Source organism: Myotis nattereri (genome assembly GCF_964212035.1).
Source record: "Myotis nattereri genome assembly, chromosome: 21".
Taxonomy (NCBI): Eukaryota; Metazoa; Chordata; class Mammalia; order Chiroptera; family Vespertilionidae; genus Myotis; species Myotis nattereri.
The window spans coordinates 1,256,331-1,536,889 of record NC_138097.1 but is presented as its reverse complement, the minus strand read 5'-3'; the positions used below and the strand labels follow the sequence as shown (position 1 = coordinate 1,536,889).

General features: G+C 59.7%; 7 protein-coding genes and 1 long non-coding RNA gene across 11 annotated transcripts in view; 1 reads left to right on the top strand and 7 right to left on the bottom strand.

Annotated features, from left to right (window-relative positions):
- Positions 1–2,644: 2,644 nt before the first annotated feature.
- On the bottom strand, positions 2,645–14,902 carry CFAP161 (cilia and flagella associated protein 161). Its single transcript, XM_081114958.1, has 7 exons — positions 14,540–14,902; positions 12,574–12,663; positions 10,604–10,836; positions 8,351–8,435; positions 5,697–5,855; positions 4,500–4,573; positions 2,645–3,104 (listed from the first exon to the last, which is right to left on the bottom strand). Exons 1-7 carry the CDS (start codon positions 14,606–14,608, stop codon positions 2,903–2,905), a joined length of 912 nt encoding a protein of 303 aa, XP_080971084.1. The 5' UTR covers positions 14,609–14,902; the 3' UTR covers positions 2,645–2,902.
- Positions 14,903–62,998: 48,096 nt separating this feature from the next.
- On the bottom strand, positions 62,999–64,896 carry TLNRD1 (talin rod domain containing 1; the record flags this gene model as incomplete). Its single annotated transcript, XM_081114956.1, has 1 exon — positions 62,999–64,896. One exon carries the CDS (start codon positions 64,894–64,896, stop codon positions 63,748–63,750), a length of 1,149 nt encoding a protein of 382 aa, XP_080971082.1. The 3' UTR covers positions 62,999–63,747.
- Positions 62,999–66,118, bottom strand: LOC308535938 (uncharacterized protein). Its single transcript, XM_081114957.1, has one exon. The coding sequence runs from the start codon at positions 65,030–65,032 to the stop codon at positions 64,889–64,891; it is 144 nt and encodes a 47-aa protein (XP_080971083.1). The 5' UTR covers positions 65,033–66,118; the 3' UTR covers positions 62,999–64,888.
- A 12,119-nt stretch (positions 66,119–78,237) lies between these two features.
- On the top strand, positions 78,238–87,239 carry MESD (mesoderm development LRP chaperone). Its single transcript, XM_081114940.1, has 3 exons — positions 78,238–78,474; positions 82,384–82,616; positions 86,121–87,239. Exons 1-3 carry the CDS (start codon positions 78,271–78,273, stop codon positions 86,374–86,376), a joined length of 693 nt encoding a protein of 230 aa, XP_080971066.1. The 5' UTR covers positions 78,238–78,270; the 3' UTR covers positions 86,377–87,239.
- Positions 87,240–88,880: 1,641 nt separating this feature from the next.
- On the bottom strand, positions 88,881–143,891 carry CEMIP (cell migration inducing hyaluronidase 1). Its single transcript, XM_081114941.1, has 29 exons — positions 143,811–143,891; positions 143,387–143,500; positions 140,632–140,778; positions 140,041–140,179; positions 138,335–138,571; positions 136,432–136,611; positions 134,464–134,534; positions 132,589–132,684; positions 131,559–131,680; positions 128,753–128,885; positions 127,206–127,397; positions 119,408–119,583; positions 117,836–118,045; positions 115,773–115,978; positions 115,170–115,239; positions 114,066–114,194; positions 112,632–112,717; positions 109,217–109,348; positions 107,715–107,750; positions 107,461–107,616; positions 104,027–104,207; positions 102,154–102,369; positions 100,951–101,162; positions 99,661–99,846; positions 97,342–97,546; positions 97,103–97,189; positions 95,396–95,553; positions 92,702–92,802; positions 88,881–90,747 (listed from the first exon to the last, which is right to left on the bottom strand). The coding sequence occupies exons 2-29, from the start codon at positions 143,481–143,483 to the stop codon at positions 90,620–90,622; spliced, it is 4,089 nt and encodes a 1,362-aa protein (XP_080971067.1). The 5' UTR covers positions 143,484–143,500; positions 143,811–143,891; the 3' UTR covers positions 88,881–90,619.
- A 1,634-nt stretch (positions 143,892–145,525) lies between these two features.
- LOC308535919 lies at positions 145,526–207,731 on the bottom strand. Its single transcript, XR_013997320.1, has 4 exons — positions 206,776–207,731; positions 205,017–205,215; positions 202,330–202,489; positions 145,526–146,660 (listed from the first exon to the last, which is right to left on the bottom strand). It is a non-coding gene; the product is annotated as an uncharacterized lncRNA (long non-coding RNA).
- Positions 207,732–219,604: 11,873 nt separating this feature from the next.
- On the bottom strand, positions 219,605–252,400 carry ABHD17C (abhydrolase domain containing 17C, depalmitoylase; the record flags this gene model as incomplete). 2 transcript variants are annotated; one of them, XM_081114929.1, is made up of 4 exons in its annotated part: positions 219,605–219,664; positions 221,260–221,349; positions 225,764–225,943; positions 251,799–252,400. In XM_081114929.1, the coding sequence occupies 4 exons, from the start codon at positions 252,398–252,400 to the stop codon at positions 219,652–219,654; spliced, it is 885 nt and encodes a 294-aa protein (XP_080971055.1). In that variant the 3' UTR covers positions 219,605–219,651. The 2 variants fall into 2 exon arrangements, with proteins under 2 accessions (XP_080971055.1, XP_080971054.1); XM_081114928.1 differs by having other exon boundaries at positions 219,605–221,349.
- Positions 252,401–272,297: 19,897 nt separating this feature from the next.
- The window catches only part of ARNT2 (aryl hydrocarbon receptor nuclear translocator 2), an 86,446-nt gene continuing 78,184 nt past the window's right edge, over positions 272,298–280,559 (bottom strand). For 2 of the 3 annotated variants that reach the window (XM_081114920.1, XM_081114921.1), the window contains exons 16-19: positions 279,791–279,929; positions 279,268–279,418; positions 275,817–275,953; positions 272,298–275,054 (exon numbers count right to left, since the gene is read on the bottom strand). In XM_081114920.1, the coding sequence (XP_080971046.1) occupies positions 274,956–275,054; positions 275,817–275,953; positions 279,268–279,418; positions 279,791–279,929 (526 nt within the window). In that variant the 3' untranslated portion in view covers positions 272,298–274,955. Of the gene's footprint in view, positions 275,055–275,815; positions 275,954–279,267; positions 279,419–279,790; positions 279,930–280,559 lie in introns of those variants that run through there. The other variant, XM_081114922.1, reaches the window with a different exon arrangement.

The window sequence follows — 280,559 nt, the reverse complement described above, 5'->3', positions numbered from 1 at the left end:
CTGACCCACGGCCAGGGTCATGCCAGCCCCCACCCGGCCAGCCTCTCTCCAATACATTTCCTCGCTGCCCTGGGCCTCGGACAACTCGGAGAGGAAGCGAGCCACCCCGTGGGGGAAAGTGAGGCTTGGCGAGGCGGTGGCGTGGGCAAGGCTGGCAGGAGCCCTGCGGATTACGTGGGTCACTTGGGGGCAGTTTTGGGGATCAGGGGCCCTAGGCCTGGGTTCTGAGTACATTCTCCTGGGGGGGGGGGAGACTCTAGACGTCGATGGCAGGTCTGTAGGGGTCCCAGAGGGGCTGTATTCGAACTGGAACTCCCCTGACCAGCCCCTTAGAAACCCCCTGGCCAGTCCCTTGGGACCCCCCCTTCACACCCTCCCCCCCAAGTCCCTGGGAACACGCTGTTACACTCTTACATCTGCCCTCTTCCTTTATAAGGAAAAAAGCGAACCGATACCCTGACCACAGCGCTTTTACGGGTTTTCCCCTCTTATAAAACGTACGTGTGCAACGGGCAACTCCCTCGTGTTTTGAAATTAACTTCTTTTTTTAAATTGTTTTATTGCTTCAAGTGTTACAAAGAGTATTACATATGCCTCCCCTTTTTTCTCTCTCTCTCCTTGACCCTCCCCTAGCCTCCCTTCCCCCCCAGTGTATTATGTCCATTGGTTACGCTTATCTGCATGCATTCAAGTCCTTGGGCTGATCTCTTACCCCTCCTGCCGCCCCCCCCCCCCACCCTCCCCGGCCTTCCCGCTGCAGTTTGACCGTCTGTCGGAGGCTGCTCTGCCTCTGTGTCTATTTTTGTTCATCAGTTTGTCATGGTCTTAATGATCCATAAATGACTGAGATCACGTGGTGTTTTTCTTTCATTGAAATTAACTTCTGACGCCAGAACGGGCCATGCTGGGGTTCTCAACAGCGACACCTTCTGGCCACTTCGGGGAACTGCAAGACCAAACCCCCGGGAGAGACCTGGGTGCTCCCAGGAGACACCCCGCTCCCACCCCCTCCTCCCATGCCCCCTCCCTCCTACGTCCCCCCATAAGGCGCACAGAGGTAGGGCCACACCTCCATGCATCTTAAAGGTGAAAATAGTGACACACACAGAAGTCGCCAGCTTCCCCGTGCCCATCTCCGTGCGCCATCCGTGGGCCCGCCGCGGCCTTGTCCTGCAGGACCAACGTGCGCAGCCCTCTCCATGCCCACCCGGGCCCGGGCAGGTGCCACGCGGGCTCTCAGCGCCCCCGGAAGCGACCTCGGAGACCACAGGTCCCCTCCTCCACGGGAAACCCTCCCGGGCATCCTCTGTGGGCGGGAGGTGGAGGTGTGCAGGCCCGGGCGGTGGTACCCGGGGACAGAGCACGCCAGGACACGTGGGGGTGTCACGGCTCAGGGGTGCAGCTGCCCCCGCGCGTGGACGCTGCAGACCCCCGTGCACGGGACAGCCCCGCACAGGCCAGAGCGCGCGAGGCTGGGCGCCGCGGGTGGGAGGGGTGTGGCACGTCTGGCTGGCCTGCCCGGAGCTGCCACTTGCGGGCTGTGTGACCCTGGGCTCAAGGTCACCTCCCTCCACAGCCAGGCGGGGCCGTGAGACAAGCCGTCCCGACTCTGGGACCACCGCTCCCTCCTCCGCGCCCCACCCCGCGGCTCTCCACCTGCTGCCTGGGAATCAGAGTCCCCGCAGGTCAATCCAGGGCCCAGCAGGATGGGCACCGCCACCCTGAACCCCGCAGCTGGGCGGCCGGTGCCCGCACCCCCTTCCTCCCCCCCAGAGGGCCAGGCCACGCAGGCTGAAGCCGCACCCGCTGGCCACGCATGTACCACCTCTGCCGTCCCTTCACCCACCAGGACACCCCGCCCACCACAGGTCCCCCTCAAAGAAGGCACAGATGGCCAGACGCCCGGGAGGACACGGGGATTTTGTCAGGAACGTTCCGGCCACGTGGGCGTTCCCAGCACTGCGCCAGTTTCCAAGGAAGGTAGCAAGAAAGAGAATCTGCTATTTAAAACTCATCACAAAATAACACGTGACTGGGGTCCCGGCCAGTGTTGCTCAGTGGGTAGCACGCCATCCTTCAAACTGAAGGGTCCTGGGTTCGATTCCCGTCAAGGGCATGTACCTTGGTTTCGGGCTTCGTCCCCAGTAGGGGGCGTGCAGGAGGCAGCCGATCGGTGTTTCTCTCTCATCGCTGTTTCTAACTCTCTAATCCCTCTCCCTTCTTCTCTATAAAAAAAAAATGAAAATATATTTAAAACAATCCTATATAATAAAAGGCTAATATGCAAATCGTCCCCTCGGGAGTTTGGCCACTGGCTATGACGTGCAATGACCACCAGGGGGCGGCGTGGAATGAAGGCAGGCACCAGCCAGCAGCCGGATGGGCCCTGATCACCAGCCAGGTCTAGGGACACTACCCGTGCACGAATTTTGTGCACCGGGCCTCTAGTAATAATTAATAATAATAATAATAATAATAATGACACGTGGCTGGTCAGGCAGAGCTCCTGCTGCTCCTAAGCCGGAGGCAGAACGGACAGGACAAGGGGACATGGTCAACCCCAAGGCTGGCCACGGCTCACAGCGGCCGCACGCTGGGATCTCAGGACACTGCCCGGAGCGGGAGGAAGCGGGCGGCCGAAGCTCAGAACAGTCCTCCCGCTTTATTGCAGACGCGCCTTCCAGGGACACGCAGGGGCCCGGTTCTGCCGCGTTTGGTCACCAACGAAGGGACCCGCGTGCCCCTTTCCTGGCTGAGCTATTCCCAGGACTGACTGTGTTCCAGACCCCGCACCACTAACTCAGTCATGGGCTATCGCTTTATTCCAAAACCTGCTCAGAGGGCTGGGAACCTGGGACAGCCCCCCACCCCCACCCCTTCCCCCGGGGGAGCGCGCCTGGGGTCACTGGGTCCCCGGGGCGGCCACCGGCTCCGGCTCCAGGGCGGGCGCGCGCTCCACGGGCGGCGTGGGCACGTCCAGCATGCTGGACGCCTCCTTCCTGGGGCTGCCGGTCACCAGCATCCAGTGGTTGCGCGGCCGCTCCACCCGGTGGGCGTCCAGGTGGGTGTGCGCGGCCACCTCCGCCTCCTTCCCGAAGTAGGTCCTGGGGCGGGAGAGAATGAGGGTGGGAACACGGAACCGGTAACACGGAACCGGTGCAGCTCCGGTGCCTTCCTGGCCCGGCAGATGCCACAGGGAGGGGGGTGGGGGAAGGGAGCTACAGCAAGCATGTCAAACTCGCGGCCCGCGGGCCACATGCGGCCCCCAACGAATATTTCTGCGGCCCGGCCAATGTAACGGTATGTAAGGAACGTTCTAATAAAATTTTCGTCACTTAATTTTTACAATGTCCTGTTGTACATCATTATGGGTAACGAGCTACAAGGTTCGCTAATGGCCGATGACTGTCATCGTGTTGCATTCGCGTCCCTCACGCGCCTCACGCGCAGGCGCACCGTCTCTCCCACTGACACCGGCAGCGAAGGTTCCGGCAGCCGGTGGCCACGTCCTCGGTCTGGGACTGACCTGCTTGGTGTGGCAACAGGAAATACCTCGCTTCCGGAGAACGAGAGAAATGGGTTTATCTGCGTGACGCTTATCCATGTGTGCAGGGACTCAGGGTCTGGTGAGTTCATGTCCAAGGAAAAGTATTAATTTTTATTAAAACGTTCTGTTACTTTATGTGAGCGATGACTCATTTATCTCAGCCCTTTGCATTCAGCACGTCTCCATCGAGATAAGCCTGCGTTTCTATGAAAACGGAAGCTTTTGTTCTTTTGCGGCCACGTCCACGCAACCGTGTTCATCTGGCCCGTGTCGGCCTCTGAGTGGGACACGCTTGCTCTAGGGTACAGCCTGTGCTGGAAGCTTCGCCCGTGGGCAGGGCTGGGGGTGGGGGGTCCCCACCGGGGCTCACACCTTCCCAGGACAGGCACTTGGGGATCCGAAGGGGCTGCCATGGGACCTTTCACACCCAGAAAGTCCCGGGTGACAACAGTTCATCACGCAAGGACTTTTATGCCTGTTGTCACACTCTGATCCAGGCTTCTTTGCTGATGCCCACAGCCCCGCCCACAGCCCCGCCCACAGTCCCGCCCACAGCCCAGTGTGACTGTGCCCCTGCCCTCAGCCCCGCCCACAGCCCCGCCCACAGCCCGGTGTGACTGTGCCCCTGACCACAGCCCCGCTCATAGCCCCGCCCATAGCCCCGCCCACAGCCCTGTGTGACTGTGCCCCTGCCCACAGCCCCGCCCACAGCCCCGCCCATAGCCCGCCCACAGCCCTGTGTGACTGTGCCCCTGCCCACAGCCCTGCCCACAGACTTGTGTAGCTGGGCACCGTCTGCCCACAGCCCCGCCCATATCCCCCGCCCACAGCCCTGTGTGGGTGTGCCCCTGCCCACGGCCCCACCCACAGCTCCGCCCACAGCCCCGCCCACAGCCGCATGTGGCTATGCCCCGCCCACAGCCGTGTGTGGCAAGGCCCGGCAACCCTGTACCTTAGGAAGAGATAGCGGTGGACCGCCAGTCCCCGGTTGGTGTGGCAGTGATTGATGAGGACTCTGGTGTTTGCCTTTGAAGATAAAGCAAGGGCGCCATTTGCAGCATGAGCTAAGGCCTCCCAGTTCCCACAAGCTAAAGTGTGTAAATGTACTACATGTTCATTTAAAATCTGTACATACTAGTATAGCCCTGGCCGGTGTGGCTCAGTGGATAGAGCGTCCGCCTGCGGACTCAAGGGTCCCGGGTTCGATTCCGGCCAAGGGCACAGGCCCGGGTTGCGGGCTCAATCCCCAGTGTGGGGCGTGCAGGAGGCAGCCGATCCATGATGCTCTCTCATCATGGATGTTTCCAACTCTCTCCCCCTCTCTCTGCTTCTCTGAAATCCATACAAATATATATATTTTTAAAAATCGCTGAAACCGGTTTGGCTCAGTGGATAGAGCGTCGGCCTGCGGACTGAAGGGTCCCAGGTTCGATTCTGGTCAGGGCATGTACCTGGGTTGCGGGCACATCCCCAGTGGGAGGTGTGCAGGAGGCAGCTGATCGATGTTTCTCTCTCATCGATGTTTCTGGCTCTCTATCCTTCTACCTTCCTCTCTGTAAAAAATCAATAAAATATATATTAAAAAAATTCACTAGTGTACCTTATTAATAAATAAATAAAAATAAAATACGTACATATATATGGGTAACCTAGAAGGCGAATCATGATAGAGTGATTAAAGACATTAAGGTAGAGACACAGATGCTAAAACATTACACGATCATTCAAAGTCATCTTAGAGAGACCATCTGACAACCTAAAATATGGTCAGGGATGTTATTTTTTTTAAATATATTTGTATTGATTTCAGAGAGGAAGAGAGGGAGAGAGAGAGAGAGAGAGAGAGAGAGAGAGAGAGAGAGAGAGAGAAGAATGGAGAAACACCGGCGCAGAATACTGCCACAGGGACAAAATCATGTCCTCCAAGCTTGAGGTACGAAGAAGGAGGAGGAGGAGGAGGAGGAGGAGGAGGAGGAGGAGGAGGAGGAGGAGGAGGAGGAGGAGGAGGAGGAGGAGGGAGGAAGGAGAGGAAGAGAGAAACAACATAAGCAACACCTAGCCCCCATGTCAGACAGCAGCGAATCGCCCCCCGGAACAGCTGGGGCTCCCACATGCACCCTCCCCACCTCCCCACGGGCACGGGGCTCACCGGGACGGGGAGGCCCTCCCACTCCAGGCGCAGCTCCGGGTCAGGGTGGGCGGCCTGCCAGCAGTTCAGGAAGGAGTCCGCGTCCGTCAGGAACACCTCCTGGAGCCAGGACATCTTGGCCGACCGCAGGAGCGTCCTGAGGTCGCTGGACAAGTACACCTGGGGAGGGCGGCAGGCAGAGGGGCCAGGTCACAGGGTGCGAGCACCTGGGGAAGACGGGGTCGCCGGCGGGCTGACGGCCAGGCTGCTCCAAGGCCCTGTTCAGAATCCCTGTTCTTTAAAAAAAAAAAAAAATACTTTCATTGATTTCAGAGAGGATGGGAGAGAGAGAGGGAGAGAGGGAGAGAGAGACAGACCTCAGTGAGGAGAGAGAATCGTGGACCGGCTGCCTCCTGCACGCCCCACACTGGGAATCGAGCCCACGACCCGGGCCTGTGCCCTGACCGGGAATCGAACTACCGTGACCTCTTGGTTCCTGGGACGATGCTTAACCACTGAGCCACACCAGCCGGGCTGGAATCCCTGCTCTCAAGGACTGACTGTACGAGGACACTCATTCTTCCTCCACCTCGAGTTCTGTATCACCTCGAACTGCTTGCTGTTCCTTCTTTGAATACGAAACTCAACCTCGCTCTGTGCCCATGCCTGTCCCCAATCCCCTCCTTTTTTGTAGGGCACTGGGCCTGTCTCGGTATTTATTTATTAGACACTGGAGGCCCGGTGCACGGATTCATGCACCGGTGGGGTGCCTCGAACCGGTGCACGACCGGGGCCGGAAAGGGGCCGCCGGAGGGCTCTGGGGCATGTCTGGCCCGTCTCACCCGATCCCGATCTGTCCCTGTGATTCCCACAGCCACACTCTCCTGTGAGTCAGATAACACTTGGGGATGCCCTGGCCACTTTAGCTCAGTGGATAGAGCGTCAGCCTGCCGACCGAAGGGTCCCGGGTTTGATTCCCATCAAGGACACATGCCTGGGTTGCGGGCTGGGTCCAATGTGCAGGAGGCAGCCAATCAATGAATCCCTCTCATCATGGATGTTTCTCTCTCTTTCTCAGACCCTAGCAGCAAGCTAACCTACCAGTCAGAGCGTCTGCCCCCTGGTGGTCAGTGCGCATCATAGCGGCAGGTCGAGCGGTCGAAGGCCGGAGGGGCACTCAGCATATTAGGCTTTTATTCTATAGGATGATGTTGTCGGAGGCTGGCTGTGAAGTGGAGCGCTCTCACAACCCTCCTTGCATCGTCATCCATTCCTCTGGAGGCCTACGCCCTCTGGAGTTGATGCTCACACGTGGAATTTATTTGGTCGGCCATCTGGCGGCCTGTGGCTGCCAGGAACCACGCCGTCCAGCCAATGAGTCCGAAACGCCGGTGCCTTTGTGAGCACCTTACGGACCCACCTTCGCCCTGAATCTGGGGGTCGTTTCTGCCTGTTTAGATGGGTTTCGTAGGCAGAGCTGTGCCCCGGGGACTAAGGGGAAGGCACAAAGGGGTTACTGTGCCCAAGTGGTTGGTTTCCTTAAAAAAATATATATATGTTATTGATTTCAGAGAGGAAGGGAGAGGAAGGGAGAGAGAGAGACATCCATGATGAGAGGGATTCATTGATGGGCTGTCTCCGGCACATTGGACCGAGCCCGCAACCCGGGGCATATTTAATGTCAGATCTAGCATTGGGGACATTAAATGATTCTTAGGTAACTCATTTAACGTACAGGTAAAGGCGTTCTGCATTTTTACTTTTGCCAGCTGCATGGAAAGTAAGGTTTTCGTCCTGGCCGGTGTGGCTCAGTGGATAGAGCGTCGGCCTGCGGACTGAAGGGTCCTGGGTTCGATTCCGGTCAAGGGCATGTACTTTGGTTGCGGGCACATCCCCAGTATGGGGTGTGCAGGAGGCAGCTGATCGACCATCGATGTTTCTAACTCTCTATCCCTGTCCCTTCCTCTCTGTAAAAAATCAATAAAATAGATTTAAAAAGAAAGAAAGTAAGGTTTTCTCCTGTTAAGGGTGTATGTCTGAACCCTGCAAAGTTGGGCCTTAGCCAATTGGCTCAGTGGAGAGGGTCGGCCTGCGGACTGAAGGGTCCTGGGTTCAATTCCGATCAAGGGCACATGCCAGGGTTGTGGACTCCATCCCCAGTGGGGGGCGTGCAGGAGGCAGCTGATGCATGATTCTCTCTCATTATTGATGTTTCTCTCTCTCTCTCTCTCTCTCTCTCTTCCTCTCTGAAATCAATAAATATATATTTTTTTAAAAATACCTGCAAAGTTGGGATCAAAGGGCTGGCCCCGAACGCCTGTACAAAGCTGCGGAGAGCCCTGACCGGTGTGGCTCAGTGGATAGAGCATCTGCCTGCGGACTGAAGGGTCCCGGGTTCGATTCCGGTCAAGGGCATGTACCTGGGTTGTGGGCATGTCCCCAGTAGGGGGTGTGCAGGAGGCGGCTGATCGAGGTTTCTCTCTCATCGATGTTTCTAACTCTCTCTCCCTCTCCCTCTCTGTAAAAAAAATCAATAATATATATATATATTTTTTAAAAAGCTGCGGAGACGCACCCCAGGCCCGCAGAGCTCCCTGTCCAGCTGAGAGGGAACCAGGCGCCCGCCCGGGGCCCAGAAGGCCGGCCCCACGTCCACACGCCACAGGGCGACTCACCATCTGGTCTTCGCACCCCAGGGTGATCCCCAGGCGGAAGCTCTGCCCGAACCGCAGGACCTGGCCGGTGGCCTCTCTGTCCGCCCTGTCGGGGGAGAGAACGCATCACTGACATGTTTCCGCGCGGGAACCATTCCGAGCTCCTCGTTTTGCGCGTGTGATTGTGCCAGCAAGCTTCCTGATCGTGTCTATGCACGTTCCCCGCCGGGGCTATGTCGCTAGGCACGCGCTGCCCATCCAGCGGGCACCCTGCTCTCCCACCCGCACCGCCCCCGCCTCCCCGCGTGGCCCCAGCGCACAGCGCCCCCGCGTGGCCAGCTGGAGTGCACCGAGCACGCAGGCCTCCTGCACGAAGGAGCTGGGTCAGGTGCAGCGAGGTCTTCTATTTATTTATTTTTAAATATATTTTATTGATTTTTTACAGAGAGGAAGGGAGAGCGATAGAGAGTTAGAAACATCGATGAGAGAGAAACATCCATCAGCTGCCTCCTGCACGCCCCCTACTGGGGATGTGCCCGCAACCAAGGTACCTGCCCTTGACCTGACTCGAACCCGGGGCCCTTGAGTCCACAGGCTGACGCTCTATCTACTGAGCCACACTGGTCAGGGCGAGGTCTTTTTTATTTATTTCTTTTTTAAACTGGAAGTTGAGGTTTATTTTTAATATATTTTATTGATATATTACAATTGACATATTGATATCTTACCAAATATATTATTGATATATTTTTACAGAGAGGAAGGGAGAGGGAGAGGGAGTTAGAACCATCGATGAGGGAGAAGCATCGATCGGCTGCCTCCTGCACGCTCTCTACTGGGGATGTGCCCGCAACCCAGGTCCGTGCCCTTGACCGGAATCGAACCCTGGACCCTTCAGTCTGAAGGCTGATGCTCTATCCACTGAGCAACACCGGCCAGGGCACGGAGAGGTCTTTAGAGAAACCAAGGCCACGCATTGGTAGCACTTCATGCTATCTTCCCTCTAAATCCTCCAGGAAACTTCGAGGTTCAGGCCAATGACCTGGATTCAAACCTGGCCAGTGTGGCCCAGTGGATAGCGCGTCGGCCTGCAGACCGAAGGGTCCCAGGTTCGATTCTGGTCAAGGGCATGTACCTGGGTTGCAGGCTCCTCCCTGGCCCGGGCCCAGTCAGGGCGTGTGCAGGAGACAACTCATCGATGTGTTTCTCTCACATGACGTTTCTCTCTGTCTCTCCCGCTCTCTTCCGCTCTCGATAAAAAAAAAATAAATAAAGCTAATAGAAAAATATCCCTGGGTGAGGATTAAAAATAAATAAGTAGCCCTCACCGGTGTGGCTCAGTGGATAGAGCGTCGGCCTGCAGACTGAAAGGTCCCGGGTTCGATTCCGGTCAAGGGCATGTACCTTGGTTTCGGGCACATCCCCAGTGGGGGGCGTGCAAGAGGCAGCTGATCGATGTTTCTCTCTCATCGATGTTTCTAACTCTCTATCCTTCTCCCTTCCTCTCTGTAAAAAATCAATAGAATATATTTTAAAAAAATAAATAAGTAAATAAATACACACAAAGGCAACTTAAAATAAATACATTACCTGTATTCAAAAATAAATCTAAATTCAAGATTTGGAGTCTATATTCCTGTAATATAAACGTGCCTATCAAAATTTAGCAACAAAGTAAAGGAATAGTTTTTTAAGATATATTTTTATTGATGTCAGAGAGGAAGGGAGAGAGAGAGAAACATCAGTGATGAGAGAGAATCATGGATCGGCCGCCTCCTGCACGCCCCCCACTGGGGATCGAGCCCGCAACCCGGGCCTGTGCCCTGACCGGGAATCGAACCGTGATATAGGGGACAATGAATTTTAAAACAGCAAACCCCCGTGGGGTGCCACCTTGCATGCAGTGACATATGTCTGGTGTGAACAATCACATTAAAAACATGGCAACATTAAAAGCACTGAAAGCCCTCAATTTTGCTCCAAGCCCTAAGGAGGGGCTAGGAAACCCCACTTTGCTTCTAAACTGAAGATGAATTTCACCGTCCGGATCCAATGCTTCTGAATGGAGCCTTTTGAATGGAACTCGAGTGGCAAGTGACCCTGATGGTTAAGGTCCAAGGAGCAGCAAAGGCCCCTTGGCTGTCACTGTCCAGGGAACAAAGCAAGAACGTCCGCAGGACCGCCGCCTCCAGGCAGCCCGCCGGCTCCCACCCCGGGACGGCCTGAAGCGGCAAGGGAAGCAGACGCGTATGATGTCATGTGTGGCGTCCTCACCTCAACACGGTGAAGGTGTTCCTGCCAACGGGGGACCTGGTGGGCGATGCGCTCAGGCCGCAGGGCAGCTCGAACCGGTCACTCAGGTGGGCTGTGATCTCGTCCGGAGTCAGGCACAGGCTGAGGTCTCCGGTGAGGAACCGGTCGGCCTGGGCCTCGGGGTGGTCGGGGTTCACCAGCATCACGCTGTCCCCGAAGTGCACGTAGCCGTCCTCCGTCACCGAGAGCTGCATCTGCGGTGGGAATCAGCGTGTTTCTATTTATTTCTCTTTTTAAAAGTATATTTTATTGATTTTTTTACAGAGAGGAAGGGAGAGGGATAGAGAGCTAGAAATATCGATGAGAGAGAAACATCGATCAGCTGCCTCCTGCACACCCTCCACTGGGGATGTGCCCGCAACCAAGGTACATGCCCTTGACCGGAATTGAACCTGGGACCCTTCAGTCCGCAGGCCGACGCTCTATCCACTGAGCCACACCGGTTAGGGCCCTATTTATTTCTTTAAAAAATATATTGTTATTGCTTTCAGAGAGGAGGAGAGAGGGAAAGGGAGAGAGAGAGAGACATCTATGAGGAGAGAGAATCATGGAGCAGCTGCCTCCTGCACAGCCCCACACTGGGGATGGAGCCCGCCACCCAGGCATGTGCCCTTGGCCAGAATCGAACCTGGGACCCTTCAGTCCACAGGCCAACGCTCTGGAGCAGGGGCAGGCAAACTTTTTGACTCGAGGGCCACAATGGGTTCTTAAACTGGACCGGAGGCCGGAACAAAAGCATGGATGGAGTGTTTGTGTGAACTAATATAAATTCAAAGTAAACATCGTTACATAAAAGGGTACGGTCTCTTTTTTTTTTAGTTTTATTCATTTCAAATGGGCCGGATCCGGCCCGCGGGCTGTAGTTTGCCCACGGCTGCTCTAGACACTGAGCCACACTGGCTAGGGTAACATGAAATTTTTTAAATACTTTTTTGAAGAGAGGAAGAGAGAGGGAGAGAGAAATAGAAACATTCGTGATGTGCCCTAACCGGTTTGGCTCAGTGGGTAGAGCGTCGGCCTGCAGACTGAAGGGTCCCAGGTTTCATTACAGTCAAGGGCATGTACCTTGGTTGCAGGCTCCGGCCCCAGTGGGGGGTGTGCAAGAGGCAGCTGATCGATGTTTCTCTCTCATCGATGTTTCTAACTCTCTCTCCCTCTCCCTTCCTCTCTGTAAAAAATCAATAAAAAAAAAAATCCATGATGAGCAAGCATCATGGATTGGCCGCCTCCTGCACGCCCCCCACTGGGGATGGAGCCCGCAACCCGGGCATGTGCCCTGACCGGGAATCAAGCCTGGGACCCTTCAGTCCGCAGGCTGACGCTCTATCCACTGAGCCAAACTGGCTAGGGCAACAGTGAATATTTTAAAATACAGTGGGGCCTTGACTTACGAGTTTAATTCGTTCTGAGACCGAGCTCATTAAGGAGCGTGTTAACTCAAATTACTCTGTCAACTCAATGCAAAAAATCGTCCGAGAGACAGCTGGTACTCAAAAAACTCGTTAGTGGGGACACTCGTAGGTCAACGCCCCACTGTATTTTTTTTTTAGAGAGGAAGGGAGAGGGAGAGAGAGAGAGAGAAGCATCAATGAAGAGAGAGAATCATTGATTGGCTGCCTCCTCCTGCACGTCCCCTATTGGGGATCAAGCCCGAAACCCAGGCATGTGCCCTGACCGGTACATCGAACCATGACCTCCTGGTTCAGGGGTCGATGCTCAACCACTGAGCCACACAGGCTGGACTTAACGCCGGTTAACATAACAGCAAATTTCCCTCGTGTGTCTGAAATCCTAGGGACATTGAAACCTCGTGGTGTTCAGATCGGAAAGGAACAACTGGTATTTCCCAAACGATAACGCGTTTCTGGAATTCTGGCTGGTTTAACACAGACTCGCGGTGGATGGGAAAGAACGTTTGAATTTAAAATTACCGGCCGCAGAAGATGGCTCTTTAGTCTTCTGTTCCTCTGTATGAACAGCTGTCCCTTCTCCCTCTTCTCTAAGAAGTCTTTCATGATCTCCTGGTGAGGGGAAAAAACACACACACACACGAATGAAAACCCAGAGACACTCGTAGCTTTCAGGTCAGAAGTGAAAAAAAAAAAAAAAATTGGAGAACAGAAAAAAAGAAACCTGGGCATCATGGGAAAAATGTTTGCAGCACTATTTTAATACTAGAGGCCCGGTGCACGAAATTCATACAAGGGGGCTCGGCCCTCGCAGCCCCAGCTTCGCCTGGGAGGTCACCCAGAAGGACTCCCGGAAGGTTGTCTGGCTGTCCGGTCTAATTCGCACATGACGCTTTTATTAGTATAGATTTTCATTTCGGGGTAACAGTGTTTAGGAAAATGGCAAAGATTCGAAAAGGGAAACGTCACCTAGAATTACTCCAGCCGGCGGCAGGCGGGAATAACACGGGGAGGCCCTAACCGGTGTGGCTCAGTGGACAGAGCATCTGCCTGCAGACTGAAGGGTCCCAGGTTCGATTCCGGCCAAGGGCATGTGCCTTGGTTGCGGGCACATCCCCAGTAGGGTGTGTGCAGGAGGCAGCTGATGGATGTTTCTCTCTCATCGATGTTTCTAACTCTCTATCCCTCTCCCTTCCTTATAAAATATATTTTAAAAACAAACAAAAAAAAGAGTAACATGGGGAGGCCACGTGTCCCCCACTAAGGTCCCCCTGATGATATGATGATTGACACTGGACGTCCCTGTCCCCATGCCCCAACAACAAGTCTGATACACGGACGGTCCAGGGCCTTGTCAGGACATCATAGGAGAATCCAAGGCAGAGCGTGGACGGTCAGTAGTAGGGACCCCGCGGGGGCACTCGGGTGGGTGTGTGTGACAGGTGGGCATATGGGGGGGCGGGTTCCTGTTTAGAGCCCGCCTCCTCGCCATCCGCACCCGGGACCGCAGCCTCTGGGACTATAAGAGTCCAGGGAACAGAGGGAAAGTAACTCAGAAGAGCTCTCTAGACCAGGGGTGGGCAACCCCTGGCACGCGTGCCAAACAGGGCACGCCAGTAACTTTCGCTGGCGCGCGAAACCCTCTCTTGTAATCTTCCGTTTACAATTGTGAGTCTTTGCTCTCAGAGATGGATTTTGTTAAGTCTCGTAACAGGAGGAGCCTGACGGATGACAGTGGTAGCGCGTGCATATCTCTGAAGGTCACGAAATAGAAACCTGATGTAAAATCTGTCATCAGTGATGCAGCCGCCAGAGTCCCACTGATACTATCACACGGAGCCATAAAGATTTCTGTCGGACTGTCCGTGTGCAGGTAGACGTTAAAAAATAAATGTATTTTTCATCATCATAGACTGTTTTTGTCACTCGAATGAGTTTTATTATTTCTTCAAGGTTCTTCAGATGCGTACACCTTAAGAGATAGCAAGTCGGCGTAACATGTTCTCCAAAAGTTAGGGTTGGCATGCAGAAGAATTTTGAGACAGAGATTTTGCTGGTTTTGGCGCGCACTCACAAAAAGGTTGCCCACCCCTGTCCTAGATTAAGGAGAAGGCGCAGGTGGGGAGGGGGTAGTTAGGGTGGGGTGGGGTGGGGTGGGGATGGGGTGGGGATGGGGTGGGGATGGGGTGGGATGGGGTGGGATGGGTGGGGTGGGGTGGGGTGGGGTTGGGGGTTGAGGGAGGGCTTGAGCGTCAAGGCAGCTTGAGAAACCAAGGGACCCAAAGGAAGAGCGAATCAAAGGGCACAGGCCTGGGGTAGCAGAGCCTCAGGTGAGATTCCTGGGTGGTCAGAGAGGGTGGGACTGTAGCGGGACTCCGGGGTGTGCCAGGGGCGAAAGGAAACGGGGTGTTCAGAGTCCAGGGGGTCTGAGGGCGGGCCGGGGACTGGGGGGGGGGGGCCTGAGACACCCGGCCACATCTATCTGCACCTCCTCCAGGTAGATGTCCTCGTTCCAGTTGCCCATCCGCACCCCGGGACCGTACATGTTCCGCGCCATCGCCTTCCCAGGGGCTGCTGCTGCCGCTGCTGCGTTAGCGTCCCCGTCGCCATGACGACCCGCCTCGCAGCGCTGATTGGCCAAGGCGTGGACCCCGCCGGCCAATGAGAGGCAGCGGCCCCGCCCCGGAGCTGTTCTGCCCCGCCCCTCCCGCTGCCACCCCCTGGGGTTCCTGCAGGTAACGGCACAGCCCGCGGCGGGAGGAAAGGCTGGGGCCCCTGCGGCTTCTTTTCTTTCTTCTTTTCTTTTTTTTTTAAATTTTATTTTATTGTTTAAAGTATTACAAATAGTAATAGTGCCTCTGTCTCCTTTTTTCCCCGTTGACTTTCCCCCGGCCTCCCCTACACCCCCACGCCCCGCACACGCCATCATCCCCCCCACACACGCACACCCAATGTCTTTTTGAAAAATATATATATTTCATTGATTTTTTACAGAGAGGAAGGGAGGGGGACAGAGAGTTAGAAACATCGATGAGAGAGAAACATCGATCAGCTGCCTCCTGCACGCCCCCCACTGGGGATGCGCCTGCAACCCAGGTACATGCCCTTGACGGGAATCGAACCCGGGACCCTTCAGTAAGCAGACCGACGCTCTATCCACTGAGCCACACCGGTCAGGGCTCACCTTCCTTTCGTAAGAGAGGCTTCCTGGGTAGGAGGCTTTGGGTCACAGTCTTTTCTTTCAACACGTGACATACGCTACCCGCCTGCCTTCCCGGGGTCCCCTTGTAAACCTACTGGGTGTCTCACACCGGCTCTTGCAGTTCCCAAAATGTTCTCTTTGCCTTTCATCATTCTGACTCCGGTCTGGGACGATCTCTTCGCATTTATCCTACTTGGAATCCGTTGACCTTCCCGGGCGTGTGAGTTCATGGTTTTATTTTCATCAAATGTGGGATTTGCTATCGTTCCTCTGACTATTTTTTCTGTCCCTTCCCGTCTCTCTTCTCTTTCTGAGACTCCAATTACATGTGTGTTGTACTTGTGTCCCCGTTCCTCTAGGTCTGCGTTCGTGTTCCTTCCTTCTTCTTTCTCTCTGTTATTCAAATGGCACGATTTCTATGCAGGTTTTACAATTTTTTAAAAAAACGGAACATTCTGGATAATATATTGTGCCGAGTCTGCATACGGATTGCCTCACCCTGGTGCCTGTGTGTTTGCTTGTCTGCTGAGCCATCTGGCTAATGAGCTCAGCTGAATGGTTAGGTAAGGTCTGTTCCCCAACAGTGTGTACCCTCCGACGCCCCCATCCAGGGGAGAAGCTGTGAGCATGCTCAGAGCCCCCTGGCCCCCTAACCCAGTGGTTCTCAACCTTCTGGCCCTTTAAATACAGTTCCTCATGTTGTGACCCCGAACCATAAAATTATTTGCGGTGCTACTTCATCACTGTCATGTTGCTCCTGTGATGAATCGTCATGTAAATATCTGATAGGCAGGATGGCCTCAGGCGACCCCTGTGAAAGGGTCGTTCGACCGCCAAAGGGGTCGTGACCCACAGGTTGAGAACCGCTGCTAACTGGATCCAGTGATAAAAATCACATAGAGAAGGATCTCACAGGTGGATTTAAAATCCAGGTGATCATAACAAAATGATTGACAAACATGTAGGGAGTTCTTTAAAAGCATATTTTACTAATTGTTGAAATCATAAAACAGTTATTTCGTTGTAACTATAGAAAATTTTACATTTACATCCCTCAGAAAACCTCAAACCTCAGATGAAGACAGGAATGCACTCGTATATTGCTGGTCACTGAGTCATGAGCTCAGTTTTGTAGCAACTAGAGGCCCGGTGCATGAATTCGTGCTCCAGTGGGATCCCTCAGCCTGGCCTGTGGGATCGGGCCAAAACCGGCTCTCCGACATCCCCCCAGGGGTCCCAGATTGCAAGAGGGCACAAGCCAGGCCGAGGGACCCCACAATGGTGGTCAGTGCACATCATAGCGATTGGTTGACTGGTCAACTGTCTGCCCCCTGGTGGTCAGTGCATGTAATAGCGAGCAGTTGAGCGGCCTTAGCACATCATTAGCATATTACGCTTTGATTGGTTGAACGGCCGACCAGTCGACCAAACGCTTTGCATATTAGGCCTTTATTATAGAGCTGTGGTTCTCAACCTTGGCTGCACATTAGAATCACCTAGGAATCATTTTAAAATCCTGATTTCTGGGCCTCATTCTCCAGAAATTCTGTTTCTTTGTGATGGGGTGGGGCCACAACACGAGTCACAAAGACACAGAATTTCCGGAGGATGAGGCCCAGAAGACAGGATTTTAAAAAGATTCCCAGGTGATTCTAATGTGCAGCCAAGGTTGAGAACCACTGGTATAGAAGGTATGATCTTGAAATCAGGCTGTGAGTCCCTTCCCTCTGCAGTTATGATTTTGACATAAGCCAGGTATAGGCTGGAAACCTTACTTGCCTGGGACTTTTTCCCTGACTTATTTGAGGCTCTCGGAAAAGTTTAATTGGAGCCTTTTTTACTTCCTTGTGCAACCTCTGGCAGGAAAAGCCAAGGAAATACTTGGACAGAATCGTTTTAGGAGAGAGAAGTGGGACAAAGTTCAGATGTTGGGAAAGAGAAATGAAAGCTACAACCATAGAGGCAGGACCTTCCCAGGTGCTGGAACCCAGCTCACCGTCCTCAGCGGGTGACCCAGAGGATGAGTCATCACAGTGCAGGAAAGAAAGAAAAAAAGGGGGAGCCTGGCTGGTGTTGCTCAGTGGGTAGCGCGTTGGCCTGTTCACTGAAGGGTCCCGGGTTCGATTCCAGATCAGGGCACATGGCCGGGTTGCAGGCCCAATCCCCAGTAGGGGGCGTGAGGAGGCAGCCGATCCATGATTCTCTCTCGTCATGGATGTTTCTCTCTCTCTCTCTTCCTCTCCCTTCCTCTCTGACATCAATAAAAATATTTTTTTAAGAAAAAAGAAAGAAAAAGAAAAGAAATGGCCCTGAAACTCCTCTCCCTCAGTTTGTGTCAGTGTTGTCTGAGCTCAGGACCTTCGTTGATGAACATGAGCTGCCGGGGGGGGGGGGGTAGGGGGGTGCTTTTCCAACCAGTCTGTGATGTGTTAGTCAATGGAGAGAGGAAGAGTTCTGTGGTCCATACGCCTGGGAAATGCTGGCTCTCGGCTTCGTATTGGGGCCATCTTCATAAGGGCATGCATTATTATTATTTTTAATGTTTGTATTTAGTTATTGTTATTGATTTCAGAGAGGAAGGGAGAAGGAGAGAGCTAGAAACATCCATGATGAGAGAGAACCATTAATTGACTGCCTCCTGCACGCCCCATGCTGGGGATGGAGTCTGCAACCCAAGCCTGTGCCCTTGACCTGGGAATTGAACCCGTGACCCTTCGGTCCGCAGGCCGATGCTCTATCCACTGAGCCACCCTGCCAGGGCCCCATTGATTTTTAAAGAAAAGAGAAGGGAGCTGGAGAGACAGAGAGAGAGAAACATCGATGCGAGAGAGACGCATCAATTGGTTTACCAGGGCCAGGGACAGAGCCTGCCGCCAATATAGCCAACATATGTGCCCGTTCATGCCCTGGACCGGAATAGAACCCGGGACCCTTTGGTCGCCGGCTGACGCTCTATCCACTGAGCCACACCAGCCAGGGCAACAATAAGCTTCTGACTCCGCAGCCAGGCACGTGCCCAGAGCCCAGCAAGTACCCCCACCCCCAGGGCAGACACACCCCCTCCGACTGCCCTGGGCCTCCCGCAGTCCATCCGGGACTCCAGCAGGCTCACCCCCAGGCCACGGGCCTGCATGCACCCTGCAGTCCTGGTGGGAGGAGTGCTCTGGCTTTTGTGGCTTCAGACCACGAAGATTATGGGGATTGCGGGCTCCATCCCCAGCAGGGGGCGGGCCGGAGGCAGCCGATCTATGATTCTCTCTCATCACTGATGTTTCTATCTCTCCCCCTCTCCCTCCCTCTCATCTGTACGAATAAAAGGGTAATATGCTAATTCGACGGGGAGACCGGATGTGTTTCTGGACAAAGCCATGGTGGCCTGGCCGAGGCAGATGCAGATGGGGGGGAGCAGGCCGGCGGGTGGGGGCAGTTGGGGGCAAGCAGGCCAGTGGGAGGGGGCAGTTGGGGGCAAGCAGGCTGGTGGGGGTGTGGGGGGGAAGTTAGGTGTGATCAGATTGGAAGGGGGGCAGTTGGGGGCGAGCAGGCCAGCCGGGGGGGGGGGCGCAGTTAGGTATGATCAGACTGGAAGGGGGGGGCAGTTGGGGGTGATCAGGCTGGCATGCAGAGTGGTTAGGGTCAATCAGGCAGGCAGGCAGGTGAACAGTTAGGAGCCAGGGGTCTCGGATTGCTAGAGGGATGTCCGACTGCCAGTAAACCAGCAGTTGGACATCCCCTGAGGGCTCCCAGATTGGAGAGGGTGCAGGCCGGCTGAGGGATACCCCACCCCGTGCACGAATTTCATGCACCAGGCCACTAGGCTACACGAATAAAAGACAAAGATGCTAATTGACCGTACCTTCGCTAAGCCCATCAGCCAATCAGAAGAGTATGCAAAGTAACCCAACAAAGATGGCCGTTAAATTTGCATACTGCAGGCAGGGTGGCACAGCACGAGCCACCGCCTGCCCGCCACCATCCGGGCGTGCCATCTGCCACCCGGGGAACGGGCCTAAGCCAGCAGGTGGTCATCCCCCGAGGGGTCCCAGACTGTGAGAGGGCACAGGTCTGGCTGAGGGAACCCCCCACCCCCCTCCAGGGCACAAATTTTCATGCACTGGGCCTCTAGTCTTTAATAATAAAAGTGCAATATGCTAATTAGACTGAGTGTCCTCCCAGACAAAGCAGGGGCTGCGAGGGAAGCCTGGGTCCTGGGTGCCAGCGGCCGGAGGGAGGCCGGTGCCGGCAGCCAGGGGTAGGAAGGACACGAATTTTGTGAATTGAGCCTCTAGTAAATAAATAAAAATATATTAAAAATAGAGAGAGAGAGAGAGAGAGAGAGAGAGAGAGAGCCTGTTTCTGCTCAGATTCCTCCAGCACCTCCCTTGGTAACGGTTTGCAGCTGTCACACAGTCACGTGGCCAGATTCTCACCGCACCCCTAATCTCCTCCAGGAAGAGTGTGCAGACCAGGCCGGTCCCCATCTCTCTGTGGGCGAGCTGGAGCCCACGCCTGGGCAATGGCGCCCCCGTGTGGCAGGTCCGGGTACAGCACTTTCCCTGAAAGAGGAAGGTCATGAGATGACCTGGGGCTCCAGGCGGGAGCCCCCAGCTTGCCAGGGGGTGTCTGCTCCCAAAGCCAATGGCGAGTGGGGCTTCTAGAACTTTCTGTGCCATCCCTGCTGGGTGGTAAACGCCGAGGCGAAGAGCCAGGCAAGTATCAGAAGCCGGTCAGGCCCCTGTCTGCGGCTCCCGGCACATCCCATCCCAGGAGACCCCAATGGGCCGAGGTTTCCCACGGCGACGCCCCTATAGCCCTGGATGTCCTATGGGACGCTTCTCCACGTGACTCCTCCTCATTCATCAAGGACACCCCCCCGCCCCCCCCCGGTACCCCCCATCCAGGGCCATCTGCCTCAGCAGCACCTCCAGCTGCATTGAGCCAGCCGCCCGCCCTGGTTCTCACGGAGCCCCCCATCTTCCCTGAAAACCCTCTGTTAATGTAAAAACCATGGAAACCTGTAAAGAATTTTTGGGAGTTTATTTGAGCCAAACTGTCGACAGTTGCCGGGAAGCAGAACCTCAACGGATTGGGATAAAGCTCCGGAGAATGGGGTTCCATCTGTGTTTATGCGTTGCAATCAAAGGAGGGACGTAGGTGGGTGACATGAGATCCATTGGGGATGGATCAGGGAGGCGGGAGCAAGCAAAGCGGGGAACCCCTGGGATTGGATAAAAGGTAAAATGATGGACACACGCTTAGGTGGGTGCGGGGACAATGAACATGACAGTGAGGGGATCTATGGTCTCTGTCCTGCGCCCAGCACATCAGGCTGTGCCCCGAGGGGTCCGGGAAAAGGGACGTTCCCAGGCACCCAGACATTTCAGGATGTGTTACCACAGAGGCAAAAAGACAGACAGGCTCCGTGAAGGCACAGGCTGCCCTTGTCAGGGAAGACGCCGGCCTAGGAGGTGACCCCACCACCACTGCTTCTAGTTCAAGTTTAACGTCAGACCCTCCTGTGTGGTGACCTGAGGTCTCTGAGTCTGCAAGGCCGCCCGCGGGCCCCCCCTGAGCTGTTGGGTCAGCACGTGGCCCCTTTCGTCCACAGCTCAAACCTAACATGAAAAATTAGAGTCCTTACTCCCTCATGATTGGGGGGCACCGTGAACTGACCCCCCTCCGTGTGTTTTAACCTTTCCAAAGTCCTGGACTGGAAATGTGTCAGGCTCAGACATAAGACATTTGGGAAGAGTCTATATATATAAAAGGCTAAGTGACCGACCATCTGTCCGACTGCCCGTCCGACCGTCCAACCATCCGGTACATACGACGCACACTATAATTTAAAAATAAACGTTGACTTGTGCATGCGCGGTTCCTATAAAGCTCTCGCTGGCGCCAATCTGGGAAGATATGACTGACGGTGCGCTCATCCTTAATACGCCCAAACAACTACGGCACCAACGATCGCAATTTGTCTTCTCATGCTGAGGGTTTTGCCGGTAATTTTCCTTCATCTCTGACACTTCTATTATAGAGAAAGGGCGCAGAGCGACATTAAAATTTTTCCTTGAATTAATTTCCTTTCGGTGTGCGCGAATCGTGCATGGGGGCGCCAGTTCCTTTATATGGCTGCTCGGTGTGTGTTCTCCAAAGGCCGTCATTCCGGAACGTCCCACAGAAGGTCCGACGTGTGTCCGACCCCTTGGCATGGCCCCAGGCCCCTCCTGGGACAGAACCTCGCCCCTGCGGCTCCGGCTTCCCTCTCTGTCCTTCGTACCAGAGGCCTCGCTGCCCAGGGCAGAGCTACCTCCCCTCGCCCCTCCTGCCGCCCCCGGGAGAGGGAACCAGCCCCCTGAGACGGGCGTCTGCCTGACCTCACACACTGGCCGGCACAGTCAGGAGCTGGGAACAGGGCTCAACAATAGAATTTCCAGAAGGCTGGACGCGGCCGCTCCGCCCAGGCCCACGCACAGCCGTGCCCACCGTACCCCTCGCACTCATGACCTGCCGGAGATGCCAGGTCCCAGGGCACCTCCCTTCCTGTTCTTGACCGGGGACGGGCACCCACCACGTCTCACAGGACGAGGTGCCGTGACCTGCAGCCCAGCTCTGCCTGGCGATTGCCCCCCTCGCTTACAAAAGGAAGGCTACGCGGACCCTAAGTTTGAGATGGAAAGTGGCCCGGGTCGGGTGTGTTCAGGAAAAACAAAGGCGTGAGAATTCTCTCTCCTCCAAGCTGGGGTCACCTCCTCCCTGAGTTAGTGACATGGGCGCAGTCGGCCGTCTTCTCCCTTGGGCAACTGAGAGAAGGCGCTGCCTGCACTCGGGACAAGCCAGCCGGGGACCCACAGACACCCCCAGAGCACGGCCAACGTAAACCTCTTCTTGTGAAGAATGAGCCCTGGCCGGTGTGGCTCAGTGGATAGAGCGTCGGCCTGTGGACAGAAGGGTCCCGGGTTCGATTCTGGTCAAGCGCATGTGCCCCGGTGGCAGGCTCCTCCCCGGCCCGGGCCCTGGTCGGGGCGCGTGCAGGAGGCGACCGATCCGTGTGTCTCTCTCACATCAATGTTTCCCTCTGTCTCTCCCTCTCCCTTCCACTCTCTCTAGAAATCAATGAGAAAATATCCTCAGGGGAGGGTTTAAAAAAAAAGAAAAAAGAATGAGAATTCCTCAGAGATAGAAAGTGGAGGCGTTTTTATTTCAAGGATAAAGGGAGATGACCATAATCGCAGAGGCGACGGTGCCGATGGAACGTCACAGGAGAAGGAGGGACACAGCTGGCCACTCCTCGTCTAGTCCTATTAGTAAACGCCTAACATGCAAATCGGCTAAATGGATGATCAACCGGTCGCTATGATGCGCACTGACCACCAGGGGCCAGACGCTCAATGCAGGAGCTGCCCCCTGGTGGTCAGTGCGCTCCCACAGGGGGAGCACCGCTCAGCCAGAAGCCGGGCTCATGGCTGGCGAGCGCAGCGGTGGTGGCGGGACCCTCTCCCACCTCCGTGGCAGGCGGACATCCCCCGAGGGCTCCCGGACTGCGAGAGGGTGCAGAACGGACTGAGGGAACCCCCGTCCCGCCACCCCGAGTGCATGAATTTCATGCACTGGGCCTCTAGTCATTATAAAAGCTGTGAAAATGTATATCTTACACAGACACTGACATCATTTTAACATACAGCTAAGGTAAAATAATTACTGTGAATGTAGTGACAAAAGAATGCCCTGCTAAATAATTCTAGGAGAAATGAATAATAATAAGCATTGAACTATGACAAATCACAGATTAGGAGTCAATAATATTACAGTAACTACATACAATGACAGATGAGGAGTGGTCTTACTGTGGTGATCACTCTGTAAGGTAAATGCCGAATCTCTACGTTGTACACCCGAAACGAATATGATATTGCATGTCCGCTGTCATTAAAAATACATGTTGAGCCCTAACTGGTGTGGCTCAGTGGATAGAGCGTCGGCCTGCAGACTGAAGGGTCCCGGGTTCGATTCCCGGTCAGGGCACAGGCCCGGGTTGCGGGCCCCATCCCCAGTGTGGGACGTGCAGGAGGCAGCCAGTCCATGATTCTCATCACTGATGTTTCTCTCTCTCTCTCCCTTTCCTTCCTCTCTGAAATCAATCAAAATATATTTTTTTTAAAAAAAATAAGGGTTTAGGGCCTGCCCAGTGTGCTCAGTGGATAGAGCGTCGGCCTGCGGACTGAAGGGTCCCAGGTTCGATTCCCGGTCAGGGCACAGGCCCGGGTTGCGGGCTCCATCCTCAGTGGGGGGCGTGCAGGAGGCAGCTGATCCAGGATTCTCTCTCATCATGGATGTTTCTCTCTCTCTCTCCCCCTTCCTCTCTGAGGTCAATAAAAATATACTTTTTAAAAATAAGGGTGTAGGAAAGCTGAAATGACCTCATGAACACACTTGCCTGTTGGCCTCTGGGTGTAGGACTGGCTTCCTTCCTGCCCAGCTCTGGGCGGCGAGAGCTTCCTCCCCGCAGGCCGGGCTGTCTGTGCAGCCCCTGGAGCTCCCAGACCGGACGCCACGGGCTGAGATGCTCATCACAGGCCTCATGTTCCCCCACACACACACCCCCCCCCCCAGGCCAGGACCCAAATCCCCCCTTCAGAGGAGCTGCTGGGGCCCCCACCCCACGGCGTCCCCCGTCGGTGCTGGCCTCTGACCTGCAGAATCCTCCCTCCACCCCCCAATGGCAGCGGGTGCTCCCTGGCCAGGGTCCTGGTCTGTGACCCCCCCACACTCCCTCCCCTGGCTCACTGGGCCCCTTTGGGGTGCAGCCCTGGGCAGGGCCCATCTGCTTCTGGAGATAAGTGTGGGTGACTGCGTGGCCTCCGCTTCTGGAAGTCACACCCCTCCTTTCCCAGGGGAGCAGGCCCTGCCCCCCCCCATCACACCCCCTGTCTGCCTCGGACGCGGTGGGAAGCGACCACACCCAGGGTCCCCACCCCGGGAAGCTCAGGGCAGGAAAGATAAACATCACGGATCCCTCACTCCCTCATGGTTCCCCGGGGTCACAGAAGGCGCACAGCTCGCCCATCTGCTGGCGTCGTTAAGGGAAACCGCTGCCTTCAACCCCCCCTCCCTGCGGGCGCCTCCCTTCCCTCCTCCCAGCACCCCACCGTCCTCTTGAGGAAAACAAAACAGGAGGGACTGGCAGCCCCGAGGTGAGCAGCACCGGCCTGGCCCCCGATGGCCTGGTCCCGAGTCTCCAGCGACCAGAGGAGCCGGGATGGGGTGAGAAAGGGCTGCATCTGGGTCTGAGGAACTGGCTTCCACCTCCAGCCCCCCCCCCCACCCCCGCAATGAGTCACTTAGGGCTCCCTCCGCAGCCCCAGGACCTGCCACAGCAAAGAGCCGTCCTTTCTCCTCTGCCTCCGTCACGGGGGCTTGAACAAAGGAATGCAGGGAACTCAGCATCTGCTCACAAGTGACAAGATCATGTCACTGTCAGCGCGGATCCTTAACGCCCACGCCTCCTTCCTGCACCTTTTTTTTCCTCTAATACTTTTTTTTTTTTTAATATACTAGAGGCCCGGTGCACGAAATTCATGCACGGGGGCGGGGTGTCCCTCAGCCCGGTTTGCACCCTCTCCAATCTGGGACCCCTCGGGGGATGTCCGACTGCCCGGGACTGCTGGCTCCTAACCGCTCGCCTGCCTGCCAGCCTGATTGATGCCTAACTGCTCCCCTGCCGGCCTGATCACCCCCAACTACCCTCCCCTGCCGGCCTGATCGCCCCCAACTGCCCTCCCCTGCCAGCCTGATCGCCCCCAACGGCCTTCCCCTGCCGGCCTGGTCGCCCCCAACTGCCCTCCCCTGCCAGCCTGATCGCCCCCAACGGCCCTTCCCTGCCGGCCTGGTCGCCCCCAACTGCCCTCCCCTGCCAGCCTGATCGCCCCCAACGGCCCTTCCCTGCCGGCCTGATCGCCCCTAACTGCCCGCCCCTGCCAGCCTGGTCGCCCCCAACTGCCCACTCCTGCCGGCCTGATTGCCCCCAACGGCCCTCCCCTGCCAGCCTGATCGCCCCCAGCTGCCCTCCCCTGCCAGCCTGATCACCCCCAACGGCCCTCCCCTGCCAGCTATCTTGTGATGACATCGTGCAGGGGCGTGGTGCCACCTAGGTTTTTATTATATAGGATTTCTTTATTGATGTCAGAGAGGAAGAAAGAGGGAGAGGGAGATAGAAACATCCATAATGAGAGAGAATCAGGGATCGGCTGCCTCCTGCACGCCCCACATTGGGGATCGAGCCCGCAACCCGGGCCTGTGCCCTTGACCGAGAATCAAACCCGGGACCCTTCAGTCCGCAGGCCGACGCTCTATCCACTGAGCCACACCGGCCAGGGCTCCTTGGTGTGTCTGACCTGCCGACCGAACTCGAGTCCTAATGTTCTGGCCCAACGTGGAGGGCCATTCGCTTCTCCCCAGACGCGTCTGTGTTCAGACCGCGCCCCCCAGTCCGAGTGTCCTGGCCCCTTGACCTCTTGACCTCTGCGTTCGAAACCCTTTCCATCCTCCAGGCCAGTCAGGAGCCCCTTCCTGCATAGAGGCCTCCCTCTCCCCTCTGACCCCTCCACCTCCCCCGCCCGACTCCAGCCCGACCCCCCGGTGGGGCGGATGGGAAGAAAGAGTCCAGGGGATCTGTGTCACCCATGTGTGCGTGGTCCCGGGGACTTGCTGGGGGGGAATCGCACCTCACTATCCCCCCAAAGAGCCCACAGAACCCCTAGACACAGACCAGAAGGGCGAGTTGGAGAGAGAGCAGCGAGTGTCCAGCCGCGATGAGCTGCTGTGTACTCAGCACAGGCAGGCTCAGCCCCCAGTTTCCTGGATGAGAGGGTGCCTGCTGGCCCAGATGCTTCTCCTCGCACCAGCGCTCTGGGCTCAGACCGGACGGACAGCGCTCCTGGCGCCAAGTTCAAGGAGAAACTGATGGAGGGGGCCCTCGCTTAACGCACCCGAGGGAACGCTCCTCCAGCCGGCATCTTGCAGGAGGACACGCGAGTCTGCAGGTGGGCGCTCCTGCGGGAAGTGAGACGGCAGGGCCCCCGTCCAGGGCCCCCTCTCCGCTGGCAGGCGTCGGCCGGACCCAGGAGACACAAAAGCCGGGGTCTGCTGGACACCTGATCTGCAAGGCCACGCGCTGACCCAACAGCTCAGGGGGGGCCCGCGGGCGGCCTTGCAGACTCAGAGACCTCAGGTCACCACACAGGAGGGTCTGACGTTAAACTTGAACTAGAAGCAGTGGTGGGGGGTCACCTCCTCGGCCGGCATCTTCCCCGACAAGGGCAGCCTCTGCCTTCACGGAGCCTGTCTGTCTTTTTGCGTCTGTGATAACACACCCTGAAATGTCTGGGTGCCTGGTAACGTCCCTTTTTCCGATCCCACAGGGATGGGGCCTAAACTGGCAGTCGGACATCCCTCTCACAATCCGGGACCACTGGCTCCTAACTGCTCCCCTGCCTGCCGGCCTGCTCACCCCCAACTGCCCCCCCAACTGGCTTTCTTGCCCCCAATTGCCCCCCCTACCGGCCAGATTGCCCCTAACTGCCCCCCACTGCCACCCTGCTGACCCCCAACTACCCCCCCGCCAGCCTATTCACCCCCAAATGCCCCCCCCCCGCCAGCCTGATCACCCCTAACCACCTCTGCCTTGGCCCCACCACCGTGGTTTTGTCCGGAAGGACGTCCGGAAAGTTTCCCGGTCTAATTAGCATATTACCCTTTTATTAGTATAAATAGAGGCTTGGTGCACAGGTGGGGGCCCGCTGGTCTGCCCTGAAGTGGGTCCTGGATCAGAGTGGGGGTCTCCTTGGGGGGCGGGGCCTGCCTGGATGAGGGGCCTGAGGTGGTTTGCAGGCTCGCCACACCCCCGGCTTTGTCCAGAAGGACATCTGGAAGGTCTCCAGAAGGTCTCCCAGACTAATTAGCATATTACTCTTTTATTAGCATAGTTTGTCCCTGCACCCACCTAAGTGTGTGTCCATCATTTTGCCTTTTATCCAATCCCAGGGCTTCCCCGCTTTGCTTGCTCCCGCCTCCCTAGTCCATCCCCAATGGATTCCATGTCACCCACCTACGTCCCTCCTTTGATTGCAATGTAAAGGGTGTCCCACAATTCACGCAAGAAGTAATTTTGATAGAAAACACAGGTTTATAATTAAAAATTGGAAATTTTTTATTGATTCATAAAGAATACAGTCTAGGGTTCTGTGTGGAATAGCACATCGGGTCAATGGCCTCCCCGGCTTTGCTGGCACAGACACAAAGCTGCGGTCTCCATGGGTCTTCCTGGTCCCTGCTCCTGGGCCATCACTGGTACTTGGTGATGCTGATCCAATCGAAGGGATTGGCATCCAAGGGCAACAGATATGAGAATCTGATTCAATCAACCAAGTAAAATCAGGCTTTTATTTTTTGTTGTTGTTGTTGTTGTTAATGCTCACGCAGAATTCAAATCTTGCGTGAATTTTGGGACGCCCTTTATAAATACAGACGTAACCCCCATTCTCCGGAGCTTTATCCCAATCCCTTGAGGTTCTGCTTCCCGGCAACTGTCCACAGTTTGGCTCAAATAAACTCACAAAAATTTTCTGCAGGTTTCAATGGTTTTCTTTTTACGTGAACAAGACCCTTTCAAGGACCAGGGCGGTGGGCCTGCGGCGGCTCCAGGCAGGGAGTGAGCGGGACCTGGGGCCGACTCGAGGGGCTGACCGGCCGCGGTGGGCAGGGCTGTGTCCCCATGTCCGTCCCCCCAGGGAATCGTGGGGGCCTCGCCGGTGTTATGACAGAGGTGAACGGGATGGGAGGGATGTTGGGGTGGGGGGGGCACAGCTCAGGCAGCCACACCAGCCCCAGAGCTGAGGGGACCAGGTGCCGGGGCGACCCAGACGCAGACAAGGGTGCCCGGTTCCTGCGTGGAGCCAGGAAGGAGGAGCCTTGGGGTGGCCGCTGTGCGTGTCAGAGGCAGGAAGGAAGGCGGGGGCACCCGTCTCCGCGCCCTCCTTAGGGTGGGGAAACTGAAGCCCACGGGAACCGAGGTGCCAGCCTGAGCGAGGGCTCCCGGGTGAAGCTCTCGGGCCCTTCGGTTGTCAGTTTTGTCTCCACCTGTCAGGGCAGCACTGCCTTCCGGGGCCTCAGGGAGTCAACCGCTGACATGCCAGGGCTGCAACTTGAGATCTGTGTGTCTGGGAGCCTCTCTCTCTCTCTCTCTCTCTCTCTCTCTCTCTCTCTCTCTCTCTCTCTCCCCTTGCTGTGCCTACAGCCATCCCAGCGCCCCCTGCAGGCCAGCTCACCTGGCTCCACAGGGGCATCTCGGGCACCTCAGGCATCGCCAGCCTGGCAAAGGCAGACTTCCCACGACCTCACCAGCAGGTGCCACCGAGAGGGGAGGACAGGACAGCATCGCAAGGTCGGGCAGGGACAGCCAGGAGGCCAGAGGAGGGACTCTGTCCGTCCCCCATGGGCTGAGCCCGGCTCTGGGGGCTCTGCGGGCACCTGCAGCCAGGCCCGGGCAAGGGGCAGGGGGAAGGGGTGTCTGTGAGGCTCTCCCTCTCTGAGTTCTGTTCACAGCAGCCGGGTGATCAGGTGGAAGATCCAGTGCAAGCCGAGCCTGAAGTGAGGGCGTCAGACCCAGTGTGCGCTGGAGTCCCAGGGAGTCAGACCCACTGTGCGCAGGAGTCCCGGGCGTCGGACCCACTGTGCACTGGAGTCCCTGGGCCGTCAGACCCACTGTGCGCAGGAGTCCCTGGGCGTCGGACCCACTGTGCGCTGGAGTCCCCGGGCCATCAGACCCACTGTGCATGGGAGTCCCTGGGTGTCAGACCCACTGTGCACGAGTCCCTGGGCCGTCAGACCCACTGTGCACAGGAGTCCCAGGCCATCAGACCCACTGTGTGCAGGAGTCCTGGGCCATCAGACCCACTGTGCGCAAGAGTCTCGGGCCATCAGACCCACTGTGCACGAGTCCCTGGGCCGTCAGACCCACTGTGCACAGGAGTCCCAGGCCATCGGACCCACTGTGCACAGGAGTCCCGGGCTGTCAGTCCCACTGTGCGCAGGAGTCCCGGGCCGTCAGTCCCACTGTGCACAGGAGTCCCGGGCCATCAGACCCACTGTGCGCTGGAGTCCCTGGGCATTGGACCCACTGTGCGCGGGAGTCCCTGGGCAGCCCTGAGGATGCAAACTCCACCGTGTCCGACAGGAATTGGCCCTGGGCCCCGGGTGCGGCCTCCACCTTGCGCTGCCATTACGTTATTTAGTTATTTTTTTTTAAGGGGAAGGAAACCTTAATACTTCCCTCCCGGGTCCTCCGGGAAGAGATTTGTCTTTTATTTATTTATTAAATATTTTTAAAGTATATCTTTATTGATATCAGAGAGAGGAAGGGAGAGAGAGAGAGAGAAACATCCGTGATGAGAGAGAATCCTGGATCGGCTGCCTCCTGCACGCCCCACACTGGGGACCGAGTCCGCAACCCGGGCCTGTGCCCTGACCAGGAATCGAACCCGGACCCTTCAGTCCCCAGGCCAACGCTCTATCCACTGTGCCACACCAGCCGGGGCGAGAGCTCTCTGTTCTTGCTGACAGAGAAGACCAGGCAGAAAAGATTCGCTGAACAGCCCAGGACACATGGTCATCTGCCCGTAAGGACTAGGATTCCAGCCCAGCCCGGCCCTGCTCCCGGCCGGCACGCTGAGGCGAAGGAGCTACCGACACCAGCACACCTTGGAGACACTGGGGGTCCTTTCCCCAACGCCGCAGTGAAGCAAATACTGCAAAAAAGCGAGTCGCCGCCCTCACCGGATAGAGCATCGACCCGCGGACTGAAGGGTCTGGGTTCGATTCCCGGTCAGGGCACAGGCCCGGGTTTCGGGCTCGATCCCCAGCGGGGGGCGTGCAGGAGGCAGCCGGTCCATGATTCTCTCTCATCATGCATGTTTCTCTCTCTCTCTCTCTCCCTTCCTCTCTGACATCAATAAAAAAAATATATTTTTTGAAAAGTGAGTCACACGAAATTTTCAGTGTCTGGTGACCTACGAAAGTTACGTTCACACCACAGTGCGGTCTGTTAAGCGTGCAATAGCATTGAGTCCAAAACAACATGCCTTAATGAAGAATGCTTTCTTGCTAACATGTGCTGGCCACCCTAACCGGTGTGGCTCAGTGGATAGCACGCCGGCCTGCGGACTGAAGGGTCCCGGGTTCGATTCCGGCCAAGGGCATGTACCTGGGTTGCGGGCACATCCCCAGGGGCAGGGGGTGTGCAGGAGGCGGCCGATCGATGTTTCTCTCTCATCATTGTTTCTAACTCCCTCTCCCTCTCCCTTCCTCTCTGTAAACAATCAATAAAATATCTTTTTTAAAAAAATACAATAAAATGTGCTGACCATCGTCTGAGCCCGCAGGGGGTGGGGCAGGGGGAGGGCTGGCTTCCATGCTGACAGCCACACAGGCTCTGGGAGGCCCCATCGAGGTCTGTGTACGTGGTGAGGAGGGACCCTAACTTCATGTCTGGGGTTTGTCTAGAAGGAGGCTGTGTTTGGGGAAGCCCTGGTTCCACGCAGACAGCAGCCAAGGGTCGGGGCGACTCACGGGGTCGCCCCCTCCGGTTACATCTCTGGACCCCTTCTTGCCGCCTTCCTGTCTTCCTTCCCCTCCTGGCTGCACGTTCGCTCCTTCCTCCTCCTCCGTGTCTCTTTGTCTGAGAGGTCAGGGTCGTCGGGAGCTCACGTGGCCGTGGCTGGGCCTCTGAGCCCGTCTGTGGGCCAGGGCGAAGCAGAAGTGAGCTGGGAGGGGGAGGGAGGGACGGGAGGGGACTGGCCTTGATCTCACGGGCAAGCTTCTAATTTTAGCAGCATCCAGCGAGCGCTGGACTTCCCGGAGGGATCGGATGGCCCGCCCTGCCTCCTGCTCTCTCTCTCTCTCTCTCTCTCTCTCTCTCTCTGGCTGGGCCACCGCAGCCACGTGGATAGAGGGTCAGATTACAGGAATCACCAAGCCAGGCCACACCCACAGCTCCTCCTGGGCCAGCCGGTCTCAGAACGTGGGGACAGGGTGTGGTGGGCTGTCCGGGCGTGGCCAGCGCCGGGGGAAATGCCCTCAGTTCACAGTCAAGGGCAGAGGCAGCGAGGCAGGCAATCGCCCACACGCGTGGCCAGCAGACCCGCATCTGGTCTTGCGTGTTATCTGTCAGCCACCCTCTCCAGGTGAAGGCTTGTAGCCCGAGGCTCTCCTCTCTCTCTTTTGAAGTGTGCTGCCGTACAGGAATATCTTTACTAATAAAAGGGCAATATTCTAAATAGACCAGACGTCTTCCGGACGTCATTCAGGACGTCCTTCCTGACGAAGCCAGGGCTGGAGGGAAGGCAGCCTGGGTCCTGGGTGCCTGCAGGCGACTGGAGGAGGGATGTCCGGGTCCAGGAGGGAAGCCGGTGCCAGCAGCCGGGGAAGAAAGGCCTATTCTTGCACGAATTTTCATGCACCGGGCCTCTAGTTTCTACATAAATCGCCCTGCTATTCCTATGTGTTTACTTCCATTTTTTATTTATTTTTATTTTTTAAAATATATTTTTTATTGATTTCGGAGAGGAAGGAAGAGGGAGAGAGAGAGATTGAAACATCCATGATGAGAGAGAATCATGGGTCGGCTGCCTCCTGCACGCCCCCCACTGGGGATCGAACCCGCAATCGGGGCCTGTGCCCTTGACCAGGAATTGAACCTGGGACCCTTCAGTCCGCAGGCCGATGCTCTATCCACCGAGCCACACCGGCCAGGGCTACTTCCATGTTTTAAAACTGACATACACTGACACGCACACATCTCGGTGTGCACTGATGAGTTTGGAAAGACGGGTACGTCCCCATCAAGAGAAAGAACCTGTTCATCGCCCGCTCGGTCCCCCCCTTCTGGTCACTCCCCCCCCCCCACCCCCCGTCCACTCCACAGGCAACCATGTTCTGGCTCCTATCCACGTGAGAAGTTTCCACGACAGCATGAGAAGCAAAGAGCCACGTGGTCCTGAGAACGAAGGCGTCTGGACTCTCGCCCGGCTCTGCCAGGGACCTACCTGCTCCACAGCCCACAAGAAGTTACCTGCCTCTGAGGCCGCCATGATCCCTGTGTGCAAAACGCAGGCCTGTGGCCCAGCCGGTGTGGCTCAGTGGGCGGAGCATCGATCTGGGAATCTGAGGGTCACAGGTTCGAGTCCCAGTCAGGGCACGTGCCTGGGTTGCGGGCTCGCCATGCGGGAGGCAGCCGATCCATGATTCTCTCTCATCACTGATGTTTCTATCTCTCTCTCTCTCCTCTCCTCGCTAAAATCAATAAATATATACATTTTTTTAAATTTTAAAAGTGAATAAAATGCAGGCGAGTGAACGAGGAAGCCTCGGCATTCTCCCAGACTCGTTCTGGAAAGATCGGACGTGACTACGGAGGAGGACAGGGCGCCTCTCTCACTTAGGAGCCGTGGGCCGGGCAGTGTTTGGGGCGTCGGCCCATCCGACGTTTCCTGGCCCCCAGTCTCTGCCCATCCCTGGGGGACTTTCCGAGACAGCCTGACTCTCTCCACCCCGCGAACCTGCCCTCTCGGGATCTGCCTATGAAACGTTTCAGACCCGGGTACGGATCGGCCACCGGGACGCTCTGCTCGGAGTGAGCGTGGACCGGCCGTTCTCCGAGGGACGCTCATCTGGGGGGACAGAGGGAGAGGCCGGCCAGGTCCCCCCGTGGACGGCACTGCATCGCCGTCTGGAAAGCGAGGGCCCTGCGGACAGGCCGGCCGGCAAGCTGGCCTCCAGCGGCAGGAAATGGGTGAAGCCGGCCCGGGGCGGCTGCTCAGACGTTCTGTGGTGCGAAGGAAGCGTCTCCCGATAGCGCAGGGCTATGGTTTCCTGCTGTGCTCCGAGGAGCCCGGGCCTGCCCATCGCGACAGGAAAGGAGCGGACAGGACAGGACAGGGTGGCTGTCCCCTGCAAGTCCTTGCTGAGTGGCCAGGCCAGCGCGGGGGGCCGCCAGGACACTCCGGGCAGCCAGAGGGAGGGTGGCGAGGGAGGGCCCGCATCAGGGAGGCCCCGCAGGCACCAGGCGTGGCTCCACATACGTGTGCTGTGGATCCAATCCGCTGGGCTCTGTGCCACGCTGGGATCTGCCAGGTGGCTGAGGAGGGCCTCTCCTGCCTTATCGTCGCCTTAGAGGTGGAAGCTGATGTGAAATAATTTTTTAAAATATATATTTCTTTATTGATTTCAGGGAGGAAGGGAGAGGGAGAGAAACATCCATGATGAGAGAGAATCGTGGATGGGCTGCCTCTTGCACCCCCCACACTGGGGATCCAGCCTCTAACCCGGGCATGTGCCCTTGACTGGGAATCGAACCTGGGACCCTTCAGTCTGCAGGCCAACGACGCTCTATCCACTGACCCACACCGGCCAGGGCTGAAATAATCCTGTATCATAAAGAGGGAATATGCAAACTGACCCTCTCACCCTCATGTCACAAGATGACCACCCTCATGTCATCACAAGATGGCCACCCCACATCGTCACAAGATGGCCTGCAGGGGAGGGCAGTTGGGTGCGACCAGGCCGGCAGGGGAGGGCAGTTAGGTGTCAATCAGGCTGGCAGGGGAGCAGTTAGGGGGTTATCAGGTTGGCAGGGTGTGGGGCGCCGCCAGTGTTTTGGTCAGGTTCAAGCCTTGGACTGATGAGAGGGCACAGTCCTCTCATGGCCACATGCAAGTCCCAGCTGGAGGGCAGGGTCCTCCCAGCACAATGATAGCCAACAGCTGTAGTTGTGAGCTTGAGCCTGTGGTCCGAACACGTGGCCCCACGTGCCTGAGTGAGGTGGGCTTGATAGAGTTCAGGTGCATGTAGCTGAGTAGGATTGAAACCCAGGAGAATGTTGTAAACATCTTGGTCACGCCCTTACTTTGCCTCGTGGCATCTGCTATAAAATAAAGGCACGGCTGTGGGCGTGGTCGCTCTCTTTCAGAGAAGCAGTCTCCCACCGAGACCCGGATTTCATTCTCATGTCTGTCTTTTCTAAGCCTTTCATTGCCCCCACTCAGGTTCACTGAACCAGGCTGAGCTGGCATGGCACATAAGGTGCCCTGGGACTGAGCATGCCATGGCCATGCCGGCTCCCCACATCAGAGGAGCAATTAGGGGGCGATCAGGCTGGCAGGCAGGCGAGTGGTTAGGAGCCAGCAGTCCCTGATTGTGAGAGGGATGTCCAACGGCCGGAGGGATCGGGCCTAAACTGGCAGTCGGACATCCCCCGAGGGGTCCCAGATTGGAGAGGGTGCAGGCTGGGCTGAGGGACACCCCCCCCCTCCAGTGCACGAATTTCGTGCACCAGGCCTCTAGTTTTTGAATAATACGATCAGGGCTGGGATGCGGCTACCCTAGAACACCCTGGCCATCGGCAGCTGTGCCCCAGACCAGTCTCTCTGCTCCTTGGCTCAGCTGCCCTGTGTTTGGGAGGGCCTGGGTACAGAGTCGGATGAACTTGTCGAGATGGTCCCAGGACAGGAGGACTAACAACAGAGCACAAAATACATCGGCAGTGTTTTGTAAGGGTTTTGTCAGCCCTGCCGCACATCGAGCCTGTCGCGTGGGTCCTGGGGGGTTTGGAGAGAGTCACGGAAGGTCACGACCACTGAGAGGCAGAGCTGGATTCCCGCACCCCACTTCCCACCCCTCGCCCCATCCTAGAGGCTCCCTCCTCCGGGGTATCTGATGGTGAGGGATGCACCGCGGGCCCCGAGTCTCGTCCTGAGAGCGGCAGCTGGGCAGGTGCAGGGCGACCTGTGTCCCCGCAATGTCCTCACTGCCAGCTGCCCCAGGAGGGCCGGTGGGGGAGCAGCCATCCCCTGGACCAGTGGCTCCCAGCCTTTCTCTGGCCACGCCCCCCTCAGCATCTCTGACATCCTGACGCCCCCACCCGGGACATAGAATTCTTATTATTCACAAAGCAACTCGTATTCACGTGGAGCAAGCGTGTCCCACTCAGAGGCAAGCACGGGCCAGATACACAAAGTTTGCGTGGACGTGGCCGCAAAAAGACAGAAGCTTCCATTTTCGTAGAAACGTCGGTTTATGTCGATGGAGACATGCTGAATGCAAAGGGCTGAGATAAATGCGTCATTGTGAACGTAGAGTAATAGAACATTGTAGTAAAAATTAATATTTTTTCTTGAACATGAACTCACCAGACCCTGAGTCCCTGCACACATGGATAAGCGTCACGCAGATAAACCCATTTCTCTCGTTCTCCGGAAGCGAGGTATTTCCTGTTGCCACACCAAGCAGGTCAGTCCCAGACCGAGGACGTGGCCACCGGCTGCCGGAACCTTCGCTGCCGGTGTCAGTGGGAGAGACGGTGCGCCTGCGCGTGAGGCGCATGAGGGACGCGAATGCAACACGATGACCGTCATCAGCCATTAGCAAACCTTGTAGCTTGTTATTCCTAATGATGTACAACAGGACATTGTAAAAATTAAGTGACAAAATTTTTAAAAATATATTTTTTTGATTTTTTACAGAGAGGAAAGGAGAGGGAGAGAGAGTCAGAAACATCGATGAGAGAGAAACATCGATCAGCTGCCTCCTGCACACTCCCTGCTGGGGATATGCCCGCAACCCAGGTACATGCCCTTGACCAGAATCGAACCTGGGACCCTTCAGTCTGCAGGCTGACGCTCTATCCACTGAGCCACACCAGTTAGAGCCAAAATTTTTATTAGAACATTTCTTACGTACCGTTATATTGGCTGTGCCACAAAAATATGTGTTGTGGGCCGCATGCGGCCCTCGGGTCGTGAGTTTGACATGCTTGATGTGGAGGAAGCCCAACAGGCCATGAACTTGGTCTAAACAAGCTTCCAACGAACATGGCACCCATGAGAGAGAAAAATAAAAGAGCGAAAGGACAGTGGAAGGGCTGAGGAAGAAATCACTAAAAAATGGCTAAAAAAATAATAATGCTATGAAGTGACATGAAAAAATAGCAAGTCGAGTTTCAAAAGATAGACTAGAGAACTGAAATGCATGAACATGTCACCATATGTATGTATAGACAACGAGGCCCCTCGAACCAGAAGAAATGCAAAAAAATTCACTGTAAATGACTCATCCTCGAATTGCCCCCCTGAAACATCAGATCGCCCCCCTGCTGGCGTGTGCCCCACTTTGGGGACCACTGGCCTAGGCCTCGCCCAGACCCGCCCACAGCCCCATGTGCGGCTGCGTGGGGAGCCCCCCTTCCTGGGGAGCTGGAGCCGCTAAAGGGAATTCTGACGTAGAAGACACGTTGGGGGGTGCACACAACAGAGCCGTGCCTGCCATCCACGAGACAGTGATTCCTCCCCGGGAGGTGGAACCCCTTCGGGTGATGGCGTGCGGGCTCGCCCCCTCTCTGCATCTATTCTCTCTCCTTCCCGCTTCCCATCCCCACCTGCTGCCCCACAGGGTGTGGCTTTGCCCTACCGTCTGCCCCACTCACTCTCCCTCCCACTAGCACACGTGGAGAGCAGGGTGGTGAGGGGCTGATGCTCCCAGCTGCACAAGCCCTGGCCCCCCGGGCCTGTCCCCCTGCCACGCACTCAGGGCTGCAGAGAGAACAGCTCCATCCCCAGTGGGGGGCGTGCAGGAGGCAGCCGATCCATGATTCTCTCTCATCATGGATGTTTCTCTCTCTCCCCCTCTCCCTTCCTCTCTGAAATCAATCCTATATAATAAAAGGCTGATATGCAAATTGTCCCCTCGACCAGGAGTTTGACCAGGGGACGGGGATGGCTGACAGCCTGCAGCCCCTCCCTCAGCCTGCTCCTCCCAAATGGCCCCCCACCCCGATCTGGGGCGGGGCCGGCTGGCCAACCTCCCGCATCCCCTCCCCCCAGCCGGCTGGGCCTTACCTCACCTGTTCATGAATTTGTGCACTGGGCCTCTAGGAAAAATGTATTATTTGTCTGATCAAAGACACAATGACTCGCCGAGACCGGTTTGGCTCAGTGGATAGAGCGTCGGCCTGCGGACTGAAAGGTCCCAGGTTCGATTCCGGTCGGGGGCATGTACCTGGGTTGCGGGCACATCCCCAGCGGGGAGTGTGCAGGAGGCAGCTGATCGATGTTTCTCTCTCATCGATGTTTCTAACTCTCTATCTCTCTCCCTTTCTCTCTGTAAAAAATCAATAAAAACTATATAAAAAAAAAAAAAAAAGACACAATGACTCCTGGTTGTCAGCCCTGGTCTATTGCGTGCCTCTGTTCATTCAAATATTTAGGAGGTTTCACGTTCATGCCGACCACGGGCCAAGTACTGCCCCAGGCACCGGGGATTTCAGGCAAAAATTCATGGATGGTTCCAGTCCCCAGGCCACGGGTCCAAGCCGAGGGGGTCACTGTCTGACGCCAGCAGGCAGGCTCACCCACTGGACACCTCGTCCCAACCCCTCTCCCTTCACCCCTGCTCTGGTACAATGATCAGGGGGCTGAGACTCGCTCATCTGCCCTCCCTGCCAGCTAGGAGTGGCTCTGCCCCTGGTCCAGGTGGACACCCAGGCCATGCAGCCACCATCTTGTGATGCCACGAGGTGACAGGGTGACCAGCAGGAGGGGAGGGATGGAGAAAGTCCCTCCTGATGGTGCTTCTGAGGGCATTTCCCAGCCTGCCTGTGTTTGCATGTTGTGTTGGGAAAGCGTAACCCCGACTTGTCTAAGCTGCCGTCTGCAGTTGGAACTCTTATCACTGTAACACGTCGCAGACCAGTCGTTTCATTGCTGGCTTGACCCGGCAGCCAGATACGATTCTATGGAGCGAGGTCAGAAAACGTTTTACATAAATGCTAAAGGCGCGCCTTAAAATCGAACACCTGTTGCATTTGGAAGTTATGTATCCCATGTTCTTGCAAGCTAGTAGCTTTTTATTTTTTTTTATTTTATTTTTTAATATATTTTATTGATTTTTTACAGAGAGGAAGGGAGAGGGATAAAGAGTTAGAAACATCAATGAGAGAGAAACGTCGATCAGCTGCCTCCTACTGGGGATGTGCCTGCAACCAAGGTACATGACCTTGACCGGAATCGAACCCGGGACCCTTCAGTCCTCAGACCAATGCTCTATCCACTGAGCCACACCGGTTAGGGCACTAGTAGCTTTTTAAAGTAGGAGGCTTCGTAAAACACTGTGTCATAGGAAGCGAGAATTCCCGTGGCCCGTCTTCAAACATTCCTCACACCTCCAAGAGTAGGAACAGCGATGCAAGAGGTGCTGTCGGCCCTGGCCGGTGTGGCTCAGTGGATAGAGCGTCGGCCTGCAGACTGAAGGGTCCTGGGTTCGATTCCCAGTCAAGGGCACATGCCCAGGTTGTGGGTTCAATCCCCAGTGTGAGGCGTGCAGGAGGCAGCTGATCCAGGATTCTCTCTCATCAGTGATGTTTCTAACTCTCCCTCTCGCTTCCTCTCTGAAATCAACAAAAATCCTATATAATAAAAGCCTAATATGCTAAGTGTCCAGTCCACCCTTCGGGCGTTCAACCAATCAAAGCGTAATATGCTAATGAGATGCTAAAGCGGCTCAACCACTCACTATGATATGCACTGACCACCAGGGGGCAGACGCTCCAACCGGTAGGTTAGCTTGCTGCTGGGGTCTGGCCGATCGGGACTGAGTGAGACAGGCCGGACATGCTCTGGAGCCCTCCTGTGGTCCCTGCCCGGCCCCGATCTTGCACCGGTGGGGTCCCTCAGCCTGGCCTGCACCCTCTCGCAATCCAGGACCCCTTGGGGAATGTCGGGGAGCCGGTTTCGGCCCGATCCTGCAGGCTAGGTGAGGGACCCCACTGGTGCACGAATTTGTGCACCGGGCCTCTAGTATATTTATAAATAAGTAAATAAATAAATAAACAGGTTACTAAGGGTGCCCTCCTCATCAGATTATGAGGAGCACTGGCTAGAATCACCCACGTAGCACACCGATTGGCACCCGGCCCACCCTCCATAAAGATAAGCTACTTTCTAAGTACGTGCAGACTCCCAATAATATCGATTTTATTTCCCCGTTGCCTACAAGCCACCCACTTGATAGACTCTCCAACAAACGTGCCAGAAATGAAAATCAATTCGCTGTCAGAGAGTTTCCGGATTCCCTCTTCTCTTCTCCCTTTACGGACAGAACTAAGGCCCTGGCCGGTGTTGCTCAGTGGATAGGGCGCCGGCCGGCGGACTGGAGGGTCCCGGGTTCGATTCCCGGTCAAGGGCACATACTCAAGTTGCGGGCTCGATCCCCAGTGTGGGGCGTGCAGGAGGCAGCCGATCCGTGATTCTCTCTCATCATGGATGTTTCTCTCTCTGCCTCCCTCTCCCTTCCTCTCTGAAATCAATAAAAATATATATATATTTTTAAAAGAACTCGGAGCAAGGTTGCCAGCAGCGGCTTCCAGTTGCCCCGCCCCCCTCACCCCACCCCCTTGCCCTCTCCCTCCCCTCTCCCCCCATCCCCACCCCCCACACCCCGCCCTCGAGGCTGGGCGTGGGGCCTGGTGCCTCTCAGCTTCCTCCGAGGCACTTCCTCCCCGGCGGCTGGAGTTTAATGCATCTGAGCGCAGAGGCCTGATCCAATGAGAGCAGTTAGACACCCCCCTCCTTCCCCATCGCGCACCTTCACTCCTTCCTTCCACAGATATTCTCTTTTCTTTCTTTTCCTTTTAATCCTCCCCCGAGGGTACCTTTCATTGACTTTCAGGGAGAGTGGAAGCGAGAGGGAGAGGCAGAGAGACACATTGATGTGAGAGAGAGACATCGATGGGTGGCCGCCTGCACGTGCCCCGACCAGGGCCCAGGCCCCGAGGAGGAGCCTGCCACCGGGGTCCGTGCCCTTGAGAGGAATCGAACCCGGGACCCTTCGGTCTGCAGGCCGACGCTCTAGCCACTGAGCCACACCGGCCAGGCCGATCCAGGAACGTTGTGGAGCCACAGCTGTGTGCCAGGGCAGGGCCGGTCAGCGGCTCCCTTCGCCCGCCACGGTCACCCTGCTGAGGTGAAAGGTGAGGATCCCCGCCGCTGCGGAAAAGGGAACCACAGCCCCGGTGAGCGGTTTCGCTTCCCCTCCGGCCCCGGGTCACTTGACATCACTTCCTGCAAGCGAAGGGCCTGTCCTGATCTTGCTCTTCTTCCCCTGGGGAGGTCAGCGTGTCCCCCAGGCCTCTGCTCCTCCCGGCCCTGTTTCTGCAAAAGCCCTGCTTCCATCGCTTCTGGGTGATCTAGATCTCCCCAAGGTTGAGCTCCTGTGGCCCTGGCTGGGGTGGCTCAGTGGATAGAGCCTCGGCCTGCAGACTGCAGGGTCCTGGGTTCGATCCCGGTCAAGGGCCTATGCCCGGGCTGCAGGCTCCATCCTCAGTGGGGCGGGGGAGGGGATGCAGGAGGCAGCTGGTCCATGATTCTCTCTCATCATGGATGTCTCTCTCTCTCCCCCTCTCCCTTCCTCTCTGGAATCAATCCTATATAATAAAAGGCTAATATGCAAATCGTCCCCTCAACCAGGAGTTTGACCAGGGGACAGGGCAGCTGGCCAATAGCCCGAGGCCCCTCCCCTAGCCTGTTGTCCCCCCTATTGGCCCCCCACCCCATCAGAGGCAGGGCCAGCTGGCCAACGTCCCTCGACCCCTCCCCCTGGCCAGCCCAGCCCGACCTCACCTGTTCACAAATTCGTGCACCGGGCCTCTAGTAAAAAAATTTTTTTTTAAAAAAAAGCCTGAGCTTCCATGTCACCTCCCTGGCTCCCTCACAGGCCTCTCACTGGGAGGGTACCAGTCGGGATAAGCCAGCTTTTTGCTGCTGTAACAAACATCACCCATATCTTAAAGCAACAGCAGCGTCATTCCTGCACCCTTGGCCTAGGCCCGGAGGTCAGCGAACTGCGGCTCGCGGGCCACATGCGGCTCTTTGGCCCCTGGAGTGTGGCTCTCCCACAAAATACCACGTGCGGGCGTGCACGGACAGTGCGATCAAAACTTCGTGGCCCGTGCGCAGAAGTCGGTATTTTGTGGAAGAGCCACACTCAAGGGGCCAAAGAGCCGCATGTGGCTCGCGAGCCTCGGTTTGCTGACCACTAGGCCCTAGGGTGACTCAGCAAAGCAGGCTGCCACGTGGCTCCACCTACCCACACGGGGGGGTGGGGGGGTTGGGAGGGAGAGGAGCAGAGCTGAGTCACGGTCAAGCGAGGACAAATGCGGGACCAGCCCGCCCGCCCGGGTCTGAGCGGCCCGCGGGCCACACCTGTTTCCCACGGCCCCTCCCTTCCTGACATCTGAGCTCACCGTCCAGTTGCTCCCGGCCCCTCTCCCCCTCACGCCTGTGCCCGTCGGACTTCATTCCTTTTGCAGCACCTGTGCCCAGACCTGGGATGAGAGCGGACCAAGGGGAGGGTCACCCGGGCCGCCTGGTCCCCCCTCCCCCGTCACCTGGCTCTCAGTCCCACCCCAGGCTCCGAATCTTGCATTTTATTTTAATTTTTTTGAATCCTCCCCCGAGGATATTTTCCCATTGATTTTTTGGGAGAGAGGAAGGGAGAGGGAGAGAGACACATCCATGGGTTGCCTCCTGCACGCGCGCCCACCAGGGCCCGAGCCAGGGAGGAGCCTGCAACTGAGGTCTGTGCCCTTGGCTGGAATCGAACTCAGGACCCCTCGGTCCACAGGCTGATGCTCTACCCACTGAGCAACACCGGCCAGGGCCCCACCGGGACGTGTTAAGCCGCTGGACACAGAAGTGTGGCACCTGCGTGCAGGTCACCACGACGCTGGCCACGGAGCTAACCCGTCTGTGGGCCCAGGGAGGAGCCGCCCGCCCCTCCTGCGCCCTCCGCCTCAGGCCCCGGCTGCCCACGGGGAGGCAGGAGCGGAGCGGGTACCGGCTCTGGGCCTCCCTCGCCGTCTCCAGAGCGAGGAAAACGCATGCCCCGCTGGAGGCAGGCAGAAGGCCCCGCCTCCCCCTCCCCGGGGCCTCCTCCCACACGCGCCAGGGGCAGCCGCGCAAGGGAGGCGCGCACGTCCCGCTGCTCCAGGGCTGTGCGTCCCGGGAGGATGGGGAGATGCTGTCCGGGAATCCGCGCGTCTCGGCTAAGCCCCGGGCTCCCCGAGGGGGAAACCGGGTCCGGGTCAGGCCACCGGCTACCGGATTGGAACGGTAGAGGCGGGATCTGAACCCAGATCTGCTGGGCTCCGGAGCCCCGGGCCGCCCTGAGGCCTTGGCCACGCACGGAGCTCGGGAACCTGGCGGAACCGGCTCAGGCTCGGGCTCAGGCTCAGCAGGTCCGGGCCTCAGGGTGAGACCTGAGCCCCTGTTCCCCACGGCTCTGCGCTCAGGGGACGGACCCCGAGGCTGTGCCGCGCGCACTCCGGTACCAGGACCCGGGGACACCGCGCGCCCTGGGCGCTCAGGTTCCCGGGGAGCTTTGCCGGCTGTGGCCTGTGGGAGCAGAGCGGGCTGGGCTCCTGGTACCCGGCTCTGGAGGGGCAGGGGGCCCCCCGCTAACATCTGGGCCACATAAGCCTCTCATTGCACAAAACACAGCCTTTTTTTTCTTGTTTTTGTCCAACAGGCAAAGCGGCTTGGAAACCCTTGTCTGTCCTGCAAGCGCAGCCTCCCCGGGAAGAAGTGCATCCCTGCGGGGCCCCAGCTCCTTCCGGGGCGTGGTCTGCGCCCCCCTACCCCTCCCCCAGCTCTCCGTGAGCCCCCCCCCTCTGTGCCCCCACCCCCACCCCCAGGAGCCGTCAGGTCTCCCCCTCATCCCGCCCCTCCACGTGCTCCCCAAATGCTGAAATGACAGCCCTTATGCGCACCGCGGGGAGGGGCGGAACCGCGAGGGATGTATGAGTAGGATGGAGCGCGCGTCATCATCCCCGGGAGAAGCCCAGCTAACTTTTCAGGAAAAACAAAAATTATTTTTAAAAAGAAAAAAGACTTTTTTGGTACAAATGCCAGAAGGGGGAGAACCTTACGTGGCTGCTGGCGGGTGTGCGCTGGGCAGGGCGGGCCCGGTGACAGCTCAGCTCCCTGCTCAGGCCCATGGGCCGGGCGCTGCGGATCAGGAGCCAATGAGATGTCGCCATGGCTCCTTTGTGACTCATGCTCATCTCTCATCCCTCAGGAGCTGCAGCGTTAGCCTGTCCCCCAGCTAGTTGCAGAGCTGCCAGAAAATTCACCTTTCAAAGCCCACACACACGCCTGGCCTGTGTGGCTCAGTGGTTGAGCCACTATTCGATTCCCGGTCAGGGCACCTGCCCAGGTTGCGAGCTCGATCCTCAGCATGGGGCGTGCAGGAGGCAGCCGATCCATGACTCTCTCTCGTCATAGATGTTTCTCTCTCTCTTCCTCTCTGAAATCAATAAAAATACATCTATATATATAAAAACCTAAGGGACCATCCCACAGGTAGTTATGACATGTAATGACCACCAGGGGGCAGACAGTCTGACCAGTAGCTATGATGCACACTGACCACCAGGGGGCAGATGCTCCACACAGGAGCTGCCAAGCTGCAGTGACTGGACAGCTGTGGTTCTCGGTGACACACCCAGAACCAGAGCAGGGGGAGCCCGATTCCGGGGTGCGTCACCTGAGAACCTCCCTCTCTCAATCCAGGGGGGTGTCGGAGAGCCCGTTTCGGCCCGATCCCCACAGGCCAGGCCAAGGGACCCCACCAGTACACGAATCCGTGCACAGGGCCTCTAGTCCATATCATAAAAGGCCTGTGGGTGTCAGGCGAAACGCAGAACGACCAAGATCGGACTCACCAGGAGGCGCCTGTGGGGGGGCGCCACTCAGCCAGAAGCCCTGAGCCGGGCCCATGGTCAGCGCCGTGGCGGATGTGGGAGCCTCTCTTGCCGCTGCGGCAGCACCAAGATGTTTGTCGGACATCCCCCGGGGGCTCCCCGACTGCGAGAGGGCGCAGGCTGGGCTGAGGGACCCCCAAGTGCACAAATTTTGTGCACCAGGCCTCTAATCCTATCAAACAATAGACAAACATGGTAATTGACCATACCTTCGCTACACCTCCCATCGGCTAATCGGCACGATATGCAAATTAACTGCCAACAAAGATGGCGATTAATTTGCATACGTAGGCTCCAAGCGGTGGAGCGAGTCCTCACGGCCCTGGGGCCAGCGGAGCAGCGAGGCCTGACTTGTCCAGGGCCGGCTCCGGCCAGAACTCGGCCAGAGCGAAGACCTGGGCCCCGGGTCCCGGAGGCAAACCAGTGCCAGCAGCCAGGGGAAAGGAAGGCCCATTGCACGAATCTCTTCATGCAACAGGCCTCTAGTTTTTATATAAATAGAAATGTATAGATTTAATACACAGAAAGTAATCTCCGCAGGAAGAAGCCCCCCGCCCACCATTTCCCGGCCACCACTGATGACACAGCGAGTCTCCTGCAGCCACGCGAGGAGCCGCTGAGTCATGCTGAGTCACGCGTGGCGCTCACTCATCGCAGGGACGGAGGTCACAGGGCTCTGAGGTCAGCTGCAGCTCACGGCGCTATTTCCCCTCCCCCGGGGCTGGCCGGGCCTTTCGGGGAGGCGAGTCGGGCAGGAGCTGCCGGCCAGCGGGCCAGGGCTGGCACGTCACCCCCTCCCCACCCCCCCGTCCCCAGTCAGGCGGGGCAGCCGGAGGACTGCAGATAGAATGAGGCAACGCCGCCCCGAGTGCCAAGGGAGCCAGCCACACACAGAAGCACGCGGGGCCCCACAGCACACCGGGGTGAGGGGGGGTTACCCCGCGTTTCTGACCTGCCCAGGGACCCTCCCCGAAGTGACTGCCAGGAAAGGCCCAGCGCCAATGTGGGAGGCGAGACGCCCCCCCCCCCAAGAGGGCCCACGCACTGGCTCTGCTCAGGGCCGGCTGGGTGGCCTCGGACACGTGGCCTGGTCTCCCAGACCCTGGCTGCTCACCGGTGAGATGGTGACGATAGCGCGTATCCCCCAGGTGTTGTGCAAAGTGAGAACGCAGGTGAAGCGCCTGTCTTTTTTCTTCTTTTTTTTTTTTTTTTTTGTAATATATTTATATCGACTTCAGAGAGGAAGAGAGAAGGGGAGAGAGAAACATCCATGATCAGAGAACCATGGACCAGCTGCCTCCCGCACGCCCCACGCTGGGGACCGAGCCGGCAACCCGGGCCTGTGCCCTTGACCGGGAATCGAACCCAGAATCCTTCTGGCCACAGGCTGACACGCTATCCACTGAGCCACACAGGCCGGGGCCAGAGCCCTCTTTTGAAGCAGGAGCCCCTTGGGAAGAGGAGGTGTCACGCACGAGGGCACAGGGGCAGCCCCCCGTGAGGAGGGGTGGGAGTTGGAGGAGGCAGCGGGTTCAGGAGGACAGTCCACGCAGAGGGGTCGGCCTGCCGGTGGGCGCCTCCCCTGAGAGGCCTTGGGGAGCAGCACCTTTAAGAGCCTGGACACTGCCCGGGTCCCAACCGCCTTTCTTTTTTCTTTTTTTTTTTAAAGTTTATAGGTGATTAATTCTCTCACGCAAAAACCTGCACAGCCATCCCAGATACAGCCACCGAGAGAACCTTGACTCCTTTCTGCCAGCACCAACGTTGGCCATGGCAGGCCCCCGGCTTTCTTCCTTCTGTTCTCGCTTCCCTTCTCTGATTCCTGGAGGTCTCCTTTTTAAAAATATATATATTTTTTTTTTTATTGATTTTTTACAGAGAGGAAGGGAGAGGGATAGAGAGTTAGAAACATCGCTGAGAGAGAAACATCTATCAGCCGCCTCCTGCACACCCCCCCACTGGGGATGTGCTGGCAACCCAGGTCCATGCCCTTGACCGGAATCGAACCCGGGACCCCTCAGTCCGCAGGCCGACGCTCTACCCACTGAGCCACACCCGTCAGGGCTCCTTGAGCTCTCCTTCTCGTAGAGGCCGCGTCTGGCAAGTCTGTGTTTGGGTCCGTTTGTTCTTTTTCTTGGCGTCATCCCAGGAGTCAAATCGTGCGAAGGCCCGTGGTCTTGCCGCCACCCAACGGGGTTCTGAATCCTGTTCACGTAAAAACCGTGGAAACCGGTAAGGGGTTTTTGCGAGTTTAGTTGAGCCAAACGGCCCACAATCGCCGGGAAGCAGAACCTCAACGGATGGGGAGAATGCTCCGGAGAATGGCTGTGTTTTGCCTATTTTTACACGTTGCAATCAAAGGGGGGGCGTAGGTGGGAGACATGAACTCCATTGGGGATGGATGAGGGAGGCGGGAGCAAGCAAAGCAAGGAAACCCCTGGGATTGGATAAAAGGTAAAATGATGGACATGTGCTCCTCTGACACAGATGGACACGGGACAGTTCAACGTAATCAAGAGTTGACGGTGAACTTGACAACAATAACGACGAGGGAATGTCCTGGAGTCATTTGCTGTGGCCTGAGGGGTCCGGGGGAAGGGGGTGGGGGAGGGACGTTACAAGTTACCCCGACATCTCGCAGATCTGTCGTCTAGAGGCACCAAGGCAAACGGGCTCAGTAAAGATCGAAGCTGATCTTTGTCAGGGAAGACACCGGCCTAGGCCCGCGGTCCGCAAAGCGCGGCTCGCGAGCCATGTGTGGCTCTTTGGCCCCTTGATTGCGGCTCTTCCACAAAATACCACGTGTGGGCGCGTGCGTACAGTGCGATTGAAACTTCGTGGCCCATGCATGGACGTCGGTATTTTGTGGAAGAGCCACACTCAAGGGGCCAAAGAGCCGCACGTGGCTCGCGAGCCGCGCTTTGCCGAGCCGCGCTTTGCCGACCATTGGCCTAGGCCAGTGATGGCGAACCTATGACACGCGTGTCAGAGGTGACACGCGAACTCATTTTTTTTGGTTGATTTTTCTTCGTTAAATGGCATTTGAGTATATAAAATAAATATCAAAAATATAAGTCTTTGTTTTACGATGGTGGCAAAGATCAAAAAATTTCTATAGGTGACACGGCCCCAGAGTTAAGTTAGGGGTTTTCAAAATGCGGACACGCCGAGCTCAAAAGGTTCGCCGTCACGGGCCCAGGCCATGACTACCCGCCGTAACCTGTGTGTCGTTAAGCATTTAATTTCCAGACCCTCCCGTGTGGTGAGTGTAGGTCTGAGTCTGCAAGGCCGCCCGCAGGCCTCCCCTGAGCAGTCAGGCCAGCACCTGGCCCCTTCCGCCCACAGTCCAGACGCGGAGGAGGCATCAGGTGGGGTCTTATACATTGTGGCTCGTTTTCCCCGGATTTCTGTCTTGGGGGCTGTTGCCTCCCGGGGGGCGCAGGACGTCCATGAGCATTTGCTTCCGCTGGAGTAGCCGCGGGTCACGGACTCCCTGGTCCGGACAGTGGCCGTGTCGTTCGTGACGAAGGTTGATCTCCAAGCAGCCGGGGAGGAGACGACCGCGATCCCGGGGTCACCGCTCACCAGCTGTGATGGGGGGAAGCCGGCGGACCCCTCGGGGCCTCAGCTTCCCCGTCTGTGAAATGGGGATGATGGCCACAGGTTGCCGTGAAGATTAAATGAGTTGTTATACGTAAGTGCTTGGAACCGAGCCTGGAACATGGAACCATCCTGTATGTGTCCGTTATTATGAAGAAACTGGGAAGCTCGGCCAGTGTTGCTCAGTGGTGAGCGTCGACCTATGAACCAGGAGGTCAGGGTTCGATTCCCAGTCAGGGCACAGGCCCGGGTTGCGGCCTCCATCCCCAGTCGGGGTGTGCAATGATTCTCTCTCATCACTGATGTTTCTCTCTCTCTCTCTCTCTCTCTCTCTCTCTCTCCCTCTCTCTAAAAATCAATAAAAAAACACGTCAAAAACAAAAACAAATATGGAGCAAAAAATATTCATTCATAAAGATGCCCAGGCCCTAACCAGTGTGGCTCAGTGGATAGAGCGTCGGCCTGCGGACTGAAAGGTCCCAGGTTCGATTCCGGCCAAGGGCATGTACCTTGGTTGCGGGCACATCCCCAGTGGGGGGTGTTCAGGAGGCAGCTGATCGATGTTTCTCTCTCATCGATGTTTCTAACTCTCTATCCCTCTCCCTTCCTCTCTGTGAAAACACCAATAAAAATATATTTTTTAAAAAAAAGATGTTCAGGCAAGTAGTCCTTGTCGTAGTAAACTACTTTTTTATATATATATTTTTATTGATGTCAGAGAGGAAGAGAGAATGAGAGAGAAACATCCATGATGAGAGAGAATCACGGACCGGCTGTCTCCTGCAGGCCCCCCACTGGGGATCATTGGAGCCCGCAACCCGGGCCTGTGCCCTGACGGGAAATCGAACCCTGACCTCCTGGTTCCTAGGTCGACGCTCAGCCACGGAGCCACGCCGGCCGGGCTGTCGTAGTAAACTATTGACAAAAAACAGGCGAATGTCTGACTACGAGGGAATGACCGTCTATACTGCGGTGAACCCAGGCAACAGGGTTGGAACTGTATTGTAATGAACTTAACTTTATCAGGAGGGGAAGATGGGAGGTTAACAAAAGCGGGCTCTTGCCGAGGTCCAACCCCAGCAGGTCCAGGGGTCCCCAAAGGTGTGGACGGAGTCGGCGAAGAAGGAATGACACGGAGACAGCGTTCAGTTGATCAGCAGCCTAGCCAGGATCTCCAGCCAGGATCTCCAGCCAAGTTCTGGTCTGGATCTCCAGAGAGGTTCTGCTTAGGATCTCCAGCCAGGTTCTGTGTCCATGTTCTCTTGTTAGGTTCTCCAGGTTCTCCAGCCAGGCTCTGTAGCCATGTTCCCTCGCTAGGTTCTCCAGCCAGGTTCAGCCACCAGGTTCCAGTCAGGTTCTCTTGCCAATTTCCGTAGTCAGGTTCAGTCCAGGATCTTTTGCCATGTTCTCTCGCTAGGTTCTGTCTCTAGGTTCTGTGACCAGTTTCTGTCCAGGATCTTTTGCCATGTTCTCTCGCTAGGTTCTGTCTCTAGGTTCTGAGGCCAGTTTCTGTCCAGGATCTTTTGCCATGTTCTCTCCAGCGAAGTTCTTCTGTCTCTAGAGAACGTTCTGTGTAGGTTCTGTGTCTAGGTTGTATCCTGTTGTCTTGTTACATCTGTATTTATACCAGTTGATTCAATCTTATCAATCTCTATTCCAAAGGTTAGGGCGTTTCTTATCTCCATTCCAGGGAGTAAAGATTATGTAGCTTAAGCATGATTGTTCATAGTTAAAGTGATTAATTACCCACCTGGCACTTAGTTAAGAGGTATTATTCCCTCCCTAACTTCAGGGGAAAATCCCTACCTGGGGAAACAACCTTTCTCAGAGAGGTGACCTTGGTTAAAACACATAGTGCCAAGAAGGGGAGCAAACATATTAAGAACAGTATGCCATATATGCCAGGTCTCTTGAAACAGCAAGCATGGACCGGCTCCCGGCAGGCTCTCACCCACAGGCCGGGGCCCTCGGCCAGCACCGCGGTGACAGCCAGCGCCAGCCCTCGACGCCCTGGGACATTACGTCATGACTTGCAGGGCCTTCCAACTCGAACCAGGAGTCGATTGCAAGCACGGCTGTAACCTTCAGCACCCAATGGCCACAGCTCACACATTCCCCCCCCTCCTCCCCCGCCCCAGCTCTGAGCCAGCCTCAGGGCTGAGCGGTGGCTAGTCTACGGCACAACTCACATAGTTCGCCAATCTTCACCACGAAGAGCAGCGGCCAGGCCTGAGCATGCTGCTAAGGAGGTCCACGTAAGTAAGGCCCATTTATAAAGACGAGGGAAGTCGTGCCCAGTCTGAGGCCCCCTCCCCCCAGCGCGACCCCACCCCCACTCTAAAGGGACAGACAGCGCCCCTCCTAGGGGACGTGTTCCCCAAGTACAGTCTCTTTTCATATATACACTAGAGGTCCGGTGCATGAAATTCGTGCACTGGGGAGTGTCCCTCAGCCCAGCCTGCGCCCTCTCCAATCTGGGACCCCTCGAGGGATGTCCGGCTGCTGGTTTAGGCCCCTCAACCGGCAGTCGGACATCCCTCTCACAATCCGGGACTACTGGCTCCCAACCACTCGCCTGTCTGCCAGCCTGATCACCCCCTAACCACTCCCCTGCAAGCCTGATCGACGCCTAACTGCTCCCCTGCTGGCCTGATCACCCCCAACCACTCCCCTGCCAGCCTGATCAACGCCTAACTTCTCCCCTGCCGGCCTGATCACCCCCAACTACTCCCCTGCCAGCCTGATCAACGCCTAACTGCTCCCCTGCCGGCCTGATCACCCCCAACTACTCCCCTGCCAGCCTGATCAACGCCTAACTTCTCCCCTGCTGGCCTGATCACCCCCAACTACTCCCCTGCCAGCCTGATCGACGCCTAACTGCTCCCCTGCCGGCCTGATCACCCCCTAACCACTGTCCTGCCAGCCTGATCAACGCCTAACTGCTCCCCTGCTGGCCCAGTCACCCCCAACTGCCCTCCCTGGCCGGCCATCTTGTGGTGGTCATCTTGTGACCACATGGGGGCGGCCATCTTTGTGCGAGGGCGTGATGGTCAATTTGCATATTACCTCTTTATTATATAGGACTAGAGGCCCCGTGCATGAATTTGTGCACAGGTGGGGTCCAGCCAGCCTGTCCCGACGGGGGCCCATCAGGGGTGGGGCCGGCCGGGGGGAGGAGCTGCAGGAAGGCTCCGGGGCTGGTCCAGCCTGTCTCACTCATTCCTGATTGGCCGGACCCCAGCAGCAAGCTAACCTACAGGACAGAGCATCTGCCCCTGGTGGTCAGTGCACTTCATAGTGAGTGGTTGAGCGGCCTTAACATATCATTAGCATATTACGCTTTGATTGGTTGAATGGACGACCAGACACTTAGCATATTAGGCTCTTACTACAGTGGGGCCTTCACTTACGAGTTTAATTCGTTCCGTGACGGAGCTCGTAACTCCAATCACTCGTATGTCAAATCAACAGTGAACGAGTGAGACACGTGATGCTGGGCCGATGTGGTGACGTTCACTGTGATGTTCGCTGCGCCAACTAGCGGTGGGGTATCTGAAGCTGCTCGTCACCCGAATTTTAACTTGCCACTCAAAGCAAAAAACCGGCCGGGAGACGGCTCGTATCTCAAAAACTCGTTCGTCGGGACACTCGTAGGTCAAGGCCCCACTGTATATAGGATTTTTTAAAAAAATATATTTTATTGATTTTTTTACAAAGAGGAGCAGAGAGGGATAGAGAGTTAGAAACATCGACGAGAGAGAAACATCCATCAGCTGCCTCCTGCACACCCCCCACTGGGGATGTGCCCACAACCCAGGCACATGCCCTTGGCCAGAATCGAACCTGGGACCTTTCAGTCCGCAGGCTGACGCCCTATCCGCTGAGCCAAACCAGTTAGGACTATATAGGATATTTTTATTGATTTCAGAGAGGAAGGGAGAGGGAGAGAGAGAGAGAGAAGCATCCATGATGAGAGAGGATCATGGATCGCCCGCCTCCTGCACGCCCCCACTGGGGATCGAGCCCACACCCCTGGCATGTGCCCTTGACTGGAATCGAACCCGGGACCCTTCAGTCCACAGGCCGACGCTCTATCCACTGAGCCACACCGGCCAGGGCTCACATGTACTTGAACAATGTGTTTTTATGGGTTTGGGAGAGAGAGGGAGGGAGAGGGAGAGGCAGGGAGGAGCATCGATGTGCGAGAGGAATGCCTAGTGGTTGGCTCCCATGTGCACCCTGAGCAGGACTACGGCTGAGCGCCCCACTTCCCTTCCCTAAGCTTCAGCCTCTCCCCTCCCTGCACGGGCCTGGGCCTGGGCCTGGGCAGGAAGGGGTGCGGGTGGGGGCCGCTCACCCCCAGCTCTGCCTAAACCCGCGGTTCCGACCCTCACCTGCCTGTGGACAGTCCTGAGTGGGTCGTGTGATGACAGTCATGGAACGGGCAGCCAGGGGCCCTCCCTCCGTCCGTTCTCACGCTGCCCTCCGTGGCTCCCCGGGGAGCACGGCTCTAAACTCGGGTATGGGAACAAGGCGCCCTTCTCCATCCCTGGCCCCGCGTGCGGGCGGGAGCCGTGGCCGCGGGCACCGCGTCTGCAGCTCCCAGCCGGGGCCCAAGGTTTCCGGAGGCCCAGGAACCGGACCAGCTGGGGGATATTGGGGGGCGTGGGGGGTCAGTCCATCCGGGGCCTCTTCGTCTTCCGTGGGCTCCACCCCAATCACTGGACGGCTTCGGGGACCCGCCGAGCCGGGCAGCCCCGTCTGGGGCACGGAGGCCTGGACTCGGCCTGCACCGCCCGGGGGATGGAGGACACCCCATGTGGAGGCCACACCAGCCTGGGGGCGGCTGGGAGCGCACGGGGTGGCCTGATATCGGTGACGCTGACATGAGGCCTGGGTGGTGGGTGGGTGTGGGAGGCTGGGGGGTGGAGATGGCCACAGCCTGGCCAGGCCCATCCCATCCGGTCCACTGTGGGCCCGGGCCCGCTGCATACTGTCGGTGCTCAATAAGTGCGCTGAAATGCCGACTATTAGAAGCTGCCGTTTCAGGTCTAAAAATTGGCTGCCCGCCCTGGCCGGTGTGCCTCAGTGGATAGAGCGCCAGCCGGCGGACTGAAGGGTCCCGGGTTCGATTCCGGCCAAGGGCACGAGCCTGGGTTGCAGGCTCCGTCCCTCATAGGGGGCGTGCAGGAGGCAGCCGATCAGTGATTCTCTCTCATCATGGATGTTTCTCTCTCTCTCCTTCCCTCTCCCTTCCTCTCTGAAATCCATAAAGACATATTTCAAAAAAAAAAATTGGCTGCCCCAGGCATGGGCGATGGGGAGGGGGGTGATGAGGAAGCAGCCACGGGGACTCGGGGCACAGTCCAGCCGAGGCCACCGAGGACCTGGGCCCGGGTCCGGGCAGTGCAGGGGGGTGGGGAGGGGGGAGGGGCGATAAGGAACCGACGCTGAGGGTCCCAGAGAGGAGAACGCAGGTAACTGACTGAGGACAAAGGGGGGAGAGGTTCCGGAAACACGGAACAGGACTCGGCAACGCCGCGCCTGACCAGGCAGAGGGGTTTGCCGGGGGCCACCCAGCTTCAGTCCTGGAGATGAGGAGATGGCTCGAGCCCTGGCCGGTGTTGCTCAGTGGGTAGAGCGTCAGCCTGCAGACTGAAGGGTCCCGGGTTCAATTCCCGGTCAAGGGCACAGGCCCAGGTTGGCGGGGGGGTCGAGCCCCAGTGGGGGGCGTGCAGGAGGCATCCGATCCGTGATTCTCTCTCATCGTGGATGTTTCTATCTTGCTCCCTCTCCCTCTCCCTTCCTCTCTGAAATCAATATACGTATATTTTTAAAAATACACATAAAGATTAAATATATATATATACTTTTTAATTGATTTCAGAGAGGAAGGGAGAGAGATAGAAGTTAGAAACATCGATGAGAGAGAAACATCGATCAGCTGCCTCCTGCACACTCCCTACTGGGGTTGTGCCCACAACCCAGGTACATGCCCTTGACCGGAATCAATCGAACCCGGGACCCTTCAGTCCGCAGGCCGACGCTCTATCCGCTGAGCCACACTGATCAGGGCAAGGCTCACGCGTTTTAATATAAGGTACAGACAGAACGTGCCTGACGCGGTCCCAGACGCCCAGGAACCGTTAGATCAGAAATGTGTGGCCACACGACTTGCTGAGCCCGACGCGACTCTAGGCTCAGCTGATGACACAGTCCGTGTCCTTAGCAGCCTGGCCCTCGGCGACAAGGGTCCCCGCCCTCCCCTGCTGTCCGTGGGGACCTCTCAGGGGTTCTGTGCTCGCCTGGGAGGCGAGACGTCCTAGTGACACCCTGAGCCCTGGGCTGAGGTCCAAGGAGGAGGAAGGACCTCGATCACCTATAACATGATTCCTACCCATTCAGTGTGGAGTTCTGCATTAGCTATATAGGGCACTTTGGTGGGAAAATTATTTTTTAAAAAACACACATTTTTTTATTTATTTACTAGAGGCCTGGTGCACTAATTCGTGCACCAGTGGGGTCCCTCGGCCTGGCCTGTGGGATCGGGCCCAAACCGGCTCTCCAGCATTCCCTGAGGGGTCCTGGATTGCAAGAGGGCGCAGGCAAGGGCAAGGGACCCCACCGCTACACGATCGGGGCCAGGGAGGGACATGGGAGGTTGGCCAGCTGGGGAGGGACCGCAGGAGGGCTCCAGGGCATGTCCAGCCCATCTCGCTCAGTCCCAATCGGCCGGACCCCAGCAGCAAGCTAACCTACCGGTCAGAGCGTCTGCCCCCTGGTGGTCAGTGTACGTCATAGCGAGCGGTTGAGCAGCCTCAGCATATCATTAGCATATTATGCTTTGATTGGCTGAGCGGATGACCGGACACTTAGCATATTAGGCTTTTACTATATAGGATTGGTTTTAGAGAGGGGGGAAAAGAGAGAGGGGGAGAGAGAATCATCAAGCCCTCCCTGCATTCACTGCTTGATGTGCCCCAAACGGGGACCGAACCGGCAACCCCAGCGCACCCAGACGATGCTCAACCAGCCAGGCACCCGGCCAGGGCGGAAAACTCCTACTTCGCCCTGAGTTACCAGAGCCCCTGTGGCCAAGCAAACTGGGTGTGAGAGGCGTCTGCACGGGGATCTCTGGTCACAAGCCACATCCACCAAAAGCCCACGGAGCGGACTCCACAGACCGACACAGCCTCCTGGAAACTGCTCAGACGGCTGCAGACACCCCCGCCCCCGTTCTGCCTGGTTCTTCCACGGACAACGTTCCCCAGCTTCACGAACCACTTCAGGAATTCAGTCCCAGCCCCGGCCGGGGAGCTCAGCAGGCCAGAGCACCACCCCGGGACGCGGAGGTGGCGGGTTCGATCCCTGCTCCGGGCACACGTAAGCATCCACCCGTGCACGCATCAACACGTGGAACAACGAAGTCGATGTCTCCCTCTTTCCCTTCCTCTCTCTCTACGATCAAAAAACTTTTAAAAAAATAAATTCTGAGTGAGGATAAAACTAGAATCCTATTCACGTTTTTAGAAATAGCTTAATCATGGAACTGACAGGAAAAGGAAAGTTTAACTAAAACCGAACCACCACGGAAACGTTTAAGAAAGTCATTTTAGCCCTGGCTGGTGTGGCTCAGTGGATAGAGCATCAGCCTGTGGACGGAAGGGTCCCGGGTTCGAGTCCGGCCAAGGGCACGGACCTCAGTTGCAGGCTCCTCCCCGGCCCGGGCCCTGGTCGGGGCGTGTGCAGGAGGCAACCCATCGATGTTTCTCTCTGTCTCTCTCTCTCTCTCCTCCACTCTCCCTAAAAATCAATGGGAAAATATCTCCGGGTGAGGCTGAACAAAAAAAAGAGAAAGAAAAGGAAATCATTTCACCAAACTTTTATCTGAGGGGAGGTGCTGGAATGACCTTCCAATCCTATCGAATAAAAGGCTCATATGCAAATCGACCGAACGGCAGGACGACCGGTCGCTATGACGTACACTGACCACCGGGGGCAGACGCTCAACACAGAAGCTGCCCCCTGGTGGTCAGTGCGCTCCCACAGGGGGAGCGCCGCTCAGCCAGACGCCGGGCTCACGGCTGGCGAGCGCAGCGGCGGTGGCGGAGCCTCTCTCGCATCCACGGCAGCGCTAAGGATGTCCGATTGCCGGCTGAGGGACCCTCCCTCCCCCAAGTGCATGGATATCGTGCACCAGGCCTCTAGTTACTTTGGAACAGGAAGCTGACAGTCATCACGCAAAGAACAGCTGGGGGAGAGGGCGTCAGTCGGTGAGCGTGGAATTAGCCCGGGTTCCCACCCCACATCTCCAACGTCAGAGGTCTCACCCCAACCTCAGCCCCGTAAGAAGCTGCTGACAGCGTCGCCACGGCGACTTGCTGCCGATGTGTCACTCAGCCAGCATCCTGAGTGGCACCAAGAATGTGCGCAGGTGAGAGCTGAGCCAGAAACCAGCAGCGCGAGCGGGTTTTCGGGGGCTGCCCGCACACGGCGCCCTCTCCAGACGCGGGGTTCAGAGCGCCCGTGTGCGGCGTCAGCAAAACCTGGAGACGGGTGTGCTCTTAGGAAATGAGGTTTAACATCAGGGTGTGTGGGGGGGGGGGTGTGCCAATCACGCTGACAAATCTAGATGCGCTTACAGCCCTGGCCGGTGTGGTTCAGTGGCTAGAGCGTCAGCCTGCGGACTGAAAGGTCCCGGGTTCGATTCCCGGTCAAGGGCACAGGCCTGGGTTGCGGACTCAATTCCTCAGTAGGGGGCGTGCAGGAGGCAGCCGATCCATGATTCTCTCTCATCACTGATGTGTGTCTCTCTCTCCCTCTCCCTTCTTCTCTGAAATCAATAAAAATGTAACAAAAACGCTGAGACCGGTTTGGCTCAGTGGATAGAGCGTCGGCCTGCGGACTGAGAGGTCCCGGGTTCGATTCCGGTCAGGGGCATGTGCCCATGTGCCTGGGTTGCGGGCACATCCCCAGTGGGGGATGTGCAGGAGGCAGCTGATCGATGTTTCTCTCTCATCGATGTTTCTAACTCTCTCTATATCTCTCTCTTCCTCTCCATAAAAAATCAATAAAATATATTTTTAAAAAAAAGTAACAAAAACATAGAAAGCTAATTTGGCCGTTTACTCTGACTTGAGTTCATCCCAAAAGGGCGGCAGGGGGCGGGGGAGAACTCTGTACTTGTAAACACACACACACACGCACACACGCACACACCCACACACACACATACACACGCATGCACGCACACAGGAACATACACAAACATGCACGCACACACGCACACATGCACACACACAGAGTCATGCTCACACAAAAACACAGAGAAAAACCTGACAATTCCAAGAGGCAGGCGGGACGGCGCCATCTCCTCCAGCTGAAGGGAGGGGCTCCCAGCACCCCGGGAACCCACACCTGAGCAAACGCGCAACTTGCAAGCACACTGCTGCCTCCGGACACAGACACACCGCTGGGCACCGGGAGCCGTCGGGGAACAGACATGGGGTCCAGCCAAGCCGTCGTGGCTGAGCCGCGACCTAGGAAGCAGGAGGTCAGGGTTCGATCCCCGGTCAGGGCACAGGCCCCGCTGTGGCTCGGTCCCCAGTGTGGGGCGTGCAGGACGCAGAAAGGCCCGCAGGCCGTGGGTCTGCAGCCTGGGCACCCGTCAGCGTCAGCAGGGAGGCCTGGAACCGCAGGCTGAGCCACCCGTTTCTTTTATTTTTTTAATGCATTCTTTTTTAAAAATATATATATATATATATATTTTATTGATTTCAGAGAGAGGAAGGGAGAGGGAGAGAGAAACATCCATGATGGGAGAGAATCACGGACCGGCTGCCTCCTGCACGCCCCACACTGGGATCCGAGCCCGCAACCCAGGCCTGTGCCCCGACCGGGAATCGAACCCTGACCTCCTGGTTCCTAGGTCCCGCGGGGCTCAAGCTGGGCGGCTTGGCTCGACCCCGTTTCTATCCAACAGCGGAGGGAGGGCCCAGCCGCTGCTGACGCCGCCGTGTGTCCAGGACCCGCGCCTGTAGCAGCTCCGTGTGTCTGCCAGCGGAGGAACCAGGCCTCGCTCCCCTGCGCTCCGTGCCCAGCACCGTGCCCGCACCCACGGGGGCACCGATGAGCACTTGCCGAATGAATGGCCGTTCGAAGCGCCGTTGCTCCGGCCACGGGATGACCTGCTGATGCATACTCATCGTGGGCGTGCTGCGCACACAGGCGTGTCAGAGTCACACGCGTGCCGGGCCCTGAGCTGGAGGGAGGGCTTGTCCGGGCACCTCTGGCCCAGTCACAGACCCGGCATCACACTTTCCCCTCCACTATCCAGGTGGTCAAGCTGTGAGCCTTCTCCTGCCAGCAGAGCTGACCGCTCACGTACCCACATGACCCTAAACCAGCGGTTCTCACCCTTCAGGCCCTTTGAACAGAGTTCCTCATGTTGTGATAACATTATTTCCGTGGCTCCTTCATCACTGTCATGTTGCTCCTGTGATGAATCGTCTTGTAAACATCTGATCTGCAGGATGGTCTCAGGTGACCCCTGTGCAAGGGTCGTTCAACCGCCAAAGGGGTCGCAACCCACAGGTTGAGAACCGCTGCCCTAAAGCAAGCGCTCCAGCCCTGGCCGGTGTTGCTCAGTGGATAGAGCGTCGGCCTGCGGACTGAAGGGTCCTGGGTTCGATTCCCGGTCCAGGGCACATGCCCGGGTTGCGGGCTCGATCCCCAGTAGGGGGCGTGCAGGAGGCAGCCGATCCATGATTCTCTCTCATCATGCATGTTTCTGTCTCTCTCTCCCTCTCCCTTCCTGTCTGAAATCAATGAAGATATCTTTTCTTTTCTTTTCTTTTATTGATTTTTTACAGAGAGGAAGGGAGAGAGATAGAGAGCCAGAAACATCAATGAGAGAGAAACACTGATCAGCTAGCTGCCTCCTGCACACCCCCTACTGGAGATGTGCCCGCAACCCAGGTACATGCCCTTGACCGGAATCGAACCCGGGACCTTTCAGTCCGCAAGCCGGGGCTCTATCCACTGAGCCAAACCGGTTTTGGCTGAAATCAACGAAGATATCTTTTTACAAAATAAAAATAAGTAAATTTGCCTGGGAGAGATCGGCCGTATCTGTGTCCACAGGGACGCCAGGCGCCGAGGGCGGCGAGGGGACGGCCGCCTCCTCTCCCGGGCCTCTCCCGGGCATCGCGCAGGCGGCTTTTCAAACCCGCTGCCTGAACGGCGCGTTACCATAGGCACAGTCATTCCCAAAAGCAGGTGTTTCGGTTAAAATTAGCTGTTTCAAAACTGCCAAATATTTGAGATCCCTGTGCCAGCTTTAAAAAAAAAAAAAAGTGTTTATAAAACAACCAATCAGACGACACTGACGTTCCCAGAATGATAAAACTAACTAATTCCTGCAAAACATGGCCCTGGATTAGGGAAAAAACCGGGGTGGAGATGAAGATAAAGGCAGGGAGAGAAACATATGTATGTATTTATTCACACATATATGTATACACACACACACACACACACGCACGTAATTTTTGTATTTCCTAACATCAACCCAGGATGAATAGAAAAAGGCGGAGTTGACGCCCTGGCCGGTGTGGCTCAGTGGATAGAGCATCAGCCTGCGGACGGAAGGGTCCCGGGTTCGATTCCTGGTCAGGGCACAGGCCCGGGTTGCAGGCTCGATTCCCGGCAGGGGGCGTGCGGGAGGCAGCCGATCCCTGATTCTCTCTCATCATGGATGTTTCTCTCTCTTTCTCTCCCTCTTCCTTCCTCTCTGAAACCAATAAAAATACTTATTTTTTAAAAAGGCCGAACTTAAAACCGCCCGTGAGGACATGTCTGCTTAATACTAGCAAAGCCCTGCATCTGGAAGCCTTGGTCCCGTTGACTTGGGGTGACTGTCATTAGTGAGGGCTTTTTTTTTTTTTTTAACATATATTTTTATTGATTTTATATTCAGAGGAAAGGAGCCCGCAACCCCGGGCACGTGGCCTTGACCGGGAATCGAACCCGGGCCCCTTCAGTCCGCAGGCCGACGGTCTATCCACTGAGCCACACCGGCCAGGGCAGTGATGGCCTGTGTCCTGCGAGCTGAGCCATGACGGTTCCTGCTCCCGTGACCGTCCGAGGGCAGGTTTTCCACATCCCCCGTCAGGACGGTGTCCGTGGGGCCGCGTACGGAGACGTGCCCTGGAGCGTCAGAAAAGCCTGCGAATTGATGTCAATGACATGAACCCTAGTGCGGTTTCATTAAAAATAAAAGTAAACGAGGCCAGTGCGATTTTATTCCTGGGCCCAGCTACCTGCGCTGACCTTATTAAGCCCAGCGAAGTAGGTCTGAGCTGCTCCTCTGTAAAGACGAGGGCTGTGGCCCTGGCCGGTGTGGCTCAGTGGATAGAGCGTCGGCCTGCGGACTGAAGGGTCCCAGGTTCGATTCCGGTCAAGGGCATGGGCCTTGGTTGCGGGCACATCCCCAGTGGGGGGCGTGCAGGAGGCAGCTGATCGATGTTTCTCTCTCACCGATGTTTCTAACTCTCGATCCCGCTCCCTTCCTCTCTGTAAAAAATCAATAAAATATATTTTTAAAAAAGACCAGGGCTGTTTTACAAACAAGTTGAGCAACCTGGGGCTGTGGGACAGTGTGACGCTGGCAAAGGCCTGTGTCCAAGCCCCGAGCTGGGCCACCCCGGGCACAGGCCTGGGAGAGATCAGCAGTGTCTGTGTCCACACACAGGTCCCTCATGCTGTCCCCCGACGCTTCTGGAAAAAAAGGCCAGCAGAATTCACTTCGAGTCACCTGCTGGAGGAGGAACCCTGGCTGGTGTTGCTCAGTGGATAGAGTGTCGGCCTGCGGACTGAAGGGTCCCGGGTTTGATTCCCGGTCAGAGCACAGGCCCAGGTGGCGGGCTCGATCCCCAGTGGGGGGTGTGCAGGAGGCGGCCGATCCATGATTCTCTCTCATCATGGATGTTTCTCTCTCTCCCTCTCCCTTCCTCTCGAAAATCAATAAAAATATATTTTAGCCCTAACCGGTGTGGCTCAGTGGATAGAGCGTCGGCCTGCAGACTGAAGGGTCCCGGGTTCGATTCCGGTCAAGGACATGTACCTGGGTTGCGGGCACATCCCCAGTGGGGGGTGTGCAGGAGGCAGCTGATGGATGTTTCTCTCCCATCGATGTTTCTAACTCTCTATCCCTCTCCCTTCCTCTCTGTAAAAAATCAATAAAATAAAGGAACCCTGAACTTGATCTTAGAGACAGAGGGGGAAGAGGTGAAGACGCCGCCATGGGAAGTGAAAGACTTCAGGGGAGGTTTTGAAATGTTACAAGTCAACACCTTCAATACAAGAAAATGTTAACAGCAGCTACTGCTTAACCAGGAGGGAAAAAAGTGCCCTAGCCAGTGTGGCTCAGTGGGTAGAGCGTCAACCTGTGGACCAAAGGGTCCCTGGTTCGATCCCGGTCAAGAGCACATGCCTGGGTTGCGGGCTCATCTCCAGTGGGGAGTGTGCAGGAGGCAGCTGATCGATGTTTCTTTCCCATCGATGTTTCTAACTCTCTATCCCTCTCCCTTCCTCTCTGTAAAAAAAATCAATAAAATATACTTTTTTTAAAAAATAAAGACAGCCATTCCACAGTGCATGTGGCTGTCCGTTCCCCCTCGCATATTCGGTGAGAAGTCTTTCTTTTCAGATCTGTGGGAACCACAAGGCTTTAGGCCGCACAACCCACCCCAAGGAGTAGGGCACCTGAGCAAAGGCAAAGCACGTCGCAGCTCCTCTGCACAGCACGAGCTGGACGGCATCGGTTGTGCGTCAGTGAAAAAATAAAAATTGTCCAAAACGTCTCTAGCTTCAGCAACACCACCCGCTCCTCTCCCCGTCCTTTTTCTGAAAACGTCTGCAGCAGCGAAAGCTACCTTCCCATAACCCCAAACTTTTCAGTCAACAAAGCAAGTTCTTCCAACACACGACCCACCAGAGCCTGTCGTACAAGATCAAGGTCACAGCCATAAACCTTTGGCCCGCAATCGCGCTGGGATTCTAGGAAGTTCTTAACACTTGGCTGAATGCCGGTCCCGCCACTAAAAAAAAAAAAAAAAATCTAGAACCCTTCCCCTGGCCAGTGTGGCTCGGTGGATAAAGCGTCAGCCTGTGGACTGAAGGGTCCTGGGTTTGATTCCGGTCAAGGGCATGTGCCTGAGTGGCAGGCTCCAACCCCAGTGGGGGGCGTGCAGGAGGCGGCCGATCCATGATTCTCTCACCATGGATGTTTCTCTCTCTCTCTCTCTCCCTTCCTCTCTGAAACCAATAAAAATATATTTTAGCCCTGGCCGGTGTTGCTAAGTGGATAGAGCGTCAGCCTGCGGACTGAAGGGTCCCGGGTTCGATTCCGGTCAATGGCACATGCCTGGGTTGTGGGTTCGATCCCCAATGGGGGAGCTTGCAGGAGGCAGCCGATGCATGATTCTCTCTCATCATGGATGTTTCTACCTCTCTCTCCTCCTCTTCCTTCCTTTCCGAAATCAATAAAAATATATTTTAAAAATAGATAAAGGGTGTCTCAAAATTCACGCAAGATTTGAATTTTGCATGAGCATTAACAAAAGCAAAAGCCTAATTTGACTTGGCTGATTGGATCAGATTCTCATATCTGTTGCCCTTGGATGCCAATCCCTTCCGTTGGATCAGCATCCCCAAGTACCAATGATGGCCCAGGAGCAGGGACCAGGAAGGCCCATGAAGACCACGGCTTTGTGTCTGTGCCAGCAAAGCCGGGGGGACCATGGACCCGATGTGCTATTCCACACAGAACCCTAGACTGGATACTTCATGAATCAATAAAAAATCTACAATTTTTCATTACAAACCTGTGTTTTCTCTCAAAATTACTTCTTGTGTGAATTCTGGGACACCCTGTATCTATTTTTTTAAAAATCTAGAACCCTCTGAAATCGTGAGTAGCCGGATCTGAACAGACCTGACCCCATTAAAGAGGCGACAGGCCCTCAGCTGAGGGACAGCTGACTGCCCAGAACGGCCGGGACTCATCGGGGAGAGACAGGCCGAGAACACTCTGGGCGAGACTTGCCCTCCCCGAGTTCAAGGCTGCTGGGGGGGGGGGGGGCGGGGGGGGGCGGAGAGGTAGGCAGGGCCGCGGGCTGGGCACACGGTGGCCCCCTCCCCGGAGGCCTGCTCCGTCCCCCGCACCCAGCAGCGTGCCTGCCACCTCGCAGTGGCCGCCCGCGCAGAAGGACCGCCCAAAGCCGTCTGAGAAACATAACACTTTAATAGATGAAATAAATACTCCAGTACATGCAAGGTACAAACTTGACATTGGAGGGGGGGGGGCGGGGGGAGGCGGAGAATCACTCTAGTGTCAATCAGAAAAATAAAACACACGCTCACAGTAGCTCCCCCCGACCCCCTACATGTGCACATCACCTGGCGAGCTCAGACTCTCTCCACACCAAGTCGACGCCTCATCCAACGGAGAAAAAAAAAATCAACAACATATAAAAAAAAAGTGTGGGGCGGGGAGGGATAGCTACATCCATGTCTAAGGAGTGCGAACTGAGGTAACCTTTCTTTTCATCAGGAAACAAAACAAAACAAAAAAAAAGGACCAAAAAAAGAAATGAACTCAGGACCTCCTTCCTGCCCAATGAACTAATCAGGTTTGGGTGAGGGGCTCCCGGAGAGGAGCTGGGGGTGCGGTGGGGGACCCCTGCCAGGGCAGCCAGCACCCCCTCTCCCCGCATCTCCACGTCCCTGCAGCGTGGGCTGCTGGGCTCTGGGGGGCCCCAGGTGCGTGCGCGTAAAAATAAATCAGATGCACGGCTCTGGCTTCTGGAAGATTCCTCGGGAGCATCTAACATGGAGGGGAAGGTGGTGGGGGGTGGGGGGGAGCTTCACCTACGATTTCTTTGGTATAAATTGAGAGGGGCAGACGATAAGCATCTTCCTTTATTCCAGGGGGGCGGGGAAGGGGGTGGGGAGAAGGGGGGGATGGGGGGTGCTAATTCACAGAATTGGAATTCACTGGCGGTAAAGTCCTGGGCGACGACCTCTCCCTCAAAGCCTGAGATAGCAGCGCGCACCCCTCGGCCACGGCGCAGGCCGAGTGCCGCAGCCGCTCCCGGTGGTCCGTCATCTTGGCGCCGCCTTCGGGGTGCAGCGCCAGATCCCTGAGGCACTGGGTCAGCAGCACGCAGGCCGACACCACGCTCATGGCGCCGCCCAGGATGGCCGTCTGCACCGCCTTGCCCTCGGCGCTCAGCGCGGCCGCGCGCCCCAGGAACTGCGGCTCCGTGGCGAAGCCCACGAGCGCGCCCACCGCCTGCGCCAGGGGCCCGCAGAAGAGCGCGCAGCGGCCGCGGGCCAGCTCGCTGGGCGCCGCCTTGACCTCGCGCACGCAGGCCAGCAGCGCCGACGCGCTCGTGCTCATGCACTTGACGCCCAGCTTGAACTGCTCGCGCGCAAAGCGGTCCCGCGACCGGTCGCTGGCTAGGGCGCACGCGTCCGTCAGGAACTTGAGGTTGCGCGACAGGCCCTGCGACACCTCGAGCAGCAGCTGCGGGGTCAGGTCGGCCAGCGGCGTGGCGCGCAGCGTGGCGCAGCCCTGCTCCACCTCGTGCCGGCAGCGCGTCACCCGGTAACGGTCCACCAGCCCCGGCTGCGCGGGCTGGGCCCCCGGCGTGGCCACGGCCGCCAGGTAGGCCGCGTGCGCCGAGCACTCGGTCAGCGACACCACCAGGTCGCCCAGCTCCTGCAGGCTGTCCCCCGCCTCGCCGAAGCGGCCCATGTTCAGCTGGCTCTGCACGTCGTGGGTGAGGATGGACAGCCCCTTGGTGCGCGCGATGATGGTGTCCCGGCACTGTTCGAAGGACTCTGCGGCGGCGCCGGCACCGACGGCAGCGGAGGAGGAGGAGGAGGCGGAGGAGGAGGAGGAGGAAGAGGAGGAGGCCAGGCCGTCGAAGAGCACGGGCCGGGCCTCGCTGGACAGCAGGAGCAGGTCGGCCACCAGCTGCATCTTGCCCTTGCACTGGTCACACACGGCCACCAGCCGTTTCCGCGGCTGCGAGCTGGTCCCCCCGACGGCGCCGCTCGTAGGAGCCGGAGAAGCCGCCGCCTCGCCGCTGGGCTTCCCCGCGCTGCCGCTAGCCATGGCGCCCGGGGGGCACTGGCATGCCGCTGGGGACCCCGCTACCGCCGCCGCTGCCGCTGCCGCTGCCCCTGCCGCCGCCCGCGCGGCCGTCGCGACTCAGCTGGCCGGGGCCGCGGTGCCGTCCCCGCACCATCATGCCATCCACCGCCGCGGGCGGAGGGCGCGGGCCGGCGGCGGCGGGGGCGCGGGGCGGGCCCACGGGCCGGGGGACGCAGGAGGCTCTTCCAGGCGCGGGAAGGGGCTGCGGCGTTGGGCCTCCGGCCTCCGGGAGGACGTGCAGGAACCATGAACCGGGCGCCGCCAACTCACAGCGCGCGCTCCTCGGGGCCGGGCTGCCAGGAAAGTCCCTTCGCCGGGGCCGCCGCCGCCGCCGCCGCCTTCCTGGGCATGGCCCGGCCCAGCCGCCGGAGCGGGCGGGCGGGAGGGGAAGCTGGGAGTTGTCTTTCCTTCCTTCCTTCCTTTCTTTGAAATCCAAATCCCTTCCTCGGGGAGGAGACGGGCGCGCGGCGGGCCCCGGGCGGGCTCAGCTGTCAGCCTCCGCGGCTCGGCGGTGCACGTGGGCTCCGGGAGCCGCGACCCCGCGCGGCGGCACGTCCCCGCGACGGTGGCCCGGCCTGGCGCTGGGGGGACGCGCGGCCTCCGCGGCGCATCTCCCGTCCCCCCGGGTCTCGGGAAGCGGCCCGGCGGCGGCGGGGGCCGAGGGTGTGGCCGGTGTGGCCGAGTCAGTCGGGGGGCAGCTGCACGGATGAGCACGGAGGCCGCCCGCTCGCGTTCCGTCCGTCCGTCCGCCCGCCACGCCACGCCCGGCGGCCCTTCCCGCCTCGAGACTCACAGCGCGCGGCCCGGCGCCCGGGCGGCACGCCCTCCAGCCCCGCGCCCCGCAGCTGGCGACCGTGGGCGCGAGTCCATGCCCGGCGCGTCCTCTCCGCGGGCCCTGCGCATCGGACGGGGCGTCCTCGGCGCGCGCGTGTCCCCGGCGGCGGCGGTGGCCAAACTCACAAGGTCCCCGCGGTGCGGCGGCCACCCGCCCGGGCCCCGGCTTCTGCCATTTTTTGCCAAACCTCCAACTTCCGAGCGAGCCGGGGAGACGGGAAGGAAGGGCGGGGGCCGCGAGGCGCGGGGGGACGCCGCCTCCTCCCCGCTCGGCACCTCGGAGCGCGCGGTCCTGGGCGCGCCGCCCGCCCGATCGCCGGCCGCCGGAGGCTCCCCTGGTCCCGGCCGGCCTCGCCCCCGCCGCCGCCTCGGCCGCCGCCTCCCGGGAGCCTATAGAAAGCTTTTGTGTGGCGTCACCGCCTTTCGTTTAAATCCCGCTTCCTCCTCTCGCCTGCCCCCGCCCCCTCGCCGCTGCCGGATGCTTGCGCGATGCGCTGCTCCTCCCCCGGGAAGCGGGCGGCTGCGGGCGGACGCCACCGCCCATCGCGGAGGGAGGCCGGCGCCGGGGCCGGGGCCGGCCGGGGGGTCCCGGGCCTTCCCCGCTGTCCCGGGGAGGGAGGCCGGGACGGAGGCCGCGGGGCCGGGGCTCTGCGCTGCGCGCGATCGGGGGAGTCGGGGCGCCGCCGCCGCCGCCGGTTGGCCTTACGTAAGCGCTCCGCCGGGCTGGGGCCCCGCGCGCCGTCCCCGCCCTGGGAGCCGGTCTCAGCGGTGACCTGTTTTCTGGGGCAGCGGGAGGAGGGCCCGGTGCCATCCCCTGTGACTTGCGGGGGCCGGTCCCCGCGCTTGGCGGGACCTCGTCCGGCTTTCCAAGCGCCCCCTCCCCCGCACCACTACCCCCCCCCCCAAGTCCTTTATGTGGCTGCTCCTCTCCCGGGGCGGGATCTGAGGGGTGAGCGGGGCGAGGAGGCGGGGGCGCACCGGACGCGGAGGCCCAGGAGCACGACCGGGTCGCCGTGGAACTCTGCGTCTCTTGGGCACTTAGCGCGCGGGTTCTGCGCGCCCCTCCCCGGGGGCACGCTCTCCCGGGGGCACCCTCTCCCTCCTCCCCGCCCTCCCGCCCTCCCGCCCAGGACCCGGTTTCTGATCTGACTGCAGAGTCCTTGGCTCTGAGCTGGCCCGGTCAGCGTGCGCCACGGCGGGCTGGTGCGCTTAGCCCTCCCGTGACCTCTGGGGCTCGGCCACTTTTATGGGGTGACTGAGGGCAAGCCCCTTTTCTCCTAGGAAAACTGCTGCTCGGTGCCTGGCATGCCCTCCTCGGGGTCAGGAGAGTGGCGCCCGGCCAGGCGAGGAGCCCACCCCACCTCTTCTCAGACCGTGTTTACTAGAAAGTGGTTGAAGCGCCTGGGCTTTCCGCCCAGCCAAGGGCCCCACCTCCGGGGCCCACACGCTGGCTGGGTGTGGGCAGCCCCGGTCATGTTTGTTCCTCCCTCCCCTTCTAGGGTCTGGAGTCACCCTTTCCGCCAGTTGCCATCTATATATATAAAAGCCTAACCCACCAAGCCACAGGTAGACCAGCCCCAGTGCGCTCTCACAGCCAGCTCTCACAGCCAACCTCCCCTGACCCCTCCCTCAACCCCCTCCTACCCCCAGCAACCTCCCTCCGCCCTGATCGGACCCCCCCCCCCCACCCTGTGCACGAATTTGTGCACCGGGCCCCTAGTTGTTACATATAAGGAGGATGACTTTGCAATTTATCTTCCAAACTGAAACACCCTGAGCCCTGCTGTTAATAAACTAACCGGGAGCAGCAGATGCAAAGCCCGAAGTCACCGACTTGCAAAGTCTGCTTCGCTACCGTCCAGACCCTGGCTGAGCCTTTGGGGTGTGCAAACCAAGGCCGATAAAACACTGTTTTTTGAATGGGCAGCTGATCTTATTTTGGGAGGAGGGGGGCGGGGACAGCGGGATACACCAGGCTCTTCCCATGGCTGCCCAGGAGTCCCACCTTGGTCCTATCTAGCCCCAAAAACGCCCTGAGGAAGAAGTCAAACGCGTCCCTCCCTGAAACTGCATTGGAATAGGGATTCCCCTCCTGCCCCCGCCCCCCTCCCCCCATCCCCCACGCAAAGCCACCGGTGCCCCAGGGTCCTATTTATTTTCCTTTCCTTCTATGTTTGCAACCTGTTCTGTTGTTGCTGGAGAACTCCTGCCCCAACAATGAGCTGTGTCACTCAGACTGCCGCACTGTATCAGTGATGTTTGGTTGAACATTAAAATTTTTCTAAAATATACCTTTATTAACTTCAGAGAACAAGGGAGAGGGAAAGAGAGACAGAAACATCAATAATGAGAGAGAATCACCCATTGGCCGCCTCCTGCACGTCCCCCACTGGGGACCAAGCCCGCACGAAGGTGTGTGCCCTTGACCGGAATCGAACCTGGGACCCTTCAGTCTGCAGGCCGACGCTCTATTCTTCCAGCCAAATCAGTTAGGGCTCAACATTAAAATGTTGAGCCCGGCCATGTAACTCAGTGTCAACCTGGGAACCAGGAGGTCATGGTTCGATTCCCGCTCAGGGCACAGGCCCCAGTTGCGGGCTCATCCCCGGTGGGGCGCGTGCAGGAGGCGGCCGATCCATGATTCTCTCTCATCATGGATGTTTCTCTCCCCCTCTCTGAAATCAACAAAAGATATTGTTAAGAATTTGATAGCATTGCTTTCTCAGTCCTCCCTGCTTCATTTCTCAGAGCAACTCCCGGACTGATCCTCCCTTTACTTTCTGCCACCGGCCGTTGACGCCACAGACTGGGCACCTGCCATGTGCCAGGCCCTGGACTAGGCACATAAGAAATACCAGGCTCTACCCCTTCTGGGGAGTCCAGTTCAGAGAGGGCAACAGACTCGCAAGAATCACACCAGCAAGGAACCCCAGTCTCACCATTGCAACAGTGAGCGCGTGGCGTCTAGGACCTACAGCAGAGCTAAGGCAGCTCACCGTCCAGTCCCCTGGCGACGCGGCAGGGTCACGTGACCCATTCTGACCCAAGAGATCAGGTGGGATGAGGTGATGGGCGGCCTGGGATTCTCAGTCCCCCCCCTCCCTCCCCCCCCCCGTTCCTCCCCCAGGCCCTGTGTTCTGGATGCTTCTGCTGAAAGGTGTGGAGCAGACCTTTTGACCTGCGTTGGACGTGAAATGTAGTGAAAGGTAAACTCAGTGTTAAGGCACTAAGATCTGAGGGTTGTTGCTGTAGCATTTAAAAAGAAAAAAGAATACATATAGATATATATATATATAATTGATTTCAGAGAGGAAGGGAGAGGGAGAGAAGGATAGAAACATCAATGATGAGAATCATTGATTGGTTGCCTCCTGCACGCCCCACCCTGGGGATCAAGCTCGCAACCCAGGCAGGTGCCCTTGGCCGGAATCAAACCCAGGACCCTTCAGTCTGCAGGCTGACGCTCTCTCTACGGAGCCAAACCAGCCACGGCTTAAATATATTTGTATTGAGGGAGAGAGAGTTAGAAACATCGATGGGAGAGAAACATCGATCAGCTGCCTCCTGCACGCCCCCTACGGAGGATGTGCCCGCAACCAAGGTACACGCCCTTGACGGGAATCGAACCTGGGACCCTTCAGTCCGCAGGCCGACGCTCTATCCACTGAGCTAAGCCAGTCAGGGCTCAGGCCGTCTTCCTCACACACATCCAAGCATCCAGCGTTGTCATCGTCTTTCGGTCTCTGGAAAACTGGCATCTCCCCTCCCTTTTCCCCGATGCCCACGGGGGATGAAAGAGAGTCTGACATGCATGGGCCAGGGCTCACGGGAGCAGGGTCACTGTGACAGACAGGTCACGCCTTACCCAGCATGCCCTCCCGCCCTGCGGTGTGCTGGGTCCCCATACCGTAAGAACAGGTGGGCGGCAACCCCTGAGCCTCCCCACCCACCCCCCGCCCTTCTGTGCTGTCTCTCTGTTCACCCGAAGCTCAGTGGGCGAGGAGGCCTGCGTGCAGGGCCAGCTCTACCATGGCAGGCACCCGGAGCATTCAGTCCTAAGATCTGGGAGACCTGGGATGCCCCCCAATCCAGCTTTCTAGCGAGCCCGGCATGGAGGTGAAGCTTGCTTTCACAGGAAAATTCTCCACCCCATTTCCCTCCTGGCTAAGGAACTTTGTAAGTATTTTCCATTTTGGAGAATTCTATAAGGGAGAGAATTTTCATGGCAATGGCAGTATTATAGGTCATTTGAGTTAAGTGTATTGTTCTGAGCATTTCAGTTGAAATTAGACTTTTTAAAAAATATATACTTTCATTGATTTCAGAGAGGAAGGGAGAGGGAGCGAGAGAGAGAAACATCAATGATGAGAGAGGATCATGGATCGCTTGCCTCCTGCACGGCCCCCACCAGGGATCAAGCCTGCAACCTGGGCCTGAGCACTTGACCAGAATCGAACCTGGGACCCTTTGGTCCACAGGCCGACGCTCTATCCACTGAGCCACACTGGCCAGGGCTGAAATTAGACTTTTTTCTTCTATCTTGCTGAAGAGAACAATATCAATCAATATTTTGGAGGCATCAGTGTGTTTATGTGCCTCTCTACATTTTAAAATACAGCGGATTTGAAATACCACTGCATAGGGTTCCCTCTTATTTAAAACAGGGATATTATCCTATACTAGAGGCCCGGTGCACAAAAATTTGTACACTTGTGTGTGTGTGTGTGGGGGGGTCCCTCAGCCTGGCCAGTGCCCTCTCGCAGTCTGGGACCCCTGCTAGTTTAGGCCCGGTCCCTGGGGAATTGGGCCTAAGCTGGCAATCAGACATCCCTCTGGCAGCCCGGGAGCCCTCGGGGGATGTCCACTTGCAAGCAGGGAGCAGGCCTAGCTGCAGTCGGACATCCTTAGCGCTGCTGAGGAGGCAGGAGAGGCTCCCACCACCACCGCTGTACTGGCAGCCGTCAGCCTGGCTTGTGGCTGAGCAGAGCTCCCCCTGTGGGAGCACACAGACCACCAGGGGACAGCTCCTGCATTGAGCATCTGCCCCCTGGTGGTCAGTGTGTGTCATAGTGACCAGTCATTCCCAGTCTTTCTGCTGTTAGGGTCAGTTTGCATATTACCCTTTTACTATATAGGATAGAGGCCTGGTGCATGGGTGGGGGCCGGCTGGTTTGCTCTGCAGGGTGTCCTGGATCAGGATGGGGGTCCCGCTGGGGTGCCTGGCCAGCCTGGGTGAGGGGCTGATGGCTGTTTGCAGGGTGGTCACACCCCCTTCAGGGTGGGGGTCCCCACTGGGGTGACTGGCCAGCCTGGGTGAGAGGCTGATGGCTGCTTTCAGGCTGGCCACACCCCCTTCAGGTTGGCAGGTTGGGGGTCCCCCCTGGGGTGCCTGGCCAGTCTGGGTGAGGGGCTGAGGGCCGTTTTCAGGCTGGTCACACCCCCTTCAGGGTGGGGGGTCCCCACTGGGATGCCTGGCCAGTCTGGGTGAGGGGCTGAGGGCCGTTTTCAGGCTGGCCAAGTCCCCCAGCGATGGAAGCTTCCAGCCTCTCCTTTTTTTCTTTTATTCTGGGATTTATTTACCTTCTATAATTGAAACTTTGTTGCCTTCAGTGCAGCTAAGAGCCAGCTCCTGCTCACTCTAGCTCTGTGGCCACGGCTGGCTGAAAGCAGGTATCTGGGGTTTATTTATCTTCTATAATTGAAACTTTGTTGCTTTGAGTGGAGCTCAGAGCCGCCGCAGCAGCCAGGAAGCTTGGCTTCCTCCATCATTGGGGCAACCAAGCCTCCTGCTCGCTTCAGCTCCGAGGCTGCCGGCCACCATCTTGATTGGGTTAATTTGCATATAGTTGCTCTGATTGGCTGGTGGGCATGGCTTAAGGCGTAGTGAAGGTACAGTCAATTTGCATGTTTGTCTTTTATTAGTGTAGATAATAAAAGGCTAATATACAAATCAACCGAATGGTGGGACGACTGGTCGCTATGACGCACACTGACCACCAGGGAGCAGACGCTTAACACAGGAGCTGCCCCCCTGGTGGTCAGTGCGCTCCCACAGGGGGAGTGACGCTCAGCCAGAAGCCGGGCTCCTAAGCCATCAGTCGGACATCCCCCGAGGGCTCCTGGGCTGCTAAAGGGCTCAGGCTGGGCTCAGGGAACCCCCTCCACACGCCCCCCCACCCCAGTGCATGAATGTCATGCACCAGACCTCTAGTTATCACCATATTATCCCTTCAGGTCCTGGCCTCCTGTGATCTGGGTATTGCTTACCTCCTGTGCTAGTCTGCAAGGTCTTCAGGGCAGGGACCTTGTAGTCACCTTTCCATCCAGGCCTCAGCTGGGTCTTGGTTGTCAGTAGGCCTTTATTAAATAAACTAGAGGCCCGGTGCATGACATCCGTTCTTGGGGGGGTGTCTCTCAGCCCGGCTTACACCCTCTCCAATCTGGGACCCCTCAGGAGATGTCCGACTGCTGGTTTAGGCCCGATCCCTGTGCAGACATCCCTCTCGCAATCCAGGACCACTGGCTCCTAACCACTCACCTGCTTGCCTGCCTCGCGCCCAACTGCCCTCCCCTGCAGGCCTGGTCGCCCCCAACGGCGCCCTCCCTTGCCAGCCTGGTCATCCCCATCTGGCCTCCCTTGCAGGCCAGTTCGCCCCCAACTGCCCTCCCCTGCCAGCCTGATCTCGCCCCCAACTGCCCTCCCCTGCCAGCCTGGTCTCGCCCCCAACTGCCCTCCCCTGCCAGCCTGATCTCGCCCCCAACTGTCCTCCCCTGCCAGCCTGATCTCACCCCCAATGGCCTCTGCTTCAGCCCCCACCACCATGGCTTTGTCCGGAAGGAAGTCGGATGTCTGGAAGATGGCCGGATGACCTGGTCTAATTAGCATATTACCTTTTTATTAGTATAGATTCTCGGAGAGTTGAACTGAGTCAAGTTCCAAATGCCGAAACGGTAAAAATGCAATCAATCCAGATGTTTTCCCATCAGTGGGTTCTAAGATGAATCTCCTCCTTGGGCAAAAGTCAGCAGCCCTGGGATGTTGTATACAATCCCAGCAATTTCTCCAAGTCACGAAGTGCCTTTTTTTTCCTGGCTACCTGGGACTCCCAGCACTTCGGCCCCTGCGTTTGGCAGCTGGCAGAATGAATGAACAGGGCCACCCCTCCCAGCGGAGCACGTGATCGGCCACAGCTGTGCGTGTTTTTTAGCATGACGGCACCAGGACAGGGCTCTGAGCCACTGGGTGGAGCAGTTCGCCCTGGGGAGAAAGCTTGTGACATTTCCCTTATGATTTAAAAAAAGAAAATGGGAAGAAAAAAACACCTCTCTTCCTTATGAGTTGTTCTGCTCAAGGTCAGTAGAAAATGTTGCCCCAGCCCTGGCCGGTGTGGCTCAGTGGATAGAGCGTCGGCCTGGGGACTGAAGTGTCCAGGTTCCATTCCAGTCAAGGGCACATGCCTGGGTTGTGGGCTCTGTCCCCAGTCGGGGGCGTGCAGGAGGCAGCTGAGCAATGATTCTCTCATCATTGATGTTTCTCTCTCCCTCCCTCTCCCTTCCTCTCTGAAATCAATAAAAATATTATTTTAAAGCCCTGACTGGTGTGGCTCAGTGGAGAGAGCGTTGGCCTGCGGACTGAAAGGTCCCAGGTTCAATTCCAGTCAAGGGCATGTACCTTGGTTGTGGGCACATCCCCAGTGGGAGGTGTGCAGGAGGCAGCTGGTCGATGTTTCTCTCTCATCGATGTTTATAACTCTCTATCCCTCTTTCCTCTCTGTAAAAAAAAATAAAATATATATATATACATATATATATACACACACACATATATATACATATACATATATACATATTTTAAAGGAAGAAAATGTCATAGTGTGTGCACATATAGATGTATGCGTGAATACGTACAATATCAGCCACCGCTACAGGGAGAGACATGAAGCTGCAATGTTCCAGGAGAGCAAAGGTGAGGCCGACATTGCCCGCTGGTTGCCCTGTCACCATCCGCTTCCTCTCGCCCCTGGATAACAGAACCCCAATTTTATTTGGGGTGCGGGTGCATCCGGCGCGAAGACGGCTCCCCAGCCCACCTCGAGGGCCAGGCTCCAGCCGCCGGGATGTAAACACAGGGCCGGTGGAATGTCCGCACAGGCCGCTTGACGCTAGCTGACTCCACGGGAAGGTATGTCCGTTTCGGCCTTCCTCCCCCTCCCTCTGCATGGCTGTCGGCTTGAGGGCTGGAGCGCTGGTGGCCACGGTGGACCTTGAGGCGACCTTGAGGACGGGAGCCAAAGGCCAGTGCGACGGAGCAGGACAGAGGGACTGGGAGCCGCAATACCAGCCCGAGAGGCTTGGTTTCCAACTGCTTTTCTATGAAAGAAAAACCCAGCGATAACAACAAAGCCCTCTCTCTCTCCTAAAGCACTTTTGAAACAATTTAGTTTTGTTATGTACAACCTATTCCGAGCAAGGCGGCTCCTTTGCTAGGGCCGCCGTAAGGAAGCACCACAGCCCTGGCCGGCTTGGCTTAGTCCAGCGGCTCTCAACCTTCCAAATGCCGCGGCCCTTTAATACGGTTCCTCATTGTGGTGACCCCAGCCATGAAATTATTTTCGTGGCGACTTCATCGCTGTCATGTTGCTCCTGTTATGAATCGTCATGTAAATATCTGATATGCAGGATGTATTTTCATTGTTACAAATTGAACATAATTAAAGCATCGAGATTAATCACAAAAACAATATGTAATTATATATGTGTTGTCCGATGGTCTTAGGCAATGCGACCTCTGTGAAAGGGTCGTTCGACCCCCAAAGGGGTCACGACCCCCAGGTTGAGAACCACTGGCTTAGTGGGTAGAGCGTCGGCCTGTGGACTGAAGGGTCCCAGGTTTGATTCCCATCAAGGGTACATGCCTGGGGTTGCAGGCTCCATCCCCAGTGTGGGGCGTGGAGGAGGCAGCCAATCAATGATTCTCTCTCATCATTGATGTTTCTATCTCTTTCTCTCTCTCTCTCCTTCACTGAAATCAGTAAAAATATATTGGAAAAAAATAAACAATCGAATAAAAATTGGCAAAAGAATCCATGAAAATATGTTTCTGTAAAGACTTGGAAGATCTCGGGGTTATTTCAATGCAACACTTAAGAAAAAAAATATGACAGACTTAAGAATGTTAACATAAAAAAAACCATTGAAACCGGAAGAATTTCTGTGAGTTTATTTGAGCCAAACTGTCGACAGATGCCGGGAAGCAGAACCTCAAGGGATTGGGATAAAGCTCCGGAGAATGGGGGTTCCATCTGTGTTTATATGTTGCAATCAAAGGAGGGATGTAGGTGGGTGACATGAGATCCATTGGGGATGGATCAGGGAGTTGGGAGCAAGCATTGGGGGGTGGCGGGGGGGGGGACCCCTAGGATTGGATAAAAGGTAAAATGATGGACACGTGTTTAGGTGGGTGCGGGGACAATGAACATGACAGTGAGGGGATCTGTGGTCTCTGACCTGCGCCCAGCACATTAGGCTCTGCCCCGAGGGGTCCAGAAAAAGGGATGTTACCAGGCACCCAGACATTTCAGGGTGTGTTACCACAGAGGCAAAAAGACAGACAGGCTCCGTGAAGGCAGAGGCTGCCCTTGTCGGGGAAGATGCCGGCCTAGGAGGTGACCCCACCACCACTGCTTCTAGTTTAACGTCAGACCCTCCTGTGTGGTGACCTGAGGTCTCTGAGTCTGCAAGGCCGCCCGCGGGCCCCCCCTGAGCTGTCGGGTCAGCACGTGGCCCCTTTCGTCCACGAGCCACAAAATGTGTTTCCTGGCTGTCCTGGGGGCCAGAAGCTCCGGATCAAGGTGTGGGCGGGGCTGGCTTCTTCTCAGACCTCGCTCCTGGGCCTGTCGGTAGATGGCGGCCTCCTCCCTGTGTCTTCACGTGTCTCCCCATCCATGACAACAGCCAATCTCCTCTTCTTATGAAGGCGCTAGTCCTGCCCGACTGGCATGGCCCCGTGGTTGGGTGCCAACCTAGGTCACTGTCGATTCCCGGTCAAGGACACAGGGCTGGATTGGGGGATGGATCCCAAGTAGGGGGGAGGGAGGCAGCCGATCCATGATTCTCTCTCCTCATTGATGTTTCTCTCTCTCTCTCCCCGCTCTAAAATCAATTAAAAAATATATATATTTTTAAAAAGACACTTGTTGCCCTAGCTGTTTTGGCTCAGTGGATGGAGCGTCGGCCTACGGACTGAAGGGTCCCGGGTTCGATTCCTGGTCAAGGGTACATGCCCGGGGTGTGGGCTTGATCCCCAGTAGGGGGTGTGCAGGAGGCAGCCGATCCATGATTCTCTCTCATTATTGATGGTTCTCTCTCTCTCAAATCAAAAATGTTGCAAGAAAGCAGCAGGCCTGCCATTTAAAATATTTCTTAAAAGAAAGACACTTATCCTATTGGATTAGGGCCCCATCCTAACAACCTCATGTTAATTATCTCTTTAAAGACCTCATCTCCAAATACAGTCGCATTCTGAGGTCCTGGGGTTCAGGGCTTCCCCCTGTAAAAGGTGGAGGGATGCAATCCAGCCCATAACACAAGGCACCAATGAAGAGGTTTGTTGTGGCTATTTTTTTTTTTTTGGTCATAATACAAAATTTATTAATATTAGTAAATGTCCAGCAATAGGGGTCATAGAGAAATAAACGATTGGCATATTAGTACTAAACCTATTCTTTAGCTCCCATCTAAAGAATAAAAACCCTGCCCTAACCGGTGTGGCTCAGTGGCTAGAGCGTCAGCCTGTGGACTGAAGGGTCCCAGGTTCGATTCCCAGTCCAGGGCACCTGCCCGGGTTGCGGGTTCGATCCCCAGTAGGGGGCGTGCAGGAGGCAGACGATCCATGATTCTCTCTCACATCAATGTTTCTCTTTCTCCCTCTCCCTTCCTCTCTGAAATCAATAAAAAAAATATATTTTTAAAAAATTTGCAAGAAAGCAGTAAGGCCTGCCATTTAAAAACTCGAATTTCAAAGCGCCTGGGACCGGCACCTTTTTTAAGAAACAAAAAGTGAATGACTCAGCCTCGAAAACGATGCGTCAGTCGAGTCCATGTGAGACGAAACACTGCAGCGAAATTAAAATTGAAAAGTAAAAAAAAAAAAAAAAAATTAAAAAACGCTTTTCCGAGTTCCAGAGCTGACAGGCGTCTCTTGAGAGCAGGGGCCATGGAATCCTCTAGAAGTAATTTTTTGGGTCATGTTAAAGCTTTTTCCATCCCGAGAGCTGACAGGAGTATCTGAGAGCAGGTGGCATGGGATCCTCTGTGAGTCATTTTTGGGGTTTTGGGGGTTACATTATTTTTAAAAATATGTATTTTTTTTTTATTGATTTCAAAGAGGAATGGAGAGGGAGAAACATCATCGCTGAGAATCATGGCTCGGCTGCCTCCTGCACGCCCCCTACTGGCAATCGACCCAGGCACGTGCAGCCGCCAGGAACCGAACCGGGACCCTTGGGTCCGCAGGCCGACGCCCTACCCACTAAGCCACACTGGCCTGCGCTGGGGGGTTATTTTAAAGCTCTTTGGAGCCCGAGAGGTGACAGGAATACCTGGGAGCTGGGGGCATGGAATCCTCTGGAAGTCATTTTCGGGGGTTAGGGATTATTTTATTATTTTTTAAAAATATATTTTAATGGATTTCAGAGAGGAAGGGAGAGGGAGAGAATCGCGGATCGCCGCGTCCTGCACGCCCCCTAGTGGGGATGGAGCCCGCGACCCGGGCATGTGCCAATGACCAGGAATCGAACCCGGACCCTTAGGTGCGAAGGCCGGCGCCCTACCCATTGAGCCACACCGGCCGGGGCTGGGGGGTTATGTTAAAGCTTTTTGGAGCCCGAGAGGCAACGGGGATCTCCGAGAGCCGGTGGGACCGAGCCCCCTCGGCCAGGACCCTCTGGGGAAGCCGCTCAGAGTCAGAAAACCTCTCCGGGGCGACGGCCGGAGGCCGAGGCGGCGCCCACTCACCTCGCGGGCGGGACGCGCGGCCTCGCGAGGCGCTGCGAGGGCTCCCCGAGGCCCCGAGGGAACTCTGGGTCCGGGGCCTCGCGCTGGAGGAGGAAAGGCCGTCCTCTGGCGGAAAACGGGCGGCAGCGCAGGCCGGGGCCGCCCCTCCGCCCCGCGCGCGCCGCAGCCGGTCTAGGGGAGGGACCTCGGGGCGGAAAAGATGGTGGAGGGGCGGGCTTCCGGCGCGGACGGGGCGGGGCCTGATAGGTCAGCGCGCCTCGGGGGGGCGGGGCCGCGAAGAGGCGTGGCGGGAGGCAGGCGCAGGTCCGGCTTCCGGAAAAGGGCGTTCGGGGGCGGGGCCTGCGGTCGGGGCAGATCCGGCTTCCGGAAAGGGGCGTTCGGGGGCGGGGTCGACGGCTAGGGGGAAGATCTGGCTTCCGGAAAGAGGCGTTCGGGGGCGGGGCCGGAGGCTCGCGCAGGCGCTGTGCGACGGCAGCAGCGGCGAGGATGGCGGCCTCCAGGTGGCTCCGCGCGGCCGTCGTCCTGCTCTGTGCCTCCGACCTGCTGCTGGTGCTGCCGCCCGGGGCCCGCGCGGCCGAGGGCCCGGCCGGGAAGCCCGGCGAGGCGGCCCCGCCGCCGCCGAAGAAGAAGAAGAAGGACATTCGCGATTATAATGATGCGGACATGGCGCGTCTTCTGGAGCAGTGGGAGGTCCGTCTCTGGCCCCGCACCCCCTCCCTGACCTCGCACCCCCTCCCTGACCTCGCACCCCCTCCGTGCTGCTGCCTTCCGATCCTCTCCCCTCTTCTCTCCCCGCGCCCCGAGTCCTTACTCTCCCCGCGCCCCGAGTCCTTACTGACCTGCGCGAGCCGCCGCCGACCCCGGGCCTGCCCCGACCCCGGCGCCCCGGGCCCACGCCGCCATCCCCGTGGCCTCCACTCGCTTTTCGGGGGCCTCGCCTGTCGGGGGTCGGCCTCTCGCCCGGAGCCGTCATCTCCCCCCCGTGCCCGGGCCCCCAGCCCCCCTTCCTCCTGCGCGGCTCCCGCGGGTCGGTGAGCCCTGCAAATGGCAGGGAGGCCTTTGGCACCGTATCCCCGAAGATGGGGCGGGGGGTGAGGACGGTGGGCAAGATTACGCTGTTGCTTTTAATATATTTTTATTGATTTCAGGGAGGGAGGGAGAGAGAAACGTGGATCTGCCGCCTCCTGCACGCCCCCCACTGGGGATCCCGCCTGCAACCCCGTGACCTCCTGGTTCATAGGTCAACGCTCAGCCGCTGAGCCCCGCGGGGTGGGGCGGGTTTGCAAACTTCCCATTTGGGGTGCATTTCCCTGCTGGGAGTGTTGTCACTTTAGGGGTCACCTGGGCAGTAATCCAAGGCTAGTTGCTCTCTCTCTCTCTCTCTCTCTCTCTCTCTCTCTCGGGCGCCTTTTTTTTTTTTTTCCATTTAAAGGAGCAGTGAATTCTTTTTGTGCGAGTGAGCTTTCTGAGTGCACCGGAGTGTGTAATTACAGGGCGTTTGTAATAAGCTTTTTACATATATATATATATATATATATATATACACACACACACACACACACACACACACACACATACACACGCAGTAGAGCAGGGGTCCTCAAACTTTTTAAACAGGGGGCCAGTTCACTGTCCCTCAGACCGTGGGAGGGCCGGACTATAGTTTTAAAAAAAACACTATGAACAAATTCCTATGCACACTGCACATATCTTATTTTGAAGTAAAAAAACAAAACAAAACGGGAACAAATACAATATTTGTATTTGCATGTGGCCCACGGGCCGTAGTTTGAGGACCCCTGGCCTAGAGGCTCGGTGCACGAATTCATGCACAGTTGGGGTCCCTTGGCCTGACCAGCGATTGGGGCCCATCAGGGCAGTATCACCCAGTCCCTATCGAGGCAATTGGGGCTGCCCGCCAGGGGGAGGGACTGCAGGAGGTTGGCTGTGGGAGTGCACTGACCATCAGGGCACAGCTCCTGCATTGAGCGTCTGCCCCCTGGTGATCAGTGTGCGTCATAGTGACTGGTTGTTTGGTTGTATTATTGATTTCAGAGAGGGAGGGAGAGAGAAACATCAGTGATGAGAGAGAATCATGGATCGGCTGCCTCCTGCACGTCCCACACTGGGGATCGAGCCCGCAGCCCGGGCCTGTGCCCTTGACTGGGAATCGAACCCGGGACCCTTCAGTTTGCAGGCCGACGCTCTACCCACTGAGCCACACCGGCCGGGGCTGTAATAAGCTTTTTAGATGAAGTTCTCCAGCCAAGAATTCGTCGCGGCCTCTTTCCCTTCCGAAGGTGGTTGGATTGTCCTGGTTGACTCAGAGTCAGCACCCAGGGTTCCCTTCGTGTGTCACCTCGGGCAAGTCAGGTCTCCGCTCCAGGCCCAGGTTCCGTATCTCCAAGATGAGGTTTTACTGGAGGGCTCCTGCCAACGCTTAATGCTTCGTGATGTGGTGGTTACCTCTGTGTGTGTGTGTGTGTGTGTGTGTTTGATAGAGGCATTTGGTCATGAGTTTGAAATGCCATCTGCTGCCCAGGGTTAGCAGGAAGCAGACTGTGTGTTCATGTGGATGTGCAGCTGGTGGGGAGATGGGGGTGGAGTCAGGGGTGCGGGGACCATGAACGAAGAGAGAGGTGATGTCACGCTCCCTTCCCCGTTCGCCATCGCCCTCACCATCCTCCCCCCTCTCTGTGCGCTCCTGCAAGTGAAGTGCTTTTGTATGTGTGTGTGTTTTTAAATATATATTTTTATTGATCTCAGAGAGGAAGGGGGAGGGAGGGAGAGGAACATCAATGATGAGACAGAATCACGGATCGGCTGCCTCCTGCACGCCCCCCACTGGGGATCGAGCCCACAACCCAGGCATGTGCCCTGACTGGGAATCGAATCTGGGACCCTTTAGTCCGCAGGTTGATGCTCTATCCACTGAGCCACCCCAGCCAGGGCATCAAGTGAAGTTTCTGATATGCCGAAGCAAGAACACTGTCTCGTTAGCAAATCCCACCCCGGAAATACTCGGCCTGAGCTAGACAGAAGGGGTGCTGCCCAGATGAACAGGGGGTCCGACCATTGGTGACAGGAGGTACCAATAAAAATAGCTGCAATGCAAAGCAGGAGTGGCCAAGCGCTATAAAAAGGAAGTGCGCCCGGCTGCGTGGCCCAGTGGTTAGCGTTGACCTATGAACCAGGAGGTCACGGTTCGATTCCCGGTCAGGGCACAGGCCAGGGCTGCGGGCTCCATTCCCAGTGGGGGGCGTGCAGGAGGCGGCCGATCCGTGATTCTCTCTCATCATGGATGTTTCTCTCTCTCCCTCTGCCTTCCTCTCTCAAATCAGTAAAAACATATTTTTTAAAAAAAGAAAGTGCGGTGGGGCTCTCGGAGGGTTTCGGGGAGGAAGTAGCTTAGAGAAGCGAGGGGAGTGGGGGGAGGGCCTCCGACCGAGCAGCAGGAGCAGAGGAGGTGACACGGAACTGGGTGGAAAGGAGCAGATACCAACGGCCGAGGCTCTGCGGTTAGCTCAGTGGTCGGCAAACTCATTCGCCAACAGAGCCAAATGTCAACAGCACGACGACTGAAATTTCTTTTGAGAACCAAATTTTTTAAACTTAAACTATATAGGTAGGTACATTGTTATTAACTTAAATAGGGTCCTCCTAAGGCTTAGGAAGAGCCACACTCAAGGGGCCAAAGAGCCGTATGTGGCTCTGGAGCCGCAGTTTGCCGACCATGGGAGACCATCCGGGTTCCAGCCTCTTCACCTGTGAGTGTGGCCAGTAAGAGCCTCTTTGTCCTCGAGTTTCCTCTTCTGCAGGATAGAGATGGAATGGTATTCACCTGGGTCGTCCTGAGAATCAACTGAGAGGACATGGGAAGAACCCAGAATCTGGCAACTCGGCCCCGGCGGGTGTGGCTCAGTGGTCGAGTGTCACGGTTCGATTCCCGGTCAGGGCACCTGTGGGGCGTGCAGGATGCAGCCCATCAGTGGTTCTCATCATTGATGTTTCTCTCTCTCTCTCTCTCATCAATATAAAAAATATATTTTTTTAAAAATACAGCAACTCATGATTAACTATGGCAATATAAAAGTCAGTCGTTTGATGTAAATTCGTGTGGTTGGCTGGAATGGACTATGAAGCAAGGTGGTGAGCAGTAAAGATGGTGGGAGCCAGTGCTGCTGGGCGCTGATGTTGTGGGGGTTGGACTTTTTTTTTTTTTTTCAATATTTTTATTGATTTCTGAGAGGAAGGAAGAGGGAGAAAGAGAAACATCCATGATGAGAGAGAATCATGGATCGGCTGCCTCCTGCACGCCCTCTACTGGGGATCGAGCCCACAACCTGACCGGTAATCGAACCCGGGACCCTTCAGTCCGCAGGCCGACGCTCTATCCACTGAGCCACACTGGCTGGCGGGTTTGGACTTTAGAAGGAATGTGCAGTGGAAAGTCAAGCACAGGGGAACCTGCTGGGTGTCCTTCTTGTCTGTTGTGACGTAGTCACAGACCCCCCCCCCCCCCCATGTCCTGTGCGGGTGCTCTCGCCTCTGCCGGGTGCAGATCCCGTGTCTGACGGTCGGCTGTCCCCCTCCTCCTAGAAAGACGACGACATAGAAGAAGGGGACCTCCCGGAGCACAAGCGGCCGGCGGCCCCCGTGGACTTCTCGCAGCTGGACCCGGGCAAGCCGGAGAGCATCCTGAAGATGACCAAGAAGGGCAAGACCCTCATGATGTTCGTCACCGTGTCCGGGAGCCCCACGGAGAAGGAGACGGAGGAGATCACCAGCCTCTGGCAGGGCAGCCTCTTCAATGCCAACTACGACGTCCAGAGGTGAGCGCCTGCCCGTGAGGGGCTCCAGCCCGCATGTTCCTTGTTTATTTCATTCTTATATAAGTACTAGTAGCCCGGTGCACAAAATTCGTGCACATTAAAAGGGAATTAATTGCCCTGACCGGTGTGGCTCAGTGGATAGAGTGTCGGCCTGCGGACTCAAGGGTCCTGGGTTCAATTCCAGTCAAGGGCATGTACCTGGGTTGCGGGCACATCCCCAGTGGGGGCTGTGCAAGAGGCAGCTGATCGATGTTTCTCTCTCATTGATGTTTCTAACTCTCCCTCTTCCTTCCTCTCTAAAAAATCAATAAAATAGATATTTTTTAAAAAGGGAATTAATTAGCAGAGATATTTTAATATTGCTATTTGTCCTTTCTCTATAATAGAAGAGTGAGAGATGAAAGCAAATTAGTAAAATGTATATGAAAATAATATATAAATTTATTAGTAAATAAACAGTAACAAAGGGAGCTGATTCCGTGAGGAATGGGGCTTCCTCCTCCCTCCTGTCAGGGTCCAGGGTGCAGGAGAATGGGGTTCCTGGCTGGCAGGCCACTGACAGCAAGCTATCCAACAGTGGATTCGGTGAGGAATGGGGCTCCCTCCTTTCTACTGTCAGGGTCTGGTGTGAAGGCCAGCCACGCCCTCTGTTGGGCCAGACCCAGAGTTCTACCACGCTGTGGCCTCCGCCTCAGCAACCCAGGACTGACTGCTGCTGGGCGCTCCTGGTGCTCTGAGGGTGGGTTCTTCCCTCAGGCCACATGGGAAACAGCTGGGGAAGGCGCAGCCCTTGGCAAAACGACCCAGGGGTCCATGCTCAGTAGGTCCACACTCCGAGGGCGGGTTCCTGCCTCAAACCCTGCCCTCACTGAAACAGCTTGTGGGAGGGCACAGCCATTGCCAAGACAACCCCTGCAGGACTGACTTCCTTCCACTTGGTCGCAGTGGTTCAGGTTGTGATGAACACCACCCATGGTTTTTATACAAGTAGATGTTGTTAATCTTCACCCGAGGGTATGTTTCCATTGATTTTAAGAGAGAGAGGGAGAGACAGAGAAACATTGATGTGAGAATCAACTGGTTGCTTCCTGCATGAGCCCCAACCAGGGCCCGGGCTGGGGAGGAGCCTGCAACCAAGTTTGACTGGACTCGAACCAGGACCCTTCTGTCCACAGGCCCAAGCTCTATCCACTGAGCCAAACCAGCTAGGAATCTTTATTTTTTTAAATGTTTTTATTGGTTTCAGAGAGGAAGGGGGCGGGGGAGAGAGAGAGAGAGAAACAGAAACATCAATGATGAGAGAGAATCATGGATCTGCTGCCTCCTGCACGCCCCCCACTGGGGATGGAGCCCGCAGCCCGGGCCTGTGCCCTGACCGGGAATCGAACCCGGGACCTCCTGGTTCCTAGGGTGACCCTGAACTACTGAGCCACACCGGACAGCCCTTAAAGAAGATTCAGCCCTGACCGGTGTGGCTCAGTGGATAGAGCATCGGCCTGTGGACTGGGGGGTCCCGGGTTCGATTCCGGTCAAGGGCATGTGCCTTGGTTGCAGGCACATCCACAGTGGGGGGCGTGCAGGAGGCAGCTGATTGATGTTTCTCTCTCATTGATGTTTCTAACTATCCCTCTCCCTTCCTCTCTGTAAAAAATCAATAAAATACATATTTTTAAAAAAGAAAGAAGATGAATCGTTGGTCAAAACCAGAAAGTTCTTTTTGTTGTTTTCATTGTTGTCTTATTTCATCATGACGTTTTATTTATCTTTCCTTTAACTGTTATCTGAGTAAGAAGTTGTCTAGTGTAGCCTCTCTGGGGGCCCAGTCAGTTACAGGTGGACCATGTGCTTCCTTCAGAAGTGCCTGCCCTGTGTAACGTGCTTTTCTGGGTGCCGTGCACACAGGTAGCTGGGTCACAGGTAACTAGTGTAAGGGAAACCTCGTATGAGCCTAAGGTGCAATTTTAAGGAATTTCTTTTTTTCCTTCTCAATCGCAGTTCTAAAATCTAGGGTGTTCCCAGGTCTTAGTTTAAGAAGGGCCTACATATATAACAGCCAAGCGACCAGACCCACCAGTCGCTATGATGCGCACTGCAGCGGCCAGTCTCCCCACCGCCCCCCAAACCTCTCGAGGCCCCTCTCCCCGGCAGCCTCACCCTTGATTGGCCCCCATTGGGGCAGGCCGGCCGGACCCCACCTGTGCATGAATTCACCGGGCCTCTAGTGAAAGTAATAAGAAATCCGAGAGTGTCAAGGGGGCAGAATGCCTTCGTCAGCTTAATTAGACACTCGGGGGAACAGATCCGCTACCACTGGTGCGGATGGAGCCCCTCAGGAACAGAAGAGCGGTGCCCACTGGCAGCTAGTGGTCCACCCAGACCCCATTCTCTTCCTCTTGCTCCGAGGCGCCTGCTCAGTGCGGAGTGCGGACGACTTGGGCTGCTGCTGTGAACCCCCGGGGCCAGGGTTTCTGTCCAGCAGGCGGGTCCCCTCATGCCCTTCCTAGGCCTCGGCGTGACCCAGTCAAAACCAGTGTTTCCTGCCTTGACCAGCAGAGGAAACCTCAACGGGCACCTCGGAACGTGAAACAGGTGCACCAGCAGCTGCTCGTGCTCCCAGCAGCCCCTCCCCCCCAAGCCCAGCTGTTGCTTTTTTTTTTTTTTTTTCATTGATTTCAGAGAGGAAGGGAGAGGGAGAGAGAGAGAGAAATCGATGAGAGAGAATCTGATCGGCTGCCTCCTGCAGGCCCCACACGGGATGGAGCCCACAAGCCGGGCCTGTGGCCTGACTGGCACCGAAATGTGACCTCCTGGTTCCTAGATCGACGCTCACCACTGAGCCACGCCGGCCGGCCCGGTGCTGCTTCTGCTCTGAGCTGATCTGAGGGGCGAACCAGTTCAATCTGTTCGGATCCCAGACATGAAGTTTCAGAAGCTTCTGGGCTTCGACAAGTCCAATATGTTGTTCTGTGTCCTGTAGAATTTTGAAAGGAAGTGTTTTCCTGGTTAAGTGCCACAGAAACTCTGACCCTGTCCAGGGGTGGGGAACGTCCGGCCCCCGGGCTGTGTGAGGCCCCGGAAATCATTTGGTCTGGCCCTGCCAAGCATTAAGGGTGAGTTAATTAAAGGTTTGACCAAATGTAACAGGCTCATTTATTTTTTATTGATTTCAGAGAGGGAGAGAGAAATAGAAACACCAGTGATGAGAGAGAATCATTGGTTGATTGATTGATCGGCTGCCTTGTGCATGCCCCCTCCTGGGGATCAGTGCCGCAACCCGGACATGTGCCCTGACCGGAATTGAACCCGTGACCTCCTGGTTCACAGGCTGACGCTCAACCCCTGAGCCACGCCGGCCGGGCTCACAGGCTAATGTCTAGGTTGATGATCGTGTGTGGCTCGCGGACGATGTTATAAATACCCACATGGCCCTGGGCAGGAGAAGGCTCCCCGCCCCTGCCTTCGCCCTGCACTGCGTGCGCTAACCGGTATCCTCTCCCTGTCCAGGTTCATCGTGGGCTCGGACCGCGCCATCTTCATGCTGCGGGACGGGAGCTACGCCTGGGAGATCAAGGACTTCCTGGTCAGCCAGGACAGGTGTGCGGACGTCACCCTGGAGGGGCAGGTGTACCCTGGCCGAGGCGGAGGCAGCAAAGAGAAAAACCAAACCAAGCCCGGGAAGGGCAAGAAGAAGGAGGGAGACGCCAAGCCTCGCGCCTCGAAGGAAGGCAACCGAGCAGGGAAGACGCGCGAGGACCTGTAACAGGCGGGCGGCCTCTGTGGGGGCGTGGGGGCCCACACCGCGGCATTCTGGCTGCTTCGAGGGCCCGGCACCTGCTCGCTCTGACCACACGCCCGGGCTGTGGCAGGTCAGAGTCCCTGTTGGAAAGGCTGCAGGGACGAAGACGGCTTTCGCATTCTCCTCGGACGCGGCCAAGTTCAGGTTTCCTGTGAAGCCGCGTTCGAAGGAAGCCGGACTGTGGCCTTTCCCACTTACATGGGGGGAGCCCCTGGCCGCCGTCAGCGCCCCCAGTGGCCCTGCTCCGGTCTCGTGTCTGTGCTTGGGTTTTGTGCAGATTTTGAGGGAGAAGGACGCCGGGTTCTGCCTGACACGTTGAGACCTGACGCCATTGAACAGCCTCTTCGTGCTTCGTGCTGTGAAGTGAGCGCACCTCGGGCCACAGGACGTGTGCACCCCCCGCCCCTGCAGGAGCCGCAGAGACGGGAAGTCCGCTCCCTGGGGCCCCACGCATCTGGGATCCCGGGCCTCCCTCCTTCTCGGTTAAAGGGACTCTGGGCCTCTGCCCGCTGCGGGGTGGCCTGGGGTCGGGGTCCTGTCCGTGTCCTTATTCAGGAAGCCCCGGCGCCGGCTGTGCCAGGTCACTCGGGCACCGGCGGCCCAGGGCCCACCCTCCTCCATGTGCACACGGTGTCTGATGAAGTGCCTACATGTGTGTGTCTGGTCCTCACGGCGCCCTCCCCGCTGGTTCTGACTCCCGTTCCCGTCGGGGCCGCCCCTGGTGGGAGGGGCGGGGTTTGTACACAGGTGCCATTTTTAAGAGCTGCAGTCGTTTGCAAACACCATCCGTTGTGATTTTAACAAAATAACACACGTACGTGCTCAGACGGTGCCTGGTCCCAGCTCTCTCCCTCGCCACTGCCGCCTGTCCTCCCCGCAGGAGCTCCCGTCAGCGTCCAAAACACGTGCATCTACCGGCTTGTAGCGCCGTGTGTGTGTGTGTGTGTGTGTGTGTGTGTGTGTGTGTGTGTGGCCTTGCAGTGTCTGTGTGTGTGTGTGCACGTGCGTGTGCACCTTGGAACGTCTGTTTCCCCTCGTGTGTGTGCATGCGTGCGCGTGTGTGCACACGTGTGTGTGCGCGCCTCGCAGCGTCTGCCTCCCCTGGTTGTGGTCAGGCCCGCAGTCCTGTGCTCTGGGCGGGTGTTTGCCCTGCTGCCCCCGCCGCCAGCCACCCCCCTGTTGTTTCTCATGCAGTTTGAACCCAGAGGGGGTGTGAGTCCAGAGAGGCCGGCAGAATGGCGCCACCCAGGCCCAGAGGGGACGGGCGAGACCCCTTAAGCCTCTGGCCCTGGCTCCCAGTCTGGGGGTGTCGCTTTGAGATGGAGCCGGTGTCCACGAGGGGGCGGCAGAGACCCGCCTGCCGGGAGCGGGCTTCCTGGGCCGCTGTCTGATCCTGGCGTTTCCCTTGGATCCCCTGTGCTGGCGGCGCGTGGGTTCGTTTACCTCGTTGTCATAGCGACCCCCGCCCGGGCCGTGCTATCCCCTCCCCCCAGGCCAACCGGCTCAGCGAAGGCGGGCAGCGCCCTCCAGGCCGGCGGCGGAAGGGCCGGAGCCGGAGCCCCGCAGCCGCTGCCGGCGGGAGGGGATCACAAGGGCCTTCTCTCGTCAGAGCGGCCGGAAGCAGGTTGGTGCTGTGCCTCCGGGCTGGGGAACTAGTTTCTGTGCCATGAGATGGAAAAGGTTACCCCCGGCCCGCGGGGCTCTGTGGTTGAGCATCAACCTATGAAGCGGGAGGTCAGGGTTCGATTCCCGATTCCCGGTCGGAGCACAGGCCGGGCTGCGGGCTCATCCCCGGTGGGGGGCGTGCGGGAGGCGGTGATCCGGGATGCGCTCTCATTGTTGATGTCTCTCTCTCCCCTCTCCCTTCCTCTCTGAAACCAATACAATGTGTTTTTTTTTAAAGGAAAATCACTGGGATAGTGAAAGCAGACCTGGAGGGCAATTCACCAACCTTATTTTTCTTAGCTATGAGACCCAGTTTGTTTATTTTTTTTTTAAATATATTTTATTGATTTTTTTTTACCAAGAGGAAGGGAGAGGGATAGAGAGTTAGAAACATCGATGAGAGAGAATCATCGATCAGCTGCCTCCTGCACACCCTCTATTGGGGATGTGCCCGTAACCCAGGTACATGCCCTTGACCGGAATCGAACCCGGGACCCTTTAGTCCCTAGGCCGATGCTCTATCCACTGAGCCACACCGGTCAGGGCAAGACCCAGTTTGTTTATTTATTTTTTAATCAGAGAGGAAGGGAGAGGGTGGGAGATAGAAACATCATCGATGAGAGAGAATCATGGACCGGCTGTCTCCTGCACGCCCCCCACTGGGGATCGAGCCCACAACCTGGGCCTGTGCCCTGACCAGGATCAAACCCGGGACCCTTCAGTCCGCAGGCCGACGCTCTATCCACCGAGCCACACCGGCCAGGGCTGTGAGACGCAGTTTAAAGGGAAAGAACAGACAGACAGGTGGCACCTCTGCGCCTTTACTGTGGTACAGCGAGGCTCCTCCCCCAGAGCCGGGGCTCTGAGGCCAGCGAAGGCCCCCCCCAGACAACACGTACAACAAACAGCCCTTCATTGCTCTGACCGGGATTTCTCCATGTGCACAGATAATAAATAAATAGAAAATAGATCTCTGTCCCCGGTGACGCACACAAGAAATGTTTACATACAAAACACCATCCGGCGCCTTCCCGGAAGAGGCCAGCTGTTTGGGCAACAGGAAAAGGACACACGTGTCATGGCGTGTAGTTCTCCTCGGAAGCCTGGCTCACGGGCGCGGGCAGGTTCGACGCGGACGTATGTACAGCTGAGGATCCTCAAATAGATTCTTTCCGGACCGGACCAGACCGAAGTCGGGCCCGTTCCCGGCCGCCCAGGGTGGCCGCATCCCACCCACGTGGTTCACAGTGTGAGACCCTTGCACGAAGAGTTGGAAAAACTGACAGAACGAGAGACAGAAGAACATGAGGTCACTGACGCCCTGCCCGGAGGAGGGCCTTCCTGGGACGGGCTGCAGCCCCGCTGTCGCCTCTGGCAGTGGGCACAGCCCGGGCACGACCCGCTAGGGGCCTCCTGGGTGCAGCTGGGCCCTCTCGGGGGGGAAGAGGTCCTGGTTGGGACGGAGGGGGGCAGGCAGTTCATGGCGAGACCAAGTGCCCTGGGGGCGGCACCAGCTGTAACCACAGGCCGTTCCCCTCTGCATGGAGCTCTCAGCCTTCTCCCGGGTGGGCCGGGGGAGGGAGAGGACAGCAGGAGCCGCAGGGCCCTCCGAGAGCAGCCCGGAGCCCAGGTGGTTGGCAGAGGATGCCCCGCGGGCCTGGCGTTGGCTGCTGGGCTGTGGAACGGGTAGCACCAATGGAGTCGCCGCGTCTGTGTGCTCCTGCACATGTGGGCCGGCTGGTAGTTGGAGCAAAGGAGGCTGCCCGTCGTTCCTGCGAGCCCCGCTGCCGCCTCCTCCAGGAAGTCTTCCCGGCTTACCCGGGCAGGGAAGATCTTTTCCCTCCTCGGAACTGGCTTTGGTCCCGATTTTACACTCTGGTTCCTCTGAGGGCACGTGTCCCTGACTGCCTGGCCTGCCCCTCCCCTAGGCACCCCCCTCAGCCTCATGGCTGTTCTCACCCGCGCCTGGTTCCAGGCACAACACGGAGAGCCACGGACGCCTGGAATCTCTGACTTTAAAAGTCACACAGTCCGATCTCAACCTGGGACCTGGATTCCCCTGAAAGGTGGGCCCCCCAGAGGCAGCCTCACCTCTTCAAGCGCAGCCGGCCCGTCTCCACTCCTAACCCCGTGAAGGCTGCTTCTTACAGGATAGAGGTTCCTCTAAAACCGGGGCCCTTGGCCTACATTTCCCCCCTAATGCGTGTGCTGGGAGCATGGGGCTTGGGAGGGACCCAGCGCCCCAGTCCACATCCCTGCTGCCAGCCAGCCAGGCCTCCGAGCGTGGTCCCTAACCCCCCCTCCCCTGAGAGGCACGGATGGGAGAGAAGCACCCAAGAGCCGCAGGGAAGATGAGGTGTCCGCATCGGCTGGGGCTGCAGTAGACACGAGTGGGGCGCGCGGAGGCCCCGGGGTCTCGGCGTCCTTCCCTCGGGCTGGCCGGATGCTTGGCCTTTCCCGGCAGCCGCTGGGCGGGGACTGGGGAGCCAGCCCCCCGCCCCCCACCCCTGGGTCCGCTGCCAAGAGTCCGCCGTCACGCTCCTCACAACCTCTTCTTCCTCACCACGGGGATGGGCACCACCTGGAAGATTTTGGCCTGGTGGTCCTCGGTGGCCAGGGTCACCCAGGTGGGCCGGAAGCTGCCTTTGAAGCCAACGAAGACCATTTTGTCTGAAAAGGAGTGACGAGTCATGTGAGCAGAAAGCACAAGAGGGAGTGGCTCCCGCCAGGCCCCGCCCTCCCCGCCCGGGCACGCCCTCCCGTGGCCCCTGGGACACGCTCTGTGCCCGGCTCCTGGCAGTCAGTGCCTGACAGCTGTGCGTACGCGGGCACAGGTCTCAGCTGTTAGGAGCAAGTGACTCAGCTGTCTCATTCTCAGTGTCTTCATTTTACTATATATATAAAAGCCTAAGGGACCTTTATGACCGGACGACCGGCCGGTCGCTATGATGTGCGCTGACCACCAGGGGGCAGACGCTCAATGTAGGAGCTGCCCCCTGGTGGTCAGTGCACTTCCACAGCCAACCTCTCACGGCTGGCCAACCTCCCGTGGTCCTATCCCCAGCCGGCTGGCCCCAATCGGCCCCGATCACATGCACAAATTCGTGCACCAGGCCTCTAGTATGGGAATAACGTACCTGTTCCATCATTTTAAGGCAAGCATGTCAAACTTGCGGCCCACAACGGATATTTTTGCGGCCCAGCCAATAGAACGGTATGTAAGGAACGTTCTAATGAAAATTTCATCACTTAATTTTTACAATATCCTGTTGTACATCATTATGAACAACGAGCTACAAGGTTCGCTAATGGCTGATGACTGTCATCGTGTTGCATTCGCGTCCCTCACGCGCCTCACGCGCAGGCGCACCGTCTCTCCCACTGACACCGGCAGCGAAGGTTCCGGCAGCCGGTGGCCGCGTCCTTAGTCTGGGACTGACCTGCTTGGTGTGGCAACAGGAAATACCTCGCTTTCGGAGAACGAAAGAAATAGGTTTATGTGCGTGACGCTTATCCATTTGTGCAGTTACTCAGAGTGTGGTGAGTTCATGTTCAAGAAAAATATTGATTATTATTAAAATGTTCTATTATGTGAACAATGACTCCTTCATTTCAGCCCTTTGCATTCAGCACATCTCCATCGAAATAAACCTACGTTTCTATGAAAATGGAAGCTTTGGCCCTGGCTGGTGTGCTCAGTGGATAGAGCGTCAGCCTGTGGACCGAAGGGTCCCGGGTTTGATTCCGGTCAAGGGACCATGCCTAGGTCTGGTCACACGTAAAGGGAAGTGTCTGGCCCCAGCCGGTGTGGCTCAGTGGATAGCGCACCGGCCTGCGGACCGAAGGGTCCTGCGTTCGATTCCGGTCAAGGGCACGGACCTTGGTGGCAGGCTCCTCCCCAGCCCGGGCCCTGGTCAGGATGCATTCAGGAGGCAACCCATCGATGTGTCTCTCTCACATCGATGCTTCTCTCTATCTCTCCCTCTCTCTTCCACGCTCTCTAAAAATCAATGGAAAAATATCCTCGGGAGAGCATTAACAAAATTTTTTTTAAAAAAATTAAGGAAAGTGTGTAGAGGTTGCACTTGCCCTGCAACCAGGACAGCACTGAGCCAGGGCCAGTACCAGAGACCACCACCGGGGGCAGCATTGAGTCAGGGCCAGTACCAGAGACCACCACCGGGGGCAGCATTGAGTCAGGGCCAGTACCAGCTGGCACCACTGGGGGCAGCATTGAGTCAGGGCCAGTACCAGCAGGCACCACTGGGGGCAGCATTGAGTCAGGGCCAGTACCAGCAGGCACCACGGGGGGCAGCATTGAGTCGGGGCCAGTACCAGCTGGCACCACGGGGGGCAGCATTGAGTCGGGGCCAGTACCAGCTGGCACCACGGGGGGCAGCAGTGGGTCAGGGCCAGTACCAGCTGGCACCACCAGGGGCAGCATTGAGTCGGGGCCAGTACCAGCGAGCACCACCAGGGGCAGCATTGAGCCAGGGCCAGGCATCATTCCCCAATTAGAATGAGAGGCTGTGCCAGGTTTGGGGGGAGGAGCTGGTCTCAGCCCCGGCAGGCGCGCCTGTGCCCCAGGCATCGGGACTCAGAAACCCCAGTCCAAACCCCTCACCTTTCAACTTGAGCCCCTTGTCCGCCCCGAGCTTCTCCAGTACGCGCGTCCACGGGCCTCTGGAGACGAACCTTCCCTTGGACGCCACGAGGACGATGGAGCTGAGTGAGAGAGGGCCGATGAGCGCACGAGCGAGCACCGCGGAGCAAAGGCCCCTGGGAGGCGGGGGGACTGTCCGAGGTGGGGCCGAGGTAGCAGTGCCCAGAGGCCTGGCCAGCGGCCTTGGGGACGCCCCCTGTCCTGGACACCCCCCCTCACATCTGGCTGCAGCTGGCACCCATGACTCTCTAAGGCTCTGCTCTGCTCACTGCTTTTACATCTGCCCCCAAGGAGGAGAGGGCAGGTACCAGCGGGTGCCACCGGGGGCGGCACTGAGTCAGGGCCAGTACCAGCGGGCGCCACCGGGGGCAGCACCGAGTCAGGGCCAGTACCAGCGGGCGCCACCGGGGGCAGCACCGAGTCAGGGCCAGTACCAGCGGGCGCCACCGGGGGCAGCACCGAGTCAGGGCCAGTACCAGCGGGCGCCACCGGGGGCGGCACTGAGCCATTGCAATGTTCTCCACTCCGTTCGGACAGGGCTGGCAGAAGCATGGCGATGGAGAGAACCTGTGCGGCCACCTGCTCAGGGAATTCACCTGTCACCTGCCTGTCACCGCCCTTCCTGGCCACGTAAGGCCGCATGACTGCCCTGTTTCACAAATGGGGAAACCGAGGCATAGGGTGACTAAGTGTCTGAGAGGACCTGGCGGTGGGAGCCCGCCGAGGAGGGGGCAGAGGCCTGGAGCCGGGTGCGCCCCGCCGGGAGGCCCCCGGGGGAGCAGGAGGCCGCCCCCCGGCCGCCATGGCTGAGCCAGGCCCAGCGCCGTGCACACGGCCCCCGGTGGCAGACAGCGCCGCCCGGACGGAGGAAGTGAGCCGCTCCCGGGCACAGAAACGGGCAGAAGCCCAGCGGGGCCGCCGTTCCCTCGCACAGGAGCCCGGGAGCCGCAGACCGCAGGCCAGACTGGAAAATGCGCCTGGGATGCCGGCGCCGCTGCCAGGCCCTCCCCCGGCCCAGGGGGAGCGGAGCCAGTTCTTCCCATGCGCCGGGCCGTGCCAGCCACGGGGAGGGCGGGAGGAGAGCCAGGGGCTGGCGGGGGGGACGCCGAATGGCAGCATCGCCAACACGCCCTGGGCTTCGGCGTCGGGCTCGGGGCCGGAAGGCTGTGTCCCCATCTCTCCGACTCGGAGGCCGCGCTGCCGCCCCCTGAGCTGGGGGGACACAGGAGGGCCGGGCCCTCCGCCGGGGCTGGGTTCGCTCATGGCAGCAGGACACCAAGCAGGGCACTCCTGTGTCACAGCCCCTGACGGCGGGCACACGCGGGCCCCTCGCCTGGCATGAGCTTCTCCGTGCCCTGCACCTGTCGGCACGGAGTGGCCCTCGGGGGGGCGCAGCAGCTCCCAGGAGCCAGCCCTGATGCTCCAGGTGTGAGCAGCTGGGGCCTGGGGCAGCGGTGGCCCCGGGTGGGAGGGGAGGGGTGGGGCAGGAAGGCTGGGGCAGGGGGTGGGACACACACACACACACACACACACACACACACACACACACACACGGAGCTGCCAGGAGCAGCAGCAGAGCCGACAGAACACGGTCAGCCATGCAGCAAAGGAAAGACGGAGTGAATGCGATGCAGACTCGCCTCCAGCTCTGGATGGCGTGATGACGTCACCAAGACAGCGAGACCAGGAAGACTGGCTGGTTCGGGGGTTTAAAAAGAGCCAGGCCCGGCCGGCGTGGCTCAGTGGTTGAGCGTCGACCCAGGAACCAGGAGGTCAGGGTTCGATTCCCGGTCAGGGCACAGGCCCGGGTTGCAGGCTCCATCCCCAGTGGGGGGCGTGCAGGAGGCAGCCGATCCATGATTCTCTCTCATCGTGGATGTTTCTCTCTCTCTTTCCCTCTGCCTTCCTCTCTTTGAAATCAATCCTATATAATAAAACCCTAATATGCAAATCGACTGAACGGTGGAATGACCAGTCACTATCAACTGACCACCAGGGGACAGACGCTCAATGTAGGAGATGCCCCCTGGTGGTCAGTGCCCTCCCACAGGGTGTGTGCCGCTCAGCCAGAAGCCGGCGAGTGCAGTGGCCATGGCGGGAGCCTCTGTGGCAGCCACTAAGGGGCAGCGAGCCGAGCGGTAGGAAGCAGCAAGCAGGCGGGCGGTAAGGAGCCAGGGGTCCCAGACTGCGAGAGGGCACTGGCCGGGCTGAGGGACGCCCCCCACCCCAGCCTCCACCCCCCAGTGCACAAATTTCGTGCACCGGGCCTTTAGTAAAAATATAGTTAAAAATAAATGCTGAGAGTGCTGTTCCACAGGAGGCCTGTAGGGGGCGACCTCGAATAGCCTTTGGGAGGAATGAGATCTGGGCTGGAGAGGCTCAGAAGCATGTGGATCGTATTAACGGAGTGGGAGGGATGAGGTCATTGGGGATGGCGATGACGGGCCGCGGGCCAGGGCAAGCTTCCCGCTGCTACCCGGGCAGCCGGCTGCCTCTGCCTGACCTACATTCACAGGCCTGGCTCCGGCGGGCGGTCCCGGCTCAGGCAGCCCAGCAGCCCAGCCCTGCGCTCCCCGGCCTGGCCAAGCGTGCAGGCCCCCTGAGCTCGCCCCGGCTGCGCTGCGAGGGGCCCTGGGGCACAGGGGCCCCGCTCACCTGTCGGGGATGGCCGCCACGTGGTTGAAGAGCTGCCAGGGGATGCCCTGCAGAACAGCGTTCCGGAAGCTCGCGTGGCTCAGCACGCGCCCGTGGCTGCCGTCGATCACCACCACCTGGATGCCCTCCTCCAGGCCGGGGTACTGCCTGCCGCCCACCTGCAGAGCAGAGCAAACCCGGTGGGTGTGTGAGGGGCCCAAAGGCAGCCAGGGTCCGAGGTCTCCTGCCCGGGGTCCCCATGGGGACCTGGACACGGGGTGCCCCTGCAGCTTGAATCCGTTCCTGGCGGCCTCTGCTGTGGGCTGAACGGCTCTGCCCCCGGGTCTACAAGTCTCAGACGTCCAGGACTGCTGGCCACCACCGGAGCGAGAAGAGGCCTGAACAGCTGCCTCCTCAGCCTCCCAAAGGACCCCCCCCCCCCGCCAACACTTCCACTTTATCTTTATTTTGTTTTATTTGTTCATCCTCCCCTGAGGATATTTTCCCATTGATTTTTTAAATATATTTTATTGACTTTTTACAGAGAGGAAGGGAAAGGGATAGAGAGAAACATCAATGAGAGAGAAACATCGATCAGCTGCCTCCTGCACACCCCCCTCTGGGGATGTGCCTGCAACTAAGGTACAAGCCCTTGATAGGAATTGAACCTGGGACCCTCCAGTCCGCAGGCCAACGCTCTATCCACTGAGCCAAACCGGTTACGGTTTCCCATTGATTTTTAGAGAGAGTGGAAGGGAGCAGGGAGACAGAGAGAAACATCGATGGGTTGCCTCCTGCATGCACCCCGACCTGGTCAGGGGAGGAGCCTGCCACCGAGGTGATGGGGAAAATGAGACATTTGGGGGGCGGGGGGTGGGCTAGCAGTCTGCATCTGTGCCAGCAACCTCATGCACATTCCTGTTAGCCTATAGTCTAGCCCAGTGATGGCGAACCTATGACACTCATTTTTTTGGTTGATTTTTCTTTGTTAAATGGCATTTAAAAATATAAAATAAATATCAAAAAAATATAAGTCTTTGTTTTACTCTGGTTGCAAAGATCAAAAAATTTCTCCATGTGACACGGCACCAGAGTTAAGTTAGGGTTTTTCAAAATGCGGACACGCCGAGCTCAAATGGTTCGCCGTCACTCTCTTGCAAGACCGGTTCACCTAAGCACTACCCCCATCGTACAGGGGCCATAAACCATGGACCATACACAACCCCCCGACGGGGCCATCAGCCCTGGCGCCAGGCCAGGCCTTTAGGTGTGGCCTCACGGCCCCCGCCCAGCACACAGGGCTTTTTGCAGAGCCCGAGAAAGGTCCGGAAGTCCCACCCATATCTGGGGGGCAAAGAAACCAAAAGGGTACAAAGGGAGGGCCTGTACTAATACACACGAAACGTCTGAAAATAAAGGGGTTTTCCTGTGCCTCCGGGACTCCTGGGCATTTTTCGGGTGCCTGGTAAGTTCTGTAACAGAGGCATGTGCCCTCGAGCGGAATAGAACCCGGGACCCTTTGGTCCGCAGGCCGGCGCTCTAGCCACTGAGCCACACCAGCCGGGGCCCAAGACTTTCTCTTTGGACTTTCGGCCTCCGGAACTGAGAGGGGGAGAGATCCCTGTCGCCTGGAGCCGCCAGTGTGTGAGGACAGCGGCCCGAGGAAGCCACTGACCGGGGTGGGAGGGGGAAGCCCAGCACCCCCCCCCCCCAGGGCCGGTCACCTACCTCGATATAAGCGAGGTCATTGAGAAGGTGCAAGAATCGCTGCTTGAAACTTTCCAGCTTCACCTCCAAGAAGTGGTCCTTTGTTCTCTAAAACAAACAGGCCCGGGGGGTCAGCTCTGAGGGGTCAGGTGCGCGGCCCAGGGCACGTCCATGGCCCTCCTGCCCGCCCCCCACCCCCGGGGAGCCGGGCGGGGGCCAGGCTGAAGGCCAAGGGGCAGGGCTGGCTGCCTGCCACTCACCAGCTGCGCCCCGACCAGCTTCCGGGGCATCGGCACGTCCACCGTGGGCCTCTCGGCGAAGCGGGGGTACGCGGTGGCCGTGCAGTCGCTGACGCCCGCGTTCCGGGGGATCAGAGCCTTGATCTTGATCCTCTCGCAGCCCTTCACCGAGCAGAAGGCAAACTTCTCCCTCTCATTCTGGGCCGTCAGCTTCAGGAACAGCAGCCTGTGCGGGGGGGGGGGGGGGGGGGGGAGGGAAGGGGGGTGCCGTGGCTGTGGCATCACAACCCTGAGGGCCAGCCGGCCGGGCCCCTACACAGGACACGTATTCATGTGTCAGCGACGCCTCGCTCGGTGGCACCTGGCAGACCCCGCTGTCGGGGACACAGCTGGCACCACTCAAGGGTGTGTAACCCTGAGAAACAGGGGTGAATCAGGGTGTGACATGTGTTTGCACCCCCCGCCCTTTCAGACTATTTGCTTTTTAAAAAACATGTTTTTATTGATTTTGGAGAGAGAGCAACAGAGTGGGAGACAGAGAGAAATATTGATGTGAAAGAGAAACATCGATCGGCCGCCTCCTGCACGCCCCCTACTTGGGATCGAGCCCGCAACCCGGGCCTGTGCCCTTGACCGGGAATCGAACCCTGACCTCCTGGTTCCTAGGTCGATGCTCAACCACGGAGCCGCGCCGGCCGGGGCTAGCCTGTTTACTTTTATTTTATTTTTTATTTTTTTCTTCTTAAAATATATTTTGATTGATGTCAGAGAGGAAGGGAGAGGGAGAGAGAGAGAGAGAAACATCCATGATGAGAATCATGGATCGGCCGCCTCCCGCACGCCCCGCCCCCCTGGGGACCGAGCCCTCAACCCGGGCCTGTGCCCTTGACGGGAACCGAACCCAGGACCCTTCAGTCTGCAGACCGACGCCCTATCCACTGAACCACACCAGCCAGGGCTAGCCTGTTTACTTTTATTTATTTATTTTTTTTTAGCCTGTTTACTTTTATTTTACCCCCAATGATAGCGTCCGGGCCAGCAGAAGAGAAGGCAGGTGCTCTGAGCCTGAGTAAGAAACCACGACAAACTTATAAAAGGCACAAAGAGCAGGAAAAACAGCCCTGCGACTGCAGAAAGCCCCAGAGTGTGGGCTTCTGCCCAGAAAATACACACCCTGTAACCAACGGGCGTTCCCCCCACCCCCACCCCCCGCCACCCCCCGGGCGCCGCTGCATTAAAGCGCTGCATCCTCAGAGCCCGGGAGTAAACTCAGGCCCCTGAGGCCCCTCGGGGACCGAGGAAGAGCAGACGGGTGTGTGTGTGTGTGTGTGTGTGTGTGTGTGTGTGTGTGTGGCAGAGACCGCCCCTCCCGTCAGCGCTGTGGGGGAAACTCGCCCCTCACCAGCCACTCACGCAAGAGAGTGAAACTAGACCTCCTCTGACAGCAGACACCAGAGCAAACACAAAATGCCCTGGCCGGTGTGGCTCAGTGGGTAGAGCGTCGACCTGCGGACTCAAGGGTTCCGGGTTCGATTCCGGTCAAGGGCATGTACCTGGGTTGCGGGCATATCCCCAGTGGGGGGCGTGCAGGAGGCAGCTGATGGATGTTTCCTCTCTCATCGATGTTTCTAACTCTCTATCCCTCTCCCTTGCTCTCTGTAAAAAGTCAATAAAATATATATATATTTTAAAAAGAATAAACCCAAAGCAGATTGAAGATTTAAGTGTAAGACCTGGAACCATGAAACTAGGAGAAAAACGGGCAGTCAGCTCTGACATCGCTCTTAGCAACATTTTTGGGGGGGATGTGTCTCCTTGCGCAAGGAAAACAAAAGAAAAAATAAACAAATGGGTCAGACTGGAAAGTTTTTTGCAGAGCGAAGGAAACGCGACAAAATGCAAAGGAAACCCGAATGGGTTCTCTCTCATCACTGATGTGTCTCTCTCTCTCTCCCCCTCTTCCTTCCTCTCTAGGGTCAATAAAAATATGTAAAAACAAACAAACAAAATAACTGAGCAAATGAAACAGAAGCAGACTTGTAGAAGGGGCGGGGCTCCAGGCGCGCCTCCCCCGCCCGCGGCCTGGCCGTGCACAGCGCCCCCTGGCGGAGAAGCGCTGGCGTCCTGGGGTGCTGGCGTCCTGGGGTGCTGGCTGTCGGCACAGGGGAGCCCCCTGGCCTCCCCTCATCTCTCCATTGACTAGAACCCCAGGCGGCTCAGCCAAGGGCTGAGGGCTGAGGGCACAGATGTTTCCTCCTCCGAAGCTTGACAGCCCGGCGGGGCCGGGCCACGGAGGCCACGGGCGGGAGGTCACGCGGACGCGCCACGCGGGCCACTCACCCCGAGGCCTCGTCCCAGTAGTAGTGGCTGCGGCCGGGGACGCTCTGCTCCAGCTTGTCCATCTGCAGGGTCCGCACGAAGGTGCCCGTCTTGGACGTCTGCTTCAGCAGGCGGTTGTGCACGTCCGAGAGGATGGAGAAGGTGGTGCCCCGGGGGTAGCAGAGCCCCACGCGGATCCAGTCGCCCCTGGCAACGGAGACGGAGTTAGAGTACCTGCTAGCCAGCCTCGGGCACCTCTGGGACGTGGAGAACCCCCAGCGGGGCCGCCTCCCTTTCTGGGGTGGGGGGTTTTGAGGAGCAGGTGCCGTCCCAGGAGACGGGAGGACCATGCAGGGAGGATCATGTAGGGAGGACCATGCAGGGTCCCTAGGGCACCTCCAGGGCCGACATCAGGCCCCACCCAGACCCGGGCTGCACAGACATCCTCTCCACCGGGTGCCAGTCCAGGCGGAGGCCCAGGGTCCGCCTCTCCCGGCCCGGCCTGACCGCAGGGCCCCGGCATGGCTTTGGGGCTCTTCCCCGCATCCCACACATGCATGCCTCGCAGGACTGCGGCATGGAAGATGCTCAGACGCAAATACGCACAGAGAACCCCATCCTGCCCCACCCCCCGAGTCGGCCCCGGGCCCCAGAGCCCCTTTCCCTCCGTGAAACGGAACGTCCTGGCCAGGCATGTGTCTGCCTTACCCGGAGCGCTGCAGGCGGGTCCTGGCAGACAGCCTGTTGCACGTGACCTCCCTGCACCCCGCTGCACGCTGTGGGTGTCACTGGCCCCGCCTCCCGGACAAAGGGACTGGGGCTCCCAGGGTCGGACAACCGGCCTGAGGTCACCCCCACCCCCAGCTGGGACTGGGCCAGGTCTCCAGGCTGAGCTGCTGGGTGACAACGGGCCCTGCGGTGCTCCCCCTGCAGGGGGCGTGGCCTGTTCTAGGCCCTGCAGGGGGCGTGGCTCACAAAGGCCCTGCAGGGGCGTGGCCTCCAGAGACTCTGCAGGGGGCGTGGCTTCCTGAGACCCTGGAGGGGTGTGGCTTCCAGAGGCCTTGCAGGGGTGTGGCCTGCCCTAGGGGGCGTGACCAGACTGAGGTCTCCCAGGAGGCATGGCTTCCAGAGGCCCTGGAGGGGCGTGGCTTCCAGAGGCCTGCAGGGGGCGTGGCCTGCCCTAGGGGGCGTGGCCAGGCTGAGGCCTTGCAGGAGGCGTGGCTTCCAGAGGCCCTGGAGGGGCGTGGCCTGCCCTGCGGGCGTGGCCTTCCTGAGGCCTGTCTCCCTGCCCTCCCGGCCACGCCCCCTCACTTGTTGAAGTTGATGAGCCAGATGGCGAGCTCGGCGGGCGCCGCGCGGTCCCAGTGGATGGTGTAGCCCTTGCGCAGCGTGACCACCGGCTGGTACTGCTGGTAGTGGGTGCTCCTGGTCAGCGCGCCCTCCAGGTGCAGGGGGCGCCCCGGGAAGTCGTTCTTGACGATCTTCATGCGCAGGTTGCTGGTCCTGTAGGCCTGGATGTACATCTTCTCGGACCCAGAAAGGAAGCGCACAACAGGCCGGTTACCAGGGATCCCGCCAGGGCGCGGGGGGAGCCTCCGCCTGCAGCCCTGCTTAGACCAGGGGAAGGGGCGGCCAGATAAGGGGTCCCCTCGCCTCGCAGCCCACGCCGCACAGCGCACTCCGGCCAAGGCCTGTGCATCTTTAAAAAGGGCTGGGCTGCCAGCCGGTGTCGCTCAGTGGGTAGAGCGCCGGCCTGCAGACTGAAGGGTCCCGGGTTTGATTCCCGGTCAGGGCACAGTCGATCCCCAGTGGGGGGCGTGCAGGAGGCAGCCGATCCGTGATTCTCTCTCATCAATGATGTTTCTATTTCTCTCTCCCTCTCCCTTCCTCTCTGACATCAATAAAAAATATATATATTTAAAAAAATTAGCTCCCACTGGGTGAGGAGGAAACGTAGGAAGAAGGACGAGGAGCCTGTGTCCTCAGGCCCGGCGCAGAGCCCGGCGTGCAGCGGGCACTCCATGCTAGTACAGGCGTGAGCGAGCCCAGGCCGCAGGGCGCTGTGCCAGCGTGTGCCCCCCCGTGCGTGTCCCCCTGGATGTCCCCCTGTGCGTGCCCCGCTGTGCGTGTCCCCTGTGCGTGTCCCCCCGTGCATGTCCCCCCGTGCGTGCCCCCCGTGCGTGTCCCCCCGTGCGTGTCCCCCCGTGCGTGCCCCCTGTGCGTGTCCCCCGTGCGTGTCCCCCCGTGCGTGCCCCCTGTGCGTGTCCCCTGTGCGTGTCCCCCCGTGCATGTCCCCCCGTGCATGTCCCCCCGTGCGTGCCCCGCTGTGCGTGTCCCCTGTGCGTATCCCCCTGTGCGTGTCCCCTGTGCGTGTCCCCCTGTGCGTGTCCCCCTGTGCGTGCCCCCCGTGCGTGTCCCCCTGTGCGTGTCCCCCGTGCGTGTCCCCCTGTGCGTGTCCCCCGTGCGTGTCCCCCTGTGCGTGTCCCCCGTGTGTGCCCCCCTGTGCGTGCCCACCTGTGCGTAGTGCCCGCTGCAGATGGCCCCCCGCCAGTCGGGGACGTCGATGCAGTCGGGGTGCCGCAGCAGCCAGTTGTCGGCCTTGGTGAGGTAGGAGCCGGGGTACTCGGACACGGAGCCGTCCACGTCGTGGAACACCGACGTCTTGTCGCCGTCCATGTCCAGCTGGTTGAACCAGGGCCCGGGCTCCCCGAAGAACACTCTGGACGTGATCTGCCAGAGCCAGAGGCCGGCGTCAGGGGGCGGGGCCGGGGAACGCAGGGGACCTGCAGACGGGGGGACCCCGGCCAGACCGTGCCGCCCCCCCCACACCCAGCCTCTGGCCTCTGCTCATGGGAGGGGAGGGCGCGGGTTCCCGCTTGCAAGGCTGCAGAGCTGGGCAGGGACGCAGGGGCACGTGTGTGTGCATGTGTGCATCTGTGTGTGATTTCATGTGTGTGCATGTGTGTATCTGTGTATGCATGAGTGTATCTCTGTGTGCATGTATGTGTGCGCACGTGTGTGCACATGTATCTCTGTGTGTATGTATGTGTGTATCTGTGTGTGCACATGTGCGTGCATGTGCGTATCTGTGCGTGCGTGTATGTGTGATTGCATGTGTGGGCATGTGTGTATCTCTGCATGCGTGTATGTGTGGGCATGTGTGCGTGTGCGTGTGCATGTGCGTGAATGAGACCGAGGCGGCAGAGAATGTTTGCAGGAGGCGGTGTGTGCACCCACGTGGGTGGGAGGGCGCAGGCTCTCCACGCAGCCGTGGAGATTTCCGTGACTGGCCTCTTTGGGGCCCGAGCGGCCTGAGTAAAGGAATTAGCTGACTCCAGTCGGTCATCTTTCCCCTCCGCCTGCCCTGAGCGCACAGACAGGCAAAGGGCAGGAGCAGAGTGGGAGGGGGAGGGGAGGCCTGGGAAATCCACAACCAGAGAGAGAGAGAGAGAGAGAGAGAGAGAACGCCCGCCCCAGGAGGTCCGGCCCTGCCTAGTCCCCGGGGGCACCCGGCCGGATCTCGTCACCAGGCCGCTCCTTGGCTGTCTGTGGCCAGGAGGCCCTGCTCTCAGGGGGGACTGAACACAGCAGCTTCAGCAGATCAGACACTGCAGGCTTTTAAATTAACTGCGCCGCCCGGCCGGCGTGGCTCCGTGGCTGAGCATCGACTAGGAACCAGGAGGTAGGGGTTCGATTCCCGCTCAGGGCACAGGCCCGGGTTGCGGGCTCGATTCCCAGTGGGAGGTGTGCAGGAGGCAGCCGGTCCATGATTCTCTCTCATCGTGGATGTGTGTGTCTCTCTCTCCCTCTCCCTCCCTCTCTGAAATCAATCTATAATAATAAAAGCATCATATGCTAATTAGACTGGACGTCCTTCCGGACGACCTTCCAGAAGAAGCCGGGGCTGCAAGGGAAGCAGGGGCCCTGAATGCCTGCCGGTGGTCGGAGGGGAGCCCGGGTCCCGGGTGCCGGAGGGAAGCTGATGCCGGCAGCCGGGGGACGGAAGGCCTGCTCTTGCACGAATTTCGCGCACCAGGCCTCTAGGAAAAATATATTTAAAAAAATTAAATGAACTGGGCCAAACTCAGGTGGCCCAGTCACAGGACTCACAGGTCAAAAGCCAGGCGCCCGGAGGAGCCGCCTCGGACGCTGGCGCCCAGCGCGAGGCTCCCGCTGAGGCCCGTGAGCCCTGGGCAGGGCGAGGGCAGGGCGAGGGCAGGGCGAGGGCAGGGCGAGGGCAGGCAGGCACCGACCCCCCACGCTTGTACTTTTCCAGTCTGGACGCAGCCAGAATGGGGCCGCGGTCTGGGCTGCCCGGAGGAGGCCGCTCAGACCCTGCGGTGAGTCACGGCCTGGGCGGCTGGGCGCGGGCCGGCGCCTCGCTCACCGGGACGTCCTCGAAGGCCACGTGGGACACGTTGTTGTGGGGGCAGCTCTGCCAGGCATTGTTCAGGCGGAAGGCCAGGGCGCTGGTGTGCCGGCCCTCCAGGGCCGCGAACTTGCGGAAGGTGCAGTTCTGGATGTTGATGGGGCCGTCATAGAACTGGATCCCCCGGATGGGAAAGTTCCTGGGGGGGCGGGCGAGTCAGCGTCAGGCGCGTAGCCAGGTCTGCCCCCCCGTGGGTGCCACCGGGGACCTGCCAGGCAAATGAGGCCGGACCCCCGCCCCCAGCAGCTCCCCCTGCATAGCACACGGCGGGCTCATTCGTTAGCTCACAGGGAAAGCGTTCAGGGACATAGTGTCAGTCAGTGATGGCTGGATGATGAATGGATGGATAGATGGATGGATGGATAATTAGATGATGGATGAATGGATGAATGGAAGGATGATGGATGGATGGATGATGGATGGATGATGGATGGATATATGATGGATGGATGGGTGGATGGGTGAATGGAAGGATGATGGATGGATGATGGATGGATGGATGAATGGAAGGATGATGGATGGATGATGGATAGATGATGGATGGATAATGGATGATGGGTGGATGATGGATGGATGGATAGATGATGGATGGATGATGAATGGATGATGGATAGATGATGGATGGATGATAGATAGATGATGGATGATGGATGGATGATAGATGGATGATGAATGGATGATGGATAGATGATGGATGGATGGATAGATGATGGATAATGGATGATGGATGGATGATGTATGATGGGTGGATTGATGGGTGGATGGATGGTGGATGGATGATGGGTAGATGGTGGAGGATGGATGGAAGGATGGATGATGGATGATGGGTGATGGAGGATGGATGGAAGGATGGATGATGGATGGATAGATGATGGATCATGGATCATGGATGATGGATGATGGACAAAGAGATGAATATCTCTCTAGGTGCTGGCTTAGGGTTTGGGGGATCACCCTCTATTGCAAACCTATCCCCCAACATTTCCATCCTGTGAAGAGTCACTGGGCAAACACCGTGCCCCGTGGGGAGGGAGAGCCATTCGTCACGGCCGCCTCAGGCTCACTTGCTACAACAATTTAATCAGATGAGGCCTGGGGTGCGTTTCCTGTCTGTGAGCAAGCCTTTCGCTGGGGCGCAGGCTGGATGTGGGGGACAGAGGAAAGCCGGCAGGACCGTGACTGCCAGGGGACCCCAGAACGGCCCAGATCCCCAGGAGGCAGGAGGGGACGCAGGCGTGGCCATGGAGGGAGGGGGTTGGAGTAGGACATTTTGCCTCGAGCCCAGTGGGGGGCAGGGGGCAGGGACCCTCTCCAAGTGCCTCGGGCTCCTGAGCCGGGGCGAAGGGGGGTGAGGTCCTACGAGGGCCCCAAATCGAGGCTTGCTCATTCTCCAGGCCCCATTTTTCTGCTTTTACTGGCATCTCCACCCCTGGGCCAGGGCCCTCTCCCTCCACCACGAACAAAAGAAAGGGCAGGAAGACGAACAAGAACGCAGACGTGCATGTCTCGGGGGAGAGGCCACACCCAGCTGCCCCCCATCCTCACACCGGCCCCCCCCTCCACGCAGACACGGCTCCCGGGGGACCCTGCATCACTGGGCTGGGCGAGGTGGCGTCAGCGGACGCCAGGGACCCGGGCCTTTCTGCATTGTTTTATTAGCGGCCGATGAACGTCACGGCCGTGAGTCCTGACTGCCGGGGGCGGCCCGGGCCTGTGTCCATGGAACGCATCTCCGGGACAGCCCGCTCTCCCTGCAGACCCCAGCTGGCCCAGACAGGATGAATCAGCCGTGATCCGGGCTGCACGTCCCGGGTTCCAGCTGCACTCGCAGCCCGAGGCCCACAGAGGAGCCGGACGCGTGAACCAACGCACAGGTGGGAACCGTCGCCGTCGGCGCGCCCAGGCCCGGGAGCCGGACAGTCAGCCCAGAGCCCGGCCGTGCAGACCCAGAGCGGCTCCTGTGACAGCCCGACCCGGGGCCACCTCAAGCCTGTGGTTCTGTCTGCAAGATCTTTTCTTTCCTTTTTTAAAAATAGATTTTGCCAAAGCCGGTGTGGCTCAGTGGATAGAGCGTCGGCCTGCGGACTGAAGGGTCCCAGGTTCAATTCCGGTCAAGGGCATGTGCCTGGGTTGCGGGCACATCTCCAGTGGGAGGTGTGCTGGAGGCAGCTGATCGATGTTTCTCTCCCATCGATGTTTCTAACTCTCTATCTCTCTCTCTTCCTCTCTGTAAAAAATCAATAAAATATATTTTAAAAAAAAAATAAATAAATAAATAAAAATAGATTTTGATTGATGTCAGAGAGGAAGGGAGAGGGAGAGGGAGAGAGAAACATCAGTGATGAGAGAGAATCGTGGACCGGCTGCCTCCTGCACGCCCCGACACTGGGGATGGAGCCCGCAACCCGGGCCTGTGCCCTTGACCGGGAATCGAACCCTGACCTCCTGGTTCCTAGGTCGACGCTCAGCCACGGAGCAGGCCGCCCTGCTGTGCTGCTGCGGGACAAACCTGATGCTAGAACATTCTCTCCGGCACCACAGCCGCTCTCCCCGCAGGGCCCACTAGGATGGGTGTCGTGGGTGCAGCTGGGCCATCCTGAGGACACCTTCTCGGGTGGGGTCCCACCTGCCGGGGGAGACCCCCTCTGCTGTGACGCGGTTTTGGTTGGGTCACCTCCTGTTCCTCCCTTGTATGCGCTGGGGCCTGACTCTCTCTCTCTCTCTCTCTGTCTCCACCCTAAGAAGGGCATGACCTGCTCCCGTGGGCACATCTCAGAAGACAGAACCCTTGCTGATCCTGACAACAAATTCCTATCGATGTACCCCTGGTCAGTGTGGCTCAGTGGATAGAACGTCGGCCTGCGGACTGGAGGATCCCGGGTTCGATTCCAACTCAGGGCATGTGCCCGGGTTGTGGGCTCCGTCCCCAATGTGGGGCGTGCAGGAGGCAGCTGATCCATGATTCTCTCTCATCATGGATGTTTCTCTCGATCTCTCTCCCTTCCACTCTGACATCAATAAAAATATGTCTTTTAAAAAAATTCCTATCGCCCTGACCGGTGTGGCTCAGTGGATAGAGCATCGGCCTGCGGACTGAAGGGTCCCGGGTTTGATTCCGGTCAAGGGCATGTACCTTGGTTGCAGGCACATCCCCAGTGGGGGGCGTGCAGGAGGCAGCTGATCGATGTTTCTCTCTCATCGATGTTTCTGACTCTCTATTCCTCTCCCTTCCTCTCTGTAAAAATCAATAAAATAGATTAAAAATAAAATCCCTATCGACACAGCCCAGAGCCACGCCGCCTGCTGCCTCCCCTCAGCAGTCCTGCCTCCCCTCTCGCGCTCAGGGTCAGCCACGCGGCAGGAGGCGGCCGCCGCCGTGGGCGCCAACCTACTGGCCGATCGGCAGGGTCCTCCCGCTGGGGTCCAGGCCGCCGGGGCCCCAGATCCTGCTGTCCGTCATCTTGGTCCCCACGTTGCCGCTCTCGCCCACAAACAGGCTGTTCTTGATCTCCTGCTTGGAGCCATCGTCGTAGGGGAAGGTCCCGCCACTGCAGGGGGGTGGGGTGGGGGGGAGAGGGTGTCGGGGTGAGGAGGCCGCGGGCAGCTTCCCAGGGGGCCCGGCGCCTGGGGACAGGTGCTTGCTTACCTGGCCAGGGTCAGGCCGATGCCATTGTCAGCGAACCTGGGGACGGAGGCAGAGAGTCAGAGCGCGCTAGCCGGTGTGGCTCAGTGGGTAGAGGGCATGCACTTGCCCTGCACGCCGCCCCCCCACCCGCCCCGGGGCCCTGAGCTTGGGGTTCCCTGAGGGAGCTGGGATAGCTCAGGCCCCTCCCACTCAGCCTGGCTCCACGGAGAATGAGTGACAGCGTGTCTGGGCGGCAGGCGTGGGGAGACAGCCGCCCTGGGGCCTGCGTCTCCAGCCCCCTCGCCGGCTGGTGGAGGCTGCACCAGGGCACGTGCAGGGCCTGGCTCCTCGCCAGATCGGGATGGGGGTGCAGGCCCTTGCCGGCTTCTCCTTGTCCCTGCACCCCCAGCGCTCGGCCTGCGGTCGCCCTCCCCTTCCGCTGGGCCCCGGGGCCTCACAGACACTCAGGGCTGTGTCCCCCCACACACACACACACCTGGGGGGGGGGCCTGGGGAACCGGCCACTCTTCCCGCCTGCTTTTCCCAAGCCTGGGCCTGTCTGCTTCCCCTCACTCCCTCGCCCTGTTAGGGATCCTCTAAGGCAGCGGTTCTCAACCTTCCTAAGGCTGAGACCCTTTAATACGGCTCCTCGTGCTGTGGGGACCCCCAACCATAACATTATTCCCGTGGCTACTTCATCGCTGTCATGTTGCTGCTGTGATGAATCGTCATGTAAATACCTGATATGCAGGATGGATTTTCATTGTTACGAATTGACCATAATAAAAGCATCGTGATCAATCACAGAAACAATCTGTAATTATAGATGTGTTTTCCGATGGTCTTAGGCGACCCCTGTGAAAGGGTCGTTCGGCCCCCAGGTTGAGAACCGCTGCTCTAGGGGGTCACGGGGGAGCGGGGCAGCACGGGCCTGTCCTGGGAGCCTGTCCCTGGGCCCTGTCCTGCGGGGGCTGTGCGCTGTCCACGGGACCTCGCCCCCCAGCTCCCTTCTCATCGGCCTCCGGGGCCGGGAGCTGCGGTTTCGGGCCCCAGGCCAGCACCTCCTGGTTTAGGGAGATTCACTAAGCCCAGCCTGGGGACCCTCCCTGAAATAAAGGCGGCAAGCTCGACCTTTGAGAGTCACGGTAAGAAACGAAGGCCACCGAGGAGGCAGCACACAGTGGGTGCCTTTGAGAGGGTAAAAAACAAAGGCCATCGAGGATGGAGCACATAGTGGGTGCCTTTGAGAGTCAGTGTAAGAAACGAAGGCCACCGAGGAGGCAGCACACAGTGGGCGCCTTCTCTCCACCTTCACGGACTGGCTACAGGCCTGAGGGGGCCCCCCCCAGTGACGACCTGGAGGCCAGTCATGTCTCCAGCACCTGGCACTGAGCTGAGGCTGCTGGGAGGGGCTGGGGGCCAGGCCTGCTGCCTTCTCCGCCCCTGCCCGGCCCTGGCCATCCCTCCCCGCCCGGGGCAGGGGCTCCGTGCCCGCTCGGTGCCGATGCCACAAGCCCGCTCACCGGCAGCTGTCCAGCCACACGTCCCCGCCTCGCAGCCAGGCCCCGTGGTCCTGGTTCTTGTAGGCGGTGAAGTGCTTGATGATGGCCGGCACCCGGGGCTTCAGCGGGTCGGCGTCCTGGTGCGGGCTGTACCTGCGGCAGCACGGGGTGGGGGCACGGGTCAGAGGGGGCTCCTGCCTGGGCCCCCCTCACGCAGGTGGCAGCCGCGTCCCCTCTCTTGCCCATCAGCTGCCCGAGGAGCAACCCGCCCCAGCGGTCAAAGGTCAGAGAAGTTCAGACATGCCAGCCTCGGGGCCAGGACGGCGGTGCCAGCTCTCCACCCACTGGGGTAACCTTGACCCCAAGCCTCAGCCTCTTAGCTGGGAAGCAGCTTGGGGCCCGGACGCTCACGGGGGGGCGCCCCACAGATGTCATCACCGTGTCCCTGGGGTCAGCTCAGAGGGAGCCCCGGCCATGGGGTCCCTCACAGGGACCGGCTCCTCGGCACTGGGGGCCTCAGCGTGGCCCCGGGCCCGGCTGGCTCCTCCTCTTTACTCCGCAGAAGACCTTCTCCCTCCTTCCTTTCCACGCGGCCCCTCGCCGCCCGCCCTGCTGCCGCCCGGCCCCTCCCGCTCACTGACCAGGGGCGGGTTTTTGCTGAACCCTAATGCACCCCTAATGCTGACACCCTAATGCACCCCTAATGCTTAATCCCTAATTCACCCCTAATTCACCCTAATTCACCCCTAATTCACCCTAATGCACCCTAATGCTGAAACCCTAATTCACCCCTAATTCACCCTAATGCTGACACCCTAATGCACCCCTAATGCACCCCTAATGCACCCCTAATGCACCCCTAATGCACCCCTAATGCTTAATCCCTAATTCACCCCTAATTCACCCTAATGCACCCCTAATGCACCCCTAATGCACCCCTAATGCTTAATCCCTAATTCACCCCTAATTCACCCTAATGAACCCCTAATGCACCCCTAATGCTTAATCCCTAATTCACCCCTAATTCACCCTAATTCACCCCTAATTCACCCTAATGCACCCCTAATGCTTAAACCCTAATTCACCCCTAATTCACCCTAATTCAGCCCTAATGCTTAAACCCTAATTCACCCCTAATTCACCCCTAATTCACCCTAATGCACCCCTAATGCTTAAACCCTAATTCACCCCTAATTCACCTTAATGCACCCCTAATTCACCCTAATTCAGCCCTAATGCTTAAACCCTAATTCACCCCTAATTCACCCCTAATTCACCCTAATGCACCCCTAATGCTTAAACCCTAATTCACCCCTAATTCACCCTAATGCACCCCTAATTCACCCCTAATTCACCCTAATTCAGCCCTAATGCTGACACCCTAATTCAGCCCTAATGCTGACACCCTAATTCACCCCTAATTCACCCCTAATTCACCCTAATGCACCCCTAATTCACCCCTAATTCACCCTAATTCAGCCCTAATGCTTAAACCCTAATTCACCCCTAATTCACCCCTAATTCACCCTAATGCACCCCTAATGCTTAAACCCTAATTCACCCCTAATTCACCCTAATGCACCCCTAATTCACCCCTAATTCACCCTAATTCAGCCCTAATGCTTAAACCCTAATTCACCCTAATTCACCACTAATTCACCCCTAATTCACCCTAATTCAGCCCTAATGCTGACACCCTAATTCAGCCCTAATGCTGACACCCTAATGCACCCTAATTCACCCTAATGCACCCCTAATGCTGACACCCTAAATGCTGGAACCTCACACTTGGCTCTGTTCGGATGCTCACCACGGTTCCCCCAGCAACTAGCTCAACATGCAGGACACATGATGTCTCCACAGACACCGGATGACTGACTGAGTGAATGACGGTGAGTGGATGGGTGGATGGGTGGATGGGTGGATGGGTGGGTGGGTGGATGGGTGGATGGGTGGGTGGATGGGTGGATGGGTGGGTGGGTGGGTGGATGGGTGGATGGGTGGGTGGATGGGTGGATGGGTGGATGGGTGGGTGGATGGGTGGGTGGATGGGTGGATGGGTGGATGGGTGGATGGATGGGTGGGTGGATGGGTGGATGGGTGGATGGGTGGGTGGATGGGTGGATGGGTGGATGGGTGGATGGGTGGGTGGATGGGTGGATGGGTGGATGGGTGGGTGGATGGGTGGATGGATGGATGGGTGGATGGGTGGATGGGTGGGTGGATGGGTGGATGGATGGGTGGGTGGGTGGATGGGTGGATGGGTGGGTGGGTGGGTGGATGGGTGGATGGGTGGGTGGATGGGTGGATGGGTGGGTGGGTGGGTGGATGGGTGGATGGGTGGGTGGATGGGTGGATGGGTGGATGGGTGGGTGGATGGGTGGATGGGTGGATGGGTGGATGGGTGGATGGGTGGATGGATGGGTGGGTGGATGGGTGGATGGGTGGATGGGTGGGTGGATGGGTGGATGGGTGGATGGGTGGATGGGTGGGTGGATGGGTGGATGGGTGGGTGGGTGGGTGGATGGGTGGATGGGTGGGTGGATGGGTGGATGGGTGGATGGGTGGGTGGATGGGTGGATGGGTGGATGGGTGGATGGGTGGATGGGTGGATGGATGGGTGGGTGGATGGGTGGATGGGTGGATGGGTGGGTGGATGGGTGGATGGGTGGATGGGTGGGTGGGTGGGTGGATGGGTGGATGGGTGGATGGGTGGGTGGATGGGTGGATGGATGGATGGGTGGATGGGTGGATGGGTGGGTGGATGGGTGGATGGATGGGTGGGTGGGTGGATGGGTGGATGGGTGGATGGGTGGGTGGATGGGTGGATGGGTGGGTGGATGGGTGGATGGGTGGGTGGATGGGTGGATGGGTGGATGGGTGGGTGGGTGGGTGGATGGGTGGATGGGTGGGTGGATGGGTGGATGGGTGGGTGGGTGGGTGGATGGGTGGATGGGTGGGTGGATGGGTGGATGGATGGGTGGGTGGGTGGATGGGTGGATGGGTGGATGGGTGGGTGGATGGGTGGATGGGTGGGTGGATGGGTGGATGGGTGGGTGGATGGGTGGATGGGTGGATGGGTGGATGGGTGGGTGGATGGGTGGATGGGTGGGTGGATGGGTGGATGGGTGGATGGGTGGGTGGATGGGTGGGTGGGTGGATGGGTGGGTGGATGGGTGGGTGGGTGGATGGATGGGTGGGTGGATGGGTGGGTGGATGGATGGGTGGATGGGTGGGTGGGTGGATGGGTGGGTGGGTGGATGGGTGGATGGGTGGGTGGGTGGGTGGATGGGTGGGTGGGCGGATGGATGGGTGGGTGGATGGGTGGGTGGGTGGATGGGTGGATGGGTGGGTGGGTGGATGGGTGGGTGGGTGGATGGGTGGATGGGTGGGTGGGTGGAAAGGCGCTGACCCAAGGGTCCCGAGGGCTGATTACCTGGCCGAGATGATTGAGAGGAAGGGCCGCTTGTCTTTGGCGGAGGCTTCTGTGGTCTTGACGCCGTTGTCGATGATCATGCCAGCCTGCGGGGTGGGGGGCGTAGACATTCAGGGGCACGCAGGCTTGCCCTGCAGGCCAGGCATCTCCTCACGCCCAGCCTCACCGCGCCGCCTCGCACGCTCCCGCAATCCAGCTCTGCTCCCAGGATGCACTAGTGAGAGCAGGGGGCCTGCTGGGCGGGGGGTGACACTGCGTTGCTCAGTCGGGTCTGAAACACTCTGGGAGGCACAGCGGAGAACGCTGAGGACACAGGGGTTCAGGACCTGGTCCAAGGCCACGCGGCCGAGTTCCCGCCTGCTAAGTCCTCCAGGCCGTCCCTCCACACGTGCCCGTGACCCTGGCTGACTTCCGGCGGCAAACCACCTCCCCCCATAGCCTCACCTGTCCCAACCTCTCCGCACATCCAGGTCCACCAAGGCTCACCCCCCCCCCTCCTGGGAAGGCCCTCGGGGGTCTGACAAGCAGCCGATGCATTGTCCCCACCCCCACCCCAGCGCTGATGGCCCGTTCCCGATGGGGACAGCTCCCTGGGGCCCCGACAGCCTCAGATCGTCCCCCGAGGCCCGTGCTGTTCTCTGTCGGTGACACCATGGCCCTCCTGGCCCCTGTCCTCGGCCCGGGAAGCTCGCTTCTTTCTTAGCTTCTGGGACGTGGCCCCGCCCGGGGTCCTCTCTCTGCCCAGCCGCCCAGCCCTCCTCACAGGCCACCCCCTTGTTGTAAGCGCAGGTCATGCTGAGCATCTCTCTCTCCTGTTGGGTCTAGTCCCTCGTCGGCCCTTGTTTTGTTTTTGACCCTGAACGTGTCCACTCTCCTCTGGTGACCACGGTTTCCTGACCTATACCATCAGGGACTGGGCCCGAGGGCCAGCCTGACACCCAGGTCTTCCCATGTGGTGGGTGGGTGGATGGATGGGTGGATGTATCGGTGGATGGGTGGGTGGATGGGTGGATGGATGGGTGGATGGATGGATGGTGGATGGGTGGGTGGATGGGTGGATGGATGGGTGGATGGATGGGTGGATGGATGGATGGATGGGTGGATGGGTGGATGGATGGATGGACGGACGGACGGACAGACGGATGGATGGATGGATGGGTGGGTGGGTGGATGGGTGGATGGATGGATGGGTGGATGGATAGATGGGTGGACGGGTGGACGGGTGGACGGGTGGATGGATGGATGGATGGATGGATGGATGGATGGATGGATGGATGGGTGGGTGGATGGGTGGATGGGTGGATGGGTGGATGGGTGGATGGGTGGATGGATGGGTGGATGGATGGATGGATGGCCCCATGCCTGCGTCCACAGCTCCAGTCTCGGGGCTTCCCTGACAGGGGTAAGGGGGCGGGTGGTCTGGGGGACACTCACCCGGTAGTTGGAATGTGCCCGGTTGTTCTGGAACTTTCCCAGGGGGATGTGCTCCGAGTAGCCCGGGGAGTACATGCCCACCGAGGGGCCGGTCGGCACATGGTGGAAAATGAACCAGAACCCGGTCTCCTGTGGGGGAGGGATGGGAAGACACGGGACTCAGCTCCAGGCGGCTTCTGGCCAGGCGACCGAATGGCCCCCAACCCCGCCTCCTCCAACGGGCCCACCACCCACCCCCAAAACACACCTCAGGAAACAGTGAAAAGCTTGAGGCAAATACACTTTGTGGGGCCCGCCCCGTCTGTTAAAACCCTTCACTGGGTCTGACTCTATTGGCCAGACTCCACGCAGCTGGGTGTCAGCGCCATCATCCCTGGCAGGTAATGGGGGAGGGGGGCTTGCGGTGTCCTCGGCTTCTCTCTCTCTTTCTACAGATATGGAGGCCGGGCCCAGGGCTCAGGGCCCGCAATGTCCCACTCAGGGTTCCTTGGGGTGAGCGGCAGGGAGGGGTGGATGGGAGCGAGGCCCTGTTGGTACCCCGTGGTGCCCTGGACACGTCAGCTCCCCCTGCCTGTCTCCTTGCCCACCCAGCCCTGACCTCACAGGGCCAATGCGAGAACGGAATTATTTAGCTTTGAGAACACTGGCGTGCCAGGCACTGGTCTAAGCGACAGCGATTTCAGTCTCACATGAGCTATCTATATATATAAAAGCCTAAGCCACCATGACAACCAGACGACCGGCCGGTAGCCATGACGTGCACTGACCACCAGGGGGCAGATGCTCAATGCAGGAGCTTCCCCTTGGTGGTCAGTGTGCACCCCTAGCTAATCTTCTATGGTCGGCCAACCTCCACAGTCCCCCTCCCACCCCCACCCCCCCAATTGCCAGCCAGGCTGAGGGACCCCCCTCCCCCGTGCACGAGTTTGTGCACTGGGCCTCTAGTCTCGCATAAAGCGCTGTGTTCTCATTGGCTACGATCACCAGGGGACGCAGGCCCAGCCATCGCTGAAGACCAGGGAACCCCTCAGGCCTGGCTGGGCCCCCCCCCAGGCCCCCCACCGCACCCCTAATTTCCTCCCAAGAAGAGACCTCCCCGCTCACCTCGGACCCCGCGGCACTGCAGTTCACCAGGTTGTTGTTGGGATTGGCCATCCAGAAGGTGGACACGCCGCTGTGGGGAGGGGAGGGGCAGGTCAGACACGGCCCCAGCCCCACACTGCGCGGGGCCCTGCAGGCTTGCCTCGCGGACGCTGCTCCCAGGAGCCCCTTAGAGGCCGGGAAACCCTGGGTTTGTTGATCTGAAACCCACTGTTCTCGGGGGAGCGGGGTGCACGGAGCCTTAACGAGATCAGGACTTGACACGGGCCCGGCTCTTTGTGGGTGGACGGGCCCGCGTGTGGGTGGAGCCCGAGATGGTGGGAAAGAAACTGGAGGCAGGACGGTGGCCATGTCTCAGGGAGCGGCCCGTCCACATGCCATCGGCGTAGCCCACCTGGGAGCCAGGGGGCAGCCGCGCCCCGGAGAGAGTTATGTGACGGCAGGAAAGCCCGAGGGCGAGAACCGTGCTTCTCCGGGGACACGATGGGTGACAGGGGCACCTGGGAAGGGACCACGCCCCCTCTCGGAGCGGCAGGGGGCTCGGGGCAGTGCCCGGGGGCTCAGCAGCCGGGTGTGGGCGCCGGCACGGGCGCGGGGGGCGCGTACTTGCAGTCCTGCCTGGGCTTGGGGATGTAGCCCGGGAAGGCGTCCTCCGTGATGGCCTTGCACATCCTGCTGTCCCGGTCGGAGGGCAGGAGCGTCCCCGCCTTGACGAGGAGGCCCAGGCAGTGGTCGAAGGTGTTGCGCTCCTCCGGCCCGTCCTCCGTGAAGAAGCAGTGGCCCAGCGAGTCGTAGCCCACCACGTCCTTGACCTGCGGGGCGAGGGGGCCTGTCACCGCGGGGAGCACGGGGGTGGGAGGCGGTCGGAGGAGGACCGGACACTGGGGTTGGGCCTGAGGGGCCTGGGGAGGGCCGGACAGGTCCCTTCCAGCTGGAGTTGTTCCGGCCGAGGTCCCAAGGGGTGGGAAGAGGGATAAAGCATGAGAAGCAGGTGTGGCCCTGACCGGTGTGGCTCAGTGGATAGAGCCTCGGCCTGTGGACTGAAGGGTCCCAGGTGTGATTCCGGTTTAGGGCATATACCTTGGTTGCGGGCACATCCCCAGTGTGGGGCGTGCAGGAGGCAGCCGATCCATGATTCTCTCTCATCATGGATGTTTCTCTCCCTCTCCCTTCCTCTCTGAAATCAAAATATAGTTTAAAAAAAGCAAGTGTCACAAACACAAATGCACGGGTGGCACCGGCCAGGCATCGCCTGAGACACACGAGGAGGCGGTGGGCTCGGGACCCCCGTGGAACGCAGGCCGGCCCAGCGGGGCAGCCGGGACTCTCGGCCAGGCAGCAAGGCGGGTCTGGTGCCGTCGGCTTGGCCGACGTTCCCAGAGAAGCCGGAACCCCGGCTCTGACGTGAAATCTCTCGGTGCTTAAACTGTGGGAGCGGATTTGAATGTTGCTTTAAACACCGTTCAGGCCAAAGGAAACACATCTGGGGCCCGAATGGCACCTGGGACATCTGATCGTAAAGTTCACAGGGGGCGTGAGTTCGGTCCGTGAGCAGGGGGTGCGGGGCAGCGTACAATGATCGGTTTAGAGAATAAACAATCAGATGTTTCTCTAAACATCGTGCGGGCTGAAGCAAACACAAGCTGGAGGTGCCATTCTGTATCGTCCAGTTGGACACGTTTACAGAAAATACTAGAGGCCCGGTGCACGAAATTCATACACTGGGTGGGGGGCGGTCCCTCAGCCCAGCATCCGCCCTCTCGAAGTCCAGGAGCCCTCAGGGGATGTCCGACTGATGGCTTAGGCCCGCTCCCCATTTAAGCCGGCAGTTGGAGAGGCTCCCACCACCACTTCTGCGCTCACCAGCTGTGAGCCCGGCTTATGGCTGAGCGGCACTCCCCCTGTGGGAGTGCACTGACCACCAGGGGGCTGCTCCTGCATTGAGCACCTGCCCCCTGGTGGTCAGTGCGTGTCATAGCGACCGGTCGTTCCGCCGTTCAATCGATCTGCATATTAGCCTTTTATTCTATAGGATAAGTTGGGCCCGGCTGGCGTGGCCCAGTGGCTGAGCATCAACCTAGGAACCAGGAGGTCATGGTTCGATTCCCGATCAGGGCACAGGCCCGGGTTGCGGGCTGGATCCCCAGTGGGGGGCGTGCAGGAGGCAGATGATCCCTGATTCTCTCTCATCACTAATGTTTCTATCCATCTCCCTCTCCTTTCCTGTCTGAAATCAATAAAAATATGTATATATATTTTAAAAAAGAACTATCTGTGCAAATCAAGATAGGCCTCTGACCCTCAGGCCAACGAGCTAATGACCACACGTCTCCCAGCAGACTTTGCTCTGACAGACACTTGGTCTGCGGGCAGCAAAGGGCTCGGTGGCCGGGCCGACGCCACAGCCCCCCCGCCCCCCGTACCCCGTGACCACCACCCCTGCGTCTTGGTGCCTTCAGCAAGCAGTCAGCCCATTTTCTCCTTCTCTTTGGCTGGCAGCTGCTGTCATTGGAGGTCACTGCGCCCAAGGGGAGGGAGGGTGGTTCCTCCCCGAGGCCCTGGACTTGGTGACCCGAGAGCTGGCGGCTGCGTGGCGGTAGGGAGGGCCCGCGAGGTCCGTTCTTCCTGGGAGGAGGGAGGAGGGAGGAGGGAGGAGGGGGAGCGCTCACCAGCAAGCCGTTGGAGCCGTGGACGGTGACACAGCGCGAGAAGGTGTGGTGGATGGACAGGTCCCGCACGTAGGTGGGCGGGTCGTAGCCGCCGCGCTCATCCAGGTCGCCCGCCAGGTGGAAGTGGATGGGGTACTGGCCCACCAGCTGCTGCCCCATGTGCCGCAGCTCCACGCCCTCCAGGTGCGCAGCCTTGAAACCCAGGGCGAACTGGGAGGAGGGACGGAGTCGGAGTCGGGGGAGAGATGGGAGTCAGAGGAGGCGGGAGTCACTCCCTGGCACCCTGGTGGGACTGGTGGGGCTGGTGGGGCTGGTGTGGCTGGTGGGACTGGTGTGGCTGGTGTGGCTGGTGGGACTGGTGTGGCTGATGGGACTGGTGTGGCTGGTGTGATTGGTGTGGCTGGTGGGGCTGGTGGGACTGGTGGGACTGGTGTGGCTGGTGGGACTGGTGGGGCTGGTGTGGCTGGTGGGACTGGCGGGACTGGTGTGATTGGTGTGATTGGTGTGGCTGGTGTGGCTGGTGTGATTGGTGGGACTGGTGTGGCTGATGGGACTGGCGTGGCTGGTGTGGCTGATGTGACTGGTGTGGCTGGTGGGACTGGTGTGGCTGGTGGGACTGGTGTGGCTGGTGTGGCTGGTGGGACTGGTGGGACTGGTGTGGCTGGTGTGGCTGGCGGGACTGGTGTGGCTGGTGTGACTGGTGTGATTGGTGGGACTGGTGTGATTGGTGTGGCTGGTGGGACTGGTGTGGCTGGTGTGATTGGTGTGGCTGGTGTGGCTGGTGGGACTGGTGGGGCTGGTGGGGCTGGTGTGGCTGGTGGGACTGGTGGGGCTGGTGTGGCTGGTGGGACTGGCGGGACTGGTGTGATTGGTGTGATTGGTGTGGCTGGTGTGGCTGGTGTGGCTGGTGTGATTGGTGGGACTGGTGTGGCTGATGGGACTGGCGTGGCTGGTGTGGCTGATGGGACTGGTGTGGCTGGTGGGACTGGTGTGGCTGGTGTGGCTGGTGGGACTGGTGGGACTGGTGTGGCTGGTGTGGCTGGCGGGACTGGTGTGGCTGGTGTGACTGGTGTGATTGGTGGGACTGGTGTGATTGGTGTGGCTGGTGGGACTGGTGTGGCTGGTGGGACTGGTGTGACTGGTTGGATTGGTGAGGCTGGTGTGGCTGGTGTGGCTGGTGTGGCCAGTTGGATTGGTGAGGCTGGTGTGGCTGGTGTGGCTGGTGGGACTGGTGTGACTGGTTGGATTGGTGAGGCTGGTGTGGCTGGTGGGACTGGTGAGGCTGGTGGGACTGGTGGATTGGTGTGGCTGGTGTGTCTGGCGGGACTGGTGGGAGGGGCGTAGGGATCTGTCCCCAGTTTGTGCCCCGTCTCTCCTGTTTCCAAGTCTCGATGGGTGGGACAGCACGCCAGCGGTTAACACATAAGACTTCTCCACCCTCCAGAAGGTTCTCCTGCCTCGGCCCCTCTCCTGCCCCTGCGCCCCCTCCACCCCTCCCACACGTAGCCTGGCGCCCTGGGAAGTCTCAGGTGGGGTTGGGTGGGGCTCTGGCCGCACGGGGCAGGCCACTACCTTGATGTGGCCCCCGAAGGTGTCGAAGTCGAAGAAGCTGCAGATGTGGCTGGTGTAGGGGTAGCACCCGGCCTCCATCTCCCCCGCGATCACCAGGTTGCGGCTCAGCAGCCCGACCTCGGCCCGCATGTCCACACCGTCGACCTCCTCCCCGATGTGCAGGTACATGGGCTTCCCTGGGGCAGACACAGGGGACAGGGGGGACATCAGAGGGGCTGCGTGTGCTCAGGGGCTCTGGGCCCTGCCGGCTGCCTGACCCTCCTGCGCGGGGCTCCCTCCACAGCCTGCGTGGCGGCCCCAGGCCCTTTGCACGGCAGGAAGCCCAGGGAGGGGAGGCTGCCTCTGAGTGGCCACACATGCTCAGACCTGGGGCCGGGGCCGGCACGGCTGTTTGTCCCCAGGGTCCACCCCTCTTCCGCTTTTCAGGACTGAAATCCCCAGGGTGTCAGGCGGACACAGGGCTTCGCGGGAGAGACAGGTGCCCGGCGCCCTGCAGCTGCTGTGGGCACAGGGCGGGCAGAGCGATGGGGGCCCCCTCGGGGGCCCTGCTCCCGGCCCGGAATGTGGACGTGTGGGGGTGATCCAGGCCCCCCCTCCCTCGGGCGGGTGAGGAGTGGGCCCTGGACATGGCACACCATGGAGATAGGAAACCTGGGCTCTGATGGCCCCCTGAGCTCACGCCCCAACCTCCATGCGGCTGGGATTCTCACAGACATGACGCGCACCCCCCCACCCCCCCGGCTGTGAGGCCCCCGCCACAGCCTGTATTCGTGAAAGCGAGCCCGTCTGTGCCCAACTGGCTTCAGCCTCTGCGTCTGTAGCCACGAAGCTTCTGTGCCCAGCACGGTGGCCGGTGGCTGGCTCCGGGTGCCTCCAGGGTCCCGCTGGACAGCGCAGGGTTCACCAGCCCCGTGCTGGCCGCATCACACCCTCCCTCTCCCTCTCTCTCCCCCTCCCTCCTCCTGGCCGGGGAGGGGAGGATGCCCTGAGCCTGTACCACTGGCCCCAGCCCCACCCCTCCCCCCCAAACCGGGGGGAGGGGGAGACAAGAGCTTGAAATGTTGCAGCTGCATTTGATTGTCAGCCCGAATCCTGCCTGCACCACGGCCCTGAGTGCTTTTCTGGAACGGAGGCCCCAGCCTGCTTCTAATTTTGTTGTTGTTGTTGTTAATCCTCCCTGACGATAGTTCCCCATTGATTTTTTTTAAAAAATAGATGTTTATTGATTTCAGAGAGGAAGGAAGAGGGAGGAAGAGAGAAACATCCATGATGAGAGAGAATCATGGATCAGCTGCCCCCTGCATGCCCCCTACTGGGGATCCAGCCCACAACCCGGGCCTGTGCCCTTGACCGGGAATCGAACCCAGGAATCGAACCCGGAGGCCGACGCGCTACCCACTGAGCAACACCAGCCAGGGCTCCCATTGATTTTTAGGGAGAGTGGAAGGGAGAGGGAGGGACAGAGAGACACATCGATGGGTTGCCTCCTGCAGGAACCCCGTCTGGGGCCCGGGGCCCGGGAGGAGGCGACGCTCTAACCACTGGGCCACACTGGCCAGGGCCTAGCCTGCCTCTAGGCCGCTCCAGGCGGGGCTGCTGACCTGGCCGCGGGCCCTCCGCCTCCCGGTCGGGCGGCGTTTCAGGGAGCAGCCACCTGTCCTGTGGCCTCGCAGCCTGGACCGCATCACAGCCGCCTCCTGGTGCTCATGGGGGGGAGGGGGAGAGGAAGAGGGGAGGAGGGAGGGGCACCCTGGAGTGAGCATCAGAGCACATGCCTCCTTCGGCCCCGGACGCAGACCACATGCAAGGTCGTGGCCTCAGGGAGCCCTGAGCGGCCGGCCCCTCCCCCCTGCCTGCCCGGGGCCGCCGGGGCTGGGCCTGCGGGATCTGGGGGTGCTGCCGCCCTGGCATCTGCAGACGGGGAGGCGCTGCTTCTCCGAAGCCCCCAAGTTCAAAGCGAGGACCCCGGCTCGCGGCCAAGCCCAGAAATCCCCCCGGGGAGTCCGTGCCAGCTCCCGGGGCTGCCGCCCAGATGACCACACGGGGCCTTCAGGGGCCTGGGGGTCAGACGGCCAAACCAGCCACAGGGGCCAGCAGGCGCGGCCGGCAGGGCTGGGCCCGGAGGGGGGGCGGGCGAGGGGGCCTGGGGGGCGGGGTCTGTCCCTTTCGGCTTCTATGGCCCCTGTGCCCCTTGGCAGGTGGCGCCTCCTCCACCTGCAACCCCCATCGCTCCAGTCTGCTCTGCCGCCTCCTCACCTCCTCCCGTGACCCTGACCCCCGTGTCCCGCAATGAGGGCCTCCGCGATCCCACCCGGACCGTGTCCCCACCCCTCCCCACCCCCCAGCCCTAACACCGTCTCACCTGCAGAGTCCCTTCTGCCTGGGCCGGCCCCACGCACAGGCCCCCAGGACTAGCACGGGGGACGCCTTGGGGGCCGGCGCTCGGCCTGCCTGCGGAGTTCTTGTCACCAAAAGCTGGGCCCGGCCGGTGGGGCTCAGTGGTTGGGCATCGACCTAGGAACTAGGAGGTCAGGGTTCGATTCCGGGTCAAGGGCACAGGCCCGGGTTGTGGGCTTGATCCCCAGTGGGGGGCGTGCAGGAGGGGGCCGGTCCATGATGCTCTCTCATCATCACTGTCTCTCTCTCTCTCTCTCTCTCCCTTCCTCTCTGACATCAATCAAAACATATTTTTAAAAAGGGCTGGAGCCCAGGCCGGCACCGCCAGCCTCGCACCTGTCATGGCCTCCTGTCGGCTGTGGCTTGTTCCCGGGAGACCAGCCGGCCGGCCGGTGGGTGGGGACTGAGAGGTCAGACCCCCGGGGGGGGGGGCGGGCAGGGAGACAGAGCTGTCAGCGTGACTCTGCCACCCCCGCCCCGCCCCCCCCCCCCCCGCGGGAGCCCCTATCAGACCCGCACGGAGCCCTGAGGCCCGTCATCTGTCCGCCGCTGCCTTCCCAGGCCGCACCCCGGGAAGCTGAGCGCCCGTCCGTTTCCCGGCCTCCACCTCCCTCCCTCCTCGCAGCGCTGAGGCTGAGGGAGCAGGGACAGCAGACGGGCGTGTTCGTCCCCAACCCTCCAGGAGGGCCGTGAGCGCGGGCACGGGGTGGGGGTGGCTGGGGAGCTGAGGGACTCAAACCCTGACCTCCCCCCCCCCCCCCCAGCGGCCAGGCTGCTGCGGCCCTGGCTTCGCCCCCCGGCCGTCTCCCCGGGGCGGGCACGGTGCTGGCCACTCTGGGGTCCAGAGAAGAATACGCATCAAGGGCCGTCATGGGGGAGGAGCAGGGGAGACAGACACAGGTGCCAAGCGAGGCTCAGGCCCAGCGGGACCAGCGAGTGTGCGGGACGGGCCAGGGCCTGCCCTCCGGACCCCCGAGGACCAGCCCAAGGGGCTCGGGGCAGGTCCCGGGGAAGCAGCGCTAAGCCCCAGAGCCCCGGGTTCCTCCCGCAGCCCAGCCGGCTTCGGCTGTGAGGGGAGATGCGGGGTCGGGACCTTCAGTGGGGAGGATGGCGTCAGCCGCGCAGCCTGGGGCCGGCCGGGCGGCTCTGGGTTGGAATCCTGCCCATCCTTCGCCCACTAGGGAGGCATGCGAGGCTGACTCCGGCACCCCCACACCTTCGGGGTGACGGCCGCGCTCTGCCTGAACTAACACTGCATGGCCTCTCGCCACATGCAGCCACGGACACGGGAAACCCGGCTCCTATGTCCGAGAAACGGACTTTCTAACTGTAGTTGGAATAATTATTTAGTTAGTTATTCATATTTTTTATAAAGTTATCATTCTCTTTATTTATTTATTCATTTCAGAGAGGAAGGGAGAGGGAGAGAGAGAGAGAGAAACATCCATGATGAGAATCATGGATTGGCTGCCTCCTGCACGCCCCCTACTGTGAATCGAGACCTCAATATGGGCATGTGCCCTTGGCCGGAATCGAACCCAGGACCCTTCAGTCTGCAGGCCGATGCTCTATCCACTGAGCCAAACTGGCTAGGGCTCTATTTATTTATTTAAAACTAGAGGCCCGGTGCACGAAATTCGTGCACTGGTAGGGTCTCTAAGCCTGGCTGGCGAGCAGGGCCCATCAGGGCCTTCTGGCTGCCGGCGGGGCCTTCCTTCATTCCGCACCGCCCCCTGGTGGTCAGCGCACGTCATAGCGAGTGATCAAACTTCTGGTCAAATGTCCAGGAGGGGACATTTTACATATTAGCCTTTTATATAGAGAGATATGTTTTTACTGATTTCAGAGAAAGGGAAAGAGAGAGAGAGAGAGAGAGAAAGAGAGAGAGAGACATGATGAGAGAGAATCATGGACCGGCTGCCTCCTGCACGCCCCCCACTGGGGATGGAGCCTGCAACCTGGGCCTGTGCCCTGACTGGGAATCGAACCCTGACCTCCTGGTTCATAGGTAGATGCTCAACCACTGACCCACACCAGCCGGGCTGGAATGACACCTAAACAGCCACATGTGGCTGGTGGCTACCTCATTAGAAAGGACTAGTCTAGACCAGGGGTCGGCAAATGGTGGCTCGCGAGCCACATGCGGCTCTTTGGCCCCTTGAGTGTGGCTCTTCCACAAAATGCCACGTGGGGGCGTGCAAGGACAGTGCGATTGAAACTTCGTGGCCCATGCACGGACGTCGGTATTTTGTGGAAGAGCCACACTCAAGGGGCCAAAGAGCCGCATGTGGCTCGCGAGCCGCCATTTGCCGACCCCTGGTCTGGATCCTGGATTTCCCGGAGCCTCGGTCTCCGCATCTGTGGTAGCTGCCCGTGAAGAGGGCGCGGACGGAGCGTGTGCGTGTGGGCGTGTCACGGGATCCTGCACGCATGTCAGGCCTCCCCAACAGGAGTGTCACTGGGCGAGGGGGCAGGGCGGTCCCAGCAGGAGGGCGGGGTGCCCGCGGGCAGCACGCCGCCAGGCGCTCTAATGGCCGTGTCAGGAGGTGTTGGGAATTAGCCTGCGGCTGGCGAGACCAGGAAATGTTTTCTTTTTGGATGATTCACACGTTTTCATGGTTTCGCTACCCTCATCTGTTTCCCATCAGAGAAGCCTCCACATGCCTGTTTACTGGAAGGGGGCGGAGAGCTGTGGCCAGGGGGGCTGTGTGCACCCTGCTCTGCAGCAGCCGGGGGAGGGGAGCCCCGGGAGAGCATGGGGGGCAGTTGCCCCAAACAAGGGAGCAGGTGGAGTCCTCGCTCTTTCCGGGAGAGATGGAGAGCCAGAGAGGGGGGCTGGGGCTGAAGAGAAGGCATGTGAGTCCCCTGGACACACACACACACACACACTCACACGCATGCACACGCATGCACACACACTCACACACATGCGCACAATGCGCACACATGCACACACACTTCCTCACACACATGTGTGCATGCACACACACTCACGTGCACACACATGGGCATGCACACTCACTCTCACACGCACGTGCACACACACGCACACATGTGTGCATACTCACACACACACTCACATGCACACACAATCACACACGCACATGCATGCAAGCACGGACACACATGCACACAGTCACACACACATACATGCTCGCACACACATGCACACACATGCACACAAGCACACTCACACACACAGACCCCTGCCTGGGAGTTCCTGACGCCGTCCACCAGGAGGCGCTGGTGAGCAGGGCCCAATGGACCGTCCCCTCTGAGTCTATCCCCGTGGTCCGCAAACTGTGGCTTGCGAGCCACATGCGGCTCTCTGGCCCCTTGAGTGTGGCCCTTCCTAAGCCTTAGGAGGACCCTAATTAAGTTAATAACTGTACCTACCTATACAGTTTAAGTTTAAAAAACTTGGCTCTCAAAGGAAACTTCAGTCGTCGTGCTGTTGATATTGGGCTCTGTTGACTAATGAGTTTGCCGACCACTGGGCTAACCCTCCGGGGCGGGGTCAGCTGGGTGTGGGCTGCTGCAGACACAGTCACCGGCCTCGCTAAACCCAGGGCGGCTGGAGGGCCCCAAGGGAGCCAGCGCCCCCCCTCCCCCTCTCCTCCCTGCACTCAGGCCCAGAGCAGCCAGCGCTCTCTCCGGCCTTGGGAAGCAGCCGGATCCCTGGCCGGTGTTGCTCAGTGGATAGAGCGTCGGTCTGCAGACCGAAGGGTCCCGGGTTCGATTCCGGTCCAGGGCACATGCCAGGGTTGCAGGCTTGATCCCCAGTGTGGGGGCGGGGTGTGCAGGGAGGAGATTCTCTCTCATCATTGATTCTCTCTCATCATGGATGTTTCTCTCTCCCTCTCTCTTCCTCTCTGAAATCAACAAAAATACATTTTTTTAAAAAAATTGGGTCGAATTTAACTTTCTGTGTTTTTATTTCCAAACTAGTGTATTTTGAATTGAGTTGATATGCTTTCTTAGGCCATAGCTGTCTCCTGCCCCCAATCCTACTGCTTCTCTGGTGGAGCTGGTATTTCTTTCTTTTTCTTTTTAAAATATATTTCTTTATTGATTTCAAAGAGGAAGGGAGAGGGAAAGAGAGAGAGAAACATCCATGATGAGAGAGAATCATGGACCGGCTGCCTCCTGCATGCCCCCCACTGGTGATCGAGCCCACAACCCAGGCCTGTGCCCTTGACCGGAATCAAACCTGGGACCCTTCAGTCCGCAGATCGACGCTCTATCCACTGAGCCACACCGGCCAGGCCTGGAGCTGGTATTTCTACTGCTCCTGGCAATGCACCCCAGTGTCCCTGGGACGGGACCCTCTCTCCATGTGGGGCCGTCTCAGAGGGGCTGTGAGGGCAGGGCCTGTCCCCTCCCGCCGGCCCTGCCAGTGCCCGCCCTGAACGTGACCTCTGAGCTCTGTCGCTTACAACCAGGCCACCCGAATGGGCGCATCGCTCTGGCCACCGAGAATAATGAACCCGGCGATGACGTCCGAGGTCCCTTCGCCGCTAACCATCTGGGATCCCGTGGCCTCGCCCACCACAAACGACGGGCGTCAAAGTCAAGGTGGAGGAGAAGAAAACCCCAAACCAGCGGTTCTCAACCTGTGGGTCGCGACCCTTTCACAGGGGTCGCCTAAGACCATCAGAAAACGCATCTATAATTACAGATTGTTTTTGGGATCAATCACGATGCTTTCATGGTGTTCCATTTGTCACAATGAAAATCCATCCTGCATATCAGATATTTACATGACGATTCATCACAGTAGCAACATGACAGCGATGAAGTAGCCACGAAAATAACTTTATGGTTGGAGGTCCCCACAGCATGAGGAACTGTATTAAAGGGCCACAGCATCAGGAAGGTTGAGAACCACTTTTGGGCCAAAAGCTATCGAAAGGAGAGATTTTAACATCCCTGGCAGATCGCATGGTCACCTAAGAAATGTCCACTCCCCCGTGGGAGAAGCAGGGCTCCCATCCTGTGCGTGGCGGCCACGTGATGTGCTCTGGCCAATGGGATGTGGGCAGAGGCTGCAAGTCCGGCGCCCAGGCCCCCAGCGTCCTCCTGCGTCTCTATGCGCCCTCTGAGGACCTCCAGCACCCCCCCCCCCACACACACACACACCCGCCAGAGGACTGTCCTGGGGAGACGAAGAGCCATGGGGGCCTGGCCTGAACCGACCTCTCAGCTTGGAGAAGCTGCGCCCCAGACAGCCTGCAGGTGCACGAGTAAGAAATCAGAAAAGGTCTGCCTGTGAGATTGCGACGGGTCCTTTTGTTACACGGCGCGCTGACGGATACAGTTCGACCCTCTGTGGCTCTAGCCGGCGGTTGGCCTACCATTCCCAGCTCCCACCGGCCTGGGAGGGGGCGGAGGCGAGTCCTACCTGCTACTCGGACCTGGTTGGGGGCACAGGCCCGGCAGGGGAGGACCCGGAACTCCTCGGCCTGGTACATGGAGTAGTCGGTGCTGGCCACCACCACGGTGTCCCCGGGCTTCCACGACCGCACGTCGGCCTCCAGCGTCAGGAGCGTGCTGTTAACGTGGGTGTCGATGGTGACGGTGAGCTTGGGCCTCACTATAAGGACCCCGGGCGGGTGGGAGGGAGGGAGGGAGAGAAGGAGGGAGAGAAGGAGGGAGGGAGTGAGAGGCGGGTCCTGGCCCTGGCACCCTTTGCCCTGTCCGCCTCCTCCCTGCCCTTCCCTACACAAGGCAATGCCAGGGCTGCCTAGCCAAACCCCACACCGCCTGGCTCATATCTTGCCCGTCCTGGTGCAGGTTTTGGGGAGTCAACAAACACCCCCACCATTAAAGAGCCATTCATCAGCTCCGGGCGGGGGAATTTTCCACCGAGGCCTCGTCCCGTGAGGCCGCCTCCCCACACCCACTTCACTCGAGACGTAACACAAATCCAGTTCCTCCCGGTCATTATTTACAGGGGCCGTGAGCGTCCCTGCCCCCCGCTGCCCCCCGCCCCGCCCCAGACCTCCGTCCCGGACGCTGCCTTTCTGGAGGCGGCCCAGCGCCTCCGCGAACCAACCGGCCATTCCCAGCCCCTGGTAATGGGCACCTCCGGGCTTGGGTTTAAAATAGCAGCAGCCGGCCCCGGCTGGTGTGGCTCAGTAGGTAGAGCGTCGGCCTGCAGACTGAAGGGCCCCGGGTTCGATTCCCGGTCAGGGCACAGGCCCGGGTTGCAGGCTCGATCCCCAGTGGGGGGCATGCAGGGGGCAGCCGACCCATGATTCTCTCTCATCATAGATGTTTCTCTCTCTCCCTCTCCCTTCCTCTCGGAGATCAATACAAATATATTTTAAAAAAATAAAAATAAAACAACAAACAGCACCCAGCCCCGGCCGGTGTGGCTCAGTGGATAGAGCGTTGGCCTGCGGACTGAAGGGCCCCGGGTTCGATTCCCTGTCAGGGCACAGGCCCGGGTTACAGCCCGATCCCAAGTAGGGGGCGTGCAAGAGGCGGCCGATCCATGATCCTCTCTCATCATGGATGTTTCTCTCTCTCCCTCTCCCTTCCTCTCTGAAATCAATAAAAATATTTTAAAAAAGAATACTGTGTTTAAAAAGTAATAATAATAATGACAGCACCCAGAGAGGCCAGGGGCCGCGTGTCCATGCAGGGGGGGTCGTGGGGGGCTGCAGGGGGTGTCGGGGGCTGCAAGGGTTTGGGGGGGCTGCAGGGGGTGTCGGGGGCTGCAGAAAGGTCACCCTGTCCACGGCCCCCTGATATTCTTGGACCAGGCCCTTCCCCTGATAGACCAGTGGGCAGGGCAGGGTCTGCCGCCTCCCGCCCGCTCCCAGCACCCTCCCCTCCCTCCTGTGTCATTGGGGGAGCCCTGTCCCCAAGAGGCTTGGAGGTCGCGGACCCAGCCACCCAGACGTGCAAGGCCCCGCCGCCTCTGTCCCCGGAAGGGCTGCTTACCCGGCCTCCCGCACAGGAACCGCACGCGGTAGGGCGGGCAGGCGTGGCCCTGGGCGTAGCAGGCGAACCTGTAATCCTGGCCCCGCTTGTAGACGGCCTCGATGGTGAGGTTGGCTCCGTCCGCCGCCGTGGCCTGGGTGGGGAGGGCAGGGAAATTGCAGGGCACAGCCGTGACTCTCCTTTATTTTGTAAAGAAGAAAGGAGATGACTCACGCCCTAAACACACACTCGCACGTCTCAAACCGCCCCCGAAGGGAGCCTGCGGCCAGGCCGGGCTGTCATTCCAGCGGCCGCCCGGTTCCCGAGACCCACGCCCCGCCCCGGGCCCACCGATCGGGCCCAGGCCGGGGTCGCCGGGGCCACGGGATCGGGCCCAGGCCGGGGTCGCCGGCCCTCGCCGGGGCCATGCTGAGCCGGTGACGGTGAACCCTCTGAGCTCGGCGTGTCCGAATTTTGAAAAACCCTAACTTAACTCTGGGGCCGTGTCACCTATAGAAATGTTTTGATCTTTGCCACCATAGTCAGACAAAGACTTCTATTTCTGATATTTATTTCATATATTTAAATGCCATTGAACAAAGAAAAATCAACCCAAAAAATGAGTTCGCGTGTCACAGGTTCGCCATCACTGTGCTAAGCCTTAGCATCTCCGGAGACTCCTCTAGGAGCAGGTGCTGTCTCGGCACCAGCTGGCTGGTTGCGGCTGGACCGCCCCCCCCCCGCCCCCCAACCCCGCACCATGGACCATGGACCGTGGCTGCAGGAGGATATAAACCACGTTCAATGCGCTGATGATCACACACCACGTGGGGACTGTCTTTGAAACGGTGCCCAGGCCCCGGCCGGTGTGGCTCAGTGGGCTGAAGGGTCCCAGGTTCGAATCCCGGTCAAGGGCACATGCCCGGGTTTCGGGCTCCATCCCCAGTGGGGGGCGTGCAGGAGGCAGCCGATCAATGATTCGCTCTCATCATGGATGTTTCTCTCTCTCTCTCCCTCTCCCTTCCTCTCTGAACTGAATAAAAATCTTTGGGCCCCAGCCGGTGTGGTTCAGTGGATAGAGCCTAGGCCTGCAGACTTAAGGGTCCTGGGTTCGATTCCAGGTCAGGGCACATGCCCGGGTTGTGGGCTCGATCCCCAGTGGGGGGTGTGCAGGAGGCGGCCGATCCATGATTTGCTCTCATCATGGGTGCTTCTCTCTCTCTCTCCCTTTCCCTTCCTCTCTGACATCAATCAAAATAATATTTTAAAAAATAATAACATCCAATGACACCCAGGCCCCTCCCTCCTCGAGTCTGGGTTCTGACTGGGTCTGGGTGTGGCCCGGGCACCAGACCTTGGGAACGTGCCGGGGGATTCCAGCGGGCGGGCGGCGAAGCATGAGAGCCCCGCCTGGCAGCCCGGAGCCTTCACGTCTGTAATCTCCTTCCACCTTCAGGGCGGAACGGCCTGTCTGGTCTCTGCTGGCCTCACAGACCAGGAAACAGAGACTCACAGAGCAGAGCACTCGCCCAGGGCCACACAGCTGGCAAGGGGCAGAACAACATTGGCTTTTTGTTGTTGTTTTAAAAATATTTTTTATTGATGTCGGAGAGGAAGGGAGAGGGAGAGAGAGAGAGAAACATCCATGATGAGAGAGGATCATGGATCGGCCGCCTCCTGTACGCCCCCCACTGGGGATGGAGCCCGCCACCCGGGCCTGTGCCCTGACCGGGAATCGAACCCAGGACCCTTCAGTCTGCAGGCCGACGCTCTATCCACTGAGCCACACCGGCTAGGGCTTTGCATTTTTTTTTACAGAGAGAGAGTGGAAGGGAGAGGGAGAGACAGAGAGAAACATCGATGTGCGAGACACACATTGATGGGTTGCCTCCTGCACACGCCCTGACCAGGGAGAGCCGGGGAACCTGAAATCGAGGTACCTGCCCTTGAGCAAAATCCTGCCCTTAACCGGAATCGAACCCGGGACCGGCGCTCTACCCACTGAGCAACACTGGCCGGGGCCTGAGCACCATCGGGATCCAGCAGAGCCTGCCACTGCCCTCACACTGCGGCCCTGGGGCCTCGACCTGGTGCCCTCGTCCATGCTGCCTCCTCCCGCTGCCCGGGGGCCCGGGGGGCAAGGACCAGGCTTCTCCCGTCTCCCTGACCCCAGCACCCAGCCCGGGGCTTGGCACGGGACGAGGCCTCCGTGGCCGGGGGCTGGCGGGGAGAGGACGGGGCCGCGAGCGGGCTCCGGGGAGGGCTGTCCGGCCAGCTGGGGCTCGCCCCGGCGGCGGGGTGTGGGGAGACTGGCTGTCATCGGGGCGGGCACAGCTGGCCTCCAGCTGCTGTCCTGCTTGGCACCGGGACCGAGGCCCCCGGGGCTGGAGCCACAGGAGGGAAGGACAGTTGGCCTTCGACGGGGCTGCTTTTTAGGAAATCGTGTCTTGAGCCCAGCAGATGGCCGCTGGCTCTGGCCGCGCGGGAGAGCCAGGGGGACGCCCGCTCAGCCTTTGCCTGGACGCGGATCGGAGGGGGCTGGACGGTCCAGGTCGCCCGACCGCCACGCCTGGCACCTCTGGCCCCCCGAGGCCGGCCCGCTCTTCTGCAGCCGCCCCGTGATATCGCCAGCTCCACTGCCCACTGAAGGTAGACAGAGCTGCCCGGCTGGCGCGGCTCAGGGGTTCGATTCCCCGTCAGGGCACAGGCCCGGGTGGCAGGCTCTATCCTGGGAGCCAGGGGGGCCCCGGGCACCCCCCCCCCGCACGTGGCCAGCGCCCCAGAAACCTGCCCTCTCCCCAATGACCGGGCCCGCGCAGCGTGGTACCTGGATGTCCAGCGGGCGGATGCAGATCTTGCCCGGGTGGGCCGCCCGGAGGTCGGAGATCTTCGCCCCGCCTTTGGCGGGGGCCGCTCCGACGTGGTCAAACCATTCCGTCCACTCGGCGTCTGTGCAGGAAGCAGAGCGGGTTAGACAGGGAGGCCGCGGGGCCAGGCCCAAGCCCCCGAGGCAGCCAGCTGGTCATTAAAAACGCCTCTTACTGCCCTGACCAGTGTTCTCAGTGGTTAGAGCATCGGCCTGCGGACTGGAGGGTCCTGGGTTCGATTCCGGTCAATGGCATGGACCTTGGTTGCGGGCACATCCCCGGGGGGGGGGGGTGCAGGAGGCAGCTGATCGCTGTTTCTCTCTCGTTGATGTTTTAACTCTCTATCCCTCTCCCTTCCTCTCTGCAAAAAATCAATAAAAAATATTTTTTAAAAAATGCCTCTTGCTTCATAAAAGCAACAGATAGTCCTCGTGGTTGCAAAAAGGAGGCAGAGGAAATCCGTGCGTGAACCTATAACCCAAGGATCGGGCCTGGCTGCACCCCACCCTCAGGTGTGGGCTCCCCCAGGGCCAGGACCCAGCAGGCCGGCCTGGCCCGGAAAAGGGATCCGATTCCGGGAGAAAAAAGCCATCTCTCTGAGCTATTGGCCACGGGGCCTGATGAATTACAGGCAGATTTCGGCCCGGCCCGCGTGGCTCCGTGGTTGAGCGTCTACCTGTGAACCAGGAGGTCAGAGTTCGATTCCCGGTCAAGGGCACAGGCCCGGGCTGCGGGCTCGATCCCCAGTGCGGGGCGTGCAGGAGGCAGCGGATCCGTGATTCTCTCTCCTCATGGTTGTTTCTCTCCCTCTCTGACTTCAATTAAAAAAATACATTTTTTTAAAAAGGACAGATTTCGGTTGCCACTTCAGGTGCCCCTGACACAGGGACGCGGTCTCATTGGCGCAAAAGAAAAATCCCAATGGTGCCAACGCGGTCCGTCCGGCCTTCGGTCCGAACGTCAGGCTTGCCCGGCGGCCCCGCGCCTCACCTTGAACCCACTCGCTGGAGGCGGACACGTTGAAGTACTCGCCGTGCTCCGACCGGAACAGTTTGAACACCCGGGCGGCGGCAGAGCCCCCGTGACCTGGCAGAGAGCAGATGTTCAGCCACAGGTAGACCCCAAGTCTGGGGAGACGGGGGTTGGAGGGGTGGGGGAGTCTAAGGCAGAGGGAGCCTCCACAGGGATCTGAGCCGCTTCTTGAAACACAGAGCCCCGTGCCCGGCCGGTGTGGCTCAGTGGCTAGAGCATCAGCCTGTGGACTGAAGGGTTCCAGCTTCGATTCCTGGTCAGGGCACATGCCCGGTTTGTGGGCTCCATCCCCAATGTGGGGTGTGCAGGAGGCAGCCGATCCGTGATTCTCTCTCATCATGGATGTTTCTATCTCTCTCTCTCCCCTTCCCTTCCTCTCTGAAATCAATACAAATATATATATATATTTAAACAAAAATAAATTTTACAAAAAGCTCCAGGCCATTCGTGGCTCCTGGAAGCACACGAATGCCTCTTTGCCTTCGGTTTTGAGAGTGACTGGCGGTGGCCCCCCAATCCGTATTCTGAGCCCCATCATTCCTCATGGGATCCCTCTCTACGCTCGGACCCCGCTGAGCCGCCCGCCCGCCTGCCCCTCCTCTGAGCAGAGGCCGCTGTTTCTACTGACCCGCCCCGCAGGGCCCCCTCAAATCCCTGGGGGTGCAGAACAGGCACACGGCCTCCGGACGGGGCCCCAGGCCCCCGGAACCCCAAGGACTGTTAGCAAAGATATTAACAGCGGATCTGTTGGCTGCTGGACCGAGGGCTACGAGACTCGACATTAAAAGCGCTGTTTGGGGTGGGCATGGCTGGGTTATGCCTTCTGCGCCCATGGCCACGCCGTCCTGCCGTGGGCAGAGTGTCCCCCTGCCCTGTCTCATCCATCCCCCTCGCCCTCGCCTCACGATGGGACCTGGCTGGGCTTCTGCCTGCCTGAATGAATAAATGAATGAATGAACGATTCCCAAGCAGCGGCTCTCACTTCAAAAGTCCTTTGAATTTAGGGTTAAAGGCGTCGATGACATGTTCTCAAAAAAAAAATAAAAATAAAAATAAAAAATATATATATGTATATGTATGTGTGTGTATATATATATATATATATATATATATATATATATATATATATATATAATCAGCCCCGGCCAAGTGTGGCTTAGTGGATAGAGCCTTGGTCTGCGGACTGAAGGGTCCCAGGTTCCATTCCAGTCAAGGGCACGTAAGTGGGTCGTGGGCACATCCCCAGCCCTGGTCCGGGCATGTGCAGGAGGCCGCCCATCGAGGTGTCTCTCTCACATCGATGTTTCTCTCTCTGTGTTTCTCCCCCTCCCTCCCGCTCTCTCTAAAAATCAATGGGAAAATATGCGCGGGTGAGGATTCACACTCACACGTATTGTCTCACTGATCGACCCTCAGCGGTTCTCAACCTTCCTCACGCCGCGGCCCTTTCATACAGCTCCTCATGTTGTGGCGACCCCCAATGTCATTGTGACAAATGGAACATAATGAAGGCACAGTGATTCATCACAGAAACAATCTGTCATTATAGATGTGTTTTCCCATGGTCTGAGGCGACCCCTGTGAAAGGGTCGTTTGACCCCCAAAGGGGTCGCGACCCACAGGTTGAGAACCGCTGCGGGGTTCGCTTTTGCCACTTTGATGGAACGTGGCCAATCAGGTGCCGGGAGGCGGGTCAGCCAGCGCGCCCTGGGGAAGCCCTGAAGCCCTGAAGCCCTGAGCATCGTTGCCATGGAGCTGCGTCGCCATGGAGCGTCGTTGCCATGGAGACGCGTGGGTGCGGCGGGGACCGCGCCTCCCGCCCCAGCTGCTCACCGTGGTACTCCACGTGGTCTTCCACGGAGGACGCCGGGTTTCCCTTCACCGTCACGAAGCTCCAGGGGTGTCTGCAGGGAACACGCACGGAAGTCAGGCCCCGCACACGCCCCACCCTGTGCGGAGGCGGGCAGGACGCGGAGCCGCGGGGCCACGGCGCCTGGCGTCCCGGGAACCGGCTCCGGGCTCCGGGCTCCGGGCTCCGGGCTCCGGCCTGGGCTTCCCTCCCCGACACGGGAGCCTCTCTTGCAAGCGCTGGGCTCGCCACCCGCCTGGCCGGCCTGCGCCTGGCCCTGCACGGGCATGAGTCACGCGTGTCAGCGGCCCGCAGACCCGCCTCCACCCGCCAGGCGCCCGCAGGCCCTGGGGCGAGGGCTCTGGCTGCTGTGGGCCACGAGGACCCCGGCCCAGGAGCCGGGCGCGCCCTCCCCGCGGGTTCTGGGGCAGCTGGAGGGACCGGCCGGTGCAGTGACTGGCCCCGATGGGCACAGGCTTGGGGAGCAGAGAGATGCCCCTTCGTCATGGGGAGCGAAGGGAGGGGCGAGCGTGCACGGCTGGGGGCAGGAGGGCCTCACCGCCCTGTCTGATGGAGCCAAATGCCTAGAGTGGCCTCTCTCCCGCTCTGAGTCCCAATAGCGCTGAGAGGTCGGCTTTGACCTCTGACCTTGGAAAGCCAGTCTCTTGCTGAGGTTGGGGGTGCACTGTGTCGCTCTCCGGCTTAAATCCTTGCAGGGCTCCCCATTGCCCATTGGGTAAAAACCAAGCTCCCTGGCATGGAGCAAGGCCCTCCTGTGCCCACCCCCAGCCTCCTCCCTCCCTGCCCCTCCCTGCCCCTCCCTCGGTCCCACACCTGCTGCCGCCTGCACCTCCCTCATCCTCAGGAGACCCACACCTGCCCTGGGCCTGGGCCTCTGGACTGCTGGTCTCCCAGGGACTCTGCCCTCCCCTCCCTGCAGGCTCTGCCTCCTGCTCGCTCTCTCTCTCTCCTCTCTCTCTTCTCTCTTGAGAGGAAGAGGAAGGCCAATGAGCCTGGGCTGCACCGATGAGGTCTGAATGTCACTCAGCAGATGAACAGTTGATATTCTGCAAGTCGCCCTGGCCAGTGTGGCTCAGTGGGTAGAGCCTTGCCCTGCAGACCGAAGGGTCCCGGGTTCGATACCTGGTCAGGGCACATGCCCAGATTGCGGGCTCCATCCCCACTGTGGGGTGAGCAGGAGGCACCCATGATTCTCTCTCATCATTGATGTGTGTCTCTCTCTCTCCCTCTCCCTTCCTTTCTGAAATCAATAAAAATGTATTTAAAAATATCCTATATAATAAAGAGGTAATATGCAAATTAACCCTCACACCCTCACAAGATGGCTGCCTACAACCAGGCCGGCAGGGGGACTGTGAGGGGCGACCAGGCCAGCAGGGGGGCAGTTGGGGGGGGCAGTTGGGGGCAATCAGGCCAGCAGGGGGGGTGGCAGTTGGGGGCAATCAGGCCAACAGGGGGGGCAATTGGGGGTGACCAGGCCAGCAGGCAGGTGAGCAATTAGGAGCCAGCAGTCCTGGATTGTGAGAGGGATGTCTGACTGCTGGTTTAGGCCTGGTCCCTGTGGGTCTAAACCAGCAGTCGGACATCCCCCAAGGGGTCCCGGGTTGGACAGGGTGCAGGCTGGGCTGAAGGGCACCCCCCACCCATGCATGAATTTCATGCACTGGGCCTCTAGTCTATATATATTCTGCACATGGCTGACCGACTGAATGAGTTCATGCAAACACAGGCCTCTGGCATTTTCAGAGTGAAACACGCTCCTCAGAAATCCCATACAGGTTCCCGGATGCCCCGTGCAGAGGGGGGACGAGCCTGCGAGTCCCGGGTGCCCCAGGGGGTGGTGTGGCCCCGGGGGGCGGGGACTTGGGTGGGGAGGGGCTGCTCCGGGCCGGGAGCCGGGGGAGGCGCGGGGGAGGGGAGGGCGCGGGCACCTGAAGCCGAGATGCAGGAAGTGCTTGCTGCCCAGCTTGGTCATCGCCTTCCGGGCCGAGTCGTCCAGGTTCCGGGACCCCTCGTCATTCACGGCCACGGACAGGATGCTGCCGCCGGGCACGGCGTTCAGGTACTGCACCAGGCGCTCGCTCTCCTTCTTGAACCTGTAGGTGTCGAACCTGCGGACGCGCGGGGAGGGCGTCACAGGGAGGCACCACCCACGAGCCAGCCCAAGACCCCCGAGGGCTCTGACTTTTAAAGAGAGAAGTTTTCATTCCAGAAAAGAAAGAGAGTCCCTCAGACTCGACACCGATAACCTACCCTCATGCAGATGAACTGCCCAGGAAGTACTGATCTCAACGAGCCTGTATCTGCCCTGGCCGGTGAGGCTCAGTGGATAGAGCCCCGGCCTGCAGACTGAAGGGTCTCAGGTTCCGGTCAAGGGCACAGGCCCGGGTTGCAGACTCGATCCCCAGTAGGGGGCACACAGGAGGCAGCCGACCCATCATTCTCTCTCATCATCCATGTTTCTCTCTCCCTCTCCCTTCCTCTCTGACATCAATAAAAATATATTTTTAAAAAGGACACAATTCCGTAACGACACCAACTCTCCCCCACGTAGCTATAATGATTCGGTGCCATTACGGTGGAAACTCCCAAAAGAATTTTAAGTCTTGGAACTGACCGGGCAAAAGAATTCTAAAATGAATCTAGAAAAAATAAAGCCGCGTGAATAGCCAAGTTTTCGGAAAAGAGCAGCAGGGTTCGGGGGGCCGGGAGTGCCGGGCAGGTGCCTGAGTCACTGTTTGCATAACCTGGCTCTGCCGCCAGGGCCCCGCCCCGGGAACCCGCAGCCGCAAGCCTCGCGCATCTGGGCGCATCTGGGCGCATCTGGGCGCATCTGGGCGATTCTTGGCCGCACACATGCCCGCTCCTGCCTCCACTCACTCGGCCTCGCCCCCTCGCTGCCGGCCACAGGCTCACCGCCTCTCCCGGCCCCGCCTCTCCCGGCTCACGCCTGTGTGACTGCCCCTCAGCTACCTCCCCAGGTGCCGGCAGCCGGGGCCTATGAGTGTGTGCTGAGTGCGTATTAGTATCTTTGCTCAGACTTCGTCACCGGTCAGAATCTGTGTGGCTGTTCATCCTCACCCGAGGATATTTTCCCATTGATTTTTATTTTATTTATTATTATTATTTTTAATATATCTTTATTGATTCCAGAAAGGAAGGGAGAGGAAGAGAGAGAGAGAAACATCCATGATGAGAGGGAATCATCGATCGGCTGCCTCCTGCACCCCCCACTGGGGATGGAGCCCACAACCCGGGCATGTGCCCTTGACCGGAATTGAACCTGGGACCCTTCAGTCCGCAGGCCGACGCTCTATCCACTGAGCCACACCAGACAGGGCTCCATTGATTTTTAGAGAGAGAGGGAGAGACAGAGAGAAACATCGATGTGAGAGAGACACACCGATGAGTTGCCTCCTGCACGCGCCCCGACCAGAGCCTGGGCCCGGGAGGAGCCTGCCACCGAGGTCCGTGCCCTTGACCGGACTCGAACCCGGGACCCTTCAGTCTGCAGGCTGACCCTCTATCCACTGAGCCACCCGGGCAGGGCATTTTTTTTCTTTTTTAGAGAGAGTGGAAGGGAGGGAGGGGGTACAGGAGAGAGAGACAGAGAGAGAGAGAGAGAGAGAGAGAGAAACATTGATGTGAGCCACATCGATCTGTAGCCTCCCGGACACACCCAGACTGGGGCCAGGGATCGATCCTGCAACCCAGGCACGTGCCCTTGACCGGGAATCGAACCCCAGGCCCACCTGTGTGTGGGCTGGCGCTCTAACCACTTAGCCACACCAGCCAGGGCCCAGCTGCCCGCGCGCGGGGGAGGGCACACCTTACCGGTCGGAGTGGGTGACCGCCCCCGACCTGGGGTCGATGACGTGGACGATGACGCCCCGGTGGCCCCAGCTCCTTTCGAAATAGTAGCCGCCGTCCTGCAGGCCGCCCGGGTGCAGCGTGCGGGTCAGGAAGGTCCAGGAGAGCTTGCGCTGCCCGTGCAGCTCCAGCGTGCCGCCCGGGCCCACCCCGATGTACTTGAGGCCGAAGTAGGGGTCCGGCTGCACCCCCTCGTCGGCCCTGGGGGAGAAGGCAGGCCCCGGGTCAGCGCCGCCTCTCTCCTGGGCGCTGACCCCAGCCGGGGTTTCTTTCTCTTTTTTTTCCTTTTTTTTTTTCCTTCTCAATATATTTTTATTGATTTTTTACAGAGAGGAAGGGAGACGGGGAGAGAGAGAGAGAGAGAATCATCCATGATGAGAGAGAATCACAGATCGGCCGCCTCCTGCACACCCCCCACTGGGGATGGAGCCCGCAACCCAGGCACATGCCCTTGACCGGAAATCGAACCCGGGACCCTTCAGTCTGCGGGCCGACGCTCTACCCACTGAGCCACACCGGCTGGGGCGCCGGCGGGGATTTCACGGCTCCCAACCCCCACTGAGGTCGCCCCATGAGCCAGCCCCTCGGGGTGAGGTCACGGATCAGGAGAAACAGCCAGGCGACCACGCCTTCCGAAGCCGGACCACAAACCGCCACAGGCCACATGGATGGTCGCACCCAGCCTTGGCTTCTGGCTGGTACGTCCTTCCCGGGCCCCGCGTTTGGTATTTCGGTCCAGAGCGAGGGCGCGGCATCACCTGGCCGCGCACCGCCCACCCCCGTGTGTTCTTGGCTGCGGCTCCCTCGCCATCTCCAGCGCCGGGGGAGGGCGCGCAGCCAGAGGCAACGAGGCACGGAACTGTCTTTATCTTGTCCATCGCGGCCAATTAAACACACACAGAGCCTCCCCGAGCGAGCGGGGCAGGGCTGGGGGCGGCGGGAGGCTGGCACCGACTTCAGTGCCTACAGGACAGACGCGGGCACAGCAGTGAAGTGCCGGGGCTCCAGCCCCGCTCCCCCCCACCATGTCTGCCTTGTTCATGATTATGATGGGGCAGAGCACGATGGGAACCCCATCTCGCACTAAAGCCCTCTCTTCCCCTCTCTCCCTTAAAAAGCCTCCGTCCATGCCCGGTCGGTGTGGCTCAGTATTTGAGCATCAACCTAGGAACCAGGAGGTCAGGGTTCGATTCCCGGTCAGGGCACGTGCCCGGGTTGCAGGCTCCATCCCCAGTGTGGGGCGTGCAGGAGGCGGCCAGTCCATGATTCTCTCTCATCGCTGATGCTTCTATCTCTCTCTCCTTTCCTCTCTGAATTCCACAAAAACACATTTAAAAATCCTATGTAATAAAAGGCTAATATGCAAATCAAGTGACCAGCAGAGCGACGGGTCGCTATGACGTGTACTGACCACCAGGGGGGCAGACGCTCAACGCAGGAGCTGCCCCCTGGTGGTCAGTGTGCTCCCACAGGGGGAGTGTCACTCAGCCACAAGCCGGGCTCACTGCGGGGAGCGGGCCTAAGCCATCAGTCGGACATCCCCGAGGGCTCCCGGACTCCAGCGCACGAATTTTATGCACCGGGCCTCTCGTAAACAAATAAATGAAGGACTAAGAAGCCTCCCTCGTCAGATCGGAGAGCAGCCCTGCCCGGGGGCGCCACCTACCCACCTGCCGTACAGCAGGATGCTGAAGTTGCCCTGGAAGGGGCAGCGGGCGCTCCCAGCATGCAGCTCTCCTCCCTGGTCGATGAGGATGTGGCGGGTGCGCAGGACAATGGTCTCCTCGTGGTCTTTAATGACCAGCCTTCCTGAGGGGCGGGAAGGGGGTGAGGTGAGGCCCGGGGGGGGGGGGCGAGCAGGGGTGAGGCTGTACCAGAACCAAGGGCGGGGGAGGGGGGAGGGGCGTCGCTGGCACACCTCCTGCTTGCTGTGCTCACAGGGCTTCCTCCCCTCTCCTCCCTGCCGGCTGAGCGCCGCGGGGTTTCCCGCCACCCCTGCGTGCATGGCATGCACTGCCCAGCCCCCTGGCGGGAGGTGAGCCAGCACCGGGCGGCTCTGCCCCATCAGGGCTCCTCTCTGTGCCTGGACCCAGGTGTCCGGAGCCGGCGGGTGGGCATCTCGCAGGACCGGATGCTCTGCCATGAGCCCCAAGCCCGTGCCCCGCTCTGCCCACCTGCACGGGGTCGCCTGCACCCCACCTGCTCCGAGGCACTGGGCCGTGAGGGACAGAGCGATTGGGGGGCTGGCAAGGCTGGCTTACCCCCGTCTGAGATGTGGATGGAGTGGACGGTGGCCGACGAGGTGAGCAGCAGTGCCCGGCCCTGGCCGATGTGCACGTGGTTGTCCCGGTCATGGCCAGGGTCCCAGGGCTGCAGCTCGGGGCTCTGGTCTGGGCACTCGGGGGTCTCTGTGAAGGAGAGAGATGTCAGGGCTCCCACGCACCAGCCTGGCCACGCGGGGTGGCAACTGACCACGGGGGGGAGGGGACGAGAGGGTGAAGGCGGGCAGGGGGGCTCCCATCACCAACCTGGCCACGCGAGATGGCCACCGACCACGGGGGGGGGGTGGGGGGGAGAAGGCGGGCAGGGGGGCTCTGGCGCTTCCTCACGGCGCCTGCCTCCTCTCTCCGGAACTAAAAGCGAGGCCTTCGCGAGCGAGGAGCCCCCGACCGGAGCCAGGAGCCCGGGCCCAGCCCCACGCCTCCCACTCGTCCATCCGGTGCCTTGGACGGGCCACTGACCACCTCCCGGGAGCCCCACCCCGGGCCCCTCCTCCTGCCCTCGCCGGCCTGGCCGCAGCCCCAGCTCAGGCTCCCACTGTCCGCCACCCAGAGGCTCAGCCTCACACTGGCTGTCACGGAAACGGCTCTTCTGCGCTGCCAACCCCGGGACCCCAGGGGGAGGCGTGGCCCGGGCCCTCGGCGGGCGCTCCGTCCAGCGCGGGGCAGGGCGGCCGGACGACGGGGTCCCTGCTCCCTCGCCCTGCGGCCCACGTGGTCCCCGGGGGCCTGGAGCCTCCATCCCCCCCCCCCAAGCCTCCCAGGGGGGTCCCGGCCCCTGGGTCTGTCCTGGGACGGGTGCGGCGCTGGCTGGCTTTTCAGCAGCGGCCGGTCAGAGGTCCCGGGCCGGCCTCCCCCCAGTCCCGGGCCTGGGGTGCCGTGTCCAAGGAGGTGAGTCCCCATCACAGGGCCGACCGGGGAGCCCACGGCCCGGGCGCGCAGCCACGAGCAGGCCGAGGAGGAATTCCCCCAAATCCAGGGAGCAGCACCCACCTCCCAGGACAGCACCGAGGGCACCCTCCCTCTCCACGTGCTCCCCGCAGCTCTGCCCTGGGCTGCGGGCGGTCAGCCTGACCCGCAGGGTCTCCCGTCCCCAGGAGCAGGGGCCCAGCAGCGCTGACCCACGTGCGAGCCCCGCGGCCACAGCCCTGGCCGGGCACCCTCCCTGGGCCCCGATGCCTGGCTCTCGGCACAGCCCGGCTGCCACGGGAGCCACTGGAGCGGCTGGAGGTGGTCGGGGCCTTTGGCTGAACAGTCACCATGGCGACCGTCCTCCCCAGGAGGGGCCGTGGGAAGCAGGGGGCGGGGGGGGGGGGGGAGAGTGAAGGAGAGCCCGACCCGCTCGGACCACGAGTCTCTCTGACGTCAGAGCAAAGCACCGGCCAGAGGGGCCCAGACTTTCCAAACGGTTTGAGCTCAAACAGAAGACAGAGCCCGGCCGGTGGGGCTCAGTGGTTAGCGTCGACCTAGGAACCAGGAGGTCAGGGTTCGATTCCCGGTCAAGGGCACAGGCCCGGGTTGCGGGCTCCATCCTCGGTAGGGGGTGTGCAGGAGGCAGCCGATCCATGATTCTCTCTCATCAGGGATGTTTCTCTCTCCCTCTCCCTTCCTCTCTGAAATCATTAAAAACATGTTTTTTTTTTTTACAAAAAGAGCGATTGGCCCTGGCCGGTTTGGCTCAGTGGATAGAGCCTCGGCCTGTGGACTGAAAGGTCCCAGGTTCGATTCCAGTCAAGGGCACATGCCCGGGTTATGGGCTCGATCCCCGGTCGGGGCGTGCAGGAGGCAGCCAATGAATGATTCTCATCATGGATGTTTCTCTCTCTTCCTCTTCCTTCCTCTCTGAAATCAATAATATATTTTTTAAAAAAAGAGCCATCGGCAGGGATGGCATTAGGGCTAAACCTCTTTCCAGAATGTGCAAGTCCCTTCCCGCCTCTCCCCTTCTCCCCTATTTTGGTTCATTTCACGAACCTTCTGCTTCTGGCTGTTCATTCAAAAGCAGCAAAGAAAAGGCTAATCCTGAGATTTTTTTTTTTTTTTAAGCTGTACACCCCGCCTCTCGCGTGCAGCAGGCGCCAGACCCCAGGACGGGAGCCCTGACACGAGGTGGCCCACGGCTCACGGCTCACGGACGCCCCGTTTGTAAAATCAGAGCCGGCTGCCAGCAGGGAACGCGCACGGAGCTTTTACGCAAAAACCTGCCTCTCTGGCTCCTCTTAAGGATGCTCAGGATCCTACAATGGGGGCCCTGCCCCCCCTTCCCAGGGCAGCGACCGGCCACAGCAGAGAAGTGGGGGTCACCCAGAGGACTTGTACGCATGCAGATAAGCAGAAGTGATGGACGCAGACAACAGGGGGTGAGCGTGAAGGCAGGACGGGGGCGCAAGGTGGTGCAGGGACAATGGGGAAGTAGGGACACATTTGTAATACCTTAATCAATAAAGGAGAAAAAGTGGGTGTCCCTTATGAGGGAGGGGGCATCGGGGGGGACCCTGAACTTCCCGGGCCACCACAGCCCCCACCCGGCCAGCCACACGGCTCTATGTTGCTCGCCCGGCTCCCCCAGCCACGGAGGGTGCCACCCCTGAGCGTAGCCGGCCACTGTGCGGGGGGGAGACGGAGGCCCAGGGTGCGACTTGCCCGGGATGGAGGTGGCGAGCAGGGACCCCCCGACGCCCACACCGCGCCCTCGCCCACCCCAGCAGCTCCCTTCACCTGCTGGGCCCCGGCTCACCTGCGGCCCCGGCCCCGGGCAGGAGGAGCCAGCTGGCTGTCAGCAGCCGCAGCAGCAGCGGCTGGAAGGAGCGGTCCCGCCTCCCGGCGAACCCCATCCTGGCTGAGCTTCTCCCTGAAACACAAGCACGTCGAGTCAGGTCAGACCGGCCTCCTCCGCGGGGGCGGGGGGGGGGGGGAGGGGGAGGAGGGGAGACACGCGCGCCCAGCCGGGGCCACGTGCACACACGCGGGCAGTGCCAGGGCAGGCACGCTCCCGCCGCCGTGACTCAGCGCCGCGGGCAGATCCGGGCACGCCGGCCCCGCCGCCCCGAGACCCTGCGGTGGATGGAATGTCAGCTCTGATGCTCGCCCTCCCCCTCCCCTCCCTGATGAGGCATTTTTAATTTTTTTCCCCCTTAAAACACGGAGAAAAACAAACATACTCCCACGCAACAGGCGCTGGGCGGCGCTGGATGCTGTGTGACCTCGGCGGACTTGCTGAACCTCTCTGGGCCGCAGCCTCCTGATCTGAAAAGAGAGGATGGGCACCGCCCGTCAGGTTTCTAACCTGGACTCCGCCTTCACCCGGCTGTGCGTCTGAAACAAGTCTCGGCCGGTGTGGCTCAGTGGGTGGAGCATCAGCCTGCAGACCAAAGGGTCCCGGGTTCGATTCTGGTCAAGGGCACGGACCTCGGTGGCAGGCTCCTCCCTGGCTCCAGGTCAGGGTCGGGGCGCGTGCAGGAGGCAACCCATCGGTGTGTCTCTCTCCCATCGATGTTTCTCTCTGTCTTTCCCTCTCTCTCTTCCTCTCTCTCTTCCTCTCTCTCTTCCACTCTCTCTAAAAATCAATGGGGAAAACATCCCCGGGTGAGGATGAACCAACACACAGACAAATCAATACATAAATAAATAAAACAAGTCTTGATCGTAATGCTGAAATCCTAAATGTGACTCCTGTGCCATAAACCCGCCTACGACCCATCCAGGAGGCGGTGGGGGGGGGGGGGCAGAGAGAGCTGAGCCCCCAGTAGCCATTTCCCCCCCCCCTTTTTAGTGAAAAAAACCCCCCTGATCTTTTATGTGGACGCACAGCCACCCAGGAGAAAGGCCGCGTCCCCCGGCCGCTGTCACATCAGCGGCAGCCTTGGCATTCAGTTCTGGCCAACACAGCCCCCTGAGTCCCACGTGTGAAGTTCAGGAAATGTCCAAGAGAGAAGGCGGGAAGCCGGGAAGCCCTCCTCACCTCCTTCCCGCGGACGGACGGGGACGCCGACGCGATGGCCGGGTCCCCAGCAGCCGCCTTGGGCCACTTAGCCGGGGGCCAGGCGCCGAAGACGGCAAAGCAAAGAGCGAGACCCCGGTCCCACCTGGTGAGAACGGACAGCTGGCTCAGGTTCCCGTCTCTGGGAGCCACGGACGCGCCTTGCGCTCTGGGAAAGCCGCCTACGGTGTCCCTTCCATTCCCCCCGGAGGGTGATCCGCCCCGATAACCTCAGGACAGGAGCTTGTAAAGCCAGGCGCCGGCTCGCCCTTTCAGACACAATGCCACCCGGCCAGACGGTTCTGTCCCCGGTCCCATGGGGCCGCCGATGGCGCAGACGGGCCGGGAGCGCCTGGGGCCCCCCCAGAGCCTGGCGGTGGTTGCTCCCAGAAACAGATACCCCGTCCCACGGAGGGGCAGCTCAGGTCTGTCTTGGGGACCGATCTGATCACCCCTGACCTCCTGCTCGGGGTGAGGCTCCGTGGGAGCCCAGAGAGCCGGGACACAGGGGGGACGGGGGCGGGGAGAGAAGGGCGCCCCTGGCCCGCTGCCCGCGGCTCCGCACAGGTGTGTGGGGCCCTGGCCGGGGGCGGGAGGGGCGGTCCTCCCGTGATCAATGCCCACGGTGTCCCGGGAGCGGGCACCCTGCCGGCCAGGCCTGGCCCGCGGAGAACAAGGGCTCATTCTAGTGCCCGAGCCGGGCCGAGGTCACGCATCGCGGCATCTGGGGTGGGCCTTTCCCACGGCCCAGAGGAGGGGTGTCTGCTTTCGTGCTCCCGCCACAGAGAGGGGGGGCCGCTGGGGACAGGAGCGGGCGGGGGGGTCCCCTGGGGAGAGCCGAGCCGCTCCCACGGCGCCATCCCATTCGCTGCAGCGGTTCTCAACCTTCTGGCCCTTTAATGCAGTTCCTCATGCTGTGGGGACCCCCAACCATAACATTATTCTCGTGGCTGCTTCGTCACTGTCATGTTGCTCCTGTGATGAATCATCATGGAAATATCTGATCTGCAGGATGGTCTCAGGCGGCCCCGGTGAAAGGGTCGTGCGACCGCCAAAGGGGTCGCGACCCACACGTTGAGAACCGCTGGCTCAGAGGGACCGAAGGCAGCTGGCCGTCCACTGCGGACAAGCCCGCAATCGCCAGGGGCTTGTTGGAGGGAGCCCGTCCTGTGGGCCCGAGAGCAGGCCCTTCGCCGTGAAGGACAGTGAGGGCCGCACGGCTGGAGGCGGCAGGGCTGGGGCTGTCGATGCGGACCTCCGGCCCGTCCCCCCGGCAGCCAGGGTGTCCCCTGGGCCTGCACGTCCTGGGACGGAGAGGGAGGCGGCCACAGGCTCGGAGATGATCCCGTCTCATCCGCTCGCAGCTCAGTTCAAAGGTCCACAAGATCCCGTTCTCGGTGGGACGTAGACAGTTCCCCGCGGAGGGAGGGTGCTCAGACGGCTTCCTGAGCCGGGAACCCCACGCCGCTGGGAGGCCCACGTGCTCCCGTGTAGCTTCCGGCGCCCGAGCACAGTCTGTCGACGTGATTCCCAAATTTCACTTGGACACGAGGGAGGGGCAGCTTTCTCCGTCGCCCCTGAGAGCTCCCTGGCCCTGGAGCTGGGGTTCAGCTTCTCGGTGGCCAGGACGCCCCTGGGAGACGAACCCAGGCCGTGGGGGGCCGGGGATGGGGTGCCGTCGGCTCGCGGTGCGAGAGAGAAGTCTCCAGGGGACGCGGTGGCCCAGGTGGGAGGCCCCCTGTGCTCGCCGGTCCTGGGGGCCCCCAGCTGGCTCATTCCATCCGGGGACCAGCGCCCCGGGCTCCGCTGGGCGGCCGGCCGATGTTATCTGGAGGCCGGGACCCCCTCCAGCGTTGGCTCCGTCCCTGAGTTTGCCAGGACCCTGGGCCGAGGAGACGCAGAGCAAATAGGGACCAGGGACGCCGGCTGCCATCGCGTCTCGGCCTCTCCCGGCTCCATCAGGGCCGGCGCCAGGCCTGTCCTCCCCCGGCAGGTGGCTGGCCACACCTGCCCTGGGTCCACAGCTCGGCACCTGCACAGGGAGAGAGAGCAGCAGGGTGAGTCTCGCCACCAGAGGGACCCCTGCGTCCTTTTTCTTAATCTTTTACTTTTTTAGATTGTGTTTTAAACTTCCTTTTCAGTTACAGTGGACAGACAGTATTTATGTTAGCTTCAGGTGAACGATAATAATGATAGGCATTTACGTGGCTTAGGAGGTGATAGCCCCGGTTAGTATGGTACCCGCCCAACACCATCACTCACCGACGTTACACTGTTACCGACCATATTCCCTGTCATCCTGGTTACAATGTCACCGACCATATTCCCTGTCATCCTGGTTACACTGTTACCGACCATATTCCCTCATCCTGGTTACAATGTTACCGACCATATTCCCTGTCATCCTGGTCACAATGTTACCGACCATATTCCCTCATCCTGGTCACAATGTTACCGACCATATTCCCTCATCCTGGTCACAATGTTACCGACCATATTCCCTCATCCTGGTCACAATGTTACTGACTATATTCCCTGTCATCCTGGTTACAATGTTACTTCCTCTATCCCCCGTGCTGTACATGACATCCCTGTGACTATGTCTATACCTGGCGATTTGTAATTTCTTTAAAACAGCACACCCAGCTCCAAGGACAAGCTGACCTGGGCCCCACCCGGCCCCGCCATAGCCAGGCGCCCCCTGCAGGAGACACTGCCCCTCTGCACTGGGCTCTGCTCCCTGGGACAGGGCGGCTGCTGGCCTCTCGCCCGCCCGGGGCCCACGGAGGGGCCAGCTCTCGGGTCCCGGGGCCCCCACCACCGAGCACAGCCACCTGCAAGGAGGCCTCCCGGGGTGAGTCAGAGCCCGGACCCGCCCCGGTCGCACCGGCCGTCTGCACACCTTCCCAGCGGGAGGAAACCCTCCATCGGCAGTTTGTCCCTGAAAGTCCCAGCATCAGCATCAGCCTTTGGCCTGGCCTCCAGTTGCCCTGTGTGGGCCCCCTTGTCTCTGAGGCTCCAGAAAGACGTCTGCAACCTTCCCCCCACCCTCTCGGCACCCCCTCCCTCCAGGGCGGGGCCTGCGTCACTCCCCCAGGTACCCCCCCGATGGGCCTTGCACCCGCTGTCCACGCTGAGGGGTCCCTGCCCACTGCTCAGTCCCACCAACAGCTTTATTTCCAAGTGGGGGGCCGAGATGAGCGGGTCCGGCGCCCGAAGCACCTTGGGGGCAAAGCTGAGGGGTTTGGACTTCACCCCAAAGGCGTGGAGGCCCCGGCAGGCGGGAGGAGCCTGGCAGGGGGTACGTCGGGTGTATTTTATGAAGATGCTGACAGCCAGGCGGGAGGGGTGGGCGGGGAGAGGGGGAGAGACAGCCGCCTGCCGCCTCTGCCCAGTGGGATTAATTGAAGGCACATTTATGAACTGTGGGCAGGCGGGCTCCAGGCCCAGGCAAACAGCTGGGGAGAGGGGGCGGGGGCAGGCGGGAGCTCACAGCCCAGCTCAGGCGGGTGGGCATGGGGAGAGAACAGGGTGTCTGCGGGGCCAGGAGAACAGTCAGCAGATGAAGGGGAGGAGTGGCTACTGCCCAGAAATTCAGAGAAGTGGTCACTGGGAAGGTGAGGTGAACAGAGACCTGAGTGCAAGGCGGGGTGGGGTGGGGTGGGACGGGGTGCCAGGTGAGCACCCAGGCAGAGGACATGAGGGTCAAGAATGTGAGCCCAGCCCTGGCCGGTGTGGCTCAGTGGATAGAGCGTCGGCCTGCAGACTGAAGGGTCCCGGGTTCGATTCCCGGTCAGGGGCACATGCCTGGGTTGCGGGCTTGATCCCCAGCAGGGGGTGTGCAGGAGGCAGCCAGTCCATGATTCCCTCTCATCATGGATATGTCTGTCTCTCTCTCCCTCTCCCGTCCTTTTTGGAATCAATAAAAATATCCTATATAATAAAAGCCTAATATGCTAAGTGTCCAGTTGTCCGGTCGACCGTTCAACCAATCAAAGCGTAATATGCTAATGATATGCTAAGGCCACTCAACCACTCGCTATGACGTGCACTGACCACCAGGGGGCAGACGCTCCAACCAGTAGGTGAGCTTGCTGCTGGGGTCTGGCCGACTGGGGCTGAGTGAGATGGGCCAGCCCTCCCCGTCACTCCCCAGCTGGCCAGCCTCCTAAGTCCGTCCCTGGCCCCGATCGTGCAGCGCTGGGGTCTCTAGGCCTGGCCTGCGCCCTTTTGCAATCTGGGCTGAGGGCCCACCCCCCCGTGCACGAATTTTGTGCACCAGGCCTCTGGTTTATATATAAAAACAAGGATGTGCGCCCAGCAGGACATGTCCTCGGAGTGGACAGCGGTGGGACTGGAACTGAGGGGCGAGGGCAGCTGAGACCGGTGGGGGAGTGAGGGGCTGGGCGGTGAGGGGCGGGGGAGGCCCTCGGACCGGGGGCTGTGACGGGCATGTTACAGGGGAGGCCTGGCCTGCGGAAGGGGCCCGAGCTCCGGGCCTGGTCAGCGCGGCCGTGGAGTCCCAGCGCCCGGAGGAGGAGGGGGAGGGGGGGCAGGTGCCAGAGGCTGGTGCTCGCGGAGTGGGCCGCTCGGGACACGCTGCTCCCGGAACCCGGGCCCTGGCCAAGGTGAGCGGTTCTGGGATGTTCTGAGCGGTTCTGTTCTGTGTGTTCCGACTATTTCTGGGTAAGGCTGCAGCTCTGAAGCACCCACGTTCAGATGTACAGGGGGCGGCGGGGGAGGGGCTCCAGAGAGGGTCGCCCAGACGCCTGGAGGCAGGGGGCTGACAGGCTGAGCTGGGAAGGTCCAGAGGAGAGACACACACCAGACAGAGAGACAGAGAGACAGAGATAGAGGCAGAGAGAGAGACAGAGATAGAGACAGAGATAGAGGCAGAGAGAGAGACAGAGATAGAGATAGAGATAGAAAGACACAGAGAGACACAAAGAGAGACAGAGATATAGAGAGAGATAGAGACAGAGATAGAGGCAGAGAGAGCGACAGAGATAGAGATAGAAAGACATAGAGAGACAGAGAGACACAAAGAGAGACAGAGACAGAGATAGAGATAGAGGCAGAGATAGAGACAGAGATATAGAGAGAGACAGAGAGATACAGGCAGACAAAGGTTTCTCTGCTGAGCAGGATATGCATGCAGACCCCGCCCCGCCCGGGGGTCCTGACCCTGCGGCTGGTCTGGGCTGGGACCCAGGAGCCCCCTCTGCACACACCCCTGACCTGGGTGGTTCGGGTGCAGGCCCCGCCCTTGGAGGCCGGGTGGAGAGCCGCGTTTAGACTCGGGATGGGCCCAGGTGGTGCCGGGGGCTGTGAACTAGACTCTAGGCATCCTCGGCCTGAGGGGGGCGGGGTGCCCAGGGCAAAGGCCTGCGCCCCAGGCGACCTGCCCCTGCTCCCAGGGCCTGGGGGCTCCAGGTGCCAGACACGCCTGGAGTTTTGCCAAAGGGAGGAACAGCCTTGAAGATGGGGGGGGGGGGACCCAGGGGGGCCTGTGTGCGGCCGGGCGGATGGGGACAGGGATGTGGGCGGGTGCTTTTTGTTTGTCTGTTCGTTTGTTTGAATATTTTTATAGATTTCAGAGAGGAAGGGAGAGAGAGAGAGAGACATCCATGATGAGAGAATCATGGATCGGCCGCCTCCTGCACGCCCCACACTGGGGATCGAGCCTGCCACCCAGGCCTGTGCCCTTGACCGGGAATCGAACCCTGACCTCCTGGTTCTTAGGCCAATGCTCAACCCCTGAGCCCCGCCGGCCGTTCAGAGAAATGGCCCCTGCGCACCTGGATCCAGCCTTGCCTGAAGCCAGCCCTCCGCCTGCCCTTTTCAATCACACGCGCCAGGGCAGCCCCTTTTCCGCGGGAGCCAATGGGAGGCGTGTTTTGATAGTTACCATGGAAACAACCCTGACCACCGAAAGGTGCCAAAAGGGAAAGGTGAGATGAAGGCTCGTCTGCCCGCAAGTCTCTTTGCTCTCGAAACGTTCCTTTTCATCAGGGAGGCCTCCCGCTACCCCACTGGCCCCGGGGACCTCCCGTCTCCCCTGGGAGTGGGGCCCCACACGGGCAGGTCCTCAGGAGAGGGGGCCACACCGGGAGGATGGGAGTCACGCCACCGCCACAGCCTGAGTCTCTTTACCGTAAGTTTCTGCCCCCTGCCAGGTCCCGCAGGCCGGCCAGCAGGTATTATGGTTCTTTTTTTTTCTTTTTTTTTTTTTTCTGGAGACAGAGAGAGAGAAAGACACATCAATGATGAGCGAGAACCATGGATCGGCTGCCTCCTGCACGCCCCCTACTAGGGATGGAGCCCACAGCCCGGGCCTGTGCCCTTGACCGGAACTGACCCGGGACCCTTCAGTCCACAGGCCGACGCCCTATCCACTGAGCCAAGCCAGCCAGGGTGTGGTTCATTTTTGCTTAAAAACCCTCCCATCGCCCTGGCCAGTGTGGCTCCGTGGATAGAGAGTCAGCCTGCAGACTGAAGGGTCCCGGGTTCGATTTCCGGTCGGGGCACAGGCCCGGGTTGCAGGCTCGATCCCCAGTGTGGGGCGTGCAGGAGGCAGCAATCCGTGGTTCTGTCTCATCATAGATGTTTCTATCTCTCTCCCTCTTCCTTTCTCTCTGAAATCAATAAAAATATACTTAAAAAAATTTTTTTAAAAAGAACCTCCCATGGCACGGAGAAGGAAGTCGGAACTCCTCACCTGGCCCAGCTCCCTCTCCGCCTCATCTCAGGACAGTCTCTACTCCTGTGGGCCTCTCTGCCGCTTCCTGGAGGATGCCACCCTCCTGTGTGCCCCAGGGCCTTTGCACATACTGCTCCCACTGCCTGGAATGCCCCCGGTCGTCCCTCCCGCCCCCCTGCCCAGGCTCTGGCTCAGTAAAAGCTCTGACACCCCTCCCCCCGGCTCCCCCCCGCCTCCCCCGCCAGGGAACGTCCTCTGTCCTGGTGGCTTCCTTCACTCCCTGCCGTTTCCCGTCCTACATCTACGTATGAGTTCGCTCCTTGTCCATAAGCTCCACGAGGGGCAGGATCGTGGCCACGGCTGGTGCTGCCGGGCGTGTGGTCCTGGGGCCCGCAGAAGGGAGGGAGGCCGCGGCCTGCAAACCTAGGGACTCTGCGCACTGAAGCTTGCGAGCTTCCCTTCCGAGGGGTCTCCGTTCCCTGCGAGTCACCTCTGACCTCGCTGTGCCCGCTGGCCGGTGTGCGTTCCTACCCATCTCTGCGTCCCCTCGTGGCTCGGACATGAACCAGGGGGCCCCAAACTCTGCCGGCACCTGCTGTGGTGGGGAGCCGGCTGGAATGTCAGGAGGCCGGCTGGCAGCAGTTCAGACGGAGCCGCCTTCCTCCCTCTACCCCTGGCTCCTCCCGGCTCCCCTGGCTCCTCCTTGCTCCCCCAGCTCCTCCCTGCCCCTCCCGGCTCCCTCAGCTCCCCCTGCTCCTCCCTGCTCCCCCTGCTCCTCCCTGGCCCTCCTGGCTCCCTCAGCTCCCCCTGCTCCTCCAGGCTCCTCCCTGCTCCCCCTGCTCCTCCAGGCTCCTCCCTGCTCCCCCTGCTCCTCCCTGGCCCTCCTGGCTCTCTCAGCTCCCCCTGCTCCTCCAGGCTCCTCCCTGCTCCCCCTGCTCCTCCAGGCTCCTCCCTGCTCCCCCTGCTCCTCCCTGCTCCCCCAGCTCCTCCCTGCTCCTCCCTGCTCCTCCAGGCTCCTCCCTGCTCCTCCCTGCTCCCCCTGCTCCCCCAGCTCCTCCCTGCTCCTCCCTGCTCCTCCAGCTCCCCCCTGCTCCCCCTGCTCCTCCCTGCTCCTACTGGCTCCCCCGGCTCCCGATCCCAGGTGCTCACAAACCCAGGAAGGGCAGAGACAGGGATGCTTGCACAGCGGACAGCCTCTCTCCGCTCCTCCCTCTGCCTGGCTGGGCAGCGCGGAGGCCCACCCCAGCCGGGTTCAAGCCTGGGCCACGGCCCTGCTTTGATCCGAGGGGCCGTCCCTCCCGGTTATTCATTTGCAGAAACCGCGCTGGCTTCCCACCACTTCAAACGCGCCTCCGGGAAGCCAGGCTGGATAGCCGGGCTGGCAGACGGGCCCTCGGAGGCCTGGGTTACCGCCCTGGGCGCCCCGGCTCCAGCTGGGACCCGTCACCTGGATTCCTGCAGGCAGGTGCGCCATGCAGCCTGGGTGGGGGGGAAAGCCGTGGCCTTTGGGGGGAAAAGGGCTCTGGGCTCTGATACACTGGTGGGGGGGCGGGGGGGGGGGGAGTGGCTGCAGACCAGGAGGCCCGGGCTCGAGTCCCAGGAGGCCTCTGGCCCACCCCCCATGCCCCCCAAACCCCTACCCTCAGCGCACTTCGGCACAGACTCAGGGCAGGGTCCCTGAGCTGGGGGACCCCTGCCTCACCCCTGGGCACCCCAGGGCGGTATAGAATGGCTGCCCCCACGCCCCCAACATTGCACAGTGCACATTTGCAAACACATGGCCACGTTGGAAGAGTTTCCCAGGGAAACGCCAACAGGCCCACGGCCCAGCGGCCAGCCCGCTACCACAGTCCGTGCCCTTGACCCGAATCGAACCCGGGACCCTTCCATCCGCAGGCCGGCGTTCTACCCACTGAGCCACACTGGCCAGGGCTCGGTCGGGTCCTTTTAACCCAGGCGCCGCTTCGTCAGGTTTGATGGCGTCGCCGGGTGGCCCTCCCCCCTTTCCAGTGACCTCCCGTCCCCAGCACGGAGGGCGGGGCGGGGCGTGTCTGCAGCGGATGGAGGTCTGGGGAGAGCGTGTCCACGGTGGTAGGGATGGTTCCACGTATGCAGTAAGCGCTCCATAGAAGCTTCCTCCCGTTACTAGCCCGGCTCACGGAAGGGGCAGAACAGACACCGACTCAGAGTCACTGAGAATAGCGAGAAATGAGGAATGTTTGCTTCCCAGAGAATCCTGCCCCCGGGAGTCAGGGCACCGGGCACACAGGTCTGCCCGGGCTCCCGCCCGGCAGGTGCCGCTGCAGATGGGACCCAGGGGCGCGTCCCCCGGGGCCTCGGCCTGATGTCCTGGGTCCCGGCCAGCGCAGGGCCCCCCGTCCACCCACGGGCTCCGGCCTCCTCCCCTGAGCTGAGCCGTGGCCTGGGATGCTGGCCCCGGTGCAGCCCAAGCTGCCTGTGCTGCTCACACCTTCCAGAGGCTTCGGCTGGAAAAAGTTATTCCCCGCTTTGCACCGTAAACAGGGACAGGGCTGGCCGCGAGGGGGTGGCACGGTCAGCGCGGGGCAGGGCCCGGTGGACGCTGCCTGCAGGGATCGGGCCTAAGCCGGCAGTCGGACGTCCCCCGAGGGTCCCGGGTTAGAGAGGTCGGCCCTGTGCCCTGAGTTCTCCCACTCTTTCCTGCCTGACTGTCAACGGGCTGTGCGGGCCAGGCCTGGAGGCCAGAGTTCTGGCACCTCGGACCAGGGAGGGCCTTCACACCCAGGGAGCCTGGGACTGGCTCAGGGTCACCCAGCGAAGACTCAACGCTGGTCCCAATTCGCCGGTCGGTGTGGCTCAGTGGTTAAGCGCTGACCTATGAACCAGGAGGTCAGGGTTCGATTCCCGGTCAGGGCACATGCCCGGGTTTCGGGCTCGATCCCCAGTGTGGGGTGTGCAGGGGGCAGCCAACCCATGATTCTCTCTCATCAATATTTTTTTTAAAAATATATTTTATTGCCAAAACCGGTTTGGCTCAGTGGATAGAGCATCGGCCTGCGGACTGAAGGGTCCCGGGTTCGATTCCGGTCAAGGGCATGTACCTGGGTTGCGGGCACATCCCCAGTAGGGGATGTGCAGGAGGCGGCTGATCGATGTTTCTCTCTCATCGATGTTTCTGACTCTCTATCTCTCTCCCTTCCTCTCTGTAGAAAATCAATAAAATATATTAAAAATATATATATATATATATTTTATTGCCGGAACCGGTTTGGCTCAGTGGATAGAGCGTCCGCTTGCGGACTGAAAGGTCCCAGGTTCGATTCCGGTCAAGGGCATGTACCTGGGTTGCGGGCACATCCCCAGTGGGAGGTGTGCAGGAGGCAGCTGATCGATGTTTCTCTCTCATGGATGTTTCTAACTCTCTATTCCTCTCTCTTCCTCTCTGTGAAAAATCAATAAAATATATATATATATATATATATATATATATATATATATATATACTCATTGAAACATCGATCAGCTGCCTCCTGCACACCCCCCACTGGGGATGTGCCCGCAACCAAAGTACATGCCCTTGACCGGAATCGAACCCGGGACCCTTCAGTCCGCAGGCCGACGCTCTATCCACTGAGCCACACCGGTCAGGGCATCATTGATATCTCTCTCTCTCTCTCTCTCTTCCTCTGAAATCAGTAAAAACATATATTAAAAATAAATTGGTCCCAATTCAGTTCGATGCACGGGGGTCTTGCGTCTGTTTGAAGGACGTGAAACCGTGTATCGTCAACCATGTGCATCGACAAAGACGCACTTCCGTAGGATGCAACCGGCACACACGTGCAGCCCCTGTGTGTGCACACGGCTGCCTCTGGCCCGAGTCTGGGAGCCGGCGCTGGGGGCGCAGAGATGGGGAGACGGCGCTTAAGCTGGGCCTGTGGCCTGTGCAAGGTGGCGAAGCCGACCTCAGGGGACCGCCCCTCTCACTGTGAGGCCCACGCCCTTTGAACTGGCCTGGTGCCCTCCTGGGGCTCCTGAAACCCCGGTTCTGAGGCCCTGAACTTCCCCCTGTGACCTGCCCTTTCCCGGGGTGGGGGGGTCCCCGAGCCCTGCCTGTTCCGTGGGACCCCTGAGTCCTGGCCCAGCGGTTCCACACGATCAAAGCCAGGCTGGTTCTCTCCTCCTGGCTCCACCCCCGCCTCTGGCCCGGCTGTCCAGCTCCCCAGGCCCTTCGAATAAATACAGCTTTTTTTTCTTTCTTTTTCCATTTTGCTAAATTTAGTCCCTTTTGGTGTCTATTACTTGCAACCAAAAAAATGTCTTAGTTCTCAGCCCAGGGCGGAGGGACCAGGCCCCTGTCTCCTAAGGCCTTAAAGGGCCACTGAGCTTTCGGACGCAGCCCGGTTTTGCGAGGGGGCGTCTACCCACCCTGTTCTCGGGATGCTCCCGGGTGGTTGCTGTCCCGTCGGGCGGCCAGGACTCTCTCGGGACAGAGAGCTCCAAGCCCCCGACCCACTCCGGGTCCCAGGGCGGGGGGGGGGGGGCAGGGGTCATGCGGGGCGGGACCCGGGGAGATGGGCGCTCGGCTGTCCGAGCACCTGGGAGGGGCTGCACTCGTGTGTTCATGACTCGGTTCACGTTGGAACAGAGATGAGCTGGGCCGGGCCGGCGTGGCTCGGTGATGGAGCACCAACCTGTGAATCAGGTTCGAGTTCTGACCCCCAGTGTGGGGCGTGCAGGAGGCAGCGATCGGTGATTCTCTCTCTCCCTCTCCCTTCCTCTCTGAAATCAATCAAAAAAAAAATCTATACCAATAAAAGGGTAATATGCTAATTATACCCGGAGACTGGCCAGGGAGGGCAGTTAGGGGCAAGCAGGCCAGTGGGGAGGGGAGGCAGTTAGGGGTAAGCAGGCAGGCAGGCAGATGAGTGGTTAGGAGCCAGTGGTCCCAGATTGTGAGAGGGATGTCCGACTGCCGGTTTAGGCCCGATCCCACGGGTATCAAGACTAAACCAGCAGTCGGGCATCCCCCAAAGGGTCCCAGATTGGAGAGGGTGCAGGCTGGGCTGAGGGACACCCCCTCCCCCCATGCACGAATTTCATGCACCGGACCTCTAGTAATAAATAAAATAAAATAAAATAAAATAAAATAAAATAAAATAAAAGACATGGCCTGGCTCACCCTCCCCTCATCCCTGAGGCCAAGCGAATTACTGGCCCTTCCACACCATCAGCAAGGGAGAGTCTCTTCTGGGGTCCACACTGGGGACTCGGGGTCATCCCTGTGGTCCCGCTGCCCTGCGAGCCTCAGGGACGGACGGTCCCTTCGGGGGACCGCTCTCCCCGGGGACACCCCGACATCTCTGCCCGCCCCGCCCCCCAGCCTGGGGCCCTCCCCACTTCTGACTATTTCCATCCTGCCTCGCCTTTGAGGATTTCCCTGAGAACCCTGACCCCTGGCTTCCTGATAAACGTCCCTTTCCCTCCCTCCCCCCCCTCCCTCTCTCTCTATTGATCTTTCTTTCTTTTTTTTTCTTTTTTTTTTATTGCTTAAAGTATTACAAAGGGTATTACATATGTGTCCATTTTTCCCCCCGCCCTTGTCTATTGATCTTTCTACTTAAGCACACGTGACACTCAAATGAAGAGAAACCCTGCGTGTCCTTTGCGGTCCTGCCCTCCCCCCCGCACAGCGCCCATGGATGCTGAGGCCGGCCAGCCCGGGGCCTCCTGGGTCCCTAGCAGAGCAGGCGACCCATCCTGTGTGTGAAGGGGGTGAGTGGGCAGGAGGCGCCCGGGACTCGGGGCCGGTGGCCGGGCACGGGGGGGGGGGGGGGGGGCCCTGGCGGGAGGGGTGGGCCTGGCTGGGCTGTGCATTGGAGAGTGTGTGGTGGGGTCAGAGGTCAGCAGAGAGGTGTGGGCTGTGGTCACAGTGTAAAGAGGTCCCTGAGCCGGGGGGTGGGGCTTGGGGGGGACATGCTAATGGGGAGGATGCTGAGCACAGACAGCCCCAAGGCGTGACCCTGCCACGCCCTGAGGGTCCCTCGGAGGAGGCCGCCCCCCCATTATTCACCCATCCATCCATCCATTCATTCACCCATCCATCCATTCATTTCATTCATCCATCCATTCATTCATCCATCCATCCATTTCATTCATTCATCCATCTATTCACTAATTCATTCATTCATCCATCAATCATTTCATTCATTTATTCATTCATTACCCTTCCATCCATCTATCTGTCCATCCATTTATTCATTCACCCATCCATCCATTTCATTCATGCATCCATCTATTCACTAATTCATTCATGCATCCATCCATTTCATTCATTCATCCATCCATTCATTCACCCATCCATCCATCTGTCCATCTATTCATTCGCTCATTCATCCGTCCATCATTTCATTCTTCATTCATTCATTCGTTCATTCGTTCATTCATTCATTCCACAGTCCAGCACTGAGCCAGGACCTGGGGAACCAACATTCAACACAGCAGCCGAGTCCCCATCCTCTTGCCGTGTTTCCTCCAGGGGGGTGGCCGGCATCCGTTCACCCAACAGCCACAAAGCCAAACGCAGAGCTCCACCCACCTACGTCCCGAGTGCAAACACAGGGCACCACAAGCCAGCGTGACAGGGGAGCAGGGGGCGGCTGGGCGGGGGGGCAGGGCCAGACCTGCAGGCCGTGTGTGGCCACCCCGGGGACAGGGGCCCGTGCTCCCGGCTGCGTGAGCGACGGTGTGAGTGACCCCATGAGCAGGTGGACGCAGGCCCCACGCCCACTGTGAGCCCGGGTTCGGCAGGGCTGGGAGACCTGCTTCTGGGGACCAGCTTCCTGCCCCCCATCCCTCCTGCCTGGGGCCCCTTCCCTCCGAGGGCAGGCTGCACCCTGGGGGCCGGCCCAGCTGCCAGAGCATTTGAAGTTTCTGCTGGTGCCTGTGGGGCCGGAGCCCGAGCCAGCACCTGGCCGCCAGCCAGGCCCAGCACCTGCCGGCCAGGTGCCCGCGCTCCCCGCCAGCAGCTGCTGACGCGGCCCCTGCTGGGCAGCTCCAGGCGGGTGGACGCCGCGGGCTCCCCCTCCCTGGGGCCTCGGGACCCGGGTTCCCTCCTCGCCTGCCCACGCGTGGAGGGAGAATGACCCAGATGTCAGCCTCCTTCCTGTCTCCCTGGGAACCCCACCGCGGTCCGAGTTCGACGGTGGCCCTGCTTCCCCAGAACCACAGAGCGAGAGCCTCCTGGGGGGTGGGGGGGAGGCCGTGGGGACAGGCGATGAGGCCGGGATCGGGGGAAGCCACCTCGGCCATCCCAGACACGGGGATCCCGCACGGCTCTGTCTCGGGGTCACCGTGATAGACGCTCCCTGTTCTGTGCTATCGGCCACCTCCTCCCCCAGGTCTGAAGGTCGTTCCCGTCCCACCTGCCACGTGTGGGTGCGGAGCCCGCGGCACGTCCTGGGGACAAAGTCCCCCGTGTCCCTGCAGGAGGTGACCGAGGAGGGCACTCGGCCAGGGGGAAGAGGACCATGACGCCAGGCTCTGGGCGCGTGGCTCACGGAGGGAGGCGATGCTCATGGGCCCACACCTGGGAAGTACCTGAATCAACATGGAAATCTTACCGTGTCCCACTCCAAACCTATCATTCGTTCATCCATCCATCCATCCATCCATTCATTCGCCCATCCATCCATTCATTCATTCACCCATCCATCCATTCATTCACCCATCCACCCATTCATTCATTCACCCATCCATCCATCCATCCATCCATCCATCCATCCATCCATCCATTTCATCCATTCATTCATTCATTCACCCATCCATCCATCCATCCATCCATTCATCTATCCATCCATTCATTCACCCATCCATCCATCCATTCATCCATTCATCCATCCATCCATTCATCCATTCATCTATCCATCCATTCATTCACCCATCCATCCATCCATTCATCCATTCATCCATCCATCCATTCATCCATTCATCTATCCATCCATTCATTCACCCATCCATCTATCCATCCATCCATCCATCCATCCATCCATTCATCCATTCATCTATCCATCCATTCATTCATCCATCCATCCATCCATCCATCCAGCCATCCATCCATCCATTCATCTATCCATCCATTCATTCACCCATCCATCCATCCATTCATCCATTCATCTATCCATCCATTCATTCATTCACCCATCCATCCATTCATTCATTCACCCATCCATCCATCCATTTCATCATCCATCCAGCCATCCATCCATTCGTCCATTCATCTATCCATCCATTCATTCATTCACCCATCCATCTAGCCATCCATCCATTCATCCATCCATCCACCCATCCATTCATCTATCCCTCCATTTCATTCATTCACCCATCCATCTAGCCATCCATCCATTCATCCATCCATCCACCCATCCATTCATCCATCCATCCATTTCATTCATTCGTTCGTTCATTCATTCATTCATTCATTCATTCATTCATTCATTCCACAGTCCAGCACTGAGCCAGGACCTGGGGAACCAACATTCAACACAGCAGCCGCGTCCCCATCCTCTTGCCGTGTTTCCTCCAGGGGGGTGGCCGGCATCCGTTCACCCAACAGCCACAAAGCCAAACGCAGAGCTCCACCCACCTACGTCCCGAGTGCAAACACAGGGCACCGCGAGCGAGCGTGACAGGGGAGCAGGGGGCGGCCGGGCGGGGGGGCAGGGACAGACCTGCAGGCCGTGTGTGGCCACCCAGGGGACAGGGGCCCGTGCTCCCGGCTGCGTGAGCGACGGTGTGAGTGACCACATGAGCAGGTGGACGCAGGCCCCACGCCCACCGTGAGCCCGGGTTCGGCAGAAACCCCAGGGCCGGAGCTACAAAAGGGGGAGGCAAAAACTGTCCCATGGTCGTCCTTCCCGGGATCTGTGCCTCCCACCCACCACCCCGGGGTGGCCCTGAGCACACGGTGCAGATTTGGAAGGAAGTGCCTGACCCTGACCCTCCCTGCAGCAGTGGTTTCGGGGTGGGGCGGGGAGGGGCGGGTGAGCACAGGGCAGGCCCAGGAGGACAGGACCGGACAGGTGCGGCCAGGTGGGCTGGTGTGGGTGCAGGGCGAGGACTCACCCAGATGGGTCTGAGAAGGAGGCAGGATGGGCGGGGCCTGCTGGGCTGCCTGGTTATGGGGCACCTGCCTCGGGCTCCAGGACTCCCGCCCGCCCAGGGAGTGACGCCATCCAGCTCACCGACAGGACTGTCCATGTCATCCCGGCCCACACGCCCCTGCCCGGGCCACTGCCAGAGTCACCCCGGAACTGGGAGAGGCTGGACTGGGCGCGGCCCTGGACCCCCTAAACCAAAGTCAGTTCGTGGGAACCGTCCACGCAAACACCTGACAGCCGGGGTGGGGAGGCAGCAGCCAGGATGGAGACCTGACCCCCGGGATTGACAGGGAGGCGACCACCAGCACTTTCCACGTCATCGTGTACGGGTCACTGACAGGGTTTCTTTATTATTATCATTTTTTGGGTCAATCCTCCCCCTGGGATATTTTCCCATTGATTTTTAGGGAGAGTGGAAGAGAGAGGGAGAGACAGAGAGAGACATCGATGTGAGAGAGACCCGTCGATGGCTTGCCTCCCACACGAGCCCCACCCAGGGCCCGGGATCGAGCCTGCGACCGAGGCACATGGCCTGGACCGGAATCGAACCCGGGACCCTTCGGTCCGCGGGCCGGCGCTCTGCTGGGGGCTCCCTCATGGCGCCATGACATGCCCGCTGCAGCACGACTCTTGTCCAATGCAATTCGCACCCGTCTGCCTCATCAAATACCAGCTTCCTGCTTTGATCATGGCTACGTCGCTGAGGGCTACCAACAATGTTTATGCTGATCCCTGTATCCGGTTAAAGTCGCTCCCCAGTCATTCACCTGGGAGGACCCGCCGACAGCCTGATGTGAGGTCTCAGCCACTCCCTGCTGGCCCCTGTCCCAGCGCACCCCCCAAACCCCCGAGGCAGGGGCGGGGGCCCAGGAAGGGGGGGGGCACCAGAGCAGGTTGCACTGGCTCCCAAGGGCCTGGGCTGAACGGAGCAGACATTCCTGCCTGAGTCAGCCAGGGGGTGGGGTGGTGCTCAGGTTCACACACACCCCCACCCTCCCCCCCTCCCCCCCGACGGAGGCGATGGCCACCACCACCCCCACCCCCCCCCAGGAAGGCATGGCCAGCCGGCCCCTGCCACCCCATCATCTGGCTAAATCTGGAAGCGGCCAGCAGCTGTTCCCACCCCCTCCTGCCCCTCGCCCTGGCATTCGGCTTATTTTAATGGCCTTTGCTTCTGGCCCCGGAGACACTGGGCCTCAGGGATGGGGCACAAGCTGGGGGGGCGGGGGGAGCCAGGAAGCTCGCGCCCCCTGTCCAGCTGCTCGAGCCTGAGCCTGGGTGTCCATGCCAGGGGGGCACGCTCCAGCCTTGCGGGCCCACAGGGGGCGGGGGGGCGGGGAGCTGGTGGAGGCCTCTGTGCCCACCTTCCTGGGAGGGGTGTGTGTGAGGCCGGCTCCCCCAGGCGCAGGCCCCGTAGAGTCAGGGATCTGGGACTGGGGAGCAGCGAGACCCCCACTGGGCTGGGTGCTCCCCGGCCCTGTCACTAGGGCCCCCCGGAAGCCTCGGCCAGGTTCCTCCCGCCTCACTGTTCCCATCTGCGGAGCAAGGGGCGGCCGCCATCGTGCCAGGTGCCATGTCTCCATGACCCTGGCCTTCCTCCTTAGCGTGCGGCTGCTGGGAGCCCCCAGGGGAAGAGCCCCCACAAGACCTCACCCTCCCACCCATGAGCCGGCAGCGCCCACCTGCACCCCCAGACCAGACCCGCCACCCTCACACTCCGCGTCCCCAAGCGGAGGCCGTACCTGCAAAGCACCCCAGCCGTGCCAGCCCCTAGTACCTGCTCAATACACAGATGAAGCGACGCGTGAACAAGTGGTTAAGGAGCTGGACTCTCACCCAGCTGGCGTGGCTCAGGGGTTGAGCGTCGACCTAGGAACCAGGAGGTCAGGGTTCGAGTCCCGGTCAGGGCACATGTCCAGGTTGCAGGCTCCATCCCCAATAGGGGTCATGCAGGAGGCAGCCGATCCATGATTCTGTCTCATCATTGATTTCTCTGTCTCTCTCTCTCCCCCTTCCTTTGTGGAATCAATAAAAAATATATATATTTATTTTTTAAATATATTTTATTGATTTTTTACAGAGGAAGGGAGAGAGATAGAGAGTTAGAAACATTGGTGAGAGAGAAACATCTATCAGCTGCCTCCTGCACATCCCCCACTGGGGATATGCCCGCAACCCAGGTACATGCCCTTGACCAGAATCGAACCCGGGACCTTTCAGTCCGCAGGCCGATGCTCTATCCACTGAGCCAAACCGGTTTCGGCAAAAAATATATATTTTTAAAAAAATCTATATACACAAAAAGCCTAGCTGACTTTTACAACCAAACAACCAGAATGAACGGAACAACCGGTCAACCAGTTGCTATGACGCACACTGACCACCAGGGGGCAGACACTCAACACAGGAGCTGCCCCCTGGTGGTCAGTATGCTCCCACAGCCAACCTCCCATGGCCCCTTTCCCCCAGCCGGCCGGCCCCCCAATAGGCCTCGATCGCCGGCCAGGCCGAGGGTACCCACCCGTGCACGAGATCGTGCACTGGGCCTCCAGTAATTCATAAATAAATAAATGTTTGTTGGCTGATGAAGCAGCGAACACAGGAGACAGCGCTAAGGGCCTGGCGCGTGCAGGGGGCTGAGCACAGGACAAGAGTGGAGGCCGCTGTCTGCGTCATGAATTATTACCTTTTCATCCACCGAGGCTTTGTTTAAAGGCGACCGAGGGGGCAGGTGACATGGGAAAGCGGCTATAAAACACGCGCAGATGGCAGCCGGCACGTGCCTCCTCCAGGCCCGTGTTTACAGACGCGGGTGGTTTAGAACCCGGCATTGCACCTTCTGCGGCTCCTGACGGATCAGCTCTTTGCTTTTACTTAAAAAATACATTTTCTTGATTTTTTTTTTTTTTTACAGAGAGGAAAGAGCTAGAAACATCGATCAGCTGCCTCCTGCACACCTCCTACTGGGGACCTGCCTGCAACCCAGGTGCATGCCCTTGACCGGAATCGAACCCAGGACCCTTCAGTCCGCAGGCCGGCGCTCTAGCCACTGAGCCACACCGGTCAGGGCTGATCGGCCCCTCCTGCAGGCCTGGGACCCGTCGGGCGCTTCCCAGCATTTTGGGGTGTAACCCCCACCCCTTCCCGGGGGGCAATGGCTGTCCCCATTCTGTGGATGAAGAGGCCGCAGAGCAGGAAGCTTGGAGCCCAAGGTCAGCCTCAAGGACACGCAGCTGAACCCCCGTCTGCCTGGTCCCCAAGCTCCCGCTGTCCCGCTCCCCAACCCCCTCCCCATACTTGTCAATGAATTCCCACCGGGATGGCCCCCTGCTCTGATTGGTCAGCCGCGGGCCTCCCAGCCTTGTCATTGGCCCACACCTCCTAGGGGGCGGGCTCCGGTGGCCACCAGGACCTATGAGGGCGGCGGATGTAGGCGCGGTGTCAAAGGGGGCGGGAGAAAGAGCCTCCTCGTGGGCTGAACCCCCAGAATGAACGAGGCCAGGCCGAGCGCATCGGAACCCCGGCCCTGCCCTCCTGCCCCCGCCCCCGCCCCGTCTGCGCTCCCCGAATTGGCAGCGAGCACCCAAAAGTGGAGCCACCCCGACCCCTGCCTTTTCGGGGTGAAGAAGGGGTCACGCCTCTCCTGCCTGTGGACTTCGGGGTCCTCCTCCCGCCCTCCCTGCACCCCCACCTCCACCCGGTCACGGGCCAGGGACCCTCTCGTAGGTGACCCCGGAGTCTGAGGTCGCGCGCTGGCCGCCCGGGCGCGCATCTGGCCTGCAGATGTGCAGCGGCCTGCAGAGCGCTCGCCACGAGCGTTGCAAAGGCTGAGCCATTTCACACAAATAATCTGGATTCCCCCGCTTTGCTGGAAAAAATAAAATAAAATCTAAAAACCTGGCAGCTCAGGTCCAAAGCCCCGCCTGCAGCTGCGGGCACAGCCTCCCTTCCCTCCCTCCCCCCCCTCCCCCAGGACCAGAAAGAGGGAGGGGGCTCCGAGGTGCCCCTGGCCATGACCCCGTGTTCCGGGTTGGCAGCCCGATCGATGCTCCCAGGAGCCGTCCTCCCTCCACATGTGGCCGAGGGACAGGGACCGCTTTGTCCGTTCAGGAGCCGAGGCCCGGTGGCCACCCCGGGGGGAGCCAGGCGGCCGCCAAGCCTGCTCATGTCTGACCACTGGCCCCCGGCCCGGGCAGGAAGCTGCTGGGGTTGCCACGGTGACAGCAAACGGCTCCGGCTTCCTGGCCGGGCCCCCTGGGGCACCCCGCGGGCAGCCCGGGCCCCCCACGCCCCAGGCCGGTCTGTCCAGGGCACCTGGGCAAACACCGGCCGCGCTGCAGGGCCCCGGGCCTCCCACCCCTGGGGCTGGCGCCCCGACGACCCAGCGGGCAGCATGGCCTGTTTACGCCAGGGCGGTGCAGCCGGAGCCAGGCCTGCGGGGGTGGCAGGCATCGCAGAACCACCGGGCAGATGCCAAGCTCATCCCCACCCCGAGGAGCGTCCAGAAAACCCAGACCAGGATCTGCAACGATTTGCCACCGTCCCCGGGGCTGTGCTAAGGAGACCTGGGGGTCAGGCTGGGGGAGGAGGGTGGGGGCCAGGCCTGGCTGCTCTGAGACCCCAGTGCATGCATCAGCCCCAACCCCATCACAGCCCAAACCCCACCCCCTTTTTAGGGGAGCTCGGGCCCCGTCTGAAGCCCCAGTGGACCCCCTCCCGCTCCCCACCTCCCCCGGAATGGGGTGTTCATGGCCTTCTCATCCCCAGAGAGGAAGGCACGCAGAGGGCTCGCTCCCAGGCCCAAACCCGCCCGGACCAGCCGGGCGACCTGGGATGGGCCCCTCTTTCCTGGTGACGGGTTTGTGCCTCAGCTGGAATGGGGCTCCTGGTCCCTCCCCAGCAGGCAATTAAGGAAGAGGTGTGACTGTCTAGCTAGCACCAGGCCTGGGGCGCCGCTGGGGCCGCGCCGATGTTGGACGGATACGAGCCTGGACGGACACGCGTCCGGGAATGAGAGGCCTCACAGCCAGTGCGGTGCCTCCCCCCATGAGGCGGGGGGTGCAGGAATGGCTTTTCTCCTGGGCTGCCCGCCTGTGAGGGGCCCGCTCCCAGAGCCCCAGTGTGTACCCCCCGCGAGGCCCCTGGTTCTCCGTCCCTCTCGGCCAGCAGCCTGCACCCAGGACGGCGCAGCTCTCCAGCCTCGTCCCCCTGCCGCCCAGGGGGGCCGGGAGGCCTGGCCACCTTGCAGGCCAGATGGGGGCGGGGACGCAAAGGGCCCAGGCTGCGCTCCCTCGACTCTGCACGCGACTTCCTGAGCCGCCCGGCCTCCCAGTCCACACCTGTCCCGCCCCCACGTGGGACAGGATTCCCTTGTTTGTCTGCTTAGTTCATGCTGGCCTGCAGAAACGCCATAATGCATGCAACACATGTGTGCAATGCACACACATGCATGCCACATGCGGGCCCGCACAATGCGTGTGTACATGCAAACATATGCACGCACAAATACCTGTGTGCACGTGCAAATACACACCACATGTGCCTGAAAACATATAAATACGTGTGTGCACAAGACACATGTGCATGCAAACACATGCAATAAACACACATGATCACGCACGGCCTTGGCTCCTGCTGACTGAGGAGAAAGCAAGCGGGTGCCCCTGACCTGGGTGAGCTGGCTGCCCCCACCCCACTGCCCACCAGCTGCTCCTCCTCCTCCTCTCCCGGGACCCCGAGGCCTCGCCGCCGCCCCAGTCCCACGGCCTCCATGGCCTCCCCACGCCCTCGGCCTCCGTGCATCCCTCTGGGAAGCGGGGTCCCAGCTCCCACCCAGATGAGGGGCTGCTCTGAACCCCAGGAGCTGTGTGAGCGCGGGCCACACCGGCCTAAGGTGTGCTGGCACCTGTCCTGGGAACACGAGGACGAGTCCCGCGGGGATCCTGCCCCCCCTGGGCCTGCCCACCGGCGAGGGGCCACGAAGCACAGAAGATGCCAAGGAAAGGGAGCCCCTTAGAGCAGCGGTTCTCAACCTTCCTGATGCCGCGGCCCTTTAATGCGGTTCCTCATGCTGTGGGGACCCCCAACCATAACATTATTTCCGTGGCTCCTTCATCGCTGTCATGTTGCTACTGTTATGGATTGTAATGTAGATACCTGATATGCAGGATGGATTTTCATTGTTACACATTGAACATCATTGAAGCACAGTGACTCATCACAAAAACAATATGCAATGATACATGTGTTTTCCGATGGTCTTAGGCGACCCCTGAGAAAGGGTCGTTCGACCCCCAAAGGGGTCCCGACCCACAGGTTGAGAACCGCTGCCTTAGAGGGACAGACGACCTGCAGGGAGTCCGATCCGGGTCCCCCCCCCACCCCCTCCCAGCACCCCGCACGCACCTGGGCAGGAGGGGGCGTGGCTCCACCCCTGGCCGTGACCCGGGTCGGGGCTGGGACAAGCCAGGGACACCCCGGGGTGCCCACCATCTGCGGGACCAGCGGGAGGGGCAGGGTGGGAGCCACGCCCGGGAGCTCAGCGGGAGAAAGCATTTCCCTGCCCGGACAGGTGAGCAGCGCAGGCGGCGGGCGGATGGGGAGCGCAGACCAGGGCGGCGGCGAGAGACCGCAGTGCACGCTGGGTAACTCCCGGGTGCAGGGGAGCCCTCTGGCGCAGAGAGACCGCGGTGCATGCTGGGAAACTCCCGGATGCAGGGGAGCCCTCTGGCGCGGAGAGAGACCGCAGTGCACGCTGGGTAACTCCCGGGTGCAGGGGAGCCCTCTGGCGCGGAGAGAGACCGCAGTGCACGCTGGGAAACTCCCGGGTGCAGGGGGCCCTCTGGCGCAGAGAGAGACCGCAGTGCATGCTGGGAAACTCCCGGGTGCAGGGGGCCCTCTGGCGCAGAGAGAGACCACGGTGCATGCTGGGAAACTCCCGGGTGCAGGGGAGACCTCTGGCCTGGAGACAGACCGCAGTGCATGCTGGGAAACTCCCGGGTGCAGGGGAGCCCTCTGGCGCAAAGAGAGACCGCGGTGCATGCTGGGAAAGTCCCGGGTGCAGGGGAGCCCTCTGGCGCGGAGAGAGACCACGGTGCATGCTGGGAAACTCCCGGGTGCAGGGGAGCCCTCTGGCCTGGAGAGAGACCGCGGTGCACGCTGGGAAACTCCCGGGTGCAGGGGAGCCCTCTGGCGCGGAGAGAGACCGCGGTGCATGCTGGGAAAGTCCCGGGTGCAGGGGAGCCCTCTGGCCTGGAGACAGACCGCGGTGCATGCTGGGAAACTCCCGGGTGCAGGGGAGCCCTCTGGCCTGGAGAGAGACCGCTGTGCATGCTGGGAAACTCCCGGGTGCAGGGGAGCCCTCTGGCCTGGAGCGAGACCGCGGTGCATGCTGGGAAAGTCCCGGGTGCAGGGGAGCCCTCTGGCGCGGAGAGAGACCGCTGTGCATGCTGGGAAACTCCCGGGTGCAGGGGGCCCTCTGGCACGGAGAGAGACCGCTGTGCACGCTGGGAAACTCCCGGATGCAGGGGGCCCTCTGGCGCGGAGAGAGACCACGGTGCATGCTGGGAAACTCCCGGATGCAGGGGGCCCTCTGGCGCGGAGAGATGGGGGGCACTGAGCAAACCCTGGTGTGCCAGCCGGCACCCCGAGTGGCACGGAATGAGCACTAACAGGGCAGGCACGGCCTCCCGCAGCGGCAGCTCCCGGGGCGCGGCTGGCTGTGGCCTCCGCATCCCCCCCCACCCCCTCTGCCGCCCCCCAGTTCAGCATCCCCCTCAGGGTCCCGGGCTCCGCCACCTCTCGGGGTGCAGTGAGGCCCCGCGCAAGGTGGAGCCTATAGGAGGCGCCCTGGGCCAGGCGGGCAGGGAGGGGCCCTGGTGTTGGCACAGCGGTTCTCCACCTTCCTCACGCCGCGCCCCTTTCATACGGCTCCTCACGTTGTGGCGACCCCCATTTCATGGTTACACATTGACCATCAGTAAAGCACCGTGATTCATCACAGAAACAATCTGTCATTATAGGTGTGTTTTCCGATGGTCTTAGGCAACCCCTGTGACAGGGTCGTTCGACCCCAAAGGGGTCGCGACCCACAGGTTGAGAACCGCAGGCTTAGGGGTGGTTGTTTTTTTAATAGCTTTTTATTGATGTCAGAGAGGAAGGGAGAGGGAGAGAGAAACATCCACGATGAGAGAGAATCATGGATCGGCTGCCTCCTGCACGCCCCGCACTGGGGATGGAGCCCGCCACCCGGGCCTGTGCCCTGACCGGGAATCGAACCCGGGACCCTTCAGTCCGCAGGCCGACGCTCTATCCACTGAGCCACACCGGCTGGGGCAGGGCCTGCCGTGTCCATGCCTCTTCCCGAGGGGCCCTCTGCTCGAGTGAGACCATGCCGCTTATCCCCAGCCCCCCCTTCTCGGCCCTGCCCCCTGGCATCGCTGGCCCGCCGTCTGCGGCCCCTCGTGGGGCCTGGTTGACAGACAGACAGACAGACACAGGTCCCCGCGGGGCTCGGCTGCCAGGAGGGCTGGCACCACCCAGGGGCGCTTGGCAACCCCGCCTGCCCCTCGGGCCGGGCCCCAGCGAAGGCCACGTGCAGCTGATGGCGGGGAGCAGGGGGCCAGCGCCTGCCGGGCCGGCCCGGGGGATGGGCTGGGGCTGGGAGACGCCGGTCACCATCTTTCTAGAACGGGGCTCAGGGCAGCCAGCGGCTCAGAAATTCTTCCGGGTCTTTCCTGCTTCATCCGGACAGTACCACCCCCCCGTGCGCTGGCTGGTCATGAAAACGTGACTCAGAGCTGCCTATGGCTCGGCCGGCGGGGCTCAGGGGCTGAGCGTCGGCCTATGAACCAGGAGGTCAGGGTTCGATTCCCGGTCAGGGCACAGGCTCGGGTTGCGGGCTCCATCCCCAGTGGGGGGCGTGCAGGAGGCAGCCGATCCATGATTCTCTCTCAGCATCGATGTTTCTCTCTCTCTCCCTCTCCCTTCCTCTCTGAAACCAATAAAAATATATTTTACCAAAAAAAAAAAAACAGAACTTTCTCCAGCCACGGTCCGGGAACAGCCCGTTGCTGTTAGCTGCGAAATGGAAACCCGGGCGTGAAAGCAGACGCCAGACCAAATGTCAAGGGGTGGCCTTTGGATGTGGGGGCGGAGGGGCGAGGGGTGCCAGGAGGGCACCGGGCAGTGCAGGGCCCTGCAGGTCACCCGCGGGGCAGGACGCCTGCAGCACGGCGTGCAGACGGCGGTCACAGGCTGTTTTTACGAAACACGGGTCAGCGCACCCCCTTCCCTGCGGGACCGTCTGCCACGCTCCCCGAAGCTCTTGGTGCGAGTGGGCGAGAAACAGACAACCGACAGGTCGGCAAACGCAGGCTCCGACCGTCCAGGCCTTTTGCTGCCCTCCCCAGCCCTGCCCTCCGCCGCCCGCCGCCAACCCCGGCCTGGAAACGATGCTTTTCCTCTCGTAAAGCGAGAAGCAGGACTCAAGGTCAGACCCCGGGACTCAAGGTCAGACCCCGCTGGGCGGGACTCAAGGTCAGACCTCAAACTCAAGGTCAAACACCGGGACTCAAAGTCAGACCCCACTGGGAGGACTCAAGGTCAGACCCCGGGACTCAAGGTCAGACCCACTGGGAGGACTCAAGGTCAGACCCCGCTGGCAGGACTCAAGGTCAGACCCCAGGACTCAAGGTCAGACCCACTGGGAAGACTCAAGGTCAGACCCCGCTGGGAGGACTCAGGTCAGACCCTGCTGGGAGGACTCAAGGTCAGACCTCGGGACTCAAGGTCAGACCCCGCTGGGAGGACTCAAGGTCAGACCTTGGACTCAAGGTCAGACCCCGGGACTCAAGGTCAGACCCCACTGGACAGGACTCAAGGTCAGACCCTGCTTGGGGGACTCAAGGTCAGACCCTGCTTGGGGGACTCAAGGTCAGACCCTGCTGGGCGTGTCCTGCTCCTCAGTCCAGGAGGCAGGAGGCCGCCCCAGCATTGCACCGGCGGCCGGGAGGGGGGAGGGGGAGGGGGGAGGAATTTTCCAGGCCGTCTTCGGTCCAACGAGCCAAACAGAGGAAAACTGGACGGGAAACCTCGCTCCTGTCTCCTCGCTAAATATATCCAGTGTGAGCCTCCTTTTACGAGCGGACGGAGTCACCCGCGGCCTGTCTTGACGTTTCCCGGCCGACAAAGGAACTTAACATTTTGAAAGGCCACTGAAAAGTAAACATGTTGCTTTTTTCCACTTTCGCCAGAGTTTTATTATGTGTTTTTGATAAAAAAAAAAAAGGAAAGAAAGAAGCTCCATGGCTCCTGCTGGGGCCAGGCCCTGACCTATCTAAATGGATGGTGTCGTGCAGGAGGGAGGTGTGACGAGCACACCTCCACGCCCCGAAGGCCCCTACGCAGGGGCGTCCCCCCAAGGAATCGGGGTGCCCCCAAGTCCCAGACACACAGAGAACACCCACAGCGTCTCCTCACTCATCTCCAATCCGTCCACATCTGTTTCCGGCCGAAGACCGCCCGGTGGAGGCCACAGGCTCCAGACGAGCCGGGCCCCAGAGAAGCAAGGCCGGCTGTCCCTACAGGGCGAGGGTGCTCACGGGTGGCCCCGGCCTGTCCCCCAGGCCCACGCGTGACACATGCCACAGCTGGGCAAATCCCGACCGAGCTGCTGCCTGTGCGCGGCCGAGGCAATGGTGGACGACGGGCACTGCCCCTTCTCCGCCCAGAAACTCCTCCTCGTCCTTCCGACTCTGCCCTGGTGCCACCTCCTCCAGGAAGCCCTCCCTGATATCGCCCGGCCAGCCCTCGCTCCAGCCCAGTGTCTAAGGACCCCTCTGTGCATCTGCATGCAGCTGGGTGCACAGAGGGCTGAGTGCACGGCCTAGTCTTCCTGTGGCTCGGGAGCCAGCACGGGGCCGGCCGCTAGGAGGGTCCCGGATATGATTGGTGAGTGAGTGAATGAGTGAATGAATGAATGAATGAATGGGGGAATGTCTGCCACCATGGTCCCGTCCCACACGCCCCTGCAGGAGACAGACCACGCACATCACCCCGCCGGTACAGAGTGATAGATGCGAGGATGGGGGCGTGAGGGGAGGGCCAGGGGGCACGGGAAGAAGTGGCCATTCGGTTTGGGGGTGGGGAGCTCAAAGCCTGGGCCTTTATTTATCCCCCCATTGATTTTTAGAGACAGAGGGAGGGAGAGGGAGAGACAGAGAGAGACACCAACGTGAGAGAGACACATTGATCGCTTGCCTCCCGCACGCCCCCGGCCAGGGCCAGAAGCCCGCAACCGAGGGGCGTGCCCTGGACTGGAATCGAACCCGGGACCCTTCAGTCCGCAGGCCTGCGCTCTAACCGCTGAGCAACACCGGCCAGGGCTGTTCTGGGCCTTGAAAGACCGGCAGTCTGCGGTGGCCAAGGGGGTTCCGGGTGGAGGGAGCAGCAGGCGCAAAGGCAGGAGAACCGGGGGGACTCAGGGGAGCTGCCCACGGGCGGGCCCGGGAGGGCGGAGGGAGGGGGAGCCCACGGCTGAGCCCACCAAACGCCAGGCGGGGAGCCGTGTGGCTGGCCGCCGCTCTCGCCACAGCAAGGACGCAAATATTATTCAGGTCAAGAAACATGATCTTTCAAAATTCAGAGAGACACACCCTGCCCCCCCCCATTTTGAAAAATACCACTTTGGTACTATAAGAGGACACATGGGCAAACACATGCACATACATGTGCGCGCACACGCACACAGACACGCACACACACACGGTCTATTTAAACACAGGCTTCGGAAACCCGCACGCCCGCCCAGATGGAAGCGTGGCTTCCCCACGACCCTGACTGTCGCAGCAGAAGTTCACGCCTGTGGTGTGAGGCTAAATGCGGGAAGGGCGGGGTTTCTGAGCCGATGGTGCTGAACAGAGGCCAGACCCAGGGGCACCCCGGCACGAGGGGTGGCTGCTGCGAGCACGTGTGGCCCCCTCTGGCCAGAGCAGGGGACGCTCAGCGTGGCCACGGGAACGACAAGAGATGGGCCCGTCCCCACAGGTCCCCACAGGCTCTGGCTGTCTCCGTCCCGCCCTCCCTGTTCAGAGCCCCTGGAAAAAACAAGACTTCCAGCCCGACGGCGCGGCTCCGTGGTTGAGCATCAACCTATGAACCAGGAGGTCAGGGTTCGATTCCCATTAGGGCACAGGCCCGGGTTGCGGGCTCCATCCCCAGTGGGGGGCGTGCAGGAGGCGGCCAATCCGTGATTCTCTCTCATCATGGATGTTTCTCTCTCTCTCCCTCTCCCTGCCTCTCTGAGGTCAATAAAAATATATATTTTTTAAAAAGAAACTAGAGACTCCGGTGACTCCACGGGGCAGCACGGGGAGGTCGGAGAAGTCAGATCTGAACCAGGAGGCCCCTCGGGGACGTCCGGTCCTGGTCCCGGTCCTGGTCCCGGGTGGGCCCGTGCAACAAGACAAGGGCCAGGACGGGTGAGGCTGTGGGAGGCCGTGCAGGGGGCGCAGGTGCCGCTGGGAGAAGGGAGGCTGTGCAGGGGGCGTAGGTGCCCTTGGGAGAAGGGACAGGTGCAGGGGGCGCAGGTGCTGCTGGGAGAAGACAGGTGCAGGGGGCGCAGGTGCTGCTGGGAGAAGAGACGGGTGCTGGGGGCGCAGGTGCCGCTGGGAGAAGGGAGGCTGTGCAGGGGGCGCAGGTGCCGATGGGAGAAGGGAGGCTGTGCAGGGGGCGCAGGTGCTGCTGGGAGAAGAGACGGGTGCAGGGGGCGCAGGTGCCCCTGGGAGAAGGGAGGCTGTGCAGGGGGCGCAGGTGCTGCTGGGAGAAGGGACAGGTGCTGGGGGCGCAGGTGCTGCTGGGAGAAGAGACGGGTGCTGGGGGCGCAGGTGCCGCTGGGAGAAGGGAGGCAGTGCAGGGGGCGCAGGTGCTGCTGGGAGAAGAGACGGGTGCAGGGGGCGCAGGTGCCCCTGGGAGAAGGGAGGCTGTGCAGGGGGCGCAGGTGCTGCTGGGAGAAGGGACAGGTGCTGGGGGCGCAGGTGCTGCTGGGAGAAGAGACGGGTGCTGGGGGCGCAGGTGCCGCTGGGAGAAGGGAGGCAGTGCAGGGGGCGCAGGTGCCCCTGGGAGAAGGGAGGCCGTGCAGGGGGCGCAGGTGCCCCTGGGAGAAGGGAGGCTGTGCAGGGGGCGCAGGTGCTGCTGGGAGAAGGGACAGGTGCAGGGGGCGCAGGTGCTGCTGGGAGAAGGGAGGCAGTGCAGGGGGCGCAGGTGCCCCTGGGAGAAGGGAGGCCGTGCAGGGGGCGCAGGTGCTGCTGGGAGAAGGGACAGGTGCAGGGGGCGCAGGTGCCGCTGGGAGAAGGGACAGGTGCTGGGGGCGCAGGTGCCGCTGGGAGAAGGGAGGCTGTGCAGGGGGCGCAGGTGCTGCTGGGAGAAGGGACAGGTGCAGGGGGCGCAGGTGCCGCTGGGAGAAGGGATGCGGTGCAGGGGGCGCAGGTGCCGCTGGGAGAAGGGAGGCTGTGCAGGGGGCGCAGGTGCTGCTGGGAGAAGGGACAGGTGCAGGGGGCGCAGGTGCTGCTGGGAGAAGGGAGGCCGTGCAGGGGGCGCAGGTGCTGCTGGGAGAAGGGACAGGTGCTGGGGGCGCAGGTGCCGCTGGGAGAAGGGACAGGTGCAGGGGGCGCAGGTGCCGCTGGGAGAAGGGACAGGTGCAGGGGGCGCAGGTGCCGCTGGGAGAAGGGACAGGTGCAGGGGGCGCAGGTGCCGCTGGGAGAAGGGACAGGTGCAGGGGGCGCAGGTGCCGCTGGGAGAAGGGACAGGTGCTGGGGGCGCAGGTGCCGCTGGGAGAAGGGACAGTTGCAGGGGGCGCAGGTGCCGCTGGGAGAAGGGACAGGTGCAGGGGGCGCAGGTGCCGCTGGGAGAAGGGACAGGTGCAAGGGGCGCAGGTGCCGCTGGGAGAAGGGAGTCCGTGCAGGGGGCGCAGGTGCTGCTGGGAGAAGGGAGGCCGTGCAGGGGGCGCAGGTGCTGCTGGGAGAAGTGAGGCCGTGCAGGGGGCGCAGGTGCTGCTGGGAGAAGGGAGGCCGTGCAGGGGGCGCAGGTGCTGCTGGGAGAAGGGAGGCCGTGCAGGGGGCGCAGGTGCTGCTGGGAGAAGGGAGGCCGTGCAAGGGGCGCAGGTGCTGCTGGAAGAAGGGAGGCCGTGCAGGGGGCGCAGGTGCTGCTGGAAGAAGGGAGGCCGTGCAGGGGGCGCAGGTGCCGCTGGGAGAAGGGAGGCCGTGCAGGGGGCGCAGGTGCCGCTGGGAGAAGGGAGGCCGTGCAGGGGGCGCAGGTGCTGCTGGGAGAAGGGGAGCCGGGCAGGGGGTTTTGGGGGACGCAGGTCCCACGTCAGGAGGGAGGCAGCGCGGGCAGGAGAGTCCATGAGGCGCGCCTGCAGGTGCCCAGCTGCAGGGACCTTTGCTCGCCTAGTTCAGCGGCCTGGACAGTAATGAATGTCCGGCCTCTGTTCCCCAATGAATGGACCCGAGAAAGGAGGGGGCTCCCTGGGGGCTCTTAACTGGGGGGGAGGGTGGGGCGGGAAGCATTCTTTTTATTTTTAATCCTCAACCAAGTATATTGTTCCATTAACTTTTTCTTTTTTTAGGGAGAGCGGAAGAGACGGAGAGACAGAGAGACCCATCGATGGGTCGCCTCCTGCACACGCCCCGACCAGGGCCCAGGCCCGGGAGGAGCCTGCCACCGAGGTCCGTGCCCTTGACCGGAATCGAACCCGGGACCCCTCGGGCCTCAGGCCGACGCTCTGTCCACTGAGCCACACGGGCTAGACGGGCGGGAAGCATTCTGAAAGCGGAAGGAGGCGTCCCCGAGCCCACCCGTCCCTCCTCGGACCCGAGCGACACCTGAGGCCGGGCCAGCCCTGTGCCCGTGACTGGGCCCCGAGGGAGGCGGCCGCGGGGCTGGCTGCCCTGCTTTGTCGCCCCTCGGACGCGAGCGGGAGGCGGCCGGCCGGCTCGCTGGTCAGCTGCTGGCCCTGGCGCTGTGGCTTGGCCGGGCGCAGGCTGCAGTGGTTTAAAGGGCGGGTCAGGGAGAGGCCGCCTGGCCTGGCCCGGCCTGCAACGCTGATGAACTTTTCCAACAACCAGAGGAGAGCACAGGGCCTGCCTCGCCGGGGGGAGGGGGGGCCTGGGAGTCGGGGCCTCGGCACGTTCACCCCCGTGCGGGTCCTCAGACCTCGGACCTCAGCCCCGTCTCCTCTTTTGTGAATGGAAGGGATCGCCAGCATAGGTTTGCTGGGGGCGTTATTAGCTGAGATCACACACACACACACACGCACACACACGCACACACATGGTATAGTGCCATACTGCCTGCCCAGGACACAGTAGGCGCTCAGTAACTGCCTTCCTCTGTACGTGGGCACACAGCAGGCGCTCAGTAACTGCCTTCCTCTATGAATGGGGTACGCAGCAGGCGCTCAGTCACTGCCTTCCTCTGTACGTGGGCACACAGTAGGCGCTCAGTCACTGCCTTCCTCTGTACATGGGCACACAGTAGGCGCTCAGTAACTGCCTTCCTCTGTACGTGGGCACACAGCAGGCGCTCAGTAACTGCCTTCCTCTATGAATGGGGTACGCAGCAGGCGCTCAGTCACTGCCTTCCTCTGTACGTGGGCACACAGTAGGCGCTCAGTCACTGCCTTCCTCTGTACATGGGCACACAGCAGGCGCTCAGTCACTGCCTTCCTCTATGAATGGGGTACGCAGCAGGCGCTCAGTCACTGCCTTCCTCTGTACGTGGGCACACAGTAGGCGCTCAGTCACTGCCTTCCTCTGTACGTGGGCACACAGTAGGCGCTCAGTCACTGCCTTCCTCTGTACATGGGCACACAGCAGGCGCTCAGTAACTGCCTTCCTCTATGAATGGGGTACGCAGCAGGCGCTCAGTCACTGCCTTCCTCTGTACGTGGGCACACAGTAGGCGCTCAGTAACTGCCTTCCTCTGTACGTGGGCACACAGTAGGCGCTCAGTCACTGCCTTCCTCTATGAATGGGGTACGCAGCAGGCGCTCAGGAACTGCCTTCCTCTGTACGTGGGCACACAGTAGGCGCTCAGTAACTGCCTTCCTCTGTACGTGGGCACACAGTAGGCGCTCAGTCACTGCCTTCCTCTGTACGTGGGCACACAGCAGGCGCTCAGTCACTGCCTTCCTCTGTACATGGGCACACAGCAGGCGCTCAGTCACTGCCTTCCTCTGTACATGGGCACACAGTAGGCGCTCAGTCACTGCCTTCCTCTGTACATGGGCACACAGTAGGCGCTCAGTAACTGCCTTCCTCTATGAGTGAGTATACAGTAGGCGCTCAGTAACTGCCTTCCTCTGTACGTGGGCACACAGTAGGCGCTCAGTCACTGCCTTCCTCTGTACATGGGCACACAGCAGGCGCTCAGTCACTGCCTTCCTCTGTACATGGGCACACAGTAGGCGCTCAGTAACTGCCTTCCTCTATGAGTGAGTATACAGCAGGTGCTCAGTAACTGCCTTCCTCTATGAATGGGGCACACAGCAGGCGCTCAGTCACTGCCTTCCTCTGTACATGGGCACACAGTAGGCGCTCAGTAATTGCCTTCCTCTGTACATGGGCACACAGCAGGCGCTCAGTAACTGCCTTCCTCTGTACGTGGGCACACAGTAGGCGCTCAGTCATTGCCTTCCTCTGTACATGGGCACACAGCAGGCGCTCAGTAACTGCCTTCCTCTGTACATGGGCACACAGTAGGCGCTCAGTCATTGCCTTCCTCTGTACATGGGCACACAGTAGGCGCTCAGTCACTGCCTTCCTCTCTACGTGGGTGCCCAGTACCGGATCCCCGGGTCCGCCATGAGCAGAACAGGAGTTCACACACACAAGCTCCAGGCCTCGGCAGCCCCTTCCCGGGGCCTGGCTCCCTCGCCCGGATCCACGCGGACAGGCCCACGGCTCGCGGCGGCTCTGAGTGTGGGGCTCGCCGCTGCCTGGGGACCCCGATCCTTCACGGCTCAGCCCGGCTGCGACCCGGCCCCCGACGCCCAGCGCCCTGTTCTCCCCGCTGGTCGGACCAGGTCCCCGGCTGGGCTCGGCGCCGGACCATCTGTCTGAGACGCTGAGAGCCAGGTGCCCGCGAGGCGGCAGATGGACGGCAGTCACGGTGGCGAGGCCGCCGCATGGCGCCTGGGGGAGGGGAGGGAGGGAGGGGCGCCCCTAAATGGGCTGTGTCCTCATTCGGTGCCACAAACACCAAGGAAGGAGGAAATAGAACCAGACGGACAAGCCAGGCAGCTGTGACGGCTCGTCCGGCGACGGAGCCCCGGCCCCGGCCGGTGTGGCTCAGTGGATAGAGCCTCGGCCTGCGGACCGAAGCGTCCCGGGTTCGATTCCATTCAAGGACACGGACCTCGGTGGCAGGCTCCTCCCCTGCCCGGGCCCTGGTCGGGGCGCGTGCGGGAGGCGACCCATCGACGGGTCTCTCTCACATCGATGTTTCTCTCTGCCTCCCTCTCCCTTCGGCTCTCTCTAAGAATCAGTGGGAACATACCCTCGGGGGAGGATGGACAACAAGCCTGGGCCCCTGGACGCTGCCCCCTGGCCGTCGGGTCAGAGCTCTCTGCCCCGGGCTTGTCCGCGGCCTCCCCATCCTCCCGTGGAAAACGGAGAAGGGAGAAGGGAGGGGGACCGGGCGCCCGCCTCTGGGCGCTGCTGCCGGCACCCGCTGGGTTTGGCTTGGAAGGACGGGCGCTGTGACTCCATCCACACCCCCCATCCTGCTTCCTGCAGGTCTGGGGGTGGCGGCCCCAGGGGCGGGCAGCGGGCCGCGTGCGATCAGCCACCGACCACACTGTTTCTCCAGGGGGCGGCCTGGGCTCGGAGCTGGGCTGACGGACGGACGGGGCCATGGAGGATGCACCCCCTGCAGGCAGGTCGCGGCCACGGGAGTGCCAGGGTCCCACCCCGCTGGGGCATCTGTCAGCGCTGACAGCTGCCCCGGGGGGCCCACCGATGAGCAGAGACGGGCATGGCGTCTCCACTCGGTCACTGGACCGGAGCCTCCGGCTGCACTAGCCAGGCAGTAAGGGAGCTGGACCGGCCCTTCCTGTGCCCATGGCAACCGGCAGCTTCCGACACATGGGCCCCAGGACCCCGAGAACGTCCGTCCCCCACGAGCTCCTGACTTGACCCCAAGGCCCACTGGGGGCCCCCTCCGAGTCCCCCCAGGGACCTGCCACCGCAGCTGAGCCCTGAGTGAGTTCACCGTCCCCTCTGAGCCCCAGGCAGCCCAGAGAGAAGGGACCAGAGAGAGGGAGGACACAGGGATGCCAGCGCCTCTCCCCTCGCCGGACGTCTCACGCTCACGCACCCCCACTCCCCACACCGCCCCACCCCCGGCCAGGTGGCAGCCCCGTCAGCCGGTCCCCTGCGGGGGTGACCACCCCCTTTCCCTGCAGAGGCCTCTGGGATCTGCCCCCCCCCCCGGGACCCTGGGACATGGTTGATGGGGAGCCCACCCACTGGGCTCATCGCTACGGCAACACCGGTTCCTTTGGCGAGAAAACTGCAAAAGGGTGAGGGGCGTGCCCGGAGTTACCGCGTCCTCCAGTCCCCGGGAACCAGATCCAGACACGTGGGCTTCTACCACCGCCTGTGCTTTCAGCGACCAGCCTCAGCCCATTCCGCAGATGTGGAAAGTGAGGCCTGAACAACGCAGGGAGTCGCTCGGGGTCGCACAGCTGGGGAGTGGCCAGGCCCCCCCCCCCCCCCGCCTTCCCTGTATCTGATGCTCAGAACGGTGGTTCGCGTGGGGCGTGGGCTGAGGCACGAACCGTGACTCATCACCAGCCAGGTCCCTGCGATCGGAAGCCCCCAGGAGAGCAGGAGGCGCTGGGAGCACAAAGGGAGGCCTGTTGCGGGGGCCTCGGAAATTTACGCGGCCAAGGGCAGCGGCAGCCGGGGCCCTGCAGGCACAGGGTTGGCAGCCGGGCAGACACGAGACCGGGGTGTTTATAAGGAGCCGCTGCCCACTTTCCCCCGGTGACAGCGCTGCCTGCCGGGATTCCAGATCAAACAAGGGAAGGGCGGCCGGAGGGAAAGGGCTGTGCTGCCCGGCTCCACGGAGTTCTGGAAGGTCCGCCGCAGGGGCGGGGGTCTGGGGGAGCCTGAGGAAGGCCTCCCGGGCTCCCCGCTCCCGCCTGGTCGCGCCGGGCAGTGGGGGAGGCCGCCTGCAGAAGCCTGGGGCCCAGGCCGGCCCCCGAATCCTGACCCGGCCCCGAGGCGGCTGAGTGACCCCGCTGGTCAGCGTGAATGAGCCTGTTTCCGCACTGGGCAGGTGGCCATGACCATGACCGGGACCTACACCTCCAGGGTGAGGCCGGAGGAGAGGGTGTCCAAGAGACACCAGGACCCCCTCCACCGGTGACCCCCCGCCCCTTGCTCTCCCTCCACGTCAGAGAAGACCCTTTCTCTCCCCTGGAAATAAAAAATCGGACCCAGACGGCGTGGCTCAGTGGCTGAGCATCAACCTGTGAACCAGGAGGTCAAGGTTCGATTCCCGGTCAGGGCACAGGCCCGGGGGGCGGGCTCGATCCCCAGTAGGGGCGTGCAGGAGGCAGCCGATCCATGATTCTCTCTCATCATGGATGTTTCTATCTCTCTCCCCCTCTCCCTTCCTCACTGAAATCAATAAATATATTTTTTAAATATATTTTATTGATTTTTTACAGAGAGGAAGGGAGAATAGAGTTAGAAACATCGATGAGAGAGAAACATCGATCAGCTGCCTCCTGCAGGCCCCCTACTGGGGATGGGGCCCGCAACCCAGGTACAAGCCTTTGACCGGGAATCGAACCCGGGACCCTTAGGTCTGCAGGCTGACACTCTATCTGCTGAGCCACACCGGTCAGGGCAATGAAAATATTTTTAAATAAATAAAAATAAAAAATCAAGTCCATCATTCTAACTGAGGGGCGCCCCCAGGGTGGGGGCGGGGGAGAGGGGGCTGGAGGGGATGAACGTGGAAAAAAGGGGGGCATATGTAATACTTTCAACAATACAGAATTACTAAAAAAAATAAATAAAATAAGTGAGGAACGCCCCTGGTTTCTTGTCCTGAAAGCTACAGAGAGGAAGGAGGGCCCCCCAGGACGCGGGCCGGGGGGGCCTTGGTGGGAATAAAGGTGAGGGGCTGCACCAGTGACACCCCGAGATCCCAGGGGAAAAGCCATTTCTGCAACACGGCCGCCAGCCACCTGAGCAGAGTGAGCCAGGGCTGGTGGAGCCCAGCTGGACGCCTGGGACCATCCCTCCAACCGACCAGCGGTCTGCGAGGGACCCGGCGCTGCCAGGAGCGGGACCACGTCCCTGGCTGACGGGGCAGCCGGCTCAGAGGCTGTGGGCCTCCGTGGCTTCCGCCGTGGCATCTGGGCAAGGAGGCGGATGGGTGGGGCTGGCCAGGAATTATATAATCCTCCGTTTCCACAAACAGAAGTGGGTATTTTGGGAAAGAACTGGCTGGGTGAGTTGTTTAACCATCTTTCTGGGCAGCCCTGTGGGCACTCGGGGAATGGCTTTGGGAAGATGTGTCGCCTGGTACAGCCGGAGACGGATGCAGGCTGGCCCCGTCGCACTGCGAGTCCGCAGACACAGTCAGCTGTGCCCCGCTCTGCAATGCACCCTGGGAGGAGACACAGGAGCCTGCCTCCTAGGGAGTGTGGGTCAGTGGACCGTGGGTCAGTGGATCATGGGTCAGTGGATCGTGGTCAGTGGGTTGTGGTCAGTGGACCGTGGGTCATGGGTCCGTGGATCGGGGGTCAGTGGATCATGGGTCAGTGGATCATGGGTCAGTGGATCGGGGGTCAGTGGATTGTGGGTCAGTGGATCGGGGGTCAGTGGACCGTGGGTCAGTGGGTCGTGGGTCAGTGGATCATGGTCAGTGGAGTGTGGGTCAGTGGATCATGGTCAGTGGATCGGGGGTCAGTGGATCGGGGGTCAATAGATCATGGGTCAGTGGATCGGGGGTCAGTGGGTCTGGGGTCAGTGGATCATGGGTCAGTGGATCGGGGGTCAGTGGATCGGGGGTCAGTGGAGTGTGGGTCAGTGGATCATGGTCAGTGGATCATAGGTCAGTGGATCATGGTCAGTGGATCGTAGGTCAGTGGATCGGGGGTCAGTGGAGCGTGGGTCAGTGGATCAGGGGTCAGTGGATCATGGGTCAGTGGATCGGGGGTCAGTGGAGTGTGGGTCAGTGGATCATGGTCAGTGGATCATAGGTCAGTGGATCATGGTCAGTGGATCGTAGGTCAGTGGATCGGGGGTCAGTGGAGTGTGGGTCAGTGGATCATGGTCAGTGGATCGGGGGTCAGTGGATCATGGGTCAGTGGATCAGGGGTCAGTGGATCGGGGGTCAGTGGATCGGGGGTCAGTGGATCGTAGGTCAGTGGATCGGGGGTCAGTGGATCATGGGTCAGTGGATCAGGGGTCAGTGGATTGGGGGTCAGTGGATCGTAGGTCAGTGGATCATGGGTAGTGGATCGTAGGTCAGTGGATCATGGTCAGTGGATCGTAGGTCAGTGGATCATGGGTAGTGGATCGTAGGTCAGTGGATCATGGGTCAGTGAATCGTAGGTCAGTGGATCGTGGGTCAGTGGATCATGGGTAGTGGATCGTAGGTCAGTGGATCGTGGGTAGTGGATCGTAGGTCAGTGGATCGTGGGTAGTGGATCGTAGGTCAGTGGATCGTGGGTAGTGGATCGTAGGTCAGTGGATCGTGGGTAGTGAATCGTAGGTCAGTGGATCGTAGGTCAGTGGATCATGGGTAGTGGATCGTAGGTCAGTGGATCGTGGGTAGTGGATCGTAGGTCAGTGGATCGTGGGTAGTGGATCGTAGGTCAGTGGATCATGGTCAGTGGATCGTAGGTCAGTGGAGCTTGGGTCAGTGGATCAGGGGGTCAGTGGATCAGGGGGTCAGTGGATCATGGTCAGTGGATCATGGGTCAGTGGATCGTAGGTCAGTGGATCGTGGGTCAGTGGATCTGGGTCGCTGCCACAAGTCCCGGCCTCAGACCTCTAATGGATGCAACTGGTCAAGGTGTCGAAGGCCTGGCCGCTGCCTCCCCTCCCCACTCCTGCTCCCACGGAGGTTTAGAGCCACGGTGGGGTGCCCGGGGCCCCCTCCCTCTGCCCTGGCGCCTGTAGACGCTGTTCCCGGGCGGTTCCGAGCAGCTTGGGGCCCTGAGCTACCAGGACAGCCCCTCCTCGCTGAAACGAACACGCCATTTTCACAGGACGCGGGCACACAAGCAAGTCCCAGATCTCACGGAAAAAGCCAATATCACCTGAAAATTGACCCAGAAACACCCAAATGACTCCCGAGATGACCAAGACAGCCATTGAAGAGCAGAGCCAGAATTTACCACCATAAACTCCTAAATTAAGCACCTCGCGCGTCTTTGCCACAAGCACCCCTCTCGTCTCCGGCCGCACCCCACCCCTGAGCCTTCTCATAACGCTCTCCGCCACTGAGCACACATTACCTATGAAAACCATCTTCTGCAAGCAATCTGCCATTATTTATATCGCCTTCTCGCCACTTCTTCTCTCTCCGGTGAGAGGTATTGCCACCCAGGGCGGCGTGGCCCCGGCCTCCTGCACCCCCAGTTCCAAGCTGTATATGATCGTAACGATTACGTCAGCTCCTTCCTCCTTCTACACGGCTCTCAATATGCATTTCCACATAAACTAGAGGCCGGGTGCACAAATTCGTGCACTGGTGGGTCCCGCGGCCTGGCCTGCACCCTCTTGCAATCCAGGACCCCTCAGGGGGGATGTCAGACTGCTGGCTTCGGCCCCGTCCCTGCAGGCCAGGCCAAGGGACCCCACTGGTGCACAAATCCATGCACCGGGTCTCTAGTGTGCATGTAAGATCTTTGGTTAATCTCTTCCTGCCCTCCCCCCTCTCTCCTTTCCTCTGAGATTCATCAGGCTGTTCCATGTTTCCATGCCTGAGTTTTGAGCATCTGCCCTCTGGTGGTCAGTGCGCATCATAGCTACCGGTCGAACAATCGCTTAGGCAAAAATTCACGCAAGATTTGAATTCTGCATGAGCATTAACAACAACAACAACAAATAAAAGCCTGATTTGACTTGGTTGATTGAATCAGATTCTAGTATCTGTTGCCCTTGGATGCCAATCCCTTCCATTGGATCAGCATCCCCAAGGACCAATGATGGCCCAGGAGCAGGGACAAGGAAGACCCATGGAGACCGCGGCTTTGCGTCTGTGCCAGCAAAGCCGGGGAGGCCATGGACCTGATGTGCTATTCCACACATAACCCTAGACTGTCTACTTCATGAATCAATAGACAACTTTCAATTTTTAATTATAAACCTGTGTTTTCTATCAAAATTACTTCTTGCGTGGATTTTGGGACACCATATATATATATATATATATATATATATATATATATATATATATCCTTATTGCAAAGCCGTTGCTGTCAGCCAACTCCATTCTCTTCTGGAAGGAGGCGGATATAAATTACAAAGAAAAATGTAATCACAGATTCTCCTTCAGACCTTCAAATAGTCGCTGCCTAGGAAGTCAAGGGGTGGGGGGAGGGGGGGCTGTTGCCGGGAAGGGGAGCCGTCTCCACGTTGCTTAGCGCCTCCCCCAGAGTCAGGGGGAGGCAGTCTCTAAGCACAGGGACCCGCCCGTCCCCTCGTCCTGCCGTGTGTGCTTGGGGCTGGGCGGGTCAGGACACCCCATCTTCTGCCCCGGTGCCCCCGCCCCCAGCCCTCCAGGGGCCGGCCGGGCCAGGCGAGAGCCCCAGAGGTCCCGGGGTTATTTCAGTGGCGGCTGCGGAGGATCCCAGGGAAGGAGTGTTCAGATCAGGGGCGGCTGGGAGAGCTGGGCCAGGAGCGAGGCTTGCTGGTGGGGCCGGGAGGGCTGGCCCGGGGGGGAGGAGAAACAAGGCGGGGGAGGGGGGAGGGGGAGGGGGAGGGGGAGGGGCAAGTGGGGGGGGTTGATGGGTCCTCTCCCTCCTGTGACCTAGACCCGACCGATGCCTCACGCTCACCGTACGCACACTGCATCCCGTCCACTCTCCCTTTTATTTTATTTTTTTAAAATATATTTCTTTATTGATCTCAGAGAGGAAGGGAGAGGGAGAGAGGGAGGGAGAGAAACATCCATGATGAGAGAGAATCATGGACCGGCTGCCTCCTGCATGCCCCACACTGGGATCGAGCCCGCAACCCGGGCCTGTGCCCTGACCGGGAATCGAACCCGGACCCCTTCAGTCCGCAGGCTGACGCTCTATCCACTGAGCCACACCGGCCGGGGCACACACTCCCTTTTAAAGAGAACAGCCCCTGCCCGGGGCCGGTGTGGCTCAGTGGTTGAGCTTCGACCTAGGAACCAGGAGGTCCGGGTTCGATTCCCGGTCAGGGCACAGGCCCGGGTGGCGGGCTCCATCCCCAGTGGGGGGCGTGCAGGAGGCAGCCGGTCCATGATCCTCTCTCATCACGGATGTTTCTCTCTCTCTCCCTTCCTCTCTGACATCAATAAAAATATATTTTTTAAAAAATAAAAGAGCCGCCTGGCTTCCCGCTGTGATCAGCCCGGGCGCTCTGGGAAGCCCTGTCTCTCTCTCTCTCTCTCTCTCTCTCTCTCTCTCTCTCTCTCTCTCTCTCTCTCTCTCTCTCTCTCTCTTGCTCGCGGGGAGGCGGGAAGAGCGCGCTGGGGCGAGGGCCACGCGGACTCATCCCGGGAAAGGCACTCCCTCGCCTCTCGGCCAAGGCGAGTCTCCGGCTGGAAAACGCAGCTCCGCGTCCAGCGGCCACGCGGCGCGGGTATAAATAGAAATAAAGAGCCTTTCTGACACGTGGGTCTCCTGCCTCCGGCCGGGAGCGCCCAGCAGGAGCGGGAGCAGCCTTTTCCTCCCCCTCCTCCTCCCCCTCCCCCTTCTCCCTCCCCCTCCTCCCCCTCCCCCTTCTCCCTCCCCCTCCCCCTCCCCCTCCTCCCCTTCCCCCTCCCTCTCCTCCCCCTCCTCCCCCTCCTCCTCCTCGGAAAAAGATCCTATTGCTCCAGCTTTCCAAGTCGGAACCCTCTAAGGCAGTGGTTCTCAACCTTCCTAACACCGCGACCCATTTTTTCTTTTTAAATATATTCTATTGATTGTTTCCAGAGAGGAAGGGAGAGGGATAGAGTTAGAAACATCGATGAGAGAGAAACATCGACCAGCCGCCTCCTGCACACCTCCTACTGGGGATGTGCCCGCAACCCAGGTACATGCCCTTGACCGGGAATCGAACCCAGGACCCTTCCGTCCGCAGGCCGACGCTCTATCCACTGAGCCACACCGGCCAGGGCAATGCCGCGGCTCTTTCATACAGTCCCTCATGTTGTGGCGACCCCCAATTTCATTGTGACAAATTGAACATGATGAGGGCACAGTGATTCATCACAGAAACAACCTGTCATGATAGATGTGATTTTTGTTAAAGGCACAGGCTGGGCCTCCCTCATGAGAGGGTGTTCGTTCCGACCCGCGGTTCTGTAACGAAGACGGAGACGAGGAGGGCAGGGGCGAGAAGCCGGTGGGGTCCCGCTGAACCCCGGGTGCGCTGGGACTACTCCCCGGGCGCCTCGCGGAACCCTCGTGGCCGACCCTCTGGGGGAGATCTGTGGCCTGATCGTCCCCATCAAAGAAGGGGAGGCCCAGTCGTTAACTGATGGTCTCCCTGTGGGACAACGGGGGGCGGAGCGAGGACCCGACGTGACCCCCGGCCTGCGGCCTGTGCCCTGAATCTGGGGTACCCTGAGTCTGGGGTGCCCTGAGCCTGGTGAGCCTGGGGTGCCCTGAGTCTGTGAGACCTGGTGAGGGACCCGTGCAGGCAGCTGGCTCTGCCTCCGCCCCCTCCCAGCTCCACGCGTCCGGCAGGGCCCACACGGAGGGAGTGAGCGGCTCCGTCCCGCCCCGGGCTCACCTGGTCCCCACGGACGGACACGACCAGTGTGGGCAGCAGGGCCGGCCGCCGTCTAACACCCACTTCACACACGAAGAACCAGGTGTAAGAAGCAGAGACGCCAAGGGTGGGGGGCGGGGGGCGGGTTGGCCACGGCCACGAAGCTCATGAGCAGCAGCCGGGGCGAGAACCCGGTTCTGCCAACACTTAGCAGGTGCGTTTTCCTTTTTTTTTCTTTTTTTAAAAAAATATATAATTGTATTGCTTTCAGAGAGGAAGGAAGGGGGAGAGAGAGAGAGAGAGAGAAACATCCATGATGAGAGAGACTCACGGATCGGCTGCCTCCTGCACGCCCCACCCTGGGGATGGAGCCTGCAACCCGGGCCTGTGCCCTGACCGGGAATCAAACCCTGATCTCCTGGTTCAGAGGTCGACGCTCAGCCACGGAGCCACGCCACATGGGCGAGGCTCTCCTGTTTTAGACAAATGCTCCCGAACGTGGACACCCAGGTGGCTGTGACCCTCACGCCCTCTGAAGCGACGGGGGGACATGTCCCAGGGTCAAAGCCGGTCGCACGCTCTCGACGCTATTCTCCAAAATGGCACGTGGTCACCCTTCTGGGCCTGGACTCCTGGCCACGGCCACAGGCTGGGAGAGAAAGGTGGGAGGACGTCCGTTCTCCTCCGTGGCTCACACTCTTGTGCAGAAAGCAGGGCCTCGGGGCTGCCCGGGGTCCCCCAGGACGCTGCCCATGGAAGCGGGGCTCCCTGACAGCACCGCTGCGCCCTGCCCCCCATGCCAGGCGGGTGAGCATATGGGGGTTGGGGGGTGTGCTGCCCTGGTGAACCCCCTGAGTCATCACACTGCACAGGCTCGAACGGACATGCCGACCTGCCCCCCAAATACGTGTCGCAGGGTGTTCCGGCTGCAGAATGCACAATACAGACCTCGTTAGAGGGACGTAATCAAGAATAGCCCACGACAGAGGCTAGGAAGCAGGGAACAGGGGCCGGGATCTGGGAGAGAAGGTGAGAGGGTGGTGGGTGGGACACGATCAGCCAAAGACCTTGTATGAATACTAGAGGCCCGGTGCACAAAATTCGAGCAGGGGATGGGGGGGAGGGTCCCTCAACCTGGCCTGCACCCTCTCGCAATCGAGGACCGCTGGCTCCTAACTGCTCACCTGCCTGCTTGCCTGATCGCCCCTAACTGCCCTCCCCTGCCGGCCTGATCGCCCCAACTGCCCTCCCCTGCCGGCCTGATCGCCCCTAACTGCCCTCCCCTGCCGGCCTGATCGCCCCAACTGCCCTCCCCTGCCGGCCTGATCGCCCCTAACTGCCCTCCCCTGCCGGCCTGATCGCCCCTAACTGCCCTCCCCTGCCGGCCTGATCGTCCCCTAACTCCCCTCCCCTGCTGGCCTGATCGCCCCTAACTGCTCTCCCCTGCCGGCCTGATCGCCCCAACTGCCCTCCCCTGCCGGCCTGATCGCCCCTAACTGCCCTCCCCTGCCAGCCTGATCGCTCCCTAATTGCCCTCCCCTGCTGTCTTGATCGCCCCTAACTGCCTCTGCCTCAGCCCCCACCACTGTGGCTTTGTCCGGAAGGACGTCCAGAATATGACCGGTCTAATTAGCATATTACCCTTTTATTAATATAGATATACATGACCCATGGACACAGACAATAGGGTGGTGAAGGCCTGGGGCGGGCGGGGAGGGCTGGGACGTGCTGGAGGGGGCCAATGGGGGAAATAGGAGGACACGTGTAATACTTTCAACAATAACGAATGAATAAAATAAAAAAAGAAAGAATAGTCCATGAACCAGCACTTGAACTTTTTTGTAGTGTTAGATATTAAGGACTCTTCCTCCTTCTATAGCAACTGGCTTCATGAAATGACAGCTCAGTGGCTCAACATGAGTTCCGTGTTAAAGTGGGAAACGTGCCCGGCCAGTGTGGCTCAGGGGTTGAGCGCCGACCTAGGAACCAGGAGGTCAGGGTTCGATTCTCATCAGGGCACCGGCCCGGGGGGCGGGCTCCATCCCCAGTGCGGGGCGTGCAGGAGGCAGCCGGTCCAAGATTCTCTCTCATCATGGATGTCTCTCTCTCTCTCTCTCTCTCTCTCTCTCTCCCTCCCTCTCCCTGCTTCTCTGAAATCCCTAAAAATAAATATTTTTAAACGTCGGAAATACTGACACGTAAGCGCTCCCAACAGACACCATGAAAAAAAATCAAGGCCCTGACCACGTGAGACACAAAATGCAGACACCACGCTCGTCCCCACGAAGCTGGAGGGCAGAGACCGGGACGCGGCGGCCACAAACGGGATTCCACGGCCTTGGAGTTCTGTTCGCGTCTCGTGTGTGGGTTTGTTCTGGATTGACAGCTGCAGCTGCGTTTGCACACAGTTCAACAACATCATCGTAAAGGGGATCCGAGTCCACACTGGGCACCCCGAGGCCGAGTCCTGTGAAAGGGCCTGCACCCTCTTCAAGGACGAACAACACGGCCCCGGCCTCCCTGGCCACACGGTCGCCACCGCGGGCGGGCAGACGCGCAATTTACACACCAGCGCTGGGCAGGCCCGGGCACCGGTGGGTCTGGCTCCCGGGCCCTCTGGACCCGAGAGAAGGCCGGCCTGAGTGCCTGTGGTCTTGGTCAGTATTGTCCCGGAGAAGGGGCAGGAAGGGGCAGGTTTTAAAACACCATAATCAGCCCTGACCGGTGTGGCTCAGTGGATAGAGCGTCGGCCTGCAGACTGAAGGGTCCCGGGTTCGATTCCGGTCAAGGGCATGTGCCTTGGTTGCGGGCACATCCCCAGTGGGGGTCGTACAGGAGGCAGCTGATCGATGTTTCTCTCTCATCGATGTTTCTAACTCTCTGTCCCTCTCTCTTCCTCTCTGTAAAAAAATCAATAAAATATATTTTAAAAAATAAAATAAAATAAAACACCGTAATCATCTCCTCCTGCCGGTTCCTTCGGCGCGGGACCAGACGCGGACGCAAACAGCCCTCCTCGGCTCGGCCCTGTGCTGGTGGGAGCTGGGGGAGGGAGGGTGTGGACACAGAAATGGAGGGAATGGGGGGGGCCATGCTGGCCAAACGCACACAGCGGGGAACCTATGTTGGTGGGGCGGCCGTGTCCTCAGCCCCAGGAATCAGCCTCGCCTCCCGTGACCCCATCGCGGCTGCCCCGCCATCGGACGGCGAAGAAGACAGGGCCTGGAGAATGAATGAAGCTGCTGGTCCCCATCACACGGCAGAGCCAGGGCAGATCGGGGCCCGGGACCCCGGCTCCCACTCCACGGCTCTCCTGGCCACGTCGGGCCTGTGAGCACCAGAGCCCCCGGGACAGGCCCCCGGGGCGGGAGGGGGGGCGGGGGGACGCGGGGAGAGGCGGCAGGACGGACGGGAGGGCAGGGGGTGAGGTCACCGCCGGCCGCCCACGTGTCGCGGTCATGCTTACAGAGCAGGGATGAGGCCAGCATTCAGGCGGGCGGCTGGCGCTGGAGCCACCCCCCGCCGGCATCCGGGTGTGTGGGCAGGAGCGTCCCTGGGGGCTGCGTTGCTGACAGGCGGGTCAGGCCGGCGGGACCTCCCACACCCAGGAGGGCAGGGGCATCGGGGCGGGCGTGGCGGGCCCCGGGCTGCCTCCGGTCGGCTGGCGGCGGGCACCGGCCCTCGGGACACGCAGCCCCGATTCCGTGTGGCGTGTCCCCCCGCCCCCGCCCCAGGGTCCCCATCCTCCTGGTGACCCCCACTCTCAGTGCCGGCCCGGCCTCGTCACTGCACGCAGGGCACGGATGGCCGCCTGTCCAGGGAGATTAACTGACGGTGACTCGTGGCCAGGGAGATGGAGGGGAGGCCCAGGACGCACTGCAGCGTCGGGACGCAGGTGAACCCACAAGCAAGGCGTCGCCGCGTCAACACAGCCGAGCGCAACACACCACAGAGGCGGCAGCTTTCCCAGAGGCGGGCGGGGTGGCCCGGTCACCAACACGGCCGCAGCCCCCTCTCCCTCCCTCCTCTCCATCCTTCCATTTATCCATCCATCCATCCATCCATCCTTCCACCCATCCATCCATCCTTCCACCCATCCTTCCATCCATCCATCCTTCCACCCATCCTTCCATCCATCCATCCTTCCATCCATCCATCTTTCCATCCATCCATCCTTCCACCCATCCTTCCATCCATCCATCCTTCCATCCATCCATCCATCTATCCATCCATCCATTCTTCCTTCCATCCATCCATCCATCCATCCATCCTTCCATCCATCTATCCATCCTTCCATTCTTCCTTCCATCCATCTATCCATCCTTCCATCCATCCATCCATCCATCCATCCACCCATCCATCCTTCCTTCTCTCATCCATCCATCTATCCATCCATCCATTCTTCCTTCCATCCATCCATCCATCCTTCCATCCATCCATCCATCTTTCCATCCATCCTTCCTTCTCTCATCCATCCATCTATCCATCCTTCCATTCTTCCTTCCATCCATCCATCCATCCATCCATCCATCCATCCATCTATCCATCCATCCATTCTTCCTTCCATCCATCCATCCATCCTTCCATCCATCCATCCATCCATCCATCCATCCTTCCTTCTCTCATCCATCCATCTATCCATCCTTCCATTCTTCCTTCCATCCATCCATCCATCCATCCATCCATCCATCCATCTATCCATCCATCCATCCTTCCATCCTTCCTTCCATCCATCTATCCTTCCATCCATCCATCCATCCTTCCTTCTCTCATCCATCCATCTATCCATCCATCCATTCTTCCTTCCATCCATCCATCCATCTATCCATCCATCCATTCTTCCTTCCATCCATCCATCCATCCATCCTTCCTTCTCTCATCCATCCATCTATCCACCATCCTTCCATTCTTCCTTCCATCCATCTATCCATCCTTCCATCCATCCATCCATCCATCCATCCATCCACCCATCCTTCCATCCATCCTTCCATCCATCCATCCATCCACTATCCATTCATCCATCCATCCATCCATCCACTCCTTGATTCCATAAAGGCAGCAGGCATGAACTCCGTCAGACCTCACAGGCCCTGATACTGTATAAATACACAGGCATGAGCCAGCTCTCTTGGCACCCGGGCCAAGGGGAAAATGGGCACCTGACCACGTCACACCAGCCCCCCGACCTGGTCTGTGCCTTCCACTGCCCCTTCGACACAGGCTGTGAACACGGTCCCTTACACTGCTTGTGAGCAAAGCCTTGCCCAGACTCCCATTTCGGGGTTGGGGGCTGGGAAGGGCCTGCACCGGATGCCCAGAATTGTGACGCCCCTCTGGCCAGGCCTTCCGTAATCTGGGCCGTGTGTGGGAGCCCCAGTGGGGGGGGGGGTCTCTGTCAGGCTCTGACTCCCTGAGAGACACACCAACGAGCCCCTCCCCCTCACACCCTCCTCCCCGGGGACTGCCCGACCCGACCTGGAGCTCAGGGGTGGCCGATCCCCGTTCGGCTCAGGTCTGAGAGAGAGGCTGGCAGAGCTGGCCGGGGAGACAGGGCCAGGCCCGGTCCCCGGGGACGGAGCCCTCCCAGATGGGCAGATCGAATGTCGAATGTCGAGCCTTATCGCATTCCTGACATCTCCACCCGGGGAAGTGGGTCACAGAAGCTCTTACTGGAAGCACAGAGTCAGCAGAGAAAGGGGAGATTGTTCCCTAAAACCGCGCTGGGAGAACAGGCCGGCGAGTCGAGGGAGAAACGGGGTCAGATTCGCGCTCGGCACCATGAACAGAAAGCGATTCCAGCCGGGTCGGGAACCGTGAGAGCCGCTCGGGGGGGCCGCCTGGAGACCCCAGAACTGCCCCCGATAAGCAGACGGGTTCCCCATCAACAGGCCCAATGACACCCACGGACGTGCTGTCTGACGCCGGGGAAATACGCAGTCTGGGGTGGCGCGGGTTTGAATAAATCTTTTTTAAAAAATATATATTTTATAGATTTTTTTACCGAGAGGAAGGGAGAGGGATAGAGAGTTAGAAACATCGATGAGAAAGAAACATCGATCTGCTGACTCCTGCACACCTCCTACTGGGGATGTGCCCGCAACCCAGGTACATGCCCTTGACCGGAATCGAACCCAGGACCCTTCAGTCCGCGGGCCGACGCTCTATCCACTGAGCCACACTGGCCAGGGTGCAGGTTTGAATAAATCTTCAGAAGCCACCGTGTGGATGAGGCGTCATGGGAGTGGCCATATCCCCAGGCCCACCTCCTTCCAGCCTCAGGAATCTTCCTTAGGGAAATCACTCGACATTGGGGAAAAGCATCTGTGTGAAATGGTCATTGAAAAATTGCTGCCGAAACCGGTGTGGCTCAGTGGATAGAGCGAGGCCTGCAGACTGAAAGGTCCCAGGTTCGATTCCGGTCAAGGGCATGTACCTGGGTTGCGGGCACATCCCCAGTAGGGGGTGTGCAGGAGGCAGCTGATGGATGTTTCTCTCTCATCGATGTTTCTAATTCTCTATCTCTCCCTCTTCCTCTCTGTAAAAAATCAATAAAATATATTTAAAAAAATAAATAAATAAATAAAAATTGCTTAGTGGAGATTCAGACATGAACCGGAGGCCCTTGCACGGGAAGTACAATGATGATTTTGAAAACGGGGGCGAAAGCTTCCGCGTGCTTACGTGCAAGGGGACATTGCCTCTCCGCTTCTTTTTTATTTTTTTTTAACTAGAGGCCCGGTGCGCAAAATTCGTGCACAGCTGGGGGGGTCCCTCAGCCCGGCCTGCACCCTCTCCTGCCAGCCTGATCCCCCTAACTGCTCCCCCCTGCCAGCCTGATCCCCCCTAACTGCTCCCCCCTGCCAGCCTGATCCTCCCCTAACTGCTCCCCCCTGCCAGCCTGATCCTCCCCTAACTGCTCCCCCCTGCCAGCCTGATCCCCCCTAACTGCTCCCCCCTGCCAGCCTGATCCCCCCTAACTGCTCCCCCCTGCCAGCCTGATCCTCCCCTAACTGCTCCCCCCTGCCAGCCTGATCCCCCCTAACTGCTCCCCCCTGCCAGCCTGATCCCCCCTAACTGCTCCCCCCTGCCAGCCTGATCCCCCCTAACTGCTCCCCCCTGCCAGCCTGATCCCCCCTAACTGCTCCCCCCTGCCAGCCTGATCCCCCTAACTGCTCTCCCCTGCCAGCCTGATCCTCCCATAACTGCTCCCCCCTGCCAGCCTGATCCCCCTAACTGCTCCCCCCTGCCAGCCTGATCCTCCCCTAACTGCTCCCCCCTGCCAGCCTGATCCCCCCTAACTGCTCCCCCCTGCCAGCCTGATCCCCCCTAACTGCTCCCCCCTGCCAGCCTGATCCCCCTAACTGCTCTCCCCTGCCGGCTTGATCCCCCTAACTGCTCCCCCCTGCCAGCCTGATCCCCCCTAACTGCTCCCCCCTGCCAGCCTGATCCTCCCCTAACTGCTCCCCCCTGCCAGCCTGATCCCCGCTAACTGCTCCCCCCTGCCGGCCTGATCCCCCCAACTGCTCCCCCCTGCCAGCCTGATCCCCCCCTTACTGCTCCCCCTGCCAGCCTGATCCTCCCATAACTGCTCCCCCCTGCCAGCCTGATCCCCCCTAACTGCTCCCCCCTGCCGGCCTGATCCCCCCCTTACTGCTCCCCCTGCCGGCCTGATCCCCCCTAACTGCTCCCCCCTGCCGGCCTGATCCCCCCTAACTGCTCCCCCCTGCCGGCCTGATCCCCCCTAACTGCTCCCCCTGCCGGCCTGATCCCCCCTAACTGCTCTCCCCTGGTGGCCTGATCCCCGCTAACTGCTCACCCCTGCCGGCCTGATCACCCCTAACAGCCTCTGCCTCTGCCCCCGCCACCGTGGCTTTGTCTGGAAGGATGTCCAGAAGATGTCCGGTCTAATTAGCATATTACCCTTTTAATAGTATAGATCCTCACCCGAGGATATTTTTTCCATTGATCTTTAGAGAGAGAGTGGGAGGGAGAGAGAGAGAGAGAGAGAGAGAGAGAGAGAGAGAGAGAGAGAGAGAGAGACATCAATATGAGAGAGTCACATCGGCTGGTTGCCTTCCGGATGCGCCCTGACCAGGGCCGGGGATCCAATCTGCAACCAGGGCGCATGCCCTTGACCGGGGATCGACCCACGACCCTTCAGTGGGCGGGCCGGCGCTCTAACCACTGAGCCACCCAGCCAGGGCTCTGTCTCCCCTCCTGCACTTGTGCCGACCACCGGCTGCTGCCCCTCTCCACCCTCGCAGCCCTGGCCATCCCGTCTCAGAAGCCAGGGACTCCTGCCAGGCCCGGTCTCGTGAGCCTTCCCGACCGCATCTGTCTTTGTCCGCACACTCGGGCCACGCCAAGCCCTTCACGGGACCGGGAGGTCTGCTCTGCCTTCGTCCAGAGAGCCCTTCTCCACTCCACAGACAAGTGTTCGAATCAAGCATCAGGTCCCCCAGGAATGGCGGGGTGCTCTCGCTTTCCTGCCCCCCATCTGAGTATCCCCCACTTATTCCCGTGGCTGCCCCGCACCTGAATGAGTGGCAGGAGCGGGAGCTATGGGTCCCCGGGCCCCGTGTCGGGGGCGGAGAGGCTGGTTAAACTGCCCCCTGGTGGTCAGTGCATGTCATAGCGACAGGTCGACACGCACTGGGCACACTGGCTAAGCAGACAGCGCCTGGGACCCTCTGGATTCCCTGCCTGGAAGCTGCCAGCCCCGTGTCTTCCTAGGTGAACAGGTCGGGCTGATAAATACGCGGCGGCTCATCGGCCGGACGCCCCCCTCCCGCCAGCCCTGCGATGAGGGCCCCTCCCTCCCCAGCACCCCTCTGGTCGGCCCCTCCCGGCCCGGCTGCCTCCTTCTGAGGGCGTCCTGGGTTTCAAGGCCTCGCCTGGCCGCCCAGGATGAAATGTGAGCCACGGAGGGGGGCGGCGCCCGTGGCTGAGTCTCGCTGAGGCCCTATCGCTGACAGCGCTCTCTGCGGCTCCCAGCGCAGCCGGCCAGGGAGGCCGACCCTGATCTCTGCTGAGGGCCCCCGCTGGGTCTGCGTTAGCGCTGGGCAAAGGTGCCGTGGGCCAGGCGTGCCTTGTGGCAGCCGCCCCGGGCCAGCCTGTCTATAACGGCAGTAACAGCCCGCACGCGGGAGAGGGGTCGCCCAGGACCCTGCCCTCGGCTGCAGGTCACGGCTGCACGGTGCGTGGCCCTTCGGAGGAGCTGATGTTAAAAGCAATGGGCCCCCCCGGCCGGCATGGCTCAGTGGCTGAGCGCGGACCTGTGAACCATGAGGTCCCAGGTTCGACTCCCGGTCAGGGCACAGGCCCGGGTTGCGGGCTCGATCCCCAGTGTGGGGCGTGCAGGAGGCGGCCGATCCATGATTCTCCGTCATTACTGATGTTTCTCTCTCTCTCCCTCTCCCTCCCTGAAATCAATAAAGATATCCTTTATAATAAAAGCCTAATATGCTAAGTGTCGGGTGGACCGGTTGGCCGTTCAACCAATCAAAACATAATATGCTAATGAGATGCTAAGGCCGCTCAACCGCTCGCTATGACATGCACTGACCACCAGGGGGCAGACCCTCTGACTGGTAGGTGAGCTTACTGCTGGGGTCCGGCAGATCGGGACTGAGCGAGACGGGCCGGACACACCCTGGAGCCCTCCCACGGTCCCTCCCCAGCTGGCCAACCTCCTGAGTCCCTCCCAGGCCCCGATCATGCACCGGTGGGGTCCCTCGGCCTGGCCTGCGCCCTCTCACAATCCAGGACCCTTCAGGGGATGTCGGAGAGCTGGTTTCATCCCGACCCTGCAGTCCGGGCCGAGGGACCCCACTGGTGCATGAATTCATGCACCAGGCCTCTCATTTTAAATAAACAAATTAATTAAACCAGAGCTCAGCCACCCGGGGTCTCAGGGCTGAAACATGCAAAGCCCAGGTCCTGCTCCCATTCCCGTGGGCGCCGAGCGGGGCACAGGCCGTGCACCGGACCCACCTTCCTCCGGGCACAGGCTGCAGGCTGGCCGGCTGCCCATCATTTCCAATGTTGGCAGACTCCCCCCAGATGCACACCATTCGACGTCTGACCCGCCCCCCCCCCCCCGCCTCGCCCCCCCGACCTTGGAGAGGAGCTGTCCTCAGGCAACCTGGGCAGAGCAGAAGCTCAAGTTCGGGCGCACGAAGCCAGATCGCATCAAAGCCTCGTGTTTTGTTTTGCTTTTGCTTTGCAAGTTTCAAATCGTCTCTTAGGTAAAGCAACTGCACGCGGGGGCGTGCGAAGCGACGAGGCACCCCGCCCCACCACCGGGCCGTTCTCAGAAAAACGCCGGGACGTGTTGAGATGGGACCCACACGTGTCACCACATGGCCCAGCGGTTTCAAAATCAAAAACAGACCCCAGCGCGCGCGCCCGCAGCCACCTGGAAGGCCCAGGCGTCGGCACAGCCCGCAGCGACGCCGGCCAAGCCTCTTCAAAGCCGGGCACCAGGCAGACGCCCCGCGGCCCGTGCCCCCGGCTTTCACGACCAGCCAGCGCGCAGACGAGAAGCAGCCCTCGCTCCTGAACCGCAGGACGGCTCCGGGGGCAGCACCCGACCGCTGCTTTCTCCGGGTTGAGAAATCCGGTGAGAAATCTGGTGAACTCAGCGCCTTCTCGGTCAGAAGGCGGTAGACGGGGTGACACATCGGCCCAGCAGCATTAGCACAACATTCGACTGTGGCAAACCATCATCATTCCTTCTCCGCCCACCCCCACTCCCATCCCACCGGGGGGGGGGGGGGGGGGCGGGGAGGGGCCGGCTTCAGAGCTCCTGTCTGTCCTGCCCCCAGTTCAAGTCCACGGCTCGCTGAAGGGCCCCAGGCACCTTCACCATCACCCAGAGCCGTCTGCCCCCACCCTCACCCGGTCTCCAGCCCGGATGCATCTCTGCCTCCGGAAAGGTGGGGGCAGACCCCTGGAGGGGGTGCTCGCCGGGGTGGGGGCAGACCCCTGGGGGGAGGAGGAGGGGAAGGGTTGAAATGTAAGAGGGAGTCAGAGCCCCGGCCCGTATGGTTCAATAGGTAGAGCGCCGGCCTGCAGACTGCAGGGTCCCGGGTTCGATTTCAGTCAAGGGCACAGGCCCGGGTGGCGGGCTCGAGCCCCAGTGTGGGGCGTGCAGGAGGCAGCCGATCCGTGATTCTCTCTCCTCATGGATGTTTCTCTCTCTCTCTCCCTCTCCCTTCCTCTCTGAAATCAATAAATAGATTATTTTTAATAAAGAGGGCATCAGAAGACTCAGCCACCAATGTAGGATTGCCAGGCAACGTGTGACATTCCACGTTCACGCGAAAAAGAAAAAAAAACACAGGGAACCACGTACGGAAACGCTGAATAAAGACAGGTCCGTGTTCCTGGCTTGTCCTGTGGCCTCCGGCGGCGACGTCTGCTGGGTCTCGTAAAAAAATAAAAAATAAAAACCCGCAAGAAACCACCGCGGGCTCCGCGGGGGGCAGGGGCTCAGCTGTGAGTTCCAGATGGGCAGCGCGTGGGCCCGGCCGGCGGCCAGACGGGGGCGGGGGGGGCCGGGGGGGGGGCAGCCAGAGGGCACAGGAGCGGCTCAGCCACGTCGGGGGGGGGGCGGCGGGGGGGGGGACCAGCTTTTGCTGAGTAACGCGGAAACGGATCTGAACCATACGGGTCGAATTCCCCAGAAAACAAACAGGATTTGAGAGGAAAGGAAAAGTACCTCGTTAGCCGCGCTGTCTGAGGTTTTCCGGAGCCCAGACCTCCCGGGGCCGAGCTCAGGCCGGTTACTCAGCCGCTGCTCACGGGGCAGCTCGGAGGCCGGGAGCCCGGCTGGTCAGGAACCTCCAGTTTGTTTTTAAAAAGCGTGTTTCACGGCTGGCCCCCACCGACGCCCCGGCTCCCTCCTTGTGGGGTTCATCCCTGTGTTTCTTTCCAGCTGGGGGGCCGGGGAGGACACCCACTGTCAGAGGCCTGGGGGGCGGGGTGTCTGGGGACCCAGGACACGGCGGGGGGCACGGGGGGTGGGGTGGGGAGGGTTTGCAGGAAACCAAGCTGCCGGGAGGCTAACCATAGGCTAAGGCCGCTCAACCGCCCGCTATGACGTGCACTGACCACCAGGGGGCAGACAGTCGACCGGTCAGCCATTCAACCAATCAAAACGTAATATGCTAATGAGATGCTAAGGCCCCTCAACCGCCCACTATGACGTGCACAGACCACCAGGGGCCAGACAGTCGACCGGTCAGCCATTCAACCAATCAAAACATAATATGCTAATGAGATGCTAAGGCCCCTCAACCGCCCACTATGACGTGCACAGACCACCAGGGGCCAGACAGTCGACCGGTCAGCCATTCAACCAATCAAAACGTAATATGCTAATGATATGTTAAGACCGCTCAACCGCCCGCTATGACGTGCACTGACCACCAGGGGGCAGTCAACAGGTTAGCCATTCAACCAATCAAAACGTAATATGCTAATGATATGCTAAGGCCGCTCAGCCGCTAGCGATGACGTGCACTGACCACCAGGGGCAGATGCTCCGACGGGTAGGTTAGCTTGCTGCTGGGACTGAGCGAGATGGGCCGGACACGCCTGGAGTCCCTCCCGGGCTGGCCAACCTCCCGGTCCCCACCCCTCAGCCCAGGAAGAAAGCAGGTGAGTGACACACGGAGCCAGGAACTAGGCTGACACCAAGGTGCCCTCCCTCCCCAGCCCATCGCCCCCTGAGGACACCCCTGCCCGTCGGGGGGTGGGGTGAAGGGAGGGCGGCCCCCAGCGCGGGTCCGTGGGATCGAGGGGCCGGGTCGCCCGTGCTGTGTCCTTCCCACTGGCCGCCCCCGGCACCGTGTGTGTGTGTGTGTGTGTGTGTGTGTGTGTGTGAGGTTGTCACATGCGGGTGATCCTGGTTCCACGCCCCCGGAAATTCCCGAGACCCAGCGAGACATCGGAATGCGAAGGAGACACGGCAAGAGCCACCACAGAACGAAGGTCGTGCACGCCAGCACCCTGGCTGCCCGGGAGCAAGCGGACACGGTCGGGGCAGGGCAAGGTTTGCAAACTGTGTTCCGGGGAACCCTCGGAGCTCTGGGCGCTCCAGAGGGGCCTCAAGACGAAACTCCAGGCCCATCGCCCGCACGACCCGTTCTACCGGGCCCACACAGCGGGTTAGTAAGATGTTGGGCGGCGTGGGGGGGGGGGGGGGCGGGAACCTTGTTATGGTTAAAGTCATTTTTTTTAAAATATTTTTATTGATTTCAGAGAGGAAGGGAGAGGGAGAGAGAAACATCCATGATGAGAGAGAATCATGCATTAGCTGCCTCCTGCACGGCCCCTGCTGGGTATGGAGCCCACAAGCCCGGCCTGTGCCCTTGACCAGGAATCGAACCCGGGTCCTTTTCATCCCCAGGCCGACGCTCTACCCACTGAGCCACACCGGCCAGGGCTGGTTCAAGTCATCTTAAAGCCCTGGTCTAAGAGGCCTCCAGCTGCTCAGAAGGGCGCTCTCTCCTGCGAGGCGAGGCCCAGGGTCAAGGCCTGGGCAGGTACGGGAGCTACGCACCTGAGGCAGGTGAGGAGCCTTCTACACCTGGGAGCCGGCAGGAGGTGAGAGGCTGGGGCCTGTCGGGGCTTCTAGAACTTTCCCCTGGTTTCTCGGTGTGAAACGCCTCCTGCACCCACTTCCTACCTGAGCCTCAGCTGAGAATCCCTGTCGGGGCTGACCTTCCCTCATCACCTCCGGCCCCTTCTCGGGGCAGCTCCGGGAATGACCTCAGCTCCCCCTCGCCACCGCCCCCCCGGCCGGCCCCGCCTGAGCCACCCGCCCTGGCCCCCGTCACACGGACGTCCGTGCCCCACGCTAGACGGCTCGCTCTGCGGGGCGGGCACCGTTCCCCCATCACTGGCTCCCCGGGTGCCTAACACAGACCATGCCAAGCACCGGGGCCCGCGTCTCCGACACCACCTGCCCCTGGGCTCAGCCGAGGCCTCTGTGACGGGCGGCCGCGGGGATGCCACGGGGACGGGGCGGGGGGCGGGGGTGGGGAGCAAGGGAGAGACATGAGCTTTCCATTCAAGTGACCTCTTAGCGCCGGCCACGTGCCTGGGCCGGGCAGAGCTAAACCGCCATCCCACGGTGGTCGTGCAATTAAAAGATGCCGGGCCCAGCCCTGGCCGGTGTGGTCCAGTGGATAGAGCGTCGGCCTGCGGGCTGAAGGGTCCCGGGTTCGATTCCGGTACCTGGGTTGCAGGCACATCCCCAGTGGGGGGGCGTGCAGGAGGCAGCTGATCGATGTTTCTCTCTCATCGATGTTTCTAACTCTATCCCTCCCCCTTCCTCTCTGTAAAAAATCAATAGAATATGGGGGGAGGGGGGAGACTCAAGGGGCCCCAGGTTCTTAGCTGATGAGGCAGATGACGAGCCACCACTGTCTCCAAGAATTTGAAGGTCGTGAGGAGGTCGCTGGGAGGACACCGGCCCACGGGCCCATCCACGCGGACAATCAGAAGCTACGCCAAGAGCTGACTCAGAAGCGCAGAGAGCCAGCAGCCATGGGCAGCCTCACCTGGGACCTCCTTCGCCAGGCAGGCGCCCAGGCCCCGCCCCAGACCTGCCCATCAGGACCTGCAGGTCGACAAGCTCCTCCGGCCCCGGGAAGCCTGTGCCCCCTGCGCCCCCCGCACCCCCTGAGGCAGGGCCCTGGCGTAGACGCTTCACATGGGGGGACCAACCGGCTCCTCGCCGCCCTCCCTGGAGCAGGAACTGCCTGGGGCTCGGCTCTGGGCGCACAGCTGCCAGGAAGACAGGCACCGGCTTTCCTCGCAGCTGTCCGGTCCGAGCTCTTGAAACCCGAGTGGTATGGACGCTGCCAGGCGGCTGCCCCGGCAGGAGATCCAGAGATAAGGCCTCGCTGTTTCCCGGGCCAGGAGCCGGCCTGTCGGGGCGCCGGGAGGGGGAGACCTGCTGGGAGGGAGCCGGAGGGAGGCGCCCGGTTCAGTCCCCTGGAAGGAGGGGGCACGGCGTCCCTGGGCCCAGAGGAGCCAGAGCCGGCCCTGGAGGGTCACAGGGCAGAAGAGAGGCGGCTCCCCTCGCTGGGGGTGGGGGGTGGGGGTCGCTGGGCGCCAGGGGGCAAATGCATTTTGGTGACATTTCTCTGGGGGCAGCCTTCCTCGTGCAGAGCCGGGTTCGAGCACAGACAGAGGAGAGAGGGAGGGGATGGGGGGCTACAGGGGCGAGGGTGATGAACAGGAGTCACCATGGTAACCAGCAGAGTCGCTCCCAGCTTAACCAAGTCCCCGGGGCCGGGCGCCCAGGAAGGATGCGCAGGGCTCCGCGGCACATCTGGCGGCACATCTGGCAGAGCCGCGGGAAGGCAGTGGGCGCCGGGAGTCCCCCTCCAGCCCCCTGGCCTGGCCAGACCCCCGCCTGGCGGGCACATCGCCAGGAGAGAGCCACGAAGCCCGCGGAAACGGCGACCCCTCACCACGACCCCCGTCCTCGCAGGAGCCCGGCCCCTGGGCCCGCCCGTGCTGCCCGCCTGAGCCGCAGCTGCCCGAGCGACACGCAACACGGAACTGTGCTCGGCCCACGCTGTCCGGGGGGACGGTCACTCGGGCGGGGGCTGGGCATCCCCGAGTCACCGCCCGCGTCCCCCGGCTTCCCCACTCACGCTCCTGCCGTCCGGCCGTCCGGCCATCCCGGGGCCACGGCGGCCGCAGACAGAAGGCCCCGAGTCACCGCCCGCGTCCCCGGCTTCCCCACGCACGCTCCTGCCGTCCGGCCGGCCGTCGGTCCCGGGGCCACGGCGGCCGCAGACAGAGGGCCCAGGGCCACGGAGCCCTGTCCACCCGCCCAGCCCCGCACGGCGCTAACCATTGTCCTACCGGAGCCGGAGCTGCGTGGTGACCCAAGGAGACAGCCAGGACTTCGGGGGCTGGGCCCGGCCTCCTGCTCCCTCCACGCGGGCGGGGCCCCCAGGAGGCTGCGGGCTGGGGGTGGGCCTCCGCCGCCATCGGTGCAGGGAGCTGAGCCTCCTGCCGGCTCCTGGAGAGAAAGAGAGAGAGTCAGCGCCAACACGGGAGGCTGCAGACACACACACACCACGTACAACACACACACATACAGCACGCACACCACATACACCACAGACACACAGACAGACACAACACACACACCACGTACAACACACACACATACAACACGCATACCACACACACCACAGACACAACACACACACCACGTACAATGCACACACATACAACACGCATACCACACACACCAGACACACATACAGACACAACACACACACATACAACACGCACAACACATACCACACACACAACACATACCACACACACCACACACATACACATACCACATACAACACACACAACACACACACCACGTACACACATACAGACACAACACACACACCACGTACAACGCACACACATACCACATGCACAACACACACCACACACACACATACCACATACAACACATACAACACACATACCACACACACACACATACAGACACAACACACAGCACACGCACGCACACACAGCACACAGCGCACACACCCACATACACATGCAACACACACCATGCACACATATACCACATACAACACATACAACACACATACCACACACACCACGTACACACATACAGACACAGCACACACACACATACACCACACACACACACACATACACACACCACACACGCAACACATACAACACACATATACCCCACACACCACACACATATATACCACATACAACACACACACAAACCACATACCACACACACCACACATAGACAGCAAACACAACACATACACCACATACACACACCACACACACCACGTACACACACCACACACACCACATACACACACCACACACACCACTTACACACACACCATGCACACACACCACACACACACCACACACACCACGTACACACACACCACACATACACCACACACACCACGTACACACACACCACACACCACACACACCACGTACACACACACCACGCACACACACCACACACACACCACACACACTACGTACACACACACCACTTACACACACACCACACACACACCACACACACCACACACACCACGTACACACACACCACACATACACCACACACCACATACACACACACACACACACACCACAGCACACATACACACCACACACCACGTACACACACACACACACACCACGTACACACACACACACACCACACACCACGTACACACACACACACACCACGTACACACACACCATACACACACCACACACCACGCACACACCACACACACCACGTACACACACACCACGCACACACACCATACACACACCACACACCACGTACACACACCACACACCACGTACACACACACACCACACATACACCACACACACCACGTACACACACACCACACACACACCACACACACCACACACACACACACACACACACACACCACAGCACACACACACACCACACACCACGTACACACACACACACACCACGTACACACACACACACACTACAGCACACATACACACCACACACCACGTACACACACACACACCACACAGCACACATACACACCACACACCACGTACACACACACATACACACCACACACCACGTACACACACACCACACACACCACGCACACACTTTGGGGCCGGGGGTGGAATGCACCATAAGAGGAGCCCCTTGCACTGCCATTATCTGAACGTCTGTGATGTTGGAATTACTGGTGATTTGCACCCAAATGAAGAACTGGGATGAAATGTCTTTTGTTTAATGTCTTTTTATTGATTTCAGACAGGAAGGGAGAATCATGGACCGGCTGCCTCCTGCACGCCCCCCACTGGGGAAGGAGCCCGCAACCCGGGCCTGTGCCCTGAGCGGGATCGAACCCCGACCTCCTGGTTCCTAGGTCGATGCTTAACCCCTGAGCCACGCCGGCCGGGCCCAGAAGGAATGTTGAAACCCAACAGGACCCAGCACTCAGCCAGGGCTCCCGGCTCAGCGAGCGTCTGTCAGGGTCTCACAGCCGCCCAGGCCCACGCGAAGGGAGGACGTGCTTCCCGCCTGGGGACGACCATGGAGGGGCTCCTAGCCCAGGGACAGGGAACCCCCATGACCCAACAGTGGGGCCCCAGGGCCACTCCCCACCGACACCCAAGAGGACCTCACCCCCATCGGGTCCCGGAGGCCCCTGGGGAGGCCCTGCCTGCCTCTGAGAGGAGGCTCGTAAAGCACCGAGCATCCGACCAGAGGCGGCGAGGACGTGACTTCTTGCCCTGGCCGGTGTGGCTCAGTGGATAGAGCGTCGGCCTGCGGACTGAAGGGTCCCGGGTTCGATGCCGGTCAAGGGCATGTACTTGGGTTGCGGGCACATCCCCAGTGGGGGGTGTGCAGGAGGCAGCTGATGGATGTTTCTCTCTCATCGATGTTTCTAACTCTCTATCCCTCTCCCTTCCTCTCTGTAAAAAATCAATAAAATTTTTTTTTTTTTTTAAATATGACTTACTTGATCTTGCCTCTGAGCGGTGCAGGTGGGAAAAACAGGCGATGGACTCCTCTCACAAGAAAAGCTCCATTTATCTTTGAATTCGACTTTTTCTTTTTCTTTTCTTTTTTTCTTCTTTTTTTGGCATTGCCGTCCACTTCAGCACCTCCATCGGTTCCGTCGAGTTCTCAAACGTGAAAATAAGCTGGAGACGGAATCCCTGCGAAACAAGGGCTCGGTCAGGGGCGAGAGCAGAGGGCTGGCCACGACCTGTGGACCAGGAGGTCAGGGTTCGGTTCCCGGTCAGGGCACAGGCCCGGGTTGCGGGCTCCAGCCCCAGTGTGGGGCGTGCAGGAGGCAGCCGATCCGTGATTCTCTCTCCTCATGGATGTCACTCTCTCTCTCCCCCCTCTCCCTGCCTCTCTGACATCATCCTATAGAATAAAAGCGTCCTGTGCTAAGTGTCTGACCTTTCCGTGGACCGCCCGACCGGTCGCAATGATGATGCGCACTGACCACCGGGGGGCAGACACTCCCACCGGTAGGTCAGCTGGCTGCTGGGACCCCGCCAGTGCACGAACCCGTGCACCGGGCCTTAGGTATAAAAATAAATAGATACAAAATACGCCTGTGATGGCCACCACTTTCAGAGCATTCCCTGTGCCCCTTCTCATGAACAGCTCAGCAGGACACAGGCCCTGAGCGGACATGACTGTTGGACAATCACACAGGCTGTGGCCAAAGAGAGAAGAGGGGAAGCTCCATGGCTTTTACCCTCCGGCCGGCCTTCCGTCACCCGCAGCAGCGGACCCGAATCTCTCACATTTTTTTTCCCAAGTTGGGGGGAGATCCACACCACTGTGTACGTGGAGGTGCCAGAACAGAAGCGCCCCAGCAGGTGGCCTTTCTGTGCAGGGGAGGGACTTGTTGGACCGGCAGATGCGCCCCTACAGGTGCGCCCACGTGCTGCCAGGCAACCAGCCAGGGACACCCCACGCTGGGCTCGGGAGGGGACGCGGGGGGCCTCGCGGGGAGCGGGAAGCCCCTTGGAGCGAACAGGCTCGGAACACAGCCCAGCGGCTTTGGCAAAGGCACCCAGACCCGTTCTCCGTGAACTTGCTCTGTTCGGCTCGTCCCGGGGGCTGTGACACTAACATACGCTCCCGGTACCTCGCTCACCGAACAGTGTCCTCAAAGCGGAACAGGGTCCTGGGAGAGGCACAGCGAGCGGTTGGCGCCAGGTCCCGGGGAGTCCGGCTTCCCCTCCCCGCCTCCCTCGGAAGCTCCAGGAGCCCAGGGTGACCCCCGGCTGGGCCACGCGCTCTCCTCCCGAGTGGCTCGCCCAGCCTGGGGACGGGGCACCGGGGGGTCCCCCAGACCAGCCCCCCACCCTCTTCCCCTGCCCTGCGCTCTCACGCCCAGAGTCTGGGAGGAAAGCGCGCGACTTGCCGGAGACCCAGGGCCAGGGACCCGGCGTGGAGGAAGCGCCTGGGAGCTGTCCATGGTGGCGCGGCGCCTGGGCACGCGTCGCCGCGGGCTCCCACCCCTCCTTCCCCCTCCACCCCGGGTGTGCCCGCCCGCCCGCCCCCGGCTCTCTCTCTCTCTCTCTCTCTCTCTCTCTCTCTCTCTCTCTCTCTCTCTCTCTCTCTCTCTCTCTCTCTCTCTCTCCAGACCGACCGCCGGAACGGAGAGAGTCGCTCCGGGCTCACCAGCTCCGGGACGGGGCGGCAGCCAGGCCCTGGCTCACACCTCAAAGGGTCCGTCCAAAGGGAGTTCTCACCTGTGGGCAGCGCTGGCCGCAGGGAGCAGGACTCGGGACCGCACATCCGGCAGCTGGCAGCGCGTGGCGTTGGGCTCCGGGGGCCGCCGAGGTGCGCTGAGAGCGAGTCCGCGGCTGGGCACCTGGGCGCACGCATGGAGCGCCTTTCTTGGGGGCACGTGCGCCCCACGGGTCCGTCCGCTCCGGAAGGTCTCCGGCCCTCGATCCCGGAGCCGCGCGCGCTGGAGACCCGGCCTGCGCTCCGCCGGGTCCCTGCCTGGCCTTCCGACCTAAGCCGGCCTTTCCCGGAGCCGCCGTGCCTTGCCGGGAACCACCGAACGCTCCTCCAGAGATGCCAGCTTGGAGCCCCCGACTGCACATCCGCGGGGGCCCTCGTGTCTTCTACGGTTCAATGGCCTCCACCCCACCACCCTGCTCGTAGCCTGGCGCCGTCCGGGAGGAGGAGGGGGGGGGGCAGAGAGGAGCCGGTGCTGAGACCCGGCGGCGGCGGCGGCGGCGCAGCGCAGACCCGTCTCCAGGCGCGCGCGCCCCTGTGCGCAGCGCGAGCGGCTCCCGGGTCGTCCAGACTCCGCAACGGGACCCTGCGAGCCGGCTCCAGCCGCAAACCCCCCGCTGAGGGCCGTCCTGGGTACGAGCCCCGCGACCCATCCAGGAGGGAGGGCTCTCTGGAAAGCCGGGGGTCTGCCCACCCCCCGCGCTGGATGCGCTCCAAGGGACACAGGCGCCCGGGCACCTGCCGCTGGCAAAGGGATCGCATGATCGATCCGCAGAGAAAAAATCTCACCGAGGACGGGGACGGGGGAGGGCGTGCGCGGGGACAGACAGACAGACAGCACGGAGCAGACAAACAGGAGCCGATGCTGACGCGTGGAGCCGCCGGCTACCCCCCCGCCACCCACGCTGCGCTCCCCTCCGAGGCTGGGCAGCCTGCGCGCCCGCCAGCGCCCTTACCTCCCGGTCGGTCGGCCGCCCCGGCGGTGCCACGCCTCCCCGGCGGGGAGCGCAGAGGCCGGCGGGTCCGGCGGCCGCCGCGGGGCGCAGAGCTCCGGGCCGCGGGCAGGCAGCGCTGGGGCGGGTCTGGGAAGCGGGGTTCAGGCCTGGCCGAGCTGCCCGAGGCTCCTGGCTCCTGGCTCTTGGCTCCTGGCTCGCGGGGCTCGGCTCGTCCGACCTCTCGGCTGCGCTGCGCTCGCGTTTCCAACCGCCGCCGCCAGCGCCCGGCTTTATAGCTGCCGCTCCGGCAGCCAGAGCGCTGGCTCCTCCCCGGGCCCAGGCGCCCCGCCGCCAGCCCGCCCCCCCTCCCGGGCTCCCTCCCGCCCGCGCCCCGGCCGGAGCCAGGCGCTCCGAGAAGGCGCCGCAGCCGCCGGGTGGGGGCGCTGGATCCCCGGCCTCGAAGCGGCGGGCTGGGCGCTGGGAGCGCAAATCCTGGCTCCAGGGTGGGAGGGTCGCGGCGCAAGGACAGAAAAATCCCCCGCGCGCTGCTGGCTCCCCGGAGGAGGAGGCCACGGAGGAGAGAGAGACCCTCACAATCTTTTTTTAAAAAAATATATTTCATTGATTTTTTACAGAGAGGAAGGGAGAGGGATAGAGAGTCAGAAACATCGATGAGAGAGAAATATCGATCAGCTGCCTCCTGCACACTCCCTACTGGGGATGTGCCCGCCACCAAGGTCCATGCCCTTGACCGGAATCGAACCCGGGACCCTTCAGTCCACAGGCCGACGCTCTATCCACTGGGCCACACCAGCCAGGGCCATCTTTTTTTGTTTGTTTGTTTAACTGGTCAGGAAAGGGTGGCCTCACCCCACTGTGGGGAGCTCGCAGGCTCTCCCAGAGGCAAATGGCTGCCCTTTGATGGAAACCGGGTCAGACACGCGGGGGGGGGGGGGTGGCTGTGGACGAGGGTCATATACTGACCTCCCTGGGCCTCAGTCTCCTCCTCAGGGAAATGGGTTCTGTGACGCTCCCCCCGCAGGACAGCAGGGAGGACTCACAAGAGGCTGGGACGGTGGCGGGACCCAGCGCATAGTGGGTGCTCAGTGCGTGGGAATCCGTCCCAGGTGTGGGCAGACCCCATCCTCGAGGGTCAAAGGTGTCATCTCTCGCTACGTCTGGCAGAGTAAACAAAGCCCCTGGTGAGGGGCCCGCCCAGGCCCCCCGGGCACCCGGCCGCTCGCCTCGCCCTCTCTGGGTCTGCCTGTTGTCTGCGAAGTGAGGGCGTGGATACCAGGTCTTCCTTCCTCCTCCATTTCTTTTTGCAGCTTACAGCTGGGCCCCCTCACCTGTGTGGCCGGAGTCCCCTGAGGACACCCGGCTCCCCTCCTTCCAGCCAGCCCGAGCCCGGGAGAACCGAGCCTGCAGGACGGTCTGCCTTCTGGGCTCACGCACCCGCTCCCTGAGGCCGCATCCGGGCTGCAGTCCGCCAGAGCCGCCTGCTGGGGTCTGGGCCCACGTCTCTGGGCGGGCAGAGCCTCCATCCCCTGGCACAGCCTGGGCAGCCAGCCCGCCCGCCCGCCCTCCCTCCCTCCCTCCAGGACCCCGCCCTGAACCAGCTGGGTGCAAAGGCAGGCCCCTCCCCAGCCTTCCTTTCCAGCAAATTCAGTGGAACCAAGTGCCCTGGTTCCTTTCCTTTAAAAATAGATTTTATGTCCTGACCGGTGTGGCTCAGTGGATAGCGCATCGGCCTGCGGACTGAAGGGTCCCGGGTTCGATTCCCATCAAGGGCATGCACCTGGGTTGCGGGCACATCCCCAGTAGGGGGCGTGCAGGAGGCAGCTGATCGATGTTTCTCTCTCAGATGTTTCTAACTCTCCATCCCTCTCCCTTCCTCTCTGTAAAAAAAAAACAACACAATAAAATATATTTTAAAAATAAATAAAAGTATATTTTATTCATTTCAGAGAGGAAGGGAGAGGGACCTAGAGAGAGAGAAGCATCCATGATGAGAGAGAACCACGGATCGGCTGCCTCCTGCATGCCCCCTAGATTAATCCCCATCTAGCCTGCAACCCGGGCATGTGCCCTTGACCGGGAATCGAACCCGGGATCCTCCCTTCCGCAGGCTGACGCTCTATCCACTGAGCCACACCAGCCAGGGCCCCTTTCCTTCCTGTAACAGGAGCCCCCCTCCCCCCACACACACACCAGAACCCACAGCCACGCGGGAGGCAGAGCACCTGGCCCAGAGGCGGCGGCTCAGCCTGGAACGGGCCTCACCCAGCGCCTGGCACGGTGGGGCCACACGCGGGCCTGCCCTTGCCCGTGGACGGGGCAGGCGTGGGGCCTACTCCCCAGAGGGCTCTGAGAAATGCTTCGTCATGTTTTTCCGAGGCCCTCACATTCCTCTCGCTTTATCTGCAGCCAGTGCCCCCCGGGGAGCAGAGCAATGATGAGTTGCAGGCGGGCTCGGCGTGTCCGCAGCCAGATTCCTCGGCCCCGGCCGCCCCGCGCCCCCACTCAGCGCCCGTGATGGACGGGCTGTGGCGGGGAATTCTCCTGCGGACGGATGCTGGCAGCACACCCACCCTGGCCAACTCCCCTCCACCCAAACGCTTGCTCTTCGAAGAGCAGATCCAGGAGCCGGGACGCCCCGTCCAGGTGGGACCCGGCCCCGTCCTTCCCCAGCTGGGCAGCCCCTCCACAGCCCGGCCGCCGGCTCCTGGCTCCCCGCCCAGCTGCCCGCGCCCTGCATTCCCACGTCCATGTCTGTCCCTGGCTGCAGAGCCACCGCCCTCTCTCTACCTGCTGGCCGACTGGCAAACCAGCCCTGAACCTGGGAAAGGCTGGCCCAGGCCTCCGGCTCCATCCTCCCAGCCTGGGGTCTGGTTTTTACCCAGAGAGACGTCAGGCCATGCCTGCGGGGACCTGGGGCCCGGAGAGGTGGGGTGAGGAGCGAAGGGACCCCACAAACACACAAGACCTCAGGCCCGGATGGCTGGCTCTCCTAGGAGAAGAGGGTCCCCGGTCGCCGGCATTTTCGATGCCACCTGCAGGGGTCGCCCTTGCACACGGAGCCTGACGCTGGCATCTGGGAAGGGAATTTCCCAGGCTGGGAGCTGGGGCCAGGTTTCCAGGCCTCAGAATGGGCCAGGTTCCGGGTCTGGTTGAAGGCAGATGAGGTTGCCTGCGAGGAGGCCAGGCCTCACTTCCCGAGGGGAGGGGGGTCGGTGGGTGCTGGGATTGGGGGCCGGGAAGCCCCAGATCGCTGGCCAACCACCAGGAGCTCTGCACAAGGATTTCTGCATCTTCCTCTTCGAGCCCAGCATCGCCAAAGAGAAAGGACGTTCCTCCCCTGCGGTGTTGCTCAGTGGGTAGAGCGTCGGCCCAAGGCCCGAAGGGTCCCGGGTTCGGTTCCCGGTCAAGGGCACAGGCCCAGGATTGTGGGCTCGATCCCCAGTGGGGGGCGTGCAGGAGGCAGCCGATCCGTGATTCTCTCTCATCATGGATGTTTCTCTCTCTCTCCCTCTCCCTTCCCCTTTGAAATCAATAAAATAATATTGATTTCACATCACAGACTCCTTTTTCTAAATGCAGAAAGCACACGTGCTCAGAGGGAAGGTAGGGGAGGGGGGGAGTGGGAGAGATCAACCAAAGGACTTGTATGCATGCATATAAGCCTAACCAAGGGACACAGACACCAGGGGGGTGAGGGCATGAGGGGGGGGGGCAGGGGGGCAATGGGGGGATAAGCACACATACGTAATACCTTCATCAACAGAGAAAAAAATTTAAGAAAAGAAGAAATCATCAAGGAAATTAGAAATATTCTGAACTAAGTGAAAATGGAAAGTACTAAATAAATAATGTGCAACGAAAAAAAATATATATTCTTTTTAAGCTTACATGTTCCTTGCAAAAGAACTTTGAAAAGTCAGATCACGGACAAAGGAGACACTGCAGCGTCGTGCCCGCACCTTACACACAGCTTGAAAAATAGAGAAAAAGGGGGAAACTGCTTCTAGCCAAGGATCGGCTCTGTCGATGTCAGTGTACGTCCGTTTCCATGTACGTTCAGGCCGCATGTGATTATAGCTGCACAGATGCACACATGTATGTAAGTTTTCCGTAAACAGTTGGCGGGGCTCAGGGGTTGAGCGTCGACCTGTGAACCAGGAGGTCAGGGTTCGATTCCCGGTCAGGGCACAGGCCTGGGTGGCAGGCTCCATCCCCAGTGTGGGACGTGCAGGAGGCGGCCGATCCATGATTCTCTCTCATCATGGATGTTTCTCTCTCTCTTCCTCTCCCTTCCTCTCTGAAAGCAATAATAATATATTTTTTAAAAAATAGTTGGATGTTTAGCTCAAAATCTCTCTCCCCAGGTTGCACACCCGGGAAGGCAGAAGCCGGCCCTCGAGGTCACGCCTACAGGGTCCAACAGTCGGTGAGCAGGAGGGGTCTACCCTGGGAGCGAGTGAGCACACGGGGGCGCCTTTATAGTTAAAACAGAACGCTTACACCTGGAATGTGGGGGCGGGAGCGGGGGTCCAGGGGTCCCTAAACATTTTGCAAAGAGGCTCAGCTTTGCACACACACACAGAGAGGCAGATTAATACTACGCCGACGTACGCATCCCACTGGCTGCACCCCAAGAGCTCGAGGCTGCCCCCTTTGCTGGGGGAGGGGGCGGGGGGTGCAGGACACATCCTCGCCTCATACATCACTGATAAGAGTGCAAACGGGTACCACCGCGGAGGGCGACCTGCCAAGATTTACGAAAATGTCTGACTCAGGAATTCCAGTCCCAATAGCTTAGCCTATAGGAATATTGGCGCAATGTAGGAAATGACAGCCTTATCCGTTGCAACCCTATTTGTAATAGGGAAAATACTAAAAAAGAGGAAACAGCCTACATGCCTAGTCATGGGGCTGATTAAATGAGGCTACATCCTCCCAAGGGAATGCTATGCAGTTATTTTAATAAAGAATCATGATAGCCCTGACCGGTGTGGCTCAGTGGATAGAGCGTCGGCCTGTGGACTGAAGGGGCCCGGGTACGATTCCGGTCAAGGGCATGTACCTCGGTTTCAGGCACATTCCCAGTAGGAGATGTGCAGGAGGCGGCTGATCGATGTTTCTCTCTCATCGATGTTTCTAACTCTCTATCCCTCTAATAAATTATATTTTTTAAAAAAAGAAGAATGATAAATGTATGTACCAAAACGAAAAAGTAAAGTGCAAAGGGATGTGTATAGCAAGCTACGATTGGTCCGAAAGGGAAACATATTAATTTATAGGAACACTAGAGGCCCAGTGCACGAAATCCATGCAAGGGGCTTGGCCCTCACGGCCCTGGCTGCCTCGCAGCCCTGCCTCCCACCCACCGGTCGTTCTGGAAGGTTGTTCTGCCGTCCGGTCTAATTAGCATATTAGCTCTTTATTATATAGGACTAGAGGCTCGGTGCATGAAATTCATGCACAGGGTGGGGGGTGTCCTTCAGCCCGGCCTGTAGCCTCTCCAATCCAGGACCCCTGTGGGATTGGGCCTAAACCGGCAGTCAGACATCCCTCTCGCAATCCGGGACCATGGGCTCCTAACTGCTCACCTGCCTGCCGGCCTGATTCCCCTCTAACTGCTCTCCCCTGCTGGCCCGATCACCCCTAACTGGCTCTGCCGTGGCCCCGCCACCATGGCTTTGTTCCAAAGGACTTCCGGAAGGTCGCCCGGAAGATGTTTGGTCTAATTAGCATATTACCTTTTTATTAGTATAGATAATTATCTAGCCCTGGCCAGCTGGCTCAGTTGGTTGGAGTGTCATCCCGTACACCAAAATGTTGTGGGTTCGATTCCTGGTCGGGGCACGTATAGGGGGCAACTGATAGATGTTTCTCTCTCACACTGATGCTTCTCTCTCTCTCTCTCTCATCAATAAGCATCTCCTCAGGCGAGGATTTAAGAACACTTTTTAAAATAATAACAAGCATTGGCAAAGTGTTGGAGAGATTGTACGCAGGGACGAGAGTGGAAAATAACTGGGCTTTCTTCAAAAAATTGCTCTGCCCCAACAATCCCACTTCGGGGAACATGGCCAAAGGAATGGAAAGCAAGGCGCTGAGGAGACAGCTGAGCACCCATGCTCACGGCAGCGTCATTGACGACAGCCAGAAGGGCCCATCAGCAGAGGCATGGATACGCAACAGGCGGTATGTCCATTCAGTGGGCTATTACTCAGCCTCAAAAATAAGACACATCCAGCCCGCTGGCGTGGCTCCGTGGTTGAGCATCCACCTAGGAACCAGGAGGTCACGGTTCGATTCCCAGTCAAGGGCACAGGCCCGGGTTGTGGGCTCGATCCCCAGTGGGGGGCATGCAGGGGGCAGCCGGTCCATGATTCTTTCTCATCATTGATGTTTCCCTCTCTCTCTCTCTCTCTCTCTCTCTCTCTCTCTCTCTCTCTCTCCCTTTCTCTCAGCGGAGAATAAAACACCATGTTTCTATGAAGGACAGCAGCTAATACTCATCGCTGCTCCATGTGTCCTGGGCCCAGGGAGTCCTGTTTGGGGGGACTGGGAAGACAGTGTAGCTGTCTGCTTCCTCTTGTGGCTTTGAAAGAAAGTGAATGTGTTTAGCCCCGACCGGTGTGGCTCAGTGGATAGAGCGTCGGCCTGCGGACTGAAGGGCCCCGGGTTCGATTCCTGTCAAGGGCGTGTACCTGGGTTGCGGGCACATCCCCAGTGGGGGCCGTGCAGGAGGCAGCCGATCGATGTTTCTCTCTCATCGTTGATGCTTCTAACTCTCTATCCCTCTCCCTTCCTCTCTGTAAAAAATCAATAAAATATTTTAAAAAAAAAAAAAAAAAAGAAAGTGAATGTGTTTCAAATCTACTCATTCCCGGGGTAACGAAGCCAAAACCCACAAAGGGCTTGAGCTGGTGTGCTCTGCAAAAGACGTCGCCGAGAAAACAGAAATAAAAAAAGAACCCGCTGGGGTGAGGGGGGCGGGGGGAGAAGACATTTGCGGACACGAAAGAAAGGGTTCATGTCCCAAACGGATGACTAATCGCCAGGAGACGGAAAGAGACAGGCGATCGGGGACGGGCGCGGGCGGGCGCCACACGCGGGCCCGTGTCTGTGAAGAGCCCCTTGTTCTCCCGGGCAATCACAGACCCGACATTTCACAACCACCGTTCGTTTACTTTTTCTTTTTTAATCCTCACCCGAGGGTATTTTTCCGTTGATTTTTAGGGAGAGCGGAAGGGAGGGGGAGAGACGGAGGGAAACATCGATGGGAGAGAGACACCTCGATGGGTCGCCTCCTGCACGCACCCCGACCAGGGCCCCGGGCCGGGGAGGAGCCTGCCGCCGAGGTCCGTGCCCTGGACCAGAATCGAACCCGGGACACTTGGGTCCGCAGGCCGACGCTCCATCCACTGAGCCACACCGGCTAGGGCTGGCAAGCTTTTTAAAAAATATATTTTTTTTTTATTGGTTTCAGAGAGCAAAGTCTGAAAGTGATGATGATGGGCAATTACCTCTTCAAATATTAAACAAACTCCTTCAAATAAATTCTTGTATCTCTAGGTCCCCGATATGCTCCCGTGACTAGTTCTGTGTGATGATGACGGCCAAGGATGTACTATGAACAGTCCCTTCGTGGCCTGTGCCCGTTGGCCTCATGGCTCCGTTATCCTATATAATAAAAGGCTGATAGGCAAGTTGTCCCCTGACCCGGAGTTCAACCGGGAGTTTGACCAGGGGGTGGGGTTGGCCGGCCAACCGCCCGTGGCCCCACCCCCCGGCCGACACTGCCCCCGATCGGCCCCCCACCCCGATTGGCGGTGGGGCCAGCCACCCTACTTCCTACGGCCCAGCCTGATCGCCCCGATCAGGGTGGACCGGCTGGAACCCCATCTGTGCATGAATTCGTGCACCGGGCCTCTAGTGAAGTCTATTTTTACATCATCTGCCATACGCTTTACAATGTCCCCCCCCCCCCCCGCAGTTTGTCACTAGGTTAGGCTATTTTTTTTACTAAGCAACTTGTGTGTGTGTGTGGATAAGAGGTTTTTATTTGTTTATTTCAGAGAGAACGGGAGAGGGAGAGAGAGAAACAACAATGAGGAGAGAGGATCATGGACCTGCAGCCTCCTGCACGCCCCACACTGGGGATGGAACCCGCAACCCAGGCATGTGCCCTGATTGGGAATCGAACTGTGACCTCCTGGGTCATATGTCGATGCTCAACCACGGAGCCATGCCGGCCAGGCGCAACTTGCACACCCTATATAATAAAAGGCTAATATGCAAATTGACCTATGGGTGGAACAACCGGTTGCTGTGACGTGCACTGACCACCAGGGGGCAGACGCTCAGCCAGAAGCCGGGCTCAGGGCTGGCGAGGGCAGCGGGCTCCCGGCCTGCGAGAGGGCACAGGCCAGGCTGAGGGACTCCCCCCTCCCCCGCACCAATGTCGTGCACTGGGCCTATAGTTCTTAATAAATCAGATCTAGACATCGACGCCTTGGCGGTCTCGAGCAGCAACGATAACAGCTCCGTTCGGGCGAGAACAGGGTGCTGAGCCAGCCCAGGGGGTGGGGGTGAAGGAAGGCCCTCTCGACCACAGAGCCTGGTGGGAGGGAGCCTTCCCATCTCAAGACTCCTCGCCTGGAACCATCTATGCCTGCGAAAGCCAGTGTCTCCGTCCTTTCCCCCGTCACGTGCCTTGGCGGTGAGGATTCCCGCCCCGGCCAGTGTGGCTCAGTGGGTAGAGCGTCGGCCTACGGGCTGAAGGGTCCCGGGTTCGATTCCCACTCAGGGCACATGCCCGGGTTGTGGGCTCGATCCCCAGTGTGGGGTGTGCAGGAGGCGGCCGATTCGCGATTCTCTCTCATCGTGGATGTTTCTCTCTCTCACTCCCTCTCCCTTTTTCTCTGAAATGGATAAAAAATAAAAACAAAAGTAAACAAGACTGCTTGACCAGACGAGGACGCCCCGGGCACAGAGAGGCGCGTTGGTTAGCATGTTGCTGCACAGCTGGCTCTGGGTCTGGGTCTGGATGTGGGCAGAGGCAGGAGGAAGGAAGGGTGATATTTGGCTGCCCGAGTGATCAGAGGACAATGTTATTTTGTCTTCCTGGTGTTTTCCAGGGAGAAATTCCTGGCAGCCACGTCGCTAGATAAGGCTTCAGATTTCAAGGTGCTTTACAAAGTTTGTCCCCGTCTGGCGTGCAAGGTTAGCATTTATCTGGCCTGGCCGGTGTGGCTCATGCAGGGGGCAGCAGGTCCATGTCTCTCTTTCTCTCTCTCTCTCTCTTCCTTCCTCTCTCTCTAAAAGCAATAAAAGATCTTTTAAAAAGAGAAAAAGAGCCCTGACCGGTGTGGCTCAGGGGATAGAGCATCGGCCTGCGGACGGAGGGGTCCCGGGTTCAATTCCGGTGAAGGGCGTGTACCTTGGTTGCAGGCACATCCCCAGTGGGGGGCGTGCAGGAGGCAGCCGATCCACGATTCTCTCTCATCAATGTTTCTAACTCTCTATCCCTCTCCCTTCCTCTCTGTAAAAAAACAATCAAATGTATTTTTTTAAAAAAAGAGAAAGGAAAAAACAAAGATATATCTGAGTCCTTCCTTAAAAAAAAAAAAGTGCCCATTTATCCAAAAGCTTTAGCACCAACAGGTCTTATGGCTTTAAATATTTGTATCAACTTTATGATTTAAAATGGCATTTTATCATTTAAATCCATTTGCAGGCAGTCCTCCGGTTACGTCAGACTCAGCGTACGTCGTTTCGTGGTTACATCGCCACCTCCCATTTATTTATTAAAAAAAAGTTCCGGCCCTGACCGGTGTGGCTCAGTGGATAGAGCGTCGGCCTGCGGACTGAGGGGTCCCGGGTTTGATTCCGGTCAAGGGCATGTACCTTGGTTGCGGGCACATCCCCAGTGGGGGGTGTGCAGGAGGCAGCTGATCGATGTTTCTCTCTCATCGATGTTTCTGACTCTATCCCTCTCCCTTCCTCTCTGTAAAAAATCAATAAAATATATTTTTTTTAAAAAGTTCTGTCATTTCGACATATGTACCTATATGCTTTATGTTTTTTATTATTTATTTACCACAAGGAAAGGTCAGGAATTGTTATCTTTTACATTTTTTTTACTGTTATGCACGTGGGTTCCGACGTACGGAAAATCACGGTATGTCGTGCCGTGGGAACGGATCCCCAACGTAACGCAACGCGAGGACCTGCTGTATTTGATACTAGAGGCCCGGTGCACGAATTCGTGCACATGTGGGGGCCAGCCGGCCCACCCTGATGCAGGGGGAGGGGGGCGCCAATGGGGCTGGGCAGGCTGGGGGAAGGGCTGCGGGCAGTTGGCCGGCCGGCCCCACCCCCTGGTCGAACTCCCAGTCAAGGGGACAAGGTGCCTATTAGCCTTTTATTACGTCGGATATGTATTCACTCGATGGTTTGCTTAAGTCTGAAAGTGCTGATGATGGGCAGTCACCTCTTCACATATTAAACAAACTCCCTCAAATAACTATCTTCGCCGACTCTGTCCTGCGAAATGCAGTTGCATTACTTGCCTCTCTAGGTCCCTGATATGCTCCCGTGACTAGTTCTGTGTGATGATGACGGACAAGGATGTACTATGAACAGTCCCTCCCTGTCCTGTGTTCGTTGGCCTCATGGCTCCGTTATCCTATATAATAAAAAGCTGATAGGCAAATTGTCCCCTGACCCGGAGTTAGACCCGGAGTTTGACCAGGGGGCGGGGCTGGCCAGTCAACCTCGGGCGGCCCCTCCCCCCAGCTGGCCCGGCCTGATCGGCCCTGATCGGGGTGGGTAGCCTGGACCCCCCATCTGTGCATGAATTCGTGCACCGGGATTCTAGTTAAGTTTATTTTTACATCATCTGCCATATGCTTTACAATGTCCCCCCCTCCCCCCCGTTTGTCACTAAGTTAGGCTATTTTTTTACTAAGCAACTATGCTTAGTTATATGCTAATTAGACCGGACGTCTTCTGGACGTCCTTCCAGACACAGCCATGGTGGCAGGGGCTGAGGCAGAGGCTGTTAGAGGCGACCAGGCCAGCAACGTGTGTGTGTGTGTGTGTGTGTGTGTGTGTGTGTATAAGAGGTTTTTATTTGTTTTGTTTTTATGTCAGAGAGGAAGGGAGAGGGAGAGAGACAGAAACATCCATGATGAGAGAGAATCAAGGATCGGCTGCCTCCCGCACGCCCCCCGCCACGGGGGCTGGAGCCCGCAACCCGGGCCTGTGCCCTGATGGGGAATCGAACTGCGACCTCCTGGTTCCTAAGTTGATGCCCCACCCCTGAGCCACGTACGCCTTTTCTCTCTGAGCTTCTCCCCAAAGTCTTCTGGGTTCTACCTGACGAAAGCCCGTCCGGCCCCCGACAAAGGGAGCGACGTGCTTGAGCCCCAGGGGATTCCTCCGAAACCGAACCAGAACGTGCGGCTCATCATTCCTTTCTCAGGGGGAGGGAGGGAAGGAAGACACAGCCACGGGCCCGGCTCCGATCCATGCATCCTTTATTCCGCGGCGTCCGAGCCACAGCACGCGGGCCGGCCCTCGACCGCGGTCCCGCCTGACAACGGTCTGAGGCTGACAGTACATTTAAGGCTTTTCAATTTGAGGAGGAAAAAAAAGAGAGAAAAGAAATGAAAGCAAAACCCCTCCAAACCCAAACCCAAACCCAAACCCCCTCCCAAGACGAGCAGCGTAGCAACGTTAAGCATCTCCCGTGTCGGACGCGCAGGAGACGCACCTCCAGTGTCCAAACCCACGTCCCCGCGACACTAAGAAGGTGCGTTCCGTGGAATTTCAGGGACATCAGTTCTTCAAAGCGTCCACGGGTCGTTTTCTTTTTCTTCCTTTCTTGTTTTTTTCTTTTTTTTGTCTTGGAAATGGTATAAAAATTTGTTTTTAATAGCAAAACCTAGGAATAAAAACGTATTAACAAAATGTACTCAATCGTGTACATTACAAACGAGGAATCTGCAGTTCATTGATGGATCCTGACGGGGGGTCGGGGGGCGGGGGTGGGGACCAGGACCCATCAGGGATCTATGCACAAGGTCATGGCAAATACGGACGGGACTTCGTAAAAAGCTTACGGGGAGGGTTTGCCGGGAGGAAAAGGCCGGCCGGGCTCTGGTTAGAGGACCAACCCGACAGTAATAAATGGAAACCCGGAGTAATAAATGGAAACTTGAGAAAAAAAAACAAAAAACAAAAAAAAAAAACACCAGTTTTCTTTTTGTTTAAGGACATTCCCATGATGGCTCCATGGTTCTAGTTGCTGAAGCTGGTCAGAGTAGGTCCAGTAGATACCCTTCCAATGATCTGTTTTGGGGAAAAGGCCGGCATGGTAAACAAAGTTAAGGGCCCCGGCCGGTGTGGCTCAGTGGACAGAGCGTCGGCCTGCGGACCGAAGGGTCCCGGGTTCGATTCCGGTCAAGGGCACAGACCTCGGTGGCAAGCTCTTCCCCGGCCCAGGCCCTGGTTGGGGGCTCGTGCAGGAGGCAGCCCATCGATGGGTCTCTTTCTCTCTCTCTCTCTTCCATTCTCTCTAAAACAGTGGTTCTCAACCTTCTTAATGCCGCGACCCTTTAATACGGTTCCTCATGCTGTGGGGACCCCCAACCATCACATTATTTTCGTGGCTACTTCATCACTGTCATGTTGCTACTGTGATGAATCGTCATGTAAATACCTGATATGCAGGATGGATTTTCATGGTTACACATTGAACATCATAAAAGCATAGTGATGAATCACAGAAACAATCTGTAATTATCTATGTGTTTTCCGGGGGATCTTAGGCAACCCCTGCGAAAGGGCCGTTCGACCCCCAAAGGGGTCGCGACCCACAGGCTGAGAACCAACCGCCGCTCACAAAGATCAATGGAAAAATAGCTTCGGGCGAGGATTAACCAAAAAATTAAAAAATAAAAGAAAGGAAAAAGGCTAAGGAATTTTAGTCACCAGTGTTTCAGTTGCTCTATCACAGCTTCACCCGTGAATGTGGAGGACATGGGGGAGGGACGGGGGAGGGGGGTCCTGCTTCAATGAACCCCAAGTGATGGGTAAGGAAGCCACGCAGCTGGGAGGATCCTCACACAGCATGAGAACCCGTTGTCCGCCCCCCAGCCCCCCTTCCCGACCCCCCACAAGGTCACGGAGCTGGGAGGCCACAGCAGGTCCGAGTCGGAGGTGGTGTGAATCAGTAGAAATTCTCTAGCTACGCGGCCGAGGCCTCCCGGCTCTCGGGTGAGAACAGTGAGAACGCTGGCGTCCGGGCCGTGGCCGTGGCCGTGGCCGTGGCCGCCACCCGGGGAGAGCATGTGCGGGAACAGAGGGCCCGGAGTTCGCTGTCACTGAGGTAAGAACCCGGGGCGCCCTCAGGAGTTGGGGAGTTCGTGGGAGATGAACTGTTTTAGTCTTTCCAGGTATTGTGCGTAAAGCTCTATGTCATTGTGGCCGGCGCCCTCCACCCAGAGGGGCTCCACGGCCCGTGGGCAGCGCTCGTACATGGCCAGGCCGTGCGAGAAGTCGATGACCTCGTCCTCCGTCCCGTGAATGACCAGCACCGGGGAGGTGACCTTAGAAATCTTGTCGATGCTGCGGAGAGAAGAGGGCGGGGAGGCGAGAAAGGACCCTTGAGTGAAGCTCACAGACGACATCCCACACCTCCTCCTCCTCCTCTTTTTCCAGGACAGCGGTTCTCAACCTGGGGGTCGCACGACCCTTTCGCAGGGGTCGCCTAAGACCATCGGAAAACACATCTATAATGACAGATTGTTTTTGTGATGGATCGCGACGCTTTCATGATGTTCAATTTGTAACCATGAAAATAAAGGGTGTCCCCAAATTCACGCAAGAAGTAGTTTTGATAGAAAACACAGGTTTATAATTAAAAATTGTAAATGTTTTATTGATTCGTAAAGTAGACAGTCTAGGGCTATGTGTGGAATAGCACATCGGGTCCGTGGCCTCCCCGGCTTTGCTGGCACAGACGCAAAGCCGCGGTCTCCATGGGTCTCCCTTGTCCCTGCTCCTGGGCCATCACTGGTCCTTGGGGATGCTCATCCAATGGAAGGGATTGGCATCAAAGGGCAACAGATATGAGAATCTGATCCAATCAACCAAGTCAAATCAGGCTTTTATTTATTTTGTTGTTGTTGTTAATGCTCACGCAGAATTCAAATCTTGCGTGAATTTAGGGACACCCTTTACACCCTGCATATCAGGTATTTACATGACGATCCATCACAGCAGCCACATGACAGTGATGAGGTAGCCACGAAAATAATTCTATGGTTGGGGGTCCCCACAACAGGAGGAACTGTATTAAAGGGTCGCGGCGTTAGGAAGGTTGAGAACCACTGCTCTAGAAATCCTTAATTTTAAGATACTTTTTATTGATGTCAGAGAGGAAGGGAGAGGGAGAGAGAGCAACATCCATGATGAGAGAGAATCACGGATCGGCCGCCTCCTGCACGCCCCCCACTGGGGATCGAGCCCACAACCCAGGCCTGTGCCCTGAGCGGGAATCGAACCCTGACCTCCTGGTTCCTAGGTCGACGCCCAACCACTGACCTGGGCGTCTTAGGGACCTTTCTTCCTTTTTTTTTAAAAAAAATATATTTTATTGATTTTTTACAGAGAGGAAGGGAGAGGGATAGAGAGCTAGAAACATCGATGAGAGAGAAACATCGATCAGCCGCCTCCTGCACACCCCCCACCAGGGATGTGCCCGCAACCCAGGTCCATGCCCTCGGCCGGAATCGAACCCGGGACCCTTCGGACCGCAGGCCGGCGCTCTACCCGCTGAGCCACACCGGCCGGGCAGGGACCTTTCTCTTCAGAGCGATGGCGCACAGGGTCACACAATGGCCAGAGCCGGGAGCCTTCGCCCTTCGCACAGGGCACCTCGCGGGGCGTGGGCGAGGAGAAAGGTCGTCTGTGCAGCAGGAGGGTCCGCAGCTCAGCGATAACCCGCCGCCGAGGCCGAACGCATCCCTCCGCCTGCGAACTGGGCCCGGCCGCCCAGCCGAGTCCCCAGCCAAGATCAGCCTCGCAGGTGAAGGGCCGTGTTTATAGCCCGGCCGGTGTGGCTCAGTGGATAGAGCGAGGCCTGCGGACGGAAGGGTCCCGGGTTCGATTCCGGTCAAGGGCATGTACCTGGGTTGCGGGCACATCCCCAGTGCGGGCTGTGCAGGAGGCAGCTGATCGATGTTTCTCTCTCTCTGATATTTCTAGCTCTCTATCCCTCTCCCTTCCTCTCTGTAAAAAAATCAATAAAATATATTTAGGGGGGGAAAAAAAGAGTCGTGTTTATAGCCCGGCCGGTGTGGCTCAGTGGATAGAGCGTCGGCCTGTAGACTGCAAGGTCCCGGGTTCGATTCCAGGTCAAGGGCACAGGCCCGGGTTGCGGGCTCAATCCCCAGTGGGGGGCGTGCAGGAGGCAGCCAATCGCTGATTCCCTCTCATCATGGATGTTTCTCTCTCTCTCCCTCTCCCTTCCTCTCTGACATCAATAAAAATATATTTTAAAAAAAGAGTCGTGTTTATAAACTGCCTCCCCCTGCATGTAACATCAAAGCCCTAATTGGTGTTGCTCAGTAGACAGAGCTCCGGCCTGCGGACTGAAGGGTCCCAGGTTCGATTCCGGTCAAGGGCACATGCCCAGGTTTTGGACGGGATCCCCAGTGGGGGGCGTGCGGGAGGCAGCCGACGGATGTTTCTTTCTCATCAATGTTTCTATCTCTTCCTCTCTCTTACTTTGTCTCTCTCTAAAAATCAACAACAACAAAATATATATTTTTTAAAAAGTGTGCAAGTCCCTGACGGCATAAAAACATTTTTTTAAAAAAATCAAGGAATGCCCTGACGGGTGTGGCCCAGTGGATAGAGCATCGGCCTGCGGACGGAAGGGTCCCGGGTTCGATTCCGGTCAAGGGCATGTACCTGGGTGGTGGGCACATCCCCAGTAGGGGGCGTGCAGGAGGCAGCTGATCGATGTTTCTCTCTCTCCCCCTTCCTCTCTCTCTAAAACCAATAAGTAAAAATTGTTTTTTTAAAAAAGGGAGTGTGGGCAGGCTAGAAGGGGTCAATAGAAAAAAACGGGGGGGACATATGTAATACTTTCAAAATAAAGATTTTTTAAATATGTATTTTTATTGCTTTCAGAGAGGAAAGGAGAGGGAGAGAGAGAGAGAAACATCCATGATGACAGAGAACCATGGACCGGCTGCTTCCTGCACGCCCCCAACTGGGGATGGAGCCCGCAACCCGGGCATGTGCCCTGACCGGGAATCGAACCCGGGACCCTTCAATCAGCAGGCCGACGCTCTACCCACTGAGCCACACCAGCCAGGGGCAAAAATAAAGATTTTTTTTGAAAAAAGAACATGGGCAGGGACCCTCCTTTAAGAGATCTTCGTTTTTCATTTCTTTCTTTATTATGCTTTTTAATCTTCGCTGGAGGATACGTTCCCATGGATTTTTAGAGAGAGTGGAAGAGAGCGGGAGAGAGAAGAGAGAGACATCGATGCGAGAGAGACGTGTGCCCTGGCCGGGAATGGAACCGTGACCTCCTGGTTCATAGGTCAAGGTCGACGCTCAGCCCCTGAGCCCCGACGGCCGGGCCCCCGAGGCCGCGTTTAGCCCGATGCCCGCACCCTCCACCCTCCGGCAAACACTGGCGGCTGCTTGACCGTTAAGGAGTGAGCTGAAGAGTCATTCAGAAAGGCTGTTCCCTCTGTTGCCAGGGCAACGCATGCCCAGCACCTCCCTTGCAGCCACTGGCCGGCCTCTCGTTGCCAATTCAGCGCCAACCAGGCCGCCCGGGAGGCGCCCGTCGGCCACTTGGCATTCCCGGCCGCAGCCCTGGAGTGGGCAGCGCCGGGCGCTCCCAGGGCATGGAATTCACCGGGTCCCGACACACGCGGCCCTGAACTGGCTCACCCCGGGGGTGCCCATGTCCCTCCTAGTAACAGCACAGGCCGTGTCATGCACAATCACGTGGCCACAGTTCACCCCCAGCGACTGCAGAGGGACCCTCAAAATCCTCAAAGCCCGGCCGGTGTGGCTCAGTGGTGAGCGTCGGCCTGTGAACCAGGAGGTCCGGGTTTGATTCCCGGTCGGGGCACAGGCCCGGGGTGCAGGGGTCGATCCCGGGCCGGGGAGCACGCGGGAGGCAAGCGACAGATGTTTCTTTCTCACATCAGCGTTCCTCTCTTGCTCTCTCTCTCTTTCCTGTTCCCTCAATATCCATGAACATGTCCTCAGGTGAGGATTAAAAAAAGTCCCTCGCGCCAGTGCTCAGTGCCGAGCAGGCCAGCCCCTCGATGGACGGGTCCCGGGTTCGATTCCGGCCAAGGGCATGGACCTTGGTTGCGGGCACATCCCCAGTGGGGGGCGTGCAGGAGGCAGCCGATCGATGCTTCTCTCTCATCGATGTTTCTAACTCTATCCCTCTCCCTTCCTCTCTGTTAAAAATCAATGAAATATATTTAAAAATAAATGAATACAAATAAAAATCGATCCATGGAAACGTACCCTGGGGTGAGGATCCACAACAGCAAGAAGCAAACCTGTGGGCGCTTGCAGTCCGCCTCAGCGTGTGCGCCCCACACTAAGCACCCGTCACGCCCTCTGCACGTGGCACTCGGGAGTCAGCAGCCCACGCTCCCCCGGTGCACGAACTCTGATCCCCGAGTTCCCTTCCTCCCTCCCTCCCCCGGCATCAACCTATGAACCAGGAGGTCAGGGTTCGATGCTCTGTCTCCCACACAGACAGCTGAAGCAGGAAAGCCCGGAGGCCGGTCCGAGCGAACAGGGCCCTCAGACGCCATCGGGTGGATCTGCAAGGCAGGCCACACCCTGAGGACCATGCCTCGCCCAGCGGGCGTGTCCGGTCACCTCCGTGTCCCCGAAAGCGCCGGCACAGGGGTGACAGTTACCAGCGGCGACGGACCAGGACTGGGGGCGTGGGGCGCCCCGGGCACCGCGGGCGGGCGGGCGGGCTTACCTGGGGAACACGTCGAAGCAGTACGTCTTCCGGGTGTCGGGAAAGGCCACGCGCAGGCCGGACATGAGCGGCGAGTGGAGGATGACGGCGGCGCACTCGTACCGGGAGGCCAGGTCCACGGTGGGCACGGTGCCAATGCTCTGCCCGTACAGGATGATGTTCTCGGGGCTCACGCCGTACCTGCGGGGCCAGAGGAGCGCGCCGTGAGCGAGGAGTGGCCGGGAGAGAGGCCGAAGCCACGTGTCTGCCCGGCCGAGTGGGGCTCAGGGGCTGAGCGTCGACCTACGAACCAGGAGGTCGGGGTTCGATTCCCGGTCAGGGCACAGGCCGGGGTGGCGGGCTCAGTCCCCAGTGTCGGGTGTGCAGGAGGCAGCCGATCCGTGATTCTCTCTCATCATGGATGTTTCTCTCTCTCCCTGTCCCCTCCTCTCTGAGATCAATGCTAATAAATAAAAAGCCAGGGGCTGTGACGACTTAAACAACCAGATGACCAAACAGGCTGCGTGGGGCGACCAGGCCGGCGGGGGGGGGGGGGGGGGGCAGTGAGGGGCAACCAGGTTGGAAGCGGGGAGCAGTAAGGAGCGATCAGGCCGGCAGGGGGGCAGTGAGGGGTGATCAGGCAGGCAGGCATGTGAGCGGTTAGGAGCCAGCGGTCCAGGATCGTGAGAGGGATGTCCGACTGTCAAACCAACAGTCCGACATCCCCTGAGGGGTCCTGGATAGCAGAAGGTGCAGGCTGGGCTGAGGGAACCGCCACCCCCCACCCCCACCCCACCACCCCCACCCCTTTGCACAGTGCATGAATTTCATGCACCGGGCCTCTAGTAAAAAAAAAAAATAAAGAAAACCACAGTATCTTACACGCATGGGACCCACATCGTACGCTTCGGCTTAAAATGAACGTGAACCCGGCAAAAGCAGGCGTTACCGCGACCCTCGGGACACGCGACGGACACGCCACCTTCTACGACGTTTTGCAACAACAGTGACCGGACATTTTTATTCTGAACCATTAACTACATGCATTTCGCTCTTCGATGTTACAGTCACCTCGCTCTCTGCGTTTCCCCGGATGTAGACGCTGTGGTAATCCCGTCTGTATTTCTGATATTAAAAACAGGCAGCTCAGTGGCTTGGAGGGTTGAGGGTCGTCCCGTGCACTGGGAGGGTCCCGGCTCCATCCCCGTTCCAGGCACGTGCCCAGCTGCAGAACAGATCCCCCGGCGGGGTGTGTGCGGAGGCAACTGATCAGCTTCTCTCCCACATCGATGTGTGTGTTTCTCTCTCTCTCTCTCTCTCTCTCTCTCTCTCTCATCAATAAGAAACACGTCCTCAGGTGAGGATTACACACAGCAACAACAGCGTGCTGGGCCAATCATAACACCGTGAGGAAGAGCCCTTCTGGCCGGGCCAGCGTGGCAACCGGGTTGGGCATCCACCTAGGAACCAGGAGGTCAGGGTTCGATTCCCGGTCGGGGCACAGGCCCGGTTAGGGGGGCGTGCAGGAGGCAGTCGATCCCTGATTCTCTCTCATTACTGACTAGAGGCCCAGTGCACGGATTCGCGCACCGGTGGGGTCCCTCGGCCTGGCCTGTGCCCTCTCGCAATCCGGGACCCCTCGGGGGATGTCAGTGAGCGGGTTTTGGCCCGATCCCCACAGGCCAGGCCGAGGGACCCCACCGGTGCACGGAGCCTCTAGGATGCATAGAAGATCTTTGGTTAATCTCTTCCCTCCCTCCCCGTTCCCCCATCCCCTCTGAGATTCATCAGGCTGTTCCCTGTTTCCATGCCTGTGCGTTGAGCGTCTGCCCCCTGGTGGTCAGTGCACGTCATGGCTACCGGTCGAACGGTCGCTTAGACTTTTATACATATGGATGTTTCTCTCTCTCACCCCCTCTCCCTTCCTCTCTGAAATCAATAAAAAAAATTTAAAAAATACAAAATACAAAGCATTTAGAACGCGGCCTTCGGTTCCCCCTCAGCCTGGAGGACGTGCCCTGTGTGATCGCCCGGGGGAACGCCCCGTCACCCCGAGGAGGTAGAAGACGACCTGTTCGCTTTCCTTCGACGGAAGGCTTTCTGTGCCGACTGCACAGTGGGCTCTGGGGCCCCTCGCAGACACGCCGCATCCTGTTCAGGGGACCGGCCTTGCCTTTGTCCCATGGGGCGGGGGGGGGGGGGGGGGGGGCGTCCACATCCCCTCGGAGGAAGCGAGCTTGGCCCGGGGCCCCCGACGGGGAAGTCCCTGGTGTAAATATTTCAGGGCTCCCGTTCCGGGTGGAAATACCTTCCGTCCCAGGACAGAGGCGAGCGGCCAAGGGCACTCAGGGGCATGTGAGCTGCAGGAGGAGGGGGTGTGAGCGGACGGAGACAGCCTCACAGACGGGAGAGCCGCGCTGGGGGGAGCGGAGGGGCCGACCGTGCAGGGAAGCAGGTGGGTAAACAGGGCTGTCGGGCGGAGGACACAAACACCGCCAGGAAGGGCAGCCTGCGGGCACATTCACCGCCAACCACACCCTCCCGGCCGCGGCCAGAGCTGTGCGCTCACCGTTTAATTATGAGGAAGAGACAGAAGCATCCATCGCTGAAATGTGCTCATCCCCCCCCCTTTTTTTTTAAAAATATATTTTATTGATTTTTTACAGAGAGGAAGGGAGAGGGATAGAGAGTTAGAAACATTGATGAGAGAGAGACATCGATCAGCTGCCTCCTGCACACCCCCCACTGGGGATGTGCCCGCAACCCAGGTACGTGCCCTTGACCGGAATCGAACCCGGGACCCTTCAGTCCGCAGGCCGACGCTCTACCTGCTGAGCCACACCGGCCAGCGCCAGCTGCTGTATCTTTCAGAGCATGTCCCCCTCCCCCACGTCCCTGGGCGGGGGGACAGGTGCCCAGCTCTGGCCAGCGCGGGGGATCCCCTTCGGGGACCAGCGTGAGTGGAGCCATGACGGGCCTGGGGCGCCCTCTGTCACCCACAGAACGGGCCTCCTTAAGGATCCCCGCGCAGAGGACAGCGAGGCCGCCGGAGGGAGTGGCCGAGCCCAGACGGCACCATGGAAGGCCCCCACTGGGCCTGGCCAGCTGGAGTTTGGACCTGGGTGGCGCTCACAGGGCTATGTGAGCCGCAGGGAGGAGTGGTCAGGACTGGGGGTGGGGGGGGTGGGGGGGTGCGGGCTGGGGCCGGGGCCGGGGCCGGGGCCGGGCGTGGAGATGCCCAGGGCGGGTGAGCAGGAGTTGTGACCGTGGCAACCAGACCAGCGAGGTCTGAGTCCCCTTATCTGACCTCCGTGCAGCCCGCGTCCCCGGCCACAGACGGGAGGGCGTGTGGTCCCCTGGCCTGCGGGGGGCTGGGGGGGGAAGAAGTGAGGGAACGAGGGAGGCCCCAGGCAGTCCCCTCTCCCCCCTCAGCCGCTTGCCTGTTTCCATCTCCAGGTGTGGCCCCACCGGGATCTGACGAGGCCCCGGGGGGATCTGAGTGGCCCCAGGGGATCTGAGTGGCCCCACCGGGATCTGAGTGGCCCCGGGGGATCTGAGTGGCCCCACCGGGATCTGTCGAGGCCCCACCGGGATCTGACGAGGCCCCGGGGGATCTGAGTGGCCCCACCGGGATCTGAGTGGCCCCGGGGGATCTGACGAGGCCCCGGGGGGATCTGAGTGGCCCCGGGGGATCTGACGAGGCCCCACCGGGATCTGACGAGGCCCCGGGGGGATCTGAGTGGCCCCAGGGGATCTGACGAGGCCCCGGGGGGATCTGAGTGGCCCCGGGGGATCTGACGAGGCCCCACCGGGATCTGACGAGGCCCCAGGGGGATCTGAGTGGCCCCTGGGGATCTGATGAGGCCCCACCGGGATCTGACGAGGCCCCAGGGGGATCTGAGTGGCCCCTGGGGATCTGACGAGGCCCCACCGGGATCTGACGAGGCCCCGGGGGGATCTGAGTGGCCCCTGGGGATCTGACGAGGCCCCACCGGGATCTGACGAGGCCCCAGGGGGATCTGAGTGGCCCCGGGGGATCTGACGAGGCCCCACCGGGATCTGACGAGGCCCCAGGGGGATCTGAGTGGCCCCTGGGGATCTGACGAGGCCCCACCGGGATCTGACGAGGCCCCGGGGGGATCTGAGTGGCCCCAGGGGATCTGACGAGGCCCCGGGGGGATCTGAGTGGCCCCGGGGGATCTGACGAGGCCCCACCGGGATCTGACGAGGCCCCAGGGGGATCTGAGTGGCCCCAGGGGATCTGATGAGGCCCCGGGGGATCTGACATGGCCCCAGGGGGATCTGTGAGGCCCCGGGACAGAAGACGACAGGTGAATCTGAGACCAGGAGGCGGCCCGCTGTCCATTCCGGCCACGCGGCCGTTCACAGAGATCCCCTTCGGAGTGGTGTGCGCACACGCTGACCGGAAGTCTGTTAACACACACGGCCCTGGGGCAGACCCTCCATTATGGCACCCGACTCGGTCCCTTTTCCTAGAGTTCCCCGTCTCCATTCTGTTTCCAGAACCTTCTACTCCCCATATCCCTTCTCTCCCGAGATGAGGGGTGCCCACAGGAACCCACCAAGGGACCCAGGAGCCGGTGGACACACAGGCCCCTCTCTGGGCGGCACCCCGCCATCCGAACGCATCCGGCGCAGGATTCCAGTGTCTGTATTTGGACACTCGAGGGCAGTGGTCAGGGAGTCGTCCGCTTCTAAAACATCCCCTTCATCCGCCACAGGCTGGGGGAGCGGGGGGGGCCGTGGGCTCCCCAGGACAGCCTGACTCCGGTGGTCTCACCCATGCAGACCTTCATTTCCTTCTCAGACGAGGCCGGAGGTGGCGTCCACAGACACGGCGATTTGGGTGCCTGGTGGCGGGCAGACCTAACGGAGCGCGGGCCGCGTCCTGACGCCGGACACACAGGAAGCCCCTGGGGCACCGGGACGGCCTGTGCGCGGGTGGGCGATCCACAGGCCGGGCCAGCGGCCACGGTCCACCCCACGCACCGGCTGTGGCCCGGGCGACGCCCGCGGGACCCGCCTGCCGAGGCCGACGCGACCCCGGAGACACTCCAAGCCCTTCTGGACCCCCCACGTCTACGCGTCAATCAAGCCAGCTCTCGACCTCCCCCTGTGCGTCTCGCGTGATCCCCATTGTGGTCCCGGCCGGTGTGGCTCCGTGGATAGAGCACCGGCCTGGGAACGGAGGGGTCCCGGGTTCGATTCCCGGTCAAGGGCACGGACCTCGGTGGCAGGCTCCATCTCGTCCCCGGCCCCGGTCGGGGTGCGTGCAGGAGGCAACCCATGGAGGTGTCTCCCTCCCATCGATGTGTCTCTCTCTGCGCCTCTCCCCCTCCCTCCCCCTCTCTCTAAAATCCATGGGAAAATACCCTCGGGGGAGGACACACAAAAAAACAAAGTAAGAAAATACTGTGTCTCCGGCGGAAATCACTCGGGAAATGGAGGGATTCCCCCTGCCAGTCAGGCGTCCACCAGGGACGGAGGGAGACCGGGCTTCTGTTCGGAAATGACCCTCGGTCCTCGCGGAAACTCAGGCCAGGGACACACCCCCAGGCCCCGTCACACCCGGGACAGAGCCTGGAGCTGGCGCCCCACCTCCCCACCGGTCGACGGGAGTGTGGAGGGCAGAGCCGGCCAGGCCTCCGGCGTGGATTCCACATGCTACAGGGACAGGGGGCTCAGGACCCACGGGCAGAGCCTGGGATGAGTGCTGATTAAACACAGGAGCCCGTCGGGCGTGGCTTCGTGGCTGAGCATCGACCTAGGAACCAGGAGGTCAGGGTTTGATTCCCGGTCAGGGCACAGGCCCGGGCTGCGGGCTCCATCCCCAGTGGGGGGCGTGCAGGAGGCAGCCGGTCCATGATTCTCTCTCATCATTGACGAGAGGCCCGGTGCATGAAATCCGTGCACCGGTAGGGCCCCTAGGGCTCGCTGGCCATCAGGGCTGATCTCTGGGGCAGCCGGCAGGGCGACCAGGGGGCCCTCGCTGGCACCCACCTTGGCCAGCCTGGTGCCTCCTGCTCGCGGGCCCCACCCCCTGCGGCCACCTGCAGTCGCCTCTGTCTGCAGGGTAACCGGCACCCGCCTTGGCCGGCCTGGGGCCTGCAGGCTGGGGGCCACTCCTGCATTGGGCGTCTGCCCCCTGGTGGTCAGTGCACATCATAGCGACTGGCCGTTCCGTCGGTCGGTCTGTCTGTCGGTCAATTTGCATATTGGGCTTTTATTATATAGGACTAGTGGCCCGGTGCACGAAATTCGTGCACATTAAAAGGGGATTCATTACAGGAAATATTTTAATACTGCTATTTGCCCTTTCTCTACAATAGAAGTGTCAGAGATGAAAGAAAATTAGTAAAATGTATCTGAAAATCAGACTCCTGTCAGAGTCTGGGGCGCACCGTGGGACCCAGAGTCAAGTCCCCGCCCACCCACATGCGCCTCGAAATCACACGAGATTCAGACGCGGCCGGCCCCACCCCCGTCAAGCCCCGCTGGGCGGGTGGTGCAGCCTCAGGGCCCCTGTCAAGTCCCGCCGAGTGGGGGGCACGGCCTGAGGTCCCCCGTCAAGCCCCACTGGGTCGGGGGTGCAGCCTCAGGGCCCCTGTCAAGTCCCGCCGAGTGGGGGACATGGCCTGAGGTCCCCGGTCAAGCCCCACTGGGTCGGGGGTGCAGCCTCAGGTCCCGCCGCCCAGGCCCGGTGCCATGGAGCCTCAAGTGTCTGCTGATCGCTCGTTACAGCTCGTTAGGGAACCCCACCTCCACTGTGGGTGCAGCCATCTTGTGATGGAGTGAGGGTCAATTTGCATACTGCCGCTTTATTATATAGCATGTTTATCTCTCTCTCTTTCTCCCTCTCCCTGTCTCTCTGAAAGCAATAAAAATCTATATATTTTAAAAAGCAGGATAAGCCGTAGCCCCGACGACATTGCGACATGCCCTCTCTTGAACCCGACCCCCACCTGCAAGGCGCTGTCAGCAGTTCTCCAGCTGAAGGCCCAGGCAGCTGGGGGGGAGTCACCCAGGATCACAGAGCAGGCAGGTGGCAGCGCCCGGCTCCGAGCCCAGGTCAGATGCTACCTCCAAAGGTCGGTCATGGGCCCCTCACGTCCCCGTGGCCACCGACGACCAGGGCCAGGGGGCAGCTCCTCAGTGAACAGGTGAAGTCAGGAGCACATGAGGCCTGACCACCGCCCTTTCCCCGTGTCCGTAAGGATGTCACCAGTCCTTCCCTCGCTCCACACTCACATCTTTACTAATTAACTAGTGGCCCGGTGCACGAATTCATGCACCAGTCGGGTCCCTCGGCCTGGCCTGCGGGATCGGGCCGAAACCGGCTCTCCGACATCCCCCGAGAGGTCCCGGGTTGCGAGAGGGCGCAGGCCAGGCTGAGGGACCCCACCAGTACACGATCGGTGCTGGGGAGGGCTCCAGGGTATGTCCAGCCCCAGTCGGCTGGACTCCAGCAGCAAGCTCACCTATGGGTCGAAGCGTCTGCCCCCAGGTGTTCAGTACATGTCATAGCGAGCGGTTGACCGGCCTTAGCAGATCATTAGCATATTACGCTTTGATTGGTTGAACGGCCACCTGGACCACCAGACACTTAGCACATTAGGCTTTTATTATATAGGATTTGAGAGAGAGAGAGAGAGAGAGAGAGAGAGAGAAACATCAATTTGTTGCTTCACTGACTCGTGCATTCATTGGCCGATTCTTGTCTGTGCGCTGACCAGGCATCGAACCCGCAACCTTGGCAAACTGGGATAATGCTCCAGCCGAGCTACCCGGCCAGGGCCACACTCATATATATATTTTTTAAATATATTTTCATTGGTTTCTGTGCCCTGACCGGGACTCGAACCCTGACCTCCTGGTTCACAGGCTGATGCTCAACCACGGAGCCTCGCCGGCCGGGCCACCCTCACACCTTTAAATGATGCAGCATCAGACCTCCCTGGACACCCCGCAATCAGTGCAGCAGCAGAAATCAGCATAGACGCCCCCCCCCCCCCCCGACCAGTCACCGGCTCCCCGGGCTCCGGGCAGGCTCAGGTCCGCCGGCACAGACGCCGGAATAACACAGCTGGGCCCCGCTCTCAGGAGCCCCTCCGTGTCCTCCTCCCGTCCCCCTCCCCCCAGCACTGCCCGGCGTCTCAGGAAAACGGTCCCTCTCTCTAGAAAGGGACTGAGTCCGGCCCTGGCCGGTGTGGCTCAGTGGACAGAGCCTCGGCCTGCAGACTGCAGGGTCCTGGGTTCGATTCCGGTCAGGGCACAGGCCCGGGTTGCAGGCTCCATCCCCAGTGGGGGGCGTGCAGGAGGCAGCTGATCCATGATTCTCTCTCATCATGGATGTTTCTCTCTCTCTCCCTCCCCTTTCCTCTCTGAAACCAATAAAAACATATTAAGAATAAAAAAAAAGAAAGGGGTTGAGTCCTAACATCTGGAGAATGCCGGGTCAGGACGGGCGAGAGGCCCACGAGTGGCTGGAGGAATGCGGACTATTCGAATGCTCCAGGCCGCATGGGCTCCGAGGACACGCCTCGCCCAGGGCCCACCTGCCCCGCGGCCGCTTGGTCTGGGTTTCTCAGCTCCAATTCCTCCGGGACCCAGACTCTGCGCCCCCCCCCGGCTCATCACCCCCAATCTCTGAGGTGCAGGGAGCTGTGCAGGGAGCGACCCACGGCGGCTGGCACGGCCCCTCGGGGCCTCCCCCGGGGCTGTTCTCCAAGACACTGCAGCATCAACGCATCTAATAACAGCGGCTACAGAACCAGGCTAATTGGGAAATGCTACTCAGCACAGGATTTTTTTATATTTTTTTACTGGAGGCCCGGTGCACGAAATTTGTGCACGGGGTGGGGGGTTGTCCTCAGCCCGGCCTGCACCCTCCCCAATCTGGGACCCCTCGGGGGATGTCCGACTGGCGGTTTAGGGTGGTATCGGGCCTAAACAGGCAGTCGGACACCCCTCCTGTAATCTGGGACTGCTGGCTCCTAGCCACTCGCCTGCCTGACTGACTGATTGCCCCTAACTGCTCCCCTGCCAGCCCGATTGCCCCTAACTGCCCTCCCCTGCCAGCCCAATCGCCCCCAACTGCTCTCCCCTGCTGGCCTGATTGCCCCCAACTGCCCTCCCCTGCCGGCCCGATCGCCCCCCAACTGCCCTCCTCTGCCGGCCTGATTGCCCCCAACTGCCCTCCCCTGCCGGCCCGATCGCCCCCCAACTGCCCTCCTCTGCCGGCCTGATTGCCCCCAACTGCCCTCTCCTGCCGGCCCGATCGCCCCCAACTGCCCTCCCCTGCCGGCCCGATCGCCCCCAACTGCCCTCTCCTGCCGGCCCGATCGCCCCCAACTGCCCTCCCCTGCCGGCCTGATCGCCCCCAACTGCCCTCCCCTGCCGGCCTGATCGCCCCCAACTGCCCTCCCCTGCCGGCCCGATCGCCCCCAACTGCCCTCCCCTGCCGGCCTGATCGCCCCCAACTGCCCTCCCCTGCCAGCCCGATCGCCCCCAACTGCCCTCCCCTGCCGGCCCGATCGCCCCCAACTGCCCTCCCCTGCCGGCCTGATCGCCCCCTTACCTCCCTCCCCTGCCGGCCTGATCGCCCCCAACTGCCCTCCCCTGCCAGCCCGATCGCCCCCAACTGCCCTCCCCTGACGGCCTGATTGCCCCCAACTGCCCTCCCCCTGAAGGCCCGATCGTCCCCAACTGCCCTCGCCTGCTGCAACCCGCCTCCTCTGCCAGGACCGGCCTCCTCCATGCCATGAGGAGCCATGGGACGCCCAGGCCTCACCACACAGAGTGGCCACTGGGCCCTGCCTCCTCTGTGCGCGCGGCCATCTTGTGACGACGTCACGCGTGAGGGCCACCCAGGCTGTCATTAGTATAGACTATTTTTGCTCATCCTCCCCAGAGGACATTTTCCCATTGATTTAGAGAGAGAGGAAGAGAGAGGGAGAGACAGAGAGACACATCGATGCGAGAGAGACACGTCGACGGGCTGCCTCCTGCAGGCGCCCCGACCAGGGCCCAGGCCGGGGAGGAGCCTGCAGCCGAGGTCCGTGCCCTTGACGGGAATCGAACCCGGGGCCCTTTGGTCTGCAGGCGGACGCACTATCCGCTGGGCCACACCGGCCGGGGCCTGGTACGGGACGGAAAACACCAATAGTGGGGCAGCTGATAAACACTGGCCAAGTGAAGGCACGTGTCCTCATTGTCTGCAAAAAACCGCCCACCGCAAAAATAAAAGGTGTTCACGTGTGTGACGGAGATGACAGGAGAAAGGCAAGCTCTCCAGGCAGCTGAGGGCAGGAGCACCCAGGAGCCCCCCCAGCCCCCCCCCCCCCAGAACTTGAAGGTATCAGGGCTCAGTAGCTGAGTGTTGACCTGTGAACCAGGAGGTCACGGGGGTCAGGGGCACAGGCCCGGGTGGCGGGCTCGATCCCCAGTGGGGGGCGTGCAGAGGGCAGCGGGTCCGTGATTCTCTGCTATCACGGATGTTTCTCTCTCCCTCTCCCTTCCTCTCTGAAATCAATAAAAAAAAACAGCCCTGGCTGGTGTGGCTCAGTGGATAGAGCGTCGGCCTGCGGACTGAGAGGTCCCGGGTTCGATTCCGGTCAAGGGCATGTACCTGGGTTGCGGGCACATCCCCAGTGGGGGGCGTGCAGGAGGCAGCTGATCGATGTTTCTCTCCCATCGATGTTTCTAACTCTCTCTCCCTCTCCCTTCCTCTCTGTGAAAAATCAATAAAACATATTTAAAAAATAAATAAAATAATAAAATGAATAAAATAGAGAAAGGGAGGTCGGAGGGCAAGGATGAACTTGGACATGAAAACCCATGGCCGGCCTAGAAACTTGACTGGGGGGGGGTGGGGGGGGGCATCCGGCTGAGGACGGGATATCAGAGGAGCTGGACCAAGGGATGGAGCTGGGAGGGGCCATGAGGAGCAGCCAGGAGTCTGGGTGACAGAGGCGGGGGGAGCAGGGGCCTGGGGGACCCACCCCTCCAGGCCCCAGGGAAGGCGGGGCTGCAGGGAGGCGGGGAGGCGGGTTCAGATATGGAAGGTCTTGGAGACACAGGGATGAAGCCAGTCCATTACTTAGCATCACAAAGGCTGCCAGGGGAGACCCAAAAATAACCTCAGAGGCTGGAAATAGCAAGAGGAAGCCCGCGGGGCTGGAGGGCCAAGAAAAGCCACCGTATTTCTCAGCAGAGCATCAACAGAGACCTTGAAAGCCGCCCGCCCGCCCCCCCCCACCCCCCCCTCGTGCTGAGGGCCGGGGGGAGGGGGCCACGGTAGCTTTTCTTTTTTCTTTTCTTTTTATTTTTCAAAACATATATTTTTTTATTTCACAAAGAAAGGGAGCCATGGCCGGTGTGGCTCAGTGGATAGGGCGTCCGCTTGCGGACTGAAGGGTTCTGGGTTCGATTCCCGGTCAGGGCACAGGCCCGGGTTGCAGGCTCGATCCCCAGTGGGGGGCGTGCAGGAGGCAGCCGGTCCATGATTCCCTCTCATCGTGGATGTTTCTTTCTCCCTTCCTCTCTGACATCAGTAAAAAAGATATTTAAAAAAAAATAAAAGAAGGGAGAGGGAGAGAGAGAGAAACATCCGTGATGAGAGGGAATCATGGACTGGCTGCCTCCTGCATGCCCCACACTGGGGATCGAGCCCACAACCAGGGTATGTGCCCTGAGCGGGAATCGAACCCTGACCTCCGGGTTCCTAGGTTGACGCTCAGCCCCTGAGCCACGCCGGCAGCCGGCCGGGCTCTCTGTTAGCTTTCAGTCCTCATTGCTTCTCTCTGACTTAATCACTGCGTGAATCTGTTATCTGAGCAAAGATGTTAAATTCTGCCATTAAAGTGGAATTCACCGCTCATGTCATGTTAAATTGTTTTAAAATTGATTTGTAGAGAGAGAGGAAGGAAGGGGAGAGAGAAGCATGGATGTGATAGGGACACATGGATCGGCTGCCTCCTGCACGCCCCACACTGGGGATCCATCCCGCAACCCGGGCCTGTGCCCTGACCAGGAATCGAACTGTGGCCTCCTGGTTCATAGACCGACACCCAACCACTGCGCCACACCGGCCAGGGCTCCACACAAGCATAACCCGGTGCCTGGTGACATACCGGGCTGTACTTACTGAGACTTATTCCCCAGGATACCCCAAGGGCACTCAAAAGAGAATCAGGCCCTGGCCGGTTTGGCTCAGTGGATAGAGCGTCGGCCTGCGGACCAAAGGGTCCCGGGTTCGATTCCGGCCAAGGGCACGGACCTCGGTGGCAGGCTCCTCCCCGGCCTGGGCCCTGGTCGGGGCGCGTGCAGGAGGCGACCCATCCATGTGTCTCTCTCGCATCGATGTGTCTCTCTGTCTCTCCCTCTCCCTTCCACTCTCCCTAAAAATTAATGGGAACATATCCTCGGGGGAGGATGGACAAGAACAAAAAATGGAGAAAAAGAATGAGGAGGTGCTTCCTCCCTGTATTTGCCTCAGAACCACACAAGAACATACACACAGCCCTTGTCCGGCCGGCGTGGCTCAGTGGCTGAGCGTGAACCTAGGAACCGGGAGGTCGGGGTTCGATTCCCGGTCAGGGCACAGGCCCGGGTTGCGGCTGCATCCCCAGTGCGGGGCGTGCAGGAGGCGGCCGGTCCATGATTCCCTCTCATCGCTGATGTTTCTATTTCTACCTCTCTCTCTCCCTCTCCCTTCTTTTCTGAAATTAATAATAATAATAAAAAAATGCATTAAAAGAAAACAACAGAAGAGCCCAACCTGGGATTCGGTGCATAAACCCGTCCTGAGAACTGCCAGGGGCCCAGCTCGTGAGCAGCTGGCGTGATCGCATGGCCCGTCCCCGGTGGGCACGGCCGGGGGAGCCCCCTCCCTGGTTCCCTCTCGAGGCCGAGGCCCCACGGACGCGGGTGGGGGGGCGGGGGGTGGGGGCGGGCGGGACAGTGGCTGTTAAGGGTTTTCACTCCCCATCGCGGAAGGGAGCTCCTGGCCTCAGCGGGAAACGCTGGCCCGATGTTAAATGCACGGACAGAAACGAGTTTAAAACAGGTCATCGTGCTGTTTAAGGCCCATTTCCGGAGGGACGGGGAGTGAGAAATAAAACCGAGCAGCACGGGGAGGGAGGGGGGAGGGAGGGGGGAGGGAGGGGGGAGGGGGGAGGGAGGAGGAAGGGAGGGAGGAGGGGGGAGGGAGGGAGAGGAGGCTGGACCGCGTGCACCCGGCTGCTTCACTCACGGGCGGGCGGGCAGGCGGGCGGGCGGAATCGTTAGAAAGCAGCCGTCGACGTGCGAAAACACTGAAACCTGCAGAGTTTCTGTGAGTTTATTGGAGCCGAACGGCCGACAATCTAGACAATCGCCGGGAAGCTGAACTCTCAACGGACGGGGCTCGTGCTCCGGGAAGGGGGTGTTCGCCTATTTGTATACGTTGCAATCGAAGGAGGGGCGGAGGTGGGCGACAGGAGATCCGTGGGGGACGGATGAGGGAGGCGGGAGCAAGCAAAGCGGGGGTGGGGGGAACCCCTGGGATTGGGTAACAAGGTGATGGACACCTGCCTCTTTTGCTCAGGTGGGTGCAGGAGCATGAACAGTTGCTGATCCTATCCTATGTGATAAAGAGGGGATATGCAAATTGACCCTCATGCCCTCACAAGACGGCTGCCTGCAACCAGGCGGGCAGGGGGTTAGTGAGGGACGACCAAATGACTGAACAGCAGGCTGCGTGGGTGACCAGGCCGGCGGGGGAGGGCCGTGAGGGGCGATCAGGCTGGTAAGGGGGCAGTTGGGGATGACCAGGCTGGCGGGGGGGGGCAGTTGGGGGCAACCAGGCCGGCGGGGGGGACAGTTGGGGATGACCAGGCCGGCGGGGGGGCAGTTGGGGGAAACCAGGCCGGTGGGGGGGGAGCAGTTGGGGGCAATCAAGCAAGCAGGCAGGTGAGCAATTAGGAGCCAGCGGTCCAGGATTGTGAGAGGGATGTCCGACTGCCGGTTTAGGCCGGATCCCAGGGATTGGGCCTAAACCAGCAGTCAGACATCTCCTGAAGGGTCCTGGATTGGAGAGGGTGCAGGCGGGGCTGAGGACCCCCCCCCCCCGTGCTCAAATTTCGTGCACCGGGCCTCTAGTTAAAACCATAACCTACAAGGCGGGGCTCCGTGGCCTGTGCCCCGGTGCCATCTGTCCTGCCCCGAGGGGTCTGGAGGAAGGGGGGTTACATTCCCCAGGTGTGTCATCTCAGAGGCAAAAAGACAGCAGGCCCAGTAAAGCCTGGAGCTGATCTTTGTCCGGGAAGATGCTGGCCTCGGACATGACTGCCCCACTACCAACTGCTTTTTAATGTAAACGTTTTCAGTTCAGCCCTGGCCAGTGTGGCTCAGTGGATAGCGTGTCGGCCCGAGGACTGAAGGGTCCCGGGTTCGATTCCCGGCCAGGGGCACATGCCCGGGCTGGGGGGGGGGGGTCGATCCCCAGTGGGGGGTGTGCAGGAGGCGGCCGATCCATGGTTCTCTCTCATCATGGATGTCTCTCTCTCTCCCTCTCCCTTCCTCTCTGACACCAATACATTATATACATATTAAAAAGACCTCCTTTCTTTGAAAACAAAAGAAGTTTTAATGTCAGGCCACCCTGTGTGGTGACTAGAAGCCTGGAGTTTGCCAGGCCGCCCCGCAGGCCCCCCTGAGCGGCTCGGGTGAGGGCGGGGCCCCTTTCCGTCCACACAGGGACAGAAGTCGCTGCAGATGGCGGCAACGTCAGAGATCGCCGCCCAGAGCAGGTTTAAGTCCAAAGGAATACACGGCAGCTTCGCCCCGGCTGCCGACCGACACCCCAAGGCTGGTGCCAGCCGCTCACTCCCCCCAAGGTCCCTCCGGAGTGTCCCCCTGGACCGCCATGCGCCCCCCCCCCAACCCCCCCCACCCCCAGACGAGGCTTCGGTCACAGAGCAGGTGCGCCCAGTGCGCTGGCGACGCCAAAACCCTTTAGATTCTCAGCGGTTCTCAACCTGGGGGTCGCGGCCCCTTTGGGGGTCGAACGCCCCTTTCACAGGGGTGGCCTCAGACCGTCGGAAAACGCATCTATAATGACAGATTGTTTTTGTGATTCATCACTGTGCCTTCATGATGTTCAATGTGTCACCATGAAAATCCATCCTGCACATCAGATATTTACGTGACGACTCATCACAGCAGCGACATGACAGCGATGAAGCAGCCACGGAAATAAGGTTATGTTGGGGGTCCCCACAGCAGGAGGAGCCGTATGAAAGGGGTCGCGGTGTGAGGAAGGGTGAGAACTGCTGCCTTAGAGACACGGCTGCTCACATCGCTAAAGGCTGTTGACTGTCAACCGTTTCGTTTCTTTCCCTCCGTCTATTCAGCGGCTTTAAAAATTCATTTTTCTGCTGGAACCGGTTTGGCTCAGTGGATAGAGCGTCGGCCTGCGGACTGAAGGGTCCCGGGTTCGATTCCGGTCAAGGGCATGTACCTGGGTTGCGGGCACATCCCCAGTAAGAGGTGTGCAGGAGGCAGCTGATCGATGTTTCTCTCTCATCAATGTTTCTAACTCTCTATTTCTCTCCCTTCCTCTCTGTAAAAAATCAATAAAATGTATTTAAAAAAAAATTCATTTTTCTTCCATTGTTTTTATTGATTGATTTTACTTTTATTTTTTAAATATATGTTTATTGATGTCAGAGAGGAAGGGAGAGGGAGAGAGAGAAACATCCATGATGAGAGAGAATCCTGGACCGGCTGCCTCCTGCACGCCCCCCACTGGGGATGGAGCCCACAACCGGGCCTGTGCCCTGAGCGGGAATCGAACCCGGGACCTCCTGGTTCACAGGTTGATGCTCTATCCACTGAGCCAAACTGGCCAGGGCTTATTTATTGATTTGAGGGGGGGGGGGAAAGGAAACATCGATTTGTTGTTCCGCTTATTAATGCGCTCACTGGTTGGTCCTTGTCTGTGCCCCGTCCGGGGATCGAACCGGCCACCTCAGTGTACTGGGGCGACGCTCTAACCCCCTGAGCTCAGGGCCGGGGCCGAAATTCACATTTCCACTGTTCACGTAAAAAAACCATTGAAACCTGTAAAGCATTTTTGTGAGTTTATTTGAGCCAAACTGTCGACATCGGCCGGGAAGCAGAACCTCAACGAATGGAGGTAGTGCTCCGGAGAACGGCGGGGTCACGTCCGTATTTATACATGAAACTCATGGGTGACACATTTAAGGCGGTGGGATCAAGCGAAGCGGGGAAACCTCTGTGATAGGATAAAAAGTAAAATGATGCGCCGAAACCGGTTTGGCTCAGTGGCTAGAGCGTCTGCCTGCGGACTGAAAGGTCCCGGGTTCAATTCCAGTCAAGGGCATGTACCTTGGTTGCGGGCACATCCCCAGTAGGAGGTGTGCAGGAGGCAGCTGATCGATGTTTCTCTCCCATCGATGTTTCTAACTCTCTATCTCTCTCCCTTCCTCTCTGTAAAAAATCAATAAAATATATTTTAAAAAATAAAAAAAGTAAAATGATGGACACATACTTAGGCAGGATCAATTCACATGATAATGAAGGAATTTGTGGCATCTGTCCTGGCGCCCAGAACATTTGGTGTTGCCCCAGGGGCTCCAGAAAAAGGGAAGTTACAAGTGACCCAGACATTTCAAGGGCGTGTTATCATCGAGGCAAAAAGACAGACAGGCTCCGCTACGGTAAAGGTTGTACCTTATCAGGGAAGACACCGGCTTAGGACGGACCTGCCCACCACCACTGCTTCTGGTTCAGGTTTCATTTCAGGCCGTCCTGTGTGGTGACTGCCACGCAGGTCGCCCCTGAGCTGTCCGGTCAGCGCGTGGCCCCTTTCGCACCCACCGCACGCAAATACCGGCACTCGGTGGACAGTGACCTACTAGTGTTATTCACGGCAAACACTGCGGTCCTTTCCCGGTGCACATAAGAGTAAACTGAGGCACAGAGCCACGGCCAGGCCGGGGGATGCAAACCCGGGCGCCCCCGAGGTCCCCCCAGCCCCCCCAGGTCCCCCCAGGCCCCCCTCCCCCAGGGCTCCGTGGACTAATCCTTCGCCACCTGCATCTAATCAGGCCTCAGGGGACAAAGGGCACAGTTCCCAGAGCCATGGGGGGGCGGGGGGGAGCCCCCCTCCCCGGCAAAGGCACCCCAGTGGCCGCCGCCTTAGAAAATGCCTTTCCTCCCCTTCAATGGATTTCCAGGGGTTCGCCCGGCGTTTTTCTCCTTCAGAAAAACCTTGAGACAAAAACGCGGAATTCCCTCGCAGGGGGAGGGGGCGCGGCTCTCCAGGGGAATTCAAAGTCACCTTTCAAATGCAAATTGGAGATTTTCTCTTTTTCTTTCTGAGCCAGAGAAAACCTGCGGACAATGAGAGGCTATGCAAGCCCTAGCCCAGCACCCAACCTCCGTCCACCCTCAGGGGCTGGGTTTGTGGCAGGACCGAAATGTGCAAGATTCCTCACTCCTCCTCACGCTCAGATCCTGTGATTCTGAGAAAAGAAACCCCCAAAATATTAGGTAGCCCAGCCGGCGTGGCTCCGTGGTTGAGCGTCGACGTAGGAACCAGGAGGTCGGGGTTCGAGTCCCGGTCAGGGCACAGGCCCGGGTTGCGGGCTCGATCCCCAGTGTGAGGCGTGCAGGAGGCGGCCGATCCATGATTCTCTCTCATCACTGATGTTTCTCTCTCTCTCTCTGAAATCAATTAAAAAAATATTTTTTGAAAATGTATTTTAATCCAACTTAATTATATAAAATGTGTTTAGAAACGATTAGCATGTGAATAGTCCTTTTCTAACATATATAGATAGATAGATATGTATATATATATATATGTGTGTGTGTATATATATATATATATATCTGTATGTATTTTAAATATACTTTTATTGATTTCAGAGAGGAAGGGAGAGGGAGAGATTGAAACATCCATGACAAGAGAGAATCATGGATCGGCCACCTCCTGCACGCCCCACACTGGGGATGGGCCTGCAACCCGGGCCTGTGCCCTTGACCGGAATTGAACCAGGACCCTTCAGTCCGCAGGCCGACGCTCTATCCACTGAGCCACACCAGCTAGGGCTAATATATGTGTATATATATATATATTTTTAATTTTTTACTTATTGATTTTTAAGGAGAGAGAGAGGAACGCTGGTGTGCTGTTCCACTAATTGATGTATCATTGGCGGCTTCCTGTACACGCGCCCTGACTGGGGACCGAACCCACAACCTTGGTGTACGGGGGACGACACCCTAACCAGCTGCGCTACCGGCCACGGAATATGCATAAATGCAAATGTTTCAAGTTAGAAGGGCGGCAATGATCACTGAAAAACTCAGCGATTGCCAGCACAGACTCCGAACCTCCCTGGAGCTCTTTAAGAGGACGGGGATAAATCAAGAAGTCGAACCAGCCTACAACAATCTGGCATCGCAGAACGTGCCGTCCGCATAATCACACGCCCCCCCTCCCCCCCTCCCCCCGGCCTTGTTCTGCCCAGGACACCCCGAAAAACAGCTCTGGAGCAAGATGGATCTGAGCCCTGGCTGGTGTGGCTCAGTGGATAGAGCGTCGGTCTGCGGACTGAAGGGTCCCGGGTTCGATTCCCGGTCAAGGGCACAGGCCCGGGTTTCAGGCTCGATCCCCAGTGGGGGGCGTGCAGGAGGCAGCCGATCCCTGATTCTCTCTCATCGTGGATGTTTTTCTCTCTCTCCCTCTCCTCTCCCTTCCTCTCTGAAGTCAATACAAATTTTTTTTTTAAATATATTTTATTGATTTTTTACAGAGAGGAAGGGAGAGAGATAGAGAGTTAGAGACATCGATGAGAGAGAAACATTGATCAGCTGCCTCCTGCACACCTCCTACTGGGGATGTGCCCGCAACCCAGGTACATGCCCTTGACCGGAATCGAACCCGGGACCTTTGAGTCCGCAGGCCGACGCTCTATCCACTGAGCCAAGCCGGTTACGGCCAATACAAATTTTTAAAAAATTTTTAAAAAGCAACCAGAATGCCCTGCGTGGGGGAGAGAGACAGGGTTCCGCCTCCTCGTCCTCTCCGCCCCTGACCCTGAGCTCGGAGGCGGGCCTGGTTCCAGAAGGAGGCAGAGCAGGCCCTGAGAGCTCGGCCCGGACGGGACACGCGATGGCCGACGGAGCGGAGCCGAGGAGGCGCGGTGTGCAAAGGCCCGGGCGGCGGGTGTTGGGTGACAGGTGGTAAGGTTTCCGCTTCCTCTAAGGGCGCCTCTGGGGACATAAACACCTCGGTCAATGAGGTGCAGCCCGACTTAAAATGCTAATGCAGGGACGGCCGCGTGGCTCAACCTAGGAACCAGGAGGTCAGGGGTTCGATTCCCCGTCAGGGCACAGGCCCGGGTTGCGGGCTCAAACCCCAGCGGGGGGCGTGCAGGAGGCAGCCGGTCCATGATTCTCTCTCATCATGGATGTTTCTCTCTCTCTTTCCTCTCTGAAATCAATAACAATTTATTTAAGAAGAATTACTAATGCATAGCCCTAGCCAGTTTGGCTCAGTGGATAGAGCATCGGCCTGAGGACCGACGGGTCCCGGGTTCGATTCCGGTCAGGGCACGTGCCCGGGTTGCAGGCTCCACCCCCAGTGGAGGGCAGACAGGAGACACTGATCCATGATTCTCTCTCATCATCGATGTTTCTACCCCTCCCTCTCCCGTCCTCTCTGAAATCAATAAAAATATATATATATTTTTAAAAATACGAATGCATCTGCCTTGCCCCAAAGCTAAAACAGGACAGGCTGGGCCCAGTCAAAGATGCTCTTTCCCCTTCATTGCAAATAAAGCCAACACCCCCCAGCCCACACCCACCAAGCAAGGCTTGCCCTGCTGTTATCTACATGTGTGCAGGGTGGGGAGGGAGGGAGCGATTTCTTTAACACTATAGGCCCAGTGCACGAAATTCATGCGGGGGGGGGGGGGGGCGGGCAGGAGGAGGGTCCCCTAACCTTGGCCTGCACCCTCTCGCAAAATGGGACCCCCCAGGGGATGTCCGACTGCCTGTTTGACATCCCTCTCACAATCCAGGATCGCTAGCTTCTAACCACTCAGCCTGCCTGCCTGATCGCCCCTAACCCCTCTGCCTGCCTGATCGTCCCTAACCCCTCTGCCTGCCTGATCGCCCCTAACCCCTCTGCCTGCCTGATCGCCTCTAACCCCTCTGCCTGCCTGATCGCCCCTAACCCCTCTGCCTGCCTGATCGCCCCTAACCCCTCTGCCTGCCTGCCTGATTGCCCCTAACCACTCTGCTTCAGCCCCTGCCACCGTGGCTTAGTCTGGAAGGACGTCCAGAATGACGTCCGGAAGGTCGTTCGACTGTCTGGTCTAATTAGCATATTACGCTTTCATTATTACAGATGCCTTCTGATGGGAGCACCTGGTGTTCCCCATGATCCGAGCCTGCGGTGACTACAGCCCTGATACTCTCTAATAATAAGCGGGTAATATGCTAATTAGACCGGACGTCCTTCCAGAAGACCTTCCGGATAAAGCCGGGCCTGCAAGGGAAGCCTGGGTCTCGGGTGCCGGAGGGAAGCCAGTGCCGGCAGCCAGGGGAAGGAAGGCCTGCTCTTGCACGGATTTCGTGCACCAGGCCTCTAGTTGTACTGATCACGCTGAACAACGCTGACAGCCCAGTGTGCTCTTACTAAATGATAAAAAATATTTATTATTTATCATTATTATTACTGCCATTATCATTTTTTAAAGTATATATTTTTATGGATTTCAAAGAGAGGAAGGGAGAGAGAGAGATAGAAATAGAAACATCCATGATGAGAGAGAATCACGGATCGGCTGCCTCCTGCACGCGCCCCACTGGGGATCCAGCCCGCCACCCGGGCCTGTGCCCCGACCGGGACTCGAACCCTGACCTCCTGGTTCCTAGGTCAACGCTCAACCACTGAGCCCCGCCCGCTGGCCGCCTCCCTCAGTTTCAACACACCCGGTTTTAGAGTTAGCTCTTCGTCATGGCTGGTCTCGTACAGGGTGCCGCCTGCTTCCTTTCTGGAAGGATCCGCGTGCCTTCGCCCGACGTCTGGCGCCATTCCTAACAGGTTCCCTGCTCGCTCAGGGTCGCAGCCTCCCAGCACTGCCCCCTCGGTGGCCTGGACGGCCCCCCTGAGACCACAGAGCGGGGATGTGAGGTCGTTCCCTCCAGCAGGTCCAGGGAAGCCACTCCCTGCTCCTCCCGGAGAGACCCACACGGGGCAGGCCACTCGCCACGGACAGACGCTCTGACGGCCCGGGGTCCCAGCCGCCGTCCCCGGACGGACGGGTTTTCCTGTTCCGATCCCGCGAAGCCACACGGACGTCGTGACACGGCCCCGCGTGCTGACACATTCCAAACGCCACTGGGACCGAACCCGTGTTTCCACGGCACAAAGGGACCGTGTGGGGTTCACGACACGCCGGGGGGCCGACCACAGCGTCCGGTCCAAACACGGAATCGCTACATGCGTGTTTAATGGATAATGGCTGGCTGGTCCAATGAGTGAATGAATGAATGAATGAATGAATGAATGAAAGAATGAGAGGATGAAATCTTTTTTTTTTTTTAAATATATTTTATTGATTTTTTACAGAGAGGAAGGGAGAGAGATAGAGAGTCAGAAACATCGATGAGAGAGAAACATCGATCAGCTGCCTCCTGCACATCTCCTACTGGGGATGTGCCCGCAACCCAGGTACATGCCCTTGACCGGAATCGAACCTGGGACCTTTCAGTCCGCAGGCCGATGCTCTATCCACTGAGCCAAACCGGCTTCGGCGAGGATGAAATCTTAAGTCTGGTCCAAACACGGAATTGCTACATGCGTGTTTAATGGATGATGGCTGGCTGGTCCAATGAGTGAATGAATGAATGAATGAATGAATGAGAGGATGAAATCTTAAGTCTGGTCCAAACACGGAATCGCTACATGCGTGTTTAATGGATGATGGCTGGCTGGTCCAATGAGTGAATGAATGAATGAATGAATGAGAGGATGAAATCTTAAGTCTGGTCCAAACACGGAATCGCTACATGCATGTTTAATGGATGATGGCTGGCTGGTCCAATGAATGAATGAATGAATGAATGAGAGGATGAAATCTTAAGTCTGGTCCAAACACGGAATCGCTACATGCATGTTTAATGGATGATGGCTGGCTGGTCCAATGAATGAATGAATGAATGAATGAGAGGATGAAATCTTAAGTCTGGTCCAAACACGGAATCGCTACATGCGTGTTTAATGGATGATGGCTGGCTGGTCCAATGAATGAATGAATGAATGAATGAGAGGATGAAATGTTAAGTCTTTCCTCATCTGCCATTCACACTCAGGCTGTGAGTCTCTTATTTATCAGTGGTGAACGGAACCACGAATACCCCATCTCTCTCCTTGCCCTAGATCAGTGGTCGGCAAGCTGCGGCTCGAGAGCCACATGCGGCTCTTTGGCCCCTTGAGTGTGGCTCTTCCACAAAATACCGACTTCCGCACATGGGCCACGAAGTTTCAATCGCACTGTATGTTCGCGCCCGCACGTGGTATTCTGTGGAAGAGCCACACTCCAGGGGCCAAAGAGCAGCATGTGGCTCGCGAGCTGCGGTTTGCCGACCACGGCCCTAGATTAAAACGTTTCATTGGGCCCTGGTCGGTGTGGCTCAGTGGATAGAGCGTCAGCCTGCGGACTGAAGGGTTCCAGGTTCGATTCCCAGTCAGGGCCCGTGCCTGGGTTGTGGGCTCGACCCGCAGTGCAGGGCGTGCAGGAAGCAGCCGGTCCATGATTCTCTCTCATCATGGATGTCTCTATCTCTCTCTCCCTCTCCCTTCCTCTCTGACATCAATAGAAATATAGCCCCGGCTGGATTGGCTCAGCAGATAGAGCGTCGGCCTCCGGACCGAAGGGTCCCAGGTTTGAGTCCAGTCAAGGGCACAGGCCTGGGTTGTGGGCTCGATCCCCAGTGTGGGGCGTGCAGGAGGCAGCCGATCCATGATTCTCTCTCATCATGGATGTTTCTCTCTCTCCCTCTCCCTTCCTCTCCGAAATCAATAAAAATATATATTTTTTAAAAAGATACAAAATGTGTTTCTTACTGTGGGAGTCGCAATCCAAAGAGTCTGAGGCCCCAGCTGGGTAGCGTAGTCGGTTAGAGCATCGTCCCAATACGCTGAGGTCACGGGTTCGATCCCCGGTCACGGCACACACAAGAATCGACCAGTAAATGCAATAATAATAATAAAATAATAATAATAATAATATCTTTAAAATGTGTGAAACACCCAGGACAGAGGTCAGGTAAGGTTTCTTCGAATCCTTAGACCCTCCCATCTGACGGGCGTGCCTGGCAGTCGAGGTAGGCATTCCGGCTTAACCTTAAACAAACCGTGGGCAGAATGTAGATACCTCGTCAGATAATTCAAAACAAAACCCTGTTCCAGAACCACGCCCTGCGTTCAACTGAGCGTGACCCGGCCTCCAGGAAGTAGCTACGCCTCACAGATGTTGTCACGCCGACACACCTGCCTACGGGGGCCAAAGGGCAGGCCTGGTCTCCGACAGGCGTCCATTTCCGTGCGGACGCTCAGGTAGGGAGGGACAGGGTTCCACGGGCATCTTATTATAAAACCCACTCAAGGAAGAGCTTCACTGTGTCAATTAAAAAAGCCTAATGCCAAACCCTTATTTTACACACACACACACACACACACACACACACACACATATACTAGAGGCTCGGTGCACAAATTTGTGTACAGGTAGGGTCTGGCCGGCCCAGCCCCTGATTGGGGTGGGGGAGGCAATCAGAGGTGGGGGTGACCAGGGGGAGGGGCTGCGGGCGGTTGGCCAGCAGGCTCCGCCCCCTGGTCAAACTTCCAGTCGAACTCCTGGTCAAGGGGACAATTTCCATATTAGCCTTTTATTATATAGGATTGGTGTCAGAGAGGAAGGGAGAGGGAGAGAGAGAGAGAAACATCCATGATGAGAGAGAATCATGGATCGGCTGCCTCCTGCACGCCCCCCACTGGGGATCGAGCCCACAACCCAGGAGTGTGCCCTGACCGGGAATCGAACCCTGACCTCCTGGTTCCTAGGTCGACGCTCAGCCCCTGAGCCACGCCGGCCAGGCCCGAACCCTTCCTTTTAATACCTCCGTCACCGACAGCAATTCCAGCCCCCCATAGACCCTGTGTAAAACCTACCTTTGAACCCTAGCTGGTGTGGCTCAGTGGGTAGAGCGTCGGCCTGCGGACTGAAGGGTCCCGGGTTCGATTCCAGTCAAGGGCACATGGGCCCGGGTTGTGGGCTGGATCCCCAATAGGGGGCGTGCAGGAGGCAGCCGGTCCATGATTCTCTCTCATCCGGGATGTTTCTCTTTCTCCCTCCCTCTCCCTTCCTCTCTGACATCCATATAAATATATTTGAAGAAAAAACAACAAACAAACACCTTCGACAGCCTTTCCCGGAACAGGTGGCTCTGACCGACCTGTGGATTCTCTGACTCAACGTATTTGCATACGACTTCCGCGTCCGCCCGGAAAAGCTGGGATCGGGCGGACTCGCCGGGAATTCAGAACTCGGAGAAGCAACCTGTATGACATCTTAAGTATTTCCTGGTGGACAAGCCCTTTTTTTTCCCCAGAACACCAAAGGGTAACTAACATATGAGCTTATTTAGGCTCAGGAATGGGGACAGGGTCGTGAACAAGCCCGGCAAACACGTTTGATTTTTACTTTTATTTTTTTAAATATATTTGTATTGATGTCAGAGAGGAAGGGAGAGGGAGAGAGAGACAGACATCCATGATGAGAGAGAATCATGGATCGGCTGCCTCCTGCACGCCCCGCACTGGGGATCGAGCCCGCCATCCGGGCATGCGCCCTTGACCAGGAATCGAACCCGGGACCCTTCCGTCCGCAGGCCGACGCTCTATCCATTGAGCCACACCGGCCGGGGCTCGGCAAACACATTTTAGAGAAGAGCCGTGTAGGGGCCCCGGCCAGGCCCCAGACGTGCTCTGCGACCCTGTCCCCTGAAGCTGTCCCTGCAGACACCCTCCTGGGTGTGCCCACCCATCACTGACCTCAGGCGGGAAAGGGCAAGTCACAGACAGAAAGAAAAAAAAAATGGGCGCCGGGTGAAGTGACCGCCCCACTTTGAGCGGAGAATGGCCCTCAAGTGTCCTGCTGGCCTGGCACGATGGCCCTCCACTGGAGCCTGGCCTGGCCAAGGCCCTCCCTCCACCAACACGTCCCCGTCCTCCTGCGGGTGCAAATCCAAGGCAAAGAGCACCCCCGAACCCTGTAAAACCCACAGGCACCCTGGGCTGCTGCCCAGGCTCAGGGAGGGCGCCAGGCGGCGGGCGGGCACCCCTCGTGTCCTGCCCACCAGGGCGCCAACTTCACACACCCCCAGGCCCTCCTGCTCTGCCCAGAGCCGCCCCGACGGTGCCGCCCCGCAGGGCACCGTACCCCCCTAACACACAGCCTTTGGGCAGGTGGCCCATCTCACCCCTGAGCTTACCAGGAACCAGAGGTCTCCAGGCGCCCTGTGCCTGGCCCAAGGTCACGGGAGCCCCAGGGACCTTGTCTCCTGGCCGCCAGCTCACACACACTCCACGCCAACCCAGTAGTTTTTCTCTCTGCCGGTACTTGAGCACCCCACGCGCCACTTGGGGTGACCAGAGCCACAGAAGACCCAACCGCGGGAATGAAGGGGGACGGGGGCACCCAGACGTGCCCAAGCCTGCAAAACCCTCCGAATCTGAGCTCTCCAAGGACCCTCAAGGGTGATGGAAAGGATTGGGGGGTGGAAACCAGGCCAGGACGCACGAGGTGGCGAACGCACAGTCCAGGAGGGAGCCCCCCGCTACCCGACCCGACCCGTCTCCCCTCCTCGCACGCAGCCCAGCCCAGCCCAGCCCAGCCCAGGCCCGGCCGGGCCGGACCGCCCCCCACCGCGCGCGCCCCCGCGGGCTCACCGGGTGCGCAGCGCCTGCCAGGCGGCGTCGATGTCGGCATACAGGTTCTGCTCCGAGGGCCGGCCCGAGCTGACGCCGTAGCCCGAGTAGTCGTAGGAGAAGATGTTGCAGTTGATGCGCGAGCCCAGGCCGAGGTAGAAGCTGCACATCTGGCCCAGGTCCACGGCGTTGCCGTGCGAGAAGAGCAGCGTGTAGCGGCCGGCGGGCGCGCAGCGCACGAACATGCAGCCCAGGCGGTTGTCGCGGGCCGTGCGCGAGAAGAAGACCTCGACGGCGTCCAGCTCGCGCTGCGAGTACTGCCAGTCGGCGCGCTCGCTCAGGTGCAGGGAGCACGCGCCCGCGCCCTCCTCCGCCGCCGCCGGGCCCGGGGTGGCCGCGGGGGCCGGGGCGGCCGGGAGCGGGGGCGCCGGGGCGGCCGGGAGCGGGGCGGCCGAGGCGGCCGGGCCCGGGCCGCGCGGCTCGGGCGCCAGCACCGTGTAGGTGGGCTCCGGCGGCAGGAAGGCCAGCTTGGCGGCGATGCGGCTCGGGCAGGGCGGGCAGCAGAAGAGCCAGCACAGCTCGCCCAGCGAGAAGCCGTTCATCCTGGGGCCGGGCTCGGGCATCGGGGCGGCTGGGTCCACCCCCCCGCCGGCCGGGCAGGCGGGCAGGAGCGAGGCCGGGCGCGCGGGCGCGGGGAGCGCGCGCGGAGGGAGGCGGAGGCGGGGCCGGCGGGCGGGGCGGGGCGGGGCGGGGCGGGGCGCGGAGGGGTCAGCGGAGGCCCCGCCGCCGCCGCCCCGGGGAGGCGTGGACGTCCCGGGCCCGCGCGCGGCGCACAAAGCCGGCGGCCATGGCGGAGGCGCCCCGATCCCCGCGCGCAACGCCCCCGCCCGGGCTCCCGCCACTTCCGGGGACCGCGCGGCGGCGCCACCCCCGGACGCGCTCAGGGCGCGCGCGCTCCCCGCCGGGGAACCGGCCGCGCGTGGGGCCGCCGGGAGGAGCCCAGGGCGTCCGCGGCAACGGGGGCGGGTGGCCTCCGGGAGGACGGGGCCCCTCGCTGCCCGGCTTCTGGGGTTCCCGTCCCCCCGATCCCCAAGTTCTGTGCGGCACGGAGGCCCTTGGGGATGTAGCCAAGCCGCGGCTGGGGGAGCGTGGGGAGGGCCTGCTGCTTTCCCAGCCGCCTCGGTCTCGGCCTCTGTCCCGGGAGGGGTGGGTCGTGGGGTCGTGGGGCCGGGCGGTCGTGGCTGTTCCCCTCCCGACAGGGTCCCCGAGTCAGCGAAAGGCAGGCGGGGCCGTGCGCGCCGAGCAGCCAGCCCCTCGCGCGCCCAGGCGCACGGGACACCCTGGGGTGACAGCAGGCCCTTTGCCGGCTACTGGCACGCACCTCCACCGGGTTCGGGCCATGGATTTGAAGGGGTCTGAACCCCCAATAAGATCTCCTGCGGCGGCGATTTAAATCCACAGCGTGCGCCCCGGCCAGTCTGGCTCAGTGGCTAGAGCGCTGGCCCGTGGACTGAAGGGTCCCGGGTTCGATTCCGGGCAAGGGCACATGCCCGGGTTGCAGGTTTGGTGGAGGTGGGTGCAGGAGGCAGCCAATAGATGGGTGTCCATCGCATCAGTGTTTCTCTCCGCCTCTCCCCCTCTCTTACGCTCTCTCTAAAAATCAATGGGGAAAATATCCTCGAGTGGGGATTAACAAATAATAGTAATAATAATAAAATAAAATAAAATGAGACAACTACATAAGGTAGTTATAAGCATGTTAAAACACTTAAGGCAGGGCCTGGCCCAGCCCTTGAAAAAATGAAATAAATTTCCCTGGCCGGTGTGGCTCAGTGGATAGAGCGGCGACCTGCGGACTGAAGGGTCCCGGGTTCGATTCCGGTCAAGGGCATGTACCTTGGTTGCGGGCACATCCCCAGTAGGGGGCGTGCAGGAGGCAGCTGATCGATGTTTCTAACTCTCTATCCCTCTCCCTTCCTCTCTGTAAAAAATCAATAAAATATATTTTTTAAAAAATAGCATAATATGACATGCAATAAACACTAATATCTCATAGGTGACTTTTTTACTCTAACTCAGTGCCTTGACCCTGAGCCTGCCCCGTGCCAACTGCCTGGGCCCCCCCCCCCCCCCGCATCGCCCTCATCCCTCCTGGCCTGGCAGCCGAATTCCCTCTCAGGAAGAAGGGGCAGGAGGGACCCGCCTGGATCGCCGGCAAGGCGGCTGCGGGGGGGGGGGGGGGGGGGGGGGGGAGGGGGGGGCGGGGGAGCCGGCCCAATCGCCTCTCTGGCCCTGCTGCTGTCACTCACAGACGCCCAGAGAATTAAATGAACTTTTATCGTGGCTCCTTCGGGAGGCCTCACCTATGTGAACTCGCCCACACTGATCTCAATAACCTGGGGGACCTGCCTCCCGAAGACCATTTCTTCATTAAAGTCATCTGAGCTCGGCCGGCGTGGCTCCGTGGCTGAGCGTGGACCCAGGAACCAGGAGGTTACGGTTCGATTCCCGGTCAGGACACAGGCCCGGGTTGCGGGCTCCATCCCCAGTGGGGGGCCTGCAGGAGGCAGCAGATCCTTGATTCTCTCTCATCATTGACTAGAGGCCCGATGCACGAAAATTCCTGCAAGAGTAGGCCTTCCTTCCCCCGGCTGCCGGCACCGGCTTCAACTCTGGCCCCAGGACCTGGGCTTCCCTCCTCCCACCGCCCACAGGCACCCGGGACCCCGGCTGGCTCCCCCCCCACCCCTCCTCCCCCCAGGCCCCAGCTTCCTCAGGAAGGACGTCTGGAATGACATCCGGTCTAATTAGCATAATATCCTTTTATGATGATCGGTAGATGTTTCTATCTCCCTCTAGCTCTTCCTTCCTCTCTAACTATCAAAAATATTTGTACTTTTTAATTTATTTTTAATTTTTTTTAAAATATATTTTATTGATTCTTCACAGAGAGGAAGGGAGAGGGATAGAGAGTTAGAAACATCGATGGGAGAGAAACATCCATCAGCTGCCTCCTGCACACCCCCACTGGCAACCAAGGCACATGCCCTTGACCAGAATCGAACCCGGGACCCTTCAGTCCACAGGTCGACGCTCTATCCACTGAGCCACACCGGCCAGGGCAAATATTGCTACTTTTTTTAAAAAAGTGCTTCCCAGGTGCTCGTCCTCCCCAGGGCTCAGGACTCAGGGTCTCAGGGCACCTCTAACACATCTGCAAGCAACGGGCCTTGGCGTGAGGGTCGGAAGACTCGGACACGCAGCACGGAGAGAACAAATCTGCCCTGTGACCTACGAAAGGTCGGGAGACCTCGCCGCCTGCTTGGCCCTGACACAACCCTGCGTGGCTCCTCACATTCCAGGACAGGAGGCGGCACAGGGCGTGGGGGTGAGCAAGCAGACTGACTAGGTCCTCGCCGTGAGGCCGTCACTGAGCTGATGGGGGGCTGTCCCTCCGGCCCCCCACAAGCTCCCGGTGTGTGGTCTGCACCTCGGGAAAACTGCCTCCCGCTGGGCCAGCAGGGACTGGGAACTGACCACGTCCCAATTGGCCAAACGCAATCGGTCTTTCCTATTCAAGGCCGGCCCCCCTGCCCCTGAACCCTGCCATCAGGACCCCTCAGCCTGGCGTTCAGTTGCTCAAGACGGACTCGTTTTATTTATTTTTAACTTATTTTCTTCTTTTGTGCAAATAGATTTATTTGGGTGCTTATTCGAAAGCAAACATGGTCACAGCAAGAAAGTTGGCAAGTGCAGAAAAACGTAAAGAAGGAATAGAAGTCACTGGTTAATTCCACCGTCCGGAGGGAGGCTGGTGAGGCTGTTACTACCACCTGGGCTGGCGTGGGGGCAGTATACCTAGGTGGACAGGGCGCTTGACCAAGGACAATACAGGCATGCGGGGTTCCAGGTCAGACAAGACTGCCTCCTTTAACAAACCCTATAGCATAAAAGGCTCATATGCAAATTGGCCGAACGACAGAACGACCAGTCGCTATGATGTGCACTGACCACCAGGGGGCAGACGCTCAACACTAAGCCGGACTCACAGCTGGCATCACAGGAGGCATCTCCCACCTCCACAGAGGCACTAAGGATGTCCAACCTTAGTGCTGTAGGGAGCGGGCCTAAGCTGGCAGCCGGACATCCCCCCAGGGGCTCCCGGTCTGTGAGAGGGCACAAGATGGGCTGAGGGACGCCCCCCCCCCCGCCCCAAGTGCATGAATTTCGTGCACCGGGCCTCTAGTATATCTACACTAATAAAAGAGAACCATGCAAATTGGTGTCACTCCGGTACACCCACCAGCCAATCAGGATGAGCATGCAAATTAACCCAACAAAGATGGCGGTTAATTTGCATATGCAGGCATGGAGCGAAGACTGAAGACGACTGAAGACTGAAGAGGCTTGGCTTCTCTGCCGAGGTCGGAGCGAAGACCTGGGTCCCGGGTGCGGGAGGAAAACCGGTGCTGGCAGCCAGGGGGAGGAAGGCCTAGTGCACGAATCTCTTTGTGCAACGGGCCTCTAGTCTACATATATTCTTTAATTGATTTCAGAGAGGAAGGGAGAGGGAGAGAAACATCAATGATGAGAGACTCATTGATAAGCTGCCTCCCGCATGCCCCCTCCACTGGGGATGGAGCCCACAACCCGGGCCTGTGCCCTGACCGGGAATCGAACCCTGACCTCCTGGTTCACTGGTCAATACTCAACCACTGAGCCACACGGGCCAGACAAGACCACCTCCTTGTAAAAGGTAGCACCAAGTCAGCCATAAGCAGAATACATTTTTTTTTTAATCCTCACCCCCAGGACATGTTTTCATTGATTTTAGAGAGAGAGAAACATCGATGCAAGAGAGAAACATCAATTGGGTGTCTCCTGTACACGCCCTGACTAGGGACCAAACCCACCACCTTTTGGTGTATGCTCCAACCATTGAGCCACCCGGCCAGGGCAAGAATGTTTCCTTTTCCTTTTATTTTTCTTAATTGATGTCAGAGAGGAAGGGAGAGGGAGAGAGAGAAACATCCATGATGAGAGAGAATCATGGATCGGCTGCCTCCTGCACGCCCCCCACTGGGGATCGAGCCCACAACCTGGGCCTGTGCCCTTGACCGGGAATCGAACCCTGACCTCCTGGTTCCTAGGCCGACGCTCATCCCCTGAGCCACGCCGGCCGGGAGCTTGCTTCATTTTTTTTTTAACTGTAAGAGAAGGACATTCGTGCTCACAAACGGAGCCGGTTGTTTAGATGGAAGGTCAGACCATCTGGGGTACACTCCCCTGCCTGGTGCTTGTGTTTATGTAGCACCGGCTGCTCTGTGAAGGCACGGACGCCGGACGCCGGGTAAGTATACGTTAGGCGGGGAAATGAAAGAGGATGAGGGATGCGGGGTGGGGCGTGCACAGGAGGCCAAGCCGGCTCCTTCCCGGGGTGAGGAGGAGGCAGAGCAGCCCAGGCCAGTGCCGGCAGCCCCGGGCGTGAGTCACCCGCGCACGGCCTCCGGCTGAGCTGTGGCCTCGTCCGATCTCTCTCTCCTTTTTTTTTTTTAAAAAAAAATATTTTATTGATTTTTTACAGAGAGGAAGGGAGAGGGATAGAGAGTTAGACACATCGATGGGAGAGAAACAGTGATCAGCCGCCTCCTGCACGCCCCCTACTGGGGATGTGCCAGCAAACAAGGTACATGCCCTTGGCCAGAATCGAACCCGGGACCCTCCAGTCCGCAGGCCGACGCTCTATCCACTGAGCCAAACCAGCCAGGGCTCTCTCTCCTTTTTTTATTAGATATATACTAGGGGCCCGGTGCACGCAATTAGTGCACGGGGAGGGGGGGGGTTCCCTCAGCCTGGCCTGTACCCTCTCACAATCTGGGACCCCTCGGGGGATGTCTGACTGCTGGTTTAGGTTCGATCTGACAGGGACATACGTTAGTAGGACATACCTCTTGCTACCAGGGATCGCTGGCTCCTAACCACTTTGCCTGCTCGCCTGCCTGCCTGATCGCCCCTAACCTCTCTACCTGCCTGCCTGATCGCCCCTAACCCCTCTGCCTGCCTGCGTGATCACCCCTAACTGCTCGCCTGCCTGCCTGATCACCCCTAACCACTCTACCTGCCTGCCTGCCTGATCGCCCCTAACCACTCTACCTGCCTGCCTGATCACCCCTAACTGCTCGCCTGCCTGCCTGATCACCCCTAACCACACTACCTGCCTGCCTGATCACCCCTAACTGCTCGCCTGCCTGCCTGATCGCCCCTAACCACTCTGCCTGCCTGCCTGATCACCCCTAACTGCTCGCCTGCCTGCCTGATCGCCCCTAACCACTCTACCTGCCTGCCTGATCACCCCTAACTGCTCATCTGCCTGCCTGATCGCCCCTAACCACTCTGCCTGCCTGCCTGATCGCCCCTAACCACTCTGCCTGCCTGCCTGATCGCCCCTAACCACTCGCCTGCCTGATCGCCCCTAACCACCTCTGCCTCAGCCCCCACTGCCATGGCTTCATCTGGAAGGACGTCCAGAATGACATCCAGAAGATTGTTCACTGTCCAATCCAATTAGCATATTATGCTTTTATTATTATAGGCTAGAGGCCCGGTGCACAAAAATTTGTGCACTCAGGGGGGAGGAGGGTCCCTCAGCCTGGCCTGTGCCCTCTCTCAGTCTGGGACCCCTCGGGAGATAACGACCTGCTGGCTTAGGCCTGCTCCCGGGTGGCAGAGGGCAGGCCCAATCCCTAGGTGCAGCCCCTGGTCGGGCTCAGAGCAGGGCCGATTGGGGAGTTGGGGCGCCGCCCCCTGTCATGCACAGAGCAGGGCGGATCAGGAGGTTGTGATATCACCCCTAGTCACGCTCAGGGTAGGGCCGATTGGGGGGTTGGGGCACCGCCCCCTGTCACACTCAAGGCAAGGTCGATGGGGAGGTTGCGGCGCCACCCCCTGTCACGCATAGAGGAGGGCCCATCAGGGGGTTGGGAAGCTCCCCCCTGTCACTCACAGAGTAGGGCCGATAGGGGAGTTGGGGCACCGCCCCCTGTCACACTCAGGGCAGGGCCGATGGGGAGGTTATGGCTCTACCCTGTCACACACAGAGCAGGGCCCGTGGGGGTGGGGGTGGGGGGGTGGGGCGCCGCCCTCTATCACCCACAGGGCAGGGCCGATCAGGGGGTTGGGGCACCGCAGCCTGTCACACACAGAGCCGCAGGGCAATCAGGGGGTTGGGGAGCTCCCCCATATCAGGCACAGAGCAGGGCTGATCAGGGGGTTGGGGCGCCTTCCCCTGTCACACACAGAGCCACAGGGTGATCAGGGGGTTTGGGCGCTGCCCCCTGTCACACTGATCCCGGTGCCGGGAGGCCTCTCAGCTCCGCTGATCCTATTGCTGGGAGACCTCGCGGCTCCGCTGATCCCGGTGCCGGGAGGCATATTACCCTTTTACTATATAGGATAGAGGCCTGGTGCATGGGTGGGGGATAGCTGGTTTGCCCTGAAGGGTGTCCTGGATCAGGGTGGGGGTCCCCACTGGGGTGCCTGGCCAGCCTGGGTGAGGGGCTGATGGCTGTTTGCAGCTGGTCACACACCTTTCAGGGTGGGGGTCCCCACTGGGGTGCCTGGCCAGTCTGGGTGAGGGGCTGAGGGCTGTTTTCAGGCTGGCAGGTGACTGAACCTCCCAACTGCTCCTTTCTTTCTTTTTGTTTTATTCTGAGCCAGCTTTAGCTCTGAGGCTTGACTCCAGCTCTTAGGCCTCCACTGCTGGAAGCAGGTTTCTGGCCTTTGTTTACCTTCTGTATTTGAAACAATGTTGCGAACCTGCTGGCTGAAGCCCGGAGACTAAAGAAGGTTTCTGGGGTTTTGTTTAGCTTCTATATTTGTAACATAGTTGCTTAGAGTTGCAGCTCAGAGGCCGGCAAGGCAGGCGGGGAACGTTGGAGTCCTCCGTCCCTGAAGCAAGCAAGCCTCATGCTCGCTTTAAGCTGCCTGACTGCCAGCCGCCATCTTGCCTGGCAGTTAATTTGCATATCGCCCTGATTAGCCAATGGGAAGGGTAGCAGTCGTACGCTAATTACCATGTTTCTCTTTTATTAGATAGGCTTTTTGAGGGAGGAGGGGGTGTTGATTTTGTATCCTGTGATGTTGCCAACTTCATTTATTAAATCTAGTACTTTTTGGTGGGGTCTTTAGGGTTTTCTTTCTTTTTTTTTTTTTAAATCCTCACTTGAGGATATTTTTCATTGATTTTTAGAGGGAGTGGAACAGACAGGGAAAGACAGAAACATTGATGTGAGAGAGACACATCGACTGGTGCCTCCTGGCCAGGCCGGGGAAGACCCTGCAAACAGGGTATGTGCCCTTGACTGGAATCGAACCCAGGACCCTTCGGTCCACAGGCCAGTGCTCTATCCACGGAGCCAAACCGGCCAGGGCTATTATATATATTTTTATTGACTTCAGAGAGGAAGGGAAAGAGAGAGAACCATCAATGATGAGAAACATCAATGATGGACCAGCTGCCTCTTGCACGCCCCCTACTGGAAATCAAGCCCAAACCCGGGCCTGTGCCCTGACTGAGAATCGAACCGTGACCTCCTGGTTCATGTGTCGAAGCTCAACCACTGAGCCACACCGGCCGGGCCCCCATCTCTCTTACTAACACGCTCAGGCTGTGTCCGGGTGTCCACGGGCCCACTTATGATGCCGGCTGTGAGGACGGCCACCCGACACGGGTCTGGCCACCAGTCTCCCAGTGGAAGCTTCCGGAAAGATCAACAGGCCCAGCCTCCTCCGTCGTGTCTCCCGGGGTTCCCACTTGGGATGCAGGCGTTGTTTCCGGAGCCCCGGCAGCCACCAGGCAACCACGAGGGTGAGTCCCATCGTCAGAGACGACGAAGAGAGAACAGCACACGTTCGATCCTCCGTGGTGAGTCGGGGAGCTGCCTGCCCGGCCGGCCTTCGTCTGGGCTCCGTGTGATGCGAGAAAAAGAAGTCCCTTTACGTCCCCGTCTTCTGGTGTGCTGCTCCCTGCGGCCCCTAAGGCCGCGATGACGGATCTGATTCCGGGATCAAAGGCGCAGGATCTCACATTGTCCTATACCGTTTCCCAACAGGGACGAAGGACGTGTGTGGCTGGACCGTGGGGACAGTGAGGCCTGCATCCCGCCCGCTCCCCCAGAGAGAAATATTGAATTCCTGGAGGCCCGGTGCACAAAATTCGTGCACGAGGGTGAGGGGGTCCCTCAGCCCGGCCTGCACCCTCTCGCAATCCAGGACCCCTCGGGGGATGTCCGACTGCCAGTTTCGGCCCAATCCAGCAGTCAGACATCCCTCTTGCAATCTGGGACCACTGGCTCCTAACTGCTTGCCTGTCTGTCTGCCTGATCGCCCCTAACCCCTCTGCCTGCCTGATCGCCCCTAACCCCTCTGCCTGCCTGATCGCCCCTAACCCATCTGCCTGCCTGATCGCCCCAACCCCTCTGTCTGCCTGATCACCCCTAACCACTCTGTCTGCCGGATCACCCCTAACCACTCTGCCTGACTTATCAACCCTAAGCACTCGCCTGCCCGATCGCCCCTAACCCTTCTGTCTGCCTGATTGCCCCAACCCCTCTGCCTGCCTGCCTGATCGTCCCTAACCACTCACCTGCCTGTCACATCACCCCTAACCCCTCTGCCTGCCTCATCACCACTAACCCCTCTGCCTGCCTCATCACCCCTAACCCCGCTGCCTGCCTGCCTGATCGCCCCTAACCCCTCTGCCTGCCTGGTCGCCCCTAACCACCCTGCCTGCCTGCCTGATCGCCCCTAACCCCTCTGCCTGCCTCATCACCCCTAACCCCGCTGCCTGCCTGCCTGATCGCCCCTAATCCCTCTGCCTGCCTGGTCGCCCCTAACCACCCTGCCTGCCTGCCTGATCGCCCCTAACCCCTCTGCCTGCCTCATCACCCCTAACCCCGCTGCCTGCCTGCCTGATCGCCCCTAACCCCTCTGCCTGCCTGGTCGCCCCTAACCACCCTGCCTGCCTGCCTGATCGCCCCTCACAGCCTCTGTCTCAGCCCTCGCCACCACGGCTTCGTCCGGAATGATGTCCGGAAGGTCGTTCGGCTGGCTGGTCTAATTAGCATATTATGTTTTTATTATTATAGATGCCTGCGGAGCGGAGAGGTTCTTGAGGCGATATCTGTGAAACAAATATCTATGAAACAACCGCATCTGAAATGCAAGAGAGAAAAGCGTGCCCTTCAGAAAGAGCGTGAACGGCACCTGGAGGCTCTTGGGGGGCCGGGGGGAAGCGGGGATCCGTGTCAGTGTTCACTGGGGTGAGGGGGCCTGCCATTCAACCAAGACCTTTTGTTGGCAAAATAGCTTTTCCCCCAGAACCTTTCTCAGCCTCAGGGCTCTTATCAAATGTGTTGTAAGAAGGAGGTTAGCCGAGGGGTGGGGGGGACGACAGCTCCCCGCGCAGGGAAAGGCAGAGAGTGCAGTAAGGGGGGGGGGGGCGGATAAAACCCCAGCCGCCCACACGCAGTGTCCCAAGTCCCACCCGCCACACGGAGGTCCCCCAACCTGCACATCTTCCTCGTCCCATCCTGCCACCTGCTCGCGGATTCCGAACGGGAGGCCCGGTGCCCCTGAAACCGATCACAGCCCCCCCCTGGGGATGGAGCCCGCCACCCGGGCCTGTGCCCTGACCGGGGATCGAACCCGTGACCTCCTGGTTCCTAGGTCGAGGCTCAGAGACCACGGAGCCACGCCGGCCGGGCCAAGGAGGAACTGTTTAAATAACACGCCCGCACAGCCTAAGAATGCAGAGCGGGAGGTCGGAGCAAAGCCACGTTAGATGCCAAAGGCTCCGAGGACCGAGGGGACGGGGATGCTGGCGTCCAGCCGGCGAGGCCATCGGAGGGGAAGGACTTGGAGAGGTCCCCTTCTCCGTGACCGTTCACCCCCGTCCCCGGCCCCACGCCAGCTCCCGCCCCCCTTGTGCTCCATCAGGGCGCTGAGCTTCAGCGGGAGGAGCCACAGCCCGTCAGGCCCCCGACGGGGGCCTCAGCCCCCCCGCGAGCCTCCCTCCTCGTGCCCCCTGGACGTGCGTCCCCGATGCAGCCGGGCCTGGACCGTGGGTGCGGGCGGGCGCCACGTGTCTGGGGAGGAGTCCGTGGAGACGGCCCCGCTGCCTGAGGCTCAGCCACTGGGCCCTGCCCCGAGGGGGCCTGGCCACTTGGCTTTGGGGCCCTGGGACATGAGAGCGGATTCCGGGCGCCTGTCCGAGGCCCCCCAGGAGGCTCTGGGGAGTGGAAGGTGGAGGCATTCCTCCCCAGAGTGGGACTGGAGGGCCGGCTGAGGAATGGATGGCCCTCTCCAGAGAGACAGGCTCCCCCAGACACAGCCCTGTGTCCCCACTCCGTCCCCATTCACGGGAGGGGGGCACGTCTGAGCCGAGTGTCCGGGAGGCAGCTGCACGGAACTTTGAGATCCCTTATCAGCAAGACAGGCCATCCTGGCCTGGCCGGCGTGGCTCAGTGGTTGAGGGTCATCCTATGAACCAGGAGGTCAGGGTTCGATTCCCGGTCAGGGCCCAGGCCCAGGTTGTGGGCTCCATCCCCAGTGGAGGCGTGCAGCAGGCAGCCGATCCATGATTCTCTCTCATCATGGATGTTTCTCTCTCTCTCCCTCTCTCTCTCTCTTTCTCCCTTCCTCTTTGAAATCAACAAAAACATATTAAAATCTATACTAATAAAAGGGTAATATGCTAATTAGACCAGATGTCTTCTGGACCTCCTTCTGGACAAAGCCATGGTGTTGGGGGCTGAGGCAGAGGTGATTAAGAGCAATCAGGCTGGCAGGGGAGGGCAGTTGGGGGTGATCAGGCCGGCAGGGGAGGGCAGTTGGGGGTGATCAGGCCGGCAGGGGAGGGCAGTTAGGGGCGATCAGGCCGGCAGGGGAGGGCAGTTAGGGGTGATCAGGCCGGCAGGGGAGGGCAGTTAGGGGCGATCAGGCCGGCAGGGGAGAGAAGTTAGGGGCTATCAGGCCGGCAGGCAGGTGAGTGTTTAGGAGCCAGTGGTCCCGGATTACAAGAGGGATGTCCGACTGCCGGTTTAGGCCCGATCCCACAGGGATCCGACTGCTGAGGGGCCCTGGATTGAAGAGGGTGCAGGCTGGGCTGAGGGACCCACCCCCCCCCATGCACGAATTTCATGCACTGGGCCTCTAGTTATATTATAAATAAATTAACTGAATAAGGAATCCGTTTGCTATGCCACCTCCTCCATGAAGGCCTCCTGATCTTTCCAACCTGGACAGCAGTTCCCCCGGTGGCTTCCTGTGCTCTCTCTCTCTCTCTCTCTCTCTCTCTCTCTCTCGGCCTCTCCTTCACCCCGGTCCCTTGCTCGTTTTCCTTCCACCTGCAAACTGCTGGGCTTGTTTTGATATTTTTCCATTGATTTTTAAAGAGAGTGGAAGGGAGGGGGCAAGAGAGAGAGAGAGAGAGAGAGAGAGAGAAACATTGATGTGAGAGAGACACATCGACTGGTTGCCTCCCGCACCCGGGGCCAGGGATGGAGCCTGCAACTGAGGTACATGCCCTTGACTGGAATTGAACCCGGGACCCTTCGGTCCACAGGCCGACGCTCTAACCACTGAGCTAAACCCGTTAGGGCTCTTTTCTCTCTTTTTTTGTTGTTTTTAGAGAGAGAGGAAGGGAAAGGGAGAGAGAGATAGAGACATCGCTGAGATCAAAACATCATCAATCAGCTGCCTCCTGCAGGCCCCCTGCTGGGGACCGAGCCCACAACCCGGGCCTGTGCCCTGACCGGGAATTGAATCGTGACCTCCTGGTTCCTAGGTTGATGCTCAACCACTGAGCCACACTGGCCGACCCCAGTCGTCTCTAAAGCACCTTGAGTTGCTATAATGAGCAGCTGGGGTTGCAATGATGGGCTCTGAGCACATCCTACCCTCTCCAACCCCCTCTCCCCCTCCCTCCAAAGTTAAGATGCTGTTTTTGTGCCCTGGCTGGTGTTGCTCAATGGTTAGAGCGTCGGCCTGCGGACCAAAGGGTCCCGGGTTTGATTCCGGTCAAGGGCATGTGCCTCGGTTGCAGGCTCCTCCCCGGCCTGGGCCCTGGTTGGGGCGCGTGCAGGAGGCAGCCCATCGACGTGTCTCTCTCACATCGATGTTTCTCACTGTCTCTCCCTCTGTCTCTCCCACTCTCTCTAAATTCAATGGAAAAATATCTTTTAAGAAAATCAAAAATGAAGATAAAATAAATACAAAAAAAAATAAAAACAGCTTCATAAAATAAAATTTAAAGAAGATGGGGTTTTTGTAAGCGGCTCTCCACTGATTTCTTTGGGGGGATTTCCTGGGTCCTCAAGGACATGGAGACTCCATGACGCATGGGGGGTTCCCCCCCACCCCCCCACCCCGGGCAGCTGGGCCGGACGCCCGTTCCGCCCTGTGGTTCCGGCCGGGCTGAGCGTCCCAGCGCAGAATCCATCCACCACCCACAGGGAGGAGGGAGGAAGGGCAGTTTCCAGAAGATGTCCTCTGTTTACCGTCCGAGGCCTCGCCGGGACCCTCTGGCATCGCAGTTCCCGCTCCCGGGGTCCCCCCTTCCTCTCCCGTAACAGGAAGGCGGTGAGTCATGGCATCTGACGTCGCTGGCACTACAGGAGCCCGTGTGCCGACGGCCCTTGGCGGAAAGGCGGGGGGGCATGTTTATATTTACGTCTCGTTTACGTTACGCCCCTGAGGGTTGTGGTTTCCAGGGGAAAGAAGTCAGTTCTGCTTTGACGAAAAAGTGGAAAATCCGATTGTTCCATCCGTGACGAACCCGGCTCTTGTGAGAGCTTCTGCCGAAGGCCAGTGAGCTGTACAGCCCCCATGGGGGTGCTCTCCCGCAAGAAACGCCAGACCTCCCAGCTTCCTGCCTCGGCGGCTTCTCTGGCATCTCTGCCCGTCTTTTATGTTAATAAATAAGGAGTCAGCCCGGCTGGGGTGGCTCAGTGGTTGAGCGTTGGCCTATGAACCAAACCAGGAGGTCAGGGTTCGATTCCCGGTCAGGGCACAGGCCTGGGTTGTGGGCTGGATCCCCAGTGTGGGGCGTGCAGGAGGCAGCCGATCCATGATTCTCTCTCATCATCGATGCTTCTCTCTCTCTCACTCTCCCTTCCTCTCTGACATCAATAAAAAAATCCTCCTATATAATAAAAGCCTAATATGCAAATTGACTGAACAGCAGAGTAACCAGTCGCTATGACACGCACTGACCACCAGGGGGCAGACGCTCAACACAGAAGCTGCCCCAGCCCATAGGCCCCAACCGATGGCGGCAGCGGGTGGGGTGGGGGGGAGGGGGAGACAGGGCTGGCGAGTGGGCGGTGCCTGCCCAGCCGAGGCAGGTGCCAGCGGGGGGCACCCAATCGCCCTGCTGGGCACCCCACAGATCGGCCCTGATCGCTGGCCAGGCTTAGGGACCCTACCCGTGCACTGATTCCGTGCACCGGGCCTGTCATATATAATAAAAGGGTAATATGCAAATTGACCAAACAGCCGAACACCGGGAACGCCCGTGGACACTCGCCCTGGCTGGCCTGCCCCTGATGGCCCCCATTGGGCGGACCGGCTGGACCCCACGAGTGCACGAATTTGTGCACCAGACCGCTAGTGTGTGTGTGTGTGTGTACAAACATAAACACACTTCCCTCCTTTCACATATTTCGGGGGTAGGCACATGGACTCAGCCATCCCAGGGCCCGGTGGGGGAGGCAACTCGGTGAGGTCTGAGCTCCGCACGGGGAAGACGGGCCCATGGGCCTTGCTGAGCAGCTCCCTGGGGAGGCAATGAGCTCACGGCTGCAGCAGACACGCTGGGGGGGGGGGGCGTCAGAAAAGGGGGCGTCTCCAATCTCAAGGCGCCAGGATTACGGGAAGCGGAGAGCTCGGGGGCCAAGGGGCAGCCCCAGGGGGACCCGGACAGCGGACGCAGCAGGAAGAGCGTGGGCTTTGAGGTCAGCGCTGAGCGAAGGTCCGGTCCCGGCTCCGTGGCTTCCTGGCCACTTACGTGGTCGCGTCAGCTGGGGCGCAACAGCTCCCCCACCTGTCACGGGCAGAGCAGGGGCCTGGCCCCGTCGAGGTGCCGTGAGGGATGAGTGATGAGCACGTGCAGCCTCAGCGCCTGGTACCTGTTCAATTTATGTTTTATTTGTTAAATATATTTCATTGATTTTTACAGAGAGGAAGGGAGAGGGATAGAGAGTCAGAAATATCGATGAGGGAGAAACATCGATCAGCCGCCTCCTGCACGCCCCTGACTGGGGAAGTGCCCGCAACCAAGGTACATGCTCCTGATGGGAATCAAACCCGGGACCCTGAGTCCGCAGGCCGACGCTCTATCCACTGAGCCACACCGGTCAGGGCTGGTACCTATTTGATTTATTACAAGAAACCTTGGGCCCTGGCCGGGGAGGTGAGTTGGTTACAGCTTCGTCCGGATTGGCCAACGCTGCAGGTTCGATCCCTGGTCAGGACACATACAAGAATCAACCAATGGCCCTGACCAGTGTGGTTCAGTGGATAGAGCGTCAGCCTGCGGACTGAGGGGTCCCAGGTTCGCTTCTGGTCAAGGGCACAGGCCCGGGTTGTGGGCTCGATCCCCAGTGGGGGGCGTGCAGGAGGCAGCCGATCCATGATTCTCTCTCATCATGGATGTTTCTATCTATCCCTCTCCCCTCTCCCTTCCTCTCTGAAATCAATGAAAACATTTTTTTTAAAAAATCAATGTTTCTCTCTCTCTCTCTCTCTCTCTCTCTCTCTCTCAAATCAACACACAATTAAAAAGGTTTTTTAAAAAAATCTTGCCCTACCCAGTTTGGCTCAGTGGATAGAGCGTCGGCCGGCAGACTGAAGGGTCCCGGGTTCTATTCCAGACAAGGGCACAGACCTCGGTTGCAGACTCGATCCCCTGCTCGGGGCGCGTGCAGGAGGCAACCCATCGATGTGTCTCTCTCTGTCTCTCCCCCTCCCTTCCGCTCTCTCTAAAAATCATTGGAACCCAGCCGGCGTGGCTCAATGGTTGAGCGTTGACCTATGAACCAGGAGGTCACGGTTAGATTCCCAGTCAGGGGCACGTGCCCAGGTTGCGGGCTCTCTCATCGTTGATGTTTCTATCTCTCTCCCTCTCTGAAACCAATAAAAAATATGTATATATATATTTTTAAATACGTAAATATCAGTGGAAAATGTCCTCGGGTGAGGATTAAAAAAATAAAATTAAATTAAAAAAAAATCTTTCTGGACACGGTGACTCTCAAACTGGGTACAAAAATCTCTCGTTCCTTCTTTTTCAAAATTCCCTTCATTTTAAAGCCATTTGAGGGCAAGGGACCGTGGAAACGGAGAATAAATAAAACAGCTCTGCTGCCGAAACCGGTTTGGCTCGGTGGATAGAGCGCCGGCCTGCGGACTGAGGGGTCCCGGGTTCGATTCCGGTCAAGGGCATGTACCTGGGTTGCGGGCACATCCCCAGTGGGGGATGTGCAGGAGGCAGCTGATCGATGTTTCTCTCTCATCGATGTTTCTAACTCTCTATCTCTCTCCCTTCCTCTCGGTAAAAAATCAATAAAATATATTTAAAAAAAAAAAACCAAATAGCTCTGCTGGACGGAGCTCCGGCCCCGAGCAGGAGGTGGCGACGGTCCCGTGTGCGTGTGCGTGTGTGCATGTGTGTGGGCGTGTGTCTGCATGTGTGTTTGTGCATGCGCGTGCGTGCATGTGGATGTGTGTGCATGTGCAAGCGTGTGCGTGCGGGGTGTGGATGTGCATGCGCGTGTGCGTGTGTGCATGTGTGTTTGTGCATACACGTGCATGTGCGTGCATGTGCATGTGTGTGTGTGTGTGTCCTGCTGGGGCAGTGACATCACGGTGCGCCTCACTGGAAAGTCCACCTCCATCGGGCCGGATCGCTCCCCACGACTCCTCTGGCCCCGCAGACGCCAAGACGGCAAATCATACGGCCCAGCGGGCGCCGTGCCGGCTCCAGGAATCAGACCTCACAGTCGTTCGGGTTTTTTTTTTTTTTGGTTTTGGTTTTGTTTTCCCCCCAAACGTTGGCCAGAAAGGCTCATCCAGAAACCGTCTGTCGGCCGAACAGATGTTGGCGGTGAGTCAGGGACCCCAGCTGCCGTCACAGCTGCCCTTTCCTGGGAGTTTCTGAAGCTCGGGGCTCGGGGCAGCTGCACGACCCCCCCCTGGGGAGGGAGGTGTTTGGGCTAATCCTCACCTGAGGACAGATTTTTCTATTGCTTTTCAGAGACCGAGAGGAAGGGGGGGGGGGGAGAGAGAGAGAAACATCAATGATGAGAGAGAATCACGGATCGGCTGCCTCCTGCACACCCCCCACTGGGGATGGAGCCCGCCACCCAGGCCTGTGCCCTGACCGGGAATCGAACCCTGACCTCCTGGTTCCTAGGTCGGTGCTCAGCCATGGAGCCCCGCCGGCCGGGCTGGCGCCGGGGTTTGACAAGCACAGCCCTCGGGACGGAAGAAGACTGCAGCCGTCTGGGTGGGTGGCTGGGGGGGGGGGGTGAACCACGGTCCCCACAGGGGTGCCCCCTGCCACCCCCCGGAACCCGTGACCATGTTACTCACCTTCGTGAAAAAAGTCACCGGCAGGTGTGATTAAGGATCTTGAGACGGGGTGTCCCCTGGGCATCTCAGTGGCCGATGGAACCACAGACCCTACAAACGGGAGGAGGGAGGGCAGGGTCCGTGTAGCAGCCGACGGGACGTGGAGACAAGACCAGGAAGGATGCGAGGACGGGGCCAGGAGCCGGGCGTGCAGGAGGCAGCCGATCAACGTTTCTCTCTCTCTGCCTCTCTTTCTAAAAAAAAAATCAATTAAATATCTCTTTTAAAAAGGTATAGCCCAGCCAGGGTGGCTCAGTGGTTGAGCGTCCTCGGCCTAGGAACCAGGAGGTCAGGGTTCAATTCCCGGTCAGGGCACAGGCCTGGGTTGTGGGATCCCCAGTGGGGGGCGTGCAGGAGGCAGCCGATCCGTGATTCTCCCTCATCATGGATGTGTCTCTCTCTCTCTCCCTCTCCCTTCCTCTCTGAAATGATAAAGAAAAGTATATATAAAAGTGTATATATGATCTATACTAATAAAAGGGTAATACGCTAATTAGACCGGGAGACTTTCCAGACAAAGCCATGGTGGTGGGGCTGAGGCAGAGGTGGTTGGGGGCGATCAGGCCGGCAGGGGAGGGCAGTTGGGGGCAATCAGGCCGGCAGGGGAGGGCAGTTGGGGGCGATCAGGCCGGCAGGGGAGGGCAGTTGGGGGCGATCAGGCTGGCAGGGGGGCAGTTGGGGCAGGCTGGCAGGGGGGCAGTTGGGGGTGAACAGGCCAGCAGGGGGGCACTTGGGGGAGATCAGGCCAGCAAGGGCGGCAGTTGGGAGCGATCAGGCCAGCAAGGGGGGCAGTTGGGAGCGATCAGGCCAGGAGGGGAGGGCTGTTGGGGGCGATCAGGCCAGGAGGGGAGGGCAGTTGGGGGCGATCAGGCCAGGAGGGAGGGCAGCTGGGGGCGATCAGGCTGGCAATGGGGGACAGTTGGGGGCGATCAGGCCGCAACGGGGGGCAGTTTTGGGTGAGAAGCCTGGTGGGGGGAGCTGTTGGGGACGAGCAGGCTGGCAGGCAGGTGAGCGGTTATGAGACAGCGGTCCCAGATTGCGAGAGGGATGTCCCAGATTGGAGAGGGTGCAGGCCGGGCTGAGGGACACCCCCCCCACCCCCCGTGCATGAATTTCGTGCACTGGGCCTCTAGTGTGTGTGTATATATATACGTCAAATATATGTGTGTGTGTGTGTGTGTTAAATATATATTAAGGTATAGAAAGGTCTCATGGGAAATAGTTGAACCTAAACACGTGAAGGCAGGGGGTCTGGCTGTCTCTCACGCTCCACACACATGCGTCCACTTACCCGTCTGCTTGTGTGCGCGGGGAGGTCCCAGGGGCAGGTGCTCTGAGCGGGCACCGCTGAGTCACACGCCTGTCCATCCATGACGTCCGGGACGTTGCCCCACACGCTCCAACGCTGTCCACCTGTGTCCACCAGCCGGCGTTCCCGCCGCCCACATCCGCGGGCCCAGCTGTGCTCCCAGACTCGGCGAGTGCCAGCCACATGCTCACTTCCTGCCGCAGCGGCTGGTGGGGGGTCTGACGTACCCGCCCCCGCCCCCCCCCCCGCCCCCGAGCTCCTGGGAATCCGCGGGGCAAACCCCGCGGCCGTACGACGACGGAGCCGGGCTTTCCTCGCTGTGTGACTGCTTCCTGAGTCCCGAACACTAGCCGCCAGGAACCTAAGTCCCGGGATGTTCCCTGACACGTTATGGGCTGTCATCGCCGTTCTCCACGCAGAGCTTTTTATTTTTATTGAGTGTGAACGTATCTGCGTTTTATTTCGTCTTGTTTGCTCTTCGGGCCTCGTTTAAGAAACCCCTCTGAGCTCAGGCAATGTGGCTCAGTGGTTGAGCGTCGACCTAGGAACCAGGAGGTCAGGGTTCGATTCCCGGTCAGGGCACAGGCCCGGGTTGTGGGCTCCATTCCCAGTGGGGGGCGTGAGGGAGGCAGCTGATCCGTGATTCTCTCTCGTCATGTATGTTTCTATCTCTCTCCCTCTCCCTTCCTCTCTGAGAGCAATAAAAATATACATTTTTAAATCCCGTCCTAACCTGATTTCATGAATCTATTGCTCTAAGTGACTTTTCCCCTCAATGTTTTACGGACACGGCTTTTTACACTGAGCTGTTTCGATCCCCCTGGAATTGTGTGTGCGTGTGTGTGGGTGTGTGCATGTGTGTTATATTCTGCATGTGAGTAACATCAGGACTAGCTGCTTTTTCTCACGCTTTCCCGCCAGCGCCAAGTAACAGCCTCTTCCTGTGAGTGTGTGTTTATGTATGTGTTTGTGTGTGTGTGTGGGTGTGAGTGTGCATTTGTGTATGAGTGTATGTGCATGTATGTTTGTGTATGAGCGTTTGTGTGTGTTGTGTGTATGAGTGTATGTGCATGTCTTTGTGTGTTTGTGCATGTGTGTAGGAGTGTGTGTGTGACTGTTTGTGCATGTGTGTGTGCATGCATGTGTATGACCGTGTGTGTGCATGTGTGTAGGAGTGTGCATTTGTGTGTGAGTGTATGTGCATGCATGTGTGTATATGAGCGTTTGTGTGTGTTGTGTGCATGCGTGTGTATGAGTGTGTTTGTGCATGTATGACTGTGTGTGCACAGCGCATGTGTGTGTGTACATGTGTGTATGAATGTTTGTGTGTGTGCATGAGTGTGTACGTGTGTGTGTGCGTGTTTAGGCCTCTGTGGCTGCAGGTCCTGCGGATCCGTCTCCGTCTCCACACTTACAGCCCGACGGCCCAGCAGGACCCCTGCCCCCCTCCCTGCAGGACCCGCCGCCGCCCAGGTCCCCGCCCGTCGCCCAGGGACCCATCGACGACAGAGGCAGCCGGGCCGTCACGGCTCCAAGCAAAGAGGCTTTTACTGCAGGACGTTTCCAAAGGCCGTTACATTCGCGACACACGTACACGACGGACGGAACAACAACCGTTAGTCACCGAGAACGTTCAAGCAACACCGACGGGGGGGGGGAGGGGGGTGTCACAGTTCACAGGCGGAGGGCGGACGGCGAGCAGAGGCCAGGGGGGCTCGTCCGGAACCGCCCGTCCGGGAGGAGAGGAGGCGGCGACAGGGAGCAGCTGTCCCACGGCCGCCACGTCCCAGCCGGCCACCGGCTCTGGCCACGGGCCCAGGCCCGGGGAGAGGGGGACACAGCAGGGTTTGGTGGGGGAAGGAGAGAGGGGGTGGCCCCTGGCCGGTCGGGGCGCAGCGACCTCGTGACCGAACCCCCATTTTTGGGGAAAACGAACAGCATTTCGGCCCCTGCCGGGACCTGTGACTGCTGGGCTGTAGGCATCCGCCTGCCTCGCTCAGGAGACAAGCCCCCACCCGGCTCTCGGCAGCACCCCAGCTGCAGGAAGGGGGGGTGCCGGACAGGGATCACCCCAAAACTGTCTCACTGTTAGCGAGCAGGCGGGTGAGAATCCAGTGACGTCCAGGGCCCAGTGCGGACACGGATGAGAATATCGCTCATTTCCCGGGACCTCCTCTCCCCCCACCCTCTCTCTTTCTCTCTTTCTCTCTCTCCCTCTCTCTAGTCGAGTGGGAGCTCTGGGGGTGTCGGGAGTGCTGATCTGGGGAGCACACAGCCTCTTTAAGGGCTCAAATAGATGCCTGCCTCTAGCCGGTGTGGCTCAGTGGATAGAGCATTGGCCTGCGGACCCAAGGGTCCCAGGTTCGATTCCTGGTCAGGGCACATGCCCGGGTTGTGGGCTCCATCCCCAGTAGGAGGCGTGCAGGAGGCGGCCGATCCAGGATTCTCTCTCACCGTGGATGTCTGTCTGTCTGTCTCTCACTCTCTCTCCCTCCCTCCCTTTCCCTCTCCCTCCCTCCATCCTCGCCTCCCAGGACTGAGACTGGAGCTGTCGACACCCGCTGGTCTTGTGGGTTGAGGTTGAACGAGAGGCGGAGATGAAAGGTCCCCCCGCTCGGCCGCCCTCGGTGCCCAGCTCCACCCGGGCAGCTCGCGGCCAGGCGGGTCGACCGCATGAGCCACCTCAGAACACCCCCAAGTTTCCCCCAAAAACCAGGAGCACAAAACCCCCAAACTCCCCGACTCCCGGGCTCCAGGCCTCGATGTGTGTTGATTTTACGGAGACACCATCCTCTGACCCAGAAGCTGGTGCTGTGCCTTTTTGGGGGGGCGCACGGGAAGACTCCCGGGGGCCTGCGACAGTCCAGGCGGGCTCAGTGTCTGCCTCCTGCTGCCCCCCAACTCCCCTCCGAGCCAAAGACTCCTACAAGAGACCCACACCCCCTGCCTCGAACCCGGGACCACTTGGCCCTATTCACACAGGGCCCTGGTCCCAGCCAGTGTGGGTCAGTGGATAGAGCGTCGGCCTGCAGACCGAAGGGTCCCGGGTTCGATTCCGGTCAAGGGCACGGACCTCGGTTGCAGGCTCCTCCCCGGCCCAGGCCCTGGTCGGGGTGCGTGCAGGAGGCGACCCATCGATGTGTCTCTCTCACATCGATGTTTCTCTCTGTCTCCCTCTCCCTTCCGCGCGCTCTCTCTAAGAACCCATGGAAAATACCCTGGGGGGAGGATTAGAAACAAAAAAACAACAAAAGCCCCACAAAGCCGCTCTGGAAGCTAAAATCCCTGTTAGTTTGGAGGAACCAGAGGACATCCCACCCACCAGGCCAACGCGGAGCCTTAGAGGTACAGCTCCCCACGCCAGTTGGGCCCCTGGGGGTGCGGACAGGGCTCACCCCGAAACTATCGCCAGAGCCACTCAGCAGATACACCCCACCCACCCCCAGAGGCTGGTCGGGAAGCCGCCTGGCGCCCCAGCCCCCGGCATCCGCCCGTCCCGTCCGCACCCCCACACGAGGGCCCGTGACCCAGGAGCCTCCTACAGGCTCCGGTGACATGAATGGGGCGAGGAGGAGTCGCCCCAGCCCCCCAGCCTGGCCCCGGACCCCGGGTCCCCCTCCTGCAGCCAGGGTGCTGCCCAGCGCGGGGTGGGGGCACCTCGGGGCTCACTCAGGCGTGCCCAGGACTCAGACACTCGCTCTGCCCACGCAGAGCAGACACGGGCCCAACACATACAAAGGGCACGCGGGTCTGGGGAGCCGGGGCGTGGGGTGCACGCTCCCCAATCTGTGCTCTCACCTCCGGCTCACAGAGCACAGGCTGTGCCCCCCGTGCACCCCCGTTTCGGGCGCCCCCGAGTCCCACCTGCCCACAGAAGCAAAGGCCAGGAGAGAGCTGGTCCCAGACGCGTGGGCAGGCCCGGGGTTGGGGGCACGTGGGGGGCTGTAAGCGAACGTCTACCGGGGAAAACTGTCGAGATCGGACACACCCGGACTCTCAGGACCCGGCGGCCGCCTCGCAAGGACACACGGGGACAGCACAATAAATACAAGGGGCCCCCGACGTCTCCCGGGCTCCGGGCGGGGGGTGAGGTGCCCTCTGCTGGCGGGGGGATGGGGGGGGCTGCGGCGTCCCCATCACAGCCCGGGGAGGGGTCCACGGAAGCCTCGCTCTGCCCCCCGCTACTCAGAGAACGGCGGGAACATGCCCAGGTCGGCGAAGTCCTCGATGTTGTAGCTGCCGGTCCCCTGGGCTGGGTCCCCCGGCATCGGCAGCATGTCCTGCAGGGACAGACAAGGGGGGGGCAGGGCAGTGGGCACCGCACGGCCCACTCGTCTCTAACGGGGGTGGGGGAGGCAGGGGGCAGGGCCCCCCGATGTCCGAGACCCGGGGAGGGGGGACCCGTCACTCCCACAGGTGAACAGCCTTTGTCTGTGTCAGGCCGAACCAGGATGCGGGGTGGACACGACCCCACGGGGGCCCGGCGGGCTGGCTCAGGGGCTGAGCGTCCACCCAGGAACCAGGAGGTCGGGGTTCGATTCCTGCTCAGGGCACAGGCCCGGGTGGCGGGCTCCATCCCCAGTGTGGGGCGTGCAGGAGGCAGCCGATCCATGATTCTCTCTCATCACGGATGTTTCTCTCTCCCTCTCCCTTCTTCTCTGAAATCAATAAAACTATTTTTTAATATATTTTACTGATTTTTTCCAGAGAGGAAGGGAGAGGGATAGAGTTAGAAACATGGATGAGAGAGAAACACCGATCAGCTGCCTCCTGCACGCCCCCCACTGGGGATGTGCCTGCAACCCAGGTCCATGCCCTTGACCGGACTCGAACCCGGGACCCTTCAGTCTGCAGGCCGACGCGCTACCCACTGAGCCACACAAGCCAGGGCAATAAAACTATTTTTTAAAGAAACAACGGAGCTGCCAGGTGCCCAGGCTCCCTCACCCGGGCCTTCAAGGCCTGGGAGCCCTGGTCAGGGGCAGGGCGCGGGCAGTGGCGGGGAGGAGGCGGGGGGACCCAGGGGAGGGGCGCGGGTGTACCTGGAACACTTCGGTCTGGCCCGGCTGCGGGTGGGCGTGCTGCTCGCCGCTCGGCTGCCCGTGGTGCTGGCTCTGCCATTGGGACCAGACCTCCGACGGCCGGCCCTGGAACTGCCCGCCGCCCTGGCCGCCTTCAGCTGCAAGACCCGGGTGGGGGCGGGGGGCGGGGGGAGACGGGACGTGTCACAGGGGAGCCTCCACAGCCCCTCCCTCCCGCTGGGGCCTGGATCTGCCCCCCAGGTCCACAGATGGAAGGCTGCCCCCCCGCATCTCAGCGTGGAACTGCGTTTGGAGTGAAGGGTTTTTTTTTAGTTTTATCTTCAATCCTCCCCCCGAGGATATCATTTCCATTGATTTGTAGAGAGAGGGAGAGGGAGGGAGAGACAGGGAGAGAAACGTCGATGTGAGAGAGACACATCGAAGGGCTGCCTCCTGCACAGGCCCCGACCGACCGGGATGGAGCCTGCAACCCAGGTATGTGCCCTTGAGCGGAATCGAACCCAGGACCCTTCAGTCCACGAGCCAACAGTGAGCTAAACCAGCTGGGGCAGCGTTAGGGCTTTTGAAAACGTCATTAAGGTGCCCGGCTGGCGTGGCTCCATGGCTGAGCATGGACCTAGGAACCAGGAGGTCAGGGTTCGATTCCCGGTCAGGGCACAGGCCCGGGTTGTGGGCTCGATCCCCAGTGTGGGGCGTGCAGGAGGCAGCCGATCCATGATTCTCTCCCATCATGGATGCTTCTCTCTCTCTCTCTCTCCCTTCCTCTCTGAAATCAATAAAAATATATTTTTAAAAAGGGAGAGCGAGCCCTGGCCGGTGTGGCTCAGTGGATAGAGCGTCGGCCTGCGGACTGAAGGGTCCCGGGTTCGATTCCGGTCAAGGGCATGGACCGTGGTTGCGGGCACATCCCCAGTAGGAGGCGTGCAGGAGGCAGCTGATCAATGTTTCTCTCTAATCGATGTTTCTAACTCTCTATCTCTCTCCCTTCCTCTCTGTAAAAAATCAATAAAAAATATATTTTAAAAAGAGAGAGAGAGAGAGTGTGTCCACTATTTACACACCTGGCCGGCCCGGTAATGATTCTCTAGTTTTCTGAAACAAGACTCTAGACCAGTGGTTCTCAACCTTCCGGCCATTTCCATACAGCTCCTCGTGTTGGGACCCAACCATAACATTATTTCCGTGGCTACTTCATCACTGTCATGTGGCTCCTGTGATGAATCGTCATGGAAATATCTGATCTGCAGGATGGTCTGAGGCGACCCCTGTGCAAGGGTCGTGCGGCCGCCAAAGGGGTCGCGACCCACAGGTTGAGAACCGCTGCTCTAGGGTTTTGGACGCGGGTCCTCAAAGCCCTCGCCAAGGCCCACGGAGGGTAAGGTAGGGATCAGACCACAGGGGGTAAGGCAGGGATCAGACCACGGAGGGTAAGGTAGAGATCAGACCACGGGGGGTAAGGTAGGGATCAGACCACGGAGGGTAGGGTAGGGATCAGACCACGGAGGGTAGGGTAGGGATCAGACCACGGAGGGTAAGGTAGGGATCAGACCACGGGGGGTAAGCTAGGGATCAGACGACGGAGGGTAGGGTAGGGATCAGACCACGGGGGGGTAAGGTAGGGATCAGACCACGGAGGGTAAGGTAGGGATCAGACCACGGAGGGTAGGGTAGGGATCAGACCACGGGGGGTAAGGTAGGGATCAGACCACGGGGGGTAAGGTAGGGATCAGACCACGGAGGGTAGGGTAGGGATCAGACCACGGAGGGTAAGGTAGGGATCAGACCACGGAGGGTAGGGTAGGGATCAGACCACGGGGGGTAAGGTAGGGATCAGACCACGGAGGGTAAGGTAGAGATCAGACCACGGGGGGTAAGGTAGGGACAGACCACGGAGGGTAGGGTAGGGATCAGACCACGGAGGGTAGGGTAGGGATCAGACCACGGAGGGTAAGGTAGGGATCAGACCACGGAGGGTAAGGTAGGGATCAGACCACGGGGGGTAAGGTAGGGATCAGACCACGGAGGGTAGGGTAGGGATCAGACCACGGAGGGTAGGGTAGGGATCAGACCACGGAGGGTAGGGTAGGGATCAGACCACGGAGGGTAAGGTAGGGATCAGACCACGGAGGGTAGGGTAGGGATCAGACCACGGAGGGTAAGGTAGGGATCAGACCACGGAGGGTAAGGTAGGGATCAGACCACGGGGGGTAAGGTAGGGATCAGACCACGGGGTGTAAGGTAGGGGTCAGACCACGGGGGTAAGGTAGGGATCAGACCACGGGGGGTAAGGTAGGGATCAGACCACGGAGGGTAGGGTAGGGATCAGACCACGGGGGGTTAGGTAGGGATCAGACCACGGGGGGTAAGGTAGGGATCAGACCACGGAGGGTAGGGTAGGGATCAGACCACGGAGGGTAAGGTAGGGATCAGACCACGGGGTGTAAGGTAGGGATCAGACCACGGGGGGTAGGGTAGGGATCAGACCACGGAGGGTAAGGTAGGGATCAGACCACAGAGGGTAGGGTAGGGATCAGACCACGGAGGGTAAGGTAGGGATCAGACCACGGGGTGTAAGGTAGGGATCAGACCACGGGGGGTAGGGTAGGGATCAGACCACGGAGGGTAAGGTAGGGATCAGACCACAGAGGGTAGGGTAGGGATCAGACCACGGAGGGTAAGGTAGGGATCAGACCACGGAGGGTAAGGTAGGGATCAGACCACGGGGTGTAAGGTAGGGATCAGACCACGGGGGGTAAGGTAGGGATCAGACCACGGAGGGTAAGGTAGGGATCAGACCACAGAGGGTAAGGTAGGGATCAGACCACGGGGGGTAAGGTAGGGATCAGACCACGGAGGGTAAGGTAGGGATCAGACCACGGGGTGTAAGGTAGGGATCAGACCACGGGGTGTAAGGTAGGGATCAGACCACGGAGGGTAGGGTAGGGATCAGACCACGGGGGGTAAGGTAGGGATCAGACCACAGAGGGTAAGGTAGGGATCAGACCACGGGGGGTAAGGTAGGGATCAGACCACGGGGGGTAAGGTAGGGATCAGACCACGGGGTGTAAGGTAGGGATCAGACCACGGGGGGTAAGGTAGGGATCAGACCACGGAGGGTAAGGTAGGGATCAGACCACAGAGGGTAGGGTAGGGATCAGACCACGGAGGGTAAGGTAGGGATCAGACCACGGGGGGTAAGGTAGGGATCAGACCATGTGGGAACGGAGCCCGTGGCCTTGAACCCGGCGGCCTCGGCCACAGCCCAGTCTACGCAGCCAGTCGCCAAGGCCACCAGGGGCCGCTCAGAGCCAGGGGGAAGGGGCGCTGAGGAACCTCAGACCCGCTGCCAGGATTCCGGGAGCGTGGGGCTCGGCCCCCCGAACTCGGGATGTCCCGGAGGCGTGGCTGCACGCTCCCCCCCCCCCCGATCTCCGCCCCGCCCCCCACCTACCGAAGCCGGGGGTTCTGCTGGCCAGGCCGGAGTAGGCGTTGCCGCTGGGCGAGGAGGTGGCCGGGCTGGACAGCGGGCTGTAGGAGGCGGGGTCGGCCGGGTAGCTGTGGCCGGTGCCGATCCCAAACGGGGAGGACTGGGTCTTGCCGGCCTGAGGGGGGCACGGGCTGCGGTCAGGGCGCAGCGGAGAGAGGACGCGTCCCCGCAGGTCCCCGCCGGGCCCCAGGCTGGTCGCCGCCGCCCGCAGGTGTGGGGGCCGGGGCAGGGCCTGCTCGGGGCGGACGGACCCCCGGGGCCCTGCTGGCCGGCCGGGCACAAGCCGGGGGTCGGGCCCACGTGGACGGGCCGTGGAGCCGCAGGACGTGGGCCCTGGATCTCTGGGGGCAGGTCAAGGGCACCCCCTGGGCCCTCGGGGGCCCGGCTGTTCGGGAGGGTCAGCTCCAGCCCAGGGCCGGGACGTCGGGCGCCATGCGGGGGTGCCCCGCCCTGGGCAGCCGCGGGCAGCAGCCCCCCGAGGCCGTACCTGTGCGGGGAAGGGCGGCCGGCTCCCGGTCCAGGCCACCTGGCTCTGGCTGAGCTGCCGGGAGATCTGGGACATGTTCTGGCCGGTCGAGGAGGAGGACTGGATGTCGTTCACCCCGGGCACGTGCACCACGGAGGAGCTGCAAGGAGAGAGCACGCGTGTGTCCCCAGATGCCCGCCCTGCCCACCTCCTGCCCTGCCCTGCCCGGACCACCCCCCGCCCTGCCCACCTCCTGCCCTGCCCTGCCCGGACCATCTCCCATTCTGCCCACCTCCTGCCCTGCCCTGCCCAGACCACCCCCCGCCCTGCCCACCTCCCGCCCTGCCCTGCCCGGACCACCTCCCGCCCTGCCCACCCCCCCGCCCTGCCCTGCCCGGACCACCCCCCGCCCTGCCCACCCCCGACCCTGCCCTGCCCGGACCACCCCCCGCCCTGCCCTGCCCACCCCCCATCCTGCCCTGCCCACCTCCCGCCCTGCCCTGCCCGGACCACCTCCCGCCCTGCCCACCTCCCGCCCTGCCCTGCCCGGACCACCTCCCGCCCTGCCCACCCCCAGCCCTGCCCTGCCCGGACCACCCCCCGCCCTGCCCTGCCCACCCCCCATCCTGCCCTGCCCACCTCCCGCCCTGCCCGGACCAACCCCCGCCCTGCCCGGACCAGGAGGTCAGGGTTTGATTCCCGGTCGGGGCACAGGCCCGGGTTGTGGGCTCCATCCCCAGTGGGGGGCGTGCAAGGGGCAGCCGATCCATGATTCTCTCTCATCACTGAT

Excerpts from the sequence above, each read along its gene's own strand:
- CFAP161 (XM_081114958.1), bottom strand. The coding sequence starts at position 14,608 with ATGGCGCGGAACATGTACGGTCCCGGGGTGCGGATGGGCAACTGGAAC. Across the intron at positions 12,664-14,539 it reads AGGACATCTACCTGGAGGAG|GAGATCATGAAAGACTTCTT; the intron begins GTGCAGATAGAT and ends TCCCCTCACCAG. Across the intron at positions 10,837-12,573 it reads AGAGCCATCTTCTGCGGCCG|ATGCAGCTCTCGGTGACGGA; the intron begins GTAATTTTAAAT and ends TTCCCACCGCAG.
- MESD (XM_081114940.1), top strand. The coding sequence starts at position 78,271 with ATGGCGGCCTCCAGGTGGCTCCGCGCGGCCGTCGTCCTGCTCTGTGCC. Across the intron at positions 78,475-82,383 it reads GTCTTCTGGAGCAGTGGGAG|AAAGACGACGACATAGAAGA; the intron begins GTCCGTCTCTGG and ends CCCTCCTCCTAG. Across the intron at positions 82,617-86,120 it reads GCCAACTACGACGTCCAGAG|GTTCATCGTGGGCTCGGACC; the intron begins GTGAGCGCCTGC and ends CTCCCTGTCCAG.
- CEMIP (XM_081114941.1), bottom strand. The coding sequence starts at position 143,483 with ATGGGGTTCGCCGGGAGGCGGGACCGCTCCTTCCAGCCGCTGCTGCTG. Across the intron at positions 140,180-140,631 it reads CATCCACATCTCAGACGGGG|GAAGGCTGGTCATTAAAGAC; the intron begins GTAAGCCAGCCT and ends CCCGCCCCTCAG. Across the intron at positions 97,547-99,660 it reads TACTGGGACGAGGCCTCGGG|GCTGCTGTTCCTGAAGCTGA; the intron begins GTGAGTGGCCCG and ends CCCCCCGCACAG.
- LOC308535938 (XM_081114957.1), bottom strand. The coding sequence starts at position 65,032 with ATGATGGTGCGGGGACGGCACCGCGGCCCCGGCCAGCTGAGTCGCGAC.